The 203,313-nt window shown below is 41.4% G+C and overlaps 4 protein-coding genes across 10 annotated transcripts; 1 reads left to right on the forward strand and 3 right to left on the reverse strand.

Annotated features, from left to right (window-relative positions):
* Nucleotides 1-14,002: 14,002 nt before the first annotated feature.
* MTFR2 (mitochondrial fission regulator 2) lies at nt 14,003-22,192 on the reverse strand (the record flags this gene model as incomplete). The annotated part of the gene is made up of 8 exons (XM_084261690.1): nt 14,003-14,370; nt 15,740-15,929; nt 17,781-18,081; nt 19,057-19,274; nt 20,591-20,691; nt 20,916-21,020; nt 21,373-21,501; nt 22,130-22,192. 8 exons carry the CDS (start codon nt 22,190-22,192, stop codon nt 14,272-14,274), a joined length of 1,206 nt encoding a protein of 401 aa, XP_084117816.1. The 3' UTR covers nt 14,003-14,271.
* A 4,351-nt stretch (nt 22,193-26,543) lies between these two features.
* On the reverse strand, nt 26,544-52,567 carry BCLAF1 (BCL2 associated transcription factor 1). Of its 7 annotated transcripts, none has more exons than XM_084261234.1 (13): nt 52,456-52,567; nt 44,562-44,635; nt 42,516-42,639; nt 40,738-41,643; nt 38,693-38,839; nt 38,413-38,582; nt 35,654-35,759; nt 34,649-34,733; nt 33,781-33,956; nt 32,458-32,638; nt 28,946-29,092; nt 27,056-27,265; nt 26,544-26,909 (listed from the first exon to the last, which is right to left on the reverse strand). In XM_084261234.1, the coding sequence occupies exons 3-13, from the start codon at nt 42,617-42,619 to the stop codon at nt 26,904-26,906; spliced, it is 2,238 nt and encodes a 745-aa protein (XP_084117360.1). In that variant the 5' UTR covers nt 42,620-42,639; nt 44,562-44,635; nt 52,456-52,567; the 3' UTR covers nt 26,544-26,903. The 7 variants fall into 7 exon arrangements, 5 of the variants coding, with proteins under 5 accessions (XP_084117360.1, XP_084117358.1, XP_084117357.1 ...); XM_084261232.1 differs by having other exon boundaries at nt 28,946-29,008; nt 38,693-39,364; XM_084261231.1 differs by having other exon boundaries at nt 38,693-39,364.
* Nucleotides 52,568-58,441: 5,874 nt separating this feature from the next.
* LOC311190520 (uncharacterized protein) lies at nt 58,442-82,834 on the forward strand (the record flags this gene model as incomplete). Its single annotated transcript, XM_084262457.1, has 14 exons — nt 58,442-58,667; nt 61,634-61,753; nt 63,508-63,627; nt 64,666-64,785; nt 68,948-69,070; nt 70,153-70,235; nt 71,468-71,593; nt 72,423-72,468; nt 73,392-73,525; nt 77,808-77,936; nt 79,392-79,506; nt 80,428-80,562; nt 81,783-81,908; nt 82,713-82,834. The coding sequence occupies 14 exons, from the start codon at nt 58,442-58,444 to the stop codon at nt 82,832-82,834; spliced, it is 1,725 nt and encodes a 574-aa protein (XP_084118583.1).
* Nucleotides 82,835-87,920: 5,086 nt separating this feature from the next.
* Nucleotides 87,921-192,643, reverse strand: MAP7 (microtubule associated protein 7; the record flags this gene model as incomplete). Its single annotated transcript, XM_084261037.1, has 19 exons — nt 87,921-88,002; nt 88,595-88,840; nt 95,800-95,938; nt 97,123-97,180; nt 97,277-97,327; nt 97,617-97,718; nt 99,192-99,387; nt 101,441-101,624; nt 105,078-105,358; nt 105,775-105,890; nt 108,450-108,598; nt 111,901-112,014; nt 117,345-117,455; nt 119,803-119,889; nt 120,790-120,901; nt 122,214-122,377; nt 131,943-132,020; nt 137,021-137,086; nt 192,511-192,643. The coding sequence occupies 19 exons, from the start codon at nt 192,641-192,643 to the stop codon at nt 87,921-87,923; spliced, it is 2,469 nt and encodes an 822-aa protein (XP_084117163.1).
* Between the last annotated feature and the right edge of the window lie 10,670 nt (nt 192,644-203,313).

Here is a 203,313-nt window from a genome sequence, read left to right on the forward strand (position 1 = left end):
GCTGATCCAGAGCATCTTCCTAGTGTGCAGAAGGCATTTTGGTTCAACAAGGCAGCAAAGGTCCTGCTGCATCCATCCTCCCACTGCCTCTCCTTCCTACCAACAGGATGATCACTTCCCTAGCACACTTTCCGAGAACTTTTCTCTAAATTTACCCCTGGCCTTACCATAGGAATTTAAATGGAGTTACCAGCAAGGAAAGTTGTTCCACATATTTCTCCTGAGCATACGGTAGAAAGATTCTCAGACTATTTCCCTAGTTGAATGTTTAAAGAAGAGGGATTTGTCTTTTACTATTGTTTCAGTTCCAGTAACTAGTTCTCTTTAATATCAAGGGCCAGTTTTAATCTCCGTTTTCTCATTTCTCCGTTGCAAACCATGTTACATACGATAGGTGCAACATGACAAGGGCTTGTGAACTTTAACTGACAATATGGGAACTACTGGCATTCTGCACTGATAAATATTTCTTGGGGAGAAACACTCATCATCACTGATGGATGTTTGTCACTGCAGGGACAGCTCTTGATGTAGAAACATTTCTAAAGCCAGACTTTGCTTGGACCTCAAAGTCTTCAGTAGCAACACTTACATAGTACAGTGCAAATGCTACAGTTGAAGTGAATACAGGAGCTGGAAATCTATCTGGTTTCGGTGCTATTCAGCCAATATTTTAAATTTACTTTAGAAAGCAACACCCTTCAGAACCCTGATCAAGTGTTTCCATGTGTCCCCCAGATGCAAGCTGAAATGCAGAACAGATTACAGAGTGAAGCCCTTAGAGATGTGTCTTATATACGGATGGAGTTGTGATGGTTTCTCCAGGAGAAGTTTTACATAGTCAGCATTAGAAAACCACTCACAATTTTCCACAACAGCTTTGGTGATGTTATTTTCAAGCACAGCTAAGTGCATGCATCTTCCTACTTGGCCCAGCCACTGTCTGTATAGATGCTGAGATTTAATGGCTCAAAACAAATAATGTAGACTAGCAAATTGAAATCATCACTGAACTTAACAGCAAGAGAAGAAGTAATAATACGGCATTTTTTGTGTCCTGTGGTTTAAAGCTCAGGTGGAGAATGTTGGAAATTGAACTATTTATTAAGAAAAGCAGCAATACATCCTGCATGTGACAAACAATTAACTCCTTTTTCCTAAAGTTGAGGAAGGCCCAGTCTCTCCAATGTCTAACGCAGTCCAGTCCTCTGAGCTAACATGAGTGCAGTTACAAAATACACTGGTTTTACCAACAAGAGGCTTCTGGTATTCCCATTCCTATGTTTCTCGATCTTCCAGTGATGTGCACAGTGCAGTCTCAAACAGCTATTTTGGGACAGACAGACACAAAATGAACCACAGGAGAGAGGAAAAAGGGCTTAAAGTGGCTCTGTCACTACCTATCCTTAGGCTAGTGTGAGTCTCTGGCAGTGTTACTAAATATGATGCAACAGGCCTAATTAAGATGCATATACATGTTCATGCTAACTGCCCTGGCTCCTGCATTAAAGGGAAACCTTTATCAACAACGCTGCTTCCTGAAGACTGCTTATGTAGAGACAAGACTTCAAACAAAGAAACAGATTTAATATTAAGCATATCCATTGCAGGGTTCAAGGCCACATTGGCTGGGGTTTTGGGCAACCTGATCTAGTGGAGGGTGTCTCTGCCCATGGAAGGAGGGTGGAACTAGATGGCCTTTGAGGTCCCCTCCAACCCAAACCAGTCTGTGATTCTGTAAATCAGTGGTGATGTTGGATGGGTACTTCAGCTACTGAAAACAGTTAAGTGACACTGGGACCTTGTATGCTGTGGGTGCATAAAGATGTATACAAAAGTTTTAACATAGCAAATATGGTTCCTACATTTACCTTCACTGTAGTTACAAAGATAATACACACAAAGTATGTTATCTGTAGGTATTAGTCAACTAAAGTGAAGAAACCTGAATAAGAAGCTGTGTAGTTGCCTGCCTTCTGCACTAAAAACTCACAATTCCTCTGCTGCTTGCTCTCGGAGTCATCCCATCTGGAGATGACTACAACTGGTTACCAAACCCCTATTTTTACCTTGGATCTCTTGCCCTATCCACACCTAATTATAATCAGCTTCTTGAAGATATCAACTAGTCACAAGCTAGAAAATAAAAAAATAAAAAAGCAGCTTTGGGAAAACAGGGTATTTATTATGTTCCAAATCAAAAAAGGGTATTTATTATGTTCCAAATCATGTTATGTTATTTTAAGAAGCACAGTGACTTTTTTCTTACCTCCAAAAGAGAGAGGGAAATTCTTCCTTCTCCAAGGTGCTCTGGATTGGACTGGAAGAGGGAAAGGTTGGAGAGTGCAGGGTATTTCACATAAGAGAGCCACAGCAAGAAGCTCCCAGCTCAGTTGGAGAACGCAGCAAGTAAAAAAAACTCTTGCCTCTTGTGAGGCTTCACCGTCACCTAAAACAGGAGAGGCCTAAAAGACTTCACTGCAGCTCAGGAAGGTGCTGACTTAAGTGGAAGCAAGGACTCGCATGAAAGGGCCCAATAGGCAGAGGAAGAGTTACTTCCAACACCCCTTTTATTTTCTGTCTTCCTTGAACATTTCTGAGTTCTCCCTAGTTAAAACTATGGAGGTTTTACTGTAAGAAAACCTGGCTTTCTGGTTTCAAGAGAAACATTTTCCTGAGGCTCTGGTCAGCTTCAATTCCCATCACACTTAAGCACATTTTACAGCAGTATGAAACATTTTTTTTTCTAAAAGACATTATTGTACACATATCAGTTTCCCAGTATTAAGGATTTGTAGTTACTATTAATGTTTGCTTAGGAAAGAGTGTAGGAAAAGTGTCTGGACTTCAGCTGTCTTTTGGCAAATCCTCCATCTGCCCAAGACCCAAACATAGCACGATACAGCCTTGTGTTACCAACAGCCACCATTTTCTTCTGAAGAGTCTCACTCCTCAGGCCCACATTTGCAGGTTTTGAAATATAAACCTCTAATAGAATTATTATTACAGCCCAACAGTCCTATTGTCCATGAAAAGCTAGGTAAAGGTAGAATTTATTTATTTGCAAATTAGTACCCCACAAGGGGCACCAATATGGCTCCCACCACAAAATCTTCACAATAGAATCACAGAATGGTCTGGGTTGGAAGGGACCCCAAGGATCATAGAGTTCCAACACGCCTGCCATAGGCAAGGCCACCAGCCTCCAGGCCTGGATCTACACAAGGCTGCCCAGGGCCCCACCCAACCTGGCCTTGAACACCTCCATGGACGGGCATCCACCACCTCTCTGGGCAGCCTGTTCCAGCACCTCACCACTCACTCTGTAAAAAGCTTCCTCCTAATAGCTAATCTAAACCGTCCCTCCTTTAGCTTTAATTTAAGCTCCCTTTTCCTGCCATTCTCCACCCTTTTAAGAAGTTGATTCCCCTCCTGTTTATAAGCTCCCTTCAGGTACTGGAAGGCTGCAATGAGGTTCCCCCCCACAGTCTTCTCTTCTCTAGGCAGAACAAGCCCAGCTCCTCCAGCCTCTCTTTGCAGGGGAGGTGCTCCAGCCCTCTTATCTTCATGGCTCCTCTGAACCCTCTCCAACAGTTCTACATCTTTCTTGTATTGGGGGCCCCAGCTCTGGACACAGGACTCCAGATGGGGCCTTCACGAGGGCAGAGTAGAGAGGAACAATCACCTCCCTGTCCCTGCTGGCCACCCCTCTTTTGATAGAAGTAATTTAACAGCAGATTCATCTTACTTCAAAGCACAAGAAGAAAACCACCACAGATCCTGTAGAAAGCTAGATATGAAAGGACAGCATTTACTTCAATGGTAAAGTAGCTAAACTTCCATGGTTCTGTGGAAAAAGTAAATTGCCCACCCACAAGGACCTTAAAAAAAAAAAAAAAGAGTACATTTTTCTGAGTTTATTCCTTCACCAATCCAACTGCAGTTGGTTCTTTCTGGTACCTTAGTGTCATTAATTTAAAGAGAGAACTTACATCATCACTCTTGAATTACTTGACAGCTTCAAGTTTTGCCTGTGGGTGTGTTACAATGCTCTCAGGGACACCTTATATAATAATGCAGATGCCATTTTTCAGCTGGCACAGCACATCTACAAACTTACATTTTACTGAGATCCACAATAGTGTGGAGTCTTCTTAAAGCTCTGAATATCAGCATGGAGTTTTCACTTTCAAGAGTAGCACAGGCTCCTCCCTGTGTGAAACTAGAAGTACTTTTGAATTTAGAACAAATATCTTTAGTAAGAGCTGACCTCTTTGTAAAACATTAAATACATTAGAAAAATAAACATTCTTCAAAATTTCTCTGCAGAAAATAATGGGGGGTGGGGGGAGAGAAGGAAGGCACCCCTGTCAAAAGCTGACTCGGCCAAGAAAAATCTCTTAGAAATTTCACCCGATCCACAAGAAACCTGAGTTTTTACGCCTGATAAACTTTGATTACTTAGATATCAGAAGCTACAGGGTTTGTTTGTTGTTTTTATTTGTTTCATTTCATAGTTGGTTCACTGTAGAACTAGCTTTTAGCCTCTACTACAGAGAAGAAACGAGAGTCACCACTTCCCACTGCTCATCGCTGAAATACACTCTCATTCAAATTATTCTAGTTTCACTACCTGCTGCTGGTTAGTGTTATGTTTCTCTCTCAGAGACAGAAGCTTTTAGTATCTTTTTTTTCTCCATGCATCTCACAGACAAATCAGGTCACTGCAAACAGATTTTCTGTTTCTGAAAGAGTACAGTAGAAAACCCTATAAATTTGAATAAAATTCCTTTAGAATTTTCCAACTGACTAGAAAATACTTTGTTTCTGAAGATCCAACATAACACAGCATTATCATTCTGGCTTTCTGCCATCATTCCCATCTTCATTATTTCTCACAATGTCATTTCTGTTTTTAATTATCCACAAATTTTATCACTTATTTAATTACTCAAAATATGAAACTGCACTAATCTAGAATCATTCCCCATAACTCTAGTAGAAATACTTCCTCTTTCAGGGATTACTATTATCTGCCAGTTAATAATTTCTATATCCATTTAACATATACTTTGTGGATAATATGAATGCTATATCTATAGCAATTATTTTTGTCAAAGATGATGAAATGATCTGTTTCCCAATAAAGTCACATTATATCACTCCTTTTATCTATGCTTTTCCAAATCTGCAATAGGATCCCATCGTACAGATTTTTTTTGCCAAGATGCATGCTAATTGGCCAATAGTCACTTGTTTTATCCCCCTTTTCATAGAAAGAACAAAAACTTGGATGCCACAATCATTTTCTGAATTTCTGTATTAATCCAAGGCAAGGTATGTCCATCAGTCAACTTCTTTAGAATTTGCAGATTCATACTGCTTAACCATCCACAGTTTAAGGCTTTTTTCTAGCAGGCAAAGTTTAGCTTACACCTCCATTAGAGAATTACTTTAGTAGTAATTAGTGGTCCTGCTTTTTTTGAAGTAAATACTCACTCTGCACTTTTCCTAACATCTATGCAGTTCCTAAGTGAGACTTTGATTTGTAGTTAAGCAGCAGTATAGCAAGAACTTCCAAATGAAAGTTCCAGTAGCCATTCCCAGGTGCAGACTTCACGACCCTCAACTTGTATCTGGTCCACTTTTCATGATTACTGTGCTCAGTCAAGGTCTGGCCATATACCATTTTCTTCACAGCTACTGGGTCTTTACCATTAGGGAGACCTGTATACTGGAAAATGAGAAAGGACCTAGTCCTGTCAATCAAGATGCAGCCTCCTTTATCCACAGCTTTTATTACTCTAGAGAAGGGAAAAAGCCTGGGGTAGAAAAAGATTGTCCATGAGTTAGTGCAGATGTGTAGAAATAGCACGAGTTCCTGTGGGTTCCCCAGGCAACTGCTAGCTTAGAGAAGTGGTAACACACTCTTCTCCTAGCAACAGCACCAAGAGCTTACAAAGCATGAAGTGGGATCTCCTGAATTCTGTTTATGCAACCTACCGAATGTTAATGTTTATTTCTTTTATTTGTGACCTCAAACTTCTAACTCAACATCCAAACCCATGATACCAGTGACAAACTAGGTTATAGAGCACATTATTTGGTGGAGATCGGTCTCATTAGCAGCCTCGTTGTTCTAACATACTAAATACAAGGTCTACTCTTCACATCTTAAAGAAAAGACTATGCCACTACTCAGAAAGGGACTAAAGGTTTACTAGAAGTTTTGAAAAACAAGACCTTGCAGAAGCATACTAAGTAAAACCTTAATATAATTCAGATACATGCAAACAGTGTGTATGAGAGGCACAGAAGGCATAGAAACAAACACCACCAGATGAAAAACATCTGAGTGGTCAAATGCACAGATAAGGAACAAGGGCTGATGATAAAGCTGACGTATCACCCAAGTCAAATCAAAGTACAGCCTCAAACTAGCTATTTTTACTACCACAAAGCACTGACTTTCAGGTTGCTTTCTCACTGTACATGCTGGTAAGACAACTCCTAACTTAAAATTAAAAACAAGAACATTGAGCTTGACCTCTATTCAGAAACACTTCCTCACAGGCAAGGAAAGTGCATAACAAAAACAGCCCAGCTTATCAAGCCCACCCCAGCAGATGACTCTCAAACATGATATATAAGTCAAGCAACACACCTACTAGAAAAAGCGTAATGGAAAAAGATGACTAAAATACCAGCCAGACACCCATACGGCAACAATAACATGTGAAGAAACTAAAACTAAGCTTACTTTGAATTTCTTCCTACTCCTCCTTTATAGCAGCAGCTGTTGCTCCGTGACAACTGCCTCCCAGTGCATACAGCTGCTGTGGTACAGCATGAAAACCAAGAAGTAAAACAGAGAAGCAGAAACAATGTAGTTTAACTTTCCCCATTAAGTAAAACTCGGAGTACTAAAGAGGAAGCACAGAAGGCAAGGGTAGACAAACTAAGTGTACAAGTTCTTCACTGTTCTGGGTGATAGGATAGACCAGATAATCCTTATTTAAAAATACATGGCTAAATACTGTCTTTAGTTCCATTCTAGCAACTCTAGTGAAGCCAATAGCGATGCAGAAGCTTTACTGAAGGTTGAACTTTGCCCAACCCTGCAAACGTATGCTTACTCAGCTTTATGAATGCACCTGAACTCGTTCAGGTCACTGTTTACATGAGGAGCAAAGAATGTGTGTGCTTACAGGAGCAGAGAGCAATCTCATCTGGAAGAAATGTGTGAATTTTTATGCCAGATGGTCACTTTGACATTTAATCAGTAAGCAACAGCATATTTTCATTTGTATAACCTAGAAGTTATTTACACAAGTCCCTGAAAATCTATGGCAATGTTCACCCACTGCATGTGTGTTCTGCACTACCGACAGTTTCTCCAATAGCCATTTTACTGGGGATAGGGAAGGATATTTCTTCAGGAAGACTAATGTCAGATGAAGCTCTCCCCTAACTCACCACACAAAATCTTCTGTCTTTTCTCCTAGAAAATGAAATAGCACTTTTGCTTTGTGAACAAGAGAATAAAGTAGCCTGGTGTTGATTTTTTTTACTAATCGAAATACACATAAACATAGTTCTTTGTAACACTAGTAAGTTAAAAGCACGTACTTCTACGATTTAGTGAACACCACTAGAAAGATAAAAATATAAAGGGACTACGATTCTGGTGTTAGATCGCTTACTGACAAAGCAGAATGACTTGTTAAGTGTCAGGCTCGCAGTGCAGCGCTGGTGTAACGCTGCTCTCTTGTGGCTACACACACGCAGTTCATCCGCAGTCTGAGCCTTTTAACACCAATTACCTCGGAATTTTTCAAATATCATTTATTCTAAGACACATTTTGCTGATTAAGGGTTTTCTCCAAGGGGTGCCAACTCCAGCCATGCACTCTGTGCTGCTACCTCTCTATTACCTGGAGAAGGAATTTAGGCTCCTGCCTTTGGTTCTCTGATCCACTGAAATGAAAATGCCTAAATTAGCCTGAAACAAAAGGTACGAATACTTCCATCCCAGTAACAAGCAGAATGAGAGTCTGAATGTTCCTGCTGGCATACACAAATAATGTGCTTTTAAAGCCTCCTTCAGGCTTCCAGGCAAACAGCCTGAATGAAAACATAAGCAGAGATTAAAATGTAAAGAGGACTAGAAACACAGCTGGAACAAAAGCACCACATTGTTTTCAACATGCAAAAAAAAAGAAATTAAATCAAATTCCCATTACAGGAGGAGAGATATTGCTGAGAGGATTACTGGGGAAAATAATTAATATCAAAAGAAGGGTCTTTTGATTATTACAATTAGTTATTAGAACTAATTCTTTAAATAAAACATACCATGGAAACTAACATCCAGCACAATCAAAAACCTCTCTCTGATAACTAGCTGAACTATAGCTAGATAAAACAGAATAAAGTTATGGTATCGCACATGGAACAACTGTTCTGATCTCCTAGCACAAAACATGACATTTGAAGTTAAACATCCCAGAAAGTTTTAGAATCTTTTTTTTTTTTTGCTATGATGGCAAGTTCAAGTATCTGCTGTGGGTGCTTCCATATATATGGGATTCATAGCCACAGTGAAGTGGGTTTTGGTCATTTCTTTCTAGTTCTGTTAAATACAGGCCATGATTGTTTGTTTGTAACTTGATATATATTAGGACATCTCAAATCAAACAACCTGGGCATTTGGGTTAATATTAGTTATCTTACAGAAGATTGTTATTTTATTAACACACGCCCAGAGATGGACAGGCAAAACATTTCTTTGCAGAATAATTAGAGATACAAAAAGTACATTGAAAACTGATGACAAAGGAAATTATTTCCGTTGATGACTTGTATTAAAAAGAGAGACAACGTTTCTAGAGCACAAGTAATCTGGGCAAGTAATTCTGAAATGGACAAAACATTTCCCAAGTTGAAGGGCAGCTGTCATCTTTAACTTATAGCCACCAAATTATTTGAGATGTTGTTAAATTAGATACGGGGCTCCTAAACACAAAGTTTCTAGGTGTAACTTCTGAGCATAATGTGCACTGCCATAAACCACTGAAACATTTCCAAACAGCAAGAGAGGAAAAAGCTTGTCAAAGACCTGTCCAGGATTTGCTTTTTGTGTTTGTCCAACTGCAAGAAACAAAAGCAGAGTTGCTTATATGATCAGATACAACCATTATCAGTCTTGTTTCTAGTTACAAAACTCATTCTCTGTCACAACACCTTATTTTTGACAACTTTATAAGATTTTTCCTTTTCTTACAAAATCCCTTCTATACTTACTATCTTGTCCGGTTTTTGCTCTTACTGCTCACAGTCACTTCAGCTTCATACTTTCGTATTTCAAAAAATAATGAAAAAATTCCCCCTTTATACATGGATGGTTTTACAGCATGTATCCTATTCCTTCCAGTTCAGCTACACGTTTCCCATCCAAATCTTTGAAATTAAATTGGACAATTTAAAGTGCGCGGAGTTTCTCTGAGGGAAACTCCCATTTCTCTACCTCTGTAGAATTTAACTACTTCCAGCTTCTTGTAGGCAGAGTCGCATTTGTTATCCAAGGCTGGTACTCTTGCTGACAGATGAGATGGTTCAAACATGCTTTCTTGTAATAACTCCTCTCCTTCTTTTAAACATCTTTCTTTTATCCCCTGAGGGTTAATATTCTCTTTTAATAAACCTTACACTTTGAAAAGAGTAAATTCTGAAGGGGATAGTGACAAGAGAGTCTGGCTGTGCCAGCACAGGAAGAAATACTGAGAGAGGAGAAGTTGGTGAAATAACTGAATGGGATAGAACTGCAATACACATATTATACAAAATACATGATGCTGTATATAAGTAATAAGAAAGTGGGGAAAAAAAGTTATACTAAAGATACAACTTAAAAAAAAAGAGCACACAATCACATTCTGTGGATTTTATCCATGAACAAAGATTTTCAAAACAGTCTTGCAAGGAAAAACTAACAAAACTGTAAGCTGTAAAATGAAACTGAGAAAGGATAGAGTGTCTTTTGAAAAGGCCTCCAGAGACAGAAAACAGTTCACTGTATTAAAACCACAAACAAAATCACAAGTATTTTAACCGGAGTCAGTATCCTCATAGTTATTAACTGCCTTGTAAATCTTAACTACCGTTTAGACTCTACAGAGTTTATTTTACATGTACTTTGAAAGAGTTTGGTAATTAATACCTAGACTTACACTTCAAAGAAGTCTCAAGAATCATCTTACGTATCTGGCAATAATTAAAAAGAGAAAAGAATGGCCTGTGGGCTGACACGAGCAGATGTTTGTGAGATGGTTGACAGTAGCACTGAAAAATAAAGGATATAAAGCAGGATAAAATAAGTACATATGAGTAAAAATCTGCTTAGTTTTACAGTTTTGGTCACTGTCCATTCTCAGATTCCAGGAGAATCAGCAAGGCTTCAAATCTGCGTCAAATTCCTAAAGAAACTGCTGCTGCTTCTATCAGATCTCTTCAAGAAACACAGCACAAGCACCAAGGCACTCCACCTGAAGCTAGTTGCTTTTTGTATAGTGGGTAACATTTTAATTGTGATTTTAAAACAAGCTGCTAACACATTACACTGAAGAATAACATCGATCGTTTGCATTTATAGAAGAAATTAGTAGCATATAATCTAAGGTCTAAACAAATAAAAGAATTCTCAAATTATTCTTCACAAATACACAAGAAACTCTACATAAGATGGATCTGTTATGTAGCAATAAAAACATTTTATTAAGTACAATGAACATACATGCCTAAGGAGAAATACTCATCCTGAAAACAATGCTGTAAAAAAAGTGTATTTTCTCACTTAGAACTGTAACAATAAGGACTCGTATCTTAAAACCACCAGAAGTTATTTAATCAAATTATACCATTGAGGGCAATATGAATGTTAATTTTTCACTTGTTTCTTTCACCACAGTGGGCTGGTACTGTCCGTTTTGACCACTGGAAAACTTTGGGTTTTTTCTATGTGCCTTTCAGCCAAGTCCCAGCAGCACGTTAAGCATTGGAGTAGAGTCTGCAAAGTGTTAAAATTTCACACAGATATGTAACACCAACACTCCAAGGTATCACACACAATTAATCCATAGATTATTCAGATACACCTGGAAGGTAAAACAGATGTAGCCAAAGTCAAGGTCACCACAAAAAACGCCTTAGCAGATCAGCTGGGGATCTGTTCCGAGAATCTGCTATAGGAACCCAGATCATCAATGTCTCCCGGCCACATGCAACCCCCAGCACACAATCTTCAGAGAAAGCAGACATGAAATCTGCCTGCAGACCTCCCTAACAGTGGGACAGACACCTGAGGCTTCCCTAGTCTCAGCCTGCAAAACTTTCTTCCCACAAGACTTCTGATCAGTAACTCAAAGGCTAATTTTGTTAGCAGGATCCCTTTTGTAAATTAGGCTTTTGCAAGAGCCCCATATATAATTTTATTATTAAAGAAGGAGCAAAGAATATAATTAATTCCTGAAGAGCAGAATAGAGCAACGGCAGGGAATAGTGCTGCATACTCTGCTGTACCTCCCCCCACTCTGCACCTACAATCCAGAGATAACAAATTATTTATTAATTGTGTCTCACAAGCAGCTGGACAGGTCTGGTATATTACAGGAGTCTGTCAGCAAACAGAGCTATTCTGTCACTTTACGTAGTTAGTTGCACTTATACCACGTGATGGAAAGTTCACTGCTAGAGAACTCAAACCTATTAGGATCGCCCAGGGAAAAACCCTTAAGGGTGCTTTTAAACAACTTTTTCTTCTAGCCCTATTTGCTCAAAACATATAACACATTTATTCTTGTTTCAATTTTATCAATTGAAAAACATGTTTCTTAAATCTTTCTAGTGGAAAAACAAAACCAACTTTCATTCCAGACACCTCCCCAGCAACTCTCGATAGAAGACACCCTGTACAAAAATTCATCCAGGGTAGTAGGAGCATAGTTTTTCCAGACTTCTTCAGTGACAAGAATAAGGCACATTTCATAAGACTGTTTCAGCAGCCCACCAGAGTGCTCTGCTGCTGATACTCTACCTCCTCCCCCACATCGTTACTGCATCTCTAAGAGTTAAAAAAGAAAAAAACAACCTCACATGGCCCATAACTCACTCTTTTCCCTAAGGAAGCGATCAGCTACACAAAGCCACATCACTGAACAATTCACACCAGACTGAAAGAAAAATCAGAGCTGCTACCCAGCAACATGAAGGGTTACACAGCTCACTAAAATTTGTCTGACACAAGATGGTTGGTTTATGAAATTTCTGAGAATGCCCCTCCAAACTGAAACCAGACTCTCAAAGTGGAAATTCCCACTGCAAAGCGCTCTTGTAGGCCAAACAATGGCCTACAGATAGTTCGTTAAGCAATGAACTCTGGAGAGAACAGAAAAACACATACAAAAGGAGTCCAAAACAGTAGTTCTTCCTGAATAAACTGATAGGCAATAAAGCAATTGAAGTAGGAGAGACAGACTCCTGCATTCAGGGTTTTGCAGATTAATTCAGTGTCTCACAGCAAGAATTCCACCTTCATGTTTTCAGTCACAGAATGGCCAAGCAAGTGCTGAGATCACCTGGACCTGAGTGCTTGATAAAACACAGGAGAACTTGCTCCACCTCATCACCCTGCAGCTACCAAGGAAAAGGGAAGAGATTCCTGGGCTTTGCTCTCAGCAGGACCCACCGGCTCTCATCTCCTCTTCCACAGGCACAGCAAAGCCTCCCTTTGCTCTTGCTCCCTGCTGCATCAGAGACCACAGCAGCAGACAAAAGGCACCAGGGAGCTTTGATACAAGAGAGTAAGTTTGCTAAGTGCATGGCCAAGGTAGCTATTGTGCAGAGATTGTGTAACAGTTGTAGAGTTTAGGTAGAGAATGTGGCAAACGTGTATTTTGAAGGTGGAAAGAAAGGAAGGTCAAATTATTAAGGGCTGCAAGAGGAATGGGAGAATGGGACGGATTGAAGTTCCACAATGACTAAATTCAGGGAAGAAATATCCAGATGACATGATTTTTAGAAGCATAAAGTAACAACTCACTTAAGCTCCAATTGAAGCCAAAGCTAGATTTTTAAATTAAGAGATAAGTATGGGATTTGTATAGAAATTTCTTACACCTGTGCAAATAAAACTGAGCAGTAAAAGGAAATCCAGCTGCTAGTCTGCTCTGCATAAGTGAGCTGGGAAACAGAAGACACAGGACATCCGAGGACACGTTGAATGGTCTGACAGGATTTTGGTTTTGTACATCAGGACTGTTAGCCAAAAGATTAAGTGAAGGCAGCTACTCTAAGCAGTGGATCATAAAAACTTTTTTAAAAAGGAACTCCATTAAAGAACCTGGCAGGAAAAAATGTAACCTATTTTAATTAACGTAGATAATACAACCTAAGAAGTAAGCTCTCAAGATACAAAAAGTTAGTCTGCAACACAAAATGCTACTACTACACACATCTGTGAGGTAAAGGAAGTTTTATTTTATAAGTTCTGGTGAACAGAAGAGACTTCACACACATAAACCAATGGAAACCAGTGAGGGAGTTACTGTTTATTTACATACAGAATTTAGACATGTGCTAGCAGATCTTTCTACAAGGTTTTCTTTATCTCTGAACACAACTCCCCATATGACAGACATTTGACAGCCTGCAGTTTACTTAAAGCACAACAAAGTTTCACAAGCATAGAAGTTCATCTACTGACCCAAAATAAATTAGAATACTGTTTGTGCATGAAATACAGAGCTGCATCAGCAAATCACAAAGAAAACTGAGGCAACTATACCATTCTAATGGCCAGTGTTCCCTACCATTATACACAGTCAGTTATACATAACACACCAACAACAAATTTACACTTCCTCACTATTTACACAGGAGTGCACACATAGCACACACCTCAGCTGCCACACAGACCACTATTTTTCTTTCACAGACACTTCTTTTCTGCATTTCCCAGCTTTCAAACACATTGCTCCATAGCAATAGAAGCCTTCTTTTGGCTCTATGCTTCTCATGAAAGCATCACTTTCACAAGTTTGACTGCTGGGAAACTAGGGAGAAAGAACAGGCAATTTTACAAACCCTACAACACCCAAACCGCAAGTGCACTGGAGTGACACATTCTAGAAGACATTACAGCACCTTACAGTAGCAGCTTCAAAGTGGACCCGCCACTTCCACACACTGTGAAGTTTCCTCAGAAGCCTCCATCAGTTAGATATGAGCTCTTCCTTTCCATGTTGGCACCTGCTTAACTTCCTCAGGTCTCGTAAGGCTGGATTTCACATTTGGCTTCAGACTGCAACGTCCAACCTGGGGAGCAGGGATGGAGTTCGACAGAATTACACCCAGAACAACTGCATGAGATGATGCTTACAACAAAGACAGTTTGGAAGAGCTGCTGCACTTCATGTAGTAAGAATCAAATGGCACACTTGTGCAATTGCTTTTTTTTTTTCTTCTTCTTCAAAACACTCAAGGGTAAAAAAATTAAAGGCTTCATTACAAGCTCAGGACATTATTCAACTTTAACCAGAAAACGCCTGTCTTTCTGTTTCTACTTCTGAATATGCTGGCCTTAAGCAGTCTCTCTTACAGGACTTCATAATTCAACTGTTTGCTTTTGTTCCAGGATCTGTTCCACAAAAAAGCTGCTTCAGGACCTAACTTTGATGTCTGCACCTAGAATCAGGTGTGTCAGCTATGCAATGCAATGGTCTGCAGCAGCCAAAACGCAAGCCTGGCTACTTTTAACAAGTTTCTAATCTTTTGGGGGGTGTGTGTGTGGAGGGGGGAATCAGAAAAATTTATTACAGCTGTGCCAGAGCTGTTGACTCACTACAGTCTGTAAAATATATGCTACATTTCACTTGTGGCAACTGAAATTTTAAAAATATATAAAAAATAATTATAGCTGGAGATAGAAACACACCTACCTTCCTTCCTTCTCCTTAGGTTTTCAGCCAAGCAGCTAGCTACACATATAAGCAGCAGCCTACAAAGAGTGCTTGGATTTCCATGGTATGTCTTTCCTTATTATTTCCCTATGTTTGGCTAAGAAGAGTTGGCTGCTCTACAGAAACCCACACTTGGAGTCACCTTGGTCAGATGACTCTCTACCACACTTTGTGTTCGTTGCAAAAACCGTATTTCTCATGGGCTTTGCAACAGCATTCAGAATCATACTTCATTCTGGATGAAGATGGGAACTGTGTGGAAACAATGCTACCTCAAAGAAAAACATTACAGGTGGCGATTACATTTTCATTTCTGAACACGTAGTATATGTTACTCAGAGCCCCTGCACCTTCCCAGCATCTTTATTTTTAAAATTAGTCAGTAAGTAGCCAGTACTACTAACTAGACATCAGTTTCTATGCTTAGGTACCTGCTGTTACCATCAAGCAAATAACCATAGATCAATCAACTACCAGCTGAATTTTTAAAGCAGTGTTCTAAGTTTTATCTCACAGCACATCTAGAAGTTCACTGACCAGTCCAAATCCACCAAAAATAATTAATCTTTCAGATTCTCTGCTTTGATTATACTTGAAAAAGCACAACTACCTAGACTGATGTCTTAAAAACGCTGTAGACAAGTTTTAGACAAAAAACCCTGGAAGCATCCATGAAAATAGTTACTTCAAGAGTATAAAAACTACATTCTTTTATAAAATCATACCTGTGGGATCTCTGGACTAGAAAAGGGGGAGCTATCAAAAGATTGATTTTCTTTGTCCAGGGAGTCCTCTTCATCATCGTCATCTTTATGTGCAAATTTCTGCTTTAGTGCATTAGTTAGTAGAGCAACAGGATCCCAGTCTGAACTTTGCCTCTTTTTGGGTTTAGAAAGAGGAGTACCTCCAGGTGACCTACAAAAAAAGGAAAGTTACTGATTCCTCCCCTAACCCTGTGCAGAGTGATCCAAAATCTAGAGACACAACTTCCATGTACTCCTTATGCTCTGAATCCCCAATTACACCAATAATGCTGCTAAAGGTATTTTACAGCTTTTCACTAAGGACGATGAACATAAGGATACCCAACAGCTTGACAGCCAAATTCTCTGCTTGACAACAAAACTTAATGCTGTTCCATATAGAAAAATGGCAGTAAATCAACACAAAGTATTACAAATAGATAATGAGAAAAAAGGAAAAGTAATCAGTTTTTCATAGTAGATCTCATTTTTAAGTTATATTAAGGTAAGTTTGTGGGAATAAATAAGCATTTTGAACATAATTTGATTAAGCTTAATTATATTTGATTTCAGAACAGCATGTCTGTCTATGGTCTCATGAAAAAGAACAAACCTACAAAATTCCTCAGAGCAATTACATTTGGAGAAAGCCACCACTTTAAGCCAAATATGCAGCCGTGTGACCATAAAGTAGACGTTGCTAAACATGAAACTTGAGAGGACTGAGTTCATCCTTCCTATAAAAATCAGGCTGTTGGAGCACTTGCCCAATGTATAAACTGGTGCTTAGGTGACAAACACCAGGATCTTCACGCTGTCAACATCCAAGAACTGAGGTCTTCCCTTTACAACGCACACACTAAACCATGTCAGATGGCTGCCTGAAAGATCGATAATTTTGATAATTGTTACCCCCTCAATAACATGAATTCATTATTCGCTTAATTTCTACATTCAGATTACAGGTAGATGCCTCAATCCAGAAAGAATTCACATGCACCCCTACCACTTCCTACTAATTAAGTCCCTGCTCAACACGATGGTTGTTAAAATTGTCAACCTGAACATTTTGCTTTCTTCACTCACTGTGCCTGCAATTAATTATTTGGAAGAAAAATGTATAAGAGGAAACAGAGATCTACCCAAGGCAAATATGAAATGCCATGAAAATGTCATCAAAAGTGTAAAGATATGCTGTAGAATTGCATACAGGTAATTTGCACATGTCTCGTGCTAGTTATTTTCAGGGATAAAGCTCACAGTTAAGAAAAAGCTGAAATAACAATGCTGTAAGTTTTGGCAAGTGACCTTCTTCCTACATTAAGAGTTCCAAATATTCATTATAGACTTAGTTGTTCTTATATTATTGTATGTTTTTTCAACTCAAGAAGTTCAGAGAAGACATCCAACAACCTCCATCACGCCTAGCACAACAGAGCAACACTGACCTGAAGAGTGACTGCAGTCTTCAGTAACACAATTTTCTAGCATGTCAACTGTGCTTACCACCAAAACAGCAGAACACTAAAAACATTTACAATCCAACTGCATTATTGAAATACAAAAATCAATAAAGATATAGCATGTATTTTCTTTAACACTTTAAAGCTAGGAGCAGAATACTTGGGGTACATTAGCAGTAGTTTTCCAGTGGTTCCCCAAAGCTTTGTCCAGTGAATCAAAAAACTTTGTTTGCATCCATTTCCTGTGAGCATGTAGACAACTGCACAAGCGATCTCTAGAGAGCAACACACCCACCTCCCCACACCAACCCGAGATATGTATACTGAGGCCAGAGACTAGTTTTAAACACTATGCTACACAGCACGTTTTAAATGCATCTAAAAACCAGGTCAAAAGGATCTCACATCCCAAGCTGCGAACACAGGAGCTGCCGACTTCAGTTTGCCAGCAGCAGCTGCACATTAAACGATGTTTGCCACTGGTGTCCTGCAGCGCTACCGCAATGCTGCGAGCCTTACACAGCCCGGTCGTACCCAGAAACACGCTCAACCCAACCTACCTCTCCACAGCTCGCAGCTGAACCTTGTTCAAGTCCTTCAAAACATCCATCATTCTGGGAATGCTGGTGGTGCTCTGGCAATCAGCGCCATCGGCTGCAGCTGAACCGCTGTTTCTCGCAGCACGACGTTGCTGTATGAGTTGGATTGCGGAATCGCCAGCACCAACACCAGATGGAGCACCAGAAGGAAGAGGAGGCGGCGAGGGAATTACAAAGGGATTGTGAGAGACGGACAATGGCGTAGATGTCATGGCTGGCACTGGGTAACATCCATCTCTGCTGCCAAATGTTTTAACGGCTTCTGGACAGTTACAGAAGAAAAAATAGTGATTTTATTTTTAGTCAGTATTCCTTCATGGTTAATAATATTAAGCAACATCTAGCATGATTCAGTTTTAAGTCAAGATAAGATAGCTCTCCTGAAGGACTTTTTTTTTAAAACACACCTGACATACCACAGGATAATTATACTTAAAAGCAAAGAGTATGTTTTATTTTAAAGCCCCTGATTCAGAACACATGCAGTAACGAATCTGAAGTGTCTCGTGCTGCCCCAATTGTCTCAAGCTGGGGCTTTCAATTTAAGCACTAGATAAATCAGCAAGTTCATTCTCAGTGGTCTGAAGGGCTGAACAACCCACATGAAGCAAAAGCAAAGATAACCACAAAACTTGTAAGACAGACCACAACACTAAGGGTAACAGAGAAGAGACAGTCCAAATATTTTAACAACCACAGTGGGGCTGGTCTGCAAGTAAGACATCAAGAATTCATAACTTTTAAAGGGATGGAGAAACTGTCACAAAATAACTGGCCTCCAATATGAACTTTCATATTTGAGAGGCTAGTGACACATCTAGTTGCAGCATTTGTTTTTGTCAAAGCCTGAACCTGACTCCTCTCTATCCATTATTTTGATAGCTTTCCAGAAACAGTAAACAACCTAAAGGGGATAATTAATAACAACTTTTTTAGCCTATAGTATTGCCAACAAGCTCCTTCACAAACATGGAAATGAGTATTAAAGATCACTTACGATCAACTGCATTAAAAATTGGCAAGCAGGCCAAAAAATAGAAAGGGGGAGGGAGGAAGAAGACCAGCATCCAATACTAAAAGAGGAATAAAATACCATGTTCTGGACATTTAGTTGGTACAACTTCAGTTAGAGACGTTGGAAATATTCTATGTCAATATCAGACCTGGCAAACTGTGAACAGGAGCTCTAAGGCAAAAAAAAGGAAAACCTGGTTTGCTTCAAACCAGAAGGGCTTACGTGACGGAATGCTTCCCAAACCCTGCGCTGAAACAATGGCAGCAATCTGAGCACGAAGAAGGCTCAGCTCGTCTTCAAGTGCTGAAATTTTCTGGAGTGCTGCTTGGTCAACAGGACTGTCTTTTTGTGTACTGTGATTTGGAACACTTGGCACTGAATCTGTGGATGGATGTAGGTCATTATAAACTGTACTTTCTTCTTTTCTCCATAATTCACTCCTAGAAAGCACAAAAGACATACTTTCAGAAGGGTCAGCCAACAAGGGAAACTTAAAAACTTATTCACCATCTGTTCAAGCAAGTTGTCATCATTCAGCAAGAAATAAACTTGCAAACTATTTGATAAAACTTTACACTTTTTAACTCCTACTTTGCTCTAGTACAACACAGATCTTTGAAAGATCATCATAAAATAACAGACAATTTACTCTGGGACAGATTATACATCATATAGTCATAAGAGGACTGACCTGTTGCTGTTCAGTAACAATTAGACTAACACCATAAAGGTGCATCTCCCTCTTCCCTACCTGGAACAACAGGTATGAAAGGCAGGGGGAGTCAAATAACAATGATCTCTTAATTAGGCTTAATTTAATTAGAAAATTGCATACAACTCTCATGTTCTCATTTTAAAAATTGTTTTAAGTCTGTACCTGTAGAAATAAACTTAAAATACAAAACGATTGCAAAAAAAAATTTTGAAACAGAAAAAGAAATTACTTTCACCTAATTTATTCACAATGCACTAAATTTTGACTGAAACAAACCCAGACATTTTCCATTATATTCATCATCCTTTTACTTCAAATCAGACTGGCAGCATTACTTCCCAATTTGCCAAAGCCCCTGGCTCTTCACACTGGCTCAGCAGAAAGGGATATCAACTACAATACTTGTTCTTGAAAAACATCCTACAGAGCCACAATAGGAGGAAAGAACAAAAACAAGAGAAGAAGAGATTCATACACTACTTGTGTCTGCAAATTCCTGGATAATCTGTTATCTCACAGTACCTGTAATATTTTAACTGTAAAATATTTTCCTTTAGTAACATATTGACTCAACATTCAAATATTTGTTCTTGTTCTCTCTCTTTATAACATTCATCAAAATGCTTGTAAAATAAAATGATAAAGAATAATCTGTGTGTTGCACTACACAAGTTTTCCTTTATCTCCTTGTTGCACTACACAAATTTTCCTTTAACTCCTTGTCTCACAAAGTACTTTGTGAGTGAAAACAAAAAATACTAAAAACACATCCAATATACTATTAGTCAGACCAAAGAGGGGACCCAATTTCACAATTTTTTCAGATAAGAATACGCCATATAATAAGAATTTTCAGGTAAGAAGGAACTGCCCCCTAAGAAACCAGTTTCCGGGGTTGGAAAAAAATGAAAAAAGAGAGATGGAAAAAATCCCAAAAACCAAATAAACCAAAAACAAGCAGAAAACAGCACACCACAAAGATGACATGTTACTTCTGTTACTCCTTTGTTTTTTTAATGTATATAGTCTACTTTTACTTACTTATATCTAGTAAATGCTTGTCCCTCATCATTTGCCACCCACAGGACGTCAGCAAGTGATGGAGTTAGAGGATTACCTAACGGCCTTGGGTCTTGCCCAATCTAAAAACAAGCAAACAAAAACACAGTATGAAAAGATGACAGATTCAGCACATACTAAGAGTTCTGTCCCTGCAAAAGGAACTTTTAAGCCATGCTGTAAACAAGTTGAACACAACAAGCATAAAGGATGGAACAGAAGAGTTACGCGAGCAAAAAAGAACAGGAAAACTATGGCTACATCAGGACACGGAACACTTAAATAGCTGAAACAGTAAGTCACTTACTTGAAAATAAGGCCTTGGGTAGGGTCCAAAGGGAAGAATTGTCCCAAGTCTACGGACTACACTTCGAGTAGATCCATATTCCTTTTTTTGGCAAACAGACATGATCTGAAAATGAGAAAGCATTTTAATTTGAGAAGCAAAAATCTAAGCCTTCCATTCTTGCAATTAAAGCTATTAAAAAAGTTAATGTCATATGTAATTAAGTATAACAGTTAGGTTAACTTAACTGTCTTAAGTTCAAAGCCCAAAGATGTTTATAACTAGCTTTAATAGACTGCTTCCAAAATACGACCAAGACACATCCTATACACAGTGTATTTTAGAGAGACACAGAGACCAACAACAGCAGTTACAGCTAGCAATGTTCTGAGACCAACAAAAGGCATGCACGTTTGAGAAAACACATGCATCTGTCTGGGGACCAACAAGAAAAACAAAAGAAATAAGTTTAACTCACCTTGAGCTGATACTTCCTTACGACTGCATATACCTGCTGGAAATGCCTTCTTGAGGAGATTGCTGAAAGGGACGTTCTGACCATACGATGGATATTGCTGCTGAATACGCGGGTCTCCAAAACCACGGCCTGTTCAAAAAAACCCCAACAACACTCGACAGTGAAACCGCCAGTAACCAGGATAACGCAGCCCAACCTACGCTCCCAGCGACGCTTCGGTAGTTTCACAACAAGAAGCCAAGAACGTCCTCAGCAGAGCGCGCTGCGGGCGGGCCGCGCTGCTGAGCCCATCGCTGAAGGGCGGCCACAGACCCAGGCCCCAACCCCCGACCCGGCCGTCGCAGCGGCTAACCCTTTCGGTCTCCCATGCAGCGCCTCGCCCGGCGCTCTGAGAGCGCTGGATTAACCGCGACTTGGAAATTACCACGTACCCTTTCACTTGCAATAGCAAAACGTTAGCAACCAGAGTTACTGCCCCGCCCGCCCCGCGCCCCGGGAAGGGCCGTACCGGAGCAGCGAGCCCACGAAACCCCGCGCGGGGCGGCGCGCCCAGGAGTTCACCCGCACGGACAAACCCAACCGCTGTGAGGAGCGGGACCCGTCCCGCCGCAGGCAGGCGGCAGCTCCACAGAGGCGGCCCTGCCTCTCCTCCGGCTGCAGACCAGGCGCACCGCACCAGCGGGGCTCCAGGCACCGTCCGGCAGGAGAAAGCCGCCGCCGCCGCCCCCCCACCCATCCCCGCCTCGGGCTCTCTCACCTGGTCGGGCGGCCAGCCGAAGTACTCCAGCACCCGCCTGAGGAGATCCAGCACCAGCACCATGGCCGCCGCGCCTACCGCAAGGGGCGGGCACCAGCCCCCGAAAGCAAAGACACCACGCTGAGAAGCGCCCGGCCGGCCGGACACAACCAACACCCGCCCTTTTCCGCGGAGCCGCCAGCAGGCAGCCCCGTCACCCCCTTCTAAGCCCCGCCGGACGGGCCCATTAGCCCACCCGCAGCTCAGCCCCCAGGCCGCCAGCACCAATCAGGAGTAGGGACAGGGCAGAAAGGAAACCACGCCAATAGGAAGTAGCCACTGCTTAGCGCAGAGCCAATAGGGGGGCGGGGGCGGGCCGCGCTCGCGGGGGGTGTCGGGAGGGGGGCACGTTTGAATGCCGCCAGCTGGGCACAGTGCGGGACCCGGTGGCCCCTCGGACTGCGTGCGGGAAAGCGTCCACTCGCCTGGAGATACCGGAACAACATCGCCCCCGCGGCGCCTGGGCTCCCGGCCCGGCGAGTCATGCCCACGGTCCCTCTGGGGCTCCCGTGCAACCTCGGCAGAGCACCAGCACCTCACACCAGACTGACTAACCCGTCAGGGTTTCTGCTGAGCAACACCGGGGTTGGGGGTGCAGAGCTCCGAGGGGTACTCCCGGGTGTAGCACTGAGGCAGTTTCAGTGTGTGCCTCTGCAGCACAGTACAGCAACAGGCTGCAACTGAATTAATGATGGGGCCCTGTCAGGGAGCCCAACTGAAAGGAGGTGCTTCAGGTCCCCAATGTAAGTCGACTTGCAGCTAGCTCGTTCCAAGAATTACAAAGCAAGATAGCAGCAGGGATCCAATACACAAAGTACTCTCAGCACACAGATGCTTCTGACCAACCAGAGCTATGAAATGTGACTGTGGATACAGTACCTGTTTTCAAGAGAGGCTGTTTAGGTTCTGCCTTGTCAGCACTTCTGCCGTTTTGCTTAAGGAACTTTCAGATCTTCACAAAAGCCAGCAGAGTAGTAAGGCAGTGCTGCTACTCAGAGGAAAAGAAAGGTCTTTCTCCTCCCTCATCTCTGCATGTAACTACAACTGCTTTCAAAGACCTACACCACTTTTCCAAATAACATGATTTCTTGAAAGCTTTGGTGGTGAAATTATAGATAAATTACCAGGCTTTCACATGTATAGGTATGTCTCAGCAAACAAAAATTCTGCACCTGCACTACTCGGTTGCAATGCAACTGTTACTGCCTTTTCTTGCAGTCACTTGCTATGGGCCATAACTTGCCCTGTGGATTGGGTCTTCCGGAGCAAAGACACAGGAGGAAACTACTGGCAGTACAAGCTGTAGTTAACAGTGTAAAGCTGGTTCTGGGGCCAAGGAGGATTTAAGTTTGGAAAGAAAGGGCAAGACTTTTTAAAGGGGTATTTTGAAAAAGTAGCCGCCTTAACAACATGTACCGGTCACCCACTCCTCCACCACCTTATACTCGGAAAGGGAAGTGTTAGAAGCAACTGCACAGAGTTCTGCCACAACGCTAGGAAAGTGCAAGCTCCCAAAAGCTACTGCAAAACAGGCAACTCAGTTTGCACCATCACCACCACTCAGCAGCTGTTTTGGAACTGGAGGTGCCAGGTGCAAACTTGTGAAGAAATGCTGCAAGTCCACATGTAGAACACTGAAAAGCACAGGTGGGACCTGCAGGGTCTCCTTAACAAAAGGAGCAGTGGTTCTGATTTGTTTTGAAAAGTCCTGCTTTACAAAGTGACATGTGGCTTCAGACTTAATGCTGTAGCGTTTACCTGTGGAGGTAAACCAAAGCTAGGTAACAGCTCTGCTTTTGAAGCAGCAGCACAGCAAAATTAATGCAGGAAAGGTGGTTTCATCATGTGTAGCTGCCCACTGTTACAGTTCCTGGGAAGGGCATGAGAGACCCCATTCCAAACCAAGAAACCGAGTGAGTGCACAGAGTCTCAACTAACAGTATAGCTACTGGATTATTTTTATTGCCTAGTGAAATGAACATCTGTTTTTCCCTGAACTCCAGTGATAACTTTGAGCTTCATAACCACACCAGAGATGAAGTGGATTCAGAACCTGCTGTGTTGCTGGAAAGCAGCAAGTCAGAATGAATTAGTGAACTCAAAATATAAACATTTTATACCAGTAGAATGCTTGGATACTTTTCTCCTACTGATCCATCAATGATGGTCTTCACCTTCTAACATGAGACTGAACTTCTATTCACAACAGTCACACAACTACTGCAGCAGCACCTAGTGATAACCTCAAAACATGTTTCCCTGTCACGACAGTGAAAATTTTGGAGGAGTGGTAGGCTACACACCACATTTCTGACAGAGTGCAACCTGCATCTACTAGATGATCTTAATTCAAGCAGCTTTGGTTTTTTAATAAGTTTATGGTTGTCACCATGTCTTCTGTAATCAAATGACATTTTTAATAACTACACTGAAAGGAAGGATAATGAAGAAAAGGATTTTTATGATCTAACCTACAAACAAGTCTGTAGGATCCAATGCCATTATCAGAGCAGTTTCTACCAAATTTCCCTGGATATTCAACTGAAGCGGAAAACTTACTTCCTGTATGATAAAGCAGAGTTATCACAGAATCACAGAATGGTTTGGGCTGGAAGGGACCTTAAAGATCATCAAATTCTACCCCTCTACCATGGGCAGGGACACCCTCCACTAGACCACGGAGCCCAAAGCCCCATCCAACCTGGCCTTGAACGCTTTCAGGAAAGGGGCAACCACCACTTCCCTGGGCAACCTGTTCTAGTGCCTCACCACCCTCATAGCAAAGAATTTCCTTCTAATATCCAATCTAAATCTAACTCCTTTCAATTTAAAACCATTCCCCGTCATCCTACCTCTATATCTTGCTTTATGACACACACAGGCCACAACAATCCACTTTCAACTTGACCTAGGTGATATCGATGATCTGTTCTAAGGTTATAGTCCACATATATTTTGGTCCAACAACTTAGTTTCAGACTGATATTAAATTTAACTTCATTAGGACAGACTGCAAAGTTGATTGTTTTGTTCCTGTTCTTGCTTCTTCTGATACAAAGTGTGAGCTTTGCTATAAGGTTCAAGGAACCCTTAGTTTCCCATTTCTAACAACTGCTACAAGATGCACTGTACATGTAAAAGCAGATCTTGCAACAAACTCAAAGTTTGCCTAAGCTTTCTTGGACATAAGGCAGGAATGACCCGTCAGTAACTACCACTAGAGGGCAACTATTCAGTTTGTTTCCCTTCTACACAGGTGCTCACACACTAGTGCCACCTGAGAAACAATTTACTCAAACACAGGATTAGTGACCATACTACACTTTTCTGCCTTGTAGGGTTTAATTTGGATAGGGCAGATGGTGCCAAAGAAGGTTGCAACTCATTTCTCACACGTTTTTCTAACTTGGCATTGAGCTGTAACTTCAAATTTACACATTGTGTAAAATAGACTACTAAAATTACTTCCAGGGCACTATAAGAGAATTCCCATTTTATATAAATATTTAGTATATCTGAAGGATCTTTACTGCTTCAGGTTCAACATAGTTTGTTTTACTTTTTTTTTTTTTAGGGATTTTTGTGGGGCTTTTTGTTTAGTCTTTTCCCCCTTTCCCACCCCCACCTCCCCATCACTCCAATTTCACTTAAGGCTGTCAACTTGATAAAAGACTTAAAGATTACTCTTGCCAGACTATTTACCTGGAGAGGCAGGTCTACATGAAGAAGTTAATGAGGTAGTTTATTAACTGGAACAAAAATTGGTAAAAAGGAAAGTAGACTGATACTGCCACCATTTTTTTTTTTTTAACTACAGTGTTCAACTGATGAAGCTATCAACAGACAGTAGCCCTGAAAATGCCACTTGTATGCATCTTTTAATAACAAAGCAAATCACTAGGTATCTATAATACACAACTGACATGTTCTACACACAAGCTACAGGAACTAAGCTAGGTGTAGGTACCTCCACACTAACTACAGGGCTGAGGGAGGGAACTCCGGATTCTCACATCTGTTTAAAAGTTTCTGGCCACAGTGACTCGCATTCCAGCAGGGAAATAATACACATGAAACTCACTTGAGTTTTGGGGAGTGTGGGGCACTTTATATATACTTGTATATATTTCTCAGGCTGCTAAGAGTGACGAATTTCACTCTCAAAGATAAAATTCTTGCTGCACTCTGCCACAGTGAACTAAGAACCCAGGTTTCTCAGTTTATCAAACACACTACGTGAATGTGATTTTTGTGAACTAACTGATAATCTGTGTTTTGCACTTACAGTATGACTGGATAACTACCCTTAAATACACTTCTTATAAAAAGGCAACACAGTAATCAGTTTATAAAAAATGCTGCTCCAAAATTTCAGGTGTGCAGAGCTGTAAGTTTACTTCAGAATAAAACACAGACATAGGGGAGAATCAAAACTTTTAGAGTTGTACTTGACCATATATTTGGACAAAGCAGAATTACACTGCATATAACAAACAGTAAAATTTCTTAAAAGTTGTTACAAATATTTTACTTTCTACCTGTACGATCATTAACATAGTTTACTATATCAAGATTTTTTTCTAAAGGATTAAATCAAAAACAATCCCTCTAAACTACTTTCCAACAGTAAAATTTAAGTAAAATGCTTACATTCATTTGACAACAAAAAAACATATTAAAAATGTTGTGTGGGTGGTGCAAGAGCTGCTCTTTCAGCTATAACTGTCTTCCAGGGCTATTCCTGTGGAAAGAAAGGAAACAGTCTTGTTGTAAACTGTTAATAACCAAACTCCCAAACCTTTTCAAGTGAACCTCCCCCACGCACACAATTACTTGAGATATCTTGCAAGATAAGCTGTCTAGTCTGCAACTAACTGAACTGTTTACCTTTTCCTCTTTGCGTCTGTCCTTTTCTTCATTATTCTCAATTGTTTCTTCTTCATCTTCTACAATGCCATCCCCTTGATACTTGTCATGTGTCCACTTCGGACTGCTACCTGACTTTTTGAAGTTAAAACGTCCTCTGCCACGCTGGAAAGTACCACGGCCTCTTCCTCTTTTGGCCCAATAATCCACACCATCGTCTCTGTCATCATGCTACAATAATACCAAAGAATATGGTTAAGAGACCTCTTAAACATACCCTATAATGTTGGTACACTAGATAAAATTTGTACTATATATAGGAAAAAAAACCTAAGATAACTTTTTAACAGTTCAGATCATAATCTATAGAATACATTATGAAGTATATTCTTACAATTCATGATGTTGTAACTGGAGCCACAGCAATACAATTGTTTAAACGCCTTTATTAGCTGTGGGTCTACTCAAATGTTTTGTAACAGATCAGGTATCTGTCACTTATCTTCAGACAGAAGAAAGAATGACTAGTTTTGACCAAAAAAATGTATTTGTGATTTTTAAAGGGAGAAGCTGTAGGAACGCATTAAGATTTTTATTTTTTTTTTTTACTTTAATGCAGATATATAGTTCTTTAGACTTATTAACAGAAGGTAATGGAAGGCAGTTTTACGAAACCCTGCTTCGCCTGCACAGCATAGGGCAAAAAATAAAGATTAAACTGTTTAAATCTGACATTAACAAGTAATAGTTGAGTTTCTCTGGTTAATAACCTTAAATTTAGCTATCTTGCTACCAAATCTATAGCCTTACACAGTTTGCTAAGTCTTCTGATAATCATTCCGTGCACTACACGAACACCATAGACAATTATTTAATATAAAAACTGTTTATGTTTAGAAGAGTGAGGTACACTTGCTTCAAAAAAATCTATTTTTTTTTACTTGTGATTTGGAAAGAAATCTGAACTATAAAACACATACCACACATATATAAAGCAGTTTTTTAACAACTATGCATTATAAGAATAGTGAAAGGGTGGTCTTATTTTTTAAATTAAAAAACAACTTTAAAAATGAGAAAAAGGTTTAACAGCTACAGTTGGTTATTTGTTCTAGCTATCACAGAATTTCTTACTGAACAATTACATCTTTTTCTAGGTTAATAGGTCAGAAAAGTTTATATATGTGTGGAGAGAGGTAAAGGAGAACTCCTTGTACAAACATCAGATCTGTAACTGCATTTTTTTTTGATTACTTGCTAACATATTTGTGAGAAACTACAATGCTATAGGAGAAGAGTCTAATCTTGACTAAAGATTTTTCAATGGTGAAAAAAGATCCTTAAAAGTTGACAGTGTTAAGGAAATCAACTGGAACAGAGGCTATACAGTCAGTATGCTACACTGTGTGGTTACATCAACAGTCCTCCTTTCATAATCCGGATGAGAAAATGGCATCACAACTAAGCTGACTTTATGACTATCACACTACTCAACTAAAAGCAGAAGGACTGCCAGTAACAGTCAGCCTACATGCATCCACAAATACTGACAGCTTTTCCTCATCTTCCACTTCCGCAGACTTCCAGACAAAATCTAAGAGAAAGCTCAAATGCCACACAGACAGAAGTCCGGGAAAACAGCACAAATTTGGTTTTAATTATTTTAGTCTGAGTCTGCCTTATTCCTCACTCACTAATGAAACTTTGCAGATGATTTCCCTGTCAAGGTGTCAGTTATTGCCAGCCTGCTGCAGAAAGACAGGACGGCAGCAGAACCAGGCTCTACAACCACCCGACGTTCTGGGCCACGTCACTGAGCTCCCTGTGGCTACATGCATGCTACTTCTACGCTTGTAGAAATTTGGAAAAAAAACACAAGCATGCATAAGGTATCGAGTTCTCCACACCCACCAAGAAGTATTTCTTGCTTTTTGGGGTATATTCAGGATCCCATTCCTCTTCCTTCGGTCTCTTCTGAAAAGTAGTATTTGAGTTGCTGGGACCAGTATTTGTTCCAGCAAAGACTCCTCTGGCTCTTCCTCTGCCCCTAATTCGAAACTGATTAACCAAAATGTCATTTAATCCATTTACATAAAACCACAAAGAGAATTCAAGTTCTCTATTACTCAAAATGCTCTTTCTGTGCTTAATTACAGTATCTGCAAGTTTCAGAAAATTCACATATTACCTTAAGTAATATATTCAAGCATTCACTTTGAAATGATTCTATTAAACTTAGTTGAAACACATTTGAGTTCTTGGCATAAATTCACCCACAACCACCACAAAGACATTGCCTTTGACTGCTGGTAAACCAGGGTATAGCAACAAAAGGTCATAGGGAACTACTGAAGCTGTTCAGACAAAAAAAAACCCAAACAGAAAAACTAGACTGAAAGGAGAAAACTGTCAGAAGGAAAAAGAAAGGTCATTTTACAGAGTCAGTCATTCTGGTTATGAGAAAATTATTCTAGAATACATACAAACAATGCAGTTGTATAATAAATATATCTACACTTTCTATTCAGGTTCAGAAAAGTACTTTAGGCCAAATTAATTTTCAATGAGTAAATTCTTTACTCAGGAAAGTCAACAATATGTACTGTAGAGTAGCAACTCTTGAAGTGAAATCAAGTGTCTTATTTAAGATTTTTAAATGTTAAGCTAAAAAACTTCTCAGAGCAACAAAAAAACCCACTTAACTCAGAATATACTAAGTAGTAATATATACAGTTCTGTCAGTGTGTAAATTTTTAGCTTGTAGAAAACATTAAGAACAAGCTTAAACTTCCACTCAGGGGAAAGGTTAGGTTGGGAAGACTGCTAAAACCTGCAGCTAGCGCAGAACACAACTTCCACAAACAGCCTTGTTAAACACAGAACCAGGCCTTCAGACTAGCTGTCCAAAAGTGTGATTAGAAATTAATTTAGTTTGTTAGAAATAAGTATGTTCTATAAACACAGATCAAGAGATACAACTGCCTAACTTTAAAGAGAAGTATTATGCACACTTAGTTCCACAAAGCTCCAACACCTCTATCACAGAATTTATGCTGTAGGTTCAAAACTACTTTGAAATCATACTGAAAATAATCCAAGAAGCCTCACAAGACCTATCCAATACACTGCAGGCAAACAGAAAAGTTCTTGGAGAATCACTTGAAAACAGACTATCATCCAAAGAAAACTACACAAGAAGAAATATTACATGCTTTATTTCCAACAGCTTTCCAGTATCTTTCCAACCTTTACAAAATCAGGACACAAGTAGTATCACAATGGGAGGGTGGAAGGATGGAGAGACAAAGTTATGACAGTATTTAAAAAAAAAAAATACACAAAAAACAAAACACCCCAACAAAAGAGAGAGCACTTCAGCATTAGCATTTCCTGGCATTAGGTCATATGATCAGATTGCCTTTAAGAAAAATATCTAGATTTTTCCTCAACACTGTATTACACATACTTCCCTTCCCTGCCCCTAGGTCATCTTTCAGGTCAAGAAATCCATTATGTGTTATCCTTATGAGCTCAATTACTGCAAAGACCATCAAAAGGAGGACAGAGTACATTTTCTATAGAAAGTCAAAACTCTATTTAAATCAGAACTGTTGCACATAGAATTCTTTAGGAGCTGGATAAATGACATTGGCATTAGGAGAGTCTACTAATTTGTACTTCTGTGTTCCTACTTAAAGCCTGTTCATGTTTATGTACAAGAAGCCTAGAATTAAACATTATAATCTATCATCAAGTGTCCTCTACCCTGCATGTCATGCTCTCCCAGCATACAAAGCTTCCTGCTTTGGGAAGGATTCACAACCAAAACCTATTTACTTGAAAAGCAAAGCAGTATTTACTGGAATGCAGCCACAATAAGCCCCAATTACAAAGACATTCCTCTGCTAGCCAGTGTGTATGTTTCAATACTGTCCAAGGTGTGCCCCCTAAAGAGAATATCTGAGTCAACAGGTTGGCCTGTTCAGATTCTCCTGTTTGGACACACTTTGCTCAATGAGCCTGCATACAACCATGTACGTCACCAAGGAACACTAACCAGCCATTACTGCATAGGCAGAGCACACTATCAGTGGTTAAATTAGTGGATGTCTTAAAATTTCAATTCACATCTATTTAAGTTTAATGCAAAGTAACATCTCTTTCCAAATACGTAGTCTGGTTTTATAAAGCAGCAAGGCTTCCACCAATTCAGTTTCCTTCAACTGATTCTCTCTGAAAACAGAGAGGCTTTTAAGCTCTACTTTTGTTTAACTCAGTGCCACTAGCTTATACAGAAGAAATAGCACTCATATTGACATATTTGATGCCCAGAACATCTAAGGGTTTGCCACATAGCTGTTCCTTAGTATGACTACATAAAAAGGGAGGAAATTACACATTTTAACAGTAGGAATTTTGAACTTTGAATTTTCTTCTATGTATGGAAAACTGAAACTTTAAAACTCAAGCATTGCACACCCCATGTGTACAGTTCAAAACTTTTTAGACTACTACAAATACGTCAACATACCTTGACAGCAGTGTCTTTTCGCATTATTTAGTCTTAATTACAGGCTACATGAAGGAATTAATGTGAAAGTATGAAATTACTCCTATTCATTATAATCCTATTTAACAGTTTTCCCCTATCCAAACAGGAGAATTTTAAGGGTTGTGTGGTTTTATTTTGGGGGGTTGTGTGGTTTTGGGGGGTTTTGGAGGGTTGGTTTGTTGTTCGTAGGTTTAAGTGTCCTTTTTCAAGGTCTCCTTTATTGATTCCTGGTCTTTGCTAATGCTTCTTCCTATCAGTAGTTACATTAATTAGTCAGTATATAACTTTCCAAATCACAATGCTAAAACACATTCCAGAGATAAATTAATGAGCTTTCATGCTCACTGTGGCTAGTCCAGGCCAAAGAAACACTGAAAAATAACAAGTATACCATCTCCTCAATACACCTGTTTCTGGGTTGACAGGTATATTTAATTACATGCCATTCTCTATTTAACAAGTTGCAGGCATCACCCACAAAGGAGGGCAAAATGAAATAAAAATGACAGGGGAAAAACAGAACCTGCAGGGATTTAAGAGGAAACAGATGACAAAATATAATAATCTTTACAGAAAGGTAAATTTTCAGACCCTGATAGAAAACAGCATCATAACAAAAGAGCAAGGAATAAACAAATAATATTTCTCAACACTCACTGGGGTCTCACTGCATGCTAACACACATTTACACACCCATTAACTGCTATTGTGCAGCACTGGGGAAAAACCCCAACTTTTCCAGTTTGGCGTATCACAAAAGAATCGAAGAATCACTGCTATGAATCACTGCAATGCTTCTACATTTTATTTGTTATGCCGTTGCTATTAGGAAAGTGTTCATAATTTGGGAGAAAAGTTAAGAGCCACTTACAAAGGTGCCTCTTGGTCTGTTGACTCCAGCAAAACCAGAGTATTCTTTCTGTTCATGGTGGGTTTTGAACTCTTCATCTCTCTCTTTCTTGCAATCCTTTTCTTCTCGCGAACTGGATGAGGAGGAAGATGGGGAAGAAGATGGGGAGGACCGAGCACGGTCTTGATCTCTTTTTTGTTTACTGAAAAATAAAAAGAAGATACACTGTGTGCTATTTTAAAAGTACTAGGTAGTATGTAACATGCTATACTAAAAGGGGTCTCTGTATTTTATGAAAAGCTATCCCCCTTCTGGTTATTAAGTCACATATACGTTACGTATTTCAGATGTTAAGGTGAAATATAGTTGCACTTTCCAGCCTCCTCTTACACATCTAAAAGCACTAAATGAGTATTATTGCTAGTGAGTTGGAAAGCAGCAGTCTGCAAACTGCAAATATAGTTTCTCTATGCCATGAAGAGATCATTACTTTTAATCTCTGCCTTTCTTCTGAGGCAGAAAAAACAGAATTTGAAGGGAAGAAAACCCTCAAGGCAGAATTTTACAGTAGCTTTACATAACTCAGTTTGCACACTGTTGAGAGATTCGGTGTGGGCTTCCCTATGCAGATGGCTGTATGGAATTAGCCAGTGGAAGATAATGTGGATACCAAAGTCAGGAAGTAAACGGGAAACAGGAAGCATAAGGAAAACTTCATTGTATATCCAGTACAAAGCAGGGGAAAAAATATTCCTACAGCAAGACTTTAAGTAACCCCATAGTGGCACTAATTTCACCCAATTTACAAGATTTTAACATGCTATTCAAAGAAGGTCATACCTGAATTCTTACCACTGCTACAACACAGTATCCACTGAGATATGCTAACATTTTTGTTCTTTAAAAACCAGCCCACTGGCTTTAGGCAAAATAAAAATTCCCCTTCTCACCCATGTTAAAACCTAAGTATCAGTAAGATTCTCATACTCTGGGTGTTATGAGTTGAAAAAGTGCGGAATCAAGCATAACGAACCAAAGTTCTTACACAAACTGTTTATAGAAATGTATTGCATTGAAGTCCAACCTCCTGATGTAGCCTGGATAATAGGACAGATTAATTTGTCATTTTTTTTTTCAGTGTTAGCTTGCTATTCCAAAGTTTTTGTCCTCATCCACCATAAGCCGTGTAAAAGACAGATAATACATATTTGCTGTAAAACAAATAATTTTAATTGTTTAAATTTAAATGTTCCATTACACATTGAAAATTGAAAGCAATTAAGCTTACAATTACAAAAGGCTAATTAGAAGCTAAAAATCTATACAGGGACTTGAAATATTTACCTGTCATCTTTGTAAGATTTGTAATCCTTGTAATCTTTTGGAGTTTTCTCCTGCTTTCTTGACCCACTGGATTCCCTGGAACCCTTTGAGTCTCCTCGCTCTTTACTGCGCTCTTTTCTACGTCGGTCAATGTCATGCCGAAGATCAGCAGAATCGCACCTTAATTTTTTATCTCCCTGTAAACAAATATGTACTTTGGAACAAGCATTTGAAATAAAACACACAGAAAATTATCTGAACAAAAAGGCAAGCTGTACATCAACTGGCAAAAAAAAAAAAAAAAGAAGAAAAATCAAGATAGTATTTACTTCTTTCTCAACAAACTCTTCAGCAGAAAAAAAATTACTTTTAAGTGAATGCCTTTTACATACAATGCCTACATTTAAATAAAGAACAACTAAGAATTTCATTTTCAAGCAAGTATTCTCACCAGGCCAGTGTGTTACCTATTTTTTGATGCAGACAGACCATAATGCACTGTTTGGGATGACAGAGTATAAGCACCTTTGCAATTCAACCATACTACTCACTGACAACCTCAGCAGGGTTCCCCCCCTCCTTTCATTCTTTATCCTTGGGCAGCTTGGTGCCACAAATTTGGTCAAAAAATGTCAAAGAAGAAAGGAAGAGTGGGAGAACACCTGACCTTATATGTCATGTTATCAATATTACTAAGTCATACCATGTAAACTAGCTTTCTTGGTAACATATTTTATTCAACAGTAAAAGAGTTGTTCTAAATGCAAGTACACCAGGCACAATACGCTCAAGTATTTTATACACAAACACAAAACTGAAGTTCAGATTTGAAGGGAAACACAATAAATTAAGTTTACAAATACAGACAGGACATTTAATTAGAACCTACTTTTTGACTTTCTTCTTTAAATACTCTCTCTTCACCTGATAAACGGGTATGCTTCCTCAGGGTACTTGGAGAGATGTCAATCCTCCTAAACGCAAAATAAAAGCAGTGTCTTGCCATACGTGTCTGTGAATGTTAATGCCTCAGACATTCTTTTCAACACAAAACTGAGAAAAATACAGCATTTCTGCAGTTGAATAAAACTTCTTGCACATAAAGACCCCCAATTAGAATACTGCAGCAGACTAAAAATTAAAAACCCTGGTTCTTTTCTGAGAGACACATGCTAAACAGACAAATACAGAAAATAGGTAGCTTGCTTTTTCACATTTCAAGTACAACTCTGAAGAAAGAATATTTTAATGAGTTATTTGAAAAGATCAGTACATGCATACAGTTGAAAATCCATCCCGCTTAAGAAATCACCACTGTCATCATTTGCTGTAAAGTTGAAAATACTTAATTAAGTAAAAACTTAACACAGTTGGACATTAGATATGGAGATATATCCTCACATGCAAGACAAATATAGTACAGTGCATCAGAGAGCTATAGCACATGACTAGAAATTACATCTGCACAGCTATCTTCTTACCTTTCAGGCCCTCAGATTTTTCAAAAAAATGCTGTAAACAACACAAAAACTAAAGTAGCACGAGATGGAACATTTCACACTGAAGAATAAAGATGCACGTACAGGGCTTCTTTTCATCTCCAAGACATATGCCCCTCAATATTTGAGCACTGCATGTGAGAAAAGTAAATATATCTCAAATAAGGTACAGAGGTAGAGCAGACATCTGCTACAAAACCACAGATGAAGTCAGGCTTGGCTCAGATGAGTTCTCTTTTACAGAAGGAGGTTTTGGTGGGTTTTTTTAGGTATTTTGGATTTACACAAATTGACAAATTAATCCATACAGATTAGGAAAAAAAATCCTGGGTTCTTGAAGTATTAGCAGACATTATTTGAAACACAAAGCATCTACATTTGCAGTTAACATATACCTATGTATTTCTGGGCTCTTTTGCCGGGTGCAGTGTTCTTCAGTAGCTTTTTGATATGCAGTGAACCTCTCATTTAGGGTCATTCCAGCTGACTTGAAGTATTGCTCTGTTGGTTACAATAGAAAAAAAAAAAACAACACTGTTTCATTAGTTTAATTCAATTGACAGATATTTTACTCCTGACAGAAAGGCAAGTAGCAGGCAAAACCACAATATTTTCAATAAATCTACCAGAACAAGCAAATGTGGTGTTTTCCCTATTTTACACATTCTGTGACCCAAGCAAAGTAACAGTGCACAGCATCACTGCAAGTCTATGTATAACTATGCTGTGACTGTACTGCATCTAATTCAAGCATCATTTACTGACTGGACTTGCTCATTTTCAATGACATTTTCCCCTAATAAAGAGAGAAAGAAGCAATTTTAAAAGTTATTTAATACTTTGCCCACAAGAGAAAATGAAGTTACTTTTAGTCATAAATACTTGCAGTAAGTACATTTTACTATTCATCTCATCTTTAACTTAAAACAGAAATTAATTCACTCAAGTAATCTATGCTTCGATAACTACATGAATGACCTAACCGGTAATTTCTTAAAGGAATCAATTTCTTGAAGCTGTGATGATAAACAATCCCAAGACAATTAACACACCTATGTGTAAATACATTCATTTAAGCATCTGGCATCTTGGCAAACTTGACAGCTCTGACATATTTTCTCTTTCCTTCAGACAGTTAAATTAGCAACAGTAAAAGTAGTTTTTAAAACCAGCTCAACAAATGTGTTTAAATGTAATATAGAAATACATAAAGTCATGAGCTATGAAATGTTACATATGAAGCAAGCTATCTGCTTAACAGGTCAACATACATCTGTATCAACTTACCGCCCGGCATCCAGTATTTGTCTCATAACCAACCATTAAAACTTGAAACGGCCACTACAAGGGTAGTGCCTCAATCATAATTCCATCAAACACAGGAATTTGAGCTAGCAACTCTGTTTTTATGCCATTTTTGCCAGGAAGACAGAAGGTTCAACTTTGCCTGTTTGGCATCTGTATCTTTCAACAGCTATTTTACTTTTGTAACATGGATTTTGCCATTTCAAAACACATTCCAGGACCTAGTTACAATGAAAAAGAAAACATCACTGGGCATTTTCAGCTCTACATTAATCAAGAGCTGTTCAGACTGGTCGCATCACACCAACAATGAACACAACTTCCACTTGTCAAAAGAGTTACTAAAATCCGATCACAGACCACAGTAAATCTGAAACTTAAAGAGAAGTTCTGCTTTCAAAAACAACCATAACTATAAATATTCTAATAACTTCACCAGATAGGCTGTTAAACTGTTACATTTACCAGTATTTCTATAACATAAAGACATTTACAGAAAAACAGTCTATTCTGTGGTCAACACGTAAGAGTTTCAGGAACATTCTTTCTCCTACAGCCTACATATGTACCACATAAGCAACAATTTACAGAAGGTCTCACTGGATTGAGCCTTAAATCTCTTTACACATCAATAAAATACTTTCACAAAAAAGATCACTGCACTCTAAACAGGCGTCACAGGTTTTTTTTAAACTCTATTACGTTATCACAATCTACAATTATTCATTTTCTTCTAAGTAATTAAAAATGCAGGAAACAATTTCTGAATTTTGCCAAAGAAATATTTTTAAGGGAACCCTAGCACATACTTCTAGCACGGAAATCTTTGCAAATGCAGAAGCTGAAGTATCTTAAAAACAATGCCTGCAGACAGATACACTGAAACCAGTCAATGAATTAAGCATTTCCACATTTCCTTTTTGTATGATGAGAAGGCAAAATTATTTTCACCAACTAGTTCCTCCTTATTATCTCAGTACACTAAACACACAAACAAGACAACAGCCCAGTGAAGTAAAGTAAATGCTATTTAAATAAAGACACTTAAAGAACTCTCCAAATATCCTCACTAGATTTTAAGGAATTATCTGTTTTTTCCATCAGAAAATACACAGGATGTGTGACCTAAATGAAATGCATATTCTTTGATGATTTAGTTGTGGACCATGCTGTTTATTCGGTTGGGGGTTTTGGGGTGTTTATAGTAAGTAGCCACTGCTGTTAAATCAGAAACTAGTATGTAATTATTTTAAGGGAGGCTTATTTAACCACTGCCAAATTCCCCTAAGTGAAATTCATGGCTCCAGCATTACAATACTGTCAAACTGGAATAAAATGAAATACCACAGCATCATTTAGTATTACTTAGAGCACATTTTTTTCTTAAATCTTCTTATTTTGAAACTAAAACACCCCTGTAATGAAAACCTGGAAATGAGCTCTGGGGTGCTCCAGAAGGAATGCCACTGTATTTTGAGTACGGAAGATACCTGTAAACCATATTGCACCATGGAAGAAAAATATGTTAGAGCTATTAAAATAAAATTGAGATTTATCAATGTAGTATGTTTAAACCACATTGAAAAATTCAAACTATATGCTACTTAAGCTCTAAAATGTATCTAAAAACATAGTAAAACTACTATGATCTATATTGAGTGGGGTTTTTTTTGTACTAGATTCTGTGGCTACTATTTTTCTATACTTATTTTTATGTGCACTTCCAAAGGAAGAAAATCTGACTAAATCAACATTAAAATAGGGCTGAAACCTTCCTGTAGTAGAGATAACAAACAGGCTTAAATGACATTGCCAGATGCGCATTCAGTATGATAAACTGCATACGTACCTTTAACGTGATGAACCAAGGACACAATGTGTTGAATAAATGACTCTGACGTGCTTTTGCTGGCCTGTGGCAACTTAATGTGGTCAAAGATGGATCGGAACTCTTGCTCCTTCTTGACGGAATGGACAAGTGTGCTAGCAAGCAGCCTGTCTTTAGTCAAGGAAGCAGGTCTAAAATGCATCAACAACAAGAGACACACAGAAAGAAACCACTCGTTTAAATAAAGGTGAATGACACCGCAGGCAGGTGGAGAACCACACTGTAAAGCAGAATAATTTACCTATTGGAATCATCAAGAGGTACCGGTGCCATTTTGAGTTTAACTTCAGGACGATGGGAGTCACTGGCTATCATTTTGATCCTAAGTGGGCTCTCCTCCCTGAAGGTGGATTTTTCTCTCGCATCCAGATTCTTGTGTAGAGGGGGACTGTAATCAAAGAGTTCTTTGAGCTTTTCAGACTTTACCTGCTCAGGTGACTGAGTTTCTTTCTTCATCATTAGTCTCTCAGAACTCTTGTCTTCTTCCTTGTGCTTATCTTTTGTTGCACTAGGCCTTTCCACTACATAGCCAGTCTCTTTAAGCTTATAACTTTTCTCATCTCTAAATCCATCGCTCTCTCTATTGCCCTTGATTGATATTTTAGATTTGTATTTGGCTCCTTCCTCCTCAGCATTCCGGTGAGATGCAGTAGGAAAGTTTTTACCCTGATCTGCCAGGACAGACTTTCTGAACTGTCTGTAATCCTCTGTCTCCTCTGTGTCCTCCCCTTCAGAGTCATTAAACTTTTCTTTCCCAGTCTCTTTATCAACAAAAAAATCTAAAGTTTCCTGTTCCTCCCATTCCCTTTCTCCCTCTGGCCTCCCTTTTTCTGATCCTCTCTCCTTCTGGGCCTCCTTCTCCCTGGTATTACCCCTATCAAGCAGGTATACTCTAGACTCTTCATCTGTGTACCTGTGGATAGCAAAGAAGAGACTGGTAACTCTGGATTGCATTCACTCCAGTTCACTTGCATTCCTCTTTTGTGTCAATCCCACACCAAGAAAAAGAAAATATATTCCCCTGAGCAATTCAACTTAAGCATGCAATGCTTCACACACCATTAATGCTGGACTCACTGTCATTTATGTACTACTGGAGGCATCTGAAGATTATAATGCCTTTCTGTAGAACACCTAGAAATTCTCTGCTTGACTTCATAAAAAAAAAAACAGTGGTTTGTCTGTCCTTTCTTAACCAGCACCTGGCTTTGCATTCTCATACACCAGTCATTTTTTTCATCAATTCACATGAAATTTGACAATTCAAACTGCAATTCATTATTGTACCTCTTTTAGTGTTACAAGAGTGTCATGAAAAACAAAAAGCATTCACTATATCATACACAAGCAGGAAACCTTTATGAGGCAGCTCTCCCAAACACAGAAACACACTTACCAATTAATTCAGCCACTGCCTTACCTATGCACTATTTTCACATAGGTGTTACTACGTTCACCAACTCCAATACATCTAACACAAGGGAAGTTCTATTTTCTAAGCAATATATTGTTTCATAATAAAGCACTGATTGGACAAATTCAATTAACCTACAATCAAACCTAAACAGCACAGTCATAACTTTGGTGTGTAATTCATTTTATAAGAAATCCACTGAAGTTCTATCCACATTAGAAAGGAACAGGCTAGTGTCGATGTTTACAGCTTTTTGAAATCACTACTATAGCAAGCATTTTAAGAGCAAACTTCAGAATTTTACATTAATTGGAAATTACCCATTCAAATTTAAATGTTGTCCTTCACATTAATAGAATTATGTTCCACGAATACCAAGACCTACCCTCTTTCATAAGTAATGTAAGTTCAAGGCATCAAAGTTTTCATGTTGCAACACACCACTAGCAATGAATGCTGTTTGTTAAATCACTGTACATCATCTGCATTCGTTGACCTCCCAAAGATGTGCATTTCAAACTACATGAAGCATTAAAATCTTAAAATCCCAAACAGAATTCACTGTCAAAAAAGGAAATCTGATGCACTCTTCCAATTAAGATACTTCTTAACAGTAAATGGGGTATAAATATAAATGCAAACACAAACCAACTCTTCCTCAGTGATACATGTCCCTATCTCCACTAGACAATGGCCAAAAACTTGAAGCATCTCAGAAGGAAACCTACAAACATGTTAAGATTTGAGCTCATTTCCACACACACTAAAGCACTATTTCTTCCATATTGTATTTTCAAGGCACAGTGATGATCTTGTCAAACTCTATGACAGCATTTGAAGAGGCAACATCAGGCTTATAATTTAATTCTTACCTTTTCATAAACTTTCCACCTTTTGCAGGTTCCTGCTCACCACCCTCAGGATAAAATGACCGCACTCGAGCCTCCTCCCGGGGAGCGCTCTGTGATGGGATTGTCTTTGCAGGGCTTCTCCTCGAAGGGATGTGATGCAATGGGCTATTCTGAGAAGGACTATAACGGCTAGAACCATTTCCAAGAGAACCAGAGCCAGACCTCTCAGGACTATGCTGAATGGAATGGGAATGTTGAGGTGTGTCCTTTGCTGAGTGGGCTGTACTAAGCAAAGGGGCATCAGAGCAAGATGAACTCTGACTAGGTGGGGTGGCAATAGAAGGACTATGGGGTGACCTTGGACTGTTATCATACGCTGAAAGGCCAGGCCAAATGTCGCCAGAAGCTGCTGATGATTTGTTAAAATCGTCAAGAGACTCTGATGGGTCATGTTCAAATGTATCTTTCTGTTCATCTTGTGATTTATTTTTCAAGGGGCTGTCTTGCAAAGGAGCCCCTTCAGTTTTCTTTGCCTGCTTTTCCAGAGACGGACGTCTTTTGGAAGAGACAGGTGATTTGCTGTATGGGGATGAAGAACGAGATGAAGAGGACCGTGGGGACCTGGAAGATCTGTAAGATCGACGAGATCTGCTCCGGGACCTCTGGGAAGACACAGACCTTCGTTTTGGACTTCTGGAACGTGAACGGCCACGCCTAGGGCTTCGGGAGTGTCTTCGGTTCCAGACAGGCCTATAACCTCCACGATGGTATCTACCACCTCCTCCTTGATAATACCCTCTACCTCTTCCTCTGTAACCATAGGGACGTCTCATTCCTCTATTATTTCTGTAATCTCTGCGATAATCTCTAGAATAAACACGATCCCTGCTGCGAGATCGTGAGTATGTCCTTGACCGAGACCTAGAACTAAAATTAAAAAGCAAGCATTAACATTTGACAATTGGAGAACTAAAAAAAACCAAAAGCCTTGACACTGAATGCTAGATTCCTCAAAGGTAGTCAGAATGGTAAAGAAACAGACTAGTGCTCTTACAGTAACTTGTACAATTTGATTTTTATTACTACCATTTCTGTCTGAAAGGATTATAAAAAACCATGCCTATATTCATAAGGACTGTGAAAATTAGACTTCAACATCACAAGATTAAGACATTACCAGCCTCAGTGGCCTGCCCTGCCATTTTATTAGAGTTTATCACCACCCTGGAACATGGTGTTCAGTTCCTCAACCACCACGATTCACAGCCTGGAACATGATGTTTACATGACCCCCCAGCTTAATACACCAGCCTGTGGACAGCAGCTGATGAAGCACTAAACATTGAATTCAGCCACTTCTTTTATGGGAGATGGTAATGTCCACTAGTAAGAAAGATGAGGAAAAATGTGGAGCCAACTGTGAAACACCAGAGCAAAGCTTATCTGCTGAAGTCTTAAATTACTCCAGATCTGAAAAGCTGCACGAGGAATACAGAACAAATGACAGGAAAGAGACTGGACAAACAAAACATCTGAAGGGGTGAATCAAACAAGCCAGAAATCAAAAAGAATCATCAACATTCTGAAATTATCTTGAAATATAGGAAAAGATAAAAACAGTTTAATAATAAACAAAGACAACAATGTAACTGAAGTTACATTCAAAGAAGTTACCTACTGCCTAAAAGGAAATAAAGTGCCAGGCTCACTTTTGCCACAGCATGATGCAAGTGAAAAATAATTTCAAGACAGAATTAATTTCTTAAACCCATTTTTCATATGCTGAGACAGAAATTTACCTGTATCTCTTTTTTCTAGAATGTGATCTGGATCTTGACCTAGAGCTGGACTGAGATCTGGACTTTGATCTTGAAGAATGCGATCTAGAGTTAGATCGACCCATTTTTCCCAGTAGATATACTCCTTCCCAAAAGGAAAAGTAGTCAAGAGAGGGGAAGAAAAAAAACAAAGCAACTATTTAGTCCATGAAAATCATAGAAATGAACAAAAATTTTATATGCTAAAATGGTAACATTGGAAAGAGGCACAGCATTTCATAAACAATATAACTTTGAAGAGGAGTACACTTACTAATAAATTAAAAGCTCTACCACATTTTAAAGAATTTAAGGTAACTACAGCGCACAGAGTTTGTCTGAAAAGATGAAATATAACAATGTAAGGTTTTCCAGGTTTAATTGCAAACTTATCCTGTAGAAAGAGAAAGGAAGGAATGGGGAAAAAAAAATCTGTAAATTAAGGCAAGAAATACTGTGAGTCTGGACAATTACAAATTTAAATATATTTTAAAACAAAATTCTTGCTATTTGTGTAGTTGACCGTTTCCTGAAGAAAAAGCCCCGAAGTATTCTGTCCAGTAGTTGATGGTTTGAGCCAGGGGTATTACTTCTCTTAACCACATGTATGTACTAAAGCTAATCACTCTGATCCGATTTTCCACCAGTCAATATGCCCACCCTTCATCATCTTAGGTTAACCTTGCTTTTTAAACCACACATAAAATGCATGGACAACTTAAAAGATTTTAACAACTATTTAAATAATATGGCTTGTGTCAGCATTCAACATTTTTCAGATAAAATTAAGCTATGAAGGCTACAATTATAAACCAATGAGTCCTAAAAGAAACTAAACTGATAATAAACTATGATTTCTTATGTACAGTCATAATAAATATTTAGAATTAGTATTAACCATTAAAAAATACACCTTTTTCTTTTCAGATGTGGCTAAAAGTACCCAATTAATAAAAATTGACCCATTACCATTTTCTTTTGAAATTGTCCAGCTTTAAAAGGCTCACATTAGACATCCTGGATGTAAGACTGCTGACAAGTAACTACATATTTTCAAGCCATTGTATGCTCAATAGCTATAATCATTGTTTAATAATTAAAACAAAAACAGAATAAACAAACATTTAGCTCTTGTATTGCAAACAAGCCTAAAATCGTTGTATACAATAAGCACTCTCACAAGTTACTTGGTATTCCTTTTCTTGTTACTAGGGTAATATTTCAATTAAAGATAAGCAACATTAAAGCTTAAAATGAAGTTAACGAAAGTTCAGAGTTTTTAGGCACCCATAAGCAAACCCCCAAAAAATAGCAGACCAATTATTCCTCTGTCAAGTGGTCCCTCTATGCCCCATGTGCACTTCCCCACCACTGTAGCACAGGAGATACCACGGCCCCAGACACATAACCTCATTGGAAACTAACCCAGCAAAAAGTTAATTTTAACCTAAACTAGCTTTCCACTTAACTATGAAAAAAGTATTTACCCTGGAGAAGAACAGTATGTTGAATGCCATCTTTTACTGGCTCCTTCCATTAAAAAGCATGTTTACATAACCTATACTCAGAAGATGGTTTCTAATTGACTGTATTCAATTAAACTCACAGAAAATGGCTTATCTCTTAACACTCACCTACGTACTCAAAAGCAACATAAATTTAGAGGTTTAAAGTGTCACAAGACATGAAGCGTGCTGATTTTACAAGAGTAGGTTTTTTACTATTACAAGTAATTTTCAGACCAAACTTCAAATGCACAAGAAGTTTACAATACAAGCCAATCTCAGCTTTAAAGGATATTTGATTTTCCCTGTATTTAACAATAACATTTATACCTTTGCATACTATGTATGACAAGTACATATATACTGTACAATAGTTGACCTTTACAAAGATACACTAATTTCAGCAAGTTTTAGACATTACAGTTCCTCATTGCAAGCACAAATTTTAGGCAAATAAAATCAATTCCTTTTCAATGGCTGGGTTCAATCATAACATTTAAAAATAGAATTAAGTTAATCTTACCTCAAACTGTGAGATGGTGCCAAAGAAGCAATTATTTCAAAACTCTCTGTTTGTGCTTTCAGCAATACTGATCCCTATAGAACAGAGAGAGAAACTGTCAAAGATGTGAACTTTTACTAAAGGGCAGGCAATACCTTTTGCTGAAGTGGGTTCAAACATGTATTTGTTTATTATGAAAAGACAGCATTTAAAAAATGGCAAATTTATTCTTGGACTCAGCGAAGCTGCATATTAAGACTCCAGCAACTCAAGAACTAGCCATTGCCACAGGGAAAATCCTACCTCCCCTTTCCATACATGATCATTCCTCCTTCAGCCTTGCTGACATGGCTGGATGAGGCACTATCCTCGTGTCCACTAGCAGTGACCATGATATCTCCAATTTCTATAAAATATATGCCTTAATAAGATTTAAGTTTTTACTTATCAGCAAGCATGAGTCTCTGAAGGAGCACAATGGTGTATCAGACCATTTCAGATCTTGTGCAGACAAAAGGCAAGGTGCTATTAGCTAGCAAAGGTTAACTAAGGTATTCAGAAGTCTAGTACAGAAAAATACAAACTTCAGGTACATGGTTGAAGTTCAGTCTCAGATTTTAAATAAATATTTAAATAATCTCTAATTCTGACTTCTAAAAACAACATTGGTGCTAGCTGACACCCAAAACATCCTGATTTAGACAAGTCTTCAGATCCTGGAGATATCAAACAAGATAAAACCACTAGGCATAATGCAAGATCTTAAATTACTAACTCAAACTCCAGCAGAGACTTCCACACACATTTTAGGAAAGTTTTCTACCAACTGGCAACAGTGAGAAGTAGCCACAAATTTTTATTTTTTTTTTTAACAGCCATTAGATACACCACATCCAACCTGGGCAACTAAAATCTATTTGCTACTCTTCTATTTTTTTTAAGAGTATGGATACAACATTTTAAATTAGAAAAAAAAAATAAATATTGAACAACAGCACCAAAAATATTTAACTGTTTGCGGCTTTTGTCTCCATTTAATAGGTAAAAACTTGGCACACAAAACTCCCTTTTCCAAAAAGTGTCATATTTCGGAACGGAAGTGAATAGACTACACAGCTTGTTTATGAATCTGTGTAAATATGCTCACAACATGCAATCTAAAATTTCATTAATCTCTATTAAAAGGTAATTTAAAGGACAGTAATCGATACAAAGGAGCTGTTTTCCCGTGTATTTCTTTAACAGATAGCTTCTACATGCTTCGCATTCCTCTGACAGCATCACAACTACAAAATATTGTTTCCCAGTATCAAAATTACACCCGGCCTCTTCCTATGCTTTCATGCTTACTGTCACCCTGAAGTGACTACACCATGTCAAACAAGGGCAGGCGTAGCAACAGGCAATGCAAAAAAAGTGCTAAGCATCACATGTTGCTACACAACAGTATCACTAAATTAAAAAACTAGTAGCCCCACTGTGGTGGTTTAGCCCTGGCTGGAGCCCAGACGCCCACCAAAGTCAGTCTATTACTCCCATTCTTAGTTGGACAGGGGAGAAAATTATGTATCAAGAGGCTCAGGAGACAAAATAATGACAGGGAGAGATCATTCTGTCAGCAATGACATGGGCAAAACAGACTCAACACAAAGTGAAGAGAGAAACTACCTGCTTTATTACACTACACTACAAAGAACAGTAAAATCAGAGTCAGGAGCGCAACCAGATCTTAAAACAAACGTAACTAGATCTTAAAACACTTTCCCCCACCACTCCCTTCTTAGCAGACTTTAGTCAAAATTTTGCTCCCTTCTTCCCATCTGTTCACAGTACGGGGGGGCAGGGACTGGGGAAAATGGGGTTCTCGGTAGCACCTTCCCCCCACCCCTCCATTCTAAGCAGACTTCCTTTTAGCCGTGATCTTGCTCCCTTCTTCCCCCCACTCGCAGTACAGGTGGGCAGGGACTGGGAAAAAATGGGGTTCTCTCTTACTTCTTCATGAGTGGTTTTCCTTTTCCAGATCTTAAAACACCTCTAACCTTCACACCCTGCCCCCCTGCTCCCTTCTTAGCAGGCTTCACTCTAGTCATGATCTCACTCCCTTCTTTCCCCCGATCACAGCACAGAGGGGCAGGGACTGGGAGACGGGGGCTTCGGTCAGTCCCTTGCAAGTGGGTTTCCTTCTCAGCAGGGGCAGGGCAGGGGAGGACATTCATTCCATACCCTCCCCCTGCTGCACCGTGGGGTCTCACCCACAGGAGACAGTCCTCCACGAACTTCTCCAACGTGAATCCTTTCCCACAGGGCTTTATCTCTTTATCACAGTGTTTCTCAGTCCCAGTCATTCACGGAGTTCCATGCCTCCCCCCAGCAAACCTGTTTCAAAGCAAGTATTTCTCTCTCATCTCTGTGTCTCTGATTCTCCTCATGGCTGCAAGTGCTGGCAGGGGCTTATTCCAACATAGGGGCACAACATCCTCTCTATGTCTCCACCTGCTCCATCCAGCGTGGAGCCCCTCCACGGGCTGCAGGTGGGGTCTCGGCCTTTCCCAAGGGTCTCTCCACGGGCTGCAAGGGGCATCTTTCTCTCCAGCACCTGAGGCACCTCCTCCCCCGCCCTTCGTGTCTGCACAGCTTGTTACATCTTCTCACTCCCTTCTCCGGTGGCAAAACACAGCTGCTTCCAGATTGTTTTCTCCTGTATGTGATTCTCAGAGGCACTATGACTCTCTCTCAGGCTGTGACTTTGGCCTTGAATTGCCTGGTGTTTACACTTTTGGGGGCCAGCAGAGCATTCCAGCAGCCATTTTCTGCAGCCCCCGGTCTCTCAGCACCCAGTATGCAAAACTACAACACCCTCTCACTTTGGTTCATGAAGTTTCTCTCCGGGCAAGTCTCAGAAGATGGAGAGTCTGCCAAAGGTGCGTACTAACAATGCGACACAAAGCATTTTTAAGAAAGGACAGTGACTGCCAGGGACATGGCCTACACCTGAAACACCAGAGCTGTAGTCCACTTTTTTTTAAAAAAAAACCCCACCTTCTTTTTCCCCTGCTTTCTGCCCTAAATATTGAGGAGAAGGTAGTGGGGGGCCGGGGGCGGGGGGGGGGGGCGGGGAAGAGATGCTTGCTTGGGTCTCAACTGTTTCAATCCAGTGTTAGATAATCTGGTTACTACCAAGGAAGCTGCTATAGCTCAACAGTACTTAAAACCAGAATAAGCTGGCACTGCTAGTTTAAAGTAGTCCAATCTCTCCCACTCTTCCCCCCCCCCCCACATTCCTGATGACCACCTCCCTCTTGCCATTGCAAGTATTTCTGCAGCCACATCGTGAATTAGATCAGAAAATGTATGGACCACCTGGATTACTTTCAATACAACTGATTTTTCTCACACAGTTAATCGTGCAGCCCCAGAAACACTCAGGCCACCACAGGGAGGCTGCAAGTGCAGACAGACAGGGCTGCTTCTTTTGGCAGCACTGGGATCTTAAAGCTTCCCTGCAACCAGCTTGGTAAAGTCATGACCAGCAACACCCTTCAAGTTACATTTTGTAACGGCAGTTGCAAGCAGCTTTAAAAAATAAAAACAAAACACCACAACTCCCACACAAAAAAAACAAACCCAAACAACCAAACATTACCACAGAAGCCTAGACATTTTTTAAAAATGGGTAATCCATTACCTGTCAGCTACTGGGTCACATTCATGACCAAAGGGGGAGTCAAGAAAAGTTTCTTAATGACACAACAGCAGGATCCTTGGGTATCCTACATCAGTTTCAGCCAGCAATTGTGATCATCAAGGAAAGATATAAAACAGAATGAGGCTTATCCCATGACAAGGAACACAATGAGGAACTAGATGTCACTCTCAATATTTGCTAAATTTAAAGTAAAAAGTGAAGGACAAAGAAAATTGTTTCCACCTCCTTTTAAACATTATTTTAAAGAGCCTTTACTATACCACTAATGTTGAAGTTTTCCCAGAGCACACAGACTGTTAAGCCATTTTAAAAGTCCTACACCACATGGAAGGTTTTAAAGACATTTTAGGGCAGTCACCCCCACTTACACTAGCAAAACATTGCTTTCTTTTAGATTCATTATTTTGGCTATCCTTCATTTATAGTTATTTTGTAGTCTACATTTCTCCTGCTTAAGCATTACTTGAAAGCTGTCGGAAAGATTTAAGTCCAAATCTTGTTGAAGTAATTCACAAGCTGTTGCCAAAATGCATTTTCATTCAGAGAGTCAGGCTTCAAAAAAATTTAGGATTATACAATCAGGACAAAAGATGATCGGACAGTCTTCATGAAACCCCACAGGATTCGTAATATTCTCTCATAATATGCATGCTGAATTAACAAAAGTGAGTCTTACTGAGACAGTAGGGTAAGGAATCTGTTCGGTGCCTGTACATCTGCCACACTTTCTTAGCCATTCTTTACCTCCCCTCCCCCTCCCCTTTTTTTTTTTTTTCAATGCCCACAAACTTAACAGCAATGCAGCACAAATAAGAATAGACTGCATTTCATTAGTGACTGTAAACCCACATCACTCAGACATCAATGACTAGAATCCTACAAATACTAAAATACTATAGCAAATTTGCCCACACCATCTTTGAATGGACATGTAAGAGCCGGGGCCCTTATTCCCACCTCCACCTCTTACATTCCTGCTACATAATACTATCTTCACATCTTCGCAATATCCACAGTTACAAAGGAACAGACACAGGTAAGAATCACAACCTGAAAAGGCAACTGGAACAATAAAACATACAAAGGCCTATTTTCCTCATTCAGTCATTTCTTAATTTGCAATTATTTTATATTGCTTTCTATAGTCACAAAACCAGCATCCCAGTAACAATAACATCAACTCTGCAAAACAGTCACATGATTGGTAGCTGTTCTTTTATGTAATACTATTGGCAAACAAAAGCACGTTTCTCCTCTAACTAAAACCACAGAAATCAAAGTGACAATTTCTAAGAACGCTGTCAATACAAAATGAAGAACTAGCACGCTTTTGGAAACACATTGTTTTGGATAGCCGTTGAGGGGTGGTGGGTGGTTAAACACCGTTTTCATACGCCCTTACAAAGCACCGAAGTGGTTTTCACAATCTCTTTGCGATAAACTCCAAGCACGCTGCTGCAGAAAGGGCTATCTCTCCATCCCTTGTTTGTTACAAGACTGATATTCATATAGGTGCTTGGTGAGCTAGAGCAGTGAATCGATCCAGAAGAACACTACTCTAGACACACACACAAAGCTGACTTTCCAGCCACATCACCTCCCAGATCCCATTTACCACAAGGCTTCACGGGTGCCAATGCCAGCACAATGCACAATGAACAAGACAGAAATGCACTTTTTCAGAATACCTTAGGGAGAAACACTAACGCAGATAAACAGAATAAAGCAGCGACCCAAAGATTCACTTACTTCAGTGGTTTCCTTCACCTATCCCCACCACTTGAAAACAAACCTCTAATGTTCTCTGGCATTCCTCAAACCCCCACACCACAGTCTCTCCTTGACAACCAGCCCGAATTTAATCCATCCAAATACCTGCACTCCAGCTCCAAACAACAGCTCCCTGCCAACCCTTTCTAAAACCTTACAAACACTCCAAGTTCTCTGCATTCCCAATGGTAACAGGCCCTTCCCCATGGTTCGTGCCTTCCACTGCCGCACGACTCACCCCCGCCCCCAAGTCCGCCTTCCCCAAAGAAAGATTCCCCTCAGTCACAGCCTCCACCTTACCAACTGGCCCCCTAAAGCCCTGCTCAAGTCACAGAGCCTAGAGAGCGGTAGGCACACCCCAAGAACCAATACATGTAACACATGATAGCTCTTCGTGCCACTCAGCACAGTCTGTCACTCAACATCAAAAGGGACGACTGGGAAGAAGCAATTTCTTGGCCTCTCTGTCACAAGAAGTTTCATGCTTGGAGTGTCCCTGTGAGTTAGAGCCTTTACCCCTTCTTATTTTGCGAACTTTGTCTACAGCAGTAAGATTCTTGGAGAGGAAAAAGAGAAGGATAGAGAAGAAAGACAACGGCTAGACAGCACTTTCCTGGAACCCCACGCTCTTTGATCAATCCTTCCCACACTGAGAACAACTATTCTGAGGCATGGCTTTATATATTTATAATAAACTAACCATTACTCAAAGAGTGACTACTTGCAGCATTAAGAGTGCCTTTGTTTTGCATGCCCCCGGTTCTTTCTGTACTAAAATTTAACTGCTACCGTTAAGATAAAGCTTTGATCTCCAAGACAAACAGGTGTCAAGTTGTACTGACTTGGATGCCACACAAAACAAGAACCTGATTTTCGTAAGAAAATTAAAGGCGGGAAGTAGAAGGCTTCCAAAGCAAACGAGAAATAAAGCACAAGATCCTGCAAAAGTAGTGTACTACAGTATGATCAACACCCGGTAATATAATAGTCCCTTTCCGCAAGGGGCGTAAAACCTACTCCAGCCCCTCACCAGCTTTTGTAGGTGTTTCTTAAACAGAGCAGTTAATAGACAGGGAGGGAAGCAGGAGCAGAGTACTTAAGGCACAAACACTTGAACAGCAGTCATGCCCGAAGGGAAGGAAGTTCCTCTAGCGTGCGTAAAGGCTGATCCAACACCGGGAAGCATCCTCTCACCTCAGCAACGTTTCCCTCCTTAGAGTGACGCCCGCTAGGATAACGGGGAGAGCCTACACGCCTGTGCTGCACGGCGATCCCCTCGGGCTGATCTCCCACAGCGAGGGCGGAAAGGCAGCAAACCCAGGTCGGCCGGGGCGGAGGCCCAACGGGGCAGGCCGCCCGTGCCGCGCCCCCCCCGCACCCTTCCCGGCGGGCGCCCAGAAGCCGCAAACCAGCTCGAGACAGCTCCGCTGCCGCCTCCCGCCCCCCTTCCCTCTCTACCTTCGCTCCCCAGGGTGCCGTCCAAGGCCCGGGGAGGAGCGACGCAGGCCAGCCCGACTCCCGCAGGAAGCGGCGGCCGCCCGGCCCCGCCAGCAGCAGCAACGGCTGCCCGGCCCCTCCCCGGAGGAGCGGCTGGGCCCGTCGCCCCGGGGGCTGGCGCGGCTAGCGCGGGGAGCGGGGGCGCGGAGGATAATGGCTGCGGAGTGCCGAGGTCACGCGGCGAGGAAGGGCGGGACGGCGCGGCGCGCGGGCACCGCGCGGCCGCGGGGGGAGGGGAGGCGGGAGATGCGGCCGCGCGCGCGGGAGGCGCGAGCACCGCGAAGGGGCGGCGGGGGGGCGGGGGGAGGGCTGCTCCCCCTCAGCCTCCCTCCGTGCTCTGCCTCCCCCTCCCTCCCTCCGCCCTCGGGGCTGGCCCGGCCGCCGGCTACGCACGCCACAGTCGCGCAAAACCTGCCCGCCACCCCTTCCCCTCCGCCCCTTCCTCACCTGGCGGGCGGAACTCCCGGCGGCCCCGCTCCCTTACGGCAGCTTGGCGGCCATTTCCCGTCTCGCCGGAGGAAGAGACGCGAGGCCCAAAGGGAAAAAGATAAAACCACCATAGAGAAGGGGGGAGGGGGCCGGCCGGCCGCCGCTCTGGTCACGTAACTTCCGCCCTGGGCGGGGAAACAGCACCGCTCACAGCCCACGCGCCATCTTGGTTTTGGGTAGCCGTCCGCAAGGAAGATGGCGGCCCGCGGCGCCGGTGGCCGTTTGCGGGCCGGCCCCGCGCCTGTGTCCCTGGGGAGCTGCGGCGTAGCCCTGTCCTACGTCTCCCCGCCCGCCCCCCCATCCCATAGCCGGGGCCTCCGTGCTCCGCCGACCGCCGCTCTTCACGCCCTTCCACACCACCTCGAATAAAAACTGCCGCCTTTTATCCTCTCCTTCCCTGAAGAGCGGTGCGGGGGGTGTCGTGGTGCCCCGGACGAGCCGCTGCCCGGTTACCTGTCGGACGGGGAGCGCATCCATCCACAAGAGTTGCTTGGAAGGCCCTGTCTGTAAAGCGGAGGCCAGACAGCGGCCCGCTATCGAGCGGCATTGGCATCCGATGCTCCCCTGCGCCAGGAAGGAGCTCGCGTAGCAGCGGCGCTTTACTGCAGCGGCTTTTGCGGCAGCGGTGCGCGTACCGCCCGGCTGCGAGGCCTTCCGGGAGAGCCCGCCCGCGGAACCCGCCCGCGGGGTCTCTGTGCCACCGAGAGCGAGTGCGGCGAAGGGCTGAAAAGTTACAGACTGACGCGCAGAGATGCGTGTCTGCCGAGCGGGCCCTGAAATGTACAACTCTCACACAGCTTACTGCCTTTTTTCAGGCTCTTGCAGATTACCTCTGAGGCAAGGAAGAAGGAAAGAAAAAAAAGCAGGAAAAGATGCAGAGTTTTAGCCGAGTTTTTAAATCCCGGGGACAGTGAGTGGAAGGCAACCAGAAACAACCGGTGGAGGAAGAAGATATGGAGGATGGGAAGCAAACATCATCCCCAAATGCTGGTTTGCTGTTTCCTGTGTAGGGAAAGTAATGCACTGCTTAGATCTTTCTAACCTATGGTGGTGGGTTAATTATACAGTGTATAACTAATTACTTATTATTTTTTTTGCTACCCACTTTATGACCTCCTATGGAAGCAGCAGAGTGATGCTCAAACATAAGCACATCAAAAGTTGTGAGTTCTGACCAGTTGTGGTTAACTGATGTGCAGCCTGGTCTAGAGACACACACAATTCCTTCTCTTCTTTTAAGCTTTTTCCTTTATAAAGAGCTAACTAATCTGTAGCTCAAATGTAGCTCGTGCTGCAGCTTTTACCGTTACCCAACAATAAGACACTGTTAATGTGGAGGCTGCTTGATAATGCATTTGTGGGAGGAAGGCCAGTAAGGTTTCCAGAACTGTTGGCATTTGGATGCACAGAAAACACCACCACACACACACACACACACACACCCTTGATATATCTTCATGGTTCTGCAGACCTGTGGGGTAGTTATCTCATTTAAAACAAAAGCAAAATTTTTTCCAAACACACTTTTAGATATGCCAAATATATTTGCCTAATAGAAGGTACTGCAAATTGTTTGAAGTTTTGTCCACTCCTTGTTTTATCAAGAATTTGACAGTTGAGCTATGGGCTGTGAGATGCTTCAGCGCAGCCCCTTGCTAGCAAAAACATTCAAGGTAAGCACCTGAGCCTTGAAACACACCATACCAGTGGTATTTTTAAGGATGTTGTCTATGAAACACAACGTGAAAGGTCTCCCTTCACCTTTGTTGTGTAAGCTGGTACTGTCCTTTAAATACTTAATGCCCTGCCTTCGTGGAGTAATTTACCTCACAACATTTCAGTTGTGGGTTTGGGTTTTCTTTTATACAGTTTCTACATAGGCACCTCTGACCTACCTTTGGGGTTTTAAAGGCACTATCTTTTGTTACAAAGCAAAAATGATTAATTTATGTGGGTTTTATTATCATAGGAGAATAGGAGATAGTAGCTCTGGGAATTACACAAAGCGCTGCTGTATTCCAATACATCAACAGCCTGGAAGATTTTCAATAAGCAACACGGTTCAAGGCAGCAGGAAGTTAGCGTGTAGACAAAGCAGGGTGATAACACCGTGTCGTCACTGGCCCAAGCCAAACTCGTGCTGACTGGTAGCTGGTGTCCTCACTGTTCAGTGAGTTAGCCAAGTACTTGCACATCTGAAGGCTGATGTGGAAAGGGGAACTGGCAAGTCCATGGTTAATAGTCAACAGAGACGTTGGATTTCCCATCAGGGAATGCTGCCCCAAAGTGTTACAAATTATGATGTACCTTAATTCCAGAGATTTACCAAGAATGAAGAAACCCATAAAACAGGAGCACAGGCGTGCACAAGTCAGAGGTGTTAATTACCATCTTTGGCCTGGTCCCTTATTTTGCAGTCGAGATTCACACCTAGAACAGCTTCTCTCCTGTCAAAACTTTGCTCAGATACACAGACACCTTGTGTAAATTTTGTCAATCCATGAGTGGGACAAGGCTCAGGGGAGCCTTGTAAAGGGGATAATGCTTCAGTAGATGGCACTCTCCCTCTGAGGGAAGATGAACGAATACCTCAGACGATAAATTCTATGCAGTGAGAGCATCTTCCTTTATACCTTAGAGAAGTTGCAATGAATGAATACTAAGCTCTGCCTAAACACTGCCTGACTATGCAACGAAGTAACCCCGAGCAGTTTTTCATAAGTCTGGTTCTATCAGGTCCTTGCATCTGGCTTTCTCCCTACTTAAATGATGATAATCTATTTCTGTTCAACCTGAACTCCTCCTGAAATCTTAATGATGAGTGTATACATGTATACACAAACACACACACAAATATATATATATGAAAAAATATATACATATTTATTACTTATATAATATATGTGTATTTTAAAGAGCTGTGTAGTAATTTAAGTAACACACATCAGACACTGGGTTTACAACTGTTCTGCCTCCTCAACTATTTCTCTCTAATTCACAAATTTACACCCCTATTCTGCCAATGGTAGGTCCAGTTTAGAACTTAATACCTTTGGTACATAGATCCAACTCAAATAGCAGTGCACTGAATTACTACAAGTGAGGAGGCCTTAACTTCAATATGGGGACAAAAAAGACATTGGGGGAGCTATCACCTTTTAAATCACATCTGTTACTAACCAAACAGTAACACCCAGCCATCGTCTTACAGCTTTCTAAACTGTATAGTGTTCTCCTCACCCCTGAACAGAAGGGTGAGGGAAGAGAGTGAAAGAAACGTGTATAAGACAAAGGTGGCAGTAAAAAAATTAAATGGAATGGATTCATAAAATGCAAATTCAATTAGTTCATTTTTTTTAAGTTTTGAATTTTTGACTAATGTAAGTATATTCTTTCATTTTACTGCTTTTTAAGCATTCCTTTAGGTACCTTTTCTTACTTGACTGGCACACAAGTCAAATAAGATTCCATACATTCTTAATCCCTGTCCTTCTACACTCCCCAAAAATCCTGTTCCCACTGATTAAAATAACAGTGATAACAGTACTTCAAAAATGTGGAACCTGGAGCTATCATTTTCTTCCTTTAAGAAGGAAGCATTTGCTAACATAGCTCAAATAAAGCTGTTGACCTGTTTTTTCCAGTATTTATGTCAGAGCCTGAGGGGATTTTTTTTTGGGGGGGGCCTGTTAGAATGAAGGGGCCCTAGGTAATGTACAAAAGGGGAGTATAAAGAGTGTTTGTGCCCATCTCTCCCATGCCAGTCAACTTCAGAGCAATCAGAAGTTATGCACCATTGTGAACTAGAGAGAGGAATTTCTATTACAAGAAGTTCAAGCAGTGGCACGCTGCATGAATGAAATGGTGGATTAATTTAGTGATGAATAAATGTATTATTTGATTTTTCTGCTATTAAAACAAAGGAAACCTACTGTGAGTGTTGGGTGCTTAAGGGGCTGTGCTTGAAAGCAGTATTTTCTGTCCTTTGCAGAGAAACAACACAGCAGGTAAAACGCCGGACTGGTGGAAGCTCTCTGCTGAAAGTGCCATTTAGCTGCAGCATTCAGCTGTTGTTTGGCAGATAGGGTTAAACTTCCAAATGCATTTTATACAGAATTCTAAATAGTATTCATACAGCAAGGTTGCTACTTGGAAGCTTCCTTTGCACACAACTGCATGAAAACGGTTTGGAGAAACTCTTCTTTTTTAACACTTTACAAAGGAAGTTATTATTTCCTTTGGGAAAAAAAAAATCAGGCTGTTTGTTGTGGGGCTTCTGTTACTAGAACGTGTTATTTAGAAGAATAAAAGCAAAATGGTTTGACAATATTACAGTACCACTATTTTTTCCCCTTCTACTTCGGCAGTCTTGAGCCGACATTTTGTTCAGGCAGATGAGAAACATATCTAGGTCATAAAACTTATCAAAAACATTGGGTTTATGGTTGCCACCTTTTTTACAGCAGGTATTGTGAATTCAGACAAGGTTTGGAGACTCACAAATGAGCCTTCTATGCTGGCTTTTTAGTCATAGTTTCAAATCAAAGGAGAACAATTTTCTGACTGAATCATCCAACTAGGTATTGGGACACCTGACTTTCATGCCTTCAGGCAAATTATAGCCTAATTTCCAGGTCTGGTGCATTTCTTTAACTCCCATTTACTTGAAGTGGAGTTACAAGAGTGCAGCACCTCTGAAACTCGTTTGTAAACCATTTTGGGAGTATCTTCCTTACAGATAGACTGGAAAGCTAGTTTAGTGTTTGTAATACATTTTGAAATGCTTAGTAAGAATATGCTACAGAAAGTGTTTTCTCAGTGCAGTACAGTTCAAATTATCTTGGGAAAAAAATAATCTCACAACAATTATATCTTACCGTTCTGACAGGGCAGAGCAAAAGGTGAAGAGCAAGTGGTGGCAGAAGCAGAACCTGACAGTCCCCTGGGTTTCCTATACTTTAGAAGATCCCCACTTGAAAGAGTCTGGAAGACACGGTGAGAAAATAGGCATATTAGCTTCACTTTTTATAACATTAAGAAGCCAGAGAGATACTGGAGCTCAGTGGGCTTGCAGAGCTGGTCAGTAAAGTAGCCAGAAAAAAAACAAAGTCTTGATTCTTTGCAATGGATTGCATGTGCAGTGGAGCTCTTACACCTTTGGGTCATACAGGTGTAGGTGGGTTGATCTGTGCCATGTAGGATTTGTGTTTAGGAAAATGACATCATGTGCAAGGGAAGAAATAGCAGTAGCTGGACAGACCAGTGAGAAGCGGGTGAGCCTCTTCATCAGTCTTTAGGGATGGGTGCAGAGCAAAGGGTTGATTTTCTAACATTTATTTAGAAACTTAAGCTCTATTAAAGAACAGTGAGGCTAAAACTTACCAACAAATGTGTCAGATGGAACAGTTAGAATAAATCCATCACATCCATGGATAAAAAGAAGTTACGTAAAGTGATCAACACTCAGTACCTACTGGTTCCTTAAAGAAGGTGATCTTGAATAAAAACGGGTTTTTCTGGAAACCTCAAGAATATGGCAAATGTCACTTCATGCTATATTAATGAGACCCATATAATGATTTTATATTCATTAATGTCATTTGTAAAACCTTTCAGCCAGGAGTGGGCACAAACACCAAACTGGTGAATTAAGCAAAAGGATGGAGCAAAAGGAGAACTGCTCTTTTTTCTTCTTGCTACCTTTTTCTGCATGAAATCTGCAGATCATCTGGACATCCTCCCATTGCTAGCTTGTCCAGCCCACTCTGGGATTTCAGTGACAGGAGGAAAACATAGTTCTAAATTTGGTCAATGCATTTTATATTTTTTTCCAGTTTTCTATTCTTGCTGATTTGCAAAGTCTCAGTTGACTGAGTTATGAGCTGTTTGCTCAACGGGGCCTTTGTTCTGGTCTGTGCTTCAGCAAAAACTGGAAAAACCTGCTCTCATTTTCCTTCTTTTTTTTTTCTCTCCCCTGATCTTCCTCTCCCATTGGCAGCTGCAGCTTGTACACATGCAGAAGAGGTGGTGCCTACCTTTCATGTGGAAAGCTGCCTTACAAAAGCTGAGTTTGCTTCTTCCATTATTCCAGAGCTTTTTCTAGCAAGGTTCTGGTGGGTGTTCTCTGTGATATGTGTCTAGGTCATTGTTCTGTTTTTCTTGAAGCAAAGGCAGGGTGTTTGAGTGCAGCTCCAGTCCACCTTCTTAAATGATATTTTGTAGACCCTGGGAGATCTGCAGAAGCCAGCCTTGTGGTGCAATGTAGCTGGGTGGATGCAGAAGCTTGTCTGCTTTACAGCAGCTGCAGCAGTTTAGTGTTAACATCTGTAAGAGAGGTTAGATACCGAGGGAGCAAGTTAGTGCAAAAAGTGGACAAGTTGAGAAGCTTCTTTCCTCCTTCCTTTCCCTCTTGTTTTGTGCTGCTGCTGCTGTAACAAGAATGGGTCAGCTGTGTGGACGGTGCCTGCAGCTGCTGCGGGACTTTGTGGCCTTTGTTCAGCGGATGTCCTCCGACTTGGTACACAGCATCAAGGAATGCTTAACTCTGATAAGCAAATGCTCCTGCTTAAACCAAAACAGCTCTAAAGTCAGACAACTGTACAAGCCCATCCTTCAGCCTCATGAGAGGGTGACAGCACAGGAGTTTCTACAACATATTGAAACAGGTAAGAGGGCTTGTTTTTTTGGTTGGGGTTTTTTGGGGGGGAGGGGGTTGTTGTTTTTTTTTCTAAAGGATTGTGAAAGAATAAGGAGAAAACAGGTTGCTGGTTGAAGTGCTCTGGCATGGCATGGAGCCACTTGGTGATGAGGTAGGAAAGGCCAGAGCTAGAAACCTTTTTCTTTGTGTACAGGATGCCAAAGGCTCATGTCAAAGGCTTAATAGTTGGATCTAGGTAGAAATGATCAGTCACTTTCCTGCCCTGCCACCACTGTTAACCCATGTAAATACCTTCCATAAAAGTGTGTGCTTCTGCTAACTGAAGTTGGTTTTTTTTTAAGTCAGTCACTGAGGTCACGAAACTGGCAACGGGTTGTGTCAGCACTGGATGTTACATGGGTGCCCAGCTGTGAGCAGGGAAATCTCAGTGTGGTTCTGACTGAGCTGTGCACTGGCTGGCTGCAGAACACCCAGACCTGTGCTGCAGACAGTTGTGCTGTATATGGGGAAGGTCATAGTCACCCTGCAAGCAACTGTCTGCCTAAGTGCTTTTGTGCAAACATTTTAGACACAAGTTTAGGCTTGAACACAATAATGGGATTCAGTTGGAATCAAAGTAGATCTGTAACTCTTTGTGTTACCACCTCTGCTTTACAGGCTACCTGGCCCATTGCCCTGCTTCTCTGCTTGTGATGTGCTCGCTATCCTGACCTGGGATACAGCAGTATCAGTAGAAAAATCCTGCAAACACAGAACAGCTTCTTGAATGTGCTTTGTTAGCTGTCCAACCTAAAAATATTCCTTGTCTCAAGCTTAGACAGGGGCTGTTGCTTGGTCTTGTTTGGTCTCACAACTAATTGGGTGTATTGCTTTAAGTTTAACAGCCTTCAGCTAAAGCTACTACACAAAATTGCATATCCTTCTATTTTCCTTTGTGTGAAGGGTGCAGAACACAAACTAATGTTTCCATACTTGCCTTTTTGGGGACATAAAACCATCTTGTGGAAGGGACCAGGAGAGACATTTTCCCTTGGTGTGACACAGTTAAAGCTGTTTGAAATGATCTACATGGAACAACCTTTGGAGTAATTGCTCTGACGCTGGTTGTTGGGAACATGCATGAATTAGCCTCAGCTGGTATTAGCCGGTGTCATTACCCTGTGAGTGTGGGGGGTCCTGTGCTGCTGATAGGGCTCATTAATTGTCGCACGCTAAGCACTGGCTGAATCCTGACACCTGTATCCAGAACAGAGCCAGGCATTTCTGCTTAATGTCCATGATAGGAGATACACAGCACCCAGGAAGAGGAACCAAAGTTAATTCTCCAAGTGGCCAAACCCTGCTGCCAAGACAGATGAGACAGGGAAGTCTCACAAAGAGAACCTCTTACTTTAGTCCTCACCTGTGTATTTTATTCTGAGATGGAGCAAGCCTGTCCTTGGTTCTGGACAAATGATAATAAGCAGAGAGCCAACATTTGGACAGCTTAGGTGCAAGGAGAAACTTCATGACTCAGCTGTTAGGTAGGGAAGCAAATGCTTGATTTTATAAGCCAGTGAAGATTTTGAGCGACTTCTGCTTTATCACTCTCCCAAACAGATATGTGAGGGATTCAGAAAGTCAGTGTGTAAGGAGCAGAATTAAACCATGTGAAGGGATTGTTGCTTTTTTTCTAAAAACTTGCACACACAGTCTAGTCCTTTCTTTGGTGTTTATTGTTAAAAATGAAATTGATATTTATATGAAGCTGTTCTGTGAAGTCCACTCACCTAATGATGGAGATAGGAGTTTGCTACTCTTGACATAGCAGCAGCTTCTAATGGCTTGAGATACTGGCTGAGTTTTGCCATGAGGTATGAAAGCTCACACCCCTCACATCTCTTTATCCCATGGGAGGTAAAGTAGCTAGGTCTTGTTCATAGAGATATTTCAGTCTTTAATGTGCTGCATTAATCTCATATCTGAAAATATATCTTATATCTGTGCTCCACCAGTCAGTTTATCATAGAATCATAGAATGATGTGGGTTGGAAGGGACCCGAAGGACCATATTGTTCCCAACCCCCCTGCCACAGGCAGGGCCACCAGCCTCCAGGCCTGGATCTACACAAGGTTGCCCAGGGCCCCATCCAACCTGGCCTTGAGCACTTCCAGGGATGGGGCATCCACCGCCTCTCCGGGCAGCCTGTGCCAGCACCTCACCACTCCCTCTGCAAAAAACTTCCCCCTAATATCTAATCTATACCACATTAACTTTTCAGCTGTTTACACTATTCAGCATTGGTTCAGTCAACCTTTTTTCCTTTATGCTGCTCCATTCCATACATTCTAAGTGCATTATCCACTGACATACAGAAGTCCTGCATGACTGTTATTTCTGTATTCTCAATGGCTACTGCTGAATATCTGGTTTACTCACAGGGGAACCCTGTGCTCCAGAACAGGTAGATTCATGCTAGAAATTTGAGCTTGAGGCAAGCCCATTTACAATCTGAGTTCCTGTTCTCTGAAATAATTTATTGTAACACCCAGGATAGGAAACATGGTGAACGTAAAATGTAGTAAATTAAAAATATATACTCTTTCTACAGCTTATAACTAAGAATACCGTGTTCAATATTTTAACAATGATTTTCTATGATTCAGTAAAAGATCAAGATTTTTTTTGAGAACAGGAACACCTGCATATATATATATATATATTGGATAGCATAAGAGTGCCTAAAGTTCATAATTTATCTTGCTTCCAATCTCTAGCTTCTTAAGCTTCACAGGAGGCATTGCCAAGGACAGGTTATTCCAGATTCATTCATTGCTTCTGCTTATGGAAGCATGAATAAGGATAGATGGGCTGTATGGAGTTGTTACAGTACAAAAATCCTCATGTTTGGTTGGCTGTAAATCTTAATATCTTTTTGTAAACTGGTCCTTTTTGGGTATAACTGAGTCTGTGTTGTCATTGTACATCTTCAGATTTTGAAATGTCACCTCTTGGAAAAGACTCTCTGGAAGCCTTGAGGACTTTAGCCTTTTCAGAAAACCAAGGTTTACAGCAATCTGCTGCCCTCTATTACTTGCATATGAGTCAGCACAGTAAGTTCTCTCAATGCATTAAACATTTTTCACATAATTATATTTTTTTTTCAAGTGTGAAACTCCCTTTGATTCATTAATCAAAGTTGGTTTGGTTTGGTTTTGGTTTTCTTTCATGCTATGTTGTTTTCTTAGGAAAATGGAAATGCTGTTATTGCCATGTAAGCAGAGTCTTTCTGGGTTTGCTGTGGGGAAATATCCCTCATGATTATAAAAGATGATCATTTATGTAATTGAAATACTTACATAAAACTCAGCAGAATCACAGAATGCCAGGGGTTGGAAGGGACCTCTGGCGATCATCTAGTCCAGCCCCCCGCCAGAGTGGGATCACCCAGAGCAGGCTGCACAGGACATTATGCATGGAGGTTTTGAGTATCTCCAGAGATGGAGATGGAGAAAGAAATTGAACATCATTGTTTAAGGTTTTATATTACATATTTTTTTGAAGAAGGTGGAGCTCTAGAGGCCAGACTGTAGTGGAAATTTATGAAAGAAACATTCTTCTGTGATCTAGCTATTCCATGGGAGCACTTGGCTCCTGAGGTAATTTGTGATTGTTAGAAGTCAACCTAGATATGCCAGATAAGATTCCACCATGAGTTTAGGTCCTACTAAAAGGTAGAAATACCAGCAACAAGCAGGCTGTGATTTATTTGTTTTTTTGTTTCTTTTAAATTTACTTCAAGGACAATATTCTGCACTTGGCATGGTAGCTTTATCCCATGTATTTTTTGCTGGATGAAAAGAGTGGATTGATGTAGGTGTAGCTTAAGAGATAATATAACTTTGATGTAAGAATTTTCCTGGTTTTAAGAATAGATTACTTTAAGAGAAAGCTGTAACTGTGTAAGCTGCTTGTGAGTGCAGCTGCAAAACTTACCCATAACAATGCAATAGGAACAGCCTTGAAGTTAAAGAAGTGAGAATATGTGTGTCTTTAGGAATAGGTTAGTTTTGATTTTAGCAGAATCTGGCTGTGATCACATGAGCTGTTTCGTGAAAGTGGCTGCAAAACTTACCCATAACAATAGTGTAGCAGCCTTGAAGCTGGAGGGAGTAGAAGATAGGGGAGTCAAGGATGGTGAGACTGAGGACCAACTGGGAGACACAGTGTATCTTGTTTTCAGCTAAAAGGAATGTGTTTCTGAGCTCAGATAACCATGGAGAAGAAATGTAGAGAGCATGTGCTGAGAGCGAGGAAGACGTTCAGCCTTCATCCCTGACGACCACCGGAAGCCCCCCTAAGTGTCACTGAGCATGCTCTATCTGGGAGAAGTTAATGTAAATGATTTCCTGGAAATAATTTGCATAACCCTGCTTTTTCTTAGAAATTATAATGAATATGTATAGCTAATCTGTATAAATATGAGAAATTCAGCTTTAATGGGCGCACACATTGGGAGGAGCGACCCTCTGTGTGCCCGGCCCTGCGATAAAGAACACCTGCTTCATAGTCACCTAGGCCAGTGAGTTTCGATTCCGGCTTTCCGAGGCATCAGTTGCCACAACATGAGGACCTGCTAGGAGGTGGATTGACTTGTTTGGCATATTGCTTCCCTTCCCGTGATATTTTAGATTATTCAAAACCTTTTCAGGAGACTTGCCCTGTTTTGCTAGTAGCAGTGGAATTTAAATGTAGGGGGATGCCACTCAGCCTGTGTATGGCAGCCCCTGAGGCTTAAGACCAACAGGAGAAAAACGTGACTGCAGTGAACAGTGAGACTGCTGAATGTTTCCTCTCATTCCTGCAGTGAATGTCCCCCTACCTGTGGAGCATCTGGAACCCTTCTACGCCTTGCTGCGGTCTGCTGACCTGGAGGTGCAGCAGATGTCTTCCTTGTCCCTTGTCAACTTCTTGCTGGAAGGAAACAGTGAGTAATTAACTACACATCTCTGCTCAGGTGAAAAAGTGTCTCTTCAGCCAGACTGAAACAGGAGAGCATATCTGGACACCCAGGTCTACATGAATCCAAAATCCTTTTTGTGTTCTTGATAGGACAGGTGTGAGTCTGTTTCTGTCTGCATGCCACAGGGATTCTGGTGGCACCAGGGCATGTAAGATCACTCCAGCTTGATTACATCACGTGGCAAGAAATCTTGGATTTGTGTGCAAAGGCTGGTGAATTATTCCTAGGCTAGTAAATTATTCCTAGACTGCTGTGGGAACAGCTATACTGTTCTCATTCTTGGATTGAGAGCCCACCATTTACCCTTTCAAGCCAATAGATGCAGCTCTTGGAAATAAACTCTGCATGCCAGACAGTGCTCGCTTTGTTATTTATTAACTGAACTTTGATCTTAAATTGCTTGCAGTTTAAAAAAACCAAAACATTAAAGTGTTTAATAGAATTAACTTTCTTCTGTGGCTAATAGGGCAAATGCAATTGAGATAGGATCTGGGCTGCAGATGAAAACTTCCCAGTAAAGTTTATGTTGATAAATGGGGCCACAACAGTTAAATTGCACTATCCCCTGAACAGCAGCAGATAAAGTCAGTCTTCAATGAAGCTAGCTGTTTTCTTTTTTTAAGGATCTTGCTAAAAATACCACTATTTACAATTAAAAAATAATACTTTAAAGGGTAGACTTCAGAAGAAAAAGAGGAGGGCCTGAGCCTGAGTAAATTGTGAATCTATTGGAAGGCTGCTATTGTACTTTCCAAAGTTAACCTTATGTTTGAAAATAGAATTGCTAGCAGAAATATTTGGGACTGAACTAGAACCTCTGAACATCTCTTATGCTCTGAAGAGAAATCAAGCAAACCAAGCTAGGGACTGTGACTGATTGCCTTTTAGGCTGTTTCTATTTTAATAGTCCCCAAAACAGTCGAAGGAAGGTACATTCTTTTCACTGATGCATTAACTGCATACTTTTTTGTTTGTCCATTTTTTTCTTGAATTTCTGAATAGTTGACAAAGAATTAGTTGTCCAAATGGGTTTACTTGAGCCAATTCTGGACCTGCTTGAGTCAGAGGATCCTACTGTCCAGTGTAATTCCTGTGCCTGCACCATGACTTTGGCTGTTTTAGGTGAGTGTGCTGTTCTTTCCCTTTATCCTCTGCTGTGATTTCATTCAACTCTTACGTTGTATTTCAGGGTGTATCAACCTATTTAGTGTAAGAGTCACAAGATGCAGCTGCAAATTTTGGTATTCCCACATCATAAATTCAACCCCTTCAGATAAGATCTTTTTCTTAGTGTTTCTGACCTTCATTCTCATATGATTAAAAACCTTTTTTTGATTTCCCACCTAAATATATTCATGACAAGCTTATCTTAATTAGTGTCTATATTGGCTTTTACTTCAGTAGTTCTCTTTCTCTGATGTCTGTGCTGATGAGGCTCCTTCATTTTAGTAGACTGAAAAAGCCAAGCTCATTTGAGACTGTTCTCGTAAGCGAGACTCTCCATTCATCTTCATAGCCCTTCTGGGTGTAAATTATATGTTCCAGAAATGGAACACAGCAATTACATCTGCTGCTTTGTGATACCAGAGACCTCAGGCATTGTTATAGTCCCAAGTTGTACATAAATGCTGCAGGAGTTCCAGTTCATCTCTTCTGAGGGAGAGGTCACCAGAAATGTGCAGTGTTTCAGCTGAGGTCTCACCTGTTTCTTTTATGGTGACATCCAGGGAAATACTTTTTTTGTGGTCTATCTCACTTGCTTTTCTTGTGATTGCATCATGGTGGTGATGTCATCGTGCAGCTGACTTAATCACTTGTCTTTCTTCTCCTCTGCTGCTATTTATAGCAGACACCAATTAATTAAAGATCTGCTACAAATGTTTCCCAGTGCATGTCCCCACATTTTATACTATAAGGTTTCATTCAGTTTCTGTTGTTTCAGTCTTCTAACTTGTCTGTTACTTGTAAAATATCCCTGTCCTCCACTGCATCGACAGTGCTGCTCTTACACCTTTCCATCAACTTTCTGGTTCAAATCCAATGACAGGCCATTCTCTGTGGAATTCCAGTTGTAGCCTCCTTCCAGGTGGCCATTCCCACTCAGCAAAACTTGCTGCCAGCTTGCATTTAGTCACTTGTTTTTAGTCCACCATGCACTATTTGCATTTATCACCATCTCCTCTTGCACAATTATGCATATTTCATATCAGGATACAGATATTATCCTGGCATCCAGACAGATAAGCCTAACCACAGTTACAAAAAGAAAGGTTATCAGGTTAGCCTGGCTTATTCCAACTTTTCCTAATTGTGCAAAGTCCTGTAAAGAAGTCAGGAATAAATATTTCCCTTCCTCCAGAGTTTATTCCACCAGCTTCCCTCTCCAGCATGGGAAGTTGCAATTAGATCTTCCAGAACACTGGGAGAAGCATGTTGAAAGTGTTACTTTCTCACTTAGGTATTTCTGTTGTAAAGGAGGAGTGGGTAAGCAGGATCCAACAACATGAAGGTGCTGATTTGCATTTTATCCCATCTGGTATTTATCTGCAGGTTTGAATATTTTCCCTTTGAATTTTTTTGTAAAGTGTTGCATACAATTATGATCAGGTTAAGAACCGTGTATATTACATTACTTTGTGTGGAATGCTAACTGCCTCATTTAAATGTCTAAATTAAGCATGGCATCCCTAAAATTTTAGTTGCTTGGCACTAGGTGGTCTTGCTTTATGTATGGTCACTGAAGTTACGCACCTGAAGATGTACAGAGGGATCCCTTCATCTGTTTTAAGCAGCCGCAGAGAAAGCAACTTCTTTGGACACCTAAAAGTGTTCCCTAGTTCTTGAAGGCACTCTGGCCCTCCTAGATGTCCCTGTCTTTAACCCAGAGGATAGGGAACCCTCAGCCACTCCAGATCCAGTCTCCCTTCATTCTCTGTTGAGGGTGATCACCTAAGGCCATTGCACACTCTCCTAAGTGTCAGCGCTCATCTGGGCACAAGTAGTTCACATTAAGCGCTCCAGGAGCTTTCAAACTAGATTGGAAGGCACCTGCTGAACACGGGGGTAGACAGCCCTGTAAGGTGCTGGATTACTATGTGGGATTTAGATCAGTTTTGAGGAGCTCTGTCCCAGTATAACTAGCATTTAGGTGTGCATTATGTTTAGCTACCACAGCAATGAGACTAAAGCAAGAGACAATTCTCTAGAGTTTATTTTCATTTTAACTTGCAGACTCTGATACCTTCACAGGACTACTTGAAAAAAGTCTGTTTGACCATATCCTTCAAGTAAGCCATTCATGCTTAAAGTGATTTAAAAAGATAAATATAAAATTAGGAAGATCATTTAGATAGCTTAAAGGTGACTAAAATTCTAAATCCAAGAATAGTAACGTGTCTTAATTCTGCTGCAGTAAGCATGCAAGACTGTATGGAGTGAAGCATTCACAAACATTCATGGAGTGTGTTGTGTGAAAGAATGAAGGAAGCAGCAGTATCTGAATTCTCAATCTTTTTACCTTTCTTCTTTACTCAACCAGTTAGAGTTTACACCACACCAGACTGGTTTCCATCAGCTGGAACCACACAGAAGAATTTCTGCTTCCACTGAGGGGAACAAAAGAACAATGTGCAGGCAGATTAGATTGGAGAAAGGCTTGTCAACAAAATTGGCCGGAAAACTTCACCAGAATAATAGCTTCCCACATGGAAAAGCTATTTTTAAATACATGACTGTTCCAAGAACAATTATTTTGCTTAAAAATTAGAGTCCTTTTTTTCCAGAGTAAAATGTATTTCCCAGAGTATGAGCTACTCATATGAAAGGCAGAAAGGGACTTGTCTTGGAATACTAAACTGACAGTGGCTGAACTATACTTGAGTAGGTATCCTGGATTATTTCTCTGTTCCCCAGAATAGGCAGGCTCTGGGTATAGAAATAATGGCTTTGTTCTCTTAACCCTCTAAGTTAGGTAGCTCCTGAAGAGTTGATCGCATCTAAATATATTTCTTGCTTTCTTCTGCTTCATGTTTCTCTCAGCAAACTTCCAGAGACTGGTCATTGTTTAAAACTGTCTAGAAATGTGCATAAATGAAGCAATATTCAACTAAAACTTCTGTGATTTTCAGTGGCAGTTTGTCTCAAACAAACAACGAAAGACATAGACTATGGATTTTGCCTTTTTTTTAATAAAGTTATCTGCAGACTACTGTGATATTAAGAGAATTCTTCATCAGCTTAATTGCCATTTAAATCTCATCAACCTCAAGGAACACAACTGCCAACACCTTATTTCTTTCAAAATTAGTTGCACTAGAATGTCTATAAGATACATATACAGATAATGTACAGATAGAAGTAAGACAAGTCAAGGGGACCATAGGTATCCAAGTGTGGCAACAGGTGAGTTGTGGCAAATGTTTTGATGGCATCATGTTGGAGGGGCAGGGAAGAGTAACGAAAGGATTCACTCCCATGCAGCAAAGCTGAGGCTACTATCAGCAAGTCCAAAACGAAAGTAGAACTAAAAGCAGACTAAACTGTATTATATTTTATAGCATAGTATAACTTTATCATATGTAGTATACAAATATACACAATGTGTAAATATGTTATATAGTATTTTATAGTATATAGTTAATTTTATAGCATTATTTTAAGTATTGCTGTTACTTTCCCCCCTATTTTTCATTCAGGAGTCTCAAGGGACTCTGCAGATCTTTTTTTGATGTCTCCTTTCTAGCCCATGATGTTGAATACAACAGCATAGCCACTTCAGAGAAGATGCATCTTTTCAAATTCCAGTGGTTAAGTCCAATTCTGTCTTTAGAAACCTTTGCATTGTGTGTAGCTTTCAGAGGAGTGACTCAGGCACAATCCGAGACATAAACTGGCTCTGCTAAATTAATTTGGTCTTACCTGCAGTTAATTATGTAGCTTGTGGCTGGCACAGTGAATAACTTGATCAGATATGCCAGGAGTACAAGGCAAGTATGACACCTTGCTAACCTGTCTAAGGGGAGTTACAGTCCTTTCATTTTGATCACCTCAGCAGCAAACTAAAAGCATTGAACCAGCTGTGATCTCTGGTTAATCCAGAACTCACCAGTTAGTTTCTTTCCCATTGAGCTCTTGGAATTTGTAACAGGTTCCTTTGAGCATACAGAGAAATTGTGATGTATGCCAAAGAATCAGAGAAGCAAATGCCAAAGAAGTCTAGTCCTGCTACTTGTCCTGCTCCTGGCTCACTGCAAATCTTACTTCTTTCTCCGATTCTTTTCTCCAGAGTCAAACCGAGAGGCCATTGGTGCTGCTCGAGGAGTTATACCACTACTGTCTCTGGCCAATTCCTATGATCCCAGAGTCCAACAAAATGCAGTTGGTGCTATTCTCAACCTCACACAATCAGGTACTTTCTGACTGTGGTTTATCTCAAATTGATGAAAGAAAATTTCACACCAATAGAAACATAATTCCAAAATGTTAAGGCAAAAACTAAAAGCATATCTCAGCAACAAATTGCTTCCTTTGCATATGTCATTCTTGTGGATCCCACAGGCTGATGATTTAATTTTGGCGTCTCTTTACCTAATACAGACCCTTTTTTGCCTAGTACCGAAATAGAAAGCCTTGATTTTTCAACTCCAAGGGGCTAATGTGCAAGCAGTTCAAATCATCATTCAAAGAGATTGGGGGGGGGGGAGGGGGGGAGGGGAGGGCAAAATTGTTAAAGAAACAACTTGGTCTAAAAATTTAGCACATTTGGTGGTACTTTGAAACAACCTTAGAAGCTTATCCAACAAGGTCAAACTCTAGGAATATTTGGCTTATATCCCTAATTTGACGTTGAAAGATGCAGAATATAACTATTATGGACTAGACATAAAAGGCTCCTGGGATATCTGCCAGCAGCTTTAGCAAAAGCAGTATTTGGGCCTCTACAACGATATATATACACAGCCATGCATTAACCCTGAAACAAACCAGCATTAAACCTATGGTACCATTATCCTGCACAGCTAAATTACACAGTCGTGAGAGATGTCTTCTGTCTCTGTATGGTGGAAGACAACAGTTGGCAAGAACTTCTACAGTTGGCTATTGTACTTCTGTTATTATTCAGAACTTGTGAAAGATTTTTTATTTAAACAGAGAAATTGTGGGCAATATTGTACCTGAGGGGTTTTCAGCTTCTCCAGCAATTCAAATTATCAGAACAGTTTTTTAGCATAAACCCAGCAAAAGCTTAATCAGCCAGCCTGCTAGTCATTTTGCTAAAATGTCTGCATTCTGCTGTATCACATAAGCTGTAAATTATATGCTCTCTAGCCATACTGATTGGCATATATTTCGACAACTCCAACACTCTCTAAATCTGGTGATTGTGCATCTCTTTCAAAAGGTGCCTCCAGATGAGAGGGAGGGAAGGAGAAAGGCACACTGACAGTACCTTTTTTTCTGGTTTTGTTTGGTTGTTTTTTTTAATGGCAGAAAAAATCCAACAGATCCTATGCAAGGAAGGAGCCCTACCAGTTCTTGCCTTGCTGCTGGAATCTCCTGACTCAGAAGTGCAGGTATGGCAAAGAAGTCAGATTTTTAAACAGTAACAGTGGGGCTGTGAGGAGAGCACAAACCACAGCATGTGGAAATTAAAAGGTAAAGAGAAGGGAAGCTTTCTCTATAGAAAATGGGAAACACGTGAGAGCACCTTGGTGAAACTCAGCTCATAATGTATAATACTGAAACCACTCAATTTGTTTAGCTCCACAGGAGAAGGCTTATGGCACAGAAGTGCATCTGCCAGTACACATTGATGTGTGCACACAGTCTTTATGTGGTTACATGTCTGTGTCTTTTAGATCATGACACAAGTTGCAGATAAATCTGGGGTTTTTTGCATCCTAACTTTGATCTAACACTAAGCAATTTTACTATGTGTTCTAAGAAAGCATAGCTTACAGAGATGATGATGATGATTATTATTATTATTATTATTAGTGTAAATGTCTGGGAAATCTTCCTATTTTATGCCTACCACAGACACCTCTCTGATTCTGCATGGCTAGCAGAGAGCTGGTGTTAGTTCAAAAGTATGCAGATGAAAAACTGAATCAGAGTTGTAAACCTTAAAATTCACTAGTTTATTCCTTTGGTCCTCTGAACAGAACAGGATTGTTTCCTCCATTGGTTCTGTTACCTCTACTCAGTTCACCTTCAAATGTCTGAAGTGATGGTCCCTCTGGAATTGCTTTCTGCACACTGTTTCAGGGTCATGAGCTTTCTCTGAGATCCATCTTAAAACCTCCTTCTCTGCAGTTAAACCTGTTTCTTCTAATTATACCTTTCTAGTAATGCATACTCATATATATAATCCTTGCATGTCTTAATATTTAAATCCTTTGAAAATGAGCTTTCGGCATGCTGGGGCCAGGACTACATCCGGCTTGAGTAAACTGATGTAAACATGTAGTACAGTACATGCAGATGAACTAACTTAGGTGCCAGAAGCAGTGTTGTTGCAGCAACACAGTACATTCCCAAATACCCAGGGTCCTAATGGGTTTGTACAGCATGCAGTGCCACAACAAGTCTGCTTTTGTAGTGACAGCAGATTGCATCGCTGTTCCTGGAGGAAGCCCACTGAAGCTCTTACCACATCTACCCAATAAAACAACCTTAAGATGAAAAACCATCTTATTTTCATCAGCTCTAAATCTGAGCATTTCTCGAATTCATTTTGTCCTCAAGATGTCACCACTGTGACCTCCTCTCTCTCTCTCTCTCTATTTTTTTTGGTTCTCTGCAGTATTACAGCTGTGCTGCCCTAAGCAACGTGGCAGCCAATGCTCAGCACCATGAAGCCATGCTGAGACCTGGCAACAGATTCCTGCTGCGGACACTCATCTCTCTCCTGTCCTCCTCTGTTGACAAGGTAAAGCTGTAGCTTCCTCTTTGTGTAAAGCCTTAGCATCAAAGTAGAGCTATAAACTTGGGCTTCCAGTTAGTCTTGCACAGTTCTGCTCATCTACTGTACAGGTGCCTATGTGGCATCTTTCCCGTGAGAAAAGCCATATGTGTTAGAAGATACATGGGTTCTACAAGATCAACATATGGAGAAAGCAGGGAAATCATTAAAGTTGTTCCACAGCCCTGGACACTTCCTTTTGACTAGAATGGCCTGTATCATTTAAGCTTCAAACTATGTGTGTGAAGTGCTCTGTCCAGGCTCTCAACTATCTTTGATCATTGTGTCTGCAACAGAAGGTATCTGGACCATCTATTATGCTTCTCTTTTGTTTGGTTGGGTTTTTTTCTTTTTGATCTCCGTAACTTTGACTGTATGACTTCAAAGAACATCTTGAAAACTTTGCTTTGCTGGGAGCCATGCCAAAGAAACTTCAGTAAGCCACAGTTCAGGATTTAAAGGGTGGAACCTTAAACTCTGTAGGAGGTGAAAAAAAGGCAAAGCAAATGAGACAAATTCACTCCCTCCATTCTCCTATAACTTACCTGACATTCCTAAAATAAGCCAACATCTGAACCCCATTGGCTCTTCCTCATCAAGGACAAGATGAATGATGGAGATTGAAACTAAAATCATCAAAACTTTGAAAGAAAAATCACATCCTCTAATTTGTTCTCTGAAGTTAATGTAATGGCTTTCTAGCATTGTCATGTTTGTTTTGTGAACATGCAGTACTGAAATAGTTCTTTTTCTCCACTCTCTTTTTTTCACCCCTTCCCCTTTTTGGCACAAGCAGGTTTCAAGCCAGGCATGTGTTTGCCTAAGAAATCTGGCTACCAGCGGTAAGCAATACCTTGGAGATAAACAAACCATGCTTTCTTTTTCTTTCTCTCTCTGCCTTTGAGTGAGCACTGTGGGCTGGGAACCTTTCATGCTAAAACCAAAGAGAGAGACCCTCTTTTCTGCATATTAATTGGATGTGAAGGGGAGAGGAGGTGTAGTGCATACACTATCTAAACCAGCTTCAGAGCTCCCAGGTAGTGAGGGGAAGTATGTGGCCAAAGTGAGATATAGAGCAGAGGTGGCCTTATGCCTTCCCAACTGCATTAAGTTTTTTCCTCCCTTCTGTGTTTCCTGAGCATTAAACCTGATTAGAACAGAATGAAATTGCTGCTTGAGTGAGGACCTGCCTTCTCCCAAGGCATGAATCTGTCTGTCATTAAATATAATTTTCTCCCAAGCATTTGTCATCCTCTTAAAAAGAATCCTACCCTATTAAATGCCCAAATCCGTTTCTGCAACATACTTGGGAGATGAAAGCAGAGGACTGGCACGCTGCTAGAGCCCTGGGGTCCGGGGTAGAGTTGTTCATCTAGAACACGCAGAGGTGCTGCTTTCTCAAGCAGTCACAATGACAGTGGAGCTGGAAGTAAAGGAATTGCTGCCTGTTTGGCTGAAAAGCCCGGGAGTGCTTGGCCTTTTAGGGCTGCCGCTCCATCTGCTGGCTGCTCTGGCTGTACCTGCAGTGTCAAAAGCACTCGCTGAGCTTGCAGGGACAAGTGGGGTATACGGGTTCAGCCCCTGCCTAATCCTACCTGTAGAAGAGAGGAGTGAGAACAAATGAGGGTTTATTTTTACAACACAGAGATAGGGAGGTCCTCACTAATTTCTAATTTTGAGAACATCAAACTCTTATAGGCCAGGGCCTGAATGCCTCCTCACAGTGCTCTGAAGCTCTCTGACCTCGGCCATTCTCCCAAAACAGCAGACATCCAGGCCGAGATGGTTGCTGAGGATGTCCTGCCCAAGCTGTGCTCTCTCCTGGCCTCTGGCAGCAAGGACGTGCGTCACGCCTCCATCGCTCTGCTCTGGATCCTCTCCCAGCACCCGCATAATCAGGTAGGGGAGGTCATTTCCCAAGACCAGAGGGAAAGAGTATTTCTGGCCCCTGCCTAGGGTACTGCTCTTTTATGGCAAAACTGCCAGGGGAACACATTTTGTGAATAACTGAAACTCTGTGAGGCTTCCCAACCCTTCTCCTTCCCATACAAATTGACAAGGTTTTGTCTGAGGCACCTGTGCTGTCATAAACTGCCCAAGGAGCCTGTCTGTTGTGAGTGGGATCCAAAGGATCCCATAGTTAATCAATTACCTGTGATGGGTCTAAGGGGAGGGTAGAGGCAAAGATGGGTGTCAGATTCCTTGCGTGCATAGATACTTCCCTGTAGCTCTCCAGGCTGCAGGTCTCCAGGTGGGTGTAACAAGGGGCAGGACGCAAGTTTATCACCATGAGACACTGCAACCATGGAGGCAGCTGAAAACGTTATTCCTTGGCTACAGAGCCTGTTTATAGAGTCTGCATTTAAAGTGCATCAGTGCAAAATAACATACAAAAGTACTTCCCTGTATGGACAGTTGTTCTAGAGCCCATTTGCATAGATTGAACAACTTTTGAATTGGGATCAGGACAACAAGGGGAGCTAATACAACTTGAAATCCTATCTATCTTTGGCTAATTCAACAGGAGTTTCCTGTGTCTCCTCATGTCCTTAGTTACAGAACAGTTCTTTTGTTCAGGGTAAACACCACCTTTAACAGTGCAAATACTGTGCAAATATATGAAGAGGTCTGATTTCCTTGCAAGCTGGAGCATAGGAAGTTCCATGTGAATATAAGGAAGAACTGTTTGACTGTGAGGGTGATGGAGCACTGGAACAGACTGCCCAGAGAGGCTGTGAAGTCTCTGTCTCTGGAGACATTCAAAACCTGCCTGGATGCACTCCTGTGTGATTTAGTCTAGGTGATCCTGCTCTGGCAGGGGGGGTTGGACTAGATGATCTTTCAAGGTCCCCTCCAAATCACAGCAAAAAAACCAAACCAGATGCTCCTGCTGTACTTTCATGCTCCACACGAAACCAATAAATAGTGACTGACAAATTGGAATTATTCTGTGCTTTTCCATTGCAGGAATTAAAGGCATCCTTAGGAACAGGGATAAGAAAAGGTCTTTGATAGGTGTCTTAAGCTAACAATAACTTTTTAAGAAAGACAGAATTTGGGCAGATAAAGCAAAAAAACCAACCCATGAGAACCTTTCCTACCACCTTGCTTTAAGCAGTGGTGACAGACGATCTGAGTAACCACAGATGTGCTTAGGTACTGCTCATGGCTGAAATACAGTCTTGATTTGAAACATCCTCTAGGTACTGGAACCCTGGTGCCTTACACCTTAGTTGTACACCCTGTACTCAGCACAGTACAGCCAAATTTCACCTCCTCTAACTCTGGGACGTGACGGAAAAAATGGGTAAGCTCAGTGCCTGGAAAGCAGCAATGAGAACACAAAGATTTTTAGAGGCACTGTGGCTTCCTAGGTTTTGTGCTGGCTGCATTAGCACCAAGTGTCCTCATTGCTTGTCGAACCATCTCATGCAACCAAAACACAATTTTCACTCCACAAGCTTACCATTGAAATACATTTAGCTAGTTGGAGCCTATTTACACAGTAGAAATGTTACTCAGTATGAGGCATTATGCTGGAACATTGTCCCCACTCCAATTTGGTTTTCTTGTACCCAAAAATCATTTACGCTTTTTGTTCTCCCAGAAAAGAATATCTGCAGCTCCTTTGCTCCCTGATCCTGAAATGTGTCTTTACTGGTGCTTCAGACCCCCAGCTACAGAGGGCAGGGACAGAGAAAAGCACCAGGAGCTCACACTTATTACACCACCAGTAAAACAGCCTGGCCTTTTTTGGGGGGATAAGGGTCAGTGGCAGGAGGGTGAGAGGCAAAGAATCACCCTCAGGGGTTTAGTCTCCAGTGGGAAGTATCTACATCTCAAAATGAGTTTTACTGAGCAAACATGGCTCTCCCTGACTACTGAACGTTGCTGCTTTGTGCGAGCGAGCCCTGGGCATGCTGAGAAGCAGCTGACCTCTCCTTACACATATCCTGCCTCCCCACCTCCATGCCTTTTCTGGCCTGTTTTTCAGATCTTTTCAAGGTTTCTTTCTCTAACTCAGGCTGAATTCCCAGTGAGTGAAAGAGGGACTTCTCCATGGGAACAGCTGTTGGAAAACAAACCACCGAACAAAGCTAACCTTTACAACCCAGTCAAGTGATGCTTGAATTATTACAAATACTGCCCAGGATACAATAGGGCAGAATTCATCTGCCCTTTCGTTACCATGAAGCAGACCCTTGGGAATGCTTCACAGGAGCACCTCTTCTCTTCCTGCTTAAAAACCTCTTTTTTGCTATTCCCCTGGCCAGGCTGTTGACAGCAATTCCCAGCAAGCGCTGGAAAATTTCCCTGTTGCAGGGGGAATTTTACTCAGTTCTCCAAAGGACAAGCCCAATCCTGAAACACTAAAGAGTGAGCCAGGCTTTGTGAGAAAACAGCCTTTTAAATCACCTTCCCTGGAACAGACATCAGGGTGGCAGGGCTCTGTCCCCTCCAGATGATGCCATTGACTTTCCACGCCAGGTATAAAAGAACTTGGCCTTCCCATCTCACTACCTGATAAACAGTGGATAATATTTATCTTGTCAAGGAATCCCCAGGGAAGGGATGCGAATCCAGCATTGCAGTTGTAAGCACAGTTGCTGCTGGAATGCATTTTCTTGTGGTTTTTTTTAGATCAGTATCCATCTCAACCACTCTGTCCATTTTTACTTAGATTTATTTTCTTGTGATACTCTCATGCTGTGCAGGGTAGAGCCAGGAAAGAAAATCTGGATCCTAGTCATATGCCAGCCAAAAAAGATGTTCAGCAAAATTTGGAGTACTGTCACTTGCTAATGTAGGTCCTAAATAAATACAAGAGCTTGGCAGGAAAGTCATTATATATTAGAAAAATGCCTTATAGTCTGTAGACAATTTCCTCCTCTCAAGCTGTAGCAAATGAAGTCAAGGCACTGTAGTTGATGGCTTTCATAGAAAAGAGGACTCTTGAGACAAAAGCACAGAAAGCAGTCATTTAAGGTAATATAATTGGATTATCTAAAATACACTATTTCAGCCTTTGAAGAGGAAGCCCCTAAAACTAGAGAAAATTTACAGCCACACCTGCATGTAGGATTCTCTAAACACCCAGAGTTTCACCATAGCACTGCCCTGTCTGTCTAGTTTTGTGTTTTATTTTAGTTTTGCTGTGCTTAAAAATGAACTTAAGATGTCAGCTAATATTACAAGAATATAGACTTTTGTAACTTAACCTACTTGAAGGATGCAAGTTAAACTAATATTTGGAGACATCTGCCTCTCACACTGCTTCAGTGATCCCCACTGGTTTCAGAATTATTTGGTTTTTCCCACCTGTATACAGGACTGGTGCTTTGGTTTGTATCAAACACTCTCACTGGCGTGTCTCAGTTTCTAAGTAACACAGGTAATACAGTTCATTGCTAATACACATAAGAACTGCATAAAGAACTCAAATTCCTAAGGGAAAGAGACTGAAATAAATCTCCCAAGAGAAAATTGTATGTTGCTTTTAACTGTACACCTAACCCAAAGCCTGCTGAGGTCAGGCTGCTCCTGTAAACAGCAGTGCCCCCTTAATCCGTGCCGATACTGAGGAAACTACCTGGGCAGCAATCCAAATTCAGAAGATCTGATTCAATTAATAGTAGTGGTAATTGGAGGAAGACTGCATTCAGGGAGAGAGAGACTCAGTGAAGTCCCTTTAAAATTTCCCTCAGACAGCAGAGTGTACACTCTCAAGCTGCTGCTCAGAGCAGTTGCTTACGCGGTGCCTCAGCTATACTCACAGTCTGTTACTGTAGGCGAGGTACATTGCCGAGGCACTCAAGCACACGCTGCTGCTCCACTGCATACTTTGCCTTTCACACCTGTCCTCACTACTTCTCCCTCCAGTCAGGACCACACATCCTTCCCCTGACTACCAGCAACCTCTGGGAAGCATTTGATGCAAACAAACATAAACTACCAGACCTTGAAGACCCTGGGTTTCCATAGCCAGTGCTCTGTAGATCAGTGTCAGCCAGTAGGCCGTGTTTTGAGAGGAAAAGCACCAGGCCCTGCTGCTACACCGTTAGTTTAAATTCACTAACTGATGCTTTTCTTTAAGAGCAAAGATCTCTGTATCTCTAGTTTGCTGCAAAGTTGCATTGTGTTCTGGGTACTGGATAATTGAGGTATGGGTTGCTCTTTTCAGGACACTCTGGCATGTGCCGAGCTACTACAGAGCTTGGGGATGCTACTGTCAGCGCATAAAACAGACCCTGTGATTGTTGGCCATTCTGCCTGTATCATCAAAAACCTGAGCCTTTCCAAAAACAGACAGGTAGGTACTCGGTGTTTTTCACTGAACTGTACCCTGGGAGGTTGCAGTGACATTTATATCAAGTCAGCATTACCGATTTCTTTTCATGAAACATACACCAAGGATACTCCACACAAACTGTGTGTATGAATAAAAAGACCTGATAACGAAAGGGGCTTTAGTCATATTTTTCCAGTACCAGACAAAAATGCTAATGAAAATAAGAAAAAAGAAGTGATGTGGTTGCATAATTTGAAGGATCACATGATAGGTATGAAAGATCTGTCTAGCAAAGACTTTTCACACTTACTAAAGGAACTGTGCAGGAAAATCTGAGGTCTGTTAAAAACTGAATCCTTATTTCCTAACTCTCACTCTTTGGCTGGCTTTAAGTTATCCAGTTATGGGGTTCAGTACTAATCTAATTTCACTCCCAGTTTGTTAAATACAATCCCAGCTACTGTTTGGGAAGGTACTAGGGGTGCCAAGATGGTATAAAGATCTCTGTCACTTACTTTGCTTCTAATGAAACCTATATCCACAGATGCATTTCCCTTCTCTTCACTTTTTAAGGGTACCTTGATCAAACAGTGCCACTATTGACAATTGATATTGGGGAAATAAACCTGCTCAAATCCTTTTCTCTTCTTTGTCCCACTTTCTAGTCACTAGTACGCGGTTCTTGAGACTCAGTTCCTTTTTCCTTTGTTCATGACCTAGTTACCACTACTTCCAGAGATTTAAACCAGCCAAAAAGAAAACTATTTGGGGGGGGGGGGGGGGTGTTCACTTACACCAAGATAAGAATTATGTGAAATTTTGAAAGTTGTGAAATCAAATTTGCAGGGAAATAGATTGCCTCAAGCTCAAGGCTCACAGTAGGTGTAAAAGTGGACCATCCTTTCAAAGTTTACTTTAAAAAAAACCCATATATCCCAGTAGAGACATGCTGACCATCACCACCACATAGCAGATTGAACCTAAAGAAACGTTTCCTTCATAACATTTATCTCTAGAAACATAATTCACCTTTGCTAGTGAGAGCTCACCTCATATTTTGGCAGATCAGAGCAGTTCAACACTAGGAAGTTTTCAAAGCCCTGGAGGCAAATGAAAGAAACTGCTAAAATTACACATTTCCCAGGGCTCTGGAGCACTCAGCTTATTTGTCTCTGTAGCAAGACTTGAGCAAACGACAGCTGAACACTGACATACAGCCTGGTACAGCAGCAACGGGTCAGGATATTCTTTGAGGTCAGACAGAGCAGAGCAAGCCCAGGGAAAGGTCTGAAACTGGGTCATTTCTGAACAGTCCAAGGTATTTACCACCTGGTTGAGGTAGATGTGGGAGGAGACGTTCCTGTTGCTGATGTTTTAGCCCTCAGTATTGCTGGGAGGTATAAAGAACTTCTGAAGTCCTTGGATGCCACCAAAACATAATGGAAGTGCTGAAGATGCATCTCTTCCTTGTTGCAGAGAATCATTGAGAGCCCGTGCATTCAAGGCCTCCTCCACACCATGCTTTCTACTGACATTGAAGAAGACTCTCTTCATTATGTGACATCTTGCCTTGCTGGGCTGGCAAAGCAAGGTAGGGAAGTACCCTCCCCCCTGCCCAACCGCAGTGGCTTAATCCAGGAAGTGTGCCGATCCTTTCTTTGGGCTAATGGGAGATGAAGCCTGGGTGGGTGTACAGCCTAGGTCTTTCCCTTTAAATTCACTGGGAGTTTTGCCATAAACTTCAAGAGCAGCAGGATCTGACTCACTGGCAGGACACAGGGGCTCTGTTTGCCCTTTGTGCTGTTGAACAGCTTCAGATTTTTTACTCAGAATTGTGTGTGCAGAGCTTTGCTGCCAGGCAAGGCCCGTCAGCTCGTACTTCTAACGTATCCCAGTTTGTCTGTCTGACTTCATTTCACAGTAGCAGGAACCAGTTTAAGAAGAGGAAAAGACTAAAGCCACAAAGTGGCTCTTCCTCTTTAAATCTTTTGTGCACAGGTTTTGTAAGGCCCCCCAAATTAGCACCCACGGACAGCACTCCTGGTGGCAAAGAGCATCAGTGTAAATGCTCCCAGCCCGCCCAGCGTTGGATATTGTCTGTCAAACATTTCATCTCTTGCACCTGGTATAGCTGCCCTGCAACTGGTGATGTGTCACTTTTCATTTTGCAGGAGGTGTCCAGCAGCTGCTGGCCAGCCTGGGCCTCTAGGCAAGAGCAGATCTCATGCATAGAGTGATTCTTTTATTCAGAACACAAACCCAACACAACAAAAATCCACCAGCTTCTCCATGAATCAAACTGATGGCCCTACCTACCTGGGAGCGCAACCTCAGGCTGTGACCTTTTCCCCCAACCTAAACATACCTACTGCACGTGTTCAGCACTTACTGTGCTTCCCCAGCTGCACAAAGGTTTCCTGTGTAGGCAGGTGTGGTTTCTGGCAGACCTCAGTCTTTCTCCAGCACTGGAGTCGCTGCTTACAGACTGCTCTCTTACCTTTCTGTCTTGTAGAAGGAGCCACCTTGCACATGGTGCAGTGGATGGATGAACCCTTGACAAAGTGCTTGGTGAGACTGGCTGGCCAACTGGAACATACTGAGCCTTCCTTTCAAGCTGCCTTCATCATCCAGCACATGACAGGTCACGGTAACTGTCAGACAGCATTAACTCTGCTTTCCAAAGATGCTTATGGCTGGCTGGAGTGCAATGGGCCTTTTCCCAAAGGAGTCAATTAACTGTCGGGCACTGAATGTCCTGTAACATTCCTGTAGCAGCCCCAGCCTGGTCTCTACAAATCCATCAGCATGACAGTGCCTGCAGTCACCTCTGAGATACATGTAAAACAGCACTCGAGTGCGAGAGAAAGCTCAGGGATGAAAACAGGCCATAGATACAGATCTGGTTCAGGTGTTTGTTGCCTTCTGCAAGCAGCACCACTCTGCAGGGGTAGGCTGTAGCCAGTTCTGAGGCCCTTAAGGACCTCCTTAGGACCACCTTAGGAAGGTGGGATAGTGTAAAATACCCCTTTGCCAAGGGAAAGGTGAGAACACGTTTCAGACGAGGCATTGCTGTGTCTTCTGTGTGATCCCCCTCCTCAGTATATACAATGTCATGACGTTGCCCACAGGTAGGAGCAGAGGTCGGTAGAGACAATTACAATGGGATGGTTGTGTGCCAGAACTTTAGATCAGCTCTGCTCCCTGACCAGCAAGAGGAAAGTACCTTACTGCACCAAACACTGCTGCTGTAATTCTAGACCTGATTAGTGGGAGCAGCAAAGGGGCTTTTAAGAATGTAGCCAATATTTTTTTAAGTGTCAGTGAGAAGGAAGAGAGTCATTGTTTTTACCTGCAGAAACCAAATAGCTTTAAGCTTTATATACTTGTCCCATGCAGCTGAGAGCCTTTAAGACTTGCAAGAAAAAGGTGTTGGGATGATTCCTGCCATATTATCCAGAAAAGCACAGTCAGATTTTAACGCTTAGATGTGAGAGAAACTCAGGCTCATAGTGAGTCTCCAGCAAGGGGAAAAATGCAAACCTGCCATCGAGAATTTGCAGCAGAACAGCCTCTTGAGCAGCAGAGTCCAGCAGCATAACCGCTTCCTGGAGAGGTCAGGACCACAGGCTCATCAGTCAGCACACGCCCCAGCTCCCTGCCACAGCGCCTCCTCGGCGCTGTATTCACCTGCGGCGCCAGCCATGCTGCTGGCAGCTGTACTACACAGAAGTCCTTTGCCGTTCTTGGCAGGAACACTGGCTGTAGCTGAAGGGAGATGAGTCATTAGCCACCGTAAAGGTTGTGGGACAAAACCCAAAGTGCTTTAAAGGCTCCTACTGATCTCCAGTGGTTTTCCCATTTATGCAGCAAAAATGATGCCTTTGTTGAAGCGTCACAGCGGAGAGATTCAGGCCTATCTCAGGAGTTTTCTTACCCACCAAGAGATCCGCTTTCAGCAGCTGGGCATCTCCACGTTCTGCAGCCTGCGAGCAGGTACTTCCTTTCTGCTGGGCTCCTGTGAGCGGGGGACAGGCGCTGCTTTGTAAGACACGACTGTGCCGGGAACTTCCTCTGGGGGCTCGCTCTGCTCTCCTGAGCAAACAGCATAATCTGAAGGGCAGCTTCTACCTTACCTGTTTTTAACTACGAGTATCTTACGATAAAGGCGGGGCTTTTCTTTCTTTGTTTGCTTTAAACCAGAAGGTTTTTGTGATCAGGAGGGAGGCAGGACGTCAGCTACAGATGTCTTTATCCAGGATGTTTGGCAGTAAACAGCCTATGAACTTTTCAAAGATTAATTTAGTTCATTTTGATAAAGCAAGCAAATATGCAAGCAAAATGTTCAGCTGGTGCAGAAGCTGGGAAGTCTCACATATTTTTCATACTTCAAATTCTTTTCCTTGATTTTCTCTCTGATTTTTATTAGTTTTTTGGGAGACAGGAGTACAGATGAGAGTTATAAATATGGCAATGCATGCCTATAGCATGTAAATTCACATAGGTAGGGCCAGAGCCAAGACGTCTTGACACGCGCGTGTTGTGTAAGGCTGAATCTGGCACCTGAGCTTTAGACACCTGGATCAGGAGGATTTAGCAGCAAACAATCTTGGATTGTCATAGGGATGAAAACTGACTTAGCATCTGCTTTGTGTGGCAGAAGAATATAGTCCCACCTTCTCTATATGATGCAGTAAGAACCACCAACAGTATCTAACCTGAAATAGCTACTTTCTAAGCATCTGCATTAAAATACAGGGAAACCCAGGAGGTAACCTAACACTTGCTTTTCCTCTTCAGATCCAGACTTTTCATTGGCATTCAGACAAAGCCAAATGGCCAAACTCCTTGAGCAAGTCCGTCAACAAACAGAAGAAACTCAAGAGCTCCTTAGGGCAGCTATTTGCCATGAAGACAGTTAATGTTTAAGCCAGATGGCTTATGCAAACTTCCCAGATCCCAGAGCCTGGACTTTCTGAGAAGAAGATTCTTTTCACTGGTTCCTGTAGTTAAAGTTTTTCTGCTCCTGGCAGTTTGAGCATACGGAAGAGATGTTCCGGTCACAAGAATTGGAGCAGGTCTAAAGACAACCCCTTCAACGCTTTGGGGGCCTGCATTAGGTGTGCTGGAGGACTACAGCTGCCTTCCTTCCAATGGCTTGGAAAACCTGTTATGCTTGAGTCATCTTTCACAGTTTGTTTTTGGCTTCCTCACCCCCTCCAAAAACCCAGCACTGTGTTCGTGAGGGTCTATTCACATAACAGGCTGACTCTACAGAAGAGGCATCTCCCAAGCGCGCAGGTTCCTCTGCATTCGTCTTTGTTTTCTGTTCCAGGTCCCTTATTTCAGAGCACAGTCCAGGCACTTGACTTTAGAAAATAATTGAATTAACACATAGCATAAAGGCAGCACACTACTATCAGCTTACTGCAGGATGTAACTGCTGAGGGACAACTCAGGAATTGCAAGATACAAGAACAGGGCAAGCCTTAAGACTGATCCTTGCATACACTGTAGGCACCACTCTCCATCAGAAGAGCAAAGGCACATTGAGGTGATGTTGTGGTTTTGCCCCAGCTGAGAGCCGGGCACCACACAGCTGCTCACTCTTTGGGGCGGGGCAGGAATTGAGGGAGGGGGAAAGGCAGGGAAAAGAAAACCAGAAAAACCCCAAAGCTCACAGCTTGGGATAAGGGTAGTTTACTGGGATAGCAGAGAGAGAGATAAAATAAAGATAACAGGCCTGGTGATGCACAACACGGTTTCTCACCAAACCGCACAACTCAGGCCCTACAGCTCAGAGCTGTCCCCAAAACTGCATGTCTTGGAGCTGCCAGCTCCACCCCCTACCAGCCCCCCTTTATGCTGAGCATGACTTTAACTGGCATAGAATACCCTCTTTGACCAGTTTGGGTCACCTGTCCCATCTGTGTCCCCTTCCAGCTCCCTGGGAGCTCCCTCCCTTCTTGTTAGCAGGGAAATATGAACAACAAAAAAGTCCTTGACTGCTCAGCAATAACTAAAAACATCTGTGTGTTTATCAGCATGGTTCTCATCCTGACTCCCAAACACCAGATTCCCCTTGCTGCTAGAAAGGGGAACTCTGTCCTAGCCAAGCCCAGAACAGGTGGGTAAACACAGAATATAGCAAATGACTGGTGAGAGGTGTTTTGGGTACAGGAATCTGTCCTGCAAAGGGCAAGTTCTTGCCAAAGGTACTTACAGCAGTGGAGAAGTGACCAAGTCTGGCAAAATTAGGAATTCATCTTATATTTTGATACTGATATTTTAAAATAGGTTAACGTAACCAAGTAGTAGTATGTTTAAATGCAACTGATCTTCCTACACGTGTAGAGAACACTTCCTTCCCTCCCCTCTCCTCCAGAAGGAGCCTGTCTCTCAGACCTTTCAGCCAATCAAACCAGCATTTCTTAGGACATGGGGGGAAAGTAGCATAGAACCTTGAAACTATGGGGCACTAGTTTTTTAATGTAGGGTTTAATTTTGTAAGAGAATTAATCATTATCATCTATTAGTAATCCAGTTCCACCTTTGCTCAATACACTTCTTTTTAAACACAAGAATCTGGCTGGAGATGATGTTCAAGTGGCGGGAACACCGAATCATTGGGACCACCCTTCCGCCCTGCGCCTGCTCCCAGGTACTGCGGTCGCTTATGGAAACCTTTCACATGAGGTTCCTGTCTTTTGAGGCACTTACACCAAGGTGCAACTCTGACTTAGGGCTTTAGAGCTGCTGCTGGCTACAAACATGGAATCAAAGCAAGAGCAAAATAAATTCATTACAAATCCCAACCCCGTTCTGTCAATGCTACGTTCTCCACTTGCTTCCGGGGCTCGGGGGATGGGGGGGGCATTTCTATCAGGGATTCCTTTTAATAACTGTGAGCTCTCTCTGATAGTAGTATTTAAAAACACCCCAGAAGCCAAAACCACACTCAAAAGCCCCTCCCCATAACACACAGTGAAGAGACCTGTTGAAGAAAAGGTCAGGGACTTCGGCTGGAGCCATGTGGCATTTGCAGTACTCACCTGGAATTGTCTCTTGAAAGCTCATGCGGAAGAGCCACGTGTCCCACCACGGGGAGTGGGGTGTATTAGAGCAGGGGGCCGCAGAGAGCTGAGTGACACAGCTGGGAACAGGGGCAGAAAGCCTTGAACTCCAGGCCACCTCGCTGGGTGACTTTAGGACATTTGCCATGAAGAGAATCAGTGCAGTATGAAGTAATGACATCAGAATCAATCTGTCTCCCTCACGTATTTGGTTTCAAACATTACTCCAAGGTCTTAGCAAGGAGGAAAGGAGCAAAGGATTCTTCCTTGGGAATGAGATGAGGGACACGTGGAACAAGCAGAGCTGACTGTGAACAACGCTGCATTTGTGACTTACAGAACTAAAGGTGCTGAACATCCCCCACCTGAGCAGTTCTGTTGTGCTGTTCAGTCCCAAGCAAGGAACTGAGTCTTTCAAAGCCCAGTGTAGCTGCTGGGACAGGTTACTGCAACGTACCTTCAGAGCAGCTCTGATTTCTACAATTGCTAGTTCGGCCTCACTGAGTTTCTCTGATAGTACCACCAACAAAGCCAGTTGCAATAGCAGCAGAGGAGCTGGCCTTCACTTCATACCACCTTTCATTATTGAGAGCAATGTTCAACAGAAGAGAAACTCTTCTTTCCTGTATTTAAAGAAAAGATACTTCAGCCAAGACTTAACATTTCAATCCCGTTTTTAGGTGGGTTTTGTTGGTTCTTACACCTAATTCCCCAGCTTCTACTCTGGGCATCAGGCCCTTGACAAGGTGGAACTTTTCCCTCTCATTTTGAGCAAACCTGGAACGAATACAACTGCAAATGGGTTTCACTGCAGTCCTGTTAAAAACCAACAGAGCACACAGGAGAAAGGAAGCAGACTCTCTATCTGTGCTGCCAACAGTGAGACTTCAGAACACCTGCTTCACAAAAACCAATCAGCACAATTTATACCTGAGCTTAAATAGACCAAGTGCAACATAACTTAAACCTGAACCTAAATGAATCCTCAAACCTAAAACCGAAGCTAAACCTTACTGCCTGTTTCTTTGCTCCCTTTCTGGCTGTAAGTGACCCTGTATGGATTTTCTAGTGAAGAGCTTAGAGGGAACCTGAGGAAAACTTTTCAGCAGCCCAGAAGCAGCAAGAAGAGTTTCCCAGCACAGACTGACCCCTGTTTCAACTATGCAAGAAAATGAAAACGTAAGTAAAGGAAATATTTCAAACAAGTTTTATTTGGTACTTACATGCTATACATAGGTTTAAAGAAAAACTACATATCTGGGACACTTCAAAATGTCGTGGCTGGCTGTGTACATGGAAAACTAAAGAAAGCAAGAAAGGAACCCAATTCATTTCACCGTGTCACAAGCTACTATTGCAAGCACTCTGACTGGCAGGTTTTTCCCTTCCCAATAGATTCTGGCAGATCAAGTCTCTTTCCGTTGCATTTCCATCGCTTCTACCCCAGCTCCCGTGCAAGACGAGTACTTGGCAGTGGCAGAAGTCAGTTCTTCAGACATCCTTCAGCCTGTATCTCGAGGTTGTGCTGCCAGCACAGATTCTCCGCGCAGGTTCCTCCAGGCGCGGCTCAGCGCTCTCTAGAGGCAAGCGCAGGAATCTCAGCGGTGCAGTCTGGCAGCGTGAACTGAAAGCCCACAAGCCTGTTCCCACCAGCCAAGGATCTACCCGGTGACTTCAGCCAGCAGTCCATCGTGCCCTGCTTGGTGCTTCAAACCCAGGCCCCTAGGGCGAGCTCTACCGGCAGCAGCACTGCTTGTCAGAGCCCAGACAGGTGCCCGGTTTTACAGTTCTGCCCGACCACAACCCAAAGTGAGGGATGGAACAATGACAATGGGTATCAGCATCAAACCACAGAGAGAGCAGCCTGCGGCGCTCCTCCTCCCACTCAGACCTCACTGCTCTATAAAAATCTCGCGCTACATAAAAAGCACAAACAGTGACCATTTCCCATTTGCTCTGAAACGAGCAAAGCCAAAAAATGCCCAAACAAACCTGCTTCATCATCCAAAAATCAAATGTGTCAGGTTTCACACAGTCTTCAGTAGTCTGATAAGGCAAAGGAAGTGTCTTCCATCACTCGGAACAGCAGCAGTTTACAGGACTCAGACAAGGTACTTCCTTGTGGGTGTACACACATGTGCCCGTGTGTGCAGCTTTTGCAGTACCGTGAACATGGATGGAACAAAAAATCAAGTTGGCAGTATCATTTTACCACATTTTTTCTAATTTATTCAATTAAATGATTTCTCTCTGTACGGAACAAAATTCATAAATACATCGTTTAGGAGAACAGTCGGGTTTTTCCTCTTGTCAGTGAAAAAATAACGCTCTCAAAGTGTCACGTTGTGAACCCTGCCTTGTTCTGTGTTTCTAGAGAAAACGTGAGAGGATCAGAGCAACGTCTCAACTTACAGAATGTCCCTGGAGGAATTACATTTACAAGAACCTGATACAGAAGCCGATACTTTGCCCCCATAATTAGAGTTCTCTGCAATAATATTTAAACCAAGAGGTTTAAATAAAACACCCCATTAGCTCTACTTGTAGAGCAAGGAGGTATTTATTTTTCAAGTATTAGAACCACAAAGTGTACAAGATTCTTTGCCAATTTTATAATTATGCTTTTTACACCAACACCCAACCTTTTTTAAAAAAGAATCAGTCCCACCACCCAAATCAGCCCATTGCTTTCATATTCCAGTGTCTTGTGTCTTAAGGAATGCAGAAATATCCATGTACTAACAGAAAAAGCTCGTTGGAAAAAGCCATATTAAGTAATGCACGTGAAGCGTGATTTTTCTAGTGATGAAAGCTATTAGAAAGGTGATCCAAGTCTATTCCCATCATTTCTTCTGCTGGTTTTACTAAAGTCCTTCCAAAAAAAGATATTCAAGAAATCTTTTAAAAAACGGAGAGAAAATAATAAAACGCTCCTTCATTGCATGGAAGAAACTCCACTGGCTGCAGAGATGCTCATCACCACCTTTGGTTCTTCAGAAGAAACGATCAGATCACTTCTACAACAGAAGGCGACAAAGGTGACAGGTCAAAGAGTGACAGCACTTACTTCCAAGGCCTCGTCACCTCTGCAGACATTGCAGTGAGATTGTTTCCCCTGCATTTGCCAGCCACACAAGCAGAAACCGGTTTTCCAACAGAGCCTGCTAAGTTAGCATTCGTTCCCCTGGCATCCTTTAAAAGTTGTGATGTAATTCAGAATAATCTGGAGTGCTGCACAGCCTCGGTGGCAGCAAGGACTCCAGGAGGGAAGTAGGCCCAGAATTTTATGCAGGAGGTGGGTACCAGCTCCCCTTCTGCACACGTGTATCAGCTAATGGTGCCTGCAGAACAGGAACATGGGGGCTGCTCACGAGCCGGGAATGGCAGGTGGCACCGGGAGCCTGGCAGGGTGGCACCGTCACCGGGAGCCCCCCAACAGGAACGAGGCGGCCTCGCCACCACTCGCACCGCACTCGCCGTGCACCGCTATACAGAGGGATGATCTGCTCCTTTCCCCAAATATTACTGGGTTTAAAAATGCTTTAATCAATCAACTTGTATCAATTAAGAGCTCTACCCCTGCAAACCACACCATATTGCAAGAGGTACCGAACCAAGGCAAACCTACCTGCAGTTTGATGTGTTTGAACACTATCTACCTGAGGCAAGAGAGTCCCCTTATCTTCGAAGGCCAGAATTGGATTCAAAGGGATCTCGGGACTATTGCTTCCGTCATTGTTCAGGGCGTCCAGCCGGGAAGGTTTGGACCCAATAGGCAGGTTGATGATCTCCTCAAAGTTATCGTCCTGCACAGACATTCCATTCTCACTCGTGTTCTTCTCTGGGTTGAGGTTGCTGGAAGAGAAACAGGGGCATTTCCTCGCACCTGTCACGGAGCAGCTCAGAGCAGTACAGCAGGTGGGGAAGGGGCCCTGATGCACAGCTCTCTGGGCCACCAGAACCAGACCCACGATTCTGTCAGTAAGAGACCTGGTTTTGCAGCCCAGCATCAGAGACGCCTTCGCCCAGACACGCAGCAGTCACTGGATGTGGCTACACAGCATCCCCACCTGTGGAGTCTCCTGGCCACTGCAGTTCTGAGAAGTGACTGTGGTGGGAAGCAGGGAAAACACCCCTGCAGCAGCAGCACCACTGCCACCTCCAGCCACCCACCTAACTTACAGCCTCTGACATTTCCAGCTCTTTGCCCAACCTTCACCAAACCCTTCCTCTTACTACAAATCCAAGTAACTGCCCTTAGATAAGACCACTGGCATATCTGTTACCCCTCAGACCACCTCCTGCCTCCAGTTCTGGCGCAGCCTCTTCTACCTGCCGCTCATGCAGAGGCAAAACTCCTCCTTTCCCAGTGCAGTTCTCCTTTCAGTCCCTCCTGCCCTGCAAGTTCTTGGGGCTCATGTCTCCACAGAGAAACACCTCCCAGCATCCCTCCTGTCAATCTGCACTTCCTCTTCCCTTCTCCCCACTCGACACAGACGCCTTGTGAGGAAGCTCTTGTAGGTCTCCCCCAGTCAGAAGCAGTACAGACAGTTGTCTGTCTTGCTAGAGGGGAGGAAGCAAGGTGCTACTTTAGTGATCAGGGTGACAGTAATGGACTATAAGCTCCTTGAGAATGAGCAAGTATTCAACCCACACTCAAAAGCCGTGTGATCTTTCACAGGGGCTCCTTAAGGCTCTCAGCAATCAATCAGATCCTGGCACTCTCGGGCATCTATTCCCTATTCAGACCAGGTCACAGCTGCATCACAGCTGTTCAGATTGTTTGGAAATCCTTCAGCCACAAAGGCTCAGATGCAATTTTCCTGGATTGAAACTAGGCCATCAATTTCCTCAGGCCATCTCTGAGCAGGTGGCTCTGTTTCAGGGGCTGTTTTTCTCTTGACATTACATTTACTAGTCTTTTAAAAAACAAAACAAAACAAAACTGCTTGTAATCGGCATATGGCTTGTTTTCAACTCCTGGCATCTTCTGATGTTTAACAAAAATTTCAGAATTGTTTTACAGTACTTTCCAAGAGACAGAAAACAGCCACTGTGCTTCTGAAAGCAGCAGCACTTTATCCAAAGCCCCTGTGAGAAGGACAAGCTGGTTTTCATATCAAGCCTTTCCCAGTTTTTCAGTCAGTCACAGTTCTTTTCCAGAAAGGCATTCCCTGTCTTTTTTTTCTCTGTGGGTACACTGAGCAGCTTTCAAAGTGACATGTTTCACTGCACTGAGGTGGAGAGCAGACACAGAAACACTGCTGGTGGCCTTGGGAGAGGTCACAAGTCACATCAGCCCTTCGTGCCAGAGAGCCACATCTGTAAGATGAGGAGCAGAAGCTGTGAGATGCTTTAGGACTAGTAAAACCTGCTCTGTGGTGTATCCTTATTAGGTTGTTATTCACCGTCAGTTATCCTGATTTCTTTCATCCCCATCTACTGCCAGTCACCTTTACCAGAGCTGGGATATGATGGCAAGTTTGATGGATGAGGTAAAAATGAGGAGAGGGAAGAAAGCAACTGCTCATTCATATAAATGAGACAGAATATACTTCAACAAGCACTGGTACTACGAAGATGATTCTTCCTTCTGCAAACAGATGTTTCTATCCGATTGATCAGTGGATTGAACAGATAAATAGTTCTTTGTATTTATTTAATCATGGCACTGCCAGTATTACACACTGAGCCAGACCAGGATTCACAGACTCCAAAGATGTCTTTTGAGGCAGGGGAGTCTGTACAGTCACAAAGGTGGTGCAGAAAAAGAAACCATGACTACCGATTTCTATATGTTATGCTATAAAATCTTCTCTATTCTATACTGTATTTGCTCCACCAGATTGCCAGGGGAGCAAGCTTAGAAGAAACAAAGGGAAAAAACAGAATTGTGGAATTAATTCCACTGGCCATCTTACAGGCCATGAGCTCAAAGGAGATTAGAGGAATTCCTAGGAGATTGGAATACCCTCCAGCTTCTGGTAATGAGCAGCTTAGGGACCTATGGTCGCTTTCAGACCACAGTGCTTAGTAACCCTTCACTGACCAGAGGATCCCCTGGTACTTACCTTTCTTCCCTTTACAGTCTCTCCCTCAGCAACTGCTACGGGCCACCAAAGCAAAGAACACAAAGTAGTAATGGATTTGTGACTTGCTGCAGCCATTCTTACTGCCTTATGGTACATCCTTAGCGAGGTCTCAGTGTCCAGCAGAACACTGGAGAAACCCCTTCAGGCACACAACAGTGCAGTCCTGTTTCTAAGACCTGGACAGTTTTGGCACTGTAACATACCCCTTAAATGTGCTTGCAGCAAGACACCTCTGTAATAATAATACAGGTGCCTGAGTTACTGAGGCATAACAGCCTTGCAAGCACCTGAAAGAGGGCTTCACAGCAGCTAAAACACACCCCAGCGTCTGTGCAGCTTTGTGTTTTGAACTGGACACATGGATACGAGCAAGATGGACTGGAGGCAGCTGGGAGAGGAGCAGCTAATTTCATTAAAGGAACTGGAATGCCCAAAAAGTTAAAAACTACTGAAAACAACATCTGATGTAGGTAATTTTAGTCAAAACTCTGTGTAGACTATAGATCTACATATATGTGTATAAAGAACATAAAGAGAGGAAGTAGAAAGAAAAATGTCCAGAATTCTGTATGTCTGGCTTTCTCATCATCCCACTGAAATCAGCACTGAATAAGGAGAAAAACACCCCCAAGTGATTTGCAGGCCTTTGGGATGTGCCAGAATACTTCTGCACATGATCTGAGAGACAAAGTCAATTGTCCTGTTCATTGACCTCTTTTTTGCAGAGAGGCCACAGATAAACATTGATGGCCAGAGGGACCCCAGCCTGGGGCAGGATTTGAAAGTAAGGGCGATTGTTTCTAAACCACTGAGACAAGAGCACTTGAGATCAGCCTAGGAGGAGGAGCTGGAGGCCTGAAGAAGGAAGGTGGTGCCGGAGGAAGTCTGAGGGACAATATTATCCTCCAGACCGAACAATGAACATAAGCATTTGAATCCAGAAGCATTCTTTTCCAGGGATAAGATACTGAGGCAATCACCTTGTCTAGCTGTGTATGTCTAAAACCTGGTTACCTCATCTACCCAGCCCCAGGTCCCCGCAGGCAGGATGGAGAGACACAGAGGAGGTCACTGCTCTCACCCAGGCCCACTGCAGGCATTTAGAGAGAGCAGCAGAGGAAGAAAAAAAGGGAATTACAGGGTAAAGATCATAAAGGACATATTGTGAACATAAACCACCATACTGAAATGACTTTCTGAGAAGCAGCAGGCAGGACCTAACTTTGGCAAAGAATTAGAAAGCAGAGAACAAGCAAAAAATCTGCAAGTGGGAGATGGATTAGGCAGCTGTATTGGTTTTCCATCTCCAGCTTCTACTGCTGTTTCTTCCAGGGTTCCACTATTTAGTAAAGAAAGAAGAAAAAAATAGAATCTGAAAAAAAGTTTTCTAATTTACAAAAAGCTTGAAAATACTTGAACACCATATCTTCTTATCCTGTATTTCAAACAATTGTTTCAAATTCATTTTCCCATTTGTTGAAAAAACCCCAACCCAAATCCCAGAATCTAGCCAGAAGTTAACATGCCATTATTAATTAATATTCTCTGATAACTGGGACATTTCCATGGTAAGTTCTGTTTTAGAATCCATTCAGTGTTGCCCTTCTCACAGCAGTCCTGGCTTTGCAGCACACCTGGATGAAAAGTCTGCAGTTAAGTTCAATTGTGAGGCTTCTCACCACAGACTGACAGGCCAGACGTGAGGTCACTCCCTCCCCATAATAATTCACTACTCCTCATGAGCATTTGAGCATGAAATTGTTTAACCAACTTTACTTGCTGAGAAGATACCTGGAGCAAGCATAGGGGACTAAACCCTTAAGCCTCACAGCATGGCTTAAACCTTCATGCTACAAAAATCATCCCTGGAACTCTGACAAGTAAGAAGTCAGGAGGTTTTCCTATAAGCTGAGGATTCAGGTAAGATCCATATGAAAACCTCGAGCGCTAACATGGTAAACCAGGTCATTTCACAACCAAGTTGTCATGTGCTTGGTTCTTTCCTGATGCAAAGTGAAGAAGCTTTAGGCCCCAGGAGAAGTCATTCTTGTTCTTCTGTTTAACACACAGGAGTAGGAATGTGACTGAAAACATTGACAATTATTAGGTGGGACAGGTGATAGTGCCAACATATTGCTTGCAATAGGCATTTATAAATAAACCTAATAATTATTGACAAGAGATATACGATAACTAATTTATCAAATCACAGCATTTTCACTGGGGTTTATGAAGATTAATTGCCTTGGAAAGCTGATGAAGATCCAGTACTATGAGAGCTGCAGTGCTGATCAAAAGCAGCAACAGAGAATGCTGAAGTCCCGAAATCAATTGCCTTGCCTAACTGGGCCAGAATTCTTCCAGCTTCTCTCAGCTGCGTTGTACTCCTGGTCATGGATGATGTGATGGGGAGGAATAGGGATGAAGGTTTTAAACTAGAAGAGGGTAGATTCAGGTTAGATATTAGGCAGAAATTCTTCCCTGTGCGTGTGGTGAGGCCCTGGCATGGGCTGCCCAGAGTAGCTGTGGCTGCCCCCTCCCTGGCAGTGTTCAAGGCCAGGCTGGATGGGACTTTGGGCAACCTGGTCTAGTGAAGGATGTCCCTGCCCATGGCAGGGGGGGAACTAGATGGGCTTTGAAGTCCCTTCCAACCCAAACGAGTCTGTGATTCAGCACAGCAAGGGGTTGGATTCCGATCTCTTGAGGTCCCTTCCAACCCCTACAATTCTGTGATAAGCTGTCAGACAACTGCCTATTATGCCCCACAGTAGAACCTTCATCTTCACACAAACCTCTTGCAGCCTTCCAAGACCCCCTCCTTCAACATTTCTGGTGCAAGGGACAGAGCATGTGCACTGTCTGGGGAATGACCCCAGACACAGGTACTCTGGGTTTGGTCCCCCACCAGTCCTGTTTGGAGGCACACAGTCAGGCTAGGCCTGGCTGCTGCACAAAACAGACCCAGCGACACTTACACTTCTGTCTTTGACCCAGTGAAACTTCCCACACTGTAGGCAGAGAACAAGACTGACTGTTGCTCTAGGCCTTAAAGACAACTCCTCTCCTTCACTCCCTCCTCTCACCCATATGTGCACATGCCACAGGTGTCCCACAGGCAAAGAGTTTTTTAGTTCTGGTCAGAAATCTGAGCTATCTTGCCCTTAAAACATGCTCAAGTCTTTTTCCAGACAAAAGCTACATTTTTCTTGGGGTGGAGCAAGGTGCTCCCACAAGAGACCATCTCCACCTCCTGCTTTGTGTGTACTACGATGTCAGGTACTGCTAGATGCCAGACAGCTGCAGCACACGAGATGCAGTAGCAGCAGTGTTGGCACCTGTGGCTTTGACCACGTGATAAAACCCGTGTTGCTATGTATTCCTTAGCACAGCTTTTCGGGCTACCTGCACTAAGGTATCACCAGGGTGCTCCAAAGCACTTCAGCGTTTGCCTCCCCAGTCAGCGTGCCTCCAGAGTCCCTCCTTACCCTAACTGGGCATACCAGTTTCCCCTTCCACACAGCCTTAGGACACACTTCCTACTTCTGCTGCCATTTTTCTACCTCACACGTTCATTCATTCCCCACCCTGGCCACTGTGAGGTTCCTTCCACACGCAGGACAAGGCGACGTGACCGCCTTCATCAGCGCGGCACGATTTGCGTTACACACCTCGAGGTGCCTGGGAGGGATTAACATTCAACAGCCGCCTGACACAATGCTGAGGCAGCTCCGTGCAGCTCGCGCAGGGCAGCTCTGACACTGACAGAACTCCCCTCAGCAGGAGCATCCCTGTCAGCGTGACAGCAGGATAAGATCCCCCAGGCGTATGGAGGGATCGAGAGAGGGCAGATTCCTCCCTCAATTAGTGCCAATCACACCCTGAAGGACAGTGTCCATTGCGGACTGCGCGGTGGCTTCCCACACTCCAGTCTTCCATGCATATTCTGGCACTGCCTGCATAAAACATGGAAAGACTGAGGGATCGCTTGGCTCTCTGCATTATTGACATGGAAACCACTGACAGCTCATGCTTATGTAACAGATCCCACTCGGTGTAACTCTGATGTTTCGGGCATTTCAGCAATTTCTCAGAGTCTGAGTGACTCGCTTCACGGCTACAGACAGCTCCCAGCGTTACACTCTGTATTCTGAAATGCATCTTAGCAGTTCTTTTTGAAATGCAAAGCAAAACTGAGCAGCTCTTTCACATGAGGGACTCTTCTTACTCCAAGCAACTCAGAAATGGGAACATCTAGGCTGAAAGCAGAACGTTCACTACTCCAATCAAGGCAACTAGCACTGCAAATCCAGAGTGGGTCTCTTCCCTGAGCTTACTTCATGGAAAGGAACAGGAAAACAAGTTCTTTGTGTTGTTGCACTAATTGCTGGCAAACACCACATTGGTCCAAACGTTGCAAGAACGTGCTGAAGTGCTTGCCTATCGATTGGTAAAAGCAGGTTACTGCTAATGATGAGGAAGATGATGAAGTTCAGAGTGGTTCCAAAGAACGTTTATCAATACAGAGATAGGGGCTTTATATAATAAATATAAATATATATATATTAAAAAAAAGTTGGTGAAGTTTTTTCCTGAACACAGGAAAAGATAAAAATAAACAGGAAGCCAGGCAGCTGTCTCTTAGTTAATGCATACACAGATCTGGAACTCTGTCTGGCAGCCCTCATGCTCCAAACACCCCGCAGTACTTCGCGATGTCCTTACGTGTCCATATTTACGGGGGGCGGATGCGGCACAATCACATGCGTGCAGGGGGCGGGTGTCCCGTTGTGCGGAGGTTGCGTTGCGTGCTGAAGCTGAGGTCCTCCCGCAGGCTCCAGGGGAGATGCAGGACTTGTGATGACTGGAGAGACAAAACAGGTTTTCATTAAACCAAGCAACATCCATCCACCTGCAGGTTAGGGCAAAACAGTTCCTACAAGAGACAAAGCTCCAGTTTTCAAAAGCAATCCCTCTGGCCTGGGGAAATGGAGGTCCAAATTCTCCTGTGCCTTAGGAAACTGATCACTTGTCTTCTGCCTCTGGAGAGAAAGTGCTAGTCACAGGTTGTAGAGCCACTTAAGAGTTTCAAGACTTATTTAAATGGTTTATAGCACCTTCAACAGTCCCTGCAGCAAAAGGTGGTATCCCAGGTGCAACAGCAGTTCACAAACCTTTCTTCCCCCTAAGATAATATGAAAAACAAGTAACTTCCAAAGACACCTAATGAAATCGGTGTCTGGAAGTTTCCTGGCATCGCTAATTACAGCATTCACTTTAAACATCAAGAGAAGGAGTTGCACATCTGCCAGTACTGTTACCTAACTCCCCCACTACTCAACTCAAATACAAAGGAGAAAAAGAATAACCTCAGTTAATGTTACCCTAGGACACTATGACAGGAGAAGCCATTAGATAGCTTTACTTGGGTATCTTTAAATAGCACTGATTCAGACTCAGTGATTGTTGAATATGAGATACATTTTATTTTTCTTCCTTTATTGTAAATATTAAAGTCTTATATAAAACCTTAACTAAAATTATCAGGGAAAAAAAAAAAAAAGAGGGAACAGAACAGAAGGGAAGGCTGAGAGTGTGGGTGTGACAGGGAGATGAAGCTTTTCTAGGAGCTGAAGTTTTGGGGGGAAAACAAAAAGAAAGAAGAAAATAAGACCAAGTGAGTAATGCAGTAGGTGCAGAAGTCATCCCAGAGAGATGTTTAGAATAAGGAACGGTTTGTTTTGACGACTGAGATGAAATTATCCTTCAAGAAAAGGACTAAGTCTGCACCAGCCACATCTCTAGTACTACATGCAAGAGAAACCATAGAATCAGTTTCTTTTATGATCAGATTCTAAAATAATTTGAGTTTCACTTCATAAATAATTAAACTTGGTTTAATGAGGTTTCCTCAGATTTCAGTTAGACTCCTCTCACTGTTTTCTTCACTGCAAGTAGCATGCCACATTTCAGAACTCTCATCTCCAGTCCCCGTGCTTAGTCAGCATTTATTCACAGGCTGTGCTGGGGGCACAATAAACACAATACCTGCTTCTCCAGAAATATTTGCCTTTGATATGTGTCCGTTCTGCTGGTCGCTGGGTTTCTACAAAGGAAGGACAGTTTTGTAAATTAAAAATGGCACAAGGGAACAGAAGTGAAACGTGTCCAGTATTTATACACATTAATTAGCAGCACGGACCTTATCCACAGCTTCCACACGCCTAGTTCTCTTCATGATCTCCTCAAGCCTCTAGAATGAAATAAAAAAGGGTAAAATAACGTTTGCTGGCATTTATTTAAAAATCTCTCTCCCAAGCCACAACTGCTTGTCATTTATCAGCTGCATCTGTTTATTGCCAAAAAGATGAATTATGTATTACTGTTGGCAATATTCCCTTTGCTTTCATGTCAGGCTATGCAGCTGAGGACCACAGCTTTTCTGAGAGCACATATATATCATGGATAACTTTCTACAGCTGAAGTAGAGGCAAGTTGCTATGGCAAAATGAATTACAGTTTCTCTGCATGTACTGAGTTACCTTCTTCCTTTCCAAGCGCTCCTGCTCTTCTCTTTGGAAATGCTTTTCCCGTTCTAAGCGAATGCGCTCCGCCTCTTCCCGCAGGCGAGCTTCCTCTTCTTTCTGAGTTGGTGGGAAAAGAAAAAGCAGTGAGGAATAACGTGCTGTGTAAGGACAGATACACACTGATATCTGCTTCACTGACACGGCTGCCAACACCCTGAAAAGACACTTTTGGGGTTTACAAGTCACGAGTGATCTTTTCCGACTGAACTGCATGTGGCTTGATTCATGTCCATGTTCTGCACAGCACGAAGAGATGCGTAACTAAACAACGGACGTCACATTTGGTCCTGTGCCTGTGCAGGGACACGTGAGCATGAAAGCACACCAAATGACAAACCAGAAATACATTTCCTAACCTTCAGCACTGACACAGCAGTAAGGAGAGTATTAAAGATTCATGTTTTGAGTGGTAGATGTTTATGAGAGTCACGTCAAAGCAGTAGAAAGATTTATTTGGCCAATAGAGTCATCACTTCATGAGACCAAGGACAAACAGCCACAGGTCCACTGGCACAAGCTTCCCATTCCTGCTTTTTTAATTAAACATAGACCCTTTCTCCCTGACAGGGAGAGTGTTGTACAACGACATTACTGCAACAGATCATTTGTTACAGCTGTAAAATAAAAAAAAAACCAACCACTTGGCCACATGTCATATCTATCCATCCATCCATCCATCCATCCATCCATCTGGGGGATGTACCTCAGTTTAGCATTTCAAAGAAAGCAGAGTACCTCTGGAAAAGAAAACTGCTATTTCTAAGCTATATTCACTAGCACAGTCCTTCAAACATTTATTTTCAGAAGCATACATTTAATTACATATCAGAAGAAAAAAATATGTCTAGGAGGCAGACTGAAGTGCTGAATTTTGGGGGTTAGAAAGCCCACGTGAGAAGAGAAGAATCCTATCCAAAATGCTTACTATAGCCTCTCCCAAAGTCAGTACACTGGTATTGGGCCCATCAAAAATGAGAGAACTTGAAAAACGGTTATTTTTATTTATTTACTCTTATCTCTTATGAGTAGCTGCTCTGAGTTCAGAAGGACTGCACCAAGCAAAGGTTCTCCTTGGCTTAAAGTGATCAAAACCTACCCCTGGCCACCAGCCACACACAAAAGCAACTTAGGGTATGGTATTAGAACTCTGCAGCGCTATGTCTCCAACACCTTGAATGGTTAGTTACCTGGGCATCTAGTCCTTCTGTAAATGTGGGGACAAATGTGCTCTGGTGTAACATCATTCATTAAAAATCCCCCAATATAACTGTTCTCACAATTTATCAGGAATAGAAAAGAATTTGTTCAAAATAAAAGACCCCCTCAACTCCCTACTGCCTGCTTTCCCAAGAAGGATTAGCTTTACTCTTTGAACCACTCTATGGAATGAACTCTGCCACAATGCCATTCACTTCATATACAGCATTTAAATTTTAGATATCCCCCTAATCTAGGTGCTGCATAAGATGTGCTGCTTCTCCCATGTGCTGCCAGCCAGACTGGCTCAGAAATTCCAGGAGGGGACCGTACTTGTTTCTGAAGGCGCTCCATCTCCTCTCGCTCCCTCTGCTCCCTCTCTGCTGCCTGTCGGCGCAGCCGTTCCTCCTTCTCCCGCTCCTCCTCTGCGTCCTTCCGCTTCTTCTCCGCCTCCTGCCGGCGAGCTTCTTCTTCTTCTCGGCGAGCTCTTTCTTCAGCTATCCTCTGTGACAGCTCCTCCTTCTTTTGCCTGCAATTATGAGGCCATCAAGAAATAAAAGTTAAAAAAAGGAGGGGGGGGGGGGGGGAACCAAACTGCCAGGTTCCTGACCCAAGACACCAGCACTGCAGAACAGCTCAACAGAAGTTGCACTGGTGTCTTATAAGAGCATCAAAACATCTGAACTGTGTCAAGCCAAGTTGTTCTGCTTCCAGCAGGAAGAAAAGATGAAGTCCTGTGGAACATAAAAGCTTTGCAAGACAATACCAACACTTCTCCAGCACATGCCTGGCTTCCACTGGTCTATGACTTGGATACTTTCTGAATCAGAAACTTTAATACATTTTGCAAAACACTCTGTAATTTCATGTAAATGTATTTTGAAGCAGCATTACATTTTCAGCACCCACCGTATCCTGTGGCAATGGCTCCTGAAGTATCCAGTCATGCTGATTTCTGAATGTTCCTTCCTAACCTTACTTAATGCCCCTCCTCCTTGTATTATGCCAGTGAATAACCTGACCTCTTCACCTTTGATGTTAACCAAATTATTTAGGATATCATATCACATCATATCTCCACTCGGAAGTTGAGGGCAGATGGCCTTCCCAGCTGAAGAGGCCTCACCTGTTCAGTAGATTTTCAGTTGAGAGCTGTTCTGTACTTGTGATCTTCCTTGACATCTGTCTTCACTAATTTTTCCTAGTTTTACTGATTTTACTATCTCAAAAATGGATTCAGCCTGGATAGATCAGAACATTTGCATTTTGTTCTCCCTTTCTAGCAACTCAAAGCAGTTCATTTAATTTGCTGACCATTGACTCCCTTATTCTTTCATACGGTCAACTCCAAACAAGATCTCTTTCCTCAGAAATGATCAGCCCAGAGACCACCACCACATGAGCTGTTAGGATTATTTCCTTATACACATTCCTTTGGGCTTAGCAGTATTCCATTTCAACTTCCATTTTATATTTCAGCAATATATGATACATCTGAAACTCTTCCCAACTGCTTTATCTCACTGAAAACCAGCATTATCTCACTGGCCACAATATTTTCAAGTTCATTTCTGAAGGCACTGAATGGAGACCAAAAACTCCTTTCACTGTGAAAGCTGATTATTCTTTACCTTTTATTTTCCATCAACCTTAGTATTTATTCACCATATTACTCTTATGCAACAGCAGTTTATTTTCTTTAAAACCATTTTTGAGAGGGGCCGTGTTGTGAGCCTTTGTAAAGCCAGGCTAGTTTAAGCAGTCCCACCTTGCTACCAGGTTCAGCAATGTGGTTAAAGAACAAAATCCAGAGGCATGGCATCCCTCTGAAAAGGTGCTCAGCTCACAATATAGCCAGAGTCAGAAGTATCTAGATGGGGTACTCATTTGCTAGTAGAAAAGTAAGAAACAACATCCGTGAAGTTCTTCAACATGAGGGTGGTAGATTGCTGGAGCAGGTTGCCCAGAGATGTAGTGGAGGCCCCATCCCTGGAGATATTCATGGTCAGGCTTGATGGGACTTTGAGCGACCTGATCTGGTGAAGATGTCCCTGCTTACCACTGGGAGGTTGGACTATGTGACCTCTAAAGGTCCCTTCCAACCTAAAGCATTCTATGATTCTACTCTCCAAAACTGCTGTGGGGTCTTGATTTCAAATAAGAAAACAAAGAGCTTTGAGTCACATCTGTAGGACACCTAAACACCACTCATGGTAGAGACCTTGCAATGCAAAGTAAGAGACTTTGTCCCACATCGTCACAGCCGTGCCGAGTTCCCTAGCTGGAATAAACAAGTATAGCTTTGTTAATCTCTGAGGGAACAATGGATCACTACAGCAAGGATCTGCTCTCTCCTTCTGCCCTATTTTAAAGCTCTGTGTGGGATAAATTAGAACCTTGCAGATCCATGTAGATACATATCACACCTATGAAAGATCCCAATAGGAAAATTCTTATTTTGAAGTTGGGGAACCAAATTTGCGTCTCCTGCACTTCAGTACTGTGCTTCACATATCACATGCAAGACACTATCAGGAGGCTGCTAAAGCCATCTCTTCTCCCCTGAAGAGGTCCAGAATTACCTTTCAAGCTCTTCTCTCTCCCTCCTTTCTTGCTCCTCCCGTTCCCTCTGCTCACGGGCAAGGCGCCTCTTCTCAGTCAGCAGCCTTGTTGCTTCTTCAGGGTCAGTTGTACCTGCAGAGGTCTTGGCAGGTGCTGGGGGTGGAGAAAGAGCTGGTGGAGCAGGAGGTAAGGATGGGCTGGCTGCTGAAACAGATGGGAAGGAAAACTAGTTTGTACAGACACAACAGCCAAGATGACGCTTTTTCTAAAAGGAAAATAACTTCAAATACTCTGCAAAAAGCTTAGGTGGTTTTATAAGTGATTCAGAGGAGGAAATAATTTCTAGATGCTAGGGGTTCATATTCCCTAAGGGATAGTTCTTAGAGGGTATGTGAAAGCAGATGCAGTTGAAAGGTTAAGCCACCTTTTCTGTCAGAAGAATAAATGCCAACAGATGCTCAAGAGGTTTTACACTGACTCAGCAAGTGCCTACCACCACATTTCCTATGTTTGCCCAAATCTATTTGGAGAGCTCAAAAGAAACAATGTGGTATCATATTTTCTTCTGTCTAATAGTCTACATCTGAAAAGCAGAGCCATACTTTTTGGTGATGGGCCAATCACTTTTGGTGACTTGGTGATCTCAGACACCAACTATCTGAAGTGATCTGCAGTAAGGGGAGGACACAAACTATGGTCAGTGTTGCATTTACTCCAGCCTGAGGCAACTTGGGGGACCACAACACAGCTTCTTAACAAGCTTTGCCACTACTGGTGAACTAAGGCTTGTGGCTCAAATCTTAACAGTGCCTTCATATGAAGTCTTTTCCCAGGACCAGCTCTGGCCACCTGGTAGAAAAAGTTTTGCAGTTGTTTCTTTCTGAACTAAAACACTAGTTAACATGTCTGTAAATTTGCCTGGTGCAGGTACAGAATGCTTCAACTGTACATTATCTCTAGAGGCCAGGGAGCATTACCAATACACAAGCTAACTGAAGGAAGCATTTCCCAAGGTGACCACATCTGGTAATGCAAACACAGATAAGGAGGACTTAGAACCAGCAATGGAATCAGATTCTGAGCCTGGGAAGATACATGTAAAACAAATCATCAGGAACAGCCAGGAGGAGAATTTAAATCTACATTTCTAACCATCTTTTGGGATGTTGCAGCATTTCCCTCACCTCACTAACAATTTCCAGGAGGAGTTTCTTCCCTGATTGCCCCCCACCACACACCCTGTCAACCACACAAACACAAATTCAGCTACTTTCTCTCTGTTGAAAATCCACATTTGCTGACCTCTCTGCTCCCCTATTCTATCACGTAAAAACTATGCAGGTCCTTCTAGAACTGCTTCAGGGCTTTCACCTTGAATTCAAATGACACATGTACACCAGTCATTTAAATAGTGCCATGGCCTGTTCTCTAGCTCAGAGGTAAGGTGGCACACGTCAGCCTCCACCACAACAGCGTACCTCCGCACTACCAAAACAGGTAATGGGAACGTTCCATCCCTAGGGAACAGTCCAGGCCTGGGCTAACCTCCAAGATGTAGTTGGGAACTCCAAAAACCAGGATGGGCAATATAAAAAGTTACATAATTTGATGACTCTAAAGCTTGGGAGCCCTTTAGAGCTATGCTTTAGTAGCCCTAGGAAAAGAAGGTAAGAAAATGCAGCGCTGCAATTACAGCCAGGACATACCAGAGAGCCTGGCTGCAACAGTTAAACAACATAAACAACAGAGTTCTTGCACCTTGGCCCTCTGGCCTTTTTAACACAGACCAAGGCAGGGCCACACTCCTGAAGGGAGCACACCTTTGTGCTGTGTGGGGCTCCCTCCTTGCCTCAGGTGCTGAAGCTGGCCATGCAACAAGTAGCCTGCTTCATGCACACCTGCCTGGCTGTGAGAAAAGGCAGCAACAGCTCGCACAAGCACACCCAAAATACCTTTAAAACTTTGCTGGTATTAGTAAAGTCACGTGACATTTGCTTCCAAAAGCTTGCATAGCTCCACCAGTGATCACTACCTGCTGGCCTCTGGGCTCCTATAGCTACACAGCTAGTGGGCAGCTGAGACAGACAGGTTAAAAGCCAGTTCAGGTAACTGGCAGAAATCAGCTATGTTCACCTGCAGCAGAGACCTAGGACAATCAGCAATGCCCCTGTATCCCCAAATGCTGTACTTGTCCCTCTCTAGACTCTTGCACTCAGCCAGTGGCTACATTTTGGCAGTTTGGGCCTCCCTCTGCAGAACAAAGCCTGTCCTCTCACCTGACATGTAAAATGATTACTCTGAGGTCTCCATATTTGGTCCCAACCACCACTTCCTCTGGCTTTGGCAAAAGACATCCAATTTGAAGTGCTGCTCACCACTTTGACCTATAGTAGCCTTCTCTTTTGTGCCTCTCCACGTGTTACTCTGCTGTGAATAAAAACTACTGCACTTGTAAATGTCTTGATCACCCATAACCTGCTTCCATACTAAGTGACCTTGTCAGAAACCTAAATATTGACTGACTGCAAAGACAGAGCCTCTCTTCCTCCTGAAACAAACTGTCAAATGAGCAGGAGGATGCTTTCTAGGGTCTGCACCTTGTACTCTGGAACTACAGCTTGTAAACCTTTGCAGCTATCTCAGTGGTAACCCTGAAATCCTTTTAAAAAGGAAGCTTTCTCCTTACAAGGAAGCGGGCAAAATGCTATCAGAAGAGCAGTGAAAACCCATGTTTACATGGCAATTATCTCCTATCTTCTTTACATGCCCAGGAACAATAGATGTGTCTGATTATCATCATCCTCCAAGCTTTCTATAGGGTTGCACCTTGTGCGGTAGGACCTGGGTATCAGACCGGAACTGCTGTAGAATAACCTATTAGCCAAAGAAATCAATTCACATCAGGTCTTCTTGCAGAAGAACAACCCCCAACTACACAACCTGTAATTAAATGAAGGATTATTAGTACTTAAAAGTGTTTTCTGAAGGACAATCACAGGGGAATCCGTGAATTTTAAATTCAGAATCCTAAGTAATTTGGGGAATCCAGATGGTCACAATGGCCATTCTATCCCATCCGTCAGAAGACAGACAACTTACGCTGTATTTACAATCGACTGAAATGTCTGCTACAACAAACCTATTTTATATATATATATATATATACACACATATATATATATACACTACTAGCTTACCTATACATATGTATACATATATATATGTATATATATAGGTAAGCTTGTAGTGTTACCAGCACCACTGTACTGAGTGTCTAGCAGAGCTGGACACACTCACTGCTCACACTATCTCACCTGATGGCTTCCTGTACCATTACTCTTCAGATCACTATTATCCTATTTCAGCACTTGAAAAGAAGCTGTATCATGAAGCGAGTGACAAAAAACCACAGTCCAAAGGGGCAGAGAAGTCACATTGTGCAATACAGGTCTACTTGTTGTTTTGACTGTTACAAGCAGGAGAACTTCAACCTGTTTACACTTTCATCAAGGTACATAAATCTGGAGGAATGTTGTGAAGAATTTATATTAACATTTGACAGAAAACTACTGAAAGCTACGTTGTTTCAGAGAAAGAGAGGGAAGAATGTAAGAGACTCTCAGACATTACTTAACCTAAAGAACAATCTCTCCTTACCTTCAGCAAGCTCTGCCTGGACACCGAGTTCTTCTTGTCTTGCAGATTCTCCAGCAGCTGCTGAAGTTCCCTTACCCTCTTCTGTTCTCTCTTCATTGGTGTTTTCCTTCTCCTTTTCTGGTCTTTTCTTTTCACTCTCTGGTTTGGCCTCTTTTTTGACTGGTCGAATGTTGCCAGGAGAAGGAGGACGTGCCTGAGCAGAAGAAACTTTGGAGGAACCAGGTGGGGAAGTGATCTGCTTGGGTGTGCCAGGCAAAAAAGGCAAAGACTTCGATGCATGCCTGTGTAACCACAAAGAGTGACAATCACTATCAGACACGTTCTGCTGGACACCACCTACGTATCACCTCTACATCTACAATCACTAAGAGTAAAACAACTTCTTTATTTCTCCACTATCAAGCAGGACTGCTGGAGCAAGCGATTGGCTTTCATATGCAAAACGCTTCTCTTTGCAACTCCAGATGTGTAAGCACTGAGCCCAGTCAAGAGGGAAGAAACCAGGTAACAACTTCTTCCTCCTCCTCCTTCCACAAAGCAGCAGTAATATTTTTCTAAGACACAGGACTGTCTCGTCTTTGTTGCAAAGAGAAAACATCTGCATCACCAGGTAAGATTGCACTGTTTCACATTTAATTAATAGGACAATCACAGCTGCCTAAAGCTCCACCTCCAGCTAAGCATGTATTTGGCTTACCAAACTGGAGAGGGAGCTGGTGATCTAGCTTTGGGGTTGGAAGAAAAATGACCTCCTTTAAAGCTGGTTGAGAAGCTGGATGAGAAATGGTCTCTCTCCTTTTCTTTTTTGTCAGTCTACAGTTCAGCAAACAAAAAGACAAAGTCAAGCCAGAGTTCACACGGCTAAAGAAAGCAAAGCAAGCTCAGTTAAGGATGAGGGGCTGGGGGGCTGAGAAAATGCAGCGCCGGGTCAGTAGCTTCTCCAGCCTGTTTAACAAGTTCATTAATACAGCTCCTGTAATCGGCCACCATCTTTGTCAGTAAAGACACATTTTACAAGAATGCTGCTTAATCGTGCTCTCTACTGTCCTGAGATGAGTGGGCCTGATTTGCAGAGGTTTATTTTTTACCCAGGTGAAAAACTACCGTGTATGGTTTGATCTTTGCCGGCTGCCACACAGCACCTCCCGCTGCTCCCACACACCCTGCGTTTCAGTTGAAGAAAAAGCAAAACACCCACCCTCCCCAGAGCTCACACGCAGTCATGGTCCCTATATAGAACAAACTTTCTGCTTTCAGGCTTATATATGAAGACCACAGATGGCCTTTAAGACCTCAAGCATGGTATAACCATTAGCCTATTCTCTTTCACTTGGATGATTCCACAGCACATACTTTGTTGCCATTGACTCTTACACTGGGTAGCAATTTCCTTTTTTCCTTCTTTATTTCTCACCTCAGGATTTTGTTTTTTTCAATATTTCTCTTACAGCTCTGTTTTGTAGTAACAGAACTAGTGGAGTAAAGGAATATATCAGAATTTAAGCAATTACATTCTTCCTCCATTTAACTGTAGATGAAAAAATTCAGGGTTTTGGAATAATGAGCTCAGACTCTGTGAGTCTGAAGAACGGGAATGCTGGAGAGTACACACAGCTGCCACTCCACCAACATGATGCAGAGGGGTTGCTACTCACCCCCTTCTCTGGGGCTTAAGCACAAGCCCCACAGCATGCAATGTCACGCTGCCTTAGCGCATCAGTAGCTGAGAGCTCTGCAATGCTCAACTCCTGAACCAAAAACCAAGTTAACAACTGGAAACAACTTCATGAGCACATAAACCCTTTGTTTATCTTCATAAATCCAAGGGAGGGGGGTTTGGTCATTGTGGTTAAAATCAGGATTTTAAATTGACAAACACATTGCCTAATATTGGCAATAATGCTCTCGATCCTCAAGTCATTACTCAAGAGTAATTAGTTAGCTCTTTGGCATTATTATTTACCAGACATCTACTGATGAATATGATGATAATCACTTGAGTTATCAAAGCACAGACAGCCAGAATAAACACATTACAATGAAGAACTTTTGCTCCCTAGCAGTAACTCTGTATGCTGGATCTACTTCATTAGCCTCAAAAATACCACACAGGCTGCTGAAAACATTTATTAACTCCTTCATTTTGTATTAACAAAGTTTTTATAGTATCTCCTTTACTAAAATGGATCAAATTTTCTATTTTTTAATTGGGGGGTGTGGGGTGGGGAATGAGCCCAACACCGAAACACAAAGACCCTACATGAAACCCTACCTAACTCACAATGAAAAAGACCCAAGAGGTGCTAAACAGATTGCCCTGGAGATTGCAATGCACTGTGCACATACACATGAGATTTCTCTACAGATACATCCCAATGCTGTGCTTTAACTTAAACGCCAATACACTACCACATGTCTGAAAGATTACATACTGGCTGTGATTCACGCGGCTTTCGTTAACACTACTTCCAACACAGACGTCATTAGCAGCACTGCCTCTTGAAATTTTGCCCATCAGGGCAAATGAAAATGCAAGCACCTCTTACACAATCATTTGAAGAGATGAGTTCACTCTTCCCACACTGAAACAAACCCAGGCTGTGGAGTACAAGGAAAAATGTAACTGCTCACATTCAGCAAACGATCTCCAACTGGAGCTGGCTGCATCCCGTTGGCTTGGAGCACAGTCCCCATGGATTCAGTCAGCCTGTACCACACTGTATGATTCTCCCTGAAAGCTCAGATCGGTCACAGTACCGCTACCAAAGCATTCAGAATGAGCGATGACCCATGGGAAGCCTCGCTTACAAACCGTGCTCCTAAGCCAACCTCTTCCCTCTCAACAAGGAAAAGGTTATTAGCCCGGTATCCTAAGAAAGTCACGCTGAACTGACAGTGTTCTGTGTGCTTATATACCCAGACACATGTGAGTGTATGCCTTCCCCCTCTCTTTATCCCAGAACCTCAGCTGAATTTCTGCAGGCTTCAGAAGCTCTATAGGCTTTCTAAAAACAGGCTGCTAGGAAAACAAAACCAGATTCCCACTGAGGGAAAAGCTGCAACACCTCAGAAGGCAGCAAAAAGTCCACCTGAGAAGAGGGCACACTCTCTGACTGCCTCTGTGCCTCCTGAGAAGCTAAGGCAGCCACTCTGCAAACACGCTGTTTTTCCATGCAGACTCTTTGGTGGATAATCAGGCTGTAACACCACAAAGTATCATCTCAGTTAAAACCCAGCCAACTATGAAACAAATCGGAGGGGGTGGGGAGAGGAGGCTCAGACTCAGTCAAGTACCCTTGCAACGATTCCTGTTCTAACAAGCAGCGTTGGCATGGCATGAGGCACTAGCTTACCGACAACTGGCATGCTTACCCCAGCGTGATGTGTTGTTCTCCTACGGCCAACAGCATCAGTAGAGGCATAGAGTTTTGCTCGGTCTCCTGGATTCCTACAGTTCATGGCCTTGTAGGACAGAGGACTGATGGGGCTGCAAGATGCTGAACGGGGACAAATGGGGATAACTACGGTGTTGGTTGGTTTTGTTATTTATTAGTTTTAATTACAGAGCAGCATTGGAGAGTTGAGAAAGGAAAGCCAGCAGGAACAGAAACAACCGAAAAAGACAGAAAAGAAAGAAGGTGTTAATACACAGAGGAATAAGTCAGAACCATCATTTGATACATTAGCTTGGCCACACATATAGTAATGATTACAAGTTCCCTAGGCACTCAGGTCCTCTTCCATTTGTAAACTATTTCTTTTAAATAAATTCAGAAATATGCCAGGGAACTGGGTAGTCAAAAATAACAACGATGTTAAGTTTTCATACAACTGGTGGTTCTGAAAAAGCAGCAGACACAATGACTGGTCTGACTAGCTAGTTTAGTATATGCATTGACATGAGTTTTAATTACATTCTGGATAGAAAGCAATCAAACTAAAATCAGAATGCCTATTAATTGGTCTTGGAAGTAGAGGAAAATAAAAGGAGACATACACACAAAGATCAATAAACAGTAACAATACAAAACAGTTTCACCTGGGAAAACCAAAGTTGCTCTCTACAATTTCTAGCAAATGATATGTTTGTTTTTCAGGAATATTTGAAAACCATCAATTTAAGAACTTTTATTATTTCTTGATAAATAAAAATAAATAAATTATTTAAAAATAAATAAATAAACTTGGAAATGAATATCTAAGTAAGCAGGATGGCAGTTTTTGCTGGCTTCCACAAGGACAAAGGTTATTACCAAAAGACCTGCCGGTGGCAGTTTACCAGATACACAGTCCTCTGATTTTGTATTCAAAGAGAATTATAACACTGCTAAATGTATCTGGGGATCTTCTTCACAAAGTATTCTTGGAATTTCTCTTGATTTAACTGAAGTAGAAGCCTGGGGAAAACTCTTTTTATTACAGCACAGTTTTATCTCTCTGCTCCTGTTTGTTTTTCATTGTCATTTAATATAGTCTCAGCATAATTATTATTCAGCACGTTACTTGTAGAAAAAGTAGGGCTTCTATATGGTATCTTCCCTACACACTTTTTTTTTTGTTTGCAGGAGACAATTATATCCTCAGTTTCCTTGGTAAAAAAACCTAACACTTCTTGCCTGCAGATCCCTCTCTGAGCACACTTGGAAGAATGCAGTTCCACATACAGTTAATTCTCCCAGTCTTACAATAGCACAGCTGCTGTTACAGGAAGAGCTCACAGACTTAACAGTACTAACGCCACAAAGTTGCCTGCACTGAGAGATTACCTTTAGGAATAAAGAGAGTCTCCTGTAAGTGTGACAGCAATGGCACTCATGCTTGCCTTATCACTTATAGGAGTTTAAGTTTAATGAGGTATTATAAGGTGACTGAGTTAATAAAAATAAATAAAAATTGAGAAACAAGAAGGGGAGTTGCTTGCAGGGTTTTTTTGGGGGGGGGGTTGACTGTATCTAAACCAGATAGGAAGCGGTGGCACAACGTATGTTTTAAACAGTTGATAATGTATGTTGTTCCCACCCTCTGTGAATCAATTCTCTTGCTGCGTGCTGATTACCTGAAGTTACCACCGAGGATGACATCATACATATTAAAAGGCAAGCAGTTCATTTTCATTTATGATGTTGCCAAACAAGGCTTTAGGAAGAAGCACTCCCAGTGAATCCTGTACCAACAAGATTACAGCTATTCAGAGGAGCTTTTGGAGTTATTTTAAACATGTTTTGGTTTTGGAGGGTTATTTAAAAAGATCCAGGCGTACTCTTATGATGGATATCCCTAATAGTTCACTTAAAATTTAAGGGCATGAATCCAGATTTAATTTGATTTTGATCTTTTGCGTTGTAATTTATCTTTACAGCCAAAGGGCAGGGTAATTTTCTAGGGAATAATGACAGGCTGGGATGAGCAGAGTGCTCGGAGCACCGCTGTGAGCCATTACCACCACCTGATCATTAATCTCCAGGAAGCGTCCCGCATGAAGGACCTGCAGTTATTGCTCCTAGAGAATAATACCTGTAAAACAATGAGCAGATGGATTATTCTTCTGGGTGGTACAGTTCCAGTTAGCACCAGGAAGGCTTTTCAGGGAATTATCTCAGACTGATGACTGACAAATCAGTCATTTCTCGTATTCGTTGTCTTTCTCTCTATTCTGCTCAGTCTAGAGTTTACTGTGCAGTATAAACAACAGCAGTTACAAAAAATAAAAATCTTCAAGCTTGCTTCAGTAAAGCAACCACTTAGAAAACTGACACTGCTTTCTCAACACTTTGCTAATGAAGAGCTGAATTTCCAATATCCTGCTTGGAAGATGACATTAAGTATTCATTTTACAAACTGTTGTTTTTCAAGAGTGAAAATGAATTATGTACTTGTTAATTCCACTGTTTGCAGAATAACATCCAGGCGTTTTGCTCCTACAGTGCCACCCCTGTGGAAGTGTACTGCAGCTTAATTAGTCATAAGAGTTCTTAAATGAAAGCTTCTTTAAAAGTAATCTTAGTAGATCTCTATTCCTTCTTACCTTCTACGTCCTTTAATTAGACTAAAAATCCTGTCCATTTCAGACAGGAAAGACCTGCCCAGCCTTGAGCATTCAGCATGTGCAGCAACATACTATTGTAATGGTAAAGCCCCCAGAGCAGGATCATAAAACATCCTATGATTAAAGAAGAGGCGGCTGTCACCTGTCTAAAACATGTGATAAGCAAGTATGCCCTGCTCATCTTTGCAATACAGTTTTGCTTGGGCTGTAAGTTGTAATATTTTCACAGTTCTGCATGTTAATTTTCCCCCCAGTAAGTACATCAGACAACTGTTCTGGGCTGGGCAAAGAACTTTACAATAATTAAACTTCACTAATACACCACATTTCATTTCACATCTGTTAAATCCACTGCAACCTAGACTTAATTTTTTAGAAGTCTAACTTGTTCCATGTGGGAAATGCCCTGATAGAGTGTGAGATTAATCTTTGCATCAAGCAGCTTACAGCCTTAGCAGTGGGTGTGCGGAACCAGCTCTTTACAACATTGTGCAGGTTTCCCTAAACAGCCATGGACAGCATGACGTTGCTGCCCTGAGTGTGCTGTATTCATTTATTGCATAGATGAAGAGGTAAGAGGAATTAAGAAAGAGGTGGTGGGAGAATGAGAAAGGGGCACAGCAAACAACCATACAAACGAGCTTTCATGCTGTTATGCAATGTAACATTCAAGCAGGGGATGCTACCACATAATTAGATCTAAGTTTTACAACATCCCACAGGGAATCTGGAAAAATAAGGGGCTGAGCCATGGGTCTTCTGTTCTTAGAGGTTTACCTGCATCTCCAGACAATGCAGCTGTGCTTTTACTTCGTGCCAGGAATGAGTGAGTGGGCGTCAGGAGCCTGCTAACGATGCTGCTCTCCCATGGACTGAGCTGCAGGCGGCGAGCTGAACAGTGCAGCACACAAGCAAGATGTTAGATCAAACACTTCACAAATTAACTACCTGTTGCAGAAGCATTAGTATTACCTCCTCACTACTACATACCATGAAAACCTTGAAATAGTCCTTCTGAGATCAGAGACATGCACTCATTCAGTGTTTTGCATTTAATTCATACTACATTTTAGCAGAGGAATTCCTATAGGAACATACGTATCTGAACATTTAATCTGTGTTGCTGCCTGTGGCATTATGGCAACTTGTTATCAAATTAATACTGGTATTTTGCACATACACCACATTCCCTATTAGGAATGACAGGATAACTTCTGTACTGGGACACCAGTTGCCACTCCTCAATACAGACTTTGACAGATGTCTGTATCACAGTGTCTTTCTACAGGTAAGGTACACAGTTACGAAAAAGACCAATCACTAAAACACCTTCCAAAGCCTGCCAGCCTAGCTAGAAAACACAAAGAAGGTTGCTTACTACCACAAAATTGTGTCAAAGGAAGAGATTTTATCAAAGCATTGCAAAAGGATACGATGCACCTCAACTGTGCATACCAAGCTCAGCAGCTACAGTTGTCTCAGTAATATGTAAAGCCACAGAACACAGTAAGAATATCTGATCATTAATTCTCTGTCAAAAAAAATCCTGCTAGTGATAATTTTCAGTTTACAACAGTAATAAAAGCCAACTTTTTTGCATTGTTCGTCTGCTTTGAAAACACACTACACCTGATCTGGCTGCTATCACTCCCTTGCCTTGCTTTTCCCTATATTGTCTGGTGCAAATTTAGTTAGTCAATATATTAATTTTGCCTTGTAGAAGTTCTTCTTTTGTTTCAAATTTAAATGCTATTGGTGAAATAGTCACCAAAAGAGCCCAATAAATTACTTCTGAAATTGAACTAGACGTTTCTTTGATACTCAGATGCAACAAATGGTATTGCAATGAGCATCACAACACAAAATGTTCAACTAGTTCCCACAGCAGTTCATTATAACAAGCTTAGCAATAATCTTGATGTAGCATGCAAAATCAGGTCTTCTAATATCTCAGCATTCATTGGCCTTAGTTTGGTGTTTATAGCAACACCACTGCAGCTTGAATTTATGAGGTTCTGTCTCTAAAACGTTTATTGAAGTGACTGGCTGTAATAAACTTGAGATTAATTTGCATTTTTAAAGGCAGAGATCCATCACTTTTAACAGCCATAAACTCTGAATCTGTCTTTAATCTACTCCACGCTGAGCCCCATGAAAAGAGGGGCCGATCTCAATCTCATCCTATGAAAACATAATTGCCTAATCTGCCCTCAGTGCTGTTTTTCACTTCTCAAATTGCTCCCCTAAATTCTGCTAACTCAATAAGGGGCATTACTATAGAAATATAGGACTCTCAAACACAGCATGTTCTCTGGGTAAGTGTCCTTACACAATGTACTACCGCCACAGCTCTTTGTGATTAATGGTTCCGTTCTGCATTGGTACAGATTATAGAGAGACACAAAATACCCTACTGAGACCTCCATTACAGCACAGACATTATCATTAAGTTTGTAATTTAACAATGAAGAAAAATCACAGAGCTACCATTAAACTGGATGCAATAATGGTAAAATCTTTGCTGCCTTTCTTCTCTGGGCCCCATGTTCAGTGTGATCACTGCTTGAAGCTACTGTTGCAAGACAACAGATTCTTTTTTGTGGTCTCAGGCTTTACTAGGTGAGGCTCACAGGCACTAATATGGATGAATCTGGAGAAACTCTTCTACCATAAGTTTGAACACAAAGATCATACAGCTTCAGAAGGCAATCCCTGAAATTTTAGGCCAAGAAATCAGTACTATATATACTGCCAACTTCTTTGAGTTCATCTGTACAGCTGCAAACAGCTGGTAAGTAAAGGTCACCACGTAAGATGGCAAGCAGCAGACATCACATGTGAAACCCCAGAGATGAAGTAGCCTCAAGAGGACACAGGTAAGAGGCCAATGAGTTAGAACAAACTGCCACATCTTACCTATCCCGTGTCACTTGCCCTAAAGATGAGTTTAGTTTCATTCTCTTTTCTCTTTGCCCCTAACACAGGGAAGCTTTGCGTCCACATCGCTTACTGAAAGCAATTGTGTGCTCCTGGCATCCAGCTAACAGCACTGAGGCAGAGTGTGGGAGCGAACTAGCTGATATGCACCTACAGTAAGGTAACAGAGACCAACAAAACCTCTCTTCCCCATTTAAGTAACAAGCCTGATTCAGAGGCGTCAAAATAATTTTAGCCAGGAGCTTGGAGTGAAGCCTTCCTAAATCTCTGAAATGGGTTTAGATCAGAGTTCATTTAAATACATCTTGTCTTTGTGGATCAGAAACCATCACATACTGAATTTTCCAAACACACAGCTTCCTGAAAGCATCATATCTGACCCTTCCAATACATATTCTAACAGTCACTGACATCACCAGTAACCTAGAACAGCTAAATAAACTTTTGCCCAAGCCCAAGAGTGTTAAAACCGCAATGCACTGAACAACTTAACTTCGATGTCCAACTCATACTGAAGCAAAGTGGATACAAAACAAAAAGGATCCTATAATAAGATACACTTTAAGACAATGAGGTCAGAGGGTTCTTTATTAATTGTTTTTAACAACTTAGGTTTGTTTGTTTTTTTTTTCAAAATGTGTCCTTCAAACCATCTGAAAGACAAGGGGAAATGGTATTTTTTGTTCTTGTGCTGCCTTAGGTTATCACTCTTAGGGCTGTTTGCTCCTTCTTTCCACACAGGAAGTACATTTGTCATAGGGTAGCTGGTGCAAGCAGGTTAGTTTAAGCAGATTAAAGATCTTTATAGTCTAACTCGTAACTGAAAAACACACAAAGTCCCAGGGAGCTGGCAACAGGAAATTGATTACAATCATCTGTATTTGTCTTCAGGATATACCAACTCAACTCTGGAAAGTTGTCTTAGCAGCAGCAGAATAAATTGCAAGTAAGTAAACAGCAGCATCTGATTAGTTCTAGGAACAGATGGGAGACGGGGATTGAATGGGTCTCCTGGTGAGCACCACAAAGAAGACTCTCACTGGTAACAGTGGTGTTTCCTCATACAGCACCACAAACATGGTAAGGAGTAGGTAGGGGACAACTACTCTATGCTTAAATTCTCCTTCAACAGTCCCTGAATTTCTTCTACAAAAGCACCAGATAAAGTGATACAATGGCTGAGACCATCACCTGTTAGAAAGAAAGAGTACTCCAGAGAGGAAGAGGAACACAACTATGGTGCAAATGTTGCTTTTCAAAACTAAGAAAGTGTGTAACACAGCCTCACCTTTAGCATTATCAGCTTGCTACATTTCTACATTTCCTTAAAGAGCAGCTACCCAAATTTATTGGTCAACAGCAGCTTTCTCTACTTGACTGTGTGTTCACTGAGACATGTGCCACTAACATAAAAGCATCATGAGCAGCCTGTTCCAGCTGCCCGATTGTAAAATTGTGATAAAGAGCTATATTGCAACACTACACCTAAAAAGGGATTAACCAGTCTTTTATTCAATTACTTAGTGAAAAATTTTACCTTTTGCTGGGAAAAAAAATAAAATCCTGTCCTTCAAATTGTAAAAAAGTGCTGCTTAGCAGAAGACATGTTCTTGATGACAGCTATAAGCCACTTAGGGTAAGCTTATCATCCTCATCTCCAGCTCTCTGTTTTGCAGGTAGGAGAATGCACTACAGCCAAAGCGTGACCGGTGCCCTTTGGAAGGTGAAGTGGGGAGCAGACAGAGCCTTCCCTTTAAGCATTTGCCTTAAGATGCTGAGGTTGTTGGAGAGACCAGTGGCACTTCTCCAGACACATGCTCACCTAGATTCAGGTGTAGGGCTTTGCACAAGAAAGACGGTATTTAGTGTTTGAATTTGCTTTCTGTCTTGGAGTCTGTGAGAGAAATAAGAGTCTTTTGAAGAGCTCTGTGCTGTTCTGATGAAAATGCCAAGCAAAGAATGCTTCAACATTTAAAAATTCTGACATATGGCCATCACTTCCATATTCTCTCACTTTCTCTACCACTAGACTGCTTGCTATTCAGTCTAGCTGCTCCTGAATTTGATGAGTTACGAGCCATAAAAGAGACAATCCTTCATATTTAATGCCTGCTGCTCTTCCCCCACCAAGATCCCTCCTCAAACAAGCACACCCTGGCAAAGAATAGCAACCATCTGGAAAAAAATATATACACACACCTGAAAAGCTAATAAAATGCACACTGACGGGATTCCAATATTTAGAGCAAAACACTGCTGGATTTTTGGAATAGATAATTTCCTAATATAATGCCATATTTTTCACAAGTCACCAGACTACAATAGGTCAGCCCACTAGGATTAACATGGCTCATCAAATCAACCAGATACACACATACCAACATACACATAACACATGGTACTTTGTTAAGACACACAAATGATGACATCTATCAATCAGTTTTGCAACACTAACAAAATTCCATTTAAAAAACTGTTTTTTAAAACATGCACTGATCTGGATTGAAGTGGGACAGAACTTCTCATTCTCAGTAGAGGACAAAAAAATCCCCACCAAGTACTTTTCTGTAAAGCTCTTTGTACCAGTTATACAAGAGACATTCTTTCATAAAACTCCTTTAAGCTCAATGCTTCAATCTTATAAATCCTCAGAACAGAGGCAGCAATTCAGCTGTATTAATTTTTAAAAGCTTGGTGGTTTATCATTTGTGCAGAGTTGTAAACATCAAAAACATACACTGAAATAAAGCAACCTTTGAAAAGTAACTGGACACAAAAAGTCAATAAACAGACCATATGAAAAACACCCATACGTCTTCAGTAAAAATAATTTTTAAAATGGAAATAAAATAAGGCTTGAAAGCTTCATGCAACATGTTCTTAGACATTCAAGAACTACTACCAAAGGAGGAAGGAAAACAAAATAATGACAAAATGGCCTAATGCAAATAAAAGGTCACACATGATTGCATGCACTATGGAGTGATGTATTCTTTCAATAGTAGTACCTCATTTACTAAAAACCTGACAGAAGCACTGCTTTTATCATTTGCTGAAGTAAGATTGTTTAGGTAAGTTCTCTTGTTTTAAGCAAAAACCCAAGAATTATGTATTTCTTTGCACAGGAAAAAGTGTTCAATCATTTATGTTTCACATTTCAAGTCTTTTCACTCCCAACTTAGATGAAGTACAGAAAATTACTTCAGAAGCTTGTTTTATGTGCCATGTAATAATACATCAATATAGAACATTCTTTCTTGCTCTTTTTTTCTTTGAAACTGTACCTCTGTCTGGAGAATTTAGTAATGTTGCAGATGAGGAGGAGAGCCGCTTGTTAATGACTGGATCAACATGTTTCGAAAGGTTCATTGTTGAAACAGACCGCCTGTCTGGATCTAAAATAAATGGAGATAATGCTAATTGACAGCCCGCATGCAGTAGTGCAAGTTCCTAGCTCACTAGTGGGAGGAGGAAAACATGACTAGGTCACTCCTGCTCTACCACAAGAACTTTCAAAACAGAACGGACTTCGCAGCAGACATTGTACAGGTGACTCAAAGACTGGGCACAAAAGCATTTAAGTTTCAAAAGTCTAAAATACTCTGTTCATTGATTATCATTCAATCAGGCTGCAATCCAAGGACTAAATGGAGGGCCTAAGTGGATGCTTCAGGGAAGGAATAGAAAAGCTTCAGGGAAGGAATAGAAAAGCTTCAGGGAATGACTAATATGCTTGGAAATGTGAGGTTGCTCATAAAAAACCCCAAACCCTTAGCACCTAAATAGAAGTTGACATTTGTCAGGGCACTGTTACTAGACTGAAGGTCAATATCATGCTAATAAATGTTGAAAGATTAAGGGAAGACTAGTGTAACAAGGGAAGCAAGGGTAAGCACAAAAGGAATTAAAAGATTTAGTTAAAAATCCTGTTGTTATGTGTAAATGCTACATTTGCCACCACAGGGCTATTTTCTACCAGCTGCGAATGAAGTTGTAGTTAGTCAATCCAAAAGAGCACACAGCTTAGCAGATGAAGAAAATGAGTCTCTCTGGAAGGCTAGAGACAGCTTGTAATGCACATGCATGGCACAGAATACCAAAGGGGTTTATTTTGCTTTTGGATTCTGTATACATTAGAGCAGGATTACATCGTTTGCCAGTGCAACTGCTGCAGAGTCAGAATCTGCACCCTACTGAAGGGGCGAGAGTTATTTAAAGATTACAGATCCCACACACTTTGTATGTCATGTGAAGGTTGCTAGCAATGGCAGAACAGGAAGGAGCTAAACAGGCCAGCTATATGCTGTTCTCTAACAAACAAGAATCAGCCCAAAGAGCTACCTGCATCAACTACGTGTCCTCCATTGGAAGCTTCCATTTGGAAATCTGACACTTGGAATACGGTGGGAGAGTCAGTTCTCCTTTTGCTTCTATTTTATCATGTGCTGAACCTCAGTACAACTCAGCAAAGCATCCAACCACGCTGAAGTGCAAGGAGGCTTAATGTGTGCCTAGAGGCTCTGCTGGTTAGTATTATGTGTGTTTGAAAAAATAAGCCCACATACTGTTTTGGAAGCAGATACAAACTCAGGACTCTGACAGCATTAAGGAGGATGTTGCTAAGATATTATGTGCAATTGTTTGACAAGCATATCAACATTGTATGCACCTGTTCTGACCCAGTGGATTAAAGTGTACTCACTGTGTACAAAAGGATTTCCACAGGCATACAGTGCATGAAGAATACCTTTACTCTCACCAGATCTACAAATTACAACTGGAATATATAACTGAACTACAACTAGTAGAGGGGAAATATTTGCTCTCTGGCAAATCTTAGAATGATTCAGGGTATAGAACCAGCAAATTTGGTACTGGAAGGGGGAGTTTTAAAACTAGAAATCTAAATGATATGGCTAAGAACAAGACCTCTGCAGGCTGGCAAGATTAACCCCATAGATCTAAGGGGTATACAGAAAAGTGCTGTGTGAGAGGCAGTACAGAGACAGGATACTCAGGCTTCATGTATCGCAGATCTGTCAGAACAGTATTTGTGGAAATGGGACGGTGTTTTAGATCTTGTATCTAATCTACAGCTTAGAAAACGTGTGCCAATACAGCCAAAAGATTTCTACATCTGGCATAAAGAACATACTGCATAAAACAGATTTCTGAAGATGACAAATAACTATATGAATCCTATAAAGGTAGTATAGGCCAAATGAAATCCAGTCAATTGCCTAGACGACTGCTGGTTTCTTTGTTCTAAGCAAAACCAACCAACCCACCCCCACAAAAAAACCCCAAACCAACCAGCCAACCAACAAAACCCACAAAACACAACCAAACCCCCCAAAAAACCCAAACAAAAAAATTCAAATACCAGTCAGAGCAGCTGGTTACAAGTGGAAAATAATTGTAAATCCCATGTATGTGTAGCATGCCTAGAGGGGTTTTGAAAAGACCAAAGTATTCAAATTGGGTGTCCTTGAATTCCAGCAGATCAAATATTATGCTTCATGTCAGTGAATTGTGCCAAGTCTTTAGAGTCAGCCAGTAGTAACTCTCCATAGTAAAAAGAAACAATAATGAAAAGATCTGGTACTAACAAACAGTTCTAATCTATCAGCATGATGTTAAGCATGCATTGCAACTACATGAGGGTGGTTTAGTTACTGATGATCTCGCTTCCGGAGAACTAGCTATGGGTAAAAGGATCAACAAACCACAGCAATTATGTACCAGGTTTTCTAGCACCACCCAGAGATCTGAAGTGGTGCTCCAGGCCTGCTAAATCGAGAAAGGTGAATGATGATTCAAAAAAATAACCTAGGGACAGAACGCAAGACAATGATTTTTCACAGTAAAGAAAATGAAAATCAAAGAAGTTATACAGAGTTAAGCAAAAAAGTAACCTTTTATGAAAAGTAACTGTTTATTGAACTTATAGATGACAAAGATTTCCAAACAGTCTTTTCTCAAGTTGTTTTTTTTTTTTTTTCTCCCTGAAAGGTTGGACACACTGAACCGTATGCATTAGAGTAGGAAGAGAAGAATTCTAAGTACTACTTTCTGGTGAAAGGAATAAAGGACAAGTTCTCTTCTTTGGGTTTGAGTCATGTTTAACTTGGCATATACACATTAATGATTGGCAGATTAAGTTAGAGAAGGTAACTGGGGGAAAAAAGCATAGAGCTAAAATTCACTTAAATCTGATTTGTCCATCTTTTTTTTTTCTAGGAGGGAAAAAAAGACTTCTGCACCCCAAAATATCCCCACAAAGTACAGATAGCTTATTACAAAGAGCAATTTTTCTTCCTTGTGTCTGTTTTAAACTCAGTATTTGGTCATTTCCACCAGACCTGTTTGAGTCATAATGTTTGGCATTTGCACACAGCAGCTCTTATCACAAGATTGACACAGCACAAGCACACCCACACATACACACACAAACAACTGCAAAGCAGCAGAAGCAAGAAGCTGTAGCAGGGTAGAATTACAGGATTAGTCAACTCCTAAAACAAGTTTTAACTTTTGTTCTGATTTCTCCTTGTTATCTTTTTGCTACACAAGAATGTCAGCAACATGCCATTGCTAGCAGTAATATCAAGAGCAATGAATTTCAAACAGCATACAGGGAATCGTCCTTCCTTTTAACAGAAGCAAAGTAAATTCCAGTTAAGTGGCAGGGCAGGGGAACTGGCTAGCAAACCAAACCTCCCTCTTTACCTGTGTTATTAATGCGGTTATGTAGTGCTCCTCCCCAGGACCACCTGTTTTGCTTTTGTTTTGGCTTCTGGCTTCTTTCAATTGTGCGACGTACAACAGCTTCATGTCGTTCCTTAAGTACAACAGGATAACACGTTTGGATACTATTGGGTGGTTTTTAACTTAATCTTCTTAGCAAACTCTGCTATCCTCCACATGGACAAAACCTAGCATGCATATTGGACTTGCCTTCAAGTTTATGTGCTGTCTTCTAAGGCACACACTAGAACAGGATTAATCAGCAATTAAACCATAAGTAAGTTAAAATACTAACTGCAGTTTTGAAAAGGTAAGATCTGTTTGAGACCTGCACAACTGCTGAGAAAGCACAGTGGTCCTGTTACCACAGCCACCACACAAACACACTCTAGGGCTACTTCCTACCTTGTATCTCACTCCTACTAAATACTAGAACAGGTGGAGATAAGAAACAAAAAAACACAAGGATGAGCTGACTTACACAGGATCATGCTACACGTAGTTCCCAGCTTAACTGAGACAAATCAGCCAACAGTGTATTTCATTACATACTCACTTTCTGAAAGGTTTTGTTAGGGCAAGTAATATCTAGCTGCCCGTATACTGAATGACTAAGAATTAAAAGATAGCCCTACAAATCCAAATTATATTTTTCTGCATGAGTTCACATAGTGCCATATGCTGTAACCCAGACGTGCCCAACTTAGCTGCATTTGATTCATAAAGGGCACTTTAAGGAGCAGGATCTGTGCAAGTAATGCTTAAAATCCTTTTCTGCATGCTCTCTTACACTGATCATAATCACAGAATCACAAGGTTGGAAAAGACCTTTAAGATCATCAAGTCCAACCGTTCCTGTCCTATGCTAAACCATATCCTTAAGTACCTCATCTACCCTTTTATTAAACACATCCAGAGAAGGTGACTCAACCCCCTCCCTGGGCAGCTCTTTCAGTAAAAAAATTTTTCTTAACATCTAACCTGAATCTGCCCTGGTGCAGCTTTGTGCCATTTCTCCTTGTCCTGTCTCCTGTTACCTGGCTGAAGAGACCATCATCCACCTCTCTACAACCTCCCTTCAGGTAGTTGTAGGCAGTGATAAGGTCTCCCCTCAGCCTCCTCTTCTCCAGGCTAAACATCCCCAGCTCCCTCAGCCGTTCCTCATATGATTTACCCTCCAGCCCCTTCCCCAGCCTGGTTGCCCTTCTCTGCACTCACTCAAGGACCTCAATGCCCTTCTTATGGTGAGGAGCCCAGAACTGCACACAGCACTCAAGGTGCAACCTCACCAGTGCCGAACACAATCATGTTGCGTTCTTTCCATCTTAAAGTAAAGGTTTGACAGTACCATATGGTACTTATGGTAAAAGCACACTGCAAAGTTTTTTCATCAAATTTGTTCTTACCTTATCTTCTTCTAGTCTCTGTCTTCGTTTTTCCTCTACAGCAGCTCTCCGTCTCTCTTCCTTTAACCTCTGCTCTTCTAGCTTCTTTCTGCGTTCCTCTAGGTGCTTTTCATAATGTTGCCTGGCTCTCTCTTCTCTTTCTAACCAGACAGATTCTCTTGCAGCTGTGACAAAGTCAGAAATAAAAGTATTAACATGCTATATGTGACAAAGTCAATACAATTTGAATAACCAAGCTAAGTGGAAGAAAAGGTGTGAACTCATTTTCTTAGGAAGATATACATAACATCCTAATGCCTCCTCACATATTAAAATATCATGCAACCTGGTCACACATTCATCTCATCTCTGTTCTACTTACTGTAATTACCATCAGAAATACTTAAATTATTTGAGCATATAGTTTCTATGTGGTAAACAGAATTTTGTGTCAGTTTAAAATACCTGAAGTATGTGTACACACTTCTACGATACCAACCACAATAATTGTCTGTAATCTTTTACTGTGAAAAGAAATGTAATAAAAAGATAAAACTACCACTGATCAATACAGATCTCTTACGACAGAAGTGGCTGGGAGGGCAATTCCAGCACCCAGACTGTTGGCTGTACCAACAGCTGACTAGAACAGAAGTTACCCACCAAAGAAGTACATCCAAATGGGCACTTTGATCCGTCATAGAACTCAACTGCTGCAGAGCTCTGAACAGGTTTCATAAGTAATAATCAAAACAAATCAAAAAGTACTACACAGGACTGACTTAGCTCCTTGTCAGGGTCTGAATTTTCATGAAGGTACTACCTGGAACTGTAGTCCACATCAAACCATTTACACACAGTACTCTGGACCTCTGCCCATTGCTGTCTTGGAAGTCCCAGGTACACGGAATTTCTGAGTTCTAAAAAAACCCTGTTACTTGCTTTTTAAAAGTCCCAGATATTTGATACCTCTGTATCTTTTTCATGAACTGACTGATGGGAGTGTAGAAGAGATGCACATGAAGCTCACAAGACAAACATCACTGAGAACCACATTAGAAAACCATACACAGAATGAGCTCATTGATAACAGCAGCAGCAACAGGGAACCAGGACAGCAAAGTGTCAAAGACTTTCAATTCCAAAGGGCAACAATGTAAGGAAGTTCTCTATCTGAGACTGTTTTTTAATTTAATATGGGGGAGGAAAGAGTAGAAAAGAGCCTTTTGTTATAATGACATACTCTACAACTGCCACTCCAGTCTTCCTTTAACAGAGATATTTGTTTTGACATCATCACATAACTAAAAAACCCAAATGCTTCTGGGCCTTCACAGCAGACTTGATAATCACTTTTTATAATGAATGCTAAGACTCACCTTCACCAAACTACTCTTCTGTACTTTCCTGTCCAACTCAAACAAATTCCACCTCACCCTGTAAAGAGCTTGGATTGCACTCTAAACCTTATGTACTTGCACATGCAGTCTCAAGAAAAATATCCACCTCCAGTAGATCAGGTTATATGTGGAGTATCTCCCTTAATAAAACAGCTTTCTACCACTTCAGATGTCAAATACTTTGCTGAAAAATGCAGACAGCATGTTTAGCTTTGCTGTGGTATGCAAACTAGCAGAGACATCTTTGTTCAGAAGCCACAAGCAGCCACAGGACACCCTTCTTGGCAAGATGGGTTAAAGTTCAGTAAGATGTTTGCAGGAGATTGCACGCTCATAGCTAGAATAATTACAACAACAAGGCAGAGTACAGTTGCTTAGATAATTACTAACAGTAGGTGTGAAAAGTGACACAAGTGGGAAATGATAATGCAAGAGCCACTGGAATATTTATAGAAATGCTTTCCTATGCTAATTCAGTTAAGAGACTTGAAGAAATGTGAAGTGCAGACTAAAGCAGAAACAGAGTACAGCAGAAAAAGCATCTTCCAGGCCAACTAAAATCTGCAAAGTCTCCTTCTTTGGTATCAGAGCCTTAAAACATAACAAAATAAAGCCAAAATTGGGGTTTCAAATGCAAGACTAATTTGTAAGCCAGAAACACACATCTACTGCCCCTTCTTGGGAGTCAACAGCTCAGCAAGAGAATGGATGGGCAGAGACGTGACTCTCACTAAGGTCTACGCTTCTCCTGGAGAACATGACCCCTGGTGATGCTGTCTTTTTATAGATGAGGTCCTGGGAAGACTGAGCAAAACCCTCAGACTGACTCCACCTTTTCCAACAATGGGGGTAACATCCTGAACAACTGAAGTGTAAGACATGTCACCTCTGAGGTATGGTCCTCTCTTTCTGTGTTTGCCTTCTGCTTAACCAACGCCTTGGGCAGAACCACTGGCAGTCTGTCATCAGAAAGGCAGTGATTTTTGCAAAAGCTTGCTCTTCCTATTGCTTTCTGCACGGCTGGACTGTAGAACAGGGCCAGTGCAAGAATAGCCAGCTACATCAGAGAACTGTACGGTTCCTTCCAGTTACTGTGCACACCATTTACCTTGTTTTCTTCAACAAATGAAGAAACATCCTCTAAAAGCAGTAACCCAATTGAAATTAACTGACTACTTTTTCAAGAAAAGAAAAAATACTCATCTTTAATGCCATTTAAAACTGGCAAAGACATTTCTAAAGTCCTCACACTTAAAGGCAAAAATAACGAACAGTATCACTAATATTTGAATTCTGCACTGCAAACACTTCACATTAGCTCCTTTCTCCTGAATCTTTGAGATTGAGATGGACCAAGGAAACAATCTGATTAAAAAAACAGGTTGCTTCTGTGCCTTTTTATTTTTCCAGCATTCCTATCTGCAGCTGTTCCTAGCAGAGGTTGGTCAGATGGGCAATCAGACATGCTGCTGAGTGGGTCTGGGGGTTCTGAAACCAAAGCGGGGAAGCCTTGGGTCAGAAATGGGAGTGCTGGGCAGCGCAGCACAGCCTGCTTGAGCTCTCCTGAAGTGAGACAGGGCTCATCGGTTTTCTGAACAAAACAGCATGTCAATGCTATACAGAGAAGCTGATTCCACCTTGTTGACAACAGACTAATCCAAACCCACCCTACACCTAAAATGAAAGTTAGAGAATATGGCTTCTCTCTTCCGCAGATTCATGACAGCTTCTGCCCCAAGCTCTCAACCACTCCCTAATTCCACAGACATTAAATTCAAAAGTTTTTGACTCATCTTCCAAGACCTCTGTGTCCTGTTTTGAACGATACCACATTCCTGTTTCGCTGACAGGTGACACACCTAGCTTAGAACATATTTTCTCCAAAAGATAAATTCTTTCTCCTCCATCAACAGAACCAATGACCATGTACAGGACACTCATCTGAAGACAGAAATTTCACAAAAGGCACAGTGAGGCTGGGAAATAACACCTGTTATTCAAGACGACACAAAAGGAAGGAAAGAGACACTCAGAGTTTGACTTTACAGGCCTAAATAGGTAAAATATTTTACTTCATAAAACCAAATTTCAGCAGCATAATACACTGTGAACAAAACAATAGTTTTAATAATTTTTTTCAACTCTAGCTTAAGTTTTTATCTTCCTTTCCTCAAATCACAGTTCATCAGTGCTAGACTGCAGTAATGTTAAATAACTGTTAATATCACTGCTGGAAGATGTGGTATTACTCTCTCTGTCTGTCCTTTCTGTATAATTACTTCCTGTGAAGCTTCTCCTGTTAGTTTTCATCTTCAAGATTGCTTCCTACTTGAGTCTACTGTTATGTTTCACTTCTGACAGATGTTTCAGTTCTGAGGACAGGGCTGCACAGATACATATAGATGCAGAGCTTGGAATACTTCAGCTTTAAAATGGTATATGATTTTATGGACTTATTTTATTATAACGTGCACAAATTATAACATTTATTTCAGTTATTTAATCACTATTGTTTGTCTATCTGTACATGTCACAAAAATTGATACTGGAAAAATGCGAGAATTTTTCCCTATCCTCTTCTTGAAAGGAAACCTGGGGGCCATTTCATTTACTGCATGCAAAAATTGCATAATTTGGCCTTTGTTATAAGCTTTGGCTTCCCTAGCTAACCATTCAAGAGTGGAACCAGATTGGTCCCTTACACAACATGGTATGTTTGCAACCTAAGCTAGACCTGCCTTCCCATAGGAACTGCTCTAGTTAAGAGTCTTACAGCATCCAGTCACCATGGTGCTACACAACTCAATTTAGAAAGAATAAATGCACACACCCCATTACATAGAGCCCAGACACACCAAGTACAATGTATTTGCTCAAAACCAGAACTCAATCTGACCATTTCGCTCAGGTTTTGAAACATCCATTCCCTTTGAAAAAGCTAAGAGCACCTAAGGAGCTTAGTAGCTCATATGTCATCAGAGTTCATCTAGCTGCAGCACGTTGGCTTTTACTCAATAGTCACTTACGTACAAACTGTAATGATCGTTATCAAGACAAGCTCCTGCTTCCAGCCAAAAGATTCCCTCAGAGCCTCAGATCATCTGTGTCTTTTGTGCCTGGAATCTGCTTACAATGGCAGCATGAAAATGCTTTTTGGTTATTTCTACTGAAAACAAAGTACTTCCTGAAGGGTATGAGAAATTAAGAAAAACAAAGAAAAATAATTAAAAAATCCTCAACTTTTCTAACTGCTGCCAGTGGAATAATAATTTCCCTATAAAAAACATTGATTTTGTTTGGTCTTTCTGTCATTAATGTAAATGCTTAGACTGCCTTGAGGCATTATTTGTGGTGGTTTCCACAGGCTGCAGCTTGTCACACTGTTTAGAAAAAAAAATAATGAAAATAAGATAGTTGAACTTTCAGGACTAAATTCAGGAAGAGAAAGGCTGAAAGTGTTTTTTGCTAAATAAAAGCTAACTTTTACATACACTTCCACTACTGGGAAGACAATGAGAACACCAAACCTCTGGACAGAACAGTATTTTTAAGCTTCCTGCTCCCCAGAGAAGGGATGACAAAATCATAGTTTTTGTTAAGACAACAACAGAAACACCTCAGTGATGGATTACCCAGGCAAATAGAAGTCCTAGGCTGGAAAAAATAATACAATAAATAGGTCTGATTTCAAGCAAATATAAAAGCTGTGGCTTTCCATTACCTCTAACTTACAGGCAAAACGCAGAAAATACACATGCATCTTAATATGAGGAAGCTACTAATTTTATGCTTGGGCTACTTACCAGTATTTCACTAGTACATGAAAGCATGATTTATGACAGACATCTATTTTCTCAGAAAAAGCATAGTATCTATTTTCATGGATTTAACTTTCTCCACAGATAGGGAAACCTTTCCTGCATTTAAATTTATTTTAAAATGTATTAATATTCTTTTTTCCTCACTAGAGGATCAAAGGAGACTATTCAGCGGAAATAATTTTGTAGTTTCTTTCCCCAGTCATGCACACAGATGGAGGGCTGCTCTTAGGTTTTAGGATGTAATGGAAGGGGGAGCATGCTTTAAGGGTCAAAGCCTTTATTTTCTGTTGATCCAGGTGAAGCAAAGGGATGTGCCCAGCACCTCAGCTCCCCTTTTGCTATCCCGTCTGCTGTCACCCACTTCAACCCTTTTTCCTTCTGGTCTACTGCCTATATAAAGGTAGATCAGGTAGCACCGCCTTTCTCAACCTACCTTTTGCACCCACCTTGGAGAGACAGCTTACAGGAGTAAACATCCTACAGCCTTTGTCAGTCATTCCAGCCTTTATCGTTTCTGACTTCAGAGCACTGACCTCAGCAACACCTTTCTCCTCTGACCGCTGATTCACCTTTCCTCCCTGCCAGGCCCACACTGTCTGAGACTGTGATCACCTCCTTGCTGCCTTAGCAGGAAAAAGGATCAGTGATGCTTTAACTGTACCTAAAAATGGGGACGTTCCATCAGGCCACAGAAATGGCTGACTGAATGAATTAAAAGGTGGACTTCAAAGCTGTAATTAAAGCTGAAGTTAACGTTAGTTTCCTTAAGCCAACCTCCCCCACTAACCATGCTCTGAGGGACATTCAGCACAGAAATCTTTAAACTTAACTTCCTTAAACATTTTTCTCTTATCTTGTAAACCCTTTTGACACTCAAGTCCTCTGAGAGCATCCCAAAATGATTCATATGCTAGGGTCACCGATTCCCACTTTCTGTGGGGCTTCTGACTGTGGAAATGTCAGATAAATTTCTGTCCCCAACTGCCAGAGAACAGAATAACCCAACAGGAATTCATGGACAGAAAAAACCTGTAATTTATTAATACAGTGTTTTGCCATCGATCACTTTCAAATGGGAGAGGGATTTGTATCAAAATTTGACCTTTAAAATGTTTTAATGCTTATGCATTTTAAGTATTGAGAGTTTAATTAATTTAGCCAACCTGAAACTCTATCATATTCTAAAAAGTACAATTAATAACATATTTCTTTAAATGAAGGGTTGTCAGATGGCAGGACTACCATCTTTTGTTCCCAGAGCCAGAAACTAAATGAGCCACGTGTCTTTGTTGGGATCATAATTGTGATAAAAAGGGTCATTCTTCAGGCAGAATTATCGTAGATAAAACAGGCACAGATGTAAGTCTTAAAGTGGTTCTCTCAAGAATCAGGGACAGCTATCTCCCTCACCTACCAGTACCTCTCTTGGGATTCCCATCTTGCATGACCCAGGAGGGTTGAGCACACACAGAGATATTCGTATTTTAAAGGACAGATGTTAACCTCACACATAAACGTGCAGGAAAGAGTGCATTGCAGGAACAGCATAAAGTGAAAACAGGATTACTAAAGAGCAAGTAACACATTGGAAGCATTATTTATAGAATCAAGTAAAGATTACCCTAATAATCCTGTAAAGGTTTGAATGTGCCTATTAACAACTAATAGACACATGACCAAAGGGTCAGGGGAATAAAAAACTCGAAGCATTGCTTCTAAGCATTTCCTTTATTTCTGCCAACATCAAAAGACAAGTCTAAGAGAATAAAGTTAAAAATCCAAAAATTGGTACAACTTATTAGTCATGGAAAATGTGAGCAGCACAGAAAAATCCCAAAGAATTAATGTTTCAGGGATAGCATGTCAAGAGCAATGCCTTCCCTGCACCAAAGGAACTAAAAAGTTCTTCCTTCTTGAAAGAGTGATTAGCTGAAACAGCATATGTGTTCCTGTGTGCCTTCCACATTTTTTAAAGAAATTCTAAAAATTAGACATCAATATGCTGATGTGAAAGGGGCACTTTTGTAGAAGCCCTTTTATTCTTTTCAGTTAGATAGCATAACATGATCCTCAAGAAACAGCTAATAATCGACAGTCCTACCACACATATGCTTTATGTATCCAGACAACGACAGCACTCATCTGTTCTACTCTCTAAACTCTCATTAGAAAGAGGTAGATGCTTAAGTTTCGTAAGTAAAATAAGACTGCCAAGATACCACTGCCAGATGCAAGCAAATCCTCAGGAGTGCAGAGCATATACTGACCCATTACACCACACTGGAAGTCACATCTATTGCAGCATAGTGGAATTTGAAGAAAAAACAAAAAACAAAGCTTGATAGCAAAATAAGAGGGAAAAACAAGTTTCTAATCAACCCTACTGTAATAGCAGAATATTGCCCAATAAAGAAAAATCATCATTAATAAAGTGGTACTTCACATGATCTCAACAGAAGGGTCAAAGAACTTAATTTCCATGAAAAGGTAAGTAACATGACCTCATGCAGTTTAAGTTGCTGAAAAGTCCAAGGAGTTGTTACAGATTCCTACCAGCGCTACACTGACAGAACTGAATACTGAGGGGTTTTGGCAGCAGAGAATAATTTCACTAGAGGTATGACTGAAATCCTCAACTTCTGTGTCAAAAGAAGCCTTTTCTAAACTTGACAGATCCCTCAAATCAAAAGGGGAGGAATTAGGTTTAAATCCAACTTAATTCTATTAAAAAAAATTCCTTCCTTCAGTTGCTTTACTGTTGCATGACTGATGTCCCAGTTTTAACAAAATCCAATGCTAATTTTCAGCAAGACACATTTATGTAACAACATTATACAACTTGAAGTTTAAGATAGACAGCTTAGGCATTTTTTTGCTATGGCTCACATGACATGAGTAACTGATTATCTTGGTTCTGGACTAAAAAAAAACCCCTGAAAAACCACAAAAAAAGCCAAAAAGCCTGCATACCGTTGTAAAAAAACATTGCTCTGCTGTACTTGAACACAAATCTCAAGAGACAGCTCCTAAATCATAGCATCAGAAGACAAATATACAGAGGAAAGTTCAACATGACTTTGAGTTTTCTTGCTAGTTCAAAATACTTCTTCATGCCAGAACACACAATAGCCTCGTACATGGGGACACACACTGAACTCTCCCACATAGGAATGAAGGATTCCACATCAACTTAAAAATCCTACAAGTTTGATGCTGCTTTTAAAATATTTCCCACAGAATGACACGTTTCTCAATGGAAGTCATGTCATTCCAGAAACAGATAACCAGTTATCAATAGCAAGAAAAATCAGCTTGCAGGAAACAAGAGCATCTTTACTGAAGTATTGTTACTACAAAAGATTTGAACCTGAAAAAATAATAAATTCAAGGCACAGAACTGTCATCTATGAAAAATTAATTAAAATGGGCCAACAGCCTCCATTTGCTTTGGAACCTTTAGAAACTAAGCCTAATACCATGAACGTAAACTTCAGGAGCAGCTTTTCAGGGATGGACAAAATCCTGTCACATTTGAACAAGCCAAACCCAAAGTTTTATTTTCCCCCTCCAAAATTACTCCTGTATTTCACAGGTGACTAGTACAATACCAGAAGGTGCTGTAAAAAAGAGAGGATATTGATGCTATTAAGATCTAAACGGCAATAAATCATGGCTTTCCAGGTTAGAAAAAGCAGCATAAATCTAGCTGGAGTTATGATATAGTTCTATAAACTTACAGAAGGTATAAAATGGAAATAAAGAACTTCTGTTGCTCAAGCCATAAAAACAACACAGCATCCAAAGCAATCAGGGTGAATGTGTGAAAAAATAAGAGGAAATACTTGTGCTTCCCAGCTTCCCAATTGCCACAGAATGTTGTGGCAGCCAAACACATGAAAAGTTTTCAGAAAGCCTTGGCTTCACATAATTCTAGAGTTCTCCCCAGCACCACACTCAGTATCCTGCCAATCACTGACAGCTTATTAAGTAACCTTCCCTCTCTCTGCTCACTGGAATAGAGTTATGCGCATTTTATAACATAGTGAGCGCATCTATTTGACACCTAATAAAGGTTTCACCTGACAGAAACACAAGTTTATGTAGAAAAATTCAAACCATACATTGGCATCACATTCCACAATTCTATTCTATGGCAATAATGGATGCACATGACATATATGTCATCTAATCTTAATTGGAAAAAACCCTCTAAAACTTGAAAATTCCATTTACATCAGTGAAGTTTCCTTGGATGATTACAGAAATCAACCCTTTTTTCATTAAGATTCACAAAGGTAGGTAATAGTTACGTGACAGGTATATCAATGATAAATCCCAACAGGTACATGAATTAAAAGGTCCACTTTAAAGATGCAATAGTGTAGCAAGAATTACATTATTTCATAGCTAGCACAATCAGTTTGCAGAATGCCCCTAAAAGCAACCCAACAAAAACACTGTATGTAGATGATAGTCCATAAAAACCCCTCAAACAATTAAAAAAAACAATATAGAGTAGATCATCTTACCTAGTAGTTTTTCTCGTTCTTCTCTCCGTTCTCTCGCAAGCCGTTGTCTGTCATCAACCTTTAGTATTGTTGGATGATCTGGAAATGGAAGGAGGGAGAAACAGATCACATTTCCAGAAATCCGTCTTACGAAAATAGATGGAACAACTTTAAAAATATGAGTGTGTTCTAATTATCAAGATGTAAAACACTCCCGAAGAATGCACTAAATTACAACTCTGAATTTCAAGCAAGACTACTGCCTGTGAAAACCCAGGAAGTTTTGTTTCCAAGCCTGTAACAACTGGATTGCTTAGGAGCACCCTGACAAAACACTATTCTTCCATAAAATCTCTCTAAAATGCATCTACAGGAAACTATTATAATGCAGCAGCCTCTTCCCACCAGTATTGCCTCAAAAACCCCACTAAGGTCTATTTCATAAGACAAAAGCCGCTCAGTACCCAAGCAAAACATGTTGGATCAAAACACTAGCAATTCCTGTTGATAACAGGATGCTGATCTCTACAGGTGTTTGTGTGCATGGGGGTTAAAAGCTCTGGCAAACTTGTTAAGACAGTGCATTTCATGCATGGACTGGTGTAACACTAGGTAAAGTAAGATGATAGCTTCCTCAACTACCCTTGTAGACTTACAAGTTAGCTACATGATTTCTTTAACAATATCTGCAACCAGCCACTTGGATTGCAACAATAAGACTACGAGAATGAAAAATCATTGTCAGAGCCCAGACTTGACTATAAAAGTTCAAGTTTGGCTGGAAGAACACTGAACAAGTGTTGAGTCCTCTGGAAAACCACAAAACACTGAATAGCATCCTACTTCCACCCCCAGCAGTGGAACTGTTCCAGGCAAAAAGGGAACAAAATCCAAATTACCATTTCATCTCAGCATGCTGCCAAAACCAATTTCCTACTCATCCTTAGCTTGTTCCGTTAAACCTGGAAAGCTGTTCATTCTATGCCTTTTTCACTGGCGCTGAAAGAGTCTGCTCCAAACACAAAGGAACCAAAAACACCCAGAAAAATAAAAAAAGATTCCTGGGTATAATGCCATGGTCTGATTTGTTTTCGTATTGAGGGAAACTCAGTTTTTAAATATTTCAAGGAAAAGATCTACCAAGAATCCTGTCACCATGGAAGTGCATATAAATAGAAAACAACAGATCCTTTTCAATATTCAGGGTGAATACACAAGTAAGCAACTTTAAAAAGCATGTAAAAGGCAACCTATTTTAGTATACTTTTTAAAACAAGTTCCTAGCAAAACAATACAATAGATAATAAAAATTAGGTTAAAGATATTTGCAAAAATCTGTGAAATGAGGATGTGCTCATTTAAACGAAAGAAAATCAGTAACGTGCATTTCATACTCTAACACAAGTTTCTGCATCAGGATGACAGGATTTCTTCTATGAAAGGCTTCACTAACAACTATCTTCAGTTTAATTATTCTTGAAATCTCATCAGTGAAAAACTATCATCTCCACAATGGTCAGAGACTACAGCCCCAACTACTGGCTTTAGCAATGACACAAGTAAGAGCTGCAAGGAGAAAATGCATTGCATAGTTGGTAGGAAGAAGAACATTCAAATACTACAGCCCCAGTGAAAGATGCAACAAGTGAGCAAGTCAACAGCAAAGAGAAAAAACCCCCATCACCCAGTTACAGATCAAACCTTTAATGTGGGTTGAAACAACACCTAGCCATGCCACTGAACAGATTTGTCCAAGGTATGGTGTAGACTAACACCTGGCTGATGTTAAGAAGCATGCTGGCTTGCATGCAGTCTATCCACCATCCAGACACAGGTCAAAAGGGTAGTAATATTCCCTTTCTCTTATGGCTGGCACGAGATTCACAAAACATGAATTTCTGTTGCATATGTAATCAATCAGTGCTAGTGGAATAATGCACACCCAGTATGAATTGCTCTGGAAAACAAGGATCCCCCTCCGAGGGCTGTCAGCAAAGTCAATGTAACATCGAGTTGACAGAGAATGATGAGACACTGGGGAATAACATAACATTCTGCTTCTTTCAGTATATACTTTTTCTCCTTCTAGGTTTGGGGTTGGGTTTTTTCCTTACTTGAGAGGACAGATTTCCCTATCAGGGAGAAGCAACAATTCTTCAAAGAGGCAGGAGAGATACACGGTCAGGCAAACTGAAAAGGTCTCCCTTAAGAATTCCTAATTATAGGCAAGGGAAGGAATAAAATAAATTTTTAAAGCTGTCCTCTGCCATTCTTTTTGAAGATATCCAATTATTTTTTCTCTATCACACACCTGATAGTGTTCATACAGGCAGCCCCTCTCCCAACACCCCAGGATGTGTTAGAAGAATCCTAAAGAATTCATACTGAGTTGCAAGCTATGCAAAGCCTAAGTACGTCTTCAGTAACAAGCTGTTTTGCATGCATTTGGGAGCACAAAGAACTAAATCAATATTGGCACAGAGATGGGGATAACACCTTTGTGGCAATCCAGCATTACCTTTGCTCTTCTAGAAGGTGAGCATACAATGCTGGTGAAAACCTTACACTGTTAATTAAAACGTCTTTTCTAAGCCTTGAAAATGATAGTTGCATAGTTTGGCTACAAGCCAAATCTCCAACAACTGCATTCTGAATCCAGCTGATCTGCTGACAGCCCCAGTGCAAAGCTTCAATAGCTTCAAATTGTGGCAAAACGGGAAAGTTCATCATCCCTGCTCCCCATTTTATTTCTCACGTGTTTGCCCATTAACAGTACCTGCCAGGCACGTACCTGGGAGACAAGCATTTCTTCTCTTTCAGTAGGAATACCAGGACATACACACAAGGTACTCTGTACTCATCATCAGGCAATAGCTTTAAAGTTGTGGCACAACGGAGATGGGAAATATGTCATAACAAATCCTGCAAGAATTCCTGAATTCTTACAGAAATAGTTGATAACTGGGCATATACACATGCTGCTGCAGAAGTTGCAGCCTGGTTATACAGCAATGTGTGTGAACTCAAACTCAGCAACCTACTTCTCTACACTTATATAACATACAAATGTTTAATATCATGCCTGAGAGGGATGTTTGGAGATTAAAGAAGCTATAACTCTACAAAGGGGAAATTAATTTTGTGTCTACTACTGGAAAGTAAGCCTCTAAACTACATACAAAAGTATTTTTTATAAACTTAAAGCAATTATTGCAAGGTTAAAATTATTTTAAAGAATGTAATTGTTTATTGAGAAGAGTTCAGAAGCCACCAGTGGCATTTTGCAGCACTGAAATGTCAGTCGGTGTTGGTCCCTAATTATATTAACAAAAGGAAAATGCAGGCTTTTAAAGTCTTATATATAAACTAATATTCAAACTCTTAAGCACAGTTGATGTTTGTAGAAGTCAGGTTGTAATTTTGCTAAATCAGTAATTGCCATATGTACTTATTACATACAGGCAGTTTCTGTGGCTCAGAGAACTATCAGCTGCTCGCAGCGTGACTTCAGAAGTCAGGCTACTGCTGTTCTTCATTTCCATTTATAATCCTCTCAATCTCTTCTCACAAATGGCTGCTTCCGTTTTGCCCTTGACTCCTAGGGTGCTAACTTCTTGTGTGAAAAACTAAGTGGAAAACAACAGCCAGTTTGTATGTTAGTTCACAGGGGTGCTGTGGGGGAAAGAAATGTGAGCCCCAGCATCATTTGAAACAATGCATTCCTTGGATCTCAAACTTACTTCCCTTTGTTCTAGCTCCTTTTGCACTGCCATGCCTACATTCAGTTGCCTTGGACTCCTAATGTTTGTTCAGCCTGTAGACACCTTACAGACAATAATGACAGTGTTTATCATGACAGCTGTCATTCCTGCTGCAAACTCTTTGGCTTTTAACAAAAACACTGAGTCTAAATTAAAAAAAAAAAAAAAAAAAATCAAACCCCAAAGAAACCAAAAGCAAACTCTAACCTCACAGGAGCTCTCTCCAATATGGACTCTCACCAACTGGGTGCAGGCTAAACCCTTAGAATATGTCTGTGCTCTTCCCCACTCCAGTCCCAGCTCTTTTGCGTTCCTTTCTTTGCACCAGCACAGATGAAGGGAACATTGAAGCAGGTAGGACACCCTCATGAGAAATTAAAACCAAGATTAAACTACTGAACACTTCCAACACAGAGTTCTGGTTTTGCTGTGGAAGTGAGTAATGTTACCTCAATCTTTTTCCCATTTCTTCTCTGATGGAGAGCAGCAATGAATGCTGTGATTTGTGCTGGACCAAGTAAACAAGGTGTGATCTGGACAGACAGCACTGGGATTGCTTCCTTCTGGGGATTTAGGCCAGGTACTCAGTTTGGGGGTAGGGAAGAGTCTGTCAGTACAAAGCAGCCACTGGGCTGCAAGGCTGTCAAGGTGAGCCCAGACCTCAGCAACAAAAGTACCTAAGCTTTCTCAGGCACCTATACAAGATCGTTACTAATCCTGTATTTTAAACTCGGGTACCTGCATTGCAATACAGGCAGAATTTAGATATTTAAGTGCTCTTCTGGATCTTGGTCTAAACATGCAAGTGGAACAGACTCACAGCATCGGGGACTGCATTAAGCATTTCAGTACATAGACTTTCAACTGTGTAAGTGAACAGTGAATTAAGTCCACACAGTAGGTCTGGCATGGTGAAGTAATGACAAACTTCTGCACACTGCATGGAGTACCTTACAGAACACGGCGTGCCTTGCAGTAACTGAAGAAACATCTGAACAGAAAAACATTCATATAAAGCTGTAAATCCTTGCCTACAGCAGATAAATCTCACACAAGCACAAAAGCAGCTAGAGTGGCCTCTGTTGCCTCATCTCACTTCTCAACCCTCATTCCTGAACTGTACTAAGCTAAGCAGATGATTTTTTTTCAGTTTTACTTCTCTGCAAACAATCAGAGATTCTGGCCTAACTACAGTCACCAATACTGGTTTTGACTGAAAAAGTAAGAGAGGTTTAAAAGCATCAAACACTTCAAAAATGCCTAAGATGACAGCTGGTTTTCATACTCCACGGATTGAGATAAACAGCCTTATAGCACGAAGCACAGGGAGTGGCATACCTGGTTTAGTTGCACTGTTGCTTTGCCCTGAAGTGATTTTCTTGTCTTGTGTTTTAGAACCTTCAGCTGCAAAAAATGAGAACGAAAAAGAGAGAGATTAATTAACCATATAACTAAACAACAGCTTTATCACTATTTATAATGCAACTTAAACATCAACAAATTCCCTTTAAAAACAAACCATTGTGAAATACCACTTGAATACTTTTCTACACTGTTTTGTACAGAAATAACCCTGAAGGTTACACAGAAAACACTGAGGCCACAATACAAGCTCCCCATTAAAGCTGGAGAAAGGACCACAAGAACAACCCCTGCTAATAATGGTAATTTTTAATAAGGTTTATGTTTTTTTCCATGCCATGATAATGCTGCACCCACAGCTGAGTTCTCCTCTTTCTTCCCAGTGATGCTTTGCAAGCCACTACTTGAAAGAACAGCAAACTTAGGGGTTTTTTTTTAATTTTATTCCCCTTGAAGGAAGCTGAATTCATCACACTGATAAAAGCAAGATAGTGGAAATAAGAGAATGTAAATGCAGAGTGACTCTGAATCTGCCAACAGCTGCAATAATTGGATGGGATGAGGAACCTGTTGCTAAAGCTGACTCACAGATACCAGGCTTCTCAAGGTATGGTGCCAGATACTGGTAAGAACTTCATAGGTACTTTACAAATTACTAACATGGTTGTTATGCAGAACTGAAGACAGAGCAATTTATGACCTGAATGAAGTCTAACAGAGGAGATATTCTTGTTATTTTCAGTAGACTTTTGATTGGGTCCTGTCAGTCTAGAAAGAGATAATTCTGGGGCTCTGAATGGTCTTTCATCAAACCTTTATTAAAAACACCAAAACAAAACCCACCAAAAAAAAAAAAAAATTCATTATTATACTTTAAATCACAACCTATCCTTGGCTTAAAAGCCAAGCCAGAAAATTAGATGACACAGTTTTCTCAACTCACTGCTCCTTTTCATGTCCAGCAGCTCCACTATAGGAGTGTTTGAGTCTACAGTGCGGCAATGACAGGCTATAAAAATTCTAAGAACCCTTCCACAAACAGCTTGAAAGTATTTGCAAGCAAGGATAAAGAGACAATTATATCAATAAAGCCTAGGGGAGGAAAAAAACCCCATTTATTTAATTTAAAAATATCACTAGAAATGAAAGTTGGAGAAACCCCACAATTACTCCAGCTTTAAAAGCCAAACAGACACGACTGTGTTAGATCCACTTCAGAAAACATAATGTTAAAAGGTTGTTTTTTTCAGAAGGCTCCAAGCAATTTCCTACACTTGTCAACTTTAACAATACAATACACACTCAGGCCTTGCTGCCTCGGTGAGTTCATTCCCTTCATGGCCTGACAAAAGTCTTTTTATCTCCTTTACCTCCTTCAACTGGCATGTTGCAGGATGAACATCAAGGATAAAGGGTAGCAGGAGGAGCCTATGTGACACTGTACCCTTTTTGCAGGTGGTGTGATTTAACCTGGCCAGCAGCTAAAGCAAACACACACCTGCCTGCTCACTCCTGCCCCACCCCCCCTCACAGTGGGAAGGGAAAGACAATTTTAAGAGGAGAAACTCAAGTATTGAGATAAAAACATTTTAACAGGACAGAAAAAGAAGATAATAGTAATAGAATACACAAACCAAGTGATGCACAGCACCCACTGACTGATGACCAGCTAGGTCCCAAGCCATGGCCTGTCCCTGACCAATTCCTCCTCCCAGCTTATATACTGAGGATGATGATGTCTGCTATGGAATATCCCTTTGTCCAGCTGGGGTGAGCTGTCCTGGCTGTGCCCCCTTCCCAGCTTCCTGAGCATGTCCTGCAGAAGGCTCATGCCTCCTCACTGGCAGCACCTTGGAAGTTGCCAGTCCTTAACTTAATTGTAAACACTGCTTGGCAACAACTAAAACATCAGTATTTTATCAACATTATTTTCACACAAAGTCCAAAACACAGCACTGCACCAGCTGCTAGGAGGGAAATTAATGTCATCCCAGCTGAAACCAGGACAGCTGTGGGGAGGCAGATAAAAAAAAATAGCATTGATCAAATGTTTCGTGTTCATGAGCAATCTTTTGCTGAGAGCAGCATTCAAAAAAAATCACATCATCTCACAAAAAAAGTATGAAGTTTTAAATAGTTGTCAAAAAAGACACTCCCTTCCCTGACAACTTGTATTAAGACTCTTGTGACCAACAGAAGCATTGAACCAACCAAATAACTGATTTTAGATCACAATAAGAATTGCCACACCTTAAAGGTAGCCCAAGAAAATATTTTAGTATTTTACCATTTTTAAGGCCTCATGCACAGGATTAGTTTGACCTATAGATAGATGGATTGAGTTATTGGCAGGATAATCTGAACAACACTGAGCACTTAAACCTCCAGGCTTTGTAGAACCTATCATTATCAAAACCCATACTTTTTCCTCTCTGTGTTCCAAATTTGTGCTACCAAGCCTGGAAAGAAGTGTTTTATTCACCAGAGTAAGTGCATTTGAACTCCTAATACCTTAGAAACTCTTTATATCTTACTACTACCTTAGCCTGGGAGGGGAGGGCAGGTAAAACAGACTTGCCTCCTGCTTGCATCAGCCATTTAGAACATTCTCAAAAAATGTCATGCTATAATGCAAGGGGAAACCTACATCATGATTCTAGGGCATCATTTGGAAGAGAAAACTGTTATAAAAGAGTAAAAATACTGTTTCTGAGCATTAAGAGACCACTTATGCTTCAGCATAAGTTTCTCTGCGCATCTTACACAGTGCAGGGGCATTATTTTCTTCAAGCCCTGTGCCATGGGTTTATGCCATGCTCTATTGAAACAACGGCTTAAATGCCATCCAGATAATACACTTGTAACAGAGCCTAGGTACACACGGTAGTGTTTTTCCCCTCATATTTCCTCTTGTCTGATATTTGCTTGGAATATATTGTGATACTGTTTGAGTACACATTCATATGACCACTCATGTGACAGGCAATGAAGAACAGATGGCACAAGCATGAATTTTAATGATGCTGGATATCAAATAAGAATTGGCACAAGTATTTAGTAAGTCGTGTAGGTGTGCGCCCACATAGAATATACCTCTTGCTCTAAGATACAAACAGATTAATCAGACAACTAAACTTCTAAAATCCAAACCTAAATATTGACAATACTGGTTCCAGCAAGACTCAATAACTTAACACATGCCAGGAGAGACATCATCCAACTACCTAATACTTGCTCTGTTGCTTATCTTGAACCACTGTCTTTACACGGAGGGAACAGAAGTTGCATAAAGAAGTGTTGAAAGTAAGAGGATATTTTTCTGAGAAGCATTCTGGAAACTGCTGAAGACAGCCTGGGAAATAGTGCATATACATGGGGAAAAAAAAAAATCACAGAATCGAAGCTGTTGAGACTGGAAGGCATCTCTGGAAATCACCTACTCCATCCCCTCTGTTCAAAGTAGCGATGCCAGAGTAGGCTACAACCAGCTGGTTTTGAATCTCTCTAAGAACAGAGATGCAACAACTGCTCTGAGCAACCTGTTCCAGTCTCTGACCACAGTTCACAGTGGAAAAGTTTTCATATGTCTGAACGTTATTTTCTGTATTGCAATTATGTGCCCATCATCTCCTGTCTTGTCACAGTGTGCCACAAAGAGGAGTCTGGCTCTGTCTTTTTTTCCACCCTATCAGGAATTTTCTGATACGCAGTTCTTCCTATTCTTCCCTCTCCCCCCCACCATCCCACCCCCCAACCCGCAATGTTTCTAAAGTTGAACCACAACACTAAGTGATTTTCCCAGAGCCCACCTTTACTTTGCAAGGACCTGTTTCAGTAAACAGGTCTTCCAACAGCCAACCACAAAGGAACTCTTCAAACCAGGATGCTCCGGTCAGTTATTAAACCTTTTTCTTTGGCCTTTCTCCCCGGGTGAGATGTTTTCTAACATCCATCCTACTGCCTAATGCTTTCAGGTAAGAAATTCAGATGAAAAGCTTTGTCTAAGCAGGGCCTACAAAGGCTTAAAAATATGCAAATATACCTACCTACCTTTCCAGCACTTGGGTTTCAGAGACTGCACAGAAATCACCTGCCGACTGAAGCATGGGCGGAATCAAAACCTTGTTTTCTTTCTAAACACATCAATGCAACACTGTGTTTATTGTGGTTGGAGGCTTTCTTCCTCCCCATTTTCTAAAAGTAAGTATGTATTTTAAAATTAAAAGTAATTTTAGTAGTGAGCTGGATAATCCATTCAACTGTTAAGTTCTCAGTGACTGGCTAGCAACTGATGGTGGGAGCATTGGCCTGGGCTAAGAATCACTCTCAGGTTACTACTGCTATTGACTGAAGCAATACTCTTACTACTTGTCGTGGTTCAGCCCCGGCAGCAGCTGAGCCCACAGCACCACTCACTCCCCCCTTCATCTCCCAGCAGGTCAGGGAGGAGACACAGGCAGGGAAAGGGGAACAGTGGGGTGGGATAAGGGCAGTTTGCTGGGACAGCATGGGGAGAGGGGAACAACAACAGGACCCATCACACAATGCACAGAGAGATAACACAAAGCACTTACTGACCCAAAGACTGACCGAACACTCTGCTCACACTCAACCTGTCCCATCCTCTCCCCAGCCAGCCCCTTTTATGGGGTGTGATGTTACACAGTCTGGGAACACCTCTGGCCAGCTCAGCTCACCTGTGCCAGCTGCTGGGGGATTAATGTGGCCTCGCCCAAGCCAGGACACTACAACTTTGGATGCATTACAGATGTTGAGCATAACGTCAGTGATGCAAAATCCTGCAGCAGCTCACTACAGGTTAGTGAAACTCCAGTTTGCTACAAAGCCAGTTCTGACAAAGCTGCTTCAAACTTAGGGAATTATCTCCTCCACCTGCCAGAAATACAAATTCCTTCAAGAAGTCAAATACTTTCTCCCCTCAATTTTTAATGAGTTTTCTCTCCCTTGCTTCACCACATACTTCTCCAGTGTTAGTTACACAGCCTGAAATGCCAAACTGCAAGCATGTGAAAGGCAAATTTAACTAAGCAGTAAAAGCCCAGACATACCAAAAATGCACATCTATCAGATAATTTTAAGATATGCACTACCAATAATTGCTTAAAAGTATAGAATAGTATAGAACTTCAATTTTAAGGCAGCATTTGGGGATTAAAATGCAAGCGTGAGCAAAACAATACTGTGAACTTGTGCTTCGGCAACACAAGTTAAATACTCAAGTTAAAATGCATTCCTACCTATATACTCAGTATGAAGTACCAATCACTGAAACCAATAGGAAGAACCCAAGCTAAATTACTATATCAACATCTTGTAACAGTTAATAAAGAAATTTCAGGTCATTCACTTGTGAATTTAGAAAAATCACACAGTCATAGAATTGTTTATATTGAAAAGACCCTTAAGATCGAGCCCAACTGTTAACTCTGCACTCCCAAGTCCACCAGAAAACCATGTCCCTCAGCAGCACACCTGTGTCTTTTAAATCCCTCCAGGGACGGCGCCTCAACTGCCTCTCTGGACAGCCTATTCCAATGATTGACAACCCTTTTGGTGAAGAAATTTTTCCTAATATCCGATCTAAATCTCCCCTAGCACAACTTGAGACCATTTTCTCTTGTCCTATTGCTTGCTACTTGGCAGAAGAGACCTATACCTACCTTGTTCCAAGTTGTAGAGTGCTAAGTTCTCCCCTCAGCTAAACCACCCCAGTTCCATCAGCAGCTCTTTGTAAGACTTGTGCTCCAGACCTTTCACCAGCTTCCTTGGCCCTCCCTCGTGCCAGCACCTCCATGTCCTTCTTGTAGTGAGGGGCCCAAAACTGAACACAGTACTCGAGGTGCAGCCTTAACAATGCCGAGTACAGGGGGACAACACTTCCCTAGTCCTGCTGGCTATGCTATTCCTGACACCAGCCAGGATGCTGTTGGCCTTCTTGGCCACCTGGGCACACTGCTGGCTCATGTTCAGCTGGCAGTCAACTGACAGCCCCAGGCCCTTTCCTGCCAGGCAGCTTTCCACCCACGCTTCCCTAAGCCTGCACAATTGCCTGGGGTTGTTGTGACCCAAGTGTAGGACTCAGCACTTGGCCTTGTTGAACCAGTTGGCCTCAGCCCATCAATCCAACCTGCCCAGATCCCTTTGTAGAATCTTCCTACCCTCAAGCAGATCAACATTCCCACACAACATGGTGCTGTCTACAAAATTATGGAGGGTGCATATCATTGATAGAGATATTAATTAGAACTGACCTCAGCACTGGGCCCTGCAGAGCACCACTTGTGACCAGCAGCCAACTGGATTTATCTCCATTCACATCTTTAGGTGTGACCATCCAGCCAGTATTTTACCCATCAAAGCACACGCCCATCCAAGCCATAAGCAGCCAGTTTCTCAAAGAAGATGCTGTAGGAAAACACTATCAAATGCTTTACTGAAGTTTAGGTAGACAATATACACAGCCCTTCCCTAATCCACTAAGTGGGTTACCTTGTCATAGAAGGAGATCAGGTTAGTCAAGCGGGACCTGCCTTTCATGAACCCATGGTGACTGGGCCTGATCACCTAAGAAGTTATATCTGCAGAATAAAATGGAGGACTACATCACCAAAGCAACATAAAGAATTTTACTGCCCTCTGAATGCACACTACATGATTGCATTCTGTTCTAAGGATGTAGCATGGTGTCCTGGGTTTGGCTAGGGCAGAGTTAATTTTCTTTTCAGTAACTAGTGCAGTGCTGTGTTTAGAATTTAGGATGAGAACAATGTTGATAACACACTGATGTTAAGTATAATAAGATCTATAATAAGATTATGAGTGGGAGTCAGAGGATCCTAAGCTCCTCGTTCTCAGCTCTGCCATTAATACATGGCATAGTACAAAACTGAAAACTAGATCTCAGTTTCTCTATCTGGAAAAGCAGAAAAGGAATAATAATAAAAAAGGGATGCACTGCTGCTAAATGCATATGCATTTACAAACAACAAGATCTGAGAAAAACAGTTGCAGCATGGAATTCAGAATTTAAACATTCCAGAGAAAGAGCTGAAATAAAGGGATGTGTAAGATTGACCTGTGCTAGGGAGGATCTCTGTACATCCAGCTTTAGTTTTATCTTGAACCAAGACAAGTGCAAAACTGGCAGATTATACCTAAGAAAGCAGTTTTGTGATGAGAATGAATTCTGTTTACAAATCTATGATCAGTTCAGATATGTCTGCGTGTTCATATTCAGACATGTTTAATCATTAGCAGGATGAGTACAAGCCCTAGAAGGACTGATAAGCAACTTCATAAAGGACCTCAATTTGCCCCATTTCCCATACAGCCATTATCATTCAATTTAGTCATTTCCCACAGGAGCTAAGACTCCCTGTCCCAAGTACCTGTACCAAAGCCTGCTTTCTAATAGGGGAAGACCCAAACATTTTGTAACAGAAAAAGGTATTTAAAAAGCTGATACATGATCAGTATCTGTCAGAAAAAAAATGCCTTTAATAACATTACAGTCTAAGGTGTTCCTCTTGAAGTAAAGAAACCATCTCTCCTCAGCTTCTCCAAAGGTTGAGCAGAAATAGGGATTACTAGCAGTGGGAAGCAAAAAAAAAAGTGCAAAGAGAAATTCCATCTTAGAAGATGCAAAGATTAGGAATTGTCTCATAGGAAACCTTGAAAAAGGAAGATGACAATAAGCTTTCAGTGCTTCTTTACCTGCCACGTCATCTCTGGTCAAAGGAGACTGGTCTGAGAGACTAAGCAAGACAGTACATCCAAGGGGAAAAGTCTGACTGAGAAGTAAAGCCCCTGGGAGGGTTCCCTGGGAAGCAGGAGAATCATTTGCACAGACCCCAGGGAAAAAAAAACCCAAACAACCAGAGGAAATAGGGAGCTGGGATGCATCACACCAGCATTTTGACAGGCTTTTTCAAAAACATAAAAACTGTTCAGATTATGAATGTTTTTTGGCAAATTAAGTGCATGTTTGCACAACATAAACCAGCTGTTTATGTACCACCTCCCCCCCCTACCCCACCTCCCCCCCCTAGTGAGGTAAACAGCAAAACAGAGTGCCCACAGCAAGGCTGGAGACCTAGAAGGGTGACTTTAAAGCTCTGTTCAGCTAAGGAAGGACATCGGGCATAAGTCTCCACTTCCAGAAGTGGAATCGCCAACAGATGCAGTGGGATGGGGCACTTGGGAACAACAAGCCCAAGATGGTGCTCAGACCCGTGCCAGGGTCAGGACGTGCACAGCTGCCCTCACAGAACAGCACCCTGCCAAATGCCTGAAAAGAGGAACTATACAAGGGCTGCAGAACCGTGGATGAGATGCATGCACACAGGCAGCTACATGGGCCTGACAGTTCAGGTACACCTCTGGCTAAAGGCTGTGCTGAGCAGCCAAGAGGAAACGCTGCCTTCCAGTTTCCTGCTCTAATTCCACAAGAGAGAGACAGGAACACTGGAAAACAGGAGAAAGTAAAAATATCTAGAACAGAGGAGGAGGGAAGAAGAAAAGAAGTCTAGGTATTCTGTCCCTGTCGTTTGTCAGCTAATCCCCCATTTGGGCTGAACAGCTCCCCACCTGTCAAAAAGTGCTAGAGGGTGCCTGCTGGGAGACAGAGAAGGCATCAGAAGTCACTACTGGAACTGACTAGTGCCTCATTCAAAGAGCGTTACCAATATATATTAGAGGAAATCCAGCATTAAACTGGAAAATTTAGAACAGACTTACCTGGGTACTGCGATGTTGTCTGCTCCTTAATATCCAATTCCGCTACCCCTATTTCCTTAGCAACATTCCTCCAAAAACAAAACAGAAAACCCCACTCTCTAGTTCACATGCTTATTTTATATAGCACCTTATGCCTGGCAGGCAAAGTGTAAAAACACATAGCTTGAACTAGCCAGAATGAAGCAGAGGAGAGCCTCCTGGGACTGTGTAAAGCAAGAAAGAAGTAGGGCTACTCTAGCCAGTTTTATGTAGCCACTGGGCACAGGGACTAGCTATCAAATCAGTGGTACTGCTGGCAAAGTTCATTAGCTTAAAATGCAGAATCACATTAAGACCAAAATTCTGAATACTTGCCTTGGAATGAGAGTCTGACCATTCAGTAACTGGCTGTTCTAAAGCAACAGCACTGAACTTTAAGACCAAAGAGCACGCTTGGATGTGAAACTCTAACAGTAAAACTCAAGTGTTCATTCTACTAATAAATTGATGTGAGCCATGATCTAGGGGCTGGATACAGGGAGAAGAGAGTTCAACACAAATAAAAGCTTTCCTGCTTTTTCCTCTTCTTACATCTGCAGCTAATGAATAAGACTGGTAATATATATACACATGTAAAAGTCACTCTCCATATTTACAGTACAATACATCCTGCAAGTCTTTAGCATCTCTTATCCTTTGTATTATGGATAGCATCTTTATATGTACACTTAGACGAACAATACACTAAGTAATATTTTAGCACAATTTATTGCTTTAAAGTTAAGTACTGTGTTCACTCCATACTTATCTTGTATTTTAAAATTGGAACCTTGGGAACAAAGGACAGCAATCTGACTAGAGATAAGTAGGTCTGCAAGTCCTATGGCAGGCTAAAAATTAGCAAGATGCATGCAGCTCAGCTGATAGATGGATGCCTAATATTAAAATCTTCAGAATAAGTCAGGACAAAGTTTTGATCTGCTCTCCTTTTTCAGAAATGTGGGAGGCACTAAGATGTAAAAAGTAAACAAGTAAAACCCTGTATGTTCACTCATTAGAGATAACAGTTTTTACAAAATCTATTTGTCAATAACAACTCTGAAACTACCCCTGAAGGAGAGCTTGGGGAGAAGCAGCCTGGCAATCTGTTCCAGCACAGCTGGAGACAATGTTTTTTGGTATTGCTGTACTGTTCTGTACTGGAAGTTGGACTGACCTTGGACAGACCAACTTCTTCATGCTGCTGCTTCTACCAGCTGTGTCTGAGCTGAACACTGAGTCAAGGCTGCTCCTTGCTTTTATTTTTATACTGTATCAGCACACTTTGGAGCCCTAAGCTTGTTCAGGACCTGTTACTTTTTCATAAGATTACTATAAAACAACGCTTTGAGTGTACCAAAGTTACACTGCAACCAGCACTAGCTTTGCTTTTGTATGCATGTATGCATAACAGTTATCAAAGTGAAGTCCTTCAAAGCAAGTTAGCAAGGAAATTCTTACTTTCAACTAACATGTTACAACCCTACTACGAGATGCGTGGTGACAGAACTAGCAGAGATATTCAAAGGCTTGAACACAAAACCAAACCACCTCCTCCTCTCACCACTGAAATCCATTTGTACATACTGCTCCAAACAGCCGTGTCTGAGATGTTTATTCTGACACTTGAGCTGTGCAGGAACACAGGAACTAGGCATCAGCATTTTTTTCATATAAAACATCTCCTTAAAGCATTCCTTCCCTGCAGAAAGTAATAAACAGTGGGTTCTGGGTGCATTCTGAAGCAAACTTTATCCTTTAAAAATCATGCTGCAGAGTCCTTCCAAAGCAGCAGACCTACTATCCAGGTAGCCAGCAGGTGCTCCCTGAGCAGTTGCTAAGGTCAGGAGCAAACCAGCACAGTAAGAAGCCCCTGCTCTCAGTCACTGGAGACTGGCGTCTCCAGGAAGGCTCAAGAGACTGGTTCACCGTGGAGTTCAGCTGGGAGGCTCAGAAGAGAGCTGGGGGTGGGCACAACAGAATGGGAAAGCAAGGGTATTATTGGGGTGTGGGAGGGCTGTAGGATGGAGCATTAGGGTGCAGAAAAGCCAATGACAGGATCAGAGGATTCTGATAAGAAGGAAAGCCTTCAGGACATTAACATGCATTTTGCACCACCCTGGTCACAAAAGACACAAGCGTTTTAGGGAAAAAGGAACCAAGACACTGAGAGTGCAATGGCTATCTTTCAGGTTAATCCTTTGGGGAGGAACAGAACTGAAGTATCAGGATGAAAAGTATACTCTGCACACTTACTGTCAAGACTCCTTCATCCCACCCAAAAAACCCCAAGCCCTCTTAAAAGCCCTGGTGTTCAGGAAGGAAATCTTTCTAGTGTCTCTTTTCAGAGGTACTGTTTCAGAAGAAAAACAGGAACACAACCAAAATAACATCCCTGGGCTTTTAACTGAAATTTTTCAGAACTGCTAGCAGAATGGGTATAGTTATACCAGTAGAACTACAACCCAAATCCTTTTGTAACAAAATGTTCTAATAAGCAACACTGACAAGATTATTTTTAAAAATCTTTACAAGGTTCTGTTCATCACTATATCAGTGAGGCAGTGGGGACTGTGACGTGTGAATTCTCTAAAAGACTTATACCTAATGCACTCCGGTGATTTAAAAATAAGATCTAGACTTCCATTTTGAAAGAACAAAGAGATGTGCCTAATTTTGCTTAGATGTCAACACTTAGATTGTCTTGCTAAGGGAAGTATGTCAAAGGAACTGTTGAAGGAGCTAGGGTGAAAGAAAAGAGTACTTGCAGACCGTAGCCCAACTTTGCTACTCCTAGAATAGTACAGAAGTTGCCATTATCTTCAGTATGTTGCAGACTAGAAATACAAACAGATTATTTTAGAACTGTCACAGTTAATTCAGCACTAAATTGTAAAACACTAAAAACAGAAGCATACAGACATTTCTTTGGAAAGAATCCACAGACATAAAACCGAATGATGATGCAAATAACTATGGGGAAAGGGACACTTTTTTTAGATTAAAACTGTGTAACTGCTCTACTGGGGGATGCATATTTAGAAAAGATTACTTTTGGCTGATTATGCTGGCTTTAAAAAGCCTTGCATCCTAAAATATTAAATAACATAGAACATACCAAAATGAGTGCCTTTGTGGGGAGAGCTCTTGTGCTGCTTAGTCTCCTACAGATGCTAAAGGAAACACAGTAACTCTAACAGCAATTATGAAACAGCTGGAATTCACACTATTTCCTCTGGATAATTACATTGTATCATCTTACTGCAATATAAACCAACAATATTAACATAAAATAACCTCTCGGAAAAAGGGTCCCTACTACCTGCTGTAAGAGACCTGTGCTGTGCAGCAGTGGTTGTGGAGCTGACCAGAAGGCTGGCAAGCCTGTCCAGATACGGATACACAAATGGAATTTTTTTAATTACACATCACCAAAATAAAAGCTGTGATGCCACCACCTGAGGGCACGCAGGACAGCTTCAGTTCCAGACACCCAGCATCTTGTGCTGAGCAGCCTGTCTTAGGCCGTGTGCTCTTCAGCACTGAGACTGGGCAATATGCTACCTGGAGTTTTATTCCTGAACCTATTGCTCAAGGGAAAACACTTTCAGCCAAGGTACAAGAGTAACAGCTGCCTCTCCTCCTCAGACCGACTGCTGCAGGTGGTGTTTGCTACCACGATGTCAGACAGATCCCCACATCCATGACCTGTGTCAGTGTAGTTGCAGTGGTTGCACATGGAAGGTCACCTCTGATTATGAAATGGAGCACCTGTACATTTTTCTATATGAGCAACTTTTCTGGACTTCAACTAGACAGCTTGCTCCAAACTGTGAGGTAATTCCTGTGAGCATTTCCAAGTCACAATGAAGCTTACACCTACCACTGAGAACTGGAGAATGAGGCACAGACCAGCCTTCCAGTATCACACTGATCCCAAGGTCAGATCACTTGAGCTGAGGAAAGCAACTTGAGTATTCATTATTTGATACCTTTGTTCAGAGGGTACAGTGATCAAAGCGTACTGCAGCGTTTGGGTTCCACAGAACTACTGCCAGTAACTGCACTACAGTAAAGTGAATGTGGGGACAGAAAGAACAGGAGAATGGATACTTTGCTATACATTTCTCTATGATCAACATGATAAGCAACTCTATAAAGCAACTTGATCTTGAGATCTAAACATTTTGAAAAACAAAGCAATCTCTTTGGTCTCAGCTTGCAATAAGAGAAGGCAATGATTTCTCCCAGCAAATAAAATAAACTGTTCTTTTCATGCAATATGTACTTTTGTGACATTTATTTTTGCTAAAATGAACATCTACTGATCGATTCAGGAGACTCATATAAGCTCCCAGAGCACCACAGTCCTTTCTTCTTGCCAGCCCACTTGCATACATAAGCCATCACTACTGGAATCAGCACATATCTAAGTTTTCTTCTGTGCTTTAACTCTTCCCAGATCTGTTCAGGCTGTACTAGTCTGACAGGACTTCGCACCACGCGCACAGATGTTCACAGCTACCATTCGAGTAACTCCAGGTTTAAGACACAGAGCAGGCCTGCTAATGGCTGGATGTCTGCCATGGCAACAGACTGGTCGTTCAAAAGCAAAGCACAACTGATTGTTTGTCTCACAGTAACTAAGCCCTTCCTACAGTAACAGAGTGATCCTGTTGCCCTATAGGGACCTCCCCATATACACATACAATAGTCAGATGCAGTCTGAGTATGCCCTGCATAACAACTGACAGCTCAGTCTGCTGAGCTTTGCTCTAGACCATGGAAGCAAGGTGAGGCTTTGGAACCACCATTTTCTATAGGAAACACATTCAGGTAAGTACTAGCTTTCCGGATATTATACAGAAGAGACAGATTTCAGGAGCTTGTCTGCTTTAATGATCTCTCTGCTGTAACTGCAGGCATACTCTGAACACTAGGGTGCTTCTAGCATTTACACACACACAAAGACCTGCAAGTACTTCAAAGAGGTATGAAACATTGCAAAAATGAAGTGGTATGAACTTTACAAGCAGCAGAAAAGTAGTTGAAAAATAGCGTATTTCCCTTCAAAGCTTTCTTTCTGGTTGGGTTACTCTACTCTGTTACACAATTATGCAAGGGATACCTATGACACGACTCTCCCACAGCATTATTTTTAGGTCACATTCACCAGCTCCTTGACCTTCTGGTTACCTCCAACCACTCTCTTTCCATAGAGCTTCTACCAGCAGCTCTCGCTGGGTTTCAAGTTACTAGCCTGCCACGTGAAGGACAATTCCCCCACTTCCCATCCCTATTAAAAGACACCTACAATAAAGCTTAAGAGATTTCCATTATCCAAGATTTCCCCTCCTCTGCTTTCAATTACTTTAAACTCAGAATCACGGTATCCACTGAACTAAGTGGACTCCTGGCTTTCATCCCATAATTGCTTTAAGCCATCTTCAATCTCATCCTATTGCCTCTATGAAGAAAATTAGGCTGCAAGAGAAACTGGTGAATTACCTCATTTGTGGGAGAATAACTAGAGGCCTGTCACTAAGGAGTTTCAAAACAGAAGAAGGGAGGATGCAGGGAAAAACAGAAGTAGTAGTATTGTTTAATGCTAACAGTGAAGGCATTTAAGGCTCCATGCTAAGGAGCCTTAAAGGAGTATAATTGGCTACAAAAGCTGCCTAGATTTCTGCAAAGATGCAGCTTCTTAATGAAATACCATGTCCCTGTTTACTACGGAAAACGTGCATTGTCATGTTGGTTTCATCTCCTCACTCAATACCCTGAGCTAACTGAGGTACTGAAAGTAGGAGACCCTTGTGAACACTGCAGTCCAACACAGGAGCTAAAAACTCGGCTAAAAATCCAAGTTAAGCATTACACTGAGCTAGCTACAGTGCTGTTGGTACCTAGTTATCTTCACACAACACCGTATTAGGCCACTTCAATTTATGCCTGGGACATCTGCTGGGATTTCTCTTCCAGAGTGGTGAACTCTCAACCACCTATTATATAACTTTCAACAGAGAATCATAGAATGGTTAGGGCTGGAAGGGACCGTAAAGATCACTAAGTTCCAATACCCCTGCCATGGGCAGAGACACCTCTCACGAGACCAGGCTGCTTGAGGCCCCATCCAACCTGGCCTTGAACACTTCTAGGAAGAGGTCAGCCACAGATGCTCTGGGCAACTTGTTCCGGTGCCTCTTCAGCCTCATAGTGAAGAATCTCTTCCTCATATCCAATCTAAATCTACCCCCTTCCAGTTTAAAACCATTCCCCCTCATCCCATTACTCCATGCCCTTCTTAGAAGTCCCTCCTCAGCTTCCTTGTAGGCCCCTTCAGCTACTGGAAGGCCGCTATAAGGTCTTCCCAGAGCCTTCTCTTCTCCAGGCTGAAGAACCCCAATGCAGCCCATCATCTTCACAGGACAGGTGCTCCAGTCCTCTCATCATCTTCGTGGCCCTCCTCCGGACCCATTCTAACAGTTCCATGTCCTTCTTATGCTGGGGACTCCAGAACAGGAAGGAGACAGTACTCCAGGTGGGGTCTCACTAGATCGAGTAGAGGGGGAGAATACCCATAACATGACTTGCACACAAGTTAGTGAGACCAATACAAGTAACACAGGTGACTTTCACTGCTGCAGTTTCCTGGTAAAAGCTCTACAGATAACAAATTTTGTGGAGAGTCTTCCTTCCAGTCTTAGAAAAATAAAACATGCCTAATACCTGCCAGTCACTGTATCAACATCAACTTCTCAACTAAAGACAGCAGGAAGATTCACAGAAGCTGCACTTTGTTTATATAATCCACTCTGTGCAGACAATGATTTCTGACAGTTAGAACTAGAGAGACTGCATGCTGTTATTTAGCAGTTACGTTCCTGGATGAACACATTCAAGCCACTACCAATTAAGAGTACACTTGCCTAAGGAAAACATGCAGCTTTCTGCTACGCTTCCTCTACCTCGCTAGAAGGGATGCTGTAGCTACTCAGAGCAAGTACAACACTCCATTTTCTAATTCTTCTCCTATTCTTTATACAAAATATATATCTTATTACTGAAAGCTACATAAAGCAAGCATTTGATGTGGTGCAAAATGCATATATTCAGAAACAGTGAAGGAAAAAGGAATGCTTCCTGCCATTGCTGAGCTAAAACACTGACTTACAAAAATACATTTCTGTTGCTTGACTAACCTTTAATAACTTGGTTCACCATAAAAAGAACAGCTGCACCAGGACTACACAGGAGGGACAAGGCACATACAGCTACCACCAGCCATAAGCTGAACTAAATTCTCAAGACACCATTTACTGGAAAGCTTAGTTGGAAAATTCTATTTTCAATTCAGGGACCAGTTCTTTGCTGTCCTCTTTATTGTGATCTTTACTGATATAATGCTGCAAGAGCTAGGACTTCCTGAGGAATAAGATACTGCTTGGCCTAACGGTAGGAGACTAATAGGTAAGTTGGACCCGATGATCTCTTGAAGTCCCTTCCAACCCCTACAATGTGATTGTGAGAAGTACAATACTGCAGATGCAGAACTGATGCTGCACAAACCACCTTAGTTATTTCTGAGCTCCTTATCTTTGGAAAACCTATACAAATACGTATTTAGAAAGACAAAGTTATATATTTGAACAGGAAGCTACTCACATACAATCTTTAAATAGCACTATCATTTAGAGTTTCTCTAATAGGAACCTATCAAACAGTTATCAGAGCTCTTTGACCTTTGTGTTGTAAGAATAATTCAGCACTTCAGTTACAATAGCAAAAGCAAAATATGTTTTTCCCCAGGTTCTTTCTGTGATTTTAGGCTGAGTGTTACACCACTAAAAAGTGGAGTTTATCTTTATATGCTGTAGCTCCCCCCATGTGCATAAGCATTTTAAAAACCCAAGACTTCTTTCTCTATAGAATCTCCATGGGAGCTGATTTCTCTTAGACACTGCCAAATTATTGGCGGCACAAACATTTGCCCCAAGTCCAGTACTATGTCAGCTCTTTATACATCATAAAGCATAAATCTTTCCAAATCCATGCAGGTTTTCTTTTAGTTCCCTTAGGCATTGGTGTCATTGGCTTTTCAAGCACTTGCTTGTTAGCTCATTCACTAGTTAGATGATTGCATTGCCTGAATTTGCAGCACTCAGCCTCTGGAGACATAAATTTCACTTGTTTTCCCCTCCAGTCTTCAGGGAAACCTTTTGGCTCTGACTGACTTAGCTTTTATTTTAAGCATGCTCCATGATCTCAGAAACAGTCAGAAAGGTTCCAGTCGTATTTCAGATTTTAACAACCCCTGGAAATCAAGCATTCTAGAGAAATAACACATGTAAGAATGTGTTTCTACAGAAAATAAATAGAACCCCCCATTTCTTAGTCTACATTCTTAACAGGAAGAACAAAAATCTTACCTTGCCTCATCCCATTGCTTTTAGTCTGATATACATACGCAGTCTGTCTATCCACCTAAACAAAGTGGGTGTTAAAAAAAGTACCACTGACATTCTATTTGGTGCCTGAGCTGCCTGGGGAAAATCCACAACAGTGCTGGTTGGATTGTGTCTAACAAAGAACAGGGTAACTGTTAAACTTCTTTTTTTCTTCAGATGTAATTTTTCATTGTTTTATATGGATGACATGAGTGAATATACAATGTAAAACATCTGACGAAGCTATAATCAAAATATATCTATTTAACACTAAATTTTAAATATTCAAAAACAAAAGGTAAACCCAGAAGTTACTTTAAACCAAATTGTTCAGTATCTTGCAGTGAATGCCTCTCATTCTTGATGCAAATTATTGTACAAGTTTTGGTATTTGGACTAGTGTTTCTAGTAGCTGAACTGCAACCTGTTTCAAACCCCAGCAGATTTTTAGACACTAACCTACAAAAAGTTCCAGTGAGGTTTCCACAAGGCTGTACTCCACAACTTTAGGTATGCAGTACTACCAGAGAGATCAAAGCCTGACTTCATTCACAGTGCTTAGCCATCCTGATGAGAGAACTATTAACTTCCAAGAGCACAATCTCATGCTTAACTATTCAACAGCATGCACATGCATGGGATATATTAAACCAAGTTGCATGGCCAAGTTCAACTCTGAGGCTTCCTAACTTTTCAGCGCTTGAACTCCAAACCTTAAAAGTTAGTAAGATGCTAGTGTTATGTACTGATATGTATCAGTCACACAAAATTAAAAACATACAGACAGAAGACTGCAATTTAACATACCACTATCCCCCTCCACCCCCAATTACCAAATTAGCTCAGGAAATCTCAATGATGTATTCTCTGGGATACTAATTTGATTTGGCAGACTTACCACCCTGCTACTAGATGGGGAAAACATGTTTTGCCAATATTTTCCATTCCTTTCCACCTGCTGCAGTCCTGCTCCCCTTCTCTATCGATCCTTTCCTGATATTACATCCTCCTCCACACCTCAGGCACTGCCTCAACCTCTTTCTTTTGTTCCTGAACGTACTACCTTGCAACTCACTTCTCCTGCCTTTCTACTTCTCACCCGTGTAGTTTTCTGGCTGGCCTAGTTCCAATACAAACACCTTCTCCCCCCCACCCCTCTCAGCTGGCATCAGAGAGCTTTTCCTGCACACCCAGAAAGCAGCAGGTACCTGGGCAGCACCGGAGATGTAGGGGATGTACAAGCCTCTACGCTCACAGTCAGCATGCCTGGTGCCGAAACAGCCTGCAGAGACTGGAAGCAGCCAGGGAGGGAGAGTCCTGCTCAGCCCTGGGAGCTCCAGGGAGGAGCGTGTTCATTCATTTCATGGGGATGACAAATCACGTGAACACTGATGAGCCCAAAGCCTTTGAAAAGGCCACTGTCTCTGTTCAGTCAAAAAACCCAGAGAGCAGCATAGCACTCAAATGCTGATTGCATCCACATCAGGCCTGAGCTGAGTGACTTCTCGTTTGGCTAATTTGGATGGTTTTTCATAGGACAGGAGGAGATATAGCTCTAAAATCAAATTCCTAGTTTCAAATCTTTCCTCTAAAGCCCGGTGGCCTTAGGCTATTAAGATTTTTTAAGACTACTATTAAGATTTATTTTTTTCAAGAAAAGTCCCCATTACTTTCCCGTGTCTCATTCTTCAGGAATTGGGTCCATTTGCTGAAGATGAACAAAACAAAGGGAAGGAGAGAACCTGGCAAAAAAGAAACAGAGCCCAAAACATTTAAATCTAGTAAACATTTAAATCTAGCAAAGTTATAAAGAGATTCTTTTAATAAAGAGGCTCTTTTAATGAGAAATGTTATGCAACCTTAATTGTTTGCCATCTGCCTTGTAAAATTCCAGTCAAGCATGAGAAGGATAAAATTCTCACTTGGGGTTATTTTATTATGCAAAACATCTTGGTTTTACAACACCATCACTGAAGCGCTTCATGGAATTCCAGCTTTTTAATTCACACTGGCTTCCTCTCTACTGCGGATGGAGAAAAAGAATTTAGACCTCTAAGCCACATACCTGATTGCAGCAGCCTAACCATGACAGCCTGGTACCAACAAAAATCAAACAAATACCACACTCTGTGATAGCAGAACTAAACATTTTATAAGGAGTGCTTGAATTCACCCCCAGAAACAATGAGAACAAGTTAGCAATATTTAGCATATTAGTTGGGTCCCCACCCTTAAAGACTAAACTATAGCATATCACGTATATGTCTAGAACTTTTTATAGTACATGTCATTGATTCTTTTGTTTGGTTGACAGAAATAGAAGTGGACTGCCAGGTGTTGCAAATGACTCAACTATGTCAATGCAGTATTTTAAAATACAACGTATTGCTCTGTAATATGCACTAAATATTCCACTTCAGCACAAGGAAAAAAAAATCACATAAAAATATATACATTACATGAAAGGTACAATCTAAAAAGAGAAAAGGGATGAGAAACATAAAGCTGAAATCACAACATCTGACTCCACACAGCAATGCATCATGCACCACAATTGCATCATATTTCTGAAAGCCCTGGCAGCCTGTGCCAATGCCTGGTAGTCAGGTCCAGTTACTTCAGACTGTGACAGGGCTTCCCCTCTTTGTCCTTAACAGGAGCCAGGAAAGTGCTGAAGCCTGCTTCACCTTCAGGCAAGTCACTCAGGCGCTGTCCTCCACCTCCTCCCTTTGCTCACAGAGACAGCGGTTGAGGCGGGTTGCCAGGGCCATTAAGTTTTCTTGTGCACAACCACTGAACAGAACTGGCTTCACACCAACACCACAATGGTTCTCAGAAATAACCTGCAGTGCCCCCATACTGTCAGATTCCTGGCTTGACTAAATATGATGAAGTTTTTGCTTTGCTCAAAGACAGACACCAGGTTTGGTTACGTGAAACTCAGGGCCTTGCAGATCAGTTAACAGCTGGTATCAGGCCAGGTATTAACTGTTTCCTGGGTTCCCTGCACTGCACTAGTAGACATTTCTAACGATGTAAGCAGCCTTGCTACAAAGCTTTTCTTTGAGCCTTGCCCTTTTGATTGCTACTCCACAGGGAGACAGAAACTCACTGAGATTCCTTCAGTTCTTCATAAAACTACTTTTTATCACAAAAGAGATGGTATTACAGATCCAAAATGACTAACTCACTAATATTAAGCACTTAAAAATGCCCACTAGCATATCAGACAAGGCTTTTATAATTAATGGAGCTCTCTCCAACTGCAAACAGCTCCAGACCAGGGCATTAATGTTTTCCATCATTCTGGCAGTCTTCCATAGTGAACCAAGGCTAGAATAATTTGATATGCTGAGTTTCCCTTGAGAGCAGAGCATTAGTTCCTCACAACCATGCTCCATAAATCTACTTACACAGTCTCTGTCTTTCTGTTTATCTAGATGACCATGGAGTTGTAGTTGCTCATATCCTGTACCTGCTTATCTTCCAATCACATTCCTAGTTCTGTATGCATACGTGTTGCACTATATCCAATCAGACTTGGGACACCACTAGTGAGGTCCCCGGTCACAAAAACCTTGAAACCCTGTGGAATGTGACTAAAATAACATAGTGTACATACACATTACTGGTTTGTCTTCATTCATATAATGAATGTTTAAAAGTCAATCATTTGCAAATAATCACATAAGGTGCTGCTGTGTAAGAGATACCACCTTGCTCCACAGCCCCTTCATCGATACAGCTAGGAAACTCCAGAACATAGCTGCTCATGCTCTGAACCATTAGGATTCACATCACAGCTATACAACAGAGGACACAGTAACAAGATGCACTCCTGTTTCTGTCCAAGACACTCTAAAACATTAGCTCCAAAAACTGAAGTGCCAGCTCACTTATTTTCATTAGTGCTTACCTACTGCTGTGCCAGCTTTGCAATTTTAAAAAAAAGAGATCAAAACAAAGTCGTCAGCACTTTACTTCCAAATAAGCACTTCACTTGCTTTTAATAGAGTATCAGTGCCAGAAGCTGATGCAACTAGAGACAAGCACTCTGCAGAACCAAGGTTTGCCAGACAGCAGTTTAAAGGTGCCCTCAACCTTTACATCATCCACCAGTTCATATCTGTATCCCCTGCTCAGTTCATTGATCACCTGCATCAAGAATTGTTCTGGAACATACTGGACTCACCTCCTGGTTTCTAGCACTCAGCTGCACTGCCCTTCCAGAAAAGTGGTTAAGAGACACCACAAGTACTATGACCTGCAACTGAAAGCAGTATCAGCTCCCCACTTCTTAATCAGGTCTGCAGTGGACACTGACTACAGCATCATCAGTAGTCCTGACCCACAAGATCTCTACTGGCTTGACATCTGCCCAAGGCAAAACTCCAATCATTCAACCCATTCCTTTATATAGGGCACAATCCCTCCTCTTTTCCTGTCCACCCTACCTGGTTCCCTTTTCACCCAGTAAATTTAGGCCTGAAATGGCTCTCAGGGCTCTTTAGCTGACAAGCTCCATGCTTTGCATGGCCTGACAAGCGGCAGGGATCATAAAAGATGAGCACAAAAACTGGTATCATTCCTTTTAAATAGCTTTGTTTTGGAGTAGGTTAGGCAAGGATTAGGCACAGTTTTATTTCAGGGCCTAGAAAGTGGAAAAATATATTATGAGAAAAATAAAGCAAAAAATTTGAAAGGTCTTCTGACTTTTTGGTCTAACTTCACTGTAAGGCTGAATATGAATTAACATTAAGAATGGGCTCTTGATCTTCATTGAGATCTCAGGAAACAAGTGACTGAGGAAATAGTTGTAGCCAACACCATAACACAAGGCAGAGGCCTTCCTTGCCAAATTATAATTCTTTTCAGTGCTCTCACACAATACAGACTATTTGGACTGGAATTAGGCTCCCTGTAAAGAATATGAAGTATCCTAGCCATCACAGCTCTCCAACAGACTACTTATTAAATTATTTATCAAGAGAAACACAATCCTTTGGCAATTATTGAACATTCACATAGGTTTAAAAACTTTTAGATCTTTGGGCATGGAGATCCTTGACCATCCTACACCATCTTGAACAAGATCACCCGATGCCAGATAGCATGGTGGCACTGATGTGGCCCTCACACAGGCAGGAAGGACCACTTACCCTTCATTTTCCAAAAGTGACCAACAAAAAACAAACCTGAACCCATGCATTTTAAACTATATGTAATTAACAGTAATTAATGCCACAGTGAACTGACAGTCATACGTGCATAATTAGCAGTAGGTTGTTCTAGCTCTCAACTCCTCCTAACCTTCTGTAAATTAAGAGCAGTCCAAATTTAGCTATACCAGTTAAACCTCCTGCTATTGCTACATCTAGATAAGCAACTATAAATAAGCAATATTAACTTAATTAATTTGAGGTTGTAGGGAGAAAATACACTAATTTACACTCTATATAGAACTTTATTTTGTCTACATTTGAATTTATTTTGACAACAGTAACTATGTCAAACCAGTAAGGTTTGATACTGAGTTGGGAGTTAATTTTGAGGCCTTTTTACTTCAGTAGAAGTCTCCCTCATTTCTGTTGATAAATACTGTGAAATAATACTACAAATTAAGCTAGTCCATCTTTTCCCCTAGCTTACCAGAAAAAAAGATTATTTAGTTTTGGTAGAAGACTAGACCTACACCAAATAATTTATTTCCATTATGCAGGATGTGCATCACTTCATTCTTCTCCCCATAGTTGGACTCAGTGTATGTTGGAACAAAGTGCAAAACATTATCATAATAATGTTTATAAATATCTCAAGTGTGGGGCACAGGTGAAAATGGCCAGCCCCCTTTTCAGTGGTCTGTGGAGACAGGACAAGGGGCAATGGCTGCAAGTTGGAGCACAGGAAGTTCCTCACCAACATGCAGAAGAACTTTTTCACAGTGAGGGTGAAAGAGCCCTGGGACAGGCTGCCCAGAGAGGTGGTGGAGTCTCCTTCTCTGGAGATATTAAAGACCCGTCTGGACACATCCCTGTGCAATATGAGCTGGGGAGCTGCTTTGGCAGGGGGGGTTGGACTCCACGACCTCTGAAGGTCCCTTCCAACCCCTACGGTTCTGTGATTCTGTGATGATACTGCCTCAAAATAATATTGGCGAAGAGGATGAATCACTTTGTCAATGCCCTGTTTGGAAGAAATTCAGGTAATGTGCTGAGCCACATGTGTCAGTGAATATGACTGAGAAGATAGCTCCGGTAATACTATAAAAATAAACAAATGAAAAAAAATCTAGAGGTTAACAAGATCTTCCTCTTGGCAGAATTAATGTTATATTTAGATGGCATGAGTTTGTCAGTGATACTATCAGATCCATGCTAGAACAATAATCTTCTATGGATGTTCCAAGGAAATCTCTTAAAGACATGCTAGTGAGTCATCTGCTCAGGAGCTAATGAACACTATGACAGGCTTTGGGAACTGTTCTTCTCCCTCAACATCTAATCAGGGATTAGATATTGTAATGATTAAGAGACTATAAGCAACCTGGGAGAAGGACGCTGTAGTCCCAAGTAGTCCATGCGTCAGAGTACTACTGTGAATCAGGCTATATGACACATTCAGTAGGAAGCTAAACAGCTTATATATTTGCATATATTAAAAACATCTCTGCATAGTAGAAGGAATCAAAGCTCCTACCCTGCAAGCACTTCCTCCTATACACAAACTTAGAACTGTGGCCCTTCTTAAAGCCAGGAGACCATTACGCATAAACTCAAGCACATTCAGTCTCTTCAGAGCTGGATCTGAACTGGCTGGGGAACCCAGAACTGCCACAGAACACTCTTACTGCGGGTCTGCCTGAGGAAACAGGAAAGTAACCTAAGTCACAGGAAGAGACAGAACAGATAACTACAGCCACCTCTGAGCTAGTCACAAATAAGAAAGATCTGATGCAGTTGAACGGAAACAAAATGCCTCTCCAATTTCAATAATATCACCTAGAAAATGTTGAATATGTCCTAAATCCACTACCACCTAAGTGCTGCTATAGGACCAGTTACCATTCTCCCCCAGAAAAACTTTTAAAACTAATCTTGAGAGCTCAGCTTTCTAAGCACATGAAATGCTGGACAGATCATCAACTATGGATTATCAACATGTATATTTTCCATATTTATTCACAAAAGTACTTTCAAAGGTATCATGTAATCTTTTTAACAGATACTTTGCATGCCTGGTAAGATCTGAAGCCCACTGCATTCCATGGATCAGCAGCTATTAACAATTCCTATGACAAAACATTCTGGATACGAAAAGAAGTGCCCAAGATACTTCATCCCACCACCTACCTCAGGTTGTCCCTAATCCTACCATGAAGATATGACAGCCCCTTTCCCCGCAGCTGCGGCAGCAAGAGCTCCAGCTGTTCCTGCTAAGAGGTGGCCAACCAGCCAATGCATTTAATTCACCACCACCAAAAGGCAACACACCACCAAAACTCACTGTAACGCAGCAGGCAGCCCAGGTTGTCATGCTCCATCCTACCCTTAAAAGCAAGTGGTTGAAAATATTTGCATTTATATTGCTCTCCCTCCTTTTGTCTAAGCCACGCAAGTGACCTGAAGTAATAAGTGTGGGCTGATTAATCGCTCTATGTGTTCTCCTCTGCAGAGCTGAAAGGTCAGTTAGGGTAAAAGCGAGGGTGACATGACGTACAATACTAAACACTCCTGTTTTTAAGCAGCCACCTTGTTCAATGAACCACATACAAACCAAGAAAGAGTTCTTTTTACCACATGCGCTCAGGCTTAAACGGACCAGCTGAGAAACAGTTGCTGAACTACTAACTCAGAAGATGGAGAAAAAGCCTTGTGTGGGCCAACCTCCCCAAGGCTATGCGCCTAAACAGCATATTAAAAATGTAGCCATCTTAGTGCTGATTTCTAAGGATTTCTCTACATTTACATAACAGTTGGCAACTCTCATCTGCAGTTAAGGGTTTTGGTTTTTTTTTTTTTGTTGTTGTTGTTGTTTTGGTTTATTTTTTTCCACCCAGTCTTCATAAAACCATTTGCAAGGGTGTACTTGCCTTCACAATTTTGTTTGTGAAGAGATGTCCATTAAATGCCACAGATGTTGTTAGTACATTGCCAGGTATGAGGCAGGAGATGTAATAAACAGTAACAATGATCTTAAAGTGGTTTAATCTGAGATTACATTTTAGAACTATAATTTCAGTGCTTTCTGTGACATGACTTTGTTACATTGTTACTGTAATTGTTTATTATTGAAGTGTAGGCAAACTTAAAGTGCATGTTTTCCAGAAGCACTTCATGTTATGCTGATTGTGGACTAGCTGAAGGTGAAACCCCAAGAGAACAGAGTAAGGTAACACTGAATTAAATCAGAAAATTCAAAAAATTCAGCCAACAAAGAAGAAATATTTCATCCTCCTACTTAAGTGATCCTCATTGAGATGAGAAAACTTACTGTGAAGAGGATTCAGCTCCAGTCTCTAACAGAGTCCCTATAGTCCCACAAGCTAGCATGGAATCCATTCCTAGTTTTGCCCTCAATAATATCGTATTCTGCCTTTCCACAAAACTAACTGGAGAGCAAGTAAGAGAGCGCTGAATCTAGCAAGATGATTATACAAATGAGTTTTTCAAGGTATATAATTATCGAATTCTTAAACCACTTATTTCAGAGGCTGTAACAAGAGAAGGCATGCAGGCAGGCAGAGCTGTGTAGATTGAGCAATGTAAACGTTAATTAAGAGAGCTGGAGAAGGGAAAGGAAATCATCCAATTGCTCTGCATAAGCATGTGGAGCCCTGTGCCCAGTCACTAAATGGCAAGAGAAGGCCTTTCTGAGGGAAAAACAAGCAGAAAGCAGAGGTCAGGCTTGGAGAAAGGCAAAAGAGAAGGTCACATTTCTTCGTGATGTTTTCTGTCCTCACCCCTTCCACAGCCCTTTTTTTTTGTGCCCAGAAGATGGAAGTAGAAGTAATTAACAAAAAAGGTAGAAGTTGATGCTAATACACACTCTACAGTACACCACTTTTGGAAGGGTCTGCGGCCATTGTATCAGCAAGTTGCATGGCTGAAAGTGAAGAAAGATCCCAAACATAACCTTTATTTCCCCGTCTTGTTTAGATTTTACAGATGCTTCTACTGCTGTAAATAAAGATATTTCACCATGACTAGACAGAAGAGGTAAAACGTAGGGTTGTTTTATTTTTTTTCCAGGAATGATGAATGGACTTCATAAATCATGGGCACACCAACTGCTTGAGGCTGACAAACTGAACAAGATCACACCAGCACAAAGAACGCTCTACATCATGCACAAGTTTACAAGTCCCTGGGAGTCTGGGGACATAGCTCCATTAAGCAAAGAACACTTGCTAACACTGGCTGCAAGGCCTGGGGGGTGAGGTCTCACTTATACACTGTGTGAAAGCTGCAGAAAGGCCTAAGACTCACTGGCCACTTGGAGCGTCAACCTCATTTACAGGTCATGTTTAGGTATACAGTTTTGGTCTGCCACACTTCTACGGAATATCATCTTTGCTTCCATGTATGCATTCAGGCTATTAAAGCCTGCAGGATTAAGAGCTACATTCACATTTCATACAGTTGAGGGAGAGACTTGGTTATGACTTAATTAGGCAAAGTTGCTAGAGTGCCCCCTCCCTCCAAAACTGCTCTCGTGAGACTCAGTGCCTCTCCGCCTTGGTATAAGCATAGATTAAAGCAGCAGAAACGTGTATGGCACAAAACAGCAACACACTTCAGCAAAATATACTATTTTCCTCAGGTAAAAGCACACAATCCGTGGCTGCAACAGCACCGAGTTATTTCCCAATAACCTAATTTCTGAACTATTCATCTGGCAGACCCAGCAGGAATACTTGTTCAGGACATTCCTAATGGATTCATTCAAACCTACTCTCTGTCCCAATACCCCTCTTAATGTGCTCTTTGCTTGCTTCACAGTTGAATGCAGCAGTCTAGCTGAAGTAACATTAAGGAACTGAGAACAGGACCACGTCACCAAGCTGAAAAGCTCTCTCAGTAAACTCAATACAGCAGGGTGAAAAATTCAACTGTGTCACATCACCAACTTGATAAAGATTAAATCTAGCATGTGCCAACATGCCTAACAGCAAGCTGTCACTGAAGTCCACAGAAACTCAGCTTCTCAAGTGACTGCATCTACAAGGTCAGCTCTCCCCTACTACATGCCCTCTTAAGAGCTGCCCAGAGTCAGCCTAAATTTTATCAGGAGGTAGAAATGCTCCCAGCGTACTAAGAAATATTTTCATATTTATATGGTCTTGCTAAGAAGACACCAAAGTTTAATGTGTCATCAATAACCTAGTTATTTATATGCTTGCTCTTTTCCAAGTGCTATTTGCAGGTATTAGAGCAATAAACTAAGGACACTTAAGTAGGCTTTGCACTAAGAACCTTAGAAATACCAGATACTGTGAGGCACCAGCTTCAAGGACTTCTTCAGCCTTCAGAAAAGAATCTCTCTGACATCTCTTGAAGATCTTCTATATTTTGTCCTTCAACTTGCTAGGAAGGACCTACACCAAGTTATAAATACTAGGAGAGCCTAAAAAAGTTTGCAATGCATCTCAAGATACCACATTAAAATTTTATGTTCAAAAAACCAGCCTTTACTGTCCCATAGTTCAGGTCCCTTTTTACCTGCCATCAAGCTACTTGTGATTTCCCTACCTGTCAATACTCACGTAATTTCAGTCCCTTGAGGGCTGCAGTTGGTAATAAAACGGGAGTGAGAAGGCTGGTGCAAATGCTCAGGTACTCCTGTGGAGAACTGATGGCACAGAACAACAGTGGCACACATACATTCCTGGAATAGCTGGTCAGTACTTGGGCTGCACTCTTGCTGCCACTCCTGAACGCAATATATTCCCTTGAAACATATGTATTTTATAAAGAGAAGAAGAGTCAGAGCAAGTGATTGTATTTTCTAAGTTTCAATGTATTTTGGTGCAATTCAGGTGTTAATCTGAAGAAAGACTGTTACTTCTGTGTCTAGCTGGCTCAAATGATCTTTGGTTAACTGCTGGAATGCACTTGGCTAAGTTTTAACTACTAAGTGACTTAACTGTAAAAACTTAAAGGTGTGTCAACACTTTAAAATTCCACTCATTTGCCTCCTTTTAAGATTTAAAAAAATGCCAGAAACAAACACAGTGAAATAGCATGCCTTTCTTCCATTAATAACCAGCTATATTGAATTATTTCCAGTTATCTGAACAAGAACACCAATGCTCTGTCATCACCTCCAGAGCTGCTACTGTAGTTCTATAGATACAAGACACAGCTGTCCTGCTAAAAACAAACCAGCCAACCAAAACAAAAAGAAAGAGGTAAAACCAAGCGTGGTGTAGTTCTGTGTAAGAAAGACTAACACCACCATCTTCCTCCTGACCTCAGCCGTGTCCCCCAAAGCGTTCCTGGGCTACGCTTACACAGAGTTAGAACAAAAGGTTCAGGTTGAATTCTGCCTTTAGTTAGGCAGCTCAAGTATTACCAGGAGTTAAAGAATCCAGCTTCCTGTTTTCTTCCCTCACAGAAGAGAAGTTTGGGAGCACTTAGTTAACACCAACATCCATATTCTAATATAGCTTGGAAAAAAATATTATACAACACAAGCTACAAGAGATGAAACTAACAGACAACATGCAGAGAGAATCCACAGTTCCTGCAGCTTTCTGTTTGGGGGTTTTTTTGTTGTTGTTTCTTGTGGGAGGTGGATGGGGGGGGGGGGGGTGTCTGTATTGGGGTTTTATGTTTTGGGTTTTTTTAAAACAGCTTTGAAATTGGTTTTCACGTCCAAATTCAGTGATGCATCTCTGTGTCATGACATTGGTTTCAGCACCAGGTAAAAGCTCAAATCCTAGCGTGGGATTTTAACTCGCTGTAGCCATCTGGTTCAAGAGGATTATATGGATTTTTTAAAGTGCTAGACACATTAAAAATAGCAGAGAGTCATTTCAAATGCTTTTTCAGCTACCTTGTGTTAAAAATATCACCTAACCTTGAAAGTCACAGCTACGTGACCCTGTAAATTTGCTGTACCTACTGATGTCCGCTGACGTCTTAAACCACCCCAAAACAATACAGTAAAAGCCAAAATACAAGTTGCAGTCATTTATTAAGATCTCCACATGTACTTTTTCATGACAATAGGAAACACACACACAGTCTCAGCTATTCTCAGGGTTTCATTTAATAGAGCATAATTATAATTTCCAAAATGTTACAACTTAAAACACTCTGCTTTTTTTGTTGTTGGGTTGGGGATTTTTTGACAACTTGAAGTTTTCCAAGGAACATTTGTTACCAAATCTGAAAGTCTTGTTTTGCTTCCTGCATTTACTATATGCTTTCAAAGAACCAGCTGTGTACTCATTCATGGAGGTGAATAAATGTCTTTTTCTAAGATGTTCTGTTGCTGAGCAACAAGAGTATTCCAAATCATTTGCTGTTTAGAAAAAAATACCTGAAACAGATCTGCTTTCTGAGCTGGGACTTGCTTTGCATACATGAGAAAAAATTGCTTCCATCCTACCCCTGCAGGCAGAAAAAGCAGCAATTCAGTGACTACTCTGCCCATATTCTGATTTATGGATTTACTTTGGTTTTGTTTCCTTCTTTTTCACGAATGAAGCAGCATGCATTTTTTAAATGAAAAAAAGAAAAAAAAAAAAGAGACCAAAGAAAAGCAGAATTATCATCCCTATTTGAACAGAGATTTTTCAGGCTTTGAGGATGTATGATGGGCTTGTAGTGAAGTGATACAGTGATATCACATCTCCCTAACCACAAACAACAGGAAGGACACATGAAGTTACACTTCATTACACGACCCCTAGTTTTGAAAAGTGATGACAAAGAGCCAAACCTTCTATTTCATAGGAATGGCAGCTTCAGTTGTCCCTATTCAATGCCATCTTTCTGTCAGTATAGCTCTGCTTTGCAACTAGGCCAGGGGGGCAGGGAAGACAAGTACTTAGGAGATGCATATAGAAACGTGCTGGCGAATGTGAAGCTACTTCCAAGCCTCCTCCTCCCCCTCACCTTACATCATTTTATACAGCCTTGGCCTCTGCTTTTGTTTCCCATTAACAGATTCTGGTCACTGTACGTGTGTTTTTAAAAGACTAGGAGCTCTGATTTTTTAACACTGCTGATAAGTACATGACAGCTCTGGATAAGAGCAAGATAAGTACAAAAGCCTAATTTTGTGGTATTTTATCATTACAAGTACTGAAAAAAAATATACTAGCTGTATATTTTTCTTTTATAATCAAAAAAGCCCCCAAATATAGAAGTGCCAAATTAAACATGAGTTTCCTATAATTATGTTTATTTTTTAAAATAACCAATTAAAGTAATTATATCAACATAAGTTTTAACAGCTTAAAGGTTTGCCTTGTTTTCTATCAATTTATTCAATCAAGGCCTTATAATGTAATGCTGTCTCTGTTCACATTCTCCAATAATGTTTTTTTAGTTGTATTATATTTCCATTTCTATTTTGCAACATTATCTGAGAGCTGCAGAATTCTACTGCTTTTACAACCAATATTAATATATTTCAGACAAATTCCATTTCCAGAGATTTTTGGCAATAATACAACAAATTAAAGCAACAACCTTTCACATCTGAAGCTGCCAATTATGTTTGAAATTAAAATGAAGTAGGTGGTCTCAACTTATTGGCACTGCTTGTTCTGGTCATGGTTACTCCACAGCAGAGCATCCCCTTCTTCCCCCCTCCTTAAATCCTCCACTCCCAAGAGAAAAAAACTCGCAATTTAAGCTCAGGAAGAAAAAAAAGGGAGAAATTCTTGTAACCATAAGGGAAAACAGTTCCGTGTGCATGTACAGGAGTAAGCAAGCCATCAGACAGTGCTAGTAATCCTTCATTTCCAAGAGCACTATATTCCGCTTGCCCCACTTAAGTAACACATTCAAAAGAACCCAGATAATTCCTTCTCATAACTTCACAACATGATTTGTAGATTAAAGACCCTTCAACTCCATTCCCTTTCAGCACAACACCAGTATGACAGCCCTGATCTCAGCAAATTCAAGTTTTAAACATGAAACCACCAACACTCACTACAACCTCTAATTGCACACTGAGTGCACAGACAGCAACCTGTGCTGGGGCTGTGCTGTCTGGAATTAAACCGTATGGTGGGTGAGCACTTATCAATCACTGCTGTGTGCTAGGGCAGGCACCACAACACAATGCAATGTCTGGAGGTGCTGACCCCTCAGTTGGCAGGACATATGCTGGCTTCCACCCCTCCACGTTAGCTCTAGAGCCTGACAAGCCAAGCACCAGTTGTCAAAAAACCACCGCAACAACTAACCATGGCAGCTGGCACCTGAGATACAGAGCATGAAGAAAAGCCACATTCCAGTATAGGGACAGTGAGCTGCCAACAACATAAGGGGAAATAAGGGTCAGGTGAGGGTGTTGCATATAAAACACCCAGTAACATCAAGCTACTATTCAACATCAAGCTTCTTCCAGCTACATTAAGTAGTACTTCTAGCAAAGGAAAGAAATCATCACTTCAGAGAGAGTTCACAGCAAACAAAAAGTACACCCACATGGCATAACCTGAAGTTTACAGAGTTAACACAGCAGGCAACTACTAAAGAAGGAAACAGACATGCTGAATGACAAAATGAAACAGCAGAAAAGCATCTTCATCAAAAAGAGTATTTATTTATTAATACTTTTTGCCTGGTTTAGTCACCAGAAAATAAACTAAGTGGAGACAGAAGGGGAAACACAAAATAAAACCCTTGTGTTCATGCTCTGCATGCACAAACTTGAATAACTCAGGAGGTTAAGAGTTGCAAAAAGCTCTGTTAACTCCTCATTACAAGGAATAACTCCTCACACAGAAAGTCTTTCTCTGGTTCTCTGGCCTAGGGCAGATCAAGTAAAAGAAACAATCTGATACCAAAGTTCCTACTGTTTAGGAATTGGTACCTTGTGCTGTAGCTGTCTTAGCAACTGCAGTCCCTAGCTTATGTAAAAGATTTCATCACAGACAAACTGGCCCCTTCCTGTGCTGCACATTACCATCCTCAGCATCCACCAGTCTCACAAATTTGAAGTTAAAACTAATTAGACCAAATGATGCTGTGAGCAAGTAGATAACCACACTGTATCTCAAGAGTATGGCTACTTGGAACCAAGAAGTCAAGTTAAATAGGAAATCTGGTGGTTTTGGAAGTCAATCAGTAGTGAATTACTTCATTATTAACAGCAGATACTGAAGAAAAATTAAAACTTTGATTTGATAACTTATCTTAAAAAAAATCAAATCAAAAGATCAGAGTACTCAGAGTACTCTTCTGCAACCCCTTGCATCAAGTTAGATTCCATACAATTAATCAGAAAGTGAAAGTACAAAACACTACATGCATCACATGGCTAAAGATAATAGTGTTTTCCATTTACAAATTTAAATTGGCTAACCATTTAAAAGGATTATTTCTGTAAATATGAAGAGCAAGGTGCTTACCTATTTCGTCCATTATATTCAGTACCGTACACTTAATTGCACTGCAGAGGTCTACTGTGAATCCATAGCATGACCTGGGTCCCCCACGTGCATGACTTCAGTCTCCCATCCTACACTTGAACAATTCAGGCCAGAAATCATGCAAACCCAGAGCAGAGAAGAGGTGTCATGAAAGGAAATGCTGCTGCTTCAGAAAGTGCCAAAGATGCATGCCATCAACATGTCCTTCAGAGCTCAGCTCTGAGCTGCTCTCACCATTTCTGGCCCAACATCCGATCAAAATGGAGTTTGTCACATCCACAGCATCATGAGATTATATGTAAGGACAGGGAGGGGGGAGAAGTCTGCCGAGCACTTCCCCGTGCTCTGCGTCAATAGATTTGGGCTTAGCCTCTGTTAAGCAGCTCAAGCCACCGGTTATTGGTGCTGGCAGCTGTCTACCACACTGCCCCACTTCCTATTTCAAAACACACTGCCTGGGACGGAGGCCTTGGTCAGTCAGCTCCAACCTGACTCCAAATAAAACAAAGAAAGAAGTAGGACAGTAGAGTCTCCGTGTTTGCCTTGGACAGTCCTTCAATAGTTTAAAATACCACCCCTCCTCCACTCCCCAATAGCTCAGTGCAAAGAGCAGCTAAAAAAACCAAAGTGCAATTCAAGATAAAAAACTAAATTGAGATGGGACCTCAGTTTTGGTGAAGGATTTTGCACATGTACACATGCACCTTGTTTTATTAGGTATGTCCAAGATGCAAGCTTTGGGTATACTATCCAGCACTTCAGCATTTCTTGGCCATCAGGTACTTCATGACATGTTCCTGTTCGCTTGATAATAAATAAGCCCTTTTAACAAGCACAGTGCAACCACTAATGTCAACACTTTGCACAGTATTACAGCATATCAGCTACTGGTAGTTTAACAGCAACTGTTTTATTATGGCCCTTGTCCTCAAAAAAACAGCTAACAGCACATTTAATGCAGATTTTAAGAAATACCTGCACTACGGTGTCATGTTTTCTACCTTGTCTTCTATTTGCACTGGAAGATATAAACCACATCTGTATACTATTCTTCTCTGAAATGCCCTCATTTTAAGTTTGGTACCAAATAATTAAACTTGGATTAATCACAACATGCCATTATTAGACCTTCCATGTCAACACCAACCCTTTATAAACACTCTGGTTCTACAATAATCATTTGTCAATCCACAACAACTACCATACTCATGCACTGCACAAGAGATTTCCCACCCATTCCCCATGCTGGCCAATCCACAGGAGCTTAGAAAGGCCCACAGAAATCAAAGCTCTGTCCTGTCACCACTGTCAAACCTGGGCTGCAGGAGAAGAAGCAGCCTTATGGCTAGGGAGCCTGGAAAAGTGGGATCAAGCACCTGGTCCTGCCAGAATCTTCCCATACAACTGCAGCTACAATAATCCCAGTAGCACTAACACTATTTAGCCTCTCACAACTTGGACCTATACATTTAGGTTAAAATCTTTCTATTCTCCACTTTTTATGGCATTGCATTAATTCATGTTATGTTTCTGTTGGGACCCATTCTTCTTTAGCCCCACACAACTGGAACACCTGGGCCCAAAGTTTTGTTGGAGGACCTGGCTTCCCTGTGGTAGAAGCAATAACTAAGGCTCTAGAGCTCTTGTGGAACTGTGAGGGGGAGGTAAATTACTAAACACTATTTAGTTTGAGTTGCAAGCTCAAAACAGAGTGCAAGCATTAATTATCATTGATTATGAATACGAAAGATTAATTACAATTAATTTTACTATCCTTGTTGAGATAATGAGCAGGTAACATGCTCTGTAAGTGGTCTCCCTGAGGTACAGCACGAAGTATAGTAAACACACAAACAAAACCAAGCCGATTCAGAACATGTCCAAAACCACCTCACTGATACTAACTATAAACCAGAACTAAAAGCCTAAGAGAAGCACAGGTTACACTAACACACCCCACACCCCACCACTACAGCGGTTCTAAAAATAAAAAGCAGTGTTGTATGTTCTGATAAACTCACACTGCAGTTCAGATCACACAGCCTGAGGAGGTAAAAGCTATTCTATCACTGACGTGTAGGCTAAATTAACTTGCTAATTCACTTTCTAACACACAGTCCACTGAGCATACTGTTACATAAAAAAGGAAAATAAAAACTCACGCTGTCAGGCATATTCAATTTGAATGGTTTATAACATTATACAGAGCTGCTTTTATTTTTTTAAACACTAATACTTTTCTAAATCAAACCACATCATTCACCCTTAAATCAGTCACATGCGCAGCACTGTGCATATGCCACCCTTCTCTAGCACTGCCAGACAAAAGCTCCATCACCAAAAATAGCCACACAGTGTGCTAGAGCTGCTGCAGAATGCCCTAAATACATTTAGGCCATGAAGACTGAGAAGCTCTGCTGCAAGGAAGGGTTAGGCACTCACCTTCATAATAGGCCAGGGCTGAAAAGAGGGAGGAAGATGAATTTCCACTCTTTAAGTTAATTTTTAATGAACAATATTTAGCAGAGTTTAAAATGGAGAGTCATCTGAAAGCTATTTCAGAGCTGGAATGGATGTGTATATATACAAAATCTAACAGACAAAGGGTGTATTAAAATATTTAATTTTTTTTTAATAGTACAGGCTTTCTTTGAAAAGGTCAGGTAAAGAAAAAGTTGCCTTTAAAAAAAACTTAGAATGTATGTATTATTCAGAGTTGATCTCACAAGAATACAGCCCCAAACTTTGACAGATAGATCCAGTTTCTCAGTTGTTTTATTCAAATGTGGTTTCTTTCTGCTTTTCTCTTTCGGCAGATTAGAAAAGCTTACAGTTGATTTTTTGGGTCTTTTTTCTAGATCAGGTAAAATACTGTAAGCTGGAGGAGCTAAACAAGTAAAGATCAGTGTGCTAAGTGTTTAGAGGGATCAAAGATTGATCACAGCTCAGCATACCAGAAAGGCCTCCTTAAATCCCTTGTCAAATTTCAGGCTAGTAACCAGTTTATCTTCCTCCACCATTCCGACAGTCCGCTCAGTACATTAGGATGGAGCACTCGGAGCCAAAGGAGATGCATGTTACAGCACTGCAGTGACAAACACAAAACAGTTATCCACGATAAAGTCGGTAGCAGTAGGTCACCTAAGGTGTTAAATGAACTAACAATCTAGTGACATCCAACAGTTCTCTTTGTAAACTTCAGCCACTTGTTCTGAAGAGATTTTTGATGCACTGGGACAACAACAACAACTGTGTGTTTCCAAGTAAAATCCTGAGCGTGACCAGAGCGAATGCATTATCACCTCTGCAGTGGAGGGGATGGTGGGCTGTGTCTCTAATACTATCCTCCACATTACCTCTGAGAAAGAAAGCTCAGCCTAAGCAAAGAGATCGTTGTGGATATCAACTGACCAAGACAAAATGGATTTCACCAGATTAGCAGAGGATTGCCCTACACTGGCAGGCAAAGCTTCACCTTTAGCCAGACGAGCAGTTGAAAGACAAGCACAATCTCCACCCACTTATCCAGCTTGACTGGGCAGGTGGGCCTTGTTACCTTGCCAGTGAACCACCCAGCTTTAAAAAAACCCCACAAACAAAAAAAAACCATCCCATGTACTACCACCACCTTATTCTTATCACTAACGACTACACCCTTCCTTCCCTCCCTCCCCCCCAAAATCAATGTGATGGCGAGCAGAAGGGGTGGAGACTTTTCTTTAGCTAAGGCAGTCTCAGAATACCACATGTTAAAGTTCAGTCATCAACCTTTAAAGTCTAAACATTAGCCTATATCACCACAGCCCTTAAAGAGTAAGTAGCATGATAGCAGTGCTGTATTTAGTGAGCAAGCCACTGTTACAGCTTGAGGCTTAGCTTTCTAAACCTTTATCTCTGAAGGTTCAGCACAGGAAGCATTAAACAGGAAAGAAAAAAAATAAAGGGAAATTGTTCAAGTGGCAGGCAAGACTTGGTGCTCCTGTCATTCTGTTAAGGCTATTGTATGCCTAGGATCACATTAGTAAAACCAGCAAGCTGTTCCTGCTCTAACCTGTCTTCACACAGAGCAATAGGGTTCAGGAAAAATCCAAGCGCCAAAAAACCGAAGAACCCCTTAAAAAGTCAAGGATATACTCTTCTGCCTATCCTAGGGAGGAAAACTTAGGGAGGTTGGCATTTGATATTAAAATTGTCTAAGAAGAGTTTAATTCGGTCACTGTTGTCAAACAGCAGCAGAAAGTTATGGGGAAAGATTTCCTCATCAGTTATAGTCCCTGGACTACAACTGCTTCATTGTTGCTTTCATTACATTGACCACTGTCAGGGAATATGAATGACCCTAAATTTAAATCTTAAAAGAGAAATTCACTGATACCACAGTTTTTTAAAATTGTAAGAGTTTCACTCCATCTCCTATAAAAGGATCTACAAAAAATATCTTTAAGAATTGTTTATGCAGGAAAGTGTTTGTCCATGTGAAGTTTTCCTCATGTTTCCATGTACTAGTAGTAAATCAGACGACACTTATACATATGTAATAGCTACTGTATGTAGCTTAGTACTTTGGAATTTAGTCCCCCACCCTCTGAGTCTAAAGCATTCACATTTGTGAGAACTGTATAATCCTGTGGAATTAACTGCACATAGAAGCGTCACTCTTTCCTTTGTGTCAGTGTCTCCACAATAAATTACCCCATCAGTTATCATACATGTACAGATTTACTCAATTTCCCTCACATTCTTTATATAGCTAAACATAAATGGCTATCTTTCATTGATTTCTTTTTGGTAACCACAAGGCAATCACATTTATGGGACTGAAAGTCTCCTGACAAGACACAAGCTTCCACTGTAGATTCAATGTCCTCATGAAATTATTTTAGTACATTAACAGAAAAAGCTCTGGAAAATTTTAAGAGCTTATCACTTCCCCTGCAACACCAGCAGTAACAACACAACGTAACTTTTTTTCTGAAGTCATCAATATTCACTGTGGCATGAGAATAAGCAAGTCAGGCTTCTTCACTGTACTGTTGGGTTTGCTCCTGGCCCACTGTGTGGCCTCTCCTTCCTTTATTCCCTAAAAAACATATTGTGTTTCTTAAATGGGTGGTTTGTTGAAGGCTTTGCTAAAAGTCTCTTTCCCCTGCATCTTGCAGGCTTGCAACTGGCCTCACACTTAAGAGCAAGCTGGTATATGAACACCAAAGAGAACAATTAAACCACAGCATTGGCACTCTGAGAGCAGATCTCTCATGTTGCAAACACTCTCCAAACTCCAAAGAAGCATTTGCTGAGACCAGCAGAGTGTGATGACTTCAGACCAAGAAGTTTAACCACTTCCACGGCTGTCCTGGGACAACCTGCATAAGGCGAAGTATAGCCAGAAGAAGAGAACAGTGGGGCAATTGCCTGGTAGCTGATGGATACCAGAAGTGCTCTGTGGTTCTCATTCCAGGAAGAGAAAGAAACAGCACATCTTTCTTTGAGTCCTCATGAGCCATTTGCCAGGAACAAAGCCAGTACATGACCCAGGTAGTCCAAGAAGTTTAATTCAAAGCTGAAGAAATCCCTCTGTGCCCAACAACATGATCCAAGTGTGGAGCACAGGGTTGTTTTTATTCCATAATTACACATTTGATTACACAGTTTTAGCAAAGGAACTTTCTTCAACTCTGCTGTTAAGAGCCATAGAATGGCAGTTCAATGTCAAGCATTTGTACAGTGAGGTTTTTTTACACATTTATATTTGTTAGACCTATACCCACAGAATCCATACTTTTTAAAAAAATAAATCAGCTATTTGATCAAAAATGTAGTTATGGAGGAATTCCCTTGAGTCAGATCTGCTTCCCTACTACCCAGTGCACCAGAGGAGGAGAGAATTGAAGAGTTATTTCATACATTTATGTACCTAAGCAATGATGTATGACACACTCTTCAGTAGGAGCCTGTCAGGAGAGTCACAGCTTTGATTGTTGAGCAAAAATAAACACATTTCATTTACAAGTTAGCATTAAGCAGCAGTATGTGTAGGCTTCATCAATAGGAATGAAAACAGACAGAATCCAAAAGCTTGAAATAATATTGTTGACCATCAAGTAGTCTTACGATATTTATTACCATAATTTTGAAGTTCCTACAAACACAGGCTACAGTAGCTAAAGTGGTTTTCACTAGGATGCTATTACTGCAAAGACACAGGAACTTTAGCTAACTGCTCAGGGGGTAGGCCATTTTCCTTGGGAAACACCCACATTTTCCCAAGCAATGTTTTAGTGTAGTGTCACAAGGTGCTATACATGTAGCTACCGTACAGTATCCATACCATGTGTGTACCCTTTTGAAACACTATCCACTCGGTTTTGTTTAAGCACATCTGTATCTAGATACGACTAGGCACCTACATACCTTCCCTGTGAGAACTGTCAGGAACTGCACCTTTCCTCCCTTTCTCCTAGCAAACAAAATGCTGTGAAAAGAACAGCCTCTTCTGCAAGTAGCTAGGCTGTATGTTTGGCAGCTCTTCGAAGAAACAGCTCTGAACCCAGGAATTTGGTGAACAGATTTTGAAAACAGAGCGACACTATCAAACACAGCACTTACTGGACAGCAAATAGAGCCTGAACAACCACACAGCAGTTCAGTATTTGTTTCAGTAGCCGAGTAGGTAGCCTCATTACTCCCAAAAGTGTTATTTTAAGCAGTTTCTAAGATGCAGCCAAAGCCTGGTCTTAAAGCAGCAACCTCATTAACACAAATTAAAGTACTTGCCACAAAAAAACCCAAACACCACCAACAACCCAAAACAACAAACCAACCAAACAAAAAACCCACAAAACAAAAAACTTTCCCCAGCCCCCAAAGCTAGCCAGTAACTTTTGGGACCAATTCATGATTAAACAATGCAAAGTGCAGAGACTACACATGAAACAATTGGGTGTACCCCAACTTTTTTTTGTGATACTATCCCTAAGGCACAAGCTAACTGCATCAGTACAGTCGCTTCTAGCTTTTGTGTGTAGAAGTGCTGACTTTGGGATTACATTCACAATCCACAGCTTTAACACTTCTCTCTGACTCATAATGCATTGTTTGCAATAAAATAAATGCAGCAGAGTTGAATCCAGTGCCAAGTCCCCACCACTTAAGCAGCCCAGCAAATTGATAGTATGGCTGCAAAACCACCTAGATTCATTTACTGTCAATAGCATAAGAACAAACCCAAGGAATCGGGACCTAGTCTGGCATGGTATCTCTCCTCTTCTCATAAACACAACTTCGATCTTCAGGAAACTCTGAAGCACAAGAAAAGTCAGAAGGGCTCATGGCACACAAACAGATGCTACTCCAAGTAAATAAACAGTGCAATCTTGTGGGAAGCCCAAGTAAGTAACCATTTCAACAAAGAAACATCAAGTGTGAAAAAGTAAGATTTCAGGAATAAAAACAACAAACTAAAGAAGAAATAACTCTTCTCAATAATGCCTTCCTTTCCTGTACCAGACACTCAACTTATCTTCCCACTAAACCCTATGGAGCCCTGTTGTCTGATGAGTAGCAGGCTGCGTACTTCAGGACTGAAGCCCTTTGTTTTTCAATACAAGAGATACCAGGCTGTGCAGGAGCAGCACCAGGCAGCTCCACAGAATGCCTCAGCCCTGACTGAGAAGAGGGATGACTCAGACCATTTTACAAGTGCCCTGCTCCAAACTCCTTTTCTGCAAGTTGTCTAATACCATAACAACTCCCCACTTTCCAGTAAAGTATTTTTTAAAAGCAATTACTCTAGTGCAAAGTTATATTGCTTTCTCAAGTTCTACGACTTTGGTATTAGACCAAATGGGACAGCAGGATGTGCAGATCCATCAATTCAGAACAAACAGATCTGGGATTCAAAGCCTGATGAGAAACTTGCACCCATTTCTTCAGGGCAACTTCAGGTACTACATCCATACTTGTGCTTGGAAGCTTTCTCATTTTTCAAGATGGATGCTATATGGCTATTTCTTTCAAGCAAGAATTAGACCACTAATTGTTTACTTGCAAAATGCGGTTCAGTTCAATAAAGCCAGAGAGATCCAGAATAGGGCAGTAAGTGCTTTCAGTCCATTACCAAGAGAAAAAGATTAAGTGCTCTAAGCCTGAAAACAGGAACTCAAATTCACTTCTTTTTCCATTTACATTGCTTCAGAAGAATTACAACAGGAACAAAGTGGGCCTAGACTTTTTATAGGTTTTGCGCAAGTCTTTGGGCATATTTTCTTGCCAACAGACTTCTTTTAACTCTCCCCACACACAGCACCTCTTCTTACAACAGACTTAGCTCCACACTACCCATGAGTTACAACTACAAGGACAGGATTGTGCAAAGTGCAAAACATCTGCAGCTCTGAAAAGAGCAAACCATTCAGTTGCAACTATTCCAGGCAATATTCTAAATTCCTCAAGGTCAGTAAGCCTCGGGTTTTTTCTCAAACATTTTTTTAATTCTCAGTTTCAACTGCTATTCAGAGAAGGCTTTATTAAAAAGCTTTGGAAGAGGCTTTAAAGACTGTAGGAAAGAAACATACAAGAAGCCTAGCTTTTCAGTGCTCAAACTGGAGTACTTAAGTCTTTTAGTAGGTGGGCTCCAACTAATAGTATGAACATCTGTCCAGTTGTGATAGCAGAGTACAAAATTTCATGTTCATGGTAGAGTTAACTACAGCAGGCAACAGTCTAGCAGTGTTTGTCACATTCTCTTCAACGTATTTGACTTAACAGAGCAAGAACAGAATCTAGAACCACTGTCTGCAAGCTTTGTGTTTCATTCTGCCAAAGCCTGTGATGTAATCTATACTATAACTTCTTCCCACACTCAACTGGCATCTGCCTGAATCTGTGTTTGTTTAAAGACCTTAAAAAAAATAAAATTGAAAACACCCCCATGTCCCCAGTAGATGTATTCCTACTTTGTTTACCTGGAGCTAGGGGAATACCTGAGTAATACTTCTCTATTTTCTTTCTCAAATAATCAGATTTCAAGTACTGGCATATTTGTTAATGATGCTTTACAACACTCCTCTGTTACAGTATGTGAGTGTAGAGTAGTATGCAACCTGAACAGTAATATGTACCCCACTTGCCTAAGGGCAGATGCAGGGGCAAAGGCTTCTCTTCATGCCAAAAAAAGTCAACTTTTACCCTGAGCACTTCACCATAGCACTGCTTTCTGCTTTGCCAAAGAGGCTGAGGTTAGAAACACTGGTGCAGTAGCAATCCTCGCTTGCAGAAAGCTTTGGGGATCAGCTGACATTAAGACATCTCCCCAAAAGTACCTACAGACAGTCAGAACACTTACAAAAATACCACTGATGAATAAAGTTTAGCCCCTATTCTTCCCCAAAAATCACAAACCACACTATAACATGTTATAACCCTGTGTAGGACAGGGAAAAGAAATACTCTAAAATTTGCCGTCTGTTATTTGTGGGATCTTGAGCTGGCTGGGCAGCACTATACCTGCAACATTTCGCAAAAGGAATTAAAACTGTTAAAAGACTGTAGCAACAGATTTATCTACAGCTCATGAAGTCCACAAATAGGCAGTCCTATGCAGTGGCAGCAGACCTGGTCAGCAAATAACCCTGGCAGACAATCCACTGCCATCTGCTTGGCCATCAGTACCTCAGCACACACAGCTTCTGGCTCTGCTAGCGTGTGGAAGGCAGAGCTCAGTGGCCCACAACTCACGTACTACATGAGTGGTCCACTGAAACAGCGCTAGTCTGCAAGCACTAGTCCCTGAGCAGCTCTGACAAGCTACATGCCACGCTAGCCCTGCCCAACCGGCTCACAGAGTACAGCATGGGGGAAACAGCAGATTAACATAAACCTCAATGCAGTGAGTTGTAGTCAACACAATTTAACTTCTCTTTCAGTAAAAAGTCCTGATTACTCTTGAAGGCATACCAACTTAACCTTTATTTTCCTCCTTTTATTTTTCATCCTTTAAAAAGCAAAGCATAAACCACAATCTATTATCACACTATGTAATAGTGGCACAACATAACAGTATTTGGAAGGTAGCTTCAGCTTTTAGAATTGGACAGCACCATGTTATACAACAAGGAAAGTCAGATACCACTGGATTTTCCATTTTAAAGATCCAAGAGCCCAGTAGAGCATGAAAGTTAAGCATATGTAGACAATGATTTCACAACCTCTTTTAATACCTGCAAATAGCAATGTCTTCTCAGAAGGTTTACGGGCAAAACACTTTGTGATATACATACACACACATATATGTTATATTCCAAGAGGGTTTCATGTGTAGTATATAATTAATGCTCTTTTAATTTAAAGAACATTCAAGCAAAAGGTCAAAGTTGTGACAAAAGAAAGGGAGAGAACAACTGTGCAGAGAACGGGAAGTAGGGGCACTGTTACTTAGTCACAAGCGATTAGAATCTCACTGACTGGCTGTTTCTCCAGAGAAAAATATTCAATAACCCCTACACAGCCTGAAACAGCTGTTTGGTGTACTTTCACACTACTTTAGTCTATCAAAGCAAGCACTTCAGGTTGGATATTCTGTGGCAAAGAACCAGTTCAGAATGAAGAAGGACAAAGGCTTTCCAAAAGAAGTGGTTCCCCACAGACAAAAGGTTACAAAAGATTTTGTAACCAAGGAGAAAAACCTCAAAGTATTATTTTGAATTACATCTGTTGGATCCTGCTTACTCCGCAAAACATCCCATTTATTAGTATGCAGTAACTCTACCAACCCACGTCAATTGTTCTACAGCGTCACTGGAAGAAATATCTTGGCTTTAAGGAATGATAAAAGTTCTTACCAACATTACAAACACAGAAGTAATCTTTCTCATCACCTTGTTCCTCTCGGGTTTCTTTCCAAGGAAATGTTAGCTTACCTTGTTTCAAGAGTCTCCTTCTCTGACTCACTGGTTGCAATGTGTCAAACCACACTCCTGGCAGCCACCACAAGGGCTACCAAGACTGAAGGGTAACAATCAGAAGAGGGTAACCTCTCACTAACGCAGATCCCCCACTCAAGGCTTTTGGTAACTTACCAAGTCATGTCTGCAAGGACATATTGTCGTTTCCCCTACTTTAAGAACCACAAACAAAAGGGCTAGGACACCTTAAAGTACCTCTGCCTGAGAACTCCATTGAAAACCAGCCTGCAGGCTTCTGCATTTTAACAGCAGAACCTCCTTGCCTTGATTTATGGAAAAAAAAAACCAAACCCACCACCTAAAACAAATAAAAAATGTTACAACTTCATTATCTCACACTGGGTTAGTGATAAGAGCTTGTTACTTGCAATTGTCTAGATATTTTTGAAAAGAAATCCTTGGACAAGTTTAAGAAAACTCCATAATCAAACCTTAAGTATAAAGATCAAAGACCAAAATTTCTCAAAATTTAAGCTAAATCTTCACTGAATGTTAGAAGGGAACTGCCAGTAGTAGCAAAACACACTGAACTCCTGTTTACCGCCAGACAAAAGCAAGGCCGGTTTGCAGAGCTCAGATAAGCATAAATCACCTCCACAAACCTTGGGTTCAGGAGCCTATTCACAACTCCAGCACACTGTCATCATGGAGATGCTGTCTTCATTTCTCAGGAGAGGAAGATCAAACATAACACTGTGACCTGAAGCCTTGGAACACTGCTCATCACACAGATGCCATAAACAAGTGAAATCTGTAAGGGTGGTGACTAAACAGAAGTCTAACAGAAAAAGGAGGCATCCATAAGCATCACCGTGGTGTGATCGCCAGAGTCTCCCCTACACTGCTTCCCTATGTTCTGCATCAGTTATTGACTACACAGATTTATATTAAACATATTGCAACAAAAAGCCAAGCTACTCTGCATACAGTCTTCCATGACTGAGTATCTGAGGTGTGGTTTACAGCAGCAATCCAGGTAAATCACAGGGACAGTGAGGCTCACAGAAACTCCCTGAATACAAACTAGTTGACAAATGTGTTTCTTAAACCTGATAATAACCTGGTCAAGAAAAATCCTGGTACATAAGTAAATAAATACATTATGAAGTATTTCAGTACAGACAGATTGGAACTGTAAGAACACATTAAAATGCTGATAACCCAGGCACAAGAAGCACAAGCTGCAGTAAAAACAGCTTGTAGACAAAGCAAATACCTCACTCAGCAACTGGCTGTTGCTGTCCTTTTCTGGTTTACAGATGGCACCTGCCATTTGTTTTTTCTTTTCCCCTTTACCCTCTTATTTTTCAGTTTGGACTGCAACTAAGCACAGCAACATAGCTGGAGAGTTTTTTGCTTGTTAGTTTATGTTTTGGTTTTCTGTTTGTTTGGGTTTGTTTGTTGTGGTTTTTTTTTTTAATACAAACTACTTTTTCTTCCTTTGCTGCAGGGAATAAGATCACAAGGGAAACATGTTTTGGATTTTTGTTTTCCTAGTGAAAGGACAAGCACACAAAATGTGAAAATAACATTGTCCAGAGTGTGTGGACTACGTGACCAAGATGGGGAATACATTCCTCAGTGAAATAGTTATTACAATTAAGAAGGAACTACAGGCAAGAAGGTTCAGCAGTTTGTCATCCACCACTGCTGCGACTGCTGCACTCAGAAGTATAAAAAAGGGCAGGCTCCACTGACACGACACCTCTATGTCTTCATGAACAGCTCAGACATGTTTCACATCATTCATGATGTCTTGGCATACAAGCCAAAATTCAGTATTGTACTTTTCATCAGTGCATTAGTCAGCACACAGGCAATGAGGAAACCGACTCTGAAAAAGGAAAAAACCCAAGCTAGAAGTGGCTGCATAGAAAGGTGACTTTCTCACGTCAAAGGTGGGTAACTGGATAAACCTGCATTTCCAAAACAGCTTTCTGAAAAGCTCTCTGAAGCAGAATTGAGAAACAAGATCGCTTCTTACACTAAGATACAACAGCGTGAATCAGGCTCTGCCAGCACTTCTATAATAAACCTTGCCTGTGCAGGAGTTTAAAATGAAGCTGAAAAAATCTGGAATTCAAGAATGGAAAAACCAAGCCACTTGACTGTATATTTTAGGATGTTATGAGATTTTAGGTCCAGGGTCTTTCCCTTGACTTTCAGCTGGTCAGACTCTCTCTCCCCAAGACATCAGCACTATGATCATATTCCTATCAATTAAATTAGAATTCAGGTATCTGCAGAAATGTTGTTTTTGCAAGTGTATGGTACTTCCTCACTCCTCTACCTCTTTGCCTTCCAGCACACAAACAATAAAAATTCTTCTTAATGTTTTCTGTGTCACCCACTACCCTCAGATCCTTCAGGAGGCACCCCCATTCCTGATAAGGAAAGAGAGCGTATTTCCAGTACAGCATTCCATGCAATAAGAGGTGGCTACAGCACTAGGCTGCAGCAAAGGCTCTTCTGCCCACCAGCCAGAGCATTTCCTGGCTGCAGTGCTGTGCAGCAGCACCAGCCTTATTCCACAACCCTCCAGTACTAAACAAACCAATATGCAAAATAATCAGCAGCGAGGTCTGTGAGCAGCTGTATCTGGCATGCCAGATCACAAATGGACAGTTATTCCTACATCTGTTTCAGATGTAAGAGGAAGACCCAAAAAAAGCTGACTGTAAAAACAAAAAGCCAACCTCCATGTGAAGGACTGGGCCAATTAGTAGGCATGAATGGAGGATCAGGGTGTAGCAGTATTAAACAAGAAACAGACTGAAGAGCATGTAGCCAACAACCAAACTACAAATTCAGATTGTAAATACATCAAGTTCCTTCTGGGACTTCCGGTACCTTGAATATTTCTCCTAGGTCGCAGAAGTTTTTTGGTAATTCTCAGCAAACTGACTATTTGTCTCTTCTTCAAAGTTGATTGTAAATCTGAACTCCAACTACACGATTTCCAAACTCTGGAATCTCTGTCACGTTCCACATTTTGCTTTCCACCAGTCTCAGCAGATGCTTGTCTTTGATTTGCTCAAATCCTTGATTCTGAAGCCAGTTTCCTCTTGTTGACATCTGTACACATAAACTATAAATCAGGTGTGAACTCAAATCTACAGAAGCATAGCTAAACCTGAGAAATACTGTGTTGCCTCTTCAGAGCCAGAGAGCAAAACTAGGTAGGCTTCAACAGATCCAAAATGATTCGAAGATAATGGATTTGTCCAGCATTAATAAAGGGCAACAAAACCCTCTATGGACTTTTAACTTAGCAGACAGAGAGACTCTTGTACCATCATTCCATCGAATACCACTATTCTAGTTCAAGCCAGTTCAACAGTTCCCCAACTATCACACACACACAGAGGACAGGCAGAGGTCTGTGTCAGTACTGACACAGCAGTTCAGCTTTCCACCGATGCAGCCTGCCCCAAACCCCTTGTCTCCCCATCTAGTACAGAGGCACAAGTTCTACTTTCTGGAGAAACTTGCATCCAGGTTAAGCTGCAGTGACCTCCCTACTAGACTTCTGTTTATTCTAGCCACTATCAGCAAGTTAATCATTTAATGGAGAAAGGAGGCTAACATTTAAGTGTTTCTCCACTGAAACTGCTAGCATGAAAAGAAAATTTAAATAATCTACATGTTATCCTTAGTCATTTCCACCTTGAGCTTGACTAAGCAGTTAGGCTACATCTATACATACAGATCACCAAGACAGTGTCCAGGACAATTTGGCTGTACGTAGTCAAACCTATAAATCAATGAGATGGGAGGTTTTTGTAGAATTTGGTAAATGTGATTCCACTCCTCTGAGAAATATTTTACTGCAAGCAACAAAATGTGAGAGCTCAAGTTTTAGAGTACTCCCTAATTTCACCTCTGATGTTTTATTTACTCATTGAACACTGCCCATAACCACTCTCACCTTCATTATATAGATCTGACCCACAGACACCAGCATCTACTCAGATCACACTTCAACTCAGTGCTAGTGAAACTCATATGTACAAGCTTCAAGTAATGCCTGGCTGCAGAAACAGTGTGCTGTGAGGGGCACCTTCAGTGAGCGAAGGTAGTTGATTAAAGTAGAGCAAACTGCGCCATTCATTGTGGCACTTGTTCTCCTGGCACATTAGTGTTCTAGCCTGAGGTTGGGTAAATAATTCCTTAATGTTCCTCAAAAAGAACACCACAACCCCCCCCACCCCCCCATAATTACTTCTGAAAAGGCTTCTGATAATACAAAACTCTTTTGAGATGCTTTCACTTCAAACTCTTGATTCTCAAATACCAGAAAAACAAGTTCTCCAGTGGTAAAGTGCAGACTGAATTTTAAGAAGCAGGGAAAAAAAAAAAAAAAAGGACAAAAAGTACTCTGTGTAGCTGAGTAAGCAAAGAATGTACACGTGTGAGTTTGTGCAAGAAGAAAGATGATGTACTCCTAGTGATTCAGCTGAGCCCAGTAATGCGTGGAGCTCCTGCTCATGGCCACAAGCAACACTCTAGGCTGGTGCTCGTTAATTTCGCTGGAGTTCAATATGATATGCAAAAGGTTGTCTGCCCAAAACAGAGGCAGGCCTCTATGTATCTGGATACAAAGGCAACTTTGAAGGAGTGAATGGATGCAGCAGTTTCTGAGCAAGCTTGCAAACAGCAGCAAAACTGCCAGGACTCTTGACAATGCCACAATCTACAAAAACATCAGGGGATTTAACTGCAACAAATTTCTTTTAAAAACACAGGCTTAGCTGTTGCCTCATTTTTTCCACTGCAAAATAAATATATGGTACTACCCAGGCATACGTAGAATGGTACAGATAGGGCACAGAGGTCTGCTTCTTCTTGCTGTTCATTCTCTTTTTCCAACAGCATGCTACTCTATAAACCCCTTGGAAGGGTACCACTTGCACATTTTCAGGAAAAAAAAGAAGAATGCAATAAGACCTCAGAGAATTTCAAGATCCTGGGTCAGATATACCACTTTCCAGGTTTCCCTCTCTCCCATTAGAAACGGCCACAGACCTACATTCCTTCTACATGTATTTTTTTCACAGTTGGAATCGTATTCCCAATTCAAGGTTCTCAAAGCTACTACTTTTACAGAGGTAACAGTGAATAAGGAAGAAACTCCACTGCTTGCTATCAATCTTTCATGAGTGATGTTTCTTATTACATAAAGCTTTCTTGAGAGTTGTCTAAATTAAACTGGAGTCCAATCTTCTTGCAACTTCAACAAGCTTTCTGTTCTGCAACTACAGCACCAAATACTGCACTCAGTTCTGACATGGACAGCCCTGAGGACTACACTAACATGTCTTACATGTTGGTTGAAATAACCCTGTTATTTACAAAATGTAACTTACAAAAGTTACATTGCAAAATTCAGCATTTCCCTAATTGGGATTATCCTCACTTCACACACCAAGTTAACCCAAATGTTGTACTTTTTTGGAGTTTTGCCACCCACATACTCAATATCAAGTATGCTCCCTCAGCTCGTGAATAGATCACAGCCTGTTTCCCCCCACAAAAACAGCTGAAAAAAAAATATGAACACAAACTTACAGAATCAGCAGTGGAAGAGCTAAACTAGAGCTAAACTAGAAAGCGTAAAATGATTCTTACCCATCACAGATAAACTCTCAGTAATCCAAGCAGAGACTTTCATGAACAGACTGTGTTACAACACAAGCCACGTCCTCAGACCTGAGACTTTCACTCTGCAAACCAGAGGGACTGAACAAATCAGATTTCCTCCACTGGTCTGCAGACAGGTACCCTGCTATCCCTGAGACTTCCAGCAGGTCTCTTCCCTTTATTGCAAATACATTACTTCATGTTAAGATCTCTTTGTCTTTATTACAAAAAAGTTGTTTCATGCTACTTAGCACCTACAGCTATGAACAATGAAATCCAACCAAGGAGACAGCTTTGTAGTAGCTTCCTGAGAAAACAACTTCCTTCTGCACCTCCAATAGCTGCAAATTAGGTAATGAATACAGAGGATTTTTAAGAATGTACCTCCCAGATACTTCCAGATTTGTTTTTAAATCACTGTCCAGAAAAGTCACAGATACTTTTGGACCACTTCTCCTGGCCTTGGCTAACAGAAAAAGAGGAAGCCTAGAGAAGCATTTGCAATACATTGTTCAGGCTCTGAGCCCTTCCCTTTGCACAACCAGCACTGTAAGAGAACTACTGCCTTTCTTCCCGTCATTCCACCCACTCTTTCCCCTAACTCTGCCTCAAATGCAGATGGGCAAGATAAGGCTATAAACTGTCACGAAAACCTCAAATACTTGATTTTGGTGAGGTAGTTCACCAGCTCTTCACTGTTTCACCCAAACCAAACTGAAGGTCAACCTACCAACCAGCATTAAGCGGCCCATTTTGGAGAGCTGCCATCCCAGGCAGTTTTGCTGGTTTTGAAGTGTGGTGGAAGCCAGAGCCGGAGCTGTCATCCTGCATCCAGCCCGAGGCACAGACTCAGCAGCACGGGGTGAAATTACACTTCCACACCCCATGCAGTACCTGTTTTGTAAGTATGCAGTTTCAGTTTCCAGGACTATCAGTTTAATGCACTTCAAGATGCCAAATTTCCTTTTCTTTCAGGTGTCTGAAGTTTACATTTGGGTACAGGTACACAGCTACAAAACATCTACTGAATGTAAAGCTAGCCAGTTGGAGGTTAACAAGGAATAGGTATTTCCCCAATGCATACAGAACACTGAGGCTAAGCACGTGAACAGTCATGTTAGAAGAAACCTTCCTCAACCCTCTGGATGAGCAAAGCTTACATCTGAAATGAGCATTACACAAAAATCATCCACGCAACAGCAGTAAAATCTGCTGGTAATAACAGACATCACTGCCATGCACCAAAGGACTGGAAAAAGCCCTTCTCTTGTTTGCTTTCAAGATGACAAAGAATCCATGTTAGAGAGACATGAAGCACATACAAAGCTTTGTATATTAGCAGCAGCACTCACTCAGCAGGTTAGAAGTATATACGCCCTTGACCAGTTTTAAATGGGCAGTCAGGTGCAGGATTCCACTCTCATCCTTCCCATTCATTTGCTGTAAATCTCATATGGTGGCTATTTCAGTTATTAATTATTCACATTTATAATCCAGAAATATGAGCATTACTTTTCAACACTCTTCAAATGATAATTTTAGAAACACATTATCAAGAGTCTGAGGTGTTCCCCCCCTAACAGGAAGGGAGGCATCACTTAAAAATTTCATGAAACTGAGCAGAGTTAAGATTACATCCAAGGTGCACAAATTCAACAGGACAGAGGAGGGAAGCACTAAGGTGAATTTAATTACTTGTGCCTGAATTCAAAGAATAGCTGTGGCCAAAGTTCACACACAGAGAATGGATACCTTTAATTAAACACTGATCTACCTCGACACATCCTAGTGATTTACATAGGGAACCAGATTCACACACTACCTTCAGTCACAGCAACTGTTTTACAACACAAACTTTAAGGGAAGATTGACTCTGCTAAGTGTGTGGTTCTGTGCCTGTTTTATCTGGTTTCTCTGTAGCTATAGCTGCAAAACTGGTGGAAAGCTGCTGACTAAACCCAAAAACAATTCAAGTGCAAAACAAGCTTCTGTAACTTGTACAAATGGTATTTGAAAAGTACTCTACATAGCAAAATTCCCATATAACAGGGGAGGAGAACAGAAGTTGTTAATAAAAATTTAAAAGGCAATCCAAAGCTGGTTTTATTTGCACTGTTCTACTATGCAATAGTTGGACCTCAACCCCAGTCAATAGTGGGTGCTATACAGACAGGTAACAAAAACATAGGCCTTGTCCCATAGAGCTGACAACACAGTACTTGCCACAGCAGCACATTTGGGATGTAAATATGTAACCTAAATAACATACATGGCTTATATTTCGTGCATGACAATAAGTCCTAAGTTTTGAAAGGGAAATAGATTTTAAAAAATCACATGGCTTTAAAAGGAGACTCAGGGGAGCTGTGAAAGTGAGACTTTTGCAGCCCTCTACCTAGATCTGCCAGGAAGAGGTGTTTATAAAATAAATGACACAGGAAAAAGTGTGCTCCAAATGCCAACAGAGCACTGAGCAGCACAGCTTTGCCAACTGGAAATGCAAGCACCGATGCTAAGCTATCAGAAATGTCTCTTTGGAAACACTAGTCTATTACTTTGCTGTGAACTGATTTCTGAGGCTGCTTAACAGAACAAAACCAGATATGCCTGCAAGATTGGTTTTATGTAGATGCTGATCCTAGCAAGAAGTTCATCCTCAATTCACATTCAGACTTCAACCAACAGAGGTCCTCTCCAACTCCTACCATTCTGTGATCACAAGTGGAAGTACCACACCGCCTGGATACCTGTGCCAATTCTCATTACTTGCAGCTTACAAAAGGACATGAATTTTACCTCCAGTAACACACAATGATAAAAAAAACTCTAAAGAATCAGGCAATAACAATCCTAAATTATTCTTTTGTAGATGTCCAGGAAAGCTTGCTTAGTTGAACTAGTATTTTGCCAAAATGACAAAGGAAAGCAATAAAACCAGAGAAAAATCCCCCAAGCCAAACATAAAACCTCACAAACAGACACACACGCACCCTCCCCCAAGCTAAAAGAAACTGTCAAGACCACTAAAACAAATGGAAGAACACCAAACCCAAAACAAGGGACACATGAATGTCCATGAGAAAATACTTGTTTCCTGAGATCTGTGAAAACAAACAACTTTCAGGACTTCCAAGGAACATATTTAGCAGAAGAACAGTTAGTCACCTATTGGAAAACATCAAGGGAATAACCCTACCACCTCCATTGTGACCAACAATTTCAGTCAGCAATCCTATGAAATTTAATGAGTATTAAAAAAGTTTGAAAAGACAGGCTCATATTAAATTCCCACTCAGGCTTGTAGAAAATTCTAAGGCATGGACTGAACAAAAAAAAAGAAAATCTCTTACCTTTCTAACTACTGGTTAGCTAAGTGATACAGAGAGGCAAGTAGCAACATTATTCAGAATCCAGAAGTCAATTACTGCCTCTTGCCATCCTCCTAAAATACGCATTTAGCTATTAGAGAGGAAGGGGGTGGGGGTGGAGAGGAGGAAAGGATGTTAAAATATTTTGTGAAAAAGCAATTAACACAATTCATAACAAAGGAAAGGAAGTACAAAGAGCATGTAGCTACAAAGACCACTGCCAGATTAATACTAATAATCATCATCATCATCCTTGACAAACATTTTCAGTTCATTATTTATTTATTGCCCACCAGACCTCAGATTTTAACAGAAAGCCAAAGACAAGAAGAGAAATGGCTGATAGCAAAATCAATTTACAGAAAATCTTACAAACCTTAGCTACTTTATGATCCACATAATTTTTTCCCCAGCTGGAAAAAACAAATCATACAATCTCTAATCAAGCCTTAGTACTCTGAGAAGGCCTGAACTACCAAAATGACAACTGTTTAAAAACTTGTGATGATGCTCAAATATCCTTAATGGAGTAACAAGCTGCTTCGTTCCTTTGCAGTATCAGATCCGTTGAAGACCTCTGGGTTTTGAACAGCTGTACAAAGACAGGTCCAGCACAATTACAGAAACTGCAGATAAAGATGACATGTAGCTCACCTCCCATGAAAGTGACACTGACTTAGTATGTGCTAGAGGGAGGGGGGGAAATAAAAAGAAAAAAATCTCAGCACCTGCAGCTGCTTGCTGAGCAAATAGGAGAGGTAAGAAGCAAGATGAAGCAAACACTGTAAAGTAGCAATACAACAACAGACTAAAGACTCCAAAAAGCCCCCCCACTGATCCATCACTCATGATTCTGCTCAGAACTGTACTGGAGTGGCTTTGCTTGGTACTGGGTAGTGAGGGGAGATCACAACCCTGAATGCACTCCACATGACCGGCAGTCCAGCTCTAACCCACCGAACCACTGATAACCCATTCAAATGTACAGGAGGGTAAAAAACGACATCCACCAGCATGCAAATGCTATCCTAGAGACACTATGAATCATTTCAAGTATTTAGTAATGGAAAACCAAAGTACACTGCCAAAATATTTTGTGCGGCCTCCTATGTTACTTCTCACTAGGAGCATTCAAGGCAACCCACCAAAATGTTACATTAAAACCACAGACACATGTTAGTTTACTATCTGTGCTCCTATGCACATTTGTCTACTTACATTGCACAGCAACAAGAGAAAAAAGGACTAATCAACAAAAAGCTTTTACCCTGGGAAACTCTCAGTGCCATTGAACAAACCCAGGAAAATTACTAATTCTTAGCTTTGCAGACTGTTGACTCTGGAAGTCATCCAGTGGGTGATAAAGTAATATGCTTCTTAAAACATTAAGAACTCAACCTCACCTTAGAGTTTGTATCCCCATTTTATATGGGTGGTTTCAAATATACACAGAAGAGCAAGTAACTGTGTACACAAGACCCTAACACATTAGGCATGTTAACAGTAACTAGCAACATATATTTTATCACAATGTTCAAATCTGTCAGTCTCTCTACTATTCTGAGGGGGAAAAAAAAAAGCTGAAAACTCAAAAAAACCCCAACAGTTAGCTGTATATGATTCAGCTCTAATACATATACATACTATAAATTTGCTATTTAAATACTTGCTAGCCTCTCCCATTACACAGTATAATGGTAACATCTGAAATCTGAAACACTGTCTTGAGGGTGCAAGCTAACATTTGTTTTGTAAAGAAAAAAAGTCTGGTACAATTCCACGCCCCCCCCCCCATAAGACAAGAAAAAGGAGTATTCAAATAAATGGAATCACTTAATCACAAAAGAGAACAAAGATTCTAATGATCAAACTTAAAATTTCAGTCACAATTGCAAGGTGCAGGATCCTTGCCAGACTAACAGAATTTAAGCATTAGGATTCATGTGGAAAACCTTAATTACACGATACAAGATAGACAGTGGCTACACAGGCTTGACAAACCTCTGTTCTAAATCAACAGCCATCAGCATCCCTCTGCTGCTGCCACTCACCTACATTACAGCACCATAAATATTTTTCTTCAGCAGTTACAATTTTTGTGTCTTTTTTTTTCCCCCCAGACTTGTCAAAGTTGGCATATTCGAACAACGTACATTTCTCTATATTCTGCCAAAGGCACATTGCCTCTTATGCACAAGAATGAAAGTATAACTAATTTTACATTGTCTTTTGCAAAGCTGCTTTCTGTAACAAGCTGGTATTGCATTCTCTATTCTCCAAGCCTACAATCACCCTTTTTTAAAAAAAAACACAACCCCACCAGGTATTTATCCAGACTGTGCATAGAAATCAGATAAAACACACAGAAATCCACTGATACATTTCTAATGCAGGACCCTTCCCCCTCCAAGAAGAAAAGGTTTTAATAACTACAAAGTATTTTTTTCTTCATATCCAAAGCAGATGATTGCATAACAGTCCAGGGGACTTAGACACAGACGCCCATCACGCACAGCGTATTTGTGGGTGCCAGTATGTACTGCCAAGCTGCACCAGCCACTTTACGCTCCCCACAGCACACAGAAGAGCTACAACATTATGCCTCCTGTGCAGTGTATTCCACACACAGCCCTGATCACGCTGCAGAACCATGACATACCTTTCAGTCTTTTGGAATTCCCGTTCCTCTGCTGCTCGTCCTCTTCATTAATGGTGAATAAACCCAGGGGATTTGGCCTGGCACTTGTCTTCTTCAATCTCTCTTGTCGGAGGGCAGTAGTTGAACCAGGCATGCTGCTGTTGTCTCTTGCTTATTAAAAAAAAACAAGTAAGAAACTGCAGCCCCTGCTTAGCAGCTAGCTGCAACACTGCCTGTTCATTTGAGCACTTGTAATAGATCCCCTATGGATAAGCAGTATGCAAACAGCTGACAAATACAAACATCCACTCCACAGCGGAAGGCTTGCAGTATTTCCCCACCTTCAAGAAAGCCCTAATTAAAGGCACATCGGTTTGGATGCTGCTCGACGCTGTCTTAACCTGTTCAATCAGATCCCAGCCCACAGCTCCGGGTTCCTCGCTGCAGCACCTTGTTTCCCCTGCAACCCTCTTCCAGCTACAGCACACTAAAATATTCAGCACGCAACACAAGAGGAGAGAAAATATGATACGCCGCTGTTAACAGTTGCCCTGACAACACTGACACATCCCAATCAAAGGGGGTCTATGAGTGTTGTCTCCTCAGCTGCAGCAAGCCGGCCTCGGGAACGCCGTCTCCCACACGCTTGCGGAGAGCTGGAAGCACCTCGGCAGCCGGGGCTGCTCCTTCCTCCTCGCCGGGCGGTGGGAGGATGGAGCTGTGCTTGCACAAGCAGATGAGCTCTGAGTGAGAAGGAGCTGGAAGGCTCCAGGCACAAACCTGCGTTTTGCCAGCTGCTCTGTTTATTCACATTTAGAAATTTTAGCCTAATCTAAACTAAAACAATGATGATGAGTCTTCTCCATACACGCATGTGTTGGGTGTCACACGCGCACCCCCCACTCCTTAACTTAATCACCTTCCTATGCAGTGCATACCTTTTGCATTAGGAATGCATACACCCATGGTTACAGCCAGGTGTTGGAACAGTCTTCTCCACCTCTGAAAACTCAAATAGCAGGATTTCCAGCTTTCACAGACAACACAGGGCAATGAAAGGCCTTTTGGAGTGAATAGTCTGTACCGCACCATTAGTTTTACAGCACCGGCCATTAACATTCACTTTGCAAAATGAACAAAATACAAACAACCTGGGCAGGTTTAATTTGTTGGCTTTCCTTCATATGCTGCCATTCTGCATTTCCTTCAGCTGTTTACAACTGAGTGCTTGCTCACAAGTTTTCCAATCTGTATGTTTCATCCTTCACAGCTCTGAACACCACTATGCTACATGCTGGATGCTTTACCTGTGAGACTTCAATCTTCATCTGCTTTTAACTCTAATTCAACGTGTGCTCACCATTTCAAAATATTGCTGAAGATAGAATATCTCTATAATGTGTAAGATACAGGATTTTCCCTAACAACTTTTTATTTTCTTCTTTTTTTTTTACTGTTAAGGAAAACTTCATGTAATATGACTGGCTGCTGCAAGATGGCACATGCACTATTTGACAAGCCTGCTGGTGGCTCATATTGAAAGTGCAAGATTATACATACATATATGATCGCTCAATGACACGGGTAACGATACTGAAGAAGAAATCTCAGAGTTTATGACAGTCAGCATCCCAGTAGTCCAGGATGCTCTTCACAGAGCTGCCCTGGATTGTGCTCAGCTGGCAGGACAGTTCTGTTACCACACCTCAGGCTCAGCAGCCAGGAATCCTGCTGATGGAGAACACCACAGCACCACCTGAAGGCTCAGCCAGACCATTCTTCTCCAGCATGGGCAGAAACCACCCAACCAAAACAGACGTATTCTGCAGGAGGGTGCAAGATCTGAAATAGGCCCAGAGCCCACCTCGGCTATGTAATTCTTCCTGGCTATGTCCTGCCACCTGGTTACACCTTGGACTCTCTGGGTGTACACGGAAGTGATACATGATGACATCTGTCTACAGCTAAAGATGCTTTGTACTAAAGGGTGTGGATGAAAATAATAATAAAAAAAGACTAAGAAAAAACCCTCTAACACAAGCTATTTAGGTTTGCAATTTGCCTTCCAGGGTATAGACAAGCTCCTACTCTGTCCTGTAAAAGAAACAGCTCCATTCCTTAAATTCCATCCACTTTATGCCTACCACAACTACCACATAACAGTACACAAACAGAGCCACAAAAAGAGGGCAGTAGTTAGTACCACAAATACTATTCATACATGCCCAAGACTGTCACAAACAGAAAAACAACCAAAACCAGCACTTATATGGCACCTTAGTTAAATATCACTCCACTCCCTTACACTGCTTGAAGTCCCTAAGACAGGATTTCCTGCCCTTTTGAACACTCTATTCAATCACCTTTAATTGCTAAACTTCTTAAATAGGCATTTAAAAATACGCAAGAGTTATCTAATGCACAAAAATACATCTGACTGGAGAAGCTTCCAAAGGGTCTTCCAAGCTTACAGGTATGGTAAGTGTTTCAGCACCTCCACTTCCCTATTATCTGAGGGGTCATGGAGAATAGCTACAAGACTGACAATGCCTTCTCTGGTCATTGCACCCATAAGAGGGGCTTGCTGCAAGTACAAAGCATAGTAACGACTAATTTTGATACTTCAGGGGCTGGTGAAGATGGATTTGAGGTATGACACACAGACAACTGAGGCATTGGTACATATGTCTTTCTGTTGATTTACTAATGCAGAGTTGAATTCTGACAGAGGAAGAAGATCAACAGCACATTCAGTTTATGCAGCATGGTTTTATTTCAAAGCTCCTGTGGTTAAAAACTATGCTAGCCCACAACATGTTTTGAAACGCCTAATAAAATGGCACCCTAGCAAACTGCAACCTATTACAAATAGGAGACACCTATTAGAAGATATCACATAACTTTAGTAGTTGGGGGTTTGTAAAATACCTTCTTGAACATGCATAAAAAGCTACTAATGCTGCAAAACAACAGACTGTGCTGACAAATCCCTTCCATCCATTGGTTGGGGCAGAGAAAGAATTTCCTGAGGCATCCCCAGTGGGAAGACTTTGCTTTGAGCTGAGCCTTGTCTCAGCAATGTGGGAGCTTCTATATGAAAACTGGGATGAAAGCAACATTCCCTTAAGGGAACAAAGTGGTGGACAGTTTTTTATATTGAGGCTGTTCAAGTATTTAAAAAAAAAAAAAAAAATTCTTACACAGCCCCTATCAGCGACCCCCCTTCCTTCCTCTAACCACAGTCATACTGTGTACCGATACAATCACAGCTGAGATCTTCCCAACGTGGTGAGAGTCTCAGGATGGAATGAGGGCAACTGTATCTTGAGGGCACTAGATAATTTTGGGTTTCCCATTTTACAACACTTTCAAACTTCTTATCAGTTAAACCACTACACTTAAACACACCCACTTTCAGACTCTAGGTTCTATAGGTATAATTGCCTACACAATACGTTATCTGATACGCAACAGTCTTAAACAACAGTTTGAACAAAGACTGTGAGGATAATTACACTGTGATCTGGGAAACGTAAATATTTATAACAACATGCTAATTGATGTTTCTGCTTTAACATCAGGTATTAAGGTTTGATATCTCTACCTGTGAAATAAAAGGCAAGTTGAAGCCAGTCACCAGAAGAGTCCCCATGATACCTACGTGCAGTCTACTACAGGTAATCTGATAACTTTCAATGACCCAACTCTAGATTTGCTATCTTCTTTCATTCACAGGATTGTTTCAGTTTCTGTAAACTATCCAAAGGCTACATGAAGCTCATTACTGTGATTCAGAGTTTAAGTTGCACATGGTAAATTCCTATTCCACAGCCAGTGCCTTACAAAGCACTCTGCCAGTCCAAACTTCCTGAAGGGAGCCTTTCTGCTCTCTCATAGAGTGAGAGAAGACAAGAGGCAGCGTTCAACACAAGTCAGCTAACCAACAGGGAGGAAGAACCTTGTGAGGACAACTTCTGTCTTCCCTCAGAGTTGCAGGCTGTGATAACTAAGACTGTGTATGCTTTCAAGAACAAAACCACTTGACATTGCACTAACTGGAAGCCACCTTGTATCGCAGGCTATGTCAGGTTACAATACAGAAAACCAAGCCTATGAAAAGCTCCACAAACAGAAACACTCATAAGACACTCAAATCACAATACACAGAACTTTTTTCCTCCCACTCCATGAGACACCCATTGTGCATTCATCAAGCTGCATTTCATAGGAATTTCATGTCTGTCTCCTGCTATTTTCTTAGAATAAACACAGTTAAAATACTGTTTTAAAATAACACCATACCAAAAAAAAGCAATCAACCAAGAAATCAGGGTTTGACTGAGGGAACCTTCCCTCCCACCCCCCTGCAAAAGTAAAAAGAAGAAAGAACCCACCTGAACTCCCCAACATTCCCAGGTCTAATAAGCTCTCAATCCTAACACACACAAAAATCTACTGTCTGCCATATTGTGAAACCCAGATATGACCATCCATTGAACCGACCACTAATTAACCTCCAGCCTTCAAGCTCCCTTTCCTCCCCACTGCCAGAGGGAGTAAAGAAAGTTCAAGGCACAGATGAGATGCATCAATCCAGTTTCAGAAGTCAGGGCAACCTTCTCACCACTGCTCTTCTTTCTGATCCTTGAGCTCTCTGAAGCCTGGGGTGAGTTAGAATGTCCAGCCTCAGTTTCTCCAGTTTTAAGATGGGATGAAACCTTGAGAAGAATTCCTCTTCTTAAAGTGCTAATTGATTCTTATAAAATACTTTCTTCTTCTAAATCCTTTACATGACTTACTGTTGTAAGAACTGCTCAGCACCTATTAAACTATTGAAATTATAAAGAGAATAAAAGCTTGGACTGTGAAAACCACAAGCTGAACAGGGAAGTGCTTTAGAGCTTTTAGAACATTATCCAGAATCCTTTTCTTATCCTGTTATCCCGTTTTATACAAACCTGCTAACAGCTGAAGATCATTTTCTTGTAGGGTATGAAAAAAAACAAATACACCAACCTAAAAACCCTATGAACTTGAGACAGCTCTGGGTCACATTATTTGTAAAGCAAATTACACACTGTTGTTCCACTGCTTTTTGATGCTGATTCACGGCCTTTTAACATCAAAGGAAAGCTTCCCCTCAACTTAAGTGTGGTTTATATCAATAATAGATCAAGTCAATGTATTATTTTAGCATATACTCACTTCCAGATTGCCAATATTTTATTGTTATTTCTGATTTTCTTAGAGGGGTATCTATCCTATACAGCAACATCAAGAAAGGATGAGACATTTTTACTTTATAGACAATTTTTCCCATCATGAAACAAAATAAGGTTCCATTGGGAACTGGGTTCCAAGTGTTTATTTCACAGGAAGAAATATCTGGATGATCAAATTACAGTAAGAGACTCCCATCTTGTTCTGTGAAAACTGTTCTGCAAGATCTGTGCACATTCATGATACTAGCACCAAAAATATTTAAATGCACCTACCCATCCAAACACATAATCATATTTTGTATGGAAATTTTCAACATTAATAATCTATGTCAAAAACTTTTAAAAGAACTCATTTAAAAACATATAATATAAACAGTGCTAGATCATAGAGCACCTCAAGTTGGAAATTACCCATAAAGATAATCAAGTTTAACTCCCTACTCCTCACAGGGCAATGTTGGGCTATATGGACACTAACTAAACTCCAAACTCAATCTCTCTCTAGTTTCCTTCAGGAGACTCATCTCTTCACAGTTACTTTCTACTTCACTAGGTTTTAAATCAGGCAAAATGAACCAAGAAAGTACAGCCTCTTTTGTTGTTTTTTTCCCCCATGAGAAAACAGCTATTTACTAGCATCAAAGGACTGGAAACCTCCTTTTCAATGCCATGTAAATCTAGGACAAAGCAAAATAGCCTTAAAAAGACAGACAGGATTTTTTTCTCTGCTAGTGGAAAGACAGAAAGATAGAAAAAGTTAACTTGTAATGAGTGGAAACAGCCACTATATGAGAAAAAAATACTTGTTTTCATTACGTCAACCACTGTCTCAAACACCACGCACACTTACTTTTTTCCACTGCTGCTCTTGTATTCTTTCTTTCTTCTTGTCAAAAAAGGACTGAGCATAACCTCATCTTTACAGGGGTTTTTAAGTCTTTCTTCAAAGATATGTCAAAAGGACTCACTTTTATATACAATAAAGAATAGCAGATTATTTTTTTACAGCAGCACATTATTAAAAAAAAAAACCCTTCAATATTTAGTGTGTAAAAGTCTCATGTAATCATTGATTTCTTCTTTCTACCTTCTTGGAGAAAGACCCCTTCCATTAATCAGTATGATTGAATATAAAATGCTAGAGAATAAGAAAGCAAACCTTCATCTTTTTGACTAATGAGAAGCGTGCTGTCAGGAGTATAGATGCACTCTGAATAGCTTTAAATAAGCAATGAGTCAACCCACTTCTGAAAGTCAAGGCCATTAATACCACAGTAGTTTCGCAAACTTACACTTCATCCATCGAATTAGGTGTTTCAACTCAAAAAAGCAGAACCATGCCAGGCAAACACACACTTAAATATGTGCTGGAGAAGCAGAGGGAAGCAGAAGTGGATTCAGATTCTTCAGAAAACAAACTTAGAAAGGCAGGTTCAGCTCTTCTCTCCTTTCTCTCCTGAGTTTGAATAAAATTCTCTCTGTTGTGGTTCATATTCAGTATGCCCCTTTCCAATAAAGTGAATTCAGAATTATTATCCATATCTAAGGGATTACGAATTTTAAATAAGCTAGGTCTGGAAATGTAAAGCAGACACCAGGTCTTTACTTTCTTACCATAGAATAGTCAGGGTTCAAAGGGACCCCCAAGGATCATAGAGTTCCAACCCCCCTGACACAGGCAGGGCCACCAAACTCAGGCCTGGATCTACACAAGGTTCTCCAGGGCACCATCCAACCTGGCCTTGAACACCTCCAGGGATAGGGCATACACTACTTGTCTGGCCAGCCTGTTCCAGCACCTCACCATTCTCTCTGTAAAAAACTTCCCCCTAAGATCTAATCAAAACCTTCCCTCCTTTAGCTTTAATTCATTCCCCCTTGTCCTGCCATTGTCTACCCTTTTTAAAGAGCTGATTCCCCTCCTGTTTGTATGCTCCCTTCAAGTACTGGAAGGCTGCAATGAGGTGTGTGTCCCCCTGCAGCCTTCTCTTCTCCAGGCTGAACAAGCCCAGCTCCCCCAGCCTCTCTTTGTAGGGGAGGTGCTCCAGCCCTCTCGTCATCTTCATGGCTCCTCTGAACCCGCTCCAACAGTTCCACATCCTTCTTGTATTGAGGGCCCCAGATCTGGACACAGTACTCCAGATGGGGCCTCACGAGGGCAGAGTAGAGAGGGACAATCACCTCCCTGTCCCTGCTGGCCATCCCTCTCCTGATGGAGCCCAGGATACCACTGACCTTGTGAGCTGCAAGAGCACACTGCTGGCTCATGTCAAGTTTCTCATCCACTAGAATCCCCAAGTCCTTCCCAGCAGGGCTACTCTCAAGAAGCTCTTCTCCCAGTCTGTATCTGTGTCTGGGATTCTTCCAGCCCAAGTGCAAGACCTTACACTTGGCAGTGTTGAACCTCATTAGGTTCCCCCGGGCCCAATTTCCAACCTGTCAAGATCCCTCTGGATGGCTTCCTTTCCTTTCGGGGGGGTCGACCACACCACTCAGCTTGGTGTCATCCACAAACTTGCTGAGGGTGCACTCAATCCCATCATCCATGTCATTGACAAAGATGTTAAAGACAACCAGTCCCAAGACAGACCCCTGAGGGACCCCGCTTGTCACCGGCCTCCACCTGGGCATAGACCCATTGACCACCACCCTTTGTCTATGTTCTGTTAACCAGTTTCTTATCCACTGGATGGTCCACCCATCAAATCCACATCTCTGCAATTTAGAGATAAGGATGTGGTGGGGGACTATGTCAACTGATTCCTTTAGCTCACCCATCTATTTATGGGTCCAGTCATACATGCTGCAAAGCCTGTGCGCATTGTAGGTACTAATTTGATCAAAGAAGCAAGATGACGTATTCTGCAGCTGCAGAACTGTAGATGCTAAAAGCAGCCACGGCAATTCTCTCATGTGACGTGGGAGACTTGCTTCTCCAGTCCCCACCTTGACTCTACCCACTACAGCCCTGGTGAATCACAGGCAGGCAGCTGTGCCAGCAGCCTTGCTGCCTCCAAGACCCTGAAGCAGGAGGCAGCTCCACCAGCAAACATACCTCCACATGCTTGCTCAGGCATAGGAAGCGCCTCTTGAAGGTGACCTCTTCCCAGTTTCACCTGTCCCTCTGACACAGGCAGCGCCATACACTGGACCAAGGAATATTAAGAGCCCCTCAGAAGCAATTATACAAAAGGTAGCCATTAACTATTTTCCCTTCTGTCAACTAAAACTGAACCTGTGTGTGTTCCCATGCATAAAAATTCAAGAAGGCTGGGAGCCCTGCCCTGTTCTGACTCAAACTCCTTCATCAGAGCAAAAGACACATCAACATGGGGGCAAGAGTCTCATCATCCACAAACACTTTGAACCCACCCACACACACCCCCCCAATAAAACAATATGTACATTAACAAGTCTTGTTATTCTGTTAATTACATGGATTTGCATAGTATGACTAATTATAAAAGTTGCACAATGTGTACCATGATGAATAGACACATATTAGATCATTCTTAGCCAACATTTTTATTTCTATATAACAGAATGATACTGGATCAGGCTCTACAGCAGAACATACCATCCAACTTCAGCCAACACTCAACCAAATAAGGAAAGGCAGCAAGGAATAGGGACTTCACAGGGCAGTAGGAAACAGGAATTCAACAGAAAACAGAAGTCATCAATGCTAGTTACCCTACTAACCAACAGCCTGAGCAGTGCTGTGCTGCTTCTGTCTGTGAAAGCAGCTTTTTTTTTTTAAATACCTAGTTTGTATACATATTTAAGAGAATCAAGCACTTGTAAAGCTCTCAAAATTAGAAGCGCTTATGTACATATTAAGCTTTTCCACAGAAATGTGAACATACTTCAAAGAACAGGCACCATGCCAAGACCCATTAAAGTTTTCTCCATTGTTGCATTACTGAGAGCATCCAATGCATGGAACCCTGTGAACTACTTTGTGCTGTATTAATTACCAGTGCTCTCCTGACACCTTACTTCCCAACTGTTTCTTAGAAGATGTCCTGGTTTTGGCAGGAATAGAGTTAATTTTCTACCTAGCTGCTGGTGCAGTGCCATGTTTTGGATTTAGAGTGAGAATAATGTAACACACTCATGTTTTCAGTTGTTGCCAAACAACAAGGACTCCACAGCTTCTCACACTGCCTGCTAACAAGAATACAGGTAGGCACCCAAGATGCTCAGATGGGACACATCCTCCTGGATGACATGTTGAAGCACATGAGGGAAGAGCATGTGATCCAGGACAGCCAGCACGGCTTCACCAAGGGAAGGTCGTGCCTTACCTATCTGGTGACCTTCTGCAATGCAGTGACAGCATCAGTAGGTAAAGGGAAGGCAACCGATGTCATCTACCTGGACTTGTGCAAGGCCTTTGACACAGTCCCCCATCACATCCTTATCTCTAAATTGGAGAGATGAGAATTTGATGGGTTGATCATCCAGTGGATAAGAAACTGGTTAACAGAACATAGACAAAGGGTGGTGGTCAATGGGACTATGTCCAGATGGCGGCCGGTGACAAGTGGGGCCCCCCAAGGGTCTGTCTTGGGACTGGTTGTCTTTAACATCTTCATCAATGACATGGATGATGGGATTGAGTGCACCCTCAGCAAGTTTGCGGATGACACCAAGCTGAGTGGTGTGGTCGACCCCCTAGAAGGAAAGGAAGCCATCCAGAGGGATCTTGACAGGCTGGAAAGATGGGCCCAGGTGAACCTAATGAGGTTCAACACTGCAAAGTGTAAGGTGTTGCACTTGGGCAGGAAGAATCCCAGACATAGATACAGACTGGGAGAAGAGCTCCTGGAGAGTAGCCCTGCTGAGAAGGACTTGGGGATTCTGGTGGATGAGAAACTTGACATGAGCCAGCAGTGTGCTCTTGCAGCTCACAAGGCCAATGGTATCCTGGGCTCCATCAGGAGAGGGGTGGCAGCAGGGACAGGGAGGTGATTGTCCCTCTCTACTCTGCCCTCGTGAGGCCCCATCTGGAGTCCTGTGTCCAGGTCTGGGGCCCTCAATACAAGAAGGATGTGGAACTGTTGGAGAGGGTTCAGAGGAGCCATGAAGATGATGAGAGGGCTGGAGCACCTCGCCTACGAAGAGAGGCTGGGGTAGCTGGGCTTGTTCAGCCTGGAGAAGAAAAGCCTTCCAGTACCTGAAGGGAACATACAAACAGGAGGGGAATCAACTTTTAAAAAGGATAGACAATGGCAGGACAAGGGGGAATTAATTAAAACTAAAGGAGGGAAGGTTTTGATTAGATCTTAGGGGGAAGTTTTTTACACACAGAGAGAATGGTGAGGTGCTGGAACAGGCTGGCCAGACAAGTAGTGTATGCCCTATCCCTGGTGGTGTTCAAGGCCAGGTTGGATAGAGCCCTGGAGAACCTTGTGTAGATCCAGGCCTGAGGTTGGTGGCCCTGCCTGTGTCAGGGGGGTTGGAGCTCTATGATCCTTGGGGTCCCTTCCAACCCATGCCATCCTATGATTCTATGACAGATGACCCAAAGTGACCAAAGGGATATTCCATACCATATAACATCACTCTCAGGATGTAACTGTGGGACTGGATGGGAAGC

This window comes from Gallinula chloropus (assembly GCF_964237585.1).
Source record: "Gallinula chloropus genome assembly, chromosome: 3".
Classification (NCBI taxonomy): Eukaryota; Metazoa; Chordata; class Aves; order Gruiformes; family Rallidae; genus Gallinula; species Gallinula chloropus.

Excerpts from the sequence above, each read along its gene's own strand:
- BCLAF1 (XM_084261231.1), bottom strand. The coding sequence starts at position 42,619 with ATGGGTCGATCTAACTCTAGATCGCATTCTTCAAGATCAAAGTCCAGA. Across the intron at positions 41,644-42,515 it reads TCTAGAAAAAAGAGATACAG|TTCTAGGTCTCGGTCAAGGA; the intron begins GTAAATTTCTGT and ends TTTTAATTTTAG. Across the intron at positions 32,639-33,780 it reads AAATCTTACAAAGATGACAG|TAAACAAAAAAGAGATCAAG; the intron begins GTAAATATTTCA and ends TTTATTTTTCAG.